Genomic DNA, 288,358 nt, shown 5'->3' on the forward strand with positions numbered 1-288,358 from the left:
TTGAAGGAGGAAAGGGAGGAAGCGGCGAAGGCACTGGGGGATGGAGTTCCAGAGCCTCGGGGCTGAGAGGCTGAAGGTCTGGCCACCGATGGTAGGGCGGTTGGGGCGGGGGATGTGGAGCAGACCGGAGTCAGAGGAACGAAGGGTACGGGCAGGTACATGGGCGATAGTAGGTCGGAGAGGTAGGAGGGAGCGAGGCCGTGAATGGCTTTGTAGGTGAGGATGAGGATCTTGAATTCGATCCTCTGGGGGATGGGGAGCCAGTGGAGGCGAGCGAGGGTGGGAGTGGGGGTGATGTGGGCGCGGTGTCTGGTGCGGGATAGTACACGAGCTGCAGAGTTCTGAATGACCTGCAGTGTGGAGGGAGGGCCGGGAAGGCCGGCGAGGAGAGAGTTCCCATAGTCCAGCCTTGAGGTGATAAAGGCGTGGGACCAGAGTTTCAGCACACCCGACCTGTTAGGCCTTTAGCTTGCAGAGTGAACAAGAACCAAACTGGAGCAGTCTCAGTCCTATAAATCAGCAGGCTGGTCTGTGAGCAGTAGTGGAGTACTGCAGACTTGCCTGGTTCCGGAACTAGATTACCGAAACTGCACAGAATATTTACTCAATTCTAATACAGTATTCCATTACCAAACACGTCACCTTGGAGTCAGTTCAGTCACAAAGGTGTCCCACTCTCCTCTCTCCAAAGAAGGGTAGTTCGTCAATTTACATTTGGTGCAGATTGCTTACTAAATGAAAGGCGGTCCTCTTCATAAATGTATCTGCTCAAAAAACAACATTCCACATCTGTCCATAACGTGCATTATTTTTACGGGGCTGTTCAGCTCATTCACAGATCTGTCAAGACAAACAATTGCCGACAATTCCAATTGGAATCTAATACTAATCACAAATGTGAGCGATAAATACCACTATAAAAAGGGGCAAAAAATAGCGCAATTTAACAGATCAGGAAAATATCTTATTTTAGACGAATATATTCCACCAGGTGTGGAAATTCCATGTGGTTCATTAATTATGTATCTGTACCTAATATTAATTTCTGTTTTAATGTGGCAAAGCAAGAAAGCCCACAGGCATTGAATAATAAGCCTGACAAAATGTTAACAGTAAAGTGGCAGGGTTTTAATTTGTTCCTATTTAATGAAAATCTGAGTAGAAACCATTTAAGATTTTCTCTGGATGATCTTTCTGGAGCCCATATGGTGTTAATCTAGTCCAATCCCAGTAATAGCACTATTAGTTATTATTTAGACAGCACTGTAATTTTCTCAAATGGTTCTAGCTGATTAGTTAAAAAAAAGACTGATCACCATTACGCATTGATCAGTGAGTGCTTTTTTCATAAAATCACACTACTATTTGTTGGAAATGAGCACGGATTGAAAAATAGGAATCACTTTACAACAATTTACACTGTCGCTCTTTTCATGTGGAACAAACACCTAAAAGCACTTCACGGAGATGATCATTGAGTAGAGCAGAGAAAGGAAGAGGAGGAGATTTTTACGATGTTGTCTAAAGGCATGTCAAAGAGATAGGATTTATTTCATAGTTATGCAGGGAAGGAGAGAAGGTGCAAGGCAAGGTTTTTTTTAGGGGAGAGTTCATTCGAATGGGGTTTAAGGCTCGACTATAATTAATTAAGAGACAAAGGGAGCCAAGAACAGGAAACAGACCAGAGTTGGAAGAATGGCGAGTGCAAGCAGGACACTAAAGCCTGGAGTAAATTGCAGAAATTGTGCAGATCAAGATGGTGTGTAGGTATTTGAAGGTCAGGGCAAGGATTTTGAAGTTGAAGCAAAGAGCTTGTACAATGTAGGAAGCCAAGCTCTCAAATTTGTATCAAACAATAAAAAAGGCAACTTAACATAAAGATAATAAAAATAATAATAATCCCTGCATTTTATATAGCGTCTTATCACGTCTTTGAGACGTCTCAAAGAGCTTCACAAAATATACTGTAAAGCGTGAATTAACCGTATATTTTGTGGGCAAAATGATTCCTGCAACCTAGAACTATCTCAAACAAATACAATCACAAATTGAGAGTAAATAGAAGGGATCGGCTGGAATAAGTGGGAGAGACACTTGAGATAACTCCGTTTTTTCCCATTGTGAATCAGTATATACTGCAGGGAAATGATTAATGAGCAATGGAATGAGAATCTCTGTTCCAAAAGATAACAATGTTATGCTGTGTGTGGATAATATATCCACACTGTTAGTTGAATCTCCAAGCAAAGAAGCCAATTTGAGTCTTATTTATTTCAGTTAAGTCAAATTGATATTTTGCTGTTTGTTTGGGATCCTATAATTGTACTATCAAAGTTATAATTGGAAAGTAGGGTTCTAGAGCTTCAATTCTTATACCGACATCTCATGTTTCATAATGCGAATCTGTGTAAATCATTCAAACCTTAGACCTCATAATCCTTCACTATGACTGAAAGGTTATGCAAATTAACTGCTTTAAATAATGGGTAATCTTTGAACAATATCAATTTTGCTTACTGCAGAGATACCGACAGCATTCACATTTTTCACTGTTCAGTTACAGAGACAGAAAAAAATCTATTTGCCAGAAAACAATATTTGCCAGAAAAACCCCAAACAATGAAAGTAATAAACGCAGGAAAATATATTCACGGAACAGAAGAAAGTGCAGAATTGGCGAAGAACATGTTTCATCTTCAACATGTTAATTTGATTTTTCTTAGCATAATAATTTAAAACAGAACATGATTTCACTACTAAATTTTACATCAACACAATTTATGCAGTATTTGAATCAGAATTCTACCTCTATATGAGCCATACTTGCAGCAGATCCACAGGATCTTGAAGTGGCAGTGGCATATCAGCAACACAATAGCAATGTTTGAGAGTATTTCTTGAAACTGATGATCAACCAAATCATAACTGGCCGTATGTTTGAATTTTGGGCAGGACAAGACGTTGGGCAAGTTTCCTTACTCCACATGCCTCTGTTTACCTATCAATAGGTTGTTAGTCGATTGGCGGATTGCTTTTCTGGGGGTAATAATTCCTTAAAAATAATAATAAATTGGTCACTCAATCCATGACTGTTTGTGGGGACGCTGCTGTACGCTATTGGCTGCCGCGTTTCACCCACAAATATACGATCCAAAGTAAAGTGCTTTGAGAAGTCTCGAAGATGTGATAAGGCGCTGTATTAAATGCAAGGATTATTATTATATTTATTGTGAAAGTGAATCACTGGTTGCACACTAGTGATAGCATAGAATTTTGGTCCATACTGAACAAATAAACACAACCTTGGTTTTGTGCCTCATCCAAAGGACAAACTTCCAACAAGGAAGCACATCCCTGGACTGCATTGTGTCAACCCAAACGATATGAGTTGAAAGTTCTGATATGAAGGTTGAACCCCAGCCTTGTGAATCTCTCTGGGACGCTACCCCACATGAAGGGCGCTATATAAATGCTAGTGGTTGATGTTGTTGTTGAATCAAAGGCGATAGTGCAAGCAGCTATTTGTGCCACCTTTAGCTGCTTGTTTAACGTTCAATTCAGACAAATTCAAAGATTTTCACATGCCAAAAATGTTCAGCAATAACATTTCTACTTACAAAATTCACTTCTAAAACTTAAAAACTCTTTCCTTAACTCTTTCAGGGTAAATACACCAGTATTTGATATAATAAATAATTTAATAGTAGTTAATGTAAAAAAAATTGGAGCAAATTATTGTGCAATTTATCCATTCAATTTGAACCCTATGAAACACATCATGTATTAGACTTTAACGGCATTATCTTGGATCTTATGGGAGTTTTCTGGTGAGAGAATGACGCAATGGACAGCTAGGTAGCACAAATTCTTGCTATTAGATTGCAGTGCAATTGCCACATGATTTGAACTGCAATAAAATTGCACTTATTTAAGGTGGATCAAATAGGCAATGAGAGAATCAATGACAGTCTGTGTGAACTTTAGAACGATTCCACATTCAAACAATCCTACATTCATTTAACGAGGCTCCTAAACACAATTCAGTGCTCAGTTCAATAATAGGAAGGCATTTGCAGGAAGAATGCATTAAATTCCCTTTCACTGGAATTGTGGAAGATAAATGGAATTTGTAAGTAGACCAAAAGTGTGAAATCAATCTTATCAAGGGCTTCTAACATTTTTATTGCTGTATTAGTCAGCTCATTTCCAGGCTATGGCACACATGGTGTGACTATCTTAATTAGTTGATATGGCACCATTGAGCCTTTAAGTCAGTGGTGGTTAACCTTTTTGGTTGGCGAGCAAAATAAATGTTCTTGACTGAATATTTCTTGATTTTATGCCGTAAATCAAGAAGTATTCAATCAAGAAAATAATGGAAACTAAATANTTTTTTCAAACAGACTCGCTTAGACGAGTGTAAATATATGGTGGGCCATGCATTTTGTGTGGAGAGAAAGAGAGAGACGGTGCTTACTTTTACTTTTACTCTTGCTTACTTCTTGCAAGTAACGAAAGCAAAATAGCAAGGGTGTCACTTTCAGCATCTGAATGCACTGATGTTGAACAACTCAGCATCCATAGAAGAAAGATCTAACCTTGCCCACGTTTCTCCCTATCTCACACCAAATATCACTGCAATCCTTATCCATGCCTTTGTTATCTCCCACCTGAACCTTTTAATTGCATTTTATCCAAAAAATTTCTAACTTATCCGAAACTCTGCCTCCTGCATCCTCACCAAACATTGCATCCCAAGTACCCAGTCCTCACCAAGCTCTACTGGCTCTCTCTCTCTCTCTCTCTCTTTCCATACAGATCGATTTCAGCATCCTCATCCTAACTTATAGGTCCTTTCACGTACTAGCCTCTGCTCAGCTAACTGAGGTTTGCTGCATGTCACTTGTCCTTTCCATACCACCATTGGTGGCTGAGCAGAATGTATGTGCCAATGCTTTGAAACTCCCTCCCTCTAAAACCTGTCTCCCTCCCTCTCTATCAGTTTCTAACCTATCTCTTCGACCGTGCCTCTGGTCACCCACCTCCCCTTGCCCCTTGACTTGTATGTACCGCAAGAAGCTGGAGCAAAAACAGGTTGAAGTCATCTCATGCCTGAATGAGACATATTGTGCAAATGAAATTAAATGGGATTTAAATCAATGATGGAAAAAAGTTGAATTCACCAGTAGGTGGTGGTAACGTGTTGCTTTCACTCTCACCTGCGTCGACACCCTCACTCTCCCCATTGCCAACACCCTCACTCCGAGATGTTGACCCTTTGATCTGACATTGTCTTCCTACCAGCGCTCTCAGTGCCAAACAAACTGATCAGCCTAACGTTGTCCATCTTATATAGATGGTTAGAACACAAGACGACAAGAGCACCTCTACAAAGCTTTACGGATTACATGAAGTAATGCGTAAAAGGTTGGGAATTATTTGCTGAGGTCTAGGACCTAACGGCAGAAAAAGTGGAGGAGGTGGAACGAGGTAGAGTTGTCTCCCATTCTGAATGAGCTCAACATATATTGGAGTTGATATTGAGGCATGTAAGAGCAGCATTGTCAGTCAGAAGTTCAAGTCAGTCCAAGTTCTGACTATGTACTAATTTGACAATGTACTATACATAATGTATTTCCTTTTTTTCCTGAATAAATACATTAAGATCATACCTTGGAGGAAAATAAGATGATGACAAATATACAGAAACATTCCTGGTAGAAAAGTAATCATCTTAGCCCTTTAAAATCTCCAGTTGACTCTCAAAATGGGATTAGAATCCTCATAGATACTATAATAAAACAATAACACAACAATCGTTCAGTAAATCTTAACAGTCAGATAGATGAAGGCTGTGGGTTTCAGCTAAAATGTTCTATTTGATTTATTCTCTGCCCTTTTTTTGCTTTTCTTACTTGCAATACATAACGTCATCCCTTTGGCACTAAAAATTGAGATGTCGTGCTCCACTGGCTGTATTTTAACCTGTGACTTTGTGTGGTTGCCTTGTTAATTATACTTTGGAAGAGTGCATGCTTCTAATTAGCTGAATGCTGTCGTTCGAAAACCAATTGATGCTAATGCAGTGTCATTTACACTTATTGCTAAAAATAGTGAATTTTTTTTACAAGGATTCATAATGGGATTTCCCATTACATAGAAAAAGATTTCTAGCTTTACCAATAATTGTAAGTTAGACCCTCTCATCACAACAATTGTGTGATGCACCAACTAAATAGCAAGTATTTAAATCTCAAACTTAAAACAGAAATAACTCTATGCGAAGTGGTCATAATAGTTTTGAATCCAGTAGGAAGAACAGCGACTTTGCCCGCAAAATATACAGTCAATTCACTTTCCTGTACAATCTGTGAAGCGCTTTGAGACGTCTCAAAGATGTGATAAGGCGCTATATCAGATGCAAGGATTATTATTTAACTTGCACTTGTACAGCACTTTCCTTAATGAGTGTCTTGAAGTGCTTAACAAATGTAACAATAATCCTTGATAATAATCTTTACATTTACATAATCCTTTCACGTCATGAGGCAGTCCCTGACCACTTCACAGGATATACTGTAGAGTAGTGTAACTATGTTTTGTGAGCGATCACAGCATCTATTTGGGGGATTGTTGGCCAAGACACTGGGAGAAACTCCCTTCTCTTTTCAAATCGTGCCATCACTATTTGACATCTACTTAAACGAGGCAGCTGGGTTTAACACCTCATCTGAAGGATATATTCCTCGAGCCGAGATTCGGTTAGGCGGACAGGAATTCTTACCAGATTCCTCAACAATTCACTCACTAAACCACTCATTGAGATCTGACGATGCCTTCTCATTGGCTATATTGCGAACACATCACTTTAAATCTGCCAGACACTCCCTCACATTGAAGATTTTATTCTTGCACTCACACACGCAAGTTAATTTAGTCTCGCATCATCCAAATAAGTCCCTTTTCTCCACCAATGGCAAATTTCAACTCATAATGTGGTCTTTAAGCACAGCAAATACTTACTTTGCAACGAAAAAAAATGATTAAGTACAGTTGCTATCTCAGATTGCAACGAAAGTATTACCACTAATACGTGTACATTGCTTTTACTCTTTAAATTGGTACGTAATTCATAAGTAATTATTTTATAGTTTGAGTAAATTTTTTTTCACTGATTCCTCTGCTGGTGTTTTCCCCTTTTATGCCAGAATATTCACATTCAGTTCAAATGTGATTGGAATGCTGCAACATGAAGTTTGGCGAATTCTCATGGGTGCAAAAGTCTACAACTTCTTCACACTTGAACTGTCTATGGTGGTTCTGTTATTAATGTATTGATATAAAAGACCATTTGCTTTGTGGTATTCACAGCAGGATAATTATGTTCTCCATGTGCATGCAGTCTATATCTGACTATGTAATATATAATAATAATATGATAATCTTTACATTTGATATAATGCCTTATCATGCCGTTGAGACATCTCAAAACGCTTCACAGGATTTTACTGTGAAGTTTAGTGACTGTGTATTTGTAAGCAAACACAGCAGCCAATACGCACACAACAATATCCTACAACCAGCCATGAATGACAACAAATCTAGAGGACTCTTGACCATGTATTTAGAAAAAAACACAAATAGAATTTGTGAATATTTTCAAATAATCCATTGTTTTCCATTGTAAGCAGAACCTACCAATTCTAGTGGTTGAAATCTCAACACAACTACACATATTTGAAACACAATATTGACTTAATTAACTTTAGTCTTCAGCTATGCAACATTAATGCAGAAAACCATGTATTCAGAATAGATGAATGTCCATTGGAAAATATGGAAAAGTTTTGAATGGATAATCAAGCAATCACTAATATTATTCCTGTTCTGGGCACCTTAGGTTTGAGACTTGGTTGAGCATTAGGTGTAGCAGTACATTGTCAAGGTGTCACGTGTCAAACTCAAGTGAAAACTTGGCTAAAGCAGAGGCAATGTAATTAAACAAAACTCCTGAAGTGAGATGTTTAAAGTTAACATGCGATGCTATTAAAAACTCTCTTTCCCCTGTATAACAAGTCATGAAGTCTCCTCTTTCATTCAAAAATTTCTACAAATCTGCCATTTGTAGTTAATTTCAAATTAATCTCACTTTATATGCCTCAGGGTTTCAAGTTCTGACTTGGACATTTCTGGAGACAGGCACTGCACTCTACATACAATTTATCACTGAGGTATCACTAACACTATAATTTTCAACAAATGAGCTAACAAATGAGCTGGTACCAACTACTCTGCCTTCTTACTGGATTCCCCAGCTATTCACTGTACACATTGCCAATAAAATACTTACAAATAACCTCATAGCAGGGCTTCTTTGATACTTAAATAGTATCCCGCGAATCTCGGGGAAAATATGACAGGTGATTGGAAAGCTCTTCCAATTCAAATAATCTTTGCGTTTATCCAATTTTTACACTATTCCAGATAGATAACCAGTTTCTAGGAGATTTGGGATATGCTAAATGGCTGTTGATTCAGTTGTCTAGTCTTGAGATTGATATGACAATGCTTCATTAAAACCACTAACAATTGAAGATGTATTAAAGCAAGGATTCAGATGCCTTGTTCACTCAGTTGTGCACAACAGTTAAACGGCCACTTAATAGTCTTAAACTTTGCTATGTTTTGTTGTAATTCCAAACAAAGAGAAGCTTTAATGTTCACACGGATGGTTAGATGGTACAGGCTCTGTTGCATAAAGGAGAGGCAGATGATCATAAGAACATTCAAGATATTCTGTCTCATCAGATACCTAGTGATTTGCATTTAAAGCTAAATTAATTAATTTTCCACTAATTTATACTTCATATTGAGATACACAGATTAGTTGACCCGAATTAACTGATCAGTGCTGTATCACTATAGTAACATAACATTATTTGTGTATTCTGAAACCAAAAGTAAACTCTTCTGCTAATATGCATATCATCAATGTTGATTAGGACAAATTGGGGTGGAAAATGCTTCCCGGTATCTGTCCCAAATTGCATTAGCAATCCTAAACCAATCCTAAAGCAATCCTCTTATTTTGGTATCTTGATATAAGTGAAAATATTGTTCTTGGTTTTTTTCTCAGTTCCATTCAGCAACTTATATAACTTATGAACAGCCAGCCCGAGCTTATTTAATTACTGCTCATAGCTTATTCCTCTCACTCTCGACTGCCTCTAGGGTCTGGCTTGAACAACTCTTTATATTGTAGTGACTAGAACTGTATAAAATAATCCAGATTCGTCGTGGTCATCACTCCTTATACCCCTCATCCACACACACAATGCTGAACAATATTGCAAAATCAGTAAAGTTCAGATGACTAAAAGTTGTGCAGTGCAGGCTCAGCCGCAATGTTTAATGAATGATAGACCAGCACCTCATTCATCTCTTCAATCCCTTGTTTGTTCTCAGGGCATCCAAAAAGGAAAACTATTTCTATATTAATTCCATAATTTATACACATCAGCGGTTCTTGATGTTCTGCAGCTCACAAGAATGAAAAGTAATAACTAGAGCGGGGTACAACTGAAGCTACAAATGTGTAACGCTGCTTGTACATTTTTCAGCAAATCTAGAGGGAAGTTAATTATTATTTGGCAACATGTAGGAATACCGTCAGCTACATATCAAGTAATCCCACCTTGGAGACTCTCGTGCCAAATAAGGGAGCAACTGCCTTCAAAGTTTTCAGGCCTCGTGAACCATGTCGATCTAGCTCATGTTCGATTCTGGCAATTGTTAGTCAGTTTAAGCAGCAGAAACAAAAAGCATGCACGAATATGTGAAATTTGCCCGTAAGTGTAAATGTTGGAGGAAAACATATATAATGTATAGTCACAAGTTCTAACTGAACTATGATGTATCCGTGAAAATAAGGGGACAACCCCACCACTTTTTCCATATGTAAATATGCGAAATATGTAAACTCAGCGAGTGGACCTGGGTTTGATTCCCGGGCAGGGCGAAATGTTGGGGTAAGTTTCCTTACTCCACACGCCTTTGTTTACCTAACAGTAAGTAGGAACCCGGTTGTTAATCGATTGGCGGATCGCTTTTCCGGGGGTAATAATTCATTTTTAAAAAAATTGGTTACTCAATCCACAACTGTTCGTGGGACGCTGCTGTGCGCAATTGGCTGCCACGTTTCGCCCACATAACATACGGTCAATTCACTTTGCAGCATATTCTATGAAACGCTTTGAGATGTCTCGAAGACGTGATAAGGCGCTATATCAAATGCAAGGATTATTACTATTATTATTAAATTCTTGTAAGGACTTACGATATAAAATTGATTGGATAACTCAACCTATAAGATGGCGTCTTACATCGCAGAGGCCTCCTGGGCTATCGGTGACAGGACAGGACAGGAGGTTAGAGTGTGCAACCCTTTGCTAAGTCCCTTTCCCTTGGAGTGACAGGTTATTCAGAGTTTACTAATATTCTTATCCAGTCAGTGCTCAGGTACTTATAATAAGAAAGGCACATTGACAACATTAATAGCATAGACAAAGATTAATAGCAATCCAATTTGTTTTGCTAATTTGGGGTACTGAAAAGCAAGTGTCTGAAACATTCTTTAATAGAGAAACAGAAACATCTCCTGCCCTTACACTCAATTTTGGCCATTCATTTTTTTCAACTGTTATAGCCATTGCTCTCAGACACACCTCCGTTCCCTTGCCACTATCAGCCCCACCTTAAAGAAACCTTCCCTTGATCCATCACAGCTATCCAGCTACCAGCCCATCTCAAACCTTCCTTTCCTGTCCAAGGTCCTTGAGAGAGCCATTGGCTCCCAGCTCCGCTCTTTCCTCTCCTCCCACTCCCTCTATCAACCCCTCCAAACGCATTTTCGTGCTGCCCACAGCACGGAAACTGCTCTGGTCAAGGTCACAAATGACATCCTGATTATGTGCGACCAGGGCTTCCCCTGCTTCCTCATCCTCCTTGACCTCTCCACCGCCTTTGACACTGTGGACCATTCAATCCTCCACCGCCTCTCCTTCCCCACCCCATCCCCACTCCACTCCTTATCTCCCAGCTCCATTTTCTTGCCCCACACATCACTGACATCATAAACCTGTCCCTCTCCTCTGGCTCTGTCCCCATTCCATTAAAAACTGCCATCATCACGCCCACCCTGAAAAAACCCTCCCTTGATGCGTCGCAGCTATCAAGCTACCGGCCCATCTCCAACCTCCCCTTTCTCTCCAAGGTCTTGGAAAGAGTTGTCGCCTCCCAACTGCGCTCTTTCCTCTCCACCCATTCTCTTTTTGAACCCCTTCAGTCAGGTTTCCGTGCTGCTCATAGCACAGAAACTGCCCTGGTCAAGGTCACCAATGATATCCTGACTATCTGTGACCAGGGCTCCCTCTGTCTCCTCGTCCTCCTCGACCTATCGGCAGCATTCGATACGGTCGACCACGCTATCCTACTCCACCGCTTGTCCTCCCACCTCAACCTTCAAGGCACTGTCCTTGAATGGTTTAGCTCTTACCTTTCCCACCGTCTTCACTTCGTCTCAACGAATGGCTTCTCCTCCACCCCCCGTACTGTCTCATGTGGTGTCCCTCAGGGCTCTGTCCTCGGTCCCCTCCTCTTCACCCTCTATATGCTCCCCCTCGGTGACATCATCCGCAAACATGGGGTTAACTTCCACATGTATGCGGATGACACCCAACTCTACCTTTCCTCCTCTACTCTCAACTCCACGACCACCGATGTCCTGACAGCCTGCCTGTCCGACATCGAGTCCTGGACGAGAGACAACTTTCTTCAGCTCAACGTGCGAAAAACCGAGGCCCTCCTGATTGGCTCACGTCAGCGCCTCCGCACCTCAGGCGCTGACACCATCAGCATCCAAGGCTGCACTCTCCACCTCTCAAAGCCAGTCAGGAACCTCGGCGTTTTGTTCGACCCTGAGCTGTCCTTTCTCCCTCACATCCGCACCACAACTGGCACCGCCTTCCATCACCTCCGGAATATCGCCAGACTACGGCACTACCTCACCCCTCACGCTGCTGAAACCCTGGTTCACGCCTTTGTCACCTCAAGGCTGGACTATGGGAACTCTCTCCTCGCCGGCCTTCCCGCACCTCCCTCCACAAGCTGCAGGTCATTCAGAACTCTGCAGCTCGTGTACTGTCCCGCACCAGGCTTCGGGACCACATCACTCCTACCCTCGCTCGCCTCCACTGGCTCCCCATCCCCCAGAGGATTGATTTCAAGATCCTCATCCTCACCTACAAGGCCATTCACGGCCTTGCTCCCTCCTACCTCTCCAACCTACTATCCCCCTACCTACCTGCCCGTACCCTCCGTTCCTCTGGCTCCGGTCTGCTCCACGTCCCCCGCCCCAACCGCCCTACTATCGGTGGTCGGGCCTTCAGCCTCTCAGCCCCGAGGCTCTGGAACTCCATCCCCCAGTGCCTTCGCCTTGCTTCCTCCCTTTCCTCCTTCAAGGCCGGTCTCAAAACCTTTCTCTTTGACCGTGCCTTCAGCTCCCCTCTCGACTCTCTTCCTCCTCCTCGCTCCCTCCCTTCCCTCCCCTCACCCTGACCATTTCCCCCCTCCTCTCCCTCCCTTCCCTCCCCTCACCCTGACCATTTCCCCCCTGCTCGGGTCATGACCCAACTGTGCAGCGCCTTGGGACGTCCTCCTGACGTGAAAGGCGCTCTATAAATGGAATCTTGTTGTTGTTGTTGTTGTTGTTCCACCTCAACCTTCAAGGTTCTGTCCTTGACTGGTTCAGGTCCTACCTTTCACAACGCCTCCACTTTGTCACAGCAAACGGCTTCTCCTCCAGCCCCCGCACCATCATGTGCGGTGTTCCTTGGGGCTCTGTCCTCGTTCCCCTCCTCTTCGTCCTCTACATGCTCCTCCTTGGTGACATCATCTGCAGACATGGGGTAAATTTCCACATGTATACGGATGACACCCAACTCTATCTTTCTGCCTCCAACCTCAACTCCAGGATTAATGGCATCCTGACCGACTGCCTGTCTGACATCAGTCCTGGACAAGGGACAACCTTCTCCAACTGAATGTCAGCAAGAACGAGGCATTCCTAATGGGCTCGTGCCAACACCTCTGTATCACGGCTGCACACTCAACCTCACTAAGCCAGTCAGGAATCTGGGTGTCTTGTTTGACCCTGATTTGTCCTTTCTCCCCCATATCCACACCATGACCGGTACTACCTACCACCACCCCTGCAACATTGCCAGATTCTGCCACTGCCTCAGGCTGCCGAAATGCTCACCCACGCATTTGTCACATCAAGACTCGATTCCCTCTTCATCGGCCTTCCCAACTCTTCCCTTCACAAGCTGCAGATCATCCAAAACTCTGCAGCTCATGTACTCTCGCGCACCAAACTCCGTGATCCCATCACTCCCACCCTCGCCCGACTCCACTGGTTCCCCATCCCTCAGAGGATCAAATTCAAGATTCTCAGGCTCACTTTCAAGGCCATCCATGGCCTTTCCCCTCCTCTCTCTCTGACCTGCTGACTCCCTACCAACCTGCCCGCTCCCTTCATTCAGCGGGTTCCGGTCTGCTCCGTGTCTCCCGCCCGACCCACCCTACCATCGGTGGCCGGGCTTTCAGCCTCTTTGCCCCCACACTCTGGAACTCCATCCCACAGTCTCTTCACCTCGCTGCCTCCCTCGCCTCCTCCAAGGCCGGTCTCAAGACCCTTCTCTTCGATCTTCGAGGCCGTTGGTCGCCCTCCCACCTCTCTGTCTTCCCTCACCCCTACACCACCCCTCTCCCATGCTCGGGTCCCGACCCCTGACTGTCCACCACTTTGGGACATCCTCCCGACATGAAAGGTGCTCTATAAATCTAATTTGGTGTTGTTATTGTTGTTGTTGAAGTGTTCCCACCAAAAATTGAGTCCTTTGATTCCGCATTCTTCAGTTTCTGTTACCACTTACTGCACTCCACAACTGGATACGTACAACCAGCTGCTTTTGTTTCATAATAAGCACCAAGTCTTTTAAATAAACTATTGCAATTGATTATTAATTAAAGGCATGAATAATTTGTCTATGTAACCAAGCTATGTTGATGCAGAGGTTAACTGGTAGTCTGTGCCTCTAGTCACTTCGAAGCTGAGATCATAACAGCTTTTTTAAAATAGACTTGGATAAAGTAAAATATAAAGAGAAATGGTGGTAGGAAATTGGGATTAGAGTAATTAGATCGAGCAGTACTACCCACTTTACTACCTAATTTTAATGGATCTTGGCATCTATCAAACTCATTTATCTATAACATGCCACTAATCTATGATTATCCATCTGCCCACGTATAATGAATTTAGCTTAATTAAAATAAAAAGATTCTTGAGTTTGATTTAGTGCCTATAATATCAATATATTTCAAAGTGTTTCACGGGGAATTTTTGTGAAGTATTATGACTGTGCTTTGGAAACAAACTTGGCTGTCCAATTTGTGTATAGCAATATCCACAAACAGCCATGAACGCAATGACTAGTATTTCCTAAAGATTGTTGGCCAGAACACTGAGAAATTTGCTTGTCTTTTTGAATTGTATCATAGTAATCGTTATCATTCACCTGCACACGCAACATGTACCCCAACACAGTATTAATCCTAATAATAATCCTTGCATTTGATATAGCGCTTTTCACGTCGGGAGGACGTTCTAAAGCGCTTCACAGAACACACTGTAAAGTGAATTGACTGTATATTTGTGGGCGAACGCGGCAGCCAATTCCGCCCAGCAATGTCCCACAAACAGTCGTGGATTGAAAATGACCAATTTATTATTGTTTTTGGTTTTGCAGGGATTATTATTAGGCTCTGTGTGGAGTAAGGAAACTTGCCCAAGGTTTCGCCCTCTGCCTGGAATTCAACTCAGGTCTCTCACTTGCAAAGCGAGTGCTCTAACCACTGAGCTACGGACTCCACACATAGTATTGGAGTGGGGAGGTAAGCAGGGTGTCCTTTCAGCTGAGTTGGCTTTGGATGACCTGATGGCAACAGATTGTGAGAATCGAGTCATCCTGCTGTGCAGTATTGATAGTCGGGTTCCTGTGCCAGACAGGTCTGCAGTACACCGACCAGCCAGACTTGAGGGGTAGATTGGGAGCAGGGTTCTTCCCACTCAGTTCCTGATAAGCTTGCAAGCCTGCAAATCAAAACCCAAACGTAAATGGAGGTGGTCCTAGCTGGACAAATAGAGGAAGGTTTGTGAGATTGTCCTCTGAATGGCAAGCTATGCAGTTTAGCTGGTTAAATTCCAGCGCTAGTGTACTTCAATACACATTTGGATTGTTAGCCAGGACATCGAGAGAAACTCTCTTCTGTTTCGAATAGAACCATAGGATCATTAACATCCACCTGTACAGAAAGATGAGACCTCAGTTTAATGTCTCATATAAAGGATGACACCTCCTGCAATGAAACACCCCTCCCTCACTGCATTGGAATGCAATCGTGGGGCTTGAACCCACAATCTTCTGACAGAGGCGAGAGTGTTAACAAAAAGTAGACTGTTGGAATTTCTGTTATAACTAATTCCCTCATGATGTCTGTCGGTGCTGCACAAATCTCCACCCTTTGATGTAATCTAGTACAATATTTGAAAATTATGCCAAATTATTTGCACTGGCAAAGGTTACTAAAAACTAGGTAGGAAACATCATTTTTAATTTACGAAATTGGGATTAAGGTTGAATTCAGTAAGAAGTATTTTATACAAAGATTAAAATACATAAGAAATAAGTTATCAGAGGAATCCTTTGAAGTCTACAACAGTAAATCCATGCAATCCTGAAATATTTGCAAAAGATAAAGAACGAAAAGTTACAAAATCTTCATATGAAAGGCTTTGTCATATATGCACAATATCTAGAATTAAATGTCATCTTTCGTTTCTCTTTGTACATTCATTAAAAAGTAGTTATCAAGCTTTGTCATCATGCATAACTGTTGTGGAATTTAACTGCAGTGACAGAAAACTGTACAAAGAAATATATACTCATTTAGATTTACTGCCTCAGAGTAGATCTATATTTATTTATATAGTTGTAAAATCCATATTGACATTTAATTCAATTTTAATATTTTTTCCAACTGATGCAGTAAAGTCCTTTATCATTTTTACTTATGGTATATCTGCCAGTTTGCCTTTCTAAGCCCATTTTAGGATCCAATCTTATATGGGAGGAAACTTGGCACTTAAACTGCAGTGGTTTCTAGAATATTTATTCACATATTGCTTGCTTAATCCTGTACGTTATATCTTCCCTTATTATTGTAGTTACAGCTGATGTTAATGCGTTCATTTAGTGTCTTGAAGTATGCCAATTCTATTAAAATAATTATATCTGTACTTGTTCATTTTTTACCTGCATTCAGCAACAAAAAAAACTCGCATCCTATATTGTGTCTTCCGCATTACAAGTTTCAAAGTAATAATAATAATAATAATGGTACATACTGGCCCATTACATAAATAAGAAATTGAAAATTGTTGACCAAAATTAAACATTGGCTCAGATGAAGACGTCCCTTTGACACATGTGATCTCATCCTTCCAGAACACCCACCATACTGACCATCCATCACTGCATCAAGCAATTTTTAAGTGAGTTAACCATCCTTCTTGACAACCTGTTCCAGTTAATTACCCTCTGAGTAAAAAAAAACTGTAATCCATCTTGAAATTGCACTTTGCAACCCTAAATCTTCGTTTTACTGTGCATCCTACAGTCTTGTTCTGGATTTACTTTTTCAAGCTAATTTAAAATTTATACACCTCTATAAGATCCCCTCTGAGGCATCTTTTCTCAAGACTGAAGAGGTCAAGCTTGTCTAATCTTTGATCAGTCCTGTAGTTTAGTGGTTAGAGCTCTTGCTTCGCAAATGAGAGGACCTGGGTTGGATTCTCGGTGAGTGATGATGAATCTACTAACAATACTAGATCTCTTTCTGCTTCCTCCTTGGCAAGTTAAACTGAAATTCAACTCAGCTGAATTCTGCAGTCTTGATTCTCTCACACAAAACATTGTGACCACCCTATATTCTTTAAGCCCCGTTGATTCCATAAACCTCACAGGATCAAGTGTAGTGATTGTGTATTTGTAGGCAAGTGCGGTAACCAATTTGCATTCAATAGTATACCACAAACTACTGACAAATAAATGATTAATTTTATCTGGGTATTGTTCTTTGGGGTAGGAATCTTGGGATTTTGGAAGAACCATTAACATATGGAAACCTGGGATTGCAACCCCTAAATATTGCCCAGAACACTGGGAGAAACTCCCTTTTCGTTTCTAATAGTGCCGTGGGATCTTTAACGTCCATTTTTTTCCAGTCAGTCAGATGTAAGTATCACCATATTCAAGGATAACCAAAGCAGACAGATTTCCCTATTTGTTACCTGCACATGCAATGGAATGGGAATGACATAACCCGTTTACCTAATTTACCTAATTTCAAAGAGTACGCAGGTTAAGCCAAGGTTGACAAGAGCCAAGGCTTAGGGATATTTAAAATTATTATGTTTGTTATGTTTGTTAGAGTTTAACCAGCTAAATCTGCAACATTCACCTGAACAGTAAGATGAAAATACAGAGTCTTGCTGCTGCTTTTAACATTTTAGTTGCGTCAAAACATTAATGGTGCAATATTTCTCTTTGAATGTTAGTCTCTGGCAGATTCAAACTCAGAGGGCAGTGATACAGGCAATCAGAAGTCATCTTTTAGAACACAGCTCTGGGACTAGTCTAACAATTTTAGTATTGATCAGCCTAGTGTCTGATACATGTGGAAACCCATCACCGTGCTTAATCCAATCCAAACTGAGAGTTCCATGCCTCCCACCTACACATGGAAATTCCCAGGTATTAGAATGGAATGCACACTCTCTCCTGCTTACCTAATTCTGGAAAATTAGAATAATGGCCACGTCAAGGCTATCCATTGCTACCTGAAATAATAAAGAGTTTAATGATCCCCTGTGTGATTTCTGGTTCCTGCATGATAAAAGCTGAATCCCAGGTCACTTGCTAATCCGGGATTTGATGTCTATGGTCGACCTTTTTTGGGCATGAAAGTTTAAAATGGTTGAATTTCAGGTTATGAGATCACTTTTGACATCGCTTCCTGATCTGCTCATGAAGTTGAAAATCATCTAATGATTGAAAGGGCAGCCATTTTTGCGTGAAAAGCTGGTTGGACGAGTGTTGTGGTTCTGCGCAAGCACTCTAAATGGGTTTAACAGCACAACCACATTATAATTCACACTAAAGTGAAGCGCATTATAATTGGGTTGTTAGATAACACCTTTGTCAGTATTTGAAAAAATGGCATTATTGCCCAAATTGACTGCTACATGTTTGTGTTAAGATTAACAATAGGTAGAGTATTGGTTTCATTATTCTTCGACTTTGACATCATTTAATAAAGAGATTACACACATTAACAACAGAGCATTGCACAGCAGGATGTTAAATGCTGCTGCCACATAACAGGTAAAAACATTTTAAATTATTTCTGATTGTGGCACTGATAAATTATATTGCATTTCACATTAATGAGATACCTGCCATATTTATGCTAATTTTATCTGTAGTATATTCACACACAAAGTTGCTGTCTAATTGCGATATAGCCCTTTCAGTAATATAGACAACAGCTGCATATTTTTCCTGAAGGCTAAAGTTAAATTTATACTTCAGATTGCATTTTTCTAGATAGTCTTGTCTAATAAATTAATAAATGGCTCAAAACTGTGCTTCTCGGATGTCAAACAACCAACTAGTGACAAGCCTCTTTGGAGGTGGGGGGTGGTGGGGGGTTTGGGGGGAAGGAGGTAAGCTGGGTCTCCTTGCCCAAAGCTGGATCCAAGGTGACGTGTTTGTGAAACCAGGCAAATTTAATTTTTGGGGGGTCAGCCGGGTGTCTGACACATGCAGAAATCCATCACCATGCTTTAGAGTGAACCAAACCAAACCCAAATGCGAATTCCATGCATCCCACCTTGGCAGGTTGGCAGGAGCCAAGGCTTGGGGTCCCCAGAGTGCTCGTTGGGAGACCGCTGAAGTCTGCTGAGACCGCCACAGAGCGCTGGCTGATTCTGATATTCTTTTGCCAAACATGTCACCTTGGAGCCAGTTCAGCTCCAAGGAAATCTCACTTACCTCTCCGCCAAGGAGGATAGTAACCAATTCGTTGCCACACACATGTAAGAGGGGTTGCAACAACAACCACAAAATTACATTCATAGAGCGCCTTTCACATTGGGAGGATGTCCCAAAGCGCTGAACAGTCAGGTGTCAGGGCCCGAGTATGGAGGAGGGGTGGGGGAGGGGTGAGAGAAGGCAGAGAGGTGGGAGGATGACTAAAGGCACGATTGAAGAGAAGGGTCATGAGACCGGCCTTGAAGGAGGCAAGGGAGGAAGCGAGGCGAAGGGACCATGGGATGGAGTTCCAGAGTGTGGGGGCAGAGAGGCTGAAAGTCCGGCCACAGATGGTAGGGTTGGTCGGGCGGGAGACATGGAGCAGACCGGAACCTGCTGAACGAAGGGAGCGGGCAGGTTGGTAGGGAGTCTGCAGGTCAGAAAGGTAGGAGTGGACAAGGCCATGGGTGGCCTTGAAAGTGAGGATGAGAATCTTGAATTTGATCCTCTGGGGGATGAGGAGCCAGTGGAGTCGGGTGAGGGTGGGAGTGATGGGATCACGGAGCCTGGTGCGTGACAATACATGAGCTGCAGAGTTTTGGATGATCTGCAGCTTGTGAAGGGAAGCGTTGCGAAGGCCGATGAGGAAGGAATTCCTTTAGTCGAGCCTTGATGTTACGAATGTGTGGGTGAGGGTTTCGGCAGCCTGAGGGGTGAGGCAGTGGCGGAGTCTGGCAATGTTGTGGAGGTGGTGGTATGCAGTGCTGGTCATGGCGTGGATGTAGGGGAGGAAGGACAATTCAGGGTCAAAAAAGACACCCAGGTTCTTGACTGGCTTAGTGAGGTTGAGTGTGCAGCCATGGAGGCTGATGCTGCCAAAGTCCGAGGTGCGGAGGCATTGGCATGAGCCAATCAGGAGGGCCTCGATTTTACTGACGTTGAGTTGGAGAAAGTTGTCCCTGGTCCAGGACTTGATGTCGGACAGACAGTTGGTCAGGATTGAGGGTGGAAGCAGAGAGATAGAGAGATAGAGATAGAGAGAGGGTGGAGGCAGAGAGATTACAGGGCACTGACTCGAACCCAGATACCTGCACCCCTCCGCAGGTGCATTGTGTGTGTTGCTGTTGAGGTGCCTCTCCCCCCACCCCATGCACCATCTCCACCTGACATATTAAACCTGAATTACTTTTGCTGCGAGTCTGTGCACGTCCGTATTTGCCTCGCTCCTTTACAATAAACAAAGACAGTTAAAGCTCTGTCAATGGAACAACAGGCTTATCTACTCAGTAGCTGAGCCGGGAAGATTTAACGTTCGTCTCTGGTCTGTTTGCTGATCTCAGTCAGAGCGGCAGAGGTGGTACAATGACCCGAGGGTTTGGAGGAGAAAACATTCAGGGTTCCTACTCCTTATCACAACTGGTATCAGCTGAGCACATTGAAATAGATGGAGTGGGAGTGTGGAAATGGAGCTAATATTCTCTTACTAGGAGTGCTCTAAAATAGTTTGATGTACATATGCTCTATCTACATTGGGTTTTTGTGTGTGGTGGAGAAGCAATTTTGTGCCAAATACCGTGTTAATCAATGATGGGTTTTGTAGCCGCTGGATAATTCATTACAATGTTTGCATATTGCGGTGTCTGTCCTGAGTATTACACAGTGCAGGGGTATCTTAGGGCACACAAATGTATAATAACCATTATTCTCACAAGCCTTAATGGATTTTATTCATTGGAGCATGACCTGCTTTGCTTTTTTCAACGCCAGGCCGAGATTGCCGGTTTGTATGCAACAATAATCCCAGAAAGCATGTGAAGGAAAAAATCTTACAATTTATGATTACAAAGCATAGAGTATTAAAATGTTTCAATTGTTTGAAGGCTATTTAATAACTGTAAAAACAACTGATGCTAATCGAATAGACTGCAGTAGTGTTCCACCTATTCGCTCTTAGAACATGGTATTCTAATCCTTCCTATAATGCTGGACGTTCACCAGATCATCGCTCTTACTATCTCTGGGCTTGTTACCTGCTCTGCCATAACTGCTTCACCTGCTCAGATCACTTTCATCCTCGAGCACATTAGTATCAAATATCTGAAAGAGACATTTCCACACGCAATCCACCAAAATGTTTTATGATTTAATAATGTTTTGTCTACTTAAATGTTTATTTATCTTAAGGTATTATTTAAAATGATACACTTAATGTACAGAGACTGTACCATCCACACAAAATTATCATAACAATATAATAATCCCTGCATTTGATATAGCGCCTTATCACGTCTTCGAGACGTCTCAAAGCGCTTCACAGAATATACTGCAAAGTGAATTGACCGTATATTTTGTGGGCGGATCAGCAGAGAACAAAATTCAGCATAACATATTGGAATATGTTTCTGCCAATTGCTATCTTACATAGGAAAGGTGTTAAGGCTCATAGACTGCAGTGGTGGGGTTATATGTGCTATAATTGCAACAGAATGTGACTGGGTAGGATGGTCATCAATCACAGGTGAGGAGAACCATCGGGTGCACGAAAATAAAAGTTATCTCAGAAGCTCCAGGGCAGAAACAAAATCATTAGACCACATGCAGGTGAGACAGGTGAGTAAGCAATGGAATCTTTGCTGGGACCTACAGAGGTTCTCATTGCAACATCTTTAATCCTGGCATTAAATCAAATGTTACTGAGGTATGACAAGCTCAGATAAATGGAGAATGGTGCTGATTGATGGAGTGGCACAGCGTAGAAAGAGACAAAAGACTTGGAGACCACTTGGAGTTATAGAGGGCCTGGATATAATAATAATAATCCTTGCATTTGATATAGCGCCTTATCACTTCGTCGAGACATCTCAAAGTGCTTCACAAAATATACTGTAAAGCGAATTGACTGTATATTTTGTGGGACATTTATAATGGATGTTGACAACTCAGCCTGTGACTAATACAATCCAGATTTAACTAAGCAGGATACGTTCCTCCAGGGAGAGAGTGCGCATTGCTTTCCAATACCATGTGTAGGTAGGATGCATTTAACTGCTTGGATACTCTTAAGCATGCTGATAGATTTCTGTACACGTAGACACGGGCTGACTAAAAAATAAAACAAAGAGGCATCAATGGGAATTGGAAAATATGATCTGAAAGTTGTTGAAATGGTAAAGGATAGAAGAGGATATAGGAAATTCCATAGGTGAATAAAAAGTGAAATCAAAGGGGTGATGCTGAACCAATAGAAATAATTTGTTGGATCTCAGTGGAATACTGTGTCCACTTTTTGGTACCCAACTCTAAAAAGCAAAACAACGCCATAAAGAACAGCAGTGACTCACTGGGATGATACCAGGGATGAGATCTTTTTTCACTTAGAAGGAGAAACTATAATAACAGGGGTATTTTCCCCAGAAAAATAGGTAAAGCAGAAACCAGATGAAATAAAACTGGGAGAAATTATGGTTCGTGAGTAAGTATCTGACCTTTCCCCTTCTCACTGTGGTCCCTCAGAAAAGATGTCCAAGCAAAAGTTGATGTCAACCACAACTCCCAGCAGAGGCATAATAATAATAATAATAATAATAATAATCTTTGCATTTGATATAGCGCCTTGTCACGTCTTTGAGACGTCTCCAAGCGCTTCACAGAATATACTGCAAAGTGAATCGACTGTATATTTTGAGGGCGAAACTATGAAATTATGGGCCAAATGGGTTCCTTCTACGCTGTGTATTTCTGTAGCTCTATGGTTCAAGGAGGAGTCATGAACGGAGATGAAGTCCTAAATCAAGGTCCTGCCTGACTTTGAGCGAGAAAAGGTACTGTCATTTCTGGCGACCCCCTGGTTGGCAGCTGCAGTCCAGGGGGGTGAGGAGGAGGGGGGGGTTGGGAAGGAGAGGAGGAGAAGGGGGTGGGAAGGGGGGAGGGAGAGAGAGGAGGAGGAGGGGGTGGGAGGGGGGGAGGGAGAGAGAGGAGGAGGAGGGGGGGGGAGGGAGAGAGAGGAGGGGGTGGGAGGGGGGGGAGGGAGAGAGAGGAGGGGGGAGGGAGGGGGGGAGGGAGAGAGAGGAGGAGAAGGGGGTGGGAAGGGGGGAGGAGAGAAAGGAGGAGGAGGGGGTGGGAGGGGGGGAGGGAGAGAGAGGAGGAGGAGGGGGGGGGAGGGAGAGAGAGGAGGGGGGTGGGAGGGGGGAGGGAGAGAGAGGAGGGGGGAGGGAGGGGGGGAGGGAGAGAGAGGAGGGGTTGGGAGGGAGGGGGGGAGAGAGAGGAGGAGGAGGGTTGGGAGGGGGGAGGGAGAGAGAGGAGGAGGGGGGGAGGGAGAGAGGAGGAGGAGGGGTTGGGAGGGGGGGGAGGGTGTGAGGTGGGGGAGTGTGTGAGGGGGGGGGAGTGTGTGAGGGGGGGGGAGTGTGTGAGGGGGGGGCAGTGTGTGAGGGGGGGGAGTGTGTGAAGGGGGGGCAGTGTGTGAGGGAGGGGGGCAGTGTGTGAGGGAGGGGGCAGTGTGTGAGGGAGGGGGGAGTGTGTGAGGGAGGGGGAGTGTGTGAGGGGGGGAGTGTGTGAGGGGGGAGTGTGTGAGGGGGGATGAGGGGGGAGTGTGTGAGGGGGGGGGGAAGGGGGCAGTGTGTGAGGGGGGGGAGTGTGTGGAGGGAGGGCAGTGTGTGAGGGGGGGGGGGGGGGGCAGTGGTGAGGGGGGGCAGTGTGTGAGGGGGGGGCAGTGTGGGGGGGGCAGTGTGTGGGGGGGCAGTGTGGAGGGGGGGGCAGTGTGTGAGGGAGGGGCAGTGTGGAGGGGGGGCAGTGTGTGAGGGGGGGGCAGTGTGTGAGGGGGCAGTGTGTGAGGGGGGGGCAGTGTGTGAGGGGGGGCAGTGTGTGAGGGGGGGCAGTGTGAGGGGGGGGCAGTGTGTGAGGGGGGGGTGGAGGGGGGGAGTGTGTGAGGGGGGGCAGTGTGTGAGGGGGCAGGGGGAGGGGGGCAGTGTGTGAGGGGGGGCAGTGTGTGAGGGGGGGGCAGTGTGTGAGGGAGGGGGCAGTGTGTGAGGGGGGGGGGCAGTGTGTGAGGGGGGGCAGTGTGTGAGGGGGGGCAGTGTGTGAGGGGGGGAGTGTGTGAGGGGGGGAGTGTGTGAGGGAGGGGGCAGTGTGTGAGGGGGGCAGTGTGTGAGGGGGGGGGGCAGTGTGTGAGGGGGGGGAGTGTGTGAGGGGCAGTGTGTGAGGGGGGGGCAGTGTGTGAGGGGGGGGAGTGTGTGAGGGAGGGGGCAGTGTGTGAGGGAGGGGGCAGTGTGTGAGGGGGGGCAGTGTGTGAGGGGGGGGGCAGTGTGTGAGGGGCAGTGTGTGAGGGGGGCAGTGTGTGGGCAGTGTGAGGGAGGGGGCAGTGTGTGGAGGGGGGGCAGTGTGAGGGGGGGCAGTGTGTGAGGGGGGAGTGTGAGGGGGGGGCAGTGTGGAGGGGGGAGTGTGAGGGGGGGGCAGTGTGTGAGGGTGGGGGCAGTGTGTGAGGGGGGGCAGTGTGAGGGGGAGGGGCAGTGTGTGAGGGGGGGTGTGTGAGGGGGGGGCAGTGTGAGGGAGGGCAGTGTGGAGGGGAGGGGGCAGTGTGTGAGGGAGGGGGAGTGTGAGGGGAGGGGGCAGTGTGTGAGGGAGGGGGGAGTGTGAGGGGGAGGGGGCAGTGTGTGAGGGAGGGGGAGTGTGTGTGAGGGGGGAGTGTGAGGGGGGGAGTGTGAGGGGGCGGCAGTGTGTGTGGGGGGCAGTGTGTGAGGGGCAGTGTGTGAGGGGCAGTGTGTGAGGGGGGCAGTGTGAGGGGAGGGGGCAGTGTGTGAGGGGGAGTGTGAGGGACGGGGCAGTGTGTGAGGGAGGGGGCAGTGTGTGGGGGGAGTGTGAGGGAGGGGAGTGTGTGGGGGGAGTGTGAGGGAGGGGCAGTGTGTGAGGGAGGGGGCAGTGTGAGGGAGGGGGCAGTGTGTGAGGGAGGGGGCAGTGTGAGGGAGGGGGCAGTGTGAGGGAGGGGCAGTGTGTGAGGGAGGGGGAGTGTGAGGGAGGGGGCAGTGTGTGGGGGGGGGTGTGAGGGAGGGGGCAGTGTGAGGGGGAGGGGGGAGTGTGAGGGAGGGGGCAGTGTGTGAGGGAGGGGGGAGTGTGAGGGAGGGGGCAGTGTGTGTGGGGGGGGGGAGTGTGAGGGAGGGGCAGTGTGAGGGAGGGGGCAGTGTGTGAGGGGAGTGTGAGGGAGGGGGCAGTGTGAGGGAGGGGGCAGTGTGTGAGGGGCAGTGTGAGGGGAGGGGGCAGTGTGTGTGGGGGGGGGAGTGTGAGGGAGGGGGCAGTGTGAGGAGGGGCAGTGTGTGAGGGAGGGGGGAGTGTGAGGGAGGGGGCAGTGTGTGGGGGGGGGTGTGTGAGGGGGAGTGTGTGAGGGGGAGGGGGCAGTGTGAGGGAGGGGCAGTGTGTGAGGGCAGTGTGAGGGGAGGGGGCAGTGTGAGGGGGGGGAGTGTGTGAGGGGGAGTGTGTGAGGGGGGGGGCAGTGTGAGGGGGGGGAGTGTGGAGGGGGGGCAGTGTGAGGGGGAGGGGGCAGTGTGAGGGGGAGTGTGTGAGGGGGCAGTGTGAGGAGGGGGCAGTGTGAGGGGGAGGGGCAGTGTGAGGGAGGGGGCAGTGTGAGGGGGCAGTGTGTGAGGGAGGGGGCAGTGTGAGGGGGAGGGGGCAGTGTGTGGGAGGGGGCAGTGTGTGGGGGGGGGAGTGTGAGGGGAGGGGGCAGTGTGAGGGAGGGGGCAGTTTGCTGTGAGCGCTGTGGTGAGAGCAGCACAGAGGCAGAGCGCGGGGGCAGCGCTATGTGCCAGTGCTGTGCCGAGAGCGGGAGAGGGAGAGAGAGGACAGTCGGGGGGAGAGACACGGTTCACATCGACCTGCGGAATCCCCACAGTGTACCGAGAGCCCCGAGAGGACACCAGGACAGCAACAACAACAACAACAACAACAACAACAGCAGCAACAACAACAACAACAACAACAACAACAGCAGCAACAACAGCAGCATCAGCGCCGCCATCGGCACCGCCACCGCCACCAGTCGGAACAGCGCATCGCTTTCGCTGCGCGTCTCTTGGACACTGTCATCCATCCTCCACTGTCTCCGGTCTCCGTGACTCTGGCGATATTACTGGGGTCCTGGTCGGAGTACTGCAGAGACAGACACACAGACAGACACACAGACACACAGACACACAGAGGAAGCGAAGCTCCACACTCAGCGATGGGAAAGTTCAGACGGTCCGAGTCACCACCAAAACACAGCTGTAACTCCAACTGAAATCGCTAAAGGTATCAACACCACAACCAACGGTTACTTCTAACCCTCAGGACCCGGAGACACTGTGTCTGTGTCTCTGGGTCTGTCTGTGTGTCTGTGTCTGTGTGTGAGTGTGTGTCTCTGTGTCTCTCTGTCTGTGTCTCTGTGTCTCTCTGTCTGTGTCTCTGTGTCTCTCTGTCTGTGTCTCTGTGTCTCTCTGCGTGTGTGTGTCTGTCTGTGTGTGTGTGTCTGTGCCTCTGTGTGTGTGTCTGTCTGTGTGTGTGTGTCTGTGCCTCTGTGTGTGTGTCTGTCTCTGTGTCTCTGTGTCTGTGTCTGTGCCTCTGTGTGTGTCTGTGTCTGTGCCTCTGTGTGTGTGTCTGTGTCTCTGTGTCTGTGCCTCTGTGTGTGTGTCTGTGTCTCTGTGTCTCTGTGTCTGTGCCTCTGTGTGTGTGTCTGTGTCTCTGTGTCTGTGCCTCTGTGTCTGTGCCTCTGTGTGTGTGTCTGTGTCTCTGTCTCTGTGTCTGTGCCTCTGTGTGTGTCTCTGTGTCTGTGCCTCTGTGTATGTCTGTGTCTGTGCCTCTGTGTCTGTGCCTCTGTGTGTGTTTGTGTTTTGTTGTTTCTCTCCGAAAACCCAAATTAGTAATAAGCAAAAAGTGCGGAAAGGACTGAGTCGGAGAGAGAGAGAGAGAGAGAGAGGGGATCGGAGAGAGGGGATCGGAGAGAGGGGATCGGAGAGGGTTTGGGGGTTATGGCACTTGTCCTGAGGGTATCACTGGGCATTACACCGCACAGGAGGAGCCCATTCGGTGTCTCTCTTTCAGTCAGTGATGTCTGTGAGTAATTGGATAAATGCAATGCAAACGGTGTGAATGCCTTCCTTTCTTTAGGTTTCAATTCAAGGTGCAATCGGTTGCATTTGCCTCTTCCCCCACACACACACACACACACAAAAAAGATATATTATTTTTTTTTTTGGGGGGGGGTTTAAAAAGTCACAGGCTCTAGCGCCCACTATAGTGAATATCTGTCAGTGGCAACTGATCTGGACGTGTAGTGGGAATACACAGAGATCGTTTTCCTATCTACACCTCTTCGAAATATTCCCTGTATTAATTCACATTAATCTTGCATTCCTGTTATAAGTTGGGATGGGATGGGATGGGGGGTGTGTGTGGGGGTGGGGGGGGGGGGGGGAGAGGGTTGGGAAATTATTTGCATGTTTCTTGCAAAATGATCAGCATTTTTAAAAAAATATTTTGCTTGTGGTTATCTGCTGCATTGACCAGTCCTCCTGTTGGGATCATTTTTTTTTAATATAAAAGAAATCTATTTGCAAGAGAGTGATAACGCCACCGGGTCGGGTATTTAATCCAAAGAACACTGTCTCGTCTGCATTATTTATTGGAAGTTGTCTATATCTGTTTAGAACTATTCGTTGACCAGATGTTGGACATTTATGTGTGTGTGTGTGTGTGCGTTTTCGTTTCTATAATGTGTTGTTCAGCAACGCAGATTGATAGTTACTGTAAAAATAGGTTTGCATTTAATCAGGATTAGAAAGACACAACACATTACACTAACAGGGTCGGAGTTGGTGTGATAGTTCAGACACCAGATGACATTCCGTGTGATCCATCCTTGCAATTGATCGCCATGGCTCAACATATAGATCTTTATAATATACAGCTATAAATAAATGTACATCTTTATACAACACAGCTATAAATAATATACATCTTTATAATCTACAGCTATAAATAATATACATCTTTATACAGCACAGCTATAAATAAATATGCATCTTTATAATGTAAAACTATAAATAAATATAAATATGTATAATACCTAAATACAAGTTAAACGCACTGTATATACTTATTCTGAAAGAAAGGACGGGAAGGATTCAGTGATATCACCTGTGAACAGACAGACATGGGTTGTTATTGTTTGTGTACAGTTTGGGTCAAGTGATGAGCTGTTTCAGGAGGAGATTTGGAGGGGGAGAGCGCAAGGAAAAATAAGTATAATCATATCTGCAAACACACTTTGTCTCAGACAGTCTTGTAATAAATTGGGCATTTTGTGCAGAACTCTGGGATCTACTACTGCGTCTGAGGGTTCCCTCTTAGTTCTGTGTCTTAAACTTGAGACAAATGTCCTAAAATTACCAGAGGTGTATTTTCAATCCATTTTTCAGATAAACGATTGTGGGATGCAGTAAGAACAGGGAGGAATGTGAGTGTGTGTGTGTTTTTTTGCCCCATGATTTGAAATGAATTAAACGCGCAAAGAAATGTCAGTATTGTGGGAAATGTTTCTGAAGCTGATTTACAAACAGATACTAAATGGGGTTCAGGCAGAAAGTGACCTGATTTATTTCTGGCTGCTTCATTTGGTAACCCTTTGGTGCTGTACATCCTGCACTTGCCTTTGCCCTGAACTCCATCGTCCAGATGTGCAAAAAAAGCCGCAAAAATCTGTAAAAGAATGTAAAAAAGAAAGACGTAAACCCGTCTTCTTGATAAACTCCCATTGTTTTTTTTTGTGTGTCGGTCAAAACTCGTGCTTAGAGTTTGCTGTTTGCACACGATGCCTTTCTGTTGTGTTCTGTTCCACAGTCGGGATTAAAAATAGAATAAATTACTGTCACTGTTATTCTTTTTCATCTGAGAAGTGTACCATGAAAGAATATTCGCTGTAATCGTCCAATAAAACGGGGTATTGTACTGGTACAATATAGCTGTCAGAGCTTTGCATAATATAAACACCAAGGTATTGTTTGATACCCATCTCTACTTTATATAAAAAAATAAAGGTAATTTGGGGCAAACTACTGCAGGTCCCAGTTAAGTTTTATATTATGTACATAATGTAATGTTTATACAAAAATGATTATTTCGGGATGAATTACTTGATCTAATTATTTTCGTACACAGATATATGTAGGAGTTAGTAAGTAATGGGGAGGGTTTAATGTAACGTCTTTGTTGGTTTGACTATGAACAACAAGTACCAGGGTGATTATGTCTAGGATATAGCAATAATAAGTAACTGGCTGTGAGATAAAAAAAATCGACGTCCACAGTTCTGAAAGTGCCATGAACTTTGAAAACAAATCTGAAGTCTTCTTCAGCATCATCAGGTATTTAATATTTGCCTTACATCTCTATCAGTTTTTTTTGTCATGAAAATGCATATCAGTGGTAATTATATTTGTCCCCGAACTAGTGGGTATATCACCTAGTGGTGCTGTTTGCTGTTTTTGGTCAGCAATAAATGCACAAAAATGATATTGCGCTTCGGTAATCGAGGAGTTAAGTTTGTAGTGATTGTGAGAAGATAAAACAAATAAGAATAATTTATACGGTTTAATTAATTAGTATCAAAGTAATGCCAAAATCATTTTTGTGAAAGAAAAATACAAGAAATTATAAATTGGGCTTTTCATTATGTGGGGTGTTGGGGGTGGGAGATGGGGGGGAGGTAAGAGTATAAGGAATATTATTCTCTCTTACTATCTCTCTTCCTTTGACCCTCTCATTCACTCTTCCAGGAGAACTGACTGATTACATTAGTCCTGTATTCAGCGCCGACGTGAAAGGCGCTCTATAAATATAATTTTGTTGTTGTCCTTGTTCTGTATATTTCTGGTGTAGGAGCTCCAAATTCATGGAGCGAAATCAAACATTTTATTTGGTGTGTTTTCTATTTACTATGTATAGTCATCAAAAAATGGAAGAGGTTGTTGTTGGGAATGAAAAGTTTATATTGTATGATTGACCTTTGAAATCAGTCCGGAGTTGCAGTTTTTATTTGTAATAGTGGTTCTGTCCAGTGGTGATTAGTGAGTCACTAAATATTCTAATCACTAACTACCGACTTTGATGTACATACAGATTGTGTAATTAATGCATAATGGCATGAACTTGTTTTGGGGGCTAAATCGTACCTTTTTTATAGAACACAATTTTAATATGTGTTACTAGCAGTATTACCTAGTTAAAATTAATAATTGAGTTTAATAGATTCTGATTGTTAATGCAACGCTTGCATCTATCACCAGTGGTTCATAGTCTTAAATAATAATATATGTTAGGAAATAATGACAAAACTATTTGGAAAATAAATAATAATGCCATTATTGTGTTCATATTATAAGTGTTTTGGATATAGTCCCTTATAGTATTTATTTCTGTTAATTTCATAAGTAAAACTCGCCTGTGGAAAGGGCCCCCTGAGTGTTTCATGCTATTAGTGTGGGATGTGCCCATTTTCTACATGATTTGCAAATGCCTGGAGTTGATGCCACCCCAAAAACAAAAGAAACCATTAAAATCTTAAGCATTATGAACCATCAGGGTGCAAAAACACTTACTAAAATAGATAGTGTATGTTGCACACTGCGTAAAAGCTGACACCAGGATGCGTATATTATCTTGGAATTGGTTTTGTCGAGAGGTGCTACCATTTGTCCACTGAAGTAGAGCAGGTCTCTGAATCGCCCCCTCCCTTCCCTCCTTCAAGACTCGTCTCAATACCCTCCTGTTCGACCGTGCCTTTGGTCACTCTCTTACCCCTATCCTCCCCCCCCTTCCACCCCTCCTGATCTCAACCACCAGCTCGGGCGCAGATCCCTGACTGTCCAGCGTTTTGGGACATCCTCCTGACGTGAAAGGCACTGTACAAATGTAATTTGTTGTTGTTGTTGTGTTGTAATGCACTCTGGCCTATAATTGTAAATTGATGTACGGTTTCTTGAACATTGTCTTTCTTTTGGAACCTTGTCTTGTAGTCTGGACAGTGCTTGTGTAACTGCATCGCAGACGGCCAGTTTGTGAAGCAACTTGAGTTTTAAATTCACAGTTCGTGTTTTCCAAGTGTAATCACTGTTGACTACATTTCGTTATGTGCTTATTTAATATATCACAAGATCACAAGATTGTGAACCACCCAGAACACCCACCCCGCTGTCCCCCTATCATCAGTGCATTAAGATACATTTTAAACGAGTCTGGCGTCCTGCCCTCTACTACCTTTCCTGGTAACCTGTTCCAGTTTTGATTACTTGCTGCATGAAGAAAAAAACTTCCTGGTATCTGAACTGAAATTGCCCTTTGTAACTCTAAACCTATATTCTCTTGTTCTACAGTCTTTATGCTCCTAATGTTTTGATCTGGATTTACTTTTTCAATCCTATTTAAAGGGTTCTACATCTTTACGAGGTTCCCTCTGAGTCGTCTTCTCTAAAGATTGAAGAGCCCTAACTTATCTAATCGTTGCTCATAGCTTATTTCTTTACCATTAGGGAGTCATCCTCGTGGCTCACCTCTGCACCGCCTCTATGAGCTGGACAGTCACTTTGTGTCACGGTGACTAGAAAATGGGGTCTGACCAGACCACTGTACACTGGAGTATAACGTGTGAGGATCTGAATTCAACTGATTTAGCAATATAGCCCAGCATCCCGTTTGCCTTGTTTATTTCTGCCTCATACAGTTTGGACCCAGCTTCCACAACAAGGACACGATGCTTCCTCCTTCAGCTAATTCTGAATCCATGTCCATGTCTTGCCCTTGATACCCACAGTCACCACAGTTTGTAAAAGAGACTTTCATGAGTTACTTTGTCAAAACCAACTTGCACTTATATAGCGCCCTCCAGAGTAACGTCTCAGAGCGCTTAACAGTGGCAGAGCCTGACTCTGAGCCGGGGGGAGGGGGGAGGTGGCTGTAAGCACAATCAAAGAGGAAAGTTTTCGGGAGGGACTTGAAAGAAGGGAGAGAGGGGCAAGGTGGAGGGGTTGAGGGAGAGTGTTCCAGAGTTTGGGGGCGTAGTGGCTGAAAGCACGACCACCGATGGTGGGTTGGAGAGTGCGAGGGACGAGCAGGAGCCGGTGCCAGTCGAGCGGAGGTGCCGGGAGGTGGATTGGAGTGTGAGGAGGTTGGAGAGGGAGGCAGGTGCCAGGGAGTGAATGGATTTGAACACGAGAGTGAGGATCTTGAAGTCGATCTATTCGGTGATGGGGAGCCAGTGGAGCCTGGGCCAGAACTGGTAAGATGTGGGTACGGAGTTTGTCCGGGTCAGTCTGTGGGCGGCAGAGTTTTGAATGAACTGATCTTGTGAATGGTGGAGTTGGGGAGACCGGTGAGGAGTGCGTTGGAGTAATCCAGGTGGGAGGTGACAAACGCATGCACGAGGGTTTCGGCTGTATTTGAGGTAAGGTACGGTCGGAGGCAGGCAATGTGGTGGAGGCGGAAGAAAGTGGTCCTGGTCAGGGACCAGATGTGGTGGTGGAAGGACAGTTGGGGGTCAAACCGAACACTTAGGTTGCGTGCTGGTTTGGTGAGTGTGAGGGAGAGCCCAGGGAGGTTGAGGAGTTTAGATCCACAGGAGTGAAGATGTTGACAGATGCCAAGGAGTATGGCTTCCGTCTTGTCCATATTCAGCTGCAGAAGTTTGTGCTCATCCAGGCCTTGATGTGTGCCCGACAAGCTGATAGAACATTGGTGGACCTGGAGTTGGTACCTGGAGGAGGCAAAGTAGATTTGTGCGTCATTCGCATACATGTGGAAATTTACCCCGTGACATCGTCCAGAAGGAGCAGATAGACAAGGAAAAGAAGAGGGCCAAGGATGGAGCCCTGGGGTACCCCGCAAGTGACCGGGTGGGGGCGGGAGGAGAAACCATTTGCTGAGTTGAAATGGAGGTGGTTGGTCAAGTAAGAATTGAACCTTGCGAGTGCAGTCCCACTGAGGTAGATAAAACATTTCGCCCACAAAATATACAATCAGTTCACTTTACGGTATATTCTGTGAAGCGCTTTGAGACGTCTCAAAGATGTGATTAGGAGCTATATCGAATGCAAGGATTATTATTGTTATTACAAAGTTTACAAAGGATGTACTGCACAGAAACCAGCCACTCATCCAACCAATCCGTGCCAATGTTTATACTCCACACGAGTCTTCACCCACTCCTTACTGTGTCTAGCTTCCTCTTGAATGCATCTATACCATCTGATTCGACCACTTCTTCAGGCAGAGAATTCCACAATCTCACTGCCCTTTGCGTGGAGTGTTGTGGTATAAAAATGCAGATTATTTATTTACCCCAGCATAACGTTTGCTCCTATGGAGGGGAGAGGAGAAAATAATAAGTTGATGTGTTTGTTTACGTATTTTCCTTAGCGATATGCAGGAAGATTGTTGTTCTCATTCTAGATATTCTAATTGAGTTCCTCGATAAATCATTAAGCTTCTCAATCCAAGACATTTCTAACGTAATGTAATTGACAATGTCAAGGAAACAATCCAAGCAAAGACATTTCAGCAGTTAGAGGAAATGGAAACAACTATGAAAAATCTTCTCCAGAAAATTAAATTACTGCTTTTAGGGTCTTCTGCTAATGCTACCTTTTTGATTAAATGCTAACTGTCTGTTTTCCTGAGGAAGCTGTTTGCAACGTTCACAGTTCTTTTTTAATAGGGAGAATGTTTTGATGCTCATCATTATGAGGAATGTTTAAGGTATTTGAGTTAAAAGCAAAGTAAGTCTCATTTGTTCTGCTCCAGTGATGTGCCGTAATTCCTATCTCAAAAAAGCACCCTGTACATTTGCCAGTTAGTGCTGCATTATGGACAGATTTGTTGTCAGCTCATTTTACAGAAAAACACAACGCTTATCAAATAGAGGAGACATATGCTGTGTTTAACCTGCAGAGCTTAGCAGTGATTTGCCAAGTGTGTGGCTTGAACACACTTTCAAGCGTCATGAATTGCGTAAAGCTGTTCATCTTGTGTGGAGTCCTGCAGCTCAGTGATTAGAGCACTTGCCTTGCAAGCGAGAGGACCTGGGTTCGATTCCCAGCAGGGCGAAACATTGAGCAAGTTTCCTTACTCCACATGCCCGACCCAACTGTCCAGCGCCTTGGGACGTCCTCCCGACGTGAAAGGCGCTCTATAAATGCAATCTTGTTATTGTTGTTGTTGTTTACAGAGCAGTAAGTAGGAGCCCGGTTCTTATTCGCTTTTCCGGGGGTAATAATTTCTTCAAGATAAATAAAAATAATTTGGTCATTCAATCACTGCTGGGCGCAATTGGCTGCCACATTTCGCCCATAAAATATACAGTCAATTCACTATATTCTGTGAATCGCTTTGAGATATCTCGAGGACTTAAGGCGCTGTATCAAATGCAAGGATTATTGCATTATTATTATCTGAAACCACTGAGAAAACATAGTTTCAGGAGCATTTTACACCCACAGAATATGAACACATTATGTCCAAATTATACTAATTTTGTGCCTGTTTTCTTCAAGGCTTTTGGCAAGTTCCATTGAACAACCTGGAAACGTTGTTAGAGCAGCATTTTTAGTGTTTTTGAAGAGCAGATCGCGTGACTGGTTGTTTAGTAAGGTTAAAGCATCAGACTCTTGATTTAATATTTTGCACATATGCCAAGCATATAATTAGGGAAATGGGTGATGCAGTGTGTTGCAATGTGTATTTGAGTAACTCCTGTTTTATGCTGCAGTTAATTATGTGTGTTTATTTCAAGCTTATTTTAAAGCAGTTTAGAGTGGAAAAACCCGGCTTCGCACTACATCACTACACAGCTTTGCTCCAAGCAGTGGAACTGCAGCAAAATATTTTGGTCTGAGTTCGCAACCCATGTTTAAGAAATTTATTCAGCATTCCGGCACACTGTATCCCCCATTTTTCTAAATATTTGCAATTAAAAGTACTGACAAATATTTAGTATTTAATACATTTCCCATCAGCGATAATACAGTCTGCAGTAGTATACCAGGGAGACTGATTTAAATAGGACTTTGCCTTTAGGTTTCAGTGTGTGTCTCTGTAAAGTGCCATGCCATAAAATATTGAAAAGCAACAGCGTTTTAGAGGATATGAGTCATCGGTTTCACAAAAAAGTTCACTCATTGATTTCTCAAGCAGCAAATCTTCTCTGCCGTATATTTGTTTGAATAACCACTTCTAAGTCACAGCAGCATTTGTGCTCTGAATTATACTCATTGTGATTGTATTGTGGTGGATTGGATTTCGATAAATAGTTTATGATAACAAAAACACAACAAGTGTCTTTCATAAATTAATATTCATAATGCATATTCAGATGTAGATTGATTCAACTGTTTGTATTTTATAGGGTTTTAACCCAAGAAAATGCTCCTCCAAGGAGTCACAGGTCATCTTACATAGAATTACATAGAATATACAGCACAGAAACAGAGCATTCGGCCCAACTGGTCTAAGCCAGTGTTTATGCTCCACATGAGCCTCCTCCTGGCCTTCCTCAACTAACCCTATCAACATAACCTATTCTTTTCTCCCTCATGTACTTATCCAGCTTCCCCTTAAAAGCATCTATGCTATTTGCCTCAACTTCTCCTTGTGGTAGCAAGTTCCACATTTCCATCACTCTCTGGGCAAAGAAGTTTATTCTGACTTCTCTATATGATTTATTGCCTATTGCATCTCTGCCTATATTACTTTTACCATATACAGCGATAATATGTACAGATTTAAGATCACAACACTCTGAACTTTTCTGTTTAAAGTGCTTTTCAAGACCTCTCTTTGGGTTTCAGATGTAATGTGTTCTTGTGTATATTAATTGTAAATAATAAGAAATCACTTTGTAAATGCTGAAAGCAGCACTTGCCAAATGCCAACTAAAACTAATCAGAATGACATGCTTGAACCGGAGCGATTCAATATTAAGGTGGAGATTTCTGTCAATTTTAAATTGTGTAATATCGATTTGCAATAAATACAGATCAGATAATCCAGCAACAATACTAATTTACATTTATTTTGTTGCATAAAACTTGTCCAACTAATCCCTTTCATGGTTCCGAGCTCCTGTGCAGATGAAGGGTTTCCCATAGCCCACGTGTGAAACCCAGATCCGAGCAGTGAAGTGGGTTTATGGTAAACGGGTGAAAGCGGTTGCGGGCAGTGAGGATTCAAGCCTACACTGACCTGCTGCTGAGCACCTGGAGGCAGAGGCAGTTTCATGGAGCTCACATCTACTTGCAAAAGTTCCCCCACAATAAGACCTGGATTAAGCAGTTGGTTCTGAGTAGACTATATGCAAAAGTTTCCCCCACAATCAAAGACTGTGGCCATGCTCTCGTGCATTTCATACTGAGGTGTGTTGCTTAGCAGGAAATTTGGGGGTTCCAGATTATCAGCTATTCACCTCGGGAGGGCTCAAACCCACATTTGCCAGATGTTAAATCGGTAACTGCTGACTGTCCTCCTTGGTGGGATGGTAAAGCAGGGTCCCCTTGGAGATTAATTGGCTCCACCGTGACTTGCTTGGCAATGGAACATTGGAAATGAGCGACACTCTCTGTGACAATCTCAGTAGTTCGGTTCCTCAGATGGTTGGGTTTCAAGTACTTAAAGTCACTGCTGATTACAAACCAGGCAGCCTGGCTCGTTTGCAGGATTTGGATGACAGACGAGTCATTGGGGACAGGGATTCTTCCCACTCAGCTCCTGTTAATCCTGGCAGCAAAAACCCGAATAAATTGAGTCCAGAACACTATTCATTTCAAGGTAAACTTTTGATCAAAATGATGACATTGTTATGACAAAATAAAATGTTATTGTTCAGGAAGTAATTGACAGTAAACATTTGGGTTTTGCTTTCGTTTTTTATGTGTTAGTCTTGGTTCAATTATGAGATGTCTAGAAGACGTGAAAAGTGCTATATCAATTGCAAGGATATTATTAATTGGTTCGCTGCTGTAATAAGAATATAAAAATGATAGCAAAAATTAGCTTCCCAATCAGCCTGGTGGCATTAAATGTAGCCTTCGTGATTTTTAAAACGTATTTTTATTTGGCTGAGGAGAGTGATTTGGCCTCTTTTTTTGACAGATCGGTGCTGGGAATCAACCATTTGGGAAAAAAACATTACGAGTCTAATTTAAGAGCCTAGAAATCTATAATTGTTCCTTTGTGGATTTAAAAATTATTGGCGCTAGGAACCTGGAAAGGAATAAACGACTTACCTGGAGCGGGGAGTTCCACCAACTGATAGTTATCTGATCTTTAAATAACAAAATAAAATGACAGCAAATATTATCCTTATATTCCGCACAATCTTGTGATCAATTCCAATATTCCAGAAAACCTGTCCCCTCGTGTATTGTAGCGTCTCCAGCTGTTCAATAAATATGAGCTTGGATGATTCCACTTGGATTCCACATTTACTGCATTTGCGGTTGTCCTTTTGACTTTCAGGATCAAGAAATATACTAATAAAGAAATGTATACCTTTTGTAAAAGAGGATAAAAAGGAGGCAAATAGCAGCTAAGATGTTTTTTGAGAAGTCTGCTGATTTAGTCTCAAAGCGGTTTCTGTAGTAACCTGGCAGCTCAGTGTAGCACAGTGTGACATTCACAGGAGGATGTTGAAGGCAGTGTGACATCAACCCTGTTGGCTGCAGAGAAATAATTTGCCAGAACATTGCATATTCCGTATTAGAAGGAAATTGTATTGCCCGTGGAGTATATCTGCTGTAATCAGGATGAATAACGACATGCCAGTAAAATATGTATTCTCTGCTTTGATACAAATTGTGTGCAGTATTTTATATTTGATAATACACATCAGACATAGATACACCTACAGATCAGACAATAATTTAACAATGAGCATTACTTGTTGAAAGCTTACATGATAAGAAGTTGGTCATTCACTTTATGGCTATTTATCGGACTTTGCTAGCAGAGATTGGCTGCCACGATTGCCTACAAATACAACAACAACAACAACAAAATTACATTTATAGAGCACCTTTCAAGTCGGGAGGACTTCCCAAGATGCTGAACAGTCAAGTGTCGGGGCCCGAGCATGGGGGAGGGGTGGGGTAGGGGTGAGGGAAGGCAGAGAGGTGGGAGGGAGACCAAAGGCACGGTCGAAGAGAAGGGTTTGAGACCGGCCTTGAAGGAGGCAAGGGAGGAAGTGAGGCTAAGGGACCGTGGTAGTTCCAGAGTGTGGCGGCAGAGAGGCTGAAAGCCCGGCCACAGATGGTAGGGCGGGTCGAGCGGGAGACATGGAGCAGGCTGGAGCCCGCTGAACGGAGGGAGCGGGCAGGTTGGTAGGGAGTCAGCAGGTCAGAGAGGTAGGAGGGGGCAAGGTTATGGATGGCCTTAAAGGTGAGGACGAGGATCTTGAACTCGATCCTCTGGGGGATGGGGAGCCGGTGGAGTCGGGCGAGGGTGGGAGTGATGGGGTCACGGAGCTGCAGAGTTTTGGATGATCTGCAGCTTGTGAAGGGAAGAGTTGGGAAGGCCGATGAGGGAATTTCCATAATCGAGCCTTGATGTGACGAATGCGCGGGTGAGGTTTTCAGCAGCCTGAGGGGTGAGGCAGTGGCGGAGTCTGGCAATGTTGCGGGGTTGGTAGTAGGCAGTGCCTGTCATGGTGTGGATGTGGGGGAGAAAGGACAATTCAGGGTCAAACAAGACACCCAAGTTCCTGACTGGCTTAGTGAGGATGAGTGTGCAGCCTTGGAGGCTGATGCTGCCAGCGCCCGAGGTGTGGAGCCAATGACACGAGCCCATCAGGAGGGCCTCGGTCTTGCTGATGTTGAGTTGGAGAAAGTTGTCCCTCATCCAGGACTTGATGTTGGACAGGTAGTCGGTCAGGACGCCAGTAGTCCTGGAGTTGAGGGTGGAGGCAAAGAGATAGAGTTGGGTGTCATCTGCATACATGTGGAAATTTACCCCATGTCTGCAGATGATGTCACCAAGGGGGGGCAAGTAGAGGGTGAAGAGGAGGGGACCGAGGACAGAGCCCTGAGGAACACCGTACAAGACGACGCAGGGGCTGGAGGAGAAGCCGTTTGCTGTGACGACGTGGAGGCGGTGTGACACTACAATACACGAGGGGACAGGTGTTCTGGAATGCTGGAATTGATCACAAGATTGTACGGAATATGGGGATAATATTTGCTGTCATTTTATTGTGTTATTTAAAGATCAGATATTCTACCCAGCAGTAAGTAGAAACCCGGTAGTTAGTCGATTGTTGGATCGCTTTTCTGAGGGTAAGAATCCCCTAAAAAATATGTGGTCACTCAATCCACGAACAATAATTATTTTTTTTCATTTTTCTAATTTAAATAATTATACATTTGTTATTGAAGGAACATCCTGCTCTGCTTCACCTTCTCTCTCAACTCCAATAATGATCATATTTACAGAGATAAATTTACCGTCCTGAATTCCCACCACATATACCTACACCGTGTGTGCCTTTGAGGCTTTCAGAAGGCTTCATCCCAAATTCTAGGATTATTGGGATGAAGAATATTTGCCTTGGAGACATTTTAAGTATTGGCTTTCTTTATGTAGGTGCATAAAACTTGTATTTTACTGGATTTCTATCAGAAATGATAGTAGTGGGAGAAGCTAGGACTTAGAGCATCAACCGACTGAACTCACTGGATGAGACCCATTTCTGATCTGTCTTAATGGCTTGGATGATATTTCTTTGTGCTACAAAGTTGTCTGGATTTTAGAGCAATCCTTATTCTATTTTCTGCTATAAATATGACATTTGAAACTCTCCAATGATACTCTAGGAAAGGTGTGGAAGGAAGCAGGCTAAATTTGAAGAGGTGAGATACAATACAATTTGCATTTATATAGCTCCTTTTACGTTGGGAGGATATCTTAAAGCATTCAAAGAGGTGTGGGGTTAGATAAATGTTTGGGTATATTTGCTTGATTAAATTTGATAAGGGAATATCTAATTATTACTTTATGATAGTGCAGGATTTGTTTGACAGTGGAAGGAGCAGGTTCAACGAGCCAGATAAACTTTCCTTATTGCACACTTTCTTGCATTTTTTGATTGTCTCGGGTTGAGAAAGTGGAGAGAGAGAGTCTGGTAAATCCCTCAAAATTCAAAACGTGAAATCCACTGATGACACATACTATACTGGAATTATTCAGGATGAAGATTTTTTAAGTCCTTCAAATTATAATAATCCTTGCATTTGATATAATATATAATTTGTGGAGTCCTGTAGCTCAGTGGTTAGAGCACTCGCTTTGCAAGTGAGAGACCTGAGTTCAATTCCAGGCAGAGGGCGAAACCTTGGGCAAGTTTCCTTACTCCACACACAGCCTAATAATAATCCCTCCAAAACCCAAAACAATAATAAATTGGTCATTTTCAATCTATGACTGTTTGTGGGACATTGCTGTGCGCAATTGGCTGCCGCGTTCGCCCACAAATATACAGTCAATTCACTTTACAGTGTGTTCTGTGAAGCGCTTTGGGACGTCCTCCCGACGTGAAAAGCGCTATATCAAATGCAAGGATTATTATTATTATACCTTCGTCGAAACGTCTCAAAGTGCTTCACAGGATATATTGTCAACTGAATTGTTTGTGTATTTTTGTGACTGAAATGCAACAGCCAGTTTTGCACACAGCGATGTCCCACAAACAGACATGGAGTGAATGACAAATTTTATTTGGGATATTGTTGGCCAGGACACTGCGAGAAACTCCCTACTCTTTTCAAATAGTGCCATGGAATTTTAACTGGCCACCTAAACAGGTAGACCGGACTTCAGCTTCATGTCTTGTCTGAAGGACAGCACCTCCGACAATACAACACACCCCAGCACTGCATTAGGAACATAGGAACCGAGGAGGCCATTCAGCCCTTCGAGCCTGTTCCACCGTTTAATTAGATTATGGCTGATCTGTACATCAACTAATCCTTTCAATTCTGATTTCCCACTTTCTCCCCATATCCCTTAATGCCCTGACCTGCCAAATATCTATCAACCTCACTCTTGAAGGTCTGGAGTCCAGACGTGGGCCTTGATCCCACAACCTTCTGACCCGGAGGCAAGGACGCTAACACTGAGCCAGGCTGATGCATCAAATGAAAGCCCAGGCGGTATTTGCTTCTGTCATTGCCTCATTTGCCATAAAGTACAATCGTGCTCAGGCACACTACAGCACAGATAATACTTTAGTTGTGTAGGTATAATACAAATGACATTCATGTAGCACCTTGCACTTTGGAAGGACATCTCAAAGCCCTTCACACAGCTGCCTGGGCACCCACGCATGGGTGGGGTGGGAGCTGAAGAGGGTGAAGGGAGGGAGCGAGAAAATCAGGACAGTATTCCGATCCAAAGTAGTACCCAAATGGTGCATGAAATTTGTACTGATAAACTGCCATCTTTCTTCGTAGAAACAAAAAAATCAGTGAATCACTTGTTATAACAGAAACATTGCACATCCAAATACTCAAATTATACTTGTAACATCGGAATTAGGAATTTTTTTACTGGGATTTGGAGGATGAGGATAGAAATTCTATCTTAGCTCATTCTAGCCACCATACCAATTGAACATTCATTTGATGCGGAACCAGATACAAATTACTAGAAAGGTTTAAATTATTGTTGACTAAATGTTATGTGGGCTGCCATTAGGAGGAGCGAAAGCATCTTGGAGGAGTGGAGGAATGAAGAGCAGAGCAATCTTGAGGAGAAGAGCAGCTCTAAAAACTAAGTAGTTTCTAAAGTGAGAATTTGAGAAGGCTGAAAGTGACCCCTGGAGAGAGAGGAGAGGAGAGGAGAGGAGAGGAGAGGAGGACTTAGAAGACAAAATGGCTCTGAGGAGAACAGCGAGAAAAGAACGAAACATACAGAGAAGAACTGTGCAGTCTTGAGGAACACATTAATGACCGAACGCAACAATGAATCCACTTGAAAATCTGATTGCATTTGTTCACGCAATCTGAACTAACTTGTTCACATTTTCATATGTTCAGGACTGTCTGACACAATGCTACAAGGAATATTCAAGAGTTTCCTAATTACAATTTTGGCTTATTCACAAATGTGTATTCATAGAGTGTTAATGTCAGTCTCTTTGTTTGAAATTACGCTTATTTCACTCGTATATAATTTGAACTAAGACCTCACAAAGCACCAGATTATTTTCTACAGTCCCTTAAAAAAACTTTCCTTAATATCTTGTAACTTGATATCAATGGAGTCCTGTGGCTCAGTGGTTAGAGCACTCGCTTTGCAAGTGAGAGACCTGAGTTCAATTCCCGGCAGAGGGCGAAACCTTGGGCAAGTTTCCTTACTCCACACAGAGCCTAATAATAATCCCTCCAAAACCAAAACCAATAATAAATTGGTCATTTTCAATCCACGACTGTTTGTGGGACATTGCTGTGCGCAATTGGCTGCCGCGTTCGCCCACAAATATAGTCAATTCACTGTGAAGCGCTTTGGGACATCTAGAAGATGTGAAAAGCGCTATATCAAATGCAAGGATTATTATTATTATTATTATAATATCTTAATATTTTTTCTCTATCTTTTCAGGACACATGACATAGGATGAACACTGCTCATTGCCTGATACTCTCTGTATTGTCGTTCCTTGTTCTGCTCATTTGGGGGTTTGATGTCAGTGAGAACGTATGTAACCAGTTGGTTTCCGGAGTTCTGTACAGATCATTCTCCCTAAAGGACATATTCCCTAAAGCCTCCTCTTTTTGCTCCTGGACCATCGAAAATCCAGATCCCACAAAGTATTCGATATACTTAAAATTTCACAAGGAGGAACACATTTGCTTTCATACCTCTCTGATGGTATTGCAGTTGGACCATTACGATCACAACAAGACCTGCAGCACATTGGATTACATTGACTATGATGCTGTCAACTTGTGTGAAACTAGGAGTTTGTTTACACTGTTACAGTTTGATAAAGATTTTGTCCAATTTTGTTTGGCATCGGAATCTGTTTTGAACACCCGCATCAGGGAAAATGTGATGGAATTTCACACTTTAGAGTTTCTATTACTGAACAATGGGAACTCCAGTCAGTTTGGCTGTGGAATATTGTGCCGTTGGATTGAGGAATGTTTGGGCAACAGTGATGGAAGTGATTCATGTGGAATAATTTACTCAGGATGCATATGCCTGGAGATGCACGAAAATGAGCCTGCTTCAAGCATGGTATTATCTTTCAGTGCAAACAAGCTTTTTGGATCAGAACTTCAATCTAGGAACGCTTTTGACTTAAATGTTGAGGATGTTGCACCAAAAACTGGTAAGTGATAGATTAGCAAACTTTCTGGCTTCATTGTGAGATTCTGAAATGCATCCATTATCTTATTGATCCTGAAATTATGATTTTCTCATAAAGAATAAATGTTTTGCATGCATCTTAATCTGAAAAGTTTTTATTGTCTCTATAACGTATATTAATGGATGAAGAACTGTTAACATAATAACATAAGAAATACTAGATGNAAAAAAGATCAAGATCCATCTAGTTCGCCTTCCACCTTCCTGGCGGTCACATGAACATATCTCCCGATATATGTACTATATCCCATAATGTTGTTTTCTAAAAGAATAAGAATTTTACTAACGTAGTTAATATTAGTTTTATTGTGTGATTTACCAAAATATCAAATTTTGCAGGAACATGTAAGGCTATGAAGCAATAACTTACATCTCCCAGTTCATTTTCATGTTATTTTATCTTTGAAGTTAGATTTAAAAAAAGAAGAAATCTCACATAATGGATTACATAACAATTGTCAGTTTCAATTGAGCTGATGGTTATAGTGTGTGATTTTAGAGGTTTGAGTACTGTTCATGCATAACTTAAAACCTAAGTCTCACAATTCTATGGCCTTTGAATTTACAAGATACTGAAAGCAGTTTCTTCAGAATCTTTTCTCTTGTTGCCTAGTAATGTGCATACAATGCATCCAAAAAAATCTAACCAGCAGGAAAATTGCCCTCATCGCTGTATCGTGCGGTTTTCAAATCCAATTGTTTTAGCAAACCTGTGGAATTAAAGGACCCCACAATGGTCCAACCTGAAAAGGACAATGATTCTCATTGTAGTTCTCATAGAACCTTTGTGACAAAATAAAGACAGTTACAGATTCAGAGATACGTGATTGATCAGTTTTTTTAGCATTGCAAGGTGTGTGGGGGGGTTGGAGAAGGGAAGATGACTGAAGGCATGGCCGAAAAGGAAGGTCTTGAGACGGGCCTTGAAGGAGGAAAGGGAGGGAAAGACGAGGAGGGGCTCCGGGATGGAGTTCCAGAGGTTGTGGGCAGAAAGGCTGAATGTCCAATGGCAGATAGTGGAGCAGGCAAGCGGGGGACATGGGGCAAGCCGGTGCCTGCAGAGCGGAGGGAGCGCACAAGTTGGTGAATTTTTAACAGGTCGCAGGAGCAAGAGCGTGAAGGACTTTAAAGGTGAGGACAAGGTTCTTGAACTTGAAGCCGGGCAAGGATAGGGGTGATCAGCTCACGAAGCTTGGTGTGGGAGAGGACCTCACTAAGCTTTAAAATTACAAATTACATGCGTAGATTTGTTGCGAGAAAGTCAATGATGCTGTTGACTTGTTGTATAAACTGCAACAGCATTTTTAGCTTAAATTTGGACAGTTCTGAATTTTAATATTAAACAATGAAATCTACAACATTATTTGTAGCAAATAATACAAGGTGACCAAAAAGTCGTGATGCTACCCTATTATCTTAAAATAAAACAAAAAGGTCGTCATTTCTTTAGGACTCATTAGACATTGTAACGGTATCACGACTTTTTGGTTACCCTGTAGATGAACAGAAAAATTATGTCATCTCCTCATTCCACATGGCTGCATTTGCTGGTACCACTCAATGAAAGCAGAGATCAAGAAAACTAATGTATTTGAAATGTAATTTCAATTCTGTAAATGACAATCTCTATGCTTTGAGATTCTCGTCAGTATTAAATTTTGAATTTGCATCATTCAGTTGAAGTTGATTAGAAATAACGGAGTGAAGCTATTATTTCTGTGTAGGCAATTCAACACTGATCAAAAAGAAACAGTTTATTTTAAGATCAGTCGAGGCTGCAACTACAGCTTTATGAGGTTAAGGCTTATGTCAACTTGAATATAAGTGTTTTCTTTGAAACCAATCTGAGATTTATTTATTCTCTTGTAAGATCAGAAGGTAGAAATTTATGTTTAAAATGTGAAATTCCTTGAAATTGTGCTTTGGTGTTGCTCATGTTTCTCACATGCATTTGATTATTCTTTTTAAGTTGGCTTGTCCAGTATTTTTTGAGAATTATAGTCATTTGAAGCACTTTGAGACGTCTCGAAGACGTGATAAGGCATTATGTCAAATGCAATGATTATTAATATCATCATCACTGTAGAAAGAAAGTCCCTATCATGTTAAACATCTTGAAGTGCTTTACAAGTAACTGCTGTCAACTGTAGTGACTGTTTTTGTAGCCAAACACAACAACTGTTTACACCAGCAAGTTCTACATTCATGAGGTGAGTGACCAATTTTTCTGGAGGATTGTTAGCAGGGTTACTTGGAGATATTCCCTTGACTTTTTAGATTGTGTCATAGGATATTTAACATCTACCTGAAAACTGGCAACTGGAAGGAGCTTGGTTTAACAATACTTTATTGGAGTGTTAGCATGTGACTTTGTGATCAAGCCCAAACTAATACATTATTCTAGTAAAGGAAACAATAATAATAATAATAATCCTTGCATTTGATATAACTCTTTTCACATCTTCTCGAAGTCTCAAAGCGCTTCACAGAATATACTGTAAAGTGAATTGACTGTATATGTGGTTTTATTGCTCATCTTATTGTAAATGCACAGTAACTTGTTACTGGAAGGATTTCACTGTCACATTTCATCAAAAATAATAACCCTTCCATTTGATATAGTGCAGTGACACTAGGCGAATGTGGCCTATTTGTGCACAGCAATATCCCACAAATAGCCATTAATTGAATGATCAATTTTATTTGGGGGATTATTAGTCCAGACACCAGGAGAAAGTCCTGTCTTTTTTAAGTCCTGTCATAGGATCTTCAACGTCCACCTGAACAGACAAACAGGACCTTGGTTTGAAATCTCATCCAAAGGTGAGCACAGTATTGGTGTAAGCCTATATTAAGTGAGTTTTGAGCCCACAACCTTTCATCTCAGAGGCGAGAGTACCAGCAACTGAGCCACAGTGACAGCCATGTTGAAAATCAGAAAGGAAAAAATAGGTTCACATTTTTGGTTCAACCATAAATAGGTTAGGACTTGTTTGATCTTTATCTAATTGTGGAACCCATCGTCCCTTGTGATGGTATCAAACATTTCATGAACTGTAAACATCAAACAATGGCTGTTTGATACATGCGCAGGGGAAGCCATAAAAAGATGTCCAATACCAGGTAAATGAATTACTCCCTTTGACGTGGTTTGTACAGTAACACAGAGAGTTGAGCTTTTTTTTCTTGTGTCAGCTATTCAGATACATTGAAGCCAGCCCTGCTTAGCTGGTTCCAGTTTCATGTTTCAAGCTTGACCAATGTAGATGATAACCCAACATGACAGTTGCGTATCACTGCTTTTCAGAAGGTGACAGTTAAATTGTTCAGCGATCTGTAGAACACAATCCTTAAGGCAATTGTCAGAAGGCGCCTTCTGTATTGATGAAACATATTTCACCAGAGAGAATGTGTGTTGTCTGAGGACAAGGCAACAATAACAGGTGAAATAATGTTAAGGTCATAGATACACCAGAGGACTTTTCTTTCCTCAGGATAAAGAATTGCTATCTTGGGTGGGGTGGACTTTCTTCCGTAACAAATAAATTTTCTGCCTCAGTGGCACCTTTGGTAGACTATGGTATCTTTGACGTCAGGACAATGTTTCAAAGCACTTCACAGGATTTTACTGTTTCTTTGTAGGCAAACATGTCTGCCCATTTGCTCTCAGCAGTGTCCCATAAACAGCCATGAAGTAGTCCCATGGGATCTGAACAGATGGCACCTTGGTTTAAGATTTCATCCAAAAGATGACACCTCAAACAATGCCCTCCTTCCCCCACTCCCCCAGCCCACCCTGGAGTGTCAGCCTAGATTATGTTGGTTCAAGGTCTGACGTGGGGCTTGTTTTATAAGTAACGGTGTGGAATATAAAATCAAACATGTGCTGCTCATCTTATACAAATTGTTCATTAGAAAACAGTTAGAATATTGTGTCCCGTTTTGGTCACCTCACCCCCTTTAAGAATGTCGTCAAGGCAATAGTGAGAGTACAGAGCAGATTTCCAAGTGTGCAGTTTGCCCAATAAGTAGAGACTGGAGGAACTGATACTTTTTTTTCTTAGAGCGAAGTGTTTGAGGGGTGGCCTGATAGAAGTCTTTAAAATTATGAGGAATTGACGTACATAAATCCTTAAATGTAAAAAGACAGGTGGACAAGGCTGTTAAGAAAGAAAATAGAATCCTAGACTCTTGATAGAGTCAATAGGGAGACATTATTTCCACAGGTCAGTGAGTCAGTGACTAGAGGGCATCAATTTAACGTAGTCAGCGAAAGAGCAAATGGGCAGGTTAGGAGAAATGTTTTCACGCGCAGTTAGGATACGCAATGCCCTGCCTGGAGCAGTGGTCGAGGCAGAATCCATATTAGCTTTCCAAAGGAATCTCAAAACAATACAAATTTATATTTATATGTAGTGGCTTTCACGTTGGGAGAACCAAACTTTACACCCATGTTCAGAGCGGAGGCTGAATGGGTAGGAGGGTGGCGAGGGGTGCAGGGAGGGGGTGGGGGGGGCGGAAGATAGCTGAAAGAACTGTCAAAGAGGAAGGTCATGAGATGGGATCTTGAAGCAGACGAGGGAAGGAGCAAGTAAATGGGACTGAAAGGATTGCTCATAAAATGGCCTTCTTCTGTTCTATAACTTTCTACGGGGACGCTTAAACCACCACAGACATGGTGGCCAAATAGCCTTCTTTTTTCTGTACATTTTATGACTCAATCATTCTGATCTTTCACTGTTTGGCCTACAAGCAGTGAAATGTGTTTCATCATATCAATAGATATCAGTGCCTGCAGTCACGATGCACAACTTTTGTCTGCACACAGAATGAATTTGCAACTTTTTTTTGTTGAAAAAAACGTTTGTTTGAAATCAAAAAAAAAAAAAATTCTGAAGACTCAACAAGAATATTCAGTCATTTTCAGGGCGTTCTCAGAAAATGAAGATGCAAAGGTCAGCCTTTGAACCATCTTGTATCTTACTGTAAGAATGTAATGATTCCAAGTTAAGCTTACTGTACTGTAACTGAATGCCAAATTGCTGCTCGGCCCATTTCAAGAAATTATTTATTGAGCCAGATTCCGATGCAGTAAAAATTCCTTATAAAGTGAAGTGTTGCAAAACAGCTACAGTGAAGGATCTTTCAGCAAATGATTTTCTTAGAAACCTCCAGAAAAGTCTTTAGAAAGATTTCAAGAGATGTTGTGATGCACTGCGTTGTGTTTGGACAGCGGGCATGAATGTATAGCGTCGTAAATCGTAGAACGTTGAGTTTTAACAGAAGCTTAATTGGCACGGTTCATGGAAATGGTTGTCTAAGTTCTGTTTCTAAAGTAAACAGTGTTACTGCATAAAATAATTGTATTGGCAGAAGATTGTGGATTCAAGTTCATACTGTCAGTTAGTACTTGGGGTTACACTGCATTATTGAAGGTGCAATTCTTTGGATGTGATGTGAAACCCAAGTCCTGTCTAGATATTTCTTGAAGATGCCATGGATTATTTGGAAAAGGAATTTCACATAGTCAACAAGGAGCTCCAGATTAATTAGATGTTATCTCACGGTTCTCTGTTGGACTTTGTTGTGTGGAAACAGATTGTTTGGTTTGTCTAAAAGAAGAACAGTCACTGGACTTGAAATATTCTGAGGTATTTTCATGTTAAAAAATGCTATAAAAATACAAGTTCTTCTGCTCTAAAAGCTCTAAAAGCTCAGATATGAATTTTATCACAAATTCACCTGATGGCGTGATCCTGCATCACAAATGGCCTGGAGAGTGGGCGCCCTCTCGATTGTATTCCTGGGGGCTGGAAATCCTGAAGAACTGTTTGGACATGTCTTAAATGCCACAAGCCTACCCTGAATTGTGACCTCGCTGTCCCTGAAGAGAAAAGGGAACGAGCAGAGTGTCTTTGCCGCTTCTCAGTGTGGTCCTGTGGGATGAATGGTTCTTATCTGGAGGTTGGTGGCATTCACGAAGCTGAATTGGCTATTGTAGTTTAGTACTTTAAACATAAAATCTAAAACATTGTGAAGTCCTGTAGCTCAGTGGTTAGAGCACTCGCCTTGCAAGCGAGACACCTGGGTTCATTTCCAGGCAGGGCAAAACCTTGGGCAAGTTTCCTTACTCCACACGCCTAATAATAATAATCCCTCCAAAACAAAACAAAAATAAATTGGTCATTTTCAATCCACGACTGTATGTGGGACATTGCTGTGCGCAAATGGCTGTCGCGTTTTGCCCACAAATATACAGTCAATTCACTTTACAGTGTATTCTGTAAAGCGCTTTGAGATGTCGAGAAGACGCAAATGCAAGGATTATTATTATTATTTATAAAATAATGATACTATTGGTGACAAGGAAAAAAGTCTATACTTCAGTAGGTGTTACAAAATAATCATAGCAATTTTGTGTAACACATTATAATGTTGAAATTCTTCAAAACCCTTGACAGGGAAATGCTGTAAAATGTAACTAAGCACAGTTGACAATTTGCACACAGCAATTTCCTACAAACAGTTGTGAAGCGAATGACCAATTTATCTGGAGGACGGGGCTTGGCCAGGACACCAGGAGAAACCACTTTCGCTTTCGAATAGTATCATGAGATTTTTAAAAGCCACCTGAACAGGCAAACGGGATCTCAGTTTGATATTTTATCCAATCGTCTCATCACATTCTCAGAGTTGAAATTCTGTAGCTGTAAATAACCAAGTAGACTTTCTGCCTGGAATTATTGTGCTGCCATATTCTGTCACTAGTAGTTCATTGAACGCAGCGTGCCAACAAGAGGGAACCAGTAAATGGGTGTTTGAGATGATGATAATCATCCTATAATCCTTGCATTTCATATATCACCTTCCATATCAGGAGGACATATCTCAAAGCACTTCACAGGATTTACTGCAAAGTATTGTAACTGGGCACTTTGTAGACAAAAGCAGCAGCTTATTTGCGTACAACAATGTGCCACAAACAGCCATGAAATCAATGACTAATTATGTCTGTGGGATTGCTGTTTATTATTCGATTTAAAGTAAAAATTGGGAAGGAGGGTAAATAGTCAAGGAGAAAGGTACTCACCTGGAAAAATGGTCGGACCGATTCGAGATGAAAAGGGAATCCAGTCATGGGAAATGAAAGTGTAGAGGAATGGTGGAGGTAGAATCCAAATTAGCTTTCAAGAGGGAACAAGATAAATATCTAAAAATTTGCAAGTGTATGGGGAAAAGGCAAGTAAATGGGACTGACAGATTGTTCTTTTGAAGAGCCATCACAAACACAATGGGATGAATAGTTTTCTTCTGGGCTGTAAATTTCCATGGTTCTGTGGCCGTATTTCTCTTTAACAGTTATTCTGCATCTGTTACCTTTTAGGGCAGTGCTTTGTGCCATCTCACGACCCTCTGTATAACTGACTACAATACACAGCAAAGGCACATTAATGATGTTGCTCCTCTTGCTTCAGTGGGCAGCGTAAGTGAGGCAGTGTAAATCTAAAGTGCCACACTTGTCCAATTTTGATCTCTAAGTAGAGTGGTCATAAAAAATTACACGCAAGTGATATATACAGTGTACGTTCTGATAGAACTGTTCATTTTTACTTCAGTATGAGTTGTGAGGGAAGTTCGTGCATTGTGGATCTAAAATGACTCCAGAATATCCAACCTAGTTTCTTGCTGTTATTATGCTGTTATTACCACAGAAAGAAAACAACGTGCATTTAGATAGCGTCATTCGCCTGAAGAAAGCCTTGCAGGGATGTTGCAAAAGCACCAAGACTGAACAGGAAAAGTGGGGGAGATCTTGAAGGCAGAATGGGGGGAGAAACAGTGTAGAGGGGAGGGCGTGTCAGAGGATGGGAGCATGGCGGCTAAAAGCTGAGCCACTGATTGTGGTGTGGAGGACATGCAGGATACCAATTGGAGGGGGTGAGCAAAAGGGTCAGGTCCAAGTAGATCACAGAGATAGTGAGAGTCAGGATTTTGAAGTTGATCTGATGGGAGACGGAGCCAGATGGTGAGGGGTGACGGGTATGCAAAGTTTTATGCAATTAAGGATGTGGGTGGTGCAGTTTTGAATAACCTGGAGCTTGTGGATGGTGAAGCTGGGGTGGCTGACGAGGAGACCATTTGAAAAATTGAGTCTGGAAGTGACTAAGGCATGAATGAAACTTTCGGCTACATTGTGCGTGAGATAGGAATGAAGATACCGATGTGAGAGACCAGATGTGAAGGAGGAAAGAGAGCTGAGGATTGAACCAAATGCCCAGGCCTCGCACTGATTCAAATAATTGAATCTGAAAGTGAAACTCATCTACGGATTATTTTTTACAGTGTACATCACTTCCAAGAGCTTCGTAGATATTGTGCGTGGTGTATATTTTGATTTAAAAAAAGCAGCAATTTACTTCATGTAATAATCCTTGCATTTGATTTTATACCCTTGCATTTAATGTTGCGCCTTATCATGTCGTTGAGATGTTTCAAAGCGCTTCACAGGACGTACGGTCAAGTGGCTTGACTGTGTATTTTGTGGGCGAAATGGGTCAGCCAATTGCACACAGCAATGAAACAGAAATTTAGTTGTCATGTTCTGCTGTTGCAAGCTCCAGTTGGGCATCCTCATTTCTGTGCATGTGGGGTAGTGACCTATTGGATCCAGATGTTATATGTGAATGCTATTCTCAGCTCTATTTCCCTTTAGAGCCAAGTGTCAGTCATTTCAAGATTGAGCTTGTACATTGGGGAATTTCAACGTGAAGCTGTTCTAGTTAGACTGCTTTGTGAGATTTTGAATTTCTGAAGTCAGTTGTCCTTGGGAATGAAAATCAAAGAGTGCTTGCTATCAGGATTAAAAAAAATACAATAAAACATTGTCACTCCACTTTGCTCCACAAAGCGAAGAGCTGACATGGAGGATCTTATATCAAATGTAAGTATTATTATTAAGGTTTTTTTAAGAATAATAACTGAACTTTAAAAGCCGCATGAAACAAAGATTTATATTTGCTTAGTTCTACCTCTAAACACAGAAGAAACAATGCTAATATTTGAAAGTTGCTAATCAATTTTAGCTGTTCAATTCTGTCAGAGTTGATATTGTTAAAGAAACAGTGGACACCTTTAACAAATTCTATTTAATGCTGCTTAACTTACCCAAAAACGTCTCCCTATTACAAATTCAATTATAATCTGTACAGAAAAGTATCTTTGAAGGTCAATGTTTTCTTTTGAGAGGAATAGCAGGCAGAGCTAGCTGACATTGACTTATGAGTTTGTAGCTTGAGGCTAGGGTGTACAGTAGGTACTAAGCTTATCCTTACTTATCGTGTGATTTTCTGGCAACTGTGCCCCTTGGTGATGGTGCAGAGAGGTATCAAGGAATATTGAAAATTTTATACAATATAATGTTTTCCTCGCGAACTGGCAGTAGTCATTAATTGTATTGGAGAGATCATTTTCCATGTTAAGCATATATTGTCATCAGATGTATTGCTTACTTCGAGCTGAAACATTGAGCAGAACAACAACAACAACAAGATTTCATTTATAGAGCTCCTTTCACGTCGGGAGGACGTCCCAAGGCGCTGGACAGTTGGGTTGGAACCCGAGCAGTGGGGAAATGGTCAGGGTGAGGGGAGGGAAGGGAGGGAGGGAGCGAGGAGGGGGTAGAGAGTCGAGAAGGGAGCTGAAGGCATGGTTGAAAAGAAAGGTTTTGAGACCGGCCTTGAAGGAGGAAAGGGAGGAAGCGGCGAAGGCACTGGGGGATGGAGTTCCAGAGCCTCGGGGCTGAGAGGCTGAAGGCCACCTATGGTAGGGCGGTTGGGGCGGGGGATGTGGATCAGACTGGAGTCAGAGGAACGGAGGGTAAGTAGGGGGATAGTAGGTCGGAGAGGTAGGAGGGAGCGAGGCCGTGAATGGCCTTGTAGGTGAGGATGAGGATCTTGAATTCGATCCTCTGGGGGATGGGGAGCCAGTGGAGGCGAGCGAGGGTGGGAGTGATGTGGTCGCGGTGTCTGGTGCGGGACAGTACACGAGCTGCAGAGTTCTGAATGACCTGCAGTGTGGAGGGAGGTGCCGGGAAGGCTGACGAGGAGAGAGTTCCCATAGTCCAGCCTTGAGGTGATAAAGGCGTGGACCAGAGTTTCAGCCGCGTGAGGGGTGAGGTAGTGCCGTAGTCTGGCGACATTCGGAGGTGATGGAAGGCGGTGCCAGTTGTGGCGCGGATATGAGGAAGAAAGGACAGCTCAGGGTCAAACAGAACCCCGAGGTTCCTGATGGCTTTGAGAGGTGGAGAGTGCAGCCTTGGATGCTGATGCTGTCAGCGCCTGAGGTGCGGAGGCGCTGACGCGAGCCAATCAGGAGGGCCTCAGTTTTGCGCACGTTGAGCTGAAGAAAGTTGTCTCTCAACCAAGAAATCTCAACCAACGAAGAATATTTACAAAAATTTAGTAAATGAATAAGAATGATTAAACTAAATATGTATTTTCTTTGTCTCATTGGCCTCTTTATGTTTCTTCCACCAACAAATACATTTAAACTGGCAAAATAATTACCTAACACTCACTAATAATAATCATTAATAATAATCCTTGCATTTGATATAAGGCATTATCACGTCTTCGAGACATCGCAACGCGAATGTACTGTAAAGTGAATTGAATAATAATAATAATCCTTGCAGATTTGGGGCAGCCAATTGCCCACAGCAGTGTCCCTAAAACAGTAGTGGATTGAGTGACCACATTATTATTATTATTTTAGCTCTATTTTTTGTTAAGGGATTCTTACCCCGGAAAACGATCCTCCAATCGACTAACCAGCTGGTTCCTACTTATGCTAGGTAAACAGTGGCATGTGGGGTAAGGAAACTTGCCCAACATTTCACCCTGCCGGGAATCGAACCCAGGTCCTCTGGTTTGCGAAGTGAGTGCTCTAACCACTGAGCTGCGGGACTCCATTGCCTGTTACTGTACCCTAGGGACAATTTTCCCTTGTTACGTTCAAATAAAAATATATTTAATTTGGGGAGGAAATTTGAAAGATTTCTGTACAACTTTAATTCACAAATTAGATGTGCTTTTTGTAGTAAAGGCATTTTCACTGCTATCCTAGAAAGGCTTAATTTTGAAGAGGTTTGACTGGATTTAAATGGCACGGTTTGTACTCTTAATACTCTGTGGCAAAGGCAGGTTGTGTGCCATGGTGAAGTAGGGGACCATAGTATAAACGCTTTTATATAGATAGCCTATTGTCATTGTTATGGTAAGAATAATAAATTGGTCACACAATTCATGACTGTTTGTGGGATGCTGCTGTGTGCAGTTGGCTGCCTTGTTTCGCCCACAAAATATAGAGTCAATTCACTTCATAGTATCTTCTGTGAAGCTATATCAAATGCAAGGATTATTATTATTAGGCTGATAAGATGTTCACAAGGGCATTGTGGAAGGCATTGCGAAAGGTACTGTGTGGACACAAGTGGTCCATCACATAATATACAAGAGTGTTCCTTTTAAATGGACTTCCCACGTGCATTTTATGGTTGCCTCTGATTCAGTTCAGGCAGCCTGGGAGTGGCACAGGTAAAGAAGCTGAACAGTAGAAAAAGCACTCTATTCGTGGCGTGGTGCTGAAGACACCATTCCTCATCCATTCTTGCTAACCAACTCTTGTCTAAGCGGTACCGTTTATAATAATAATAATAATCCTTGCATTTGAAATATTGCCTTCAAGTCAGGGGGACATCTCAAAGTGCTTCACAGGATTTACTGTATTGTCCATGGCTCCAAGACGCTACCCCATATAAACGACATTATATAAATGCAAATTACTGTTGTGTTGTGTAGCTGATCATAGCAAGCTTTATCTAGGTGGTTGTTGGCCAAGAAACTTTTGAATAGTGCCATGGGAAACTTAATATGCATCTCACCTCCCTCAGTTTTAGAAATGGGCTTTGCAGACTTCAAACTAGGCACTACTTGCTGGCAAAGATAAGGGATCAGTTTCCACTTCCATTTTCCAGAATGCCCGGCATACAATGAAGTACCCATTAAAGTCGCAATTCTGTCATTAGTCATTTAAACTGTATGGAAATTCGCAAACCACAGCACCATCCTTTGAATTAAGAGAGCTGGTAGGAGCAATCTTGATGTGGAATGTGTTCTGAATGTTGTGCCTATTTTAGTTAGTCTAGTAATATATTTCTTTTGGAGTGAATTCCTCACCTGTATTCATCAGACCCTTATTATTTCTTTATATGTAAGGATTCAGTCTAATCTCAGAGATATAATGTAATCCATATGTAATGAAACAGGAATTTGTCTTCACATATCATCAGACATTGAAACGTCACATTTCGCAGTCATTTATAGCACAGTGGATTTATTGCTTGATCCCTGTAAGCTTGATCTAAATGACAAACTAAGTGGTTTTAACTAATTGTAGAATCATAGAAACATGAAATTTACAGAGCAGAAGGAGGCCATTCAGCTGATCGAGTCTGCACCAGCTCTCAGAGCAAAATGGACAGTAAAACCTGACACTGTACATTGTTCCAAGAAGCAATACAGTGAAAGCCGCTATACAAATGTAATTTGTTGTTGTTTGGTCGCAATATAAATGCAATTATTGTTATACTTGTCTGTTTTCCTCTTGAAACACATAGTGGACTCTGCTTCTACCACCTTACATGGTGGAGCCCTCCACATACCAATAACATACTGTGTGAATTTTTTTTTCTGAGTTCTCCCTTCACTCTTGTGGAAATCTTATATCTATATCTTCCAATCACTGACTCCCCTACCAGTGTAAATAGCTTCCCCTTATTTACCCTGTCAAAATCCTTATAAATTTGTGCACCTCTTATCAGCACCCCTCTCCAACTTCTCTGCTCTAATGAAAACAAACCAAACTTCTCCAGTCTCACCTCATAACTATAGCCTCTCATTGCTGGTAGGATCCTGGTAAATCTCCTCTCCATCGCTTCAAAGGCCATCCAGCTGTGGCCTAATCAATAATTTTGTACAAACTTAGCATTATGAAACAGTACTTCCAGGTAAAGTTGTATTTCCCTAAATATATTATTAATGCAGAAAAACAATTATTACTGCTATTTTGTAATTGTTATTCCTGTTCACAGGCTACCAAATGCCACTAGCTCAGGACACACTGTACGTGTTCACAAGGCTTGGCTGATTACCTTTGATTTAACCAGTATAACCAACTCTTTTGAGGGAAAGCACAAGATAGGATTATTGCCAGTCTATTATTACCAATTGTTGGGGCAATGGGAAAATTGTTACCATTGGAAATGGCATCTGGTGACTATCATAAATCTTCATTTGAGACAAAGAAAAACTTTTATTACAATACAGTTTGTAACATGAATTATTGGTACTATTTAACTTGGATGATTTACATGGCAGTAAACACAACTAGTTATATACATGAAACATTTAAAGTCAATGGAGAAGGATAGAATGGTTGAAAAAATTCCATTGGAAAAAATGACTCGTGAGTATTGGGACAAAAGCAGGAGGGGAGAGAGCAGATCAAATGAGCCAGAAAGAATATGGACATATAATAATAATCCTTGCATTCGATGTAGCATCTTATTACATTGGCAACGTGTCTCAAAATGGCTTCACAGGGTTTTATTGTGGAGTATGGTTGTGTTTTTCTAAACGAATGCACACCAATCTTCCAAAACGTCCATCAGTAAGTGACCAATTTTATTTGGGAGATTGTTGGCCAAGCCACCAGGAGATACTCCTGGATAAAGTGTCAAGTTCAGAGTCCCAGTTAATTTTTATTATGATATTATTTTACTGTCACAAACCTCATTGTAAATAAGTACAGAAACCTCAGTTACTTCCCCTGGAAAGGGTACTTCCTCACAGCTGTTTAAAAATAATCTCGATTGCTCCGCAAGATATTACGTTTATAATATCCTGGAATACTTTCAAGTTATTAGTCTGGCAATGTAGTCCAAAAGCACATTCTATTGCATCTTGTTTACTAAAAATTAATAGTTAAATGGATGTCTAAATAGTTCATTATAATGCACCCTTTGCAATAAAAATGTTAATGGTTCCCAAAGGGATGTGTTAGAATGAGGAATGTTGGGTTGATACAAATGGCCCTACGAATGTTGAAATGCTTTCTGATTGGAGCATTTTTATTTTGCTTGGAAAGAAATAGCACTGAAGGTATGGCCGCTTGACTAATCATCTGTTTCACTTAAATGATTAAACCCATGTTCAGTCTCACTAAAAGCCTTCAATTTTATTACTGGGAGCTGTCTTGGATGATAAAGACATTTGTTGAAGTCAATTAGTCGATGGAAAAATAAATTGTATTTTAGACCTACCCTTTTATGCACACTTTTATGTATAATAAAATATAAATTATAATTGCACTTGCACTACTTTAACCAGTCTGGGACATCATCCCAATGTAAAAGGCACTGTATAAGTGTAAATTAATATTTGCCTTTTGCTTTAAAGGCATATAACCATGGTCTAAAATTATAACGTGAGGATTGAAATCTCAGTACCCAAATGTTTAAAAAGGTAATGCTGGTTCAGGGATTTTTTTCCCGCTGGTTCAGTCAAGCTCCGTGACCCTATCGCCCCATCCTCGCCCGGCTCCACTGGCTCCCAACCCCCAGATGATAGAGTTCAAAATCCTGGTCCTAGCTTTCAAAGCCCTCCACATAGCCTTGCTCCTTCTTACCTCCGTGACCTGCTAACCCCATGCCAGCCTGTCTGCTTCCCTCGCTCAGCAGGCTGTGGGTAGCTCCACATCCCGGGCCTTGCCCACCGCATTATCAGCGGTCGGGACTTCAGCATCTCTGCCCCCACCAGTTGGAACTCCATCCCACAGTCCCTTCACCTCACCACCTGCCTTGGCTCCTTCGAGGCCCATCTCAAGACCTTCCTCTTCAACCGCACCTTCTGCTACCCTCCCACCCGCACCCACCCTGCCCACCACCCCTCTGGATCCCAACCCCCAGCTCGAGTGCAATCACATAACTTTTGCCAACCCAGATGCTAACTCTGCTGCTTCCTGTCCCCTGCTCCACCCACCCAACCATCGTCTGTTGTGCTTTCAGCGTATCTTTCCCACAATCTGGAACTCCGCCAGAGTCCCTTCTGCTCACACCTTCCCTCTCTTCCTTCAAGGTCTACCTCAAGACCTTCCTCTTTGACCACGCTTTCAGTCATGTTTCCCCCTTTCTGCCCACCTCCCCACCCCCAGCTCGGATGCAAACCCTGGACTATCCAATTCCTTGGGATGGCGTCTCAACATAAAAGGCGATATATAAATGTAAATTTGTATTGCATTATATATGTATAAAATTCTATTCCTGCTAACAGGAGCAGAAACAAATGAAATATATTAGATATATTAAAAATGTAGGCACATTCACAGTGAGTAATGTCAATAAAACGTCAGCAGCCTCACATTTAATTTCTTTGTAGCTACAAGCATATGAAGCGAATCTGTTACACAAATAAAAGGAACAATAAATAAATCTATGATAAGTTGTTACAAACATTTAAACAATGGAAATAATTGAGATATTCAATGTGATCATCAGTCTAATATGACATGGTTAAACTGCAGCAGTTCTCGAAAGCTTGAGGTCCATATTCTCTTACGATGGCAAAAGATATTTTCGGAGAAGATTCTTTTCCTCCCCAGTCACTAAGCAATGTCGACAGAGAGAGACCCACACGCACAGCCACACACTCACAGACATAGAGAGACACACACGCATACAGAGGCGAGAGACACACACTCAGGCACTCGCAGATACAGAGAGATTCATACTCACAAACATAGAGAGAGTCACAGACAGAGAGACAGACACACAAACACACTCACAGGCAATCACAACAGTGGGGCCTCGAGGGTGAGTTTTACTGTACATCTTACCTGATCAAGCTCATACAATTCTTTTAAGGTGACAGCTCAAATCAACAGTGGAAGCTCTGTGATGTTGTGCATCTAAACTTCTAAAAGCCATTTGACAAATTATCACATGAGAAAACCCTTGCCTATCCACTATCAGCTGGAACGCAGAGCAATTCAAGATTAAGCTGTGTAGCAGGGAACATTTTGGTAAAGAACCACGAGATATTAACTTGTTAAGAATTCATGGTAGTAACAGGTGATGTTGAATGTTTTAAAATGTCAAGGTGACGACAAAAGATTCAGTCATGTTCAAGAGCAGTGTTCCAGAGGTGCATAAATTGATGCCCAAGATGAAAACTACACCAGTGATCAGGGATTAGGCAGGAATGATCAAGGTATTATCTTATTATCTTTGAATGCTAGATGATTATAATCTTCCTTATGTTTGATATATCTATAGCACCTTTCCTATTGGGAGTGCGTCTCAAACCCTTCACAGGGTAAAGTGCAGTGAATATATTTTGCAGGCAAACATGACAGCAAAGTTGTGGGCAGGCAATTTGTGCATAGCAATGTCCTACAAACAGCCGTGAGTGGAATGACAAAATTTATCAGGGAGATTGTCGTCCAGTACACCAAAGAAACTCCCTTTTCTTTTTGAATAATGCAATGGGATCTTTAACGTCCAGCTGAACAGCTTTACCGATGCACCTCTAATAACACAGTGCACCCTAGAGTGTCAGCCTAGATTATACGTGTTCAAAGTCTCGATTTGCGGCTTGAACCCACAATCTTCTAACTCAAGGAGCAAAAGTGCTACCAATTGAGCCAGGCTAATCCAGAAGACAATAGCAGCTTTCATCACTTTAGAAAGTGCAGATGTATAGAGAATAGTGCTGGACTTCAAAATCTGAAGGGTAAAATGTTTGGTTTAAAATGTTAGAATCTTTTTTGACACATCTAAAACATGATTACATGCTAGTCTTCCTTACAGCACAACTGCCTAAATTTTATATTTAAATTTCCAACAAATAGTCTGCATAACTAAATAAAGAAGTATCCCTTTCCATGGTATATGTTGTACAGGCACAGGATCCGATGCTGAAAGAAATCTACATTAAAGTAATGTACACTTGCATGTGAACTTTTAAAACGTACCAGAATTTCCATTTGAAGTGCTCAAGTATTTTCCCCTGAAAAATCGCAAAGCGATCTCATTAATTTCCTGCCCTGTATGGCTTGATGCCTGATTGGATTCATAATGTAATCTGAAACTTCAATTAAATATGAACAAACAAAACCAATTTTCTTTGTTCCCAACAAGTCATTTCAACTTGCGAAATAGCAGGGCTGAAATTGACATTTTAACAAAAGGCTTTGCATCTTTTGAAATATATGAATCCTCTAATGAAAAATGTTCCCTCTCTGATACAACTTAATAATTCTAAAGCATATACGTTGAGCAAATTCATGGAATATGCATCCACTGCTTATTTTCATGCTTCTACGTCAATTTCATGCTTGTACGAAGTTATTCTAACCAATCACATTGTCTATGTAGGTATAATGGATTATCTGCATGATTCTCCTGCCTTGGCAAGTGACTTTCATTTGAGATCCATCTACTGTGTACACAATATAAAAAATAATGTAACACAGTTTATTGGTAGAAAGAAAATCTGATTTATTCAGCACTAGAGGTGATTGCAGGAGGCACAGGGGATGTGCAACTGCTTACAGTATGTCTGCAGATATATTATACTTTAGTTGCCATAAAAAGCAATCTAATGACTGAACAGGAATGTCATCCATCTTTTGTGACTGGTGTTGATGTTTTTTTTACCTGAGGTTTCAGCAGTCTCCTATAATTTCTCGCAGTCCATCTGCAATGGTAATTCCTTCAGAATAGGATTCAAAAAATGTAAATAAGGATGATTGATCTGTGGAGACATGGAAGACATTGTTCCATTAATTCTTTTCGACTGTTGATGTCAAAAAAGCACATAATAATTTACATAATTAAAGAATAGTATAAGAATAGGAATACAGTTCTTTTTTGTGAGGCCTCATCATTTACAAACTAGGTCTATTAAAGGCATTATGAACACTTCTTCCACAGTACATTTATGGGAAACAATAACTTCACACTTCCCAGGCAGGTCTGACTCTGAGATCATTAGTTATTTCCATCAGGAAGCTTGAAATGTTTGACAAACCATGTGTTCGTTGGCTTTTTGTCACCCTTGGTTTCATCTGATTCTGTCTTCAGGTAATTACATTTATGGCAACCTTACGCACTTCGTGGAATTGAAAAGAAGGTTGACCTGTACTTTCATAATTGAAGGATTTTAGCAAGTTTCTTTGGTTTGGAGAAAAAAAATTGCACAAGAACAGTCATCAAACTCCTTTGGATAAGAATCAATTATTTATAATTTTTCTGCTGGTAAATGCACAGTCTAGTGTACGAGAAGACATGCTATAGTCTGTGCTGAATTTACTATGGAGGAGAAAATCAGCTGGATTTGAAAGATAGTTTAGAGTCACCAAAGTTCCACACTGTCTCTGCACAGGTGAGTGGTGATTCTTGCAGTCGATGCTGTCAGCATCAGAGGTGAGAAAGCACTAACAAGAGTCAGTGGTTAGAGCACTCGCTCGCAAGCGAACAATCTGAGTTTGATTCCCGGCAGGGCGAAATATTGGGCAAGTTTCCTTACTCCACACACACACGCCTCTGTTTACCTAGCAATAAGTAGGAACCCGGTTATTAGTCAATTGACGGATCGCTTTTCCGGGGATAATAATTCCTTCCAAAAAAAATTAATAATAAATTGGTCACTTCAATCCAGGACTGTTTGTGGGACGCTGCTGTGCGCAATTGGCTGCCGCGTTTCGCCCACAAAATATACAGTCAATTCACTTTGCAGTATATTCTGTGAAGCGCTTTGAGACGTCTCGAAGACGTGATAAGGTGCTATATCAAAGGCAAGGATTATTATTATTATTATAACAGAGCCTCCATCTTGTGAATATTCATTTAAGAAAGTTGGAGCTCATCCAGGACTTGATGTCCGACAGGCAATTGATCAGAACAGAAGTGGTCCTGGAACCGAGAGTAGAAGCAGAGAGATAGAGCTGGGCATCATCCGTGTACATGTGGAAGTGATTTCCACGTCTGTGGATGATGTCCACAGATAGCGAAGAAGGGAGGACCAAGGATAGAGGCTTGAGAAATGTCTCGTGACAATACGGTGGCGTGAGGAGAAGCCGTTTGAAGAGGCAAAGTGAAGACACAAAGGTAGGTAGAGGGAATCCATGAAAGGACAGAACCTCACAATATTTAAAAATTAAAAAGATTTTGAAGTACTTTACTTTTAGACAAAAAAAGACTAAAATTCTAACCTCTTGGGATTCAGAAGAAATGGTCGTCTCCTCCAAGTCCTACTGAGATGTTTGCCTAAGTGCTTGAGTTCAGCTCCCTGTTTGTCTCAATGACACAGGCACAACTGTGTTGTGTGAAGTTGCGCTGTGCAGTAGTGTGTTTCACCATTCTGCGATGGTTTTAATTTTAAGTCAAATTTGCCCAACTTGTGTAGGCTTTTAAATAAATGAACTTCCAGAAGAATTCAGAAGATTTTTCATTTGTAAAAAGCATGTAACTGATGAAAATCAGTGCAAGTTAATTCAGTATTGGCAAATCAATATTGTATATATAATGCAGAATTGTAAAAGGTGCATTGAGCTGGTCCAGAGCTATAAAGGAAGTTCTTGTTGTCAATTGAACCCAAAGTTCACAAAATTTGAATATATTAAAAGGAGACAGATCTTTATTATGCTTTTTTTATACGATCTTGGCACTCATGGATGAAGCGAGACACTACACAATAATGTCAGCACAAAGAAGTCAATGCAACGATTTGTAACAGGCATTAACATTTTCAATGCTAAAACTACAGTGGAATGCCCAGTGTCTACACTAATGGGCACTGACCCCCTGTGGTTGTAAATAATTAACAGGTCATTGCCTTAAATTAAGTGTACAGTAGTATGTTAAGTCTTCTGTTTTGTATATAAATGGAAGCAGATTGATTTTTTTTCTGAATGGTGAGTGTTTTATTATGTTCGCGTGTTTCTAAGTGTGGTGAGTTTTGTATTCGGTTTAAAATAGAAACCCAGAGGTGTAGTCCTAAATGAATGATTAATGATCTTTACGATATTTGGATGCGTAAAAGTTCAAGTTAAGCGATGAAGTACAATTTCGAATGTTGTACAATATCCAGAAAAAATAATGGGCAAGTGGGAAAAATACTCGAAAGGGGGAAGAGGAGACAGAGTCTTGGGTGAAATAGCATGGAGTCTGGACATCTTGCAGAATGAGTTTTAAGAATTTTTAAAAATGTATTTAAGAGCAGAATTTCAAGGGAAGTAATCTCAGGATAAATACACATGCATTGTACAGGACTTGGACAAGACAAAAAGATTTTAAGAAGGGATTGTAGGAGGGATGTTCTTGGAATTATTCTACAATCTCCACCGGCACCAGCCAGGGGTTTAGGATACCAAGAACAGACTGCTCAAACACTGTGGAATTAGGAAATTAGGTTTACAAGTAATTACCGAAAGATAAATCACTCATTAAGTAGTAGAAGCAAAGAGACTGAACAAGACCTACTTTACACAAGTATGTTGAATATGTAGATTCACAACCCAGGAGGCAGTAAAGCAAATTCACAAGGGAATTAGATAGTTATTTGGTGAAGAAATCAATTGAGGAGCATGAGAGATGGAGTAGAATATGATTTTTTTTACTTTAGAATCATCTCTCCATCTGAACCATTCTTGGGATTTCAGATTTGAATGTGAATTTATGGAATTTAATGCATCTTGAATTTACTCTACCAACTCTACCTTTCCTCCTCTACCCTCAACTCCACGACCCCCGATGTCCTGACAGCTGTCTGTCCGACATCGAGTCCTGGACGAGAGATAACTTTCTCCAGCTCAACGTACGCAAAACTGAGGCCCTCCTGATTGGCTCACGTCAGCACCTCCGCACCTCAGGCGCTGACAGCATCAGCATCCAAGGCTGCACTCTCCACCTCTCAAAGCCAATCAGGAACCTCGGGTTCTGTTCGACCCTGAGCTGTCCTTTCTCCCCCATATCCGCGCCACAACTGGCACCGCCTTCCATCACCTCCGGAATGTCGCCAGACTACGCCATTACCTCACCCCTCACGCGGCTGAAAATCTGGTCCACGCCTTTATCACCTCAAGGCTGGACTATGGGCACTCTCTCCTCACCGGCCTTCCCAGCCCTCCCTCCACACTGCAGGTCATTCAGAACTCTGCAGCTCGTGTACTGTCCCGCACCAGGCTTCGCGACCACATCACTCCCACCCTCGCTCCCCTCCACTGGCTCCCCATCCCCCAGAGGATCGAATTCAAGATCCTCATCCTCACCTACAAGGCCATTCACGGCCTCGCTCCCTCCTACCTCTCCGACCTACTATCCCCCTACCTACCCGCCCGTACCCTCCGTTCCTCTGGCTCCGGTCTGCTCCACATCCCCCGCCCCAACCGCCCTACTATCGGTGGCCGGGCCTTCGGCCTCTCAGCCCCGAGGCTCTGGAACTCTATCCCCCAGTGCCTTCGCCGCTTCCTCCCTTTCCTCCTTCAAGGTCGGTCTCAAGACCTTTCTCTTTGACCGTGCCTTCAGCTCCGCTCTCGACTCTCTACCCCCTCCTCGCTCCCTCCCTTCCCTCTCCTCACCCTGACCATTTCCCCCTTGCTCGGGTCCTGACCCAACTGTACAGCGCCTTGGGACGTCCTCCCGACGTGAAAGGCGCTCAATAAATGGAATCTTGTTGTTGTTGTTGTTGTTGTAAGTCCTTGGACTCACACAAGCTGAAATTTCTGAAGATTGCATTGCTGAATCTTGGGCACTTTCACCGCCCTCCACCCCCACCCCCCACACACTTTTGTTTTAGTCAACCAGACTTTAACTATAGCTTGTCATGAAAAGCATGTGCAAGTCTCCCACTCTTCGTCCAGGCAAGAATACCCTAACCATTAGAATTTTGGCTTGCAGTCTAAGTGAGAAGAATCCTAGCCCCCAGTGATGGTCTTGTCCTTCCAAATCTTACTGATCAACCGATGAATATGTCAGAATACCTATACAGGCTACTTCAGTAGTTTTGTGTGTTTTGCATTTATATATGTACCGTTTGCCTACAAATGTAGTCACTATGTTTAATAGCAATTACCTATGAAATGCTTTGAGACATCTTGATGTTATAGGTGCTATATCAAATGCTAATATTATTAATATGGAGCAGTATTCTGTGCTTTGTGTGATATCAGAGACGGTTACAGTGAGGGATGTGTTATAATTAAGGTTCATTAAACTTGTTTTATTGCTGTTCACAAATTGTCTGCTGCATTCCCCTACAAAATACAGTTACTACTTTACAGTAAATCATGTGAAGTACTCGAAGACATCCTCCCAACATGAAGGGTACTATATCAAATGTAAGGATTATTATTACTTACGAATTTTGACCGTCAAATACCCTTTTTTGTGTGTCAGCCTGGCGCAGCGGTAACACTCACAGAATATATGTGGGCTCAAGCCCCACATCGACACTTGGAATCACGTAATCTAAGATGACACTCCAATGCAGCCCTGGGGTGTGTTGCATTGTCGGAGGTGCCATCTGTTTGATGAGATGTTAAACCGAGGTCCCATCTGCCTGCTCAGATCCCATGGCCGCTCAGATCCCATGGCACTATTCAAAAGTAGAAGGGAGTTTCTCCTGGTGTCCTGGCCAGCAATCCCAATTAAAATTGATCACTCATTCCATGGCTGTTTGTGGGACATTGCTGTGGACAACTTGCCCGTGTTTCATCCAAAATTCACAGTCAATCCACTGAACAGAAAATCCTGTGAAGCGCTTTGTGACGTCTCAATGACACAATATCAAATGCAAGGATTATTATTTTTATTTTTTGTGAAAGTCAATTGGTAATAATCAATTTTCTGCCGAATTTGAAAACCTTTTTATCAGTGCATGTGCAGCATGACCTAGGAATGAGCATTTTTTTTGTGAATCTAGTTGTGTACATAGTTGCTAGTTAGGTGTCAGTGACCTTGCCCAAATGCTCACCGTTTTATTTTTTGCTGGACTTCAAAGACAAAGATTCTTATATGTTTGTACAGTGTAGGGTTGTAAATATAGAAAAAGGTCACAGAAAGATACAGAAAATTAGAAATGGGGAGAGAAGCAGAGAGAGAGAGAAAATGAATCAGAAAGAGTGGCAGAGAGAGAAGCAGAGAGTGTGACAGAAAGAAAGAGAGGCAGAATGACAGAAGCATTGTCGTAGTGTGTTCCTATGCTGAGTTACCTCCAGTCATTTACTTTTCTTCTGCCAGTGTACTCTTTCCCTCAGGGGCTCTTGATTCTGTCCTTCCGTCCTTATTTTCTTGGACTGTGACTCTCCCTTGCCTCTGCTTCATTATTCGTTGTCCTATTAAATTCGGTTGAGTGAATACATGTTTCCCAGAGGCATTTTCCTGCCTAGCCTGGTCTGACCCTATCTCATTGACAGGTATGAAAACAACCTAAGTGGGAAGTTTTGAGAGTTCAGCCTGAGCCGACGGTCTGGCTACCAATTGCTATCTTCCTTGTCCAGGTATTACAACTTTCATCTGCGCAGTATCACAATATAATAGCACAGTAAGCATGGTTTTATATCTATGGCCATGTCTGGAATCTAGAACTACCAGCAAAAGGAGGATAGGTGCAGGAATTGCTGACTATCAGTGTAACGTATTCACTGTCTAGAGCTTCAAATCATATTCCCCCTTTTGAGAATCTCTGTGTTAACCGATACTGAGCTTCAGGATTTGAATTTGGGAAAGCAGTGTTAGAGACAGAGTGTGACTTGTTACGCAGCCAGATTAATGGAATGATCACCTGGATCATCTAGGTTTAGACACACAAGAAGAATAATGATCTGTGAATTTTGTTATGAATGCTGTGTTCTAAATGAAGTTAAAGTTTTAATGCTACTCCTTGTAAAGAGGCATCAGAGACCAACGGGCTAAAACGATGTATCTTTTTGTTTTCAGGAACTGAAATTGAGAAACCGAGAATTAGAAGCCAACATTCAAGATCAGTAGAAGACAGTGGAATATTTATGGCACAAATTGGTAATTTATGACATTTATTATTTGAGAAAACTAAATGCGCCTAGTTACAACAGTCATAGTGATCAGCACATGATTAAAATCTTTGTTTACCAAATTATGAAAATATTATTCCACTGGAGATAACGGCGGGGCTGAAGCATCTTTCTGAGAAGCATCACGAAGATTGAGTCTAAAACTGGAACAGAAAATTGATCTTTGGGAAGCAACAGGAGCAATGTCATTTTGACAGCAACATTTAAAATTTGAAATGTTTGATCACTAGCATTCTAGTAAGGTTGTAACTCCGTTAACTTTAACTTCAAAATAGAAGTTTTGAGGATGAGCCAAGTTGGACCACAGGAGTATATTTCCTGGTGCTGTACATACTTGTGTATTTGTACGCTTTTACAAGGGATTACAACAATCTTATAAATTATAAGGATTTCAACGTTTGAAGTCCTGGATGAGAACTAACGTTTTCAGTGGGCTCTGATCTGCTTCACATCCTCTACCTCCCCGCCCCACCATTGGCAGGTGGGCCTTCTGCCACTCTGCCCCCACCCTCTGGAACTCCATCCCACAGTCCCTCTGCCTCGCCCCCTCCGTTGCCTCATTCAAGATCCATCTCAAGACCTTCCTCTTCGACTGTGCTTTGGATTACCCTACTTCCCCCCCTGCCCTCCACCCTCCCCAATCCTGACCCCCAGCTCGCGTCCGAAACACTGACTGTCCAGCATCTTGGGATGTCCTCCCAAGGTGAAAGGCTCTATACAAATGCAATTTTTTGTTGTTGTATTTTAGACCAGTATTTTGCTGTAAATTGTCAACATATCAATACTATTGAGAAGATCATCTCACTGCCCTTCGCATGATAAAAGATTGATTTGGATGAAGCAGTCTAGTTATTATTGTTATTGCGCTAGTTACAATTTGACTGGAGCCATGAATTTGAAACCTAAATTGTTGAAAACCTCATCACAAGCCATTAAATCAAATCTAAATGTATAGTGTAAAATGGGTATTAAAAAAGCTGGTCATTATTGTAGTTCCATCAAGTGTGAACGAGAAGTTAGAATTGGTAGACATACCAGAAATAAAAAAATTTCTGGAACAAATTTTAGTTTGATAATGTAACTGTGAACTTTCATTCTCTCAGTGTGCACTTGAGCTACCCTGTGCCAAGTAATTAAGGGTTTAATACTTTATAAGCTGGCTCAAACTTTAGCTGTCTGACACCTTTATATCCTGCTGTCAGGTAGGTTAGAGCAACTTTGCATGGGCAGCATGGGAGTGGACAGATGTTTCCACCGGGAAGCCAAAGCAGAAACAGCAATGCAAGGACAGAGGAGCGTGACCAGTGGAGCAAAAATGTCAAATACTGGAACATCTGCAGCAAGCAGCCCAGAAAGTGGGGCATCAGATCCCATTTGCATTATTATTGAAAAGAATAATATTTTTTCCACGTTGACTAGTTCCCCTTTAAATAAATAGACCACAACAACAAAAAAAGATTGCGTTTGTATAGCGCCTTTCGCATCGGGAGGACGTCCCAGGGAATTGGTTTCAGTTACAATCCTGAATTCCTTGGAAGGGTGAAGTTAGGAAATGTAAGAAAGTGAGATGTTTATTTGAAAAATTCCTTTGGAACCAGTTAGAAGATGTATTTGCCCCTGAATAGTTTGATAGAGAAGAAAAGTTTTGCAGTAGAAAACTTTATTTTCCAATTAACAATTTGTATGTAAAAATTAATGAAACAGCAGATATAAAACTGAAGAAAAATGCTATTAGTATAGTACATACAGATATAATGCATAACATTAGGCAAATGTAATATTGTTCAGATATATTAGCATTTATATTGCTTCTTTTCTTGATTCTCCTAAACACAGTCTCTCCAAGACAATCTGCAATATTGAGGTATATCAAATGGTATATTAATAGCTGCTATTCAATCAGTATTCAGCAGATTCCATGCTGCATAATAATATTAACTGTTCAGATCACAGTTATGCAAGTTGTTTAGTTTTAAATTACATTGGCATAACATTACAATGAATACATAAGTGAAGTGGCTATGTTGTGCAGTATGTGGATGAATGTTCCTGTGTCATACAATGATGAGGAGAAAAAATAATCCATGTTTGTAGGTACTAGTATGCTGTACCGTGTTGAAGAACAAATTAATAATATTGGGTGTCAATCACTACTCTATATACATGTTACCTCCCAATTTAACCTCCTAATCCAAATTTACTCCCAAATTCAAATTATTCAATACAGTTTAGATTTATACAATGCCTTTCATGTCAGAATGACATCTCAAAGTACTTGACACTACTGACTGGGCACCCAAGCTGGGGATGTGAGCTGTGGTGGCTGGAAAGGGGAACGATGACCAAAAGCATGTCAAAGAGCTACATCTTAAGATGTACCTTGATTGAGATGAGGGAGGCAGTGGGTCAAAGGGAAGGTTAGAGTTCAAAATGGCGGGGACAGATTGGTTGAAAGCCCATTCATCAGTTGCGGGAAGAGAGGGCGGGAGACATGAAGCAGGCTGCTTGTTTAGCAAAGAGAGTGGCTGGATTGGTAGGCAGAAGGAGGTAGGGTGGAGTGAGGCCAATACAATAATAATCCTTGCATTTCATTTAGCTTCTTATCATTTCAAAATACTTCACAGGATATTCTGTAAAATGTTGTGAAAGTGAATGCGAATATTTTGTGGGTGAATGCGGCAGCCAATCTGCTCACGACAATATCCCAAGGAAAACCGTGGAGTGAGTCACCAAAGATTGACAGGATATAGGATTGTGTCCAAAATTCTCAAATGGTTTGTTTGATCACTGAGCAGAGGCCTACTACTTTGTTCTAAAGAGGCAGAAAAGTCATCAGAAGTGTCACTTTAGGTTCCTATCCCTTCTTATGGAAAGTGGTAGATGTCATTGACAGATACTTGGAAGCAAATTGCCTATATGCCCTCAAGCAGCAATGATACCCAGCGAGGTTGGGACACTAACATCATGTGACACAAACACGTCAAGGGATAATTTTTCTGTGATACGTATTCTTTTTCTTCGTTGTTTTCTGATTAGCAGCAATTTAAATGACGCTCCATTTAATATCGTTCTAAATATGTTTGCACAAGGAACAATGAGGCAAGACGAGCAAAGGAAATGTAATTGTGCTCGTTGGTGACGGATGGTGCAGTCAGTCTCTCTCTTGCCTGCTTCTGTGTGGCACCAAATGATTTGTCATCCAAAATCATTAAGTGTGATTTGTTTTACTCCTTTCTAGGAGATCCTGCTGCCGAAGAGTGGTCTCAGTGGAGTGTGTGCTCACTGACATGTGGGGTGGGGTGGCAGGTGAGGACGAGATCGTGTGTGGCCTCACCCTATGGGACTTTGTGCAGTGGTCCATTAAGAGAAACAAGGATTTGCAATAATACAGCCACCTGCCCAGGTAACGTTTGCTGTGTGATTGAATCTTATACCATCATTTTGTTTGATATTCTCGAGTTTAAGAAAGTTAACACGTGCTGGCGTTCACAAGCATTGCCAGCCGATCCAAACAGATCAGGTACTCAGTGTTTCCATTAACATCAACAACGTACATTTATTTATGTCTCAAAGACGTGATTAGGCGCTGTATCAAATGCAAGGATTATTATTATTATTATATGGGGCCCTACGTGCCGGACTGCATCTCAGAAAGCTTAAGGGAGCATTAAAGGAGAACTCTAAACACATTTTTAAAAAATTAATGGATCATCTACAAAGTAATGTTGCCTGTGCTAAAGAGAAGACCAAATTTTGTCATCTATTTTGTTCACTTCCAGGACATCTGTGCACGGAAAGGATCACATCATTGTGCCCGACTGATTCTTTGCAGCTCTGCTGTTACAGCTGCAGAGATAAAATAATCAATCACCTTAATTATACAGCAAGTTATTTTCTATTGTGCTGAACATAGCAGAATCATTTGGGCTTGATTGTTTAAATGATGCTATTCTTCAAATTTTGAGCATAGGAGTACAGAAAATACAATCTGCAGAAAGAGACAATGTGGTGTAGCACAATGAGGCACATGTAAAAAAAAATTGCTTCTCAAGTGTTCTAAATTCTCTTTCACCTAAGGCTCATTTATTGGTGAACCTCTTCCAAGGACACGGGTAGAGGTGAAATGTCAGTGCTTTGGGTTTAAGCTTGATTTCTCCACCGCACGCACAGCTGTACCGAGAGGAAGGAAATGGGGAAGGTGAGGAAGAAGTAATGAAAAGAAAAAAAGACTTTCGAGTCTGTCAAACTTGCCCCTCATTTAATTCCATGTCAGGACCAGTTACACCAGTGTTTCCCTTGGTGCTGATCTGTCAATAATCATTCTTTCACCTGCTAACAAATATTTTGATTCACGATCTGTTGAGGCCAAGAATTAAAATCATTCCAGAGTTCTCCTTTAAAACAGCTATATTGGAATATTAGTTTCAAGATTCAAAGCAGCACAGCCATGTCTCTTGTGCAGTTACATTACAAAATAATGTACAATCAGTATTAGCACTTCACTAGAATGTCCTCATAATATTAATCAAAGGAAACAACAGAGTATCATTTGAATAAAAGGGAAACAGAAGACTTTTTTCAATGGAAGTGTGTTTGACCTTAGGTCACTCCATTGAAATGGCAGCATTGAAGTTTAATACAAAAAAAACACATACTCTTTTGATATACACGTAACGTATGTTTCCACTTCCATTCCAAACATTTTGTTTCCTCCTCCTTCCTAGATTTCCCTGTTAAAATACACACTATTTCCATGTTGTGAGAGTGACTTGGTGACCTGTTTTTGTTGTTGCATCTCTCATGGCAACTTTTGCAGTGGCAGTGATTCCAGGTGAAATTTCCAAATCATGAACTGACTGAACTCTATCTTTGGGCACCATGCAGTTACAGTACATTTTACAAGTTTGTAAGAGAAGCGCTTCATTACACTCCTTTGAAGACAAGGTAGACATGGTTTGGTACAGTATGAAGCAATTATTTTTACTTTCCCTGGCCCTCTCACAGAGGAAATGCCTATACTATTGCCAAATTAAGGATGATTTTATGCCTTTTCTAGCTCATGCCCCCCAAGGGACAAGTTTGAGACTCTTCAAACTCATTTGTAACTGACAGATTTATATAGTTTCACAGAATCATACAGCACAGAAACGGGCCATTCATCTCAGTTTAGTCCGTGGAAGTGTTTGACCTCCATTCAAGCCCTCCTAATCCCCTCTCTTATACCTTTCTCATTCATGTATGTTTTATCTTCTTAAATTTTGTTGATGGTTTCAGCTTCCTTTTAAATCTGCTCCTGGCCATCTTATATTTATGCCCTCTTGTTTGAACTCACTGACAAATGGAACAGTCAATTGTATAAAGGAGATTTTCATCCCATCGATTGGTCTGAATTTGAACCCAGGTGTTAGGGATAAAACAACTGTGGGTGAGGGGAGAATCAGCTTTCATCCTTTAACCACTACTCTGCAGTGTAGTCATAGTGGAATGTACCAGATTGACCCTATACTTGTGAAGAACGTCTTGCCCTTGTTCCCATTAATGGCATGAATAAGATCTGAGGATTCAATAGACTGAACTTCCTCTTGCAGCTAACTGTCTGTGTTTGCTGATACAAAGGAGTACAAACTTGAATTGTACCCTGTGTGTCCAAACTCTAGTGTAGCAGAGCATACTGTTATTTTGCTCTGGATTTAATATTGATGGATTAGTAGATTAACGGTCATATGGATTAAAGGCTCACTAAAATCAATATTGCATCTTTAACACTGCATCAGCCTTTCAGTTTAGTCTCAGAAGTCTTAAGCTGTATTGCATAGGCAGTCATTTCAATTTCAAAGGTATTCTTCACGGGTTTTCTTTGTGACATTATTAGTTATTGTTCCTCTTCTGAATTTTAGGAGAGTTATTTTCAGTCAAAAATTAGGTAAAATTTCATAGTGCATTGAGCATAATGAGCCAATGATTGCCTTTTGTGCTCTACAATTCTATGATTAACCTAATAGTTTTAAAGGAGGTAAAATAAGTTTAAAATGATTTGTCCTTTCTTCAATACACTGACCATCCGCAATTTCAGTAAGAAAGTGAACAGAAAAGCATAGTCGTCGTCTCTCATTGTCTAGTGGGTCGGTCAGTCATCTTCAGACTCAAAGACCCGCCTTTGTAATCATAGGATTCTGTAGTGATAGATCTCTCGTGTGGTTTACGCTGTGTTGTAGTACACGGTTTGTGGGAAGAATGGTCGCCATGGAGTTTGTGCTCAGTTACCTGTGGGAGAGGATCGCGAACAAGATCACGAATTTGCAGTGCTCCGCAACACGGAGGGAAATTATGTGAAGGTCCAGAGCTCCAAACCAAGCTCTGCAACATTGCACTCTGCCCTGGTTGGTATAAACATTTATTTTAATTTGAGAAGATGAAAGTTTGTTGCTGTCTGAATGTACCGACCGGGATGTGCTTAGAAACCGATTTTTTTTTAATTCGTCTGCTAGATTACAAATGTGAACTGAGGTGATTAGCATTTTATTTGGAACAATACGCATTTGTTGGTGGAGTCCTGTAGCTCAGTGGTTAGAGCACTCGCTTTGCAAGTGAGAGACCTGAGTTCAATTCCAGACAGGGCGAAACCTTGGGCAAGTTTCCTTACTCCACACTCCTAATAATAATCCCTCCAAAACCAAAAACAATAATAAATTGGTCATTTTCAATCTACGACTGTTTGTGGGACATTGCTGTGCGCAATTGGCTGCCGCGTTCGCCCACAAATATACAGTCAATTCACTTTACAGTCTATTCTGTGAAGCGCTTTGGGACGTCCTCCCGACGTGAAAAGCGCTATATCAAATGCAAGGATTATTATTATTATTATTTGGACCTTGCAATCTGACAAACGATATTTAAATACTGTTCGTTCTCTTGGTACACTTCAGTTGGGTATGTGTGATTTGACATATGTGAAAAACCCTGTAAGAGGACATTGTTCTGCATTGTGGGCCTTTAGAAGAGTTGCCCTACAATACCCTTTCAAAACCCCTTTGGACAGCATAGTGAAGAACAAGCTTTAGTGATTCAACTGCTGCATAATAAGAGCAATGAATGTGGTAGGCCACAGAGCAATGTGAATAAACCTGAATCCAATTTGTTCAGATTTTACCAGCAATTCACAGGGGATCTGGCTCAATCATGTTGTCCTTCCTGGCAATTCATTCAGGTTTAATTCAGTGGTATGCAAAATTGTGTTTCTATTTAACGAATAGTTGCCATTCAAACGCAACATCTGTTCCATCGTCAAGGATGCCTTTTTCCTCCTCTGAAATGTTACTCACTTTCACTCCTGTCTCACCACATTGTTTTGAAACCTTTGTCAGCTCAAACATTCTACTTGCCTGCCTCCCCGGCTCCCACTTTTAAATGTTTAAATTCATGAACAACTTTCTGGACTGAATCCTGAATCTCCAAGTTCTGTATTCCTGTACCAAGCTACGCTGCCGATGCCTCCCTCGACAGTGTTTCAGAATCCTTGTCTTCATTTTCATATTTCTCCATGCTCTCTGTGCAATCTTTCCCACCCTATATCCTAGCATGTACTTTCTGACCTTTTGACTGCACTTTAATGGTTTTTCCTCAATCTCTTCACTCAGATCCGAGTATTCAGCTGCAACACAGAGTTTTGCTCTTTTCACAAACCACTGGTTTGGTACATCTGGCTTTTTGCTCCTCTCCCTGATTTTAGAAACTCATTCAAGGTTTTGCTTGGTGTTTATCTGTCCCATTGTCAATGTCTGAGACATTCTATTAACCGAAGACTGCAATATAAATTCAGTTTGTTATCTGATGAAAAGAACAATGCTGAAATGATCTTACTAAACGTACACATTCTTCAGGATGAGAGAATTTATGGAGAATTCTAGTGCTTTTCCCTGGTAGATTTGCATGAATATGATAGAGCTGTATGATCCGAATTAAGACAAACTTAATATGATTGTGTTCAGATTGGATCAGAGGTGTAATCAATCGGATTAGCTGTCACTCAATTCTGTACTATTTCATGTGTTATTTTGAGTTGTTTTAGTTGGACTTTATCTGAATTTGACATTAAGTATAACTTTCAACTTACTTTTGCACTGGCTCAGATTTTAGAAGAGCCTCATCCTATTACTCATCTCATTGTCCATACAATCGGCTATTGACTTAAGAAAAAGTATAATTCACCAGTTGAAGTAATTAATAGTAATTATTTACAAACCTATTACATTTTCTTGCAAGATAACAAGTACTGTAAAAGTCTACCAAGAGCAAAATGGGGAGATACCATTATCACAAACTTATGGGTTTACTAAAATATTCTTATTGGGGTTAACATCCTTAAGGATGGACACAAAGCTTCTAACGAGATCAGGTTGAAGGTTGCAATAGGAGGCATTACAACAAGGGTTTGTTATTTTTAACTTTTATTTTACATCTAGTAAATAGTCTGTTGAACTTGTTACCCATTGAATGTTATCCATATTTAAGATTGTCCAGTGTAGAAATTTGAAAGTTAACATTTAGCCTTTTTATGTGAATGTTATGTTGTATTGTAATCGTAGCTATTATCTTGAATATTAGTTTAATTCAAATGCTTATGTTTAGAATTATTTCATCTGCTGTGTTCGGTGGCTATACAATGGCTAAAATCAAGTCTGCCCTGGGGCCATCAACTCTGACTTCATAGGAAATAAAATACATTCTGGAGGAAATTGTTTAGGGCAAAAATTATAATTTAAGAATAACAATAAATGAATAAATTGGATCATAAATCTAGGTCAGACCTGTCTCCGTGGATCCATTTTGCTTTCTCTCTCTCTCTTTGTCTTGCTCATAAACAGCTTGGCGTCAGTATATACTGAGCCTCATTGGCCCCATTTACTCATTCAGCCTCATAAGAAGCATGATCAACCTCAATCTGCAGTGAGCCTATCTCCATGGCTCCCATATACTCACTTTCTCTCTCATAAACAAGTTTGTGGTTAGCATCAGTCTTTAGTGAGACCGGACTCTGGCTCCCATATATACATAATCTACATGATTGTATTTATTCACTCTCTGTCTCTTGCTCATAAACAAACAAAATTAACATTGATCTGTAGTGAGCCTTGACTCCATGGGTAATATTTATTCTTTGCCTCACTTAAAGAAGCTTGGTTAGTGCCAGTCCATAGTCAGGTCTTCACCACTGGCTCCTTTGACTGTGTTTGTCTTTCTCATAAACACACTCACCTTGTGCTGACCACCTATCTCTATGGATCTAACCTGGACGAGTCTGCAGTGAATCTTATCACCACAAACGTTTTATTTGCTCCATTTGTCAAACTCTTTTGTTATCAATGTTGTGAGACCCAGAGCCATGATCTATTGTCATCGTGGACAATTCGCTATCTCCAGGTTCAGTTATTTCACCAACTTAAACACACATGATTCGACTGTGACAAGCATGACACTCTCAATACCAGCTGTTGTGGTGCTGTTTTATAGTTCTGGTACTTTGTCTTTTTTATAACTACTGTAAAGTTTAGTCTATAAATTGCACTGTCTTGCGTGTCTTTATACCCTTTAAATATAGGTGATTGATTGGTAAGCAAACACAGTTGATTGGTTTTCTTTCCCTTTCTCTATCTACTTACAGTGCTCTGTGGCATAAATTGATTTCCACCTCCTTCAATTATCTATTCAACTCATGAAATCATTGAGTAGATCAATTTTAATAAGGGATTTATTTGCTAAGAATATTATTAACCCTTAGCTCAAACATTAGCTGAAGAAGGCAGCATTCTGCCGAAATTCCTCTGTTCACAAATTCTAGTAGAAATGCAGAACTAACCAATTATTTAGCACTATTCCTGAAATGTATACCTTAAAATAACTGGGGGCGATAATTTGTGAAAAATGGGAAAAGACCATTTGAGGATTTTTAAAGGTCATTAAGGAGGAACTTAGCAATTCAACAAATGGTAAGGCAGCGGCATCCAGCACCTATTCCTTGTTTATTGTTGTCTCGCACTGTTTGGACATAGTGAATAATGAGCCAATTAACACTCCTAGGACTCCTTCAACTTCCCTTAAATTGTTCTGTCGTATCCCTGGAGTGCATGTGCATCCTATTTTCACTTCCTATATACAGTGCCTCCTATTTACTATCAGCATTGAACTTCAATTGCTAATGATCAAGCGCTTATTCTTGCAGATCATTTATAGTGGGCGAAGATTTGATATGGTATGTGGCCTTCCTATGATGGACAAATGGTTCACTGAGCTTGTTCTGTGAAGAAAGTAGATGGTGCAGTTATATTCATTTTGAGAGGCGATGCCCATGTTCACTTGGCTAGATATTGAATTGTTATAGTCCGCTGATACAAATGTGGCATATTGAATCCATGTACTATGATCACTTATATGTATGGATACACTTATATACAGTATCACAGAATTAATATTCTATTTGAATAAAATGGTATTTGCTACCTGGTGCTTTCCTCTCCAAAATCAGAATTCACAATAACTTCCAAATTCTCTCTCCTGAATAAATTAACCTTTGGCTCATCATGTTTGCATGTTTGTGAGGGAGGTATCTTTTCCCATCAAAGTTTATTAGCATCACCCATAATATTATTGTGGAAAAAAAAACTTCCTTTGCTGTGTGGTAATGTTGCTGTCCAAAATTGGATTAAAGGATTGAATTATTTATAATCTGAATCCTGAAATATTTTAATACAATGAAATACTCATAATAGAGTATCTCTACATTGGCTTTTAAGTTTTCATTAACGTTGACAAAATTATGTTTATTAGAATCAGATTGGGGGAATGCTGATCGCTCATATAATTTGCTAAGCATTATGTTGGGAAGTTTGCTCTTTTTAACTGAATAGAGGGATTTTCGGCCCAATATTCTCCTGAATTGTCGCCGATCCAATGTGTTATAAAGGTAAACATTCATAACAGTGTCTGATATTTCCCAGTTGTTATCATGGGTTATGCTTTCAAACTGCTAGTCGGAGGCAGACAAGAAGGAAACACAGTGAATAGGGATTTTACATTNAAAAAAGCTGAAAAATGTGCATTGGAAATAAACTAAACTCCCATCATTTATAAAAATAATAATCCTTACATTTAATATAGCGTCTTATCACATTGTGGTAACATCGCAAAGTGCTACACAGGATTTATTGTAGAGTGTAGTGACTGAGTATTTTGTAGGCAAACACAGAAACCAATTTTTGCTCAGTAATATCCCATGAACAACCATAATGTGAATGACCAATTTTAGCTCGGTGTTTTTGGCCAGGAAACCGGGAGAAAATGTTCCCTTTTCAAATAGTGCCATGCAATCTGAAACATGCATATTAACAGGTAGACAAGACCTTGCCTTAGTGTCACATCCCGCTGGACATCACTTCCAATAATGCAGCAATTCTCCAACACTGCAATGGGTTTGGCTTTGCTATCCCTCATCCATTCCTTTTTCATTTAACTTTTCCAATCTTTTGCTTGTCAGCATCCCCAATTTTAGACTCCACATGTTCCACAATCCCACAGCGATTCTTTTCTCCCACATCAGGCTCCACGAATCCACCACCACCCAATTCTTGCCTGGCTCCAATGATTCTCTATCCCCCATCAGATTGATTTTAAGATCCTTGCCCTCACCTTCAAATGGTGAGATACCATTGGTGAGAAAGGTTTCAGTCACTTTGCCCCAGTTTGGAACTCTCCTCTAAAATCATTTCGCCTCTCCCATTCTCTGCTTTCAAAACCTGCACTTCACTCACATTCTGCATACTCCTCTACCTTACTCTTAGCTCCAACTCAGACTTCATAGGGTGCTTTGAGATGTTATCCTACATGAAAGGCGTTATATAAATGTAAATTGTTGTTATCATGAAGCATGTTTACAGACAACTGCGTTCGAGGAACAACCCCACAACTTGCCAGCTGGCAAACTACTGCCTGGTGGCAAACACATGATGGCCTCAATATAAACTCCTGATTATAACCAGGAGAAGCTGCCTTTAAATGGGGAAATTAGAATAAGAGCAATTCATGCAATTTCAATATCCGTTCTCATAAATGGTTGCAGAGTCAGAGAAGAAGTGCTGGAAAAATTACCTGACCGCTTTTTATTTTGTCTGGCAAACATTTCTTCGTGCAGCAGGTGGGAGAAAAATAGAGACGTAAAATTCACTGTTTTTATTCCCCCCCATTTACATCCAATTTTATGTACACCACTCAGCTCACAGAACTTCACACCGTGACCGAAGAAAAAGGTGTGGTGACAAGACCAGTAGTTTATTCCAAGCCTGGAGACAGCGACTCAAAAATGATACAGAATACCAAGGAAATTGAGGTTTATTTTCCTCTTATCTGTTAACAGTTGAAGGCCAGTGGCTGGAGTGGGGACCATGGAACAGGTGCTCAGTAACGTGTTCAAATGGAACGCAGCAAAGAACTCGCAAATGCATTTCGCCCCACAGTTGGACAGAGTGCAAAGGTCACCAGGCTGAGGCCAGGGACTGCTTCAATCCGGAGTGTCCAAGTAATTTCCTTTGTGCTTAAACTTCTCAGATTAATAACAATCTCTGATGGTGATGTAGTGTACTCTGGCTTCCTCTCCAACAGCGCAGCTTCCTGCTCTAGATTTCTGTATTGACAAAAACATCAGATTACAACACACAGTGCCTTTACCTTTTCATACCGCAGTGATACAGGCAACTCCCACCCCTCGATCCAGCACCGCATGAAACAGAGCACTGTATACTTCCCACACTGTTAGGCACAGCACAACGTCCGGAAACATTTTGCAGCTTTCGAGATGAATATATTATCATAGATAACCTGGTAGCAAGGAGAGACGATTCAAGGTCAGATGATGTGCACCGACGACTGAGGTTTTGTTCTTGTGATTGATTGTATCAACTGACTCTGTCTGATTACACCGCCATAACTCACTTCAGTTATTCTCTATACATTGGATATTTACAGCCTACAGCCATTCTGCTGATATTTCTTGGTGTACAGGAGCTTTGGGAGATGAGGTTAATCCCTTCAGAACATTGTGGCCTGTAAAAATCTGTTCTTCATCTGACGAGATAGTTGATAAAACTCAATCGGAGGATGTAATGTGAAAGCCATTTTTCAACATGACAGTGTTAATCAAGGGAGCCCAAATGTCAATTATCTGAATGGTTTGATTCTATAAATAGCTTGATGAATCTTGTGCCTTTATATTCATAAATATTACACTGCCATGTATTACATGCACATTATATTGCATAACAGATTTGGGTAATGGTGCATGGCATGCACAGATGCAAATAAAATATAGGACAGTGAAGCACAATATATTAGATTCCAAGTACAGTATTGTACAATGGAAACACACTGTTAAGAAGTCAGTAGATCGGACTATTTTGCCCTTCTCAGTGAGGTTGGCTCCTTGGTGAGTTTGAGATTTTAGTCACCATCATTTTCACATGGAAAATATACAGACTGAAAAGTGGTCCATAATTTATGTACCCACAAGGTGACCTTTTGATCAGATTACATATACAGGTACAGAATTATTTTACTCAGTACGCAAAGTTCTAAGTTATTTTTCTAATTGTTATGAAGAGTTGTGAACGTGGGTTAAATAGTTAACAGCTAACCATTTAAGCAGAACATGACAGCCTGGCAAAGTACTATGAACAAAAACAAATGCTTGGTTCCCCAAATCTGCTCCAAGCAATTCTGTGGCAACATTTGTTCTTTGATCTCTGTGACATTCATAGGATTTTTTGCTTCTTACAATTGTATGCAAGACTTTGAATGCAATTATTTTACCTGTGGAATTTTATTTTTGCTCTGTTATTCTATGATACGCTTTCAAGGAAGTTTAATGAAGTGGTTTATGGTTAGCTCAATCTGCGTCAAGGCTACTGTTCCCAAAGTATTTCAAATCCTGATGAATTGCAATTTCTGCTAACCTAAGAGGAGATTAGTGAGTGAACATTGACGTTTTGGGATTCAGGTTGTCAAAGATCATTTATAATATTAAATAATCCCTGGATCATTTCTGGTGGAACAGACAGGAGAGGGTAAGGAAGACAATTACTCATAGTCCAAACTTTGACTTTGACAAGTCAAACCCAATGTGCAAATCAGAATTTAAATTTTCTGATTGCCTTCAGATTGCCCACTCATCAAAAGAACTGATTCTGAATTTCACCTTTTCTAATTTTGTGGAGAAATTATTCTGCATGTTTACAATACAATACAAAACTACAGTACAATGCAAAACTACATTACAATACAAAACTAAAATACAATACAAAATTACTTTTGTATAGCGCCTTTCGTGTCGGGAGGACGTCCCAAGGTGCTGAACTGAAGTTTAAAACTGCAGATGCTTTGCAAAATGCAGCGTTTTACCAGATCTGTAAACTCTTTGCAAAGTATAAGACCACCAGCAACAACTCGCATTTATATAGCGTCCTTCACATCCTTTAATGGCTCAGAACACTTTACAAGGATAGGGGTGGAGAGGGAGTTGCTCATAGGCCTGGTTAAAAAGGTAGCTTATTAAGGTGGGACTTAAAAACAGGTAGAGGGGAGTCAAGCAAAAGGAGTAAAGGAAGGAATTTTTCTGGCTGTTTTTATGTTATACTTTTCAATATAAACAACAAATTGCATTTACCTAATGCCTTTCACGTCAGGAGGACGTTCCAAGGTACTGAAAGGGAATTTTGCAATATAATTAATTCCGGTTTCAACTTAAATATGAACTGTCAGGAGACATTTTTTGATCTTATTAATGAGCCATTCAAATGATTAAAGAGAATTTAGAAACATCCAATATCAGAGTCCTGAGTAAACAGATGCACATGCATAGAACTCTGATTTCCAAACTCTGTTTTAATTAGAATTACTGCTCAGTTCCCAGTCAAATGTAAATCAGGACACCTTTCTACCCCTGAAACTGAATTGACCTTAACACCTTTTCCCTCTTCTCCCACACTCACCCCTGGCTCAGAAGATAACTATCTAATCCATCCCCCAGTGCCTTCGCCTCGCTTCCTCCCTTTCCTCCTTCAAGGCCGGTCTCAAGGCCTTTCTCTTTGACCGAGCCTTCAGCTCTCCTCTCGATTCTCTACCCCCTCCTCGTTCCCTCCCTTCCCTCTGCTCACCCTGACCATTTCCCCCCTGCTCGGGTCCTGACCCAACTGTCCAGAGCCTTGGGACGTCCTCCCGACGTGAAAGGCGCTCTATAAATGGAATCTTGTTGTTGTTGTTGTAATCCTCTGCATGAGTGTGTCAATTCTCGACTTTGATTCTACTGCCTAAATTCAACGTTGTGTGAAGCAGCGGTGGAATAAATTGCAATCATTTGTTTTCCAGGGATGTTGGCTTTTCAGGAAGTGATACATTCCTCAGGAAGTTAGGTCTGCAACATTTATCTCTTCGGTAAAAGTAAATTGTGGCAGCACATTTTCAGTTAGTACCCTGGAACTGTAAATTTCCCCCATTTAAACCTTTTAATTGTTTTTCTGATGTCCGTCAAACAAATCCGTGACGAATGGTTCCTGAGTAAGATGGCTCACTTTACCGGCCACATTCCAGGCTGCTGGCATTCTGACATTTTAATCTGTCGGTCTCAATCACTGTGAGTTTTTGTAATTTTTTGAATAAGTTGAGTGTCTGTTAAAGTAATGAAGTGTTTGGAATGAAAGCGGCTGCTTCAGAATGAGATGGAGTGGAACAGGAAACAACTGATGAACAATGGAAGTGAAACAAAGAAATACAGCTAATCTAAGAGAATCTTATAATTGAATCAATTGCTTCTGCATTAAAAAAGAACCCACAGAGGCAGGAAGATGGTAGCAATGCTTTCACGCATTTCATGCTGAGTTGTGCTGTTTGTGAAGAATCTCGCAAGGGGTTCCTGGTCCCTGCTCTCCACCCAGTGAGGACTTAAACCTGCATTTGTTGTACGTCTAATGACCAACTAGTGACTACGTTCCTGGGGATGGGGCAGTTATAAGTGAATTTCCCTGTAACTGAGCCAGTTTAAGGCATGGCTGGCAATGGGATATCAAAATGAAAGCAATCTTTTGGAGCAGTCTGAGCAATTTGGATACAGTTTGGATTTGTAATGGCAAGCTTTGCAGGTATAACTGTTAAACTCTAGCAATACCCAAATTCACACTTTGGGGACTCTGGAGACCAACTAACACCGGGGATAACCCTTGTTCCTCTTCTCTTCATTGCCTCTAGGGCCTGAGAGCCTCTATGTTGTAGTGACCAGAACTCTATGCAATATTCCAGCCTGACCAGAACATTTTATAGCTTGAATACGACATCCGGGAATCTACACTCAACTCATTTTGGCAAAGTGGCCCAGTGTCCTGTTTGCCTTGTTCATTGCTGTCTCACCCCTTTTCGAGCAATGATTTAACCTACGCTACTTAATCTCTTTTAACTTCCCCTTTGGCAAGTTCTATCCCACTCTTGAAGTACACATTTGTCCCATATGGAATACCGTACATTTATTTGTGTTAAACTTAATTTACCAGTTATGAGCCCATGTGTGCACATTCTATCAAGGTCTCTGTACGATCTTTGATGCCTTTCTGATTTTACAGTTCCCTGCAAATTAAATCTGAAATAACTAATTCATACTGACTGGATCTGCAGTTTACATAAGGAACAGGAGGGGTGCGAGTACAGACTCCCAAGGCCACTAATTTCCCCTCCACCTTCACCCCCCCACCACCATTTTGACACAACTCCCCTGACAAAAAGTCTATGCTTCTTAACCTTCACCAAATTCTGAATACAGTGTCTTGTTATCCAGTGGCCACAGTTTGTCAAGGAGTATTTCATATGGTTATTTGTCAAATGCCTTTTGGAAAACTTGATATATTACACGATATGGCTTCCCACTCTCATTTTGGGGTGTCGCCTCCTCAAAAAAGAGTATACAATATTGGTCAGAAAAAACTTACCCTTCTCAACTCATATTGGTTGTCATTTATTAGATTAGTTTTAAACCTGTAATTTTATATTTTCTTTCTGATGATTGACTCCATATTCTTCCAATTATTGAGGTTAGACTAATGGGTCAGTAGTTGTCAGGTATGCTTCTGTCACCTTCATTGAATGTGATGAAAAAACATCTGCCTGTTTCCAGTCTGTTGGAACTTCTCTGTGATGATTGACTCCTTCATAATGTTTATTAGTGCTGCACAAATCTCCTGTCATCCAACGTACCCTAGGATCAGTTCATCCATTCTGGGAGATTAATTAGTTTCAAACCACTTGAGCCTTTCCAGAATCTCAGCTCGAACAATATTTGCTGGATGTTGGAGAGCATAAACAATTAGTGGTTAAAAAAAAATTCAGGAAGTAGTCATTTAATGTGTTTACTACCTCGTGTTCATTGTTATTTTCAACCCCATTTGAATTCCTTAGGGTTGTAATCTCTTCCCTAACTACCCTCTTATTGTATCATGGAACAAATGTTATGACTTTATAGTTGAATTTGCTGCTTTTTTCCTTTCCAGTTACTTTTTGTTTCCCCAAATCTTTTTTTTTTACCTTTCTATGGAGTCTTATAGTCAATCCAGTAGTCATCTTTCCCCCTAACAGCTTTATATGTCTTCCTTTTATTCTTTATCTCTCTTTTTCATTTCCGGTTGATCCAGTTTTGGTATGTTTTTGTATATTATGTATTAAGCACTCCGATACGTAGTCTGGAGTGAAGGGTGCTATATAAATGCATGTCGTTGTTGTTGTTTTGGTTTATTTTGTCCCTGCTTCACTTGGATATGTTCTTATCCTGCAGGTCCTGTATAATATTTTTAAGAATGTCCATTTATCCTCAACTGATTTCTCCCCGAGTCATGTCTCCCTGTCTATGTCTCCTAGCTCAGCCCTCATATTCCATTTGCCTGCCTAAACTTGTGCACTAAAGTTTGGCTGCGGTCACTGATACCTCGCGCAATCAACTATTTATACTCTCTAAATAGTTTTAGGGCTCGAAAGAGAAACACGAGTAGAATTTATGACAAGGTCGTGCTTTCTGTTTTATACTTTAATGAAAACAGTTGGTTAAATCCTTCTCTCCTCCCCAGACAGTCAAATATATCAAATGCAGCCCCAAAGTCAAGAACTCTCTCCTTCAATCCCTCCGTCTTGTCCCCATTTTCAGAACACACCTTAAGACCTTCCTCTTCGACCTGCTTCCCCCAGCTCGCCCCCAGGCTGCACTACTGTTGGGTGCTCTGAGGCGCTACCCTGTGTGAAAAGTGCAAGTTGTTGTTGTGCAGGAGCTGGTTCCCTTGTTGTACACACCATAACAGTACTCAAATGGTTCTGAATCTTCAAACTGCATTCATAGACATACAAGGATTTACCTGCTCTCAAATAATGTCATCAAACTTCTAGGTTCATTATGTTCTCGGCTTTTCCCTCTTTGCTTTACTATCCATTGTGGCAGTGCATAAATTCATTAACATGCTGTGCCACACAACTGCTATTTAATTAGTTTAGATAATCTGATTCATAACATCAGCTGGAATATTGGAATCATTTTACTCAGGAATGTTAATGTAACCATGAACAGGGCAGATCAGGAATTCAAATAATAGAACTATACAATAATCATCGCAACACAGAATCTTTCGTTGTCAGCCTCTTACCTCTGGTGAGAAGATTGTGGATTCAAACTACACATCAGATCTTGAACTCACAGGGTGTAAAAATAGAAGGGGGGTTTTCTTGCAGTCTTGGCCAGCAGTACCTTGGATAAATTGGCCAATCACTTGAATATTTGTGGGACATTGCTGTGTGGAAATTGGCTGCTGCATTTGTTTATAAATACTTCAATTCACTCTTTATATTTTTTGTAAATGCTTTGAGATGTTTCAGCAATGTATGCACTGTATAAAATGAAAAATGTTCCATCAATATTTAAATGATTCCATACCAGAGATTATATCACTGAACAAATGTTGTCACTGGTCGAAAAATTAAGACTATCATTGTGAAATAATCTATACTGAGCGAATCTAGCTTGCTCTTGTCATCTCCATATGGAGAGTGGGGACTGACATGTACCTCATTTTACAGTGTGAAGATCCACAAACAACTACCTCAAACCACGTTTAATACCAAATAGATGATCACATGAAGGTGTATATATTCTGGCTATATCTCAAACTAAGCAGGGAAACTCTTCTTCCAATAAAAAGCTTGCAATCACCCCCATTCAACAATGACAATAACAGAGGTGACATATTGGAGCAAAATGCAAACAGGCATGAACTGGGATATAAGAGCAAAACAAGAGAACTCCCAGGGAATACAAGGAAACATAGAGAGAGCAAAAAAAAGCTTTAAGCACACAGCAAGAGAGAACTAACAGAGAGCGAGAGAGAAGTAACCAACGGAGACAGAGGAATGAAACTGGATGACAAAAAGAAAAAGAAACAAAGAGCAGAAGCTAAAAGGAAAACTGGAGAAAGAAAATTTTATAGTTAGAGAAACAATACAATATTTCAAAAATATTATACTCCTTGATATATAATTAGTCACGTATTACAACATGAAGACTGAATGTTGCGATTTTGGTTTAGAATGTAGTTTGGTCAAATCATAATATTTTAAAAGTTTCCAATGAATTGAGAAAGAGTAATTTCAGGTTAGAATTTGATTTCAAATGGAAAGTCAGAGGATCAGCCATCGTCACTACACCGAAGGGAATTTTAGTGATGTGATTTAATTGATCTTAATGAGGATGCGAATACTGGGATTATGACTCTCACTACACCTGTATGGAACACAAATAGCTACTTTAATGAAAAACATAATGTTCATGGCTATGATGTATATATTTTACATATAGTGTGTATATCACCTATGTGGGATTTAATGCATAGAGTTTACTAAATAACTTTCCCATGTTTGACAACCTCTGGAATCTTAAGCACTGAGAGGCATTCCACCAGCAACACAAGACAGGGTAAACTACGCTAAGCACTAGATATGGCTGTTTTGCTACCGACTGTGGCAAATTAATCATTCTAATATGTTAATGGCTTTTTATTATTTTTAAGCTGATGGAAAATGGGGTTCATGGAACCATTGGAGTTTGTGTTCCAAGACCTGTGACAGTGGCTGGCAGCGACGCTTTCGAATGTGTCAAGGTACAAGTGTCAAAGGATACCCTTGTGAAGGGTCAGGGGAGGAAGTCAGAACATGCAATGAAAAAAGATGCCCAGGTAGGCAGATCACATTTCATGTTATTTTATCTCCACTCAGAGTTCTGTATTACTTTGTAGTCTTTACAGATCTTTATTCACCATATATTTACTTTTGTTCCTCCAGTGCCCTGGCACGAATTTCCAATGTGACGGGCGCGATACAAGTGTAATTTGTCATAATTAAATTCAGTGTGGCCACTCAACTTTGGACAGTCATCTACAATATTGCCAGATTCTGCATGTGTTTTTGAGTAGCAATCCTTGATATACAGTTAGGTTTTAGAGTGGTTCAACCTCAACGCTGTAACTATACCAACACCATCTGGCAAACCCAGATTCAAAACAGTTTCTGCAGCCCTTTTATCAGCTCAAGCAGATCAATTAGACTAGCACCATTGTATGTTTTGATTAGCAAGAAATTGTGAATTCCTTTTTAATGTATTTTCTGGTTCTTATCTTCAGAGCAGTCTGTGCAACATCAAAGCAATATTGCAGTGTATATAAACACAACCTGGAAAGTCAGGCTTCAGTTTACTTAGATCAAGCAAATACATTTTTGGATAACGCTTCCACGTAAATATAGTTGTATGTTCCCCTGAAGATCCACCCACTGAGATTACAGTTTTGCTGTTTGTACCTCTATATTACATAGAACCATTTAATTGTTACATTATTTAGATGTCATTTTAGTTGCTAGTACTCTCTGAGTCAGAAGGTTGTGGGTTCAAAGTCGAGATTAATAAACCAGTGCAGTGCCAGGAAGTGCTATGGTGTTAGAGTTGCAATCATTTGATGACATGATAATCTGAGGTCCAATACACTTGTTCAGATGAACATTAAAAGTACTTTATGGTTGTTTGTGGGAGATTGCTGTATGCAAATTAGTATACACAGTCACTTCTCTTTACAATAAATCCTGTGTAACACTGAGATATTTTGATGTTGCGATAATACATGGAGAGAAAGCACATTCCATTCCAATACACATCCATGTGTAGGTGGGATGCATGGAATTCTCGGTTTGATTTGGATACTCTTAAGCATGGTGATGTGTTTCCCCATGTGTCAGACACCCGGCTAATCAACAAAATAAGAAGTATTATTTTTTAACAAGCTTCTTATTAAAAGCCTTGTAAAAATCCAAATGACCACACCCACAGCATTACCTTCATCAATTCTCTGAATCATTTTGTCAAATCCATGATGTCTGTCTTCAATCGGCTCATGTCTTTCTAAGTGGTTATTAATATTATCCTGTTTAACATCCTGTAAATGTTTTCCCGCAGGATGTTAGGCTGACTGGTCTACAGTTACTCAGCTTATCCCATTCTTCCTTATTGAACAGAGGTGTTATGTCAGAAACCCTCAAGTCTTCAGGCAGACCATTACACCACACAATCCACCCCTTCTACGGGTGGGCTTTCAGCTATTCTGCTCCACTCTCTGGAACTCAATTACGGAGTCCCTCAGAATCTCTTTCAAAGCCCACCTCAAGACTTGACTTAACCTTTTGACTGGACTTTCGGTCATTTGTCTCCTCCCCCAACCTCTTCAGTTTACATTCCTGGCTCGGGTGCCCATTCAGCAGTGTAAAGCGCTTTGAGAGTTCTCCCAATGTAGTTCTTTATATAAATGTGAATTGTATTGTAAAACATTGTACCAAATATTATTCAAAAGATTGCAGTTAAAGTATCTTTCTGACCTCTTTCAGGATCTTCGGAGTTTCACTTTGAGTTTTTAGTTCACTATAATTCTTGCATCTCCTTCGCTGGTGTATTCGTTCCTCACTATCACACTCTTCTTAAATACAGACAAAGTACCCATTCCATATCTGTGCTATACCCTTACCTTCCATGACTAGATTTCCCTTTTTGACTATAATTAGACCAGCTGCTCCTTTATTCTTTTGTTTTTTATACATTTATAAATACTTTGATACTTTTCTTTATGGTTCCAGCCAGCCTTTCCTCATCTCCCATCTTGGCCCTTCTGATTTTTTTCTTTACTTCAATTCTATATTTTCGATACTCTGCCTGGTTTCTTATCTTTTAAATCTTATTTTCATTTCTCTATTCATCCAAGGAACCACGGTTTAACTTTATTTCTCTATTCATGTAAGGAACCATGGTTCAACTTTACTTGTTACTCATAATCTGCACCCTATTCATCTCATACTTGTTCATCTATTGTTCTATCTGCCAGCTTTTCTATCTAATTTATCTGTGCGAGCTGTTTTCCATCCTTCATGAATATGTTTTTTCTACTCGAGTACCTTTGTCCTTAGCTATTTTCCCTCTTTTTATTTGTTTACATCAAATCTATTAATGTGTGGTCTCTGTTTGTTAGTTACGCACCAGCTCTCACATTACTCTCTTGTCCCATTTCATTTTCTAGAATAAATCATTCTTTCTAGATGGACTGGAAACATTCTGATTAAAAATAATACTCACACATCAGCAAACTTCCTTTTTTTAACCACTCAAATATTCTTTGACCCAGTCCATTTTAGGATAAATCAAGACCTAATTTGTATGATTCAGTTATTTCTGCACATCCCCCGAACTTGTCTACAGATCTCTTGCTCCATCTCATTTCCACTGTTCAGTGATCTATAATACGTTCCCAACAGATTACTACTGCCCTTTGATTTTCTATCCAGATAGATTAAATCTTTTCACCAACACTTCATCATCCATATGTTTCAGTGCAATCTTTGATTAATATTCTCCCCCATCGCTTTTTTCCTACTCAGTCTCCTAAAAAAGTTGGTAACCAGAAACGTTAAACTCCAAGAGTTGTTTGGATTAAACCAAGTCTCTGATTGTGCCGAGACCCTACAGAGGAGAGCGACTAGCATGATCCCAGTATCAGAGGAATTATGAGCAATAATTAGACAAGCTAGGGCTCTTCAGTCCTTAGAGAAGAAAACTGAGGTAGGATCTCATAGAGATTTATAACACTTTAAATGGAATTGAAAAAGTAAACCCAGAATAGTGCTTTAGGATAGAAAACAATAGGACATAGGTTTAAAGTTGCAAAGGGCAATTTCAAGACAGATACTAGGATTTTTGCTTTACTCAGAGGATAATTATCAACTGGAACGAGTTGCATGAAGGTTGAGGCCAGGAATTTGGACTTGTTTAAAAAGAAGCTTGATGCTGTGATGATGAGGGACAGCAGGGTGGGTGTTCTGAAGTGATGAAATCAGATGAGTTGAACGCTTTCTTCATGCAAACCAATTTTGTGATCTTGATATCAAATGCAAGGTTTATTATTATGATTGCATCAATGAAACATGTCAAAGATCTTCACAAGATTTTACTGTACAATTTTGTGATTGTATCCCATCAACAGAGAGTTTACAAATAGCAATGTCCCACAAACAACCATGAAGTAATGACTAATTGTACCTGGGGGATTGTTTGCCAGGACTCCAAGCCAGTACTTACTTTAAAAATGAGTTAAGCAGTAACACCTCTCTCAAAGGGAAGTCACATTTAGTTCCACTTATTCCGGACAGTGATATTTGGATTCTTATTTATTGCGAGAAATTGCTTATTCCTCAAGACTTTTAAGCAATGCAATTAATTGTGTCTTTTCTGCAGCTCCCCATGAGATGTGCAGAGATGACTACATCATGGCAATGACCTGGAAGCGGACTGCAGCTGGCGAACTCGTCTATAACAAATGCCCTCCGAATGCAACAGGTAATATTGCAACAGTAAGGATACTGTGTGTTGAGGCTATCCTTTCCTGTGCATTTTTCTTTCCGGTTCAGACATAATCATCAATCTCACATAATAATGACTGTATTTGTACACTTGAGCAAAGGAGGAGATAATTGCACACCCAAACCCACTAAAATTCTAAATGAGATTACGCGTCTAAAAAGAGTTGTTTGGTTGCTAATGTTGGTATCATCCTTGTGAACCCATGCTACACTCTCTCCATAGGAAGATTATCATACTGAGCCAAAGAATGAAATGGGTTTAATCAGATAACAGTCATTATAGCACAAAAGCATGTTAGAGTACAGGTGAAATGTATTCATTAGTGCATTATAATTCACACTGGACGTAGAGCAAATCATCATTAAGGAATATAAATGCTATGTGTTTCACACACTGCTTGTCGAGGCAGCCTGACTGTTTAGATGGAATCAGTGAGTTTAGAATAAACATTCAGAGCTGAACCTTTGACATTATTAGGTATTATTCTATTCTATCAGATTGTCATTTGGGGTCTAAAATGAGGCAATTCTTTAGAAATTCTGCCAGGTTACAAGAATTGCTGTTAGAAATGCTCCATTTTAGACTCCATTGTTTTGTTTGAATTCTTCAGAGAGCTACCATCTGAAGTTCACATTAATACTATAGGCTCAAATTACCTCAGAGAGCCTTCAATGCTGTTTTCACGTGCATGTTGTGTTGCCAAATAGCTGCCCGAGTTACTCCAACATGACACATTTTTACTGCTAATAGGTATGGGTAATAGCTATGAGTAAGTGATTTCATTGTGAACTTGCAGTTCCTGCAGAAGCACAATTTACTAAGCATCATCCATTTAAAGTCAAATTGTTTCTATGAGAATGTTATGATGCACATAGCCATTCATATTCTGTAATGATATTTTGCTCCATGTACGTGGTGTGAATTTTAATATACTGATGAATGAATTTCTCCTGTGCTTTGTAACATGCTTTTGTGCTGTAATGACTGTTTAATTCAAGTCATTTTATTTTTGCTAAATATTTTCCTGTAGATGATTCAAGGTCATTTGGCCAAATTATATGAGCAGCCTGGAATTACGAAGCATTAGAGGCTGTGGATTTGTTCTTGTGATTCCCAATTTTTGCAGAATTTTAGGAGATGGCGAGCTTATACCAAACACCTCCTGGGATGGGAAATGAAAATTAGTTAATTAACTGAATGTCACTCTTGCCTGCTGATTAAGACCACATGCTTTTAGAGAAGCATAGTAGCCGATAAGGTAAAACGATTCAAGTCCACTGTCTTGAAATAATGCTTACATTTTATATAGCTCATTTCACATTGGGAGGATGTCTCACAGTGGTTCGCAGGATATACTGTAAAGTGTAAAGATTGTATTTGTAGGCGAATGCAGCAGGCTATTAACACACAGCTATGTCCCACAAACAGTCGTGCAGTGAATGTCCAATTTTATCTGGGGGCTGTGGCCAGAACAGGGAACAATTGCCATCTCTTTTTGAATACTGCCATGTTCAACAACAACAACAAATTATATTTGTATAGCGCCTTTCATGATAGGAGGACGTTGTACCAAGATGATGGGAAAATGCTGATTACAGAATAATACAATATGTGTAGTGCCTTTCACCTCATGACCCCATAACAAACTTGACATTGCTGGCTGGGCATCCGAGATAAAGGTGGAAGTTGACGAGGGTGGGGTGGGGAAAGATAACTGAAATCATGGTCAAAGAAGTACGCCTTGAGATGGGCCTTGAACACAGGGAGGGGCTCTAGAATGAAGTTCCAGAGAATGGGCAGAATGACTGGAGGTCGGGTGGATAGGGCAGAGGACAAGGAGCAGGACAGTGATCACTGAATCAAGGGATTAGCCTGGTTGGTATGTTGTAGGGGGCCTAGAGTTTGGGTGGGTGGGGGCGGGGTGATCCAATTTTAAGCGCTCTGAGAAGGGCGCTGTATAAGTGCAAGTTGTTGTTGTGACTGAGATGCATGAAAACACCAGCATGGACTTTGTGGGACCCAATGGTTTAGTTGTGTAAGAATGGACCATGAACTACGTGTGCCTGAAGCTGTTAAATATATATTCGGTGTATATATACTACCTATTTACTATAACAACGACATGGTTTGTAGCCGGCCCACAACTTTCTGAACCATAAGCTGAGGATTTATTGGCTTGCTGCTCTCCAGCATATTCTAGTCATGGGTATGTTTCTTTAGCACCTTTATAAACTATGTTTTTTTCCCCAATAAAAATGCAGCTTTGTGTGAAAAGATATTAAATTGCACGAAGGCAATTCAGTTGGAGTTCCAGTTGGAGTTCCAGTTCTAAAATGTCAGTCCTGACAATGCCATGGTGTGATCATATCAATAAAGTAGATTTTTAAGCAAGGTCTAGACATCAGTTCATTAAAAATTGAATGATATTCAGTGCGTTATTGAACTCTGTGAGAAGGATACAAACCTTGCACAAAACATTGCTGAATGTCTGGCATGATTGAGGAGTACTGGGACAAGGGCAGTTATTATAGTTTTGTACTGTTAATGGTCAGCCTTGCTCAGTTGCTGGCATTCTGAATCATAACCCTGTAGGTACAAGCTCAATTTCAGGCATTTGAGCTCACATTCTTACTCACATTTTACCCAGAATATACACAGTCAATCTACTTTATAGTATATTCTGTGAAGCGCTTTGAGATGTCTCAACAACATGATAAGGTGCTGTATCAAATGCAAGAATTATTATTATTGTTATTATTGTACTACTCCAGAGCAGTGCTAGTGGAGCGCTGCAACATCAAAGGTATCATTATTTTATGACGCATTAAATCAAGTTCCTGTCTTTCCATTTAAATGGATGTTAAAGATACCATGACACTGTTTAAAAAGAAGAGAGTTTCTCCCAGTGTTCTGATCACCAATTGGTTATTCACTTCAGGAAAACAAGAGAAGCCGATCAAGTCTGTTCCACCAGTTTATTAAATGTTGGTAGATCATTTAATTCCAATTTAACTCTCTTTTGCCTTATTATTAATCACAAGATCACAGATCGGTTTAAATGAAAAAGGGTTTTTGGCCTATCCAATCTCATCTCTCCAGAACAACCACCTGAAAATTAAACTGCTTTTTAAATAAGTCCCACTGTCTTGGCCTGAATGACCTTTCCTGGCCACTTGTTCCAGTCATTGATTATCCTCTGCGTAAAGAAAAACATCATGGAATCTGTCCTGAAGTTGCCCATTGCAACTGTAAACCTGTGTCTTCTTGTCATCGTTATTTGTGAGGCATTCATATGTGTAAACTAATAATAATAATACTTGCATTTGATATTGTGCCTTATCATGTTGTTAAAACGTTGCAAAGCTTTTCATAGGATACAGTGTAAAGTGGTGAGACTGTGTATTTTGTGGGTGAATGAGGCAACCATTGTGGTACAGCAATGCCCTACAAATAACCATGGAATTGGTGACCAATTTTATCATAGAATCATAGAATTATACAGCACAGAAGGAGGCCATTCGGCTCATCAAGTCTGCACCGGCTCTTTCAAAGACCTATCTAAATCAATCCCACTCCCCACTCTCTCCAATAGCCTTGCTAACTTATCCTCCCCAAATACTTATCTGGAAGATTGTTGGCCAGGACACCAGGAGACACTCCCTTCTCTTTTTGAATAGTGCCATGGGATCTTCAAAGTCCACCTGGACAGACACAAAGGACCTCGGTTTAATGACTCATCCAAAGGATGCAGCACTGATAACTTAGCCACCCCAGCACTGCAATGGAGTCTCAGCATAAACTATATGGGTTACAAGTCCCGAGGTGGGTCTTAAACCCACAACCTCCTGACTCAGATTTGTGCTACCAATTGAACCAGATTGATACACATAATAGATGCTAATTTGCCTACAAAATATTCAGTAGCTAGACAGCAAATACCTGTGAAATATGTTGGATGTTTAAAACTGAAGAGGTGCTGTATCAAATGCAAGAACTATTTAATTGCAACGATTTGTATAATTTTGCTTCCTTTGCGTATTGCATAGGCTCTGCCAGCCGCAGATGTTTGCTGAACACTCGCGGAATCGCTTTTTGGGCCCCACCCAGTTTTGCCAGATGTGTGTCTCATGATTACAGGCATTTACACATAGCGGTAAGTGAAATTTATTTCCAAATCGATTAGAGTTTTAAGAAGATGGCATAAACACAATATCATTTCTCCATAACTCTGCAGTTTTGACATAAGAGTCATCAATAAATTAAAAGCCCATTATCTGCTGTAGTTGGGACTGACCCATTTGTGAATATGGATACGGTGCAGATAATAATAATCCTTATATTTGATTTAGTGCCTTTCTCATCGGGAGGACGTCCCTAAGGGCTTCACAGGATACACTGTAAAGTGTGATGACTGTGTATTTTGTGCACGAACATGCAAGAACATAAGAAATGCTAGACGATAAAAGATCAAGGTCCATCTCGTTCGCCTTTCACCTTCCTGGTGGTCGCATGCACATATGTCCCAAACTACCAATGACCTATATCCTAACCGCAGCAGCCAGTTTGTGGACAACAATGTCCTGCAAACAACCATAAAGTAAATGACCAATTTTATTTGGGGGATTGTTAGCCAGGGAACTGGGAGAGAGAAACTCCCTTCTCTTTTCGAGCAGTGCCATTGGATCTTTAATGTGATCCGATCCTGAACAGGCAGAGAGGGCCTAATGTCTCAACCGAAGGACAGCACCTCTGACAATGCAGCACATACCCCAGCACTGGACTGGAGTATCAGCTGAGACTTTGTGAGTCCCAAGGCCCAACCTGGGTCTTGAACTCATAACCTTTTGACTCAAAGGAGAGAGACTTACCAACTGAGCCAGTTTGACACACCGCAGGCAAAAGTTGCAAAGGTAATGTTTTACTTAAAAGGAATATTCCCAATCCACCATGTCGGACCTTTCTACATCAGCAGCTGCGGCATAGTCATGGCAACTTACACCAGTGGTGGTCTTAAAACAGACAAAAGTTCTGGAAAAGAAAAATAATCTTAGATTATAGTTCTAAGCATTTGAAAACTTGCTGTACTAAAGAGATACTCGCTTGACTTGTTATCCCGGATGCTGTCAAGTGGGAAACCTTTCTTTCTAACGAGACACTTTAACAAAAATGTAGGAGAACATTGAAATTTTATTATTGGATCAGAATTCATAAGGTCACAAGAAAAATGAAGAAGATTTTTTAGCTCATTTGAACTCATCCAGAATACCGATCCCCTCCTAAATTGTTTCTTACATGACTCAATACCCTGGTCTCTATCATCCATCTCGGTAACATTTTCCAACTGTTGATTAATAATAATATTAATAATAATAATAATAATCCTTGCATTTGATACAACACTTTAACACGTCAAAATGTCTCAAAAAACTTCACGGTTTTATATAAAATGTAGTGACTGTATTTCGTAGATGAATGTGGTAGCCAATTTGTGGGACCGATGCCCCACAAATAAGTGAAGGACCATTTATTTTTATCTGGAGATTTGTTGGCAAGGATACCAAGAGAATCTCCTTTCTTTTGTTAAACAGTGCCAGGGGTTCTTTAACATCGATATGATCAGGGAGTCAAGATCTCAATTTAATGTATCACCTAAAGAACCGCATAAACACTATAGTGCGCCAATGTACTGCGTTAATAATAGACATGATAATAATAAATAATAATAATCCTTGGATTTGATATTGCGCCTTATGTTTGGAAGGACGTCTCAAAGCATTAACAGGTTTTACTATGAAATGAGGTGACTGTATTTGAAGGCATCCGTGGCAGCACAATTGCACAAGGAGTTGTTCCGCAAACAGCCATGAAATGAACGACCAATTTTATTTTGAGGATTGTTGGCCAGGTTACCAGGAGAAATTCCCTTCTCTTTCCTAATAGCGCCACGGCATTTTTAATGTCCATCTGAACAGGCAAACAAGAGACGTCTCAAAGTGCTTCACAGAATATACTGTAAAGTGAATTAACTATATTTTGTGGGTGAAAGTTATTGTGTCTGTTGTATCTAGTTAGTGTTGATAGCTTTTTATGACGATCAGCCTCATTGCTCATCTATATAGTAATTTGATCAGAACACCCCCCCTCCACACTCCCCCCCCCCCCACAATTTGCAGTGGCCAGAATTGTACACAGTACCTTAGATCTAACATGACCAGAGTAATTTTAGGATATAAGGTCTAACAACAACAAATTACATTTGTATAGCGCCTTTCACATCAGGAGGACGTCCCAAAGTGCTGGTCAGTCAGGAAAACGCATCAAGATACACAAATAAATCATAATTAAATGTCATGATTAATTAACTTCTTTAATACAATACATAACAGTAATAAAAACAAATCGCTTTTTTTAATTTATGAAATGTAACCTGCATTGTTTAAAAAAGTTATGGGGAAAAAAAAGTAGAAATACAAATAAATCAGGGGCACTGGAATTTAAAGATTTGACAAATCACATGAGCAAGAAAGTAATTTAAAAACACAATTGAGCCTGGAGGAATCTTGACACCCTCCTGTCTATTCAAGTGGAACAACACACGCAGTTCACCACTGCAAATGATTACAAGCATCATGACAAGCTGTCTTGTGCTGTTCGGAAGCAACAAAGAACTTGCTACTTTAGCAATTAAATGAAATAACAGCCAAGTAACTACTCTTTTTGAAAAGATTTCACCTTTGTAGGTCTAAGATGACAGTCATTTTAGCCAAAATGCCAGCAAGGCTTCTTCAAATAACTTTCATTGTCACAAGTTGACAATGCAGAATGAGCTGGACTGTGTACATTCATCATCTCCAAAGAGATGCTACAAGCCAGATAGTTTCCCATCTGACTTGTGGCATCTAAACTGGCTTCCGTTTTAGCTGGAATCATGCAATGTAACAATGACACAGGGTCTATGCCAGATACTCGGAGAGTTGTATCCATCTTACTTATTTCAAAGGATACAGGTCCCTAAAGTGTGACTCTTACTCTGAACAAAATTCAGAAAGTTCCAGGGATTTCACCCAACAAAGATGAATCTAGAAGACGTTTGCCTGTTTTTCTCACGCAAGTTGACTGGAGCTTTCTTCACGTTTCACTTGTGTTCGAGTGATGCAGCATATAAACAGGCTATTCGAACAGGGTTGAAAAAGTGCAGAGAGTGACTAAATTAGAGTGGCTAATCCCTTCTCTCCGCTTGGATCAGCACAAGTTATCCTGTGTGCTGCATCCCTGTCTACAATGTGTGCTGGGGACTTAGCAGATGACTCCATGAAGGTTCTTCCAATAAGTTTAACGACCCTCCAGCCCCAGGAATTGGCTGCCAATAGTAGATACATATGGGTTGTATTACACTCTAAATTTGGTGTTGTTTGAACATTACAACAGATTAAAAAAACTTCTGCTGATCTAAGAGATTTTGACTCTCGCCCTTATACATTCTCAAATTTGTTTTTGCTGTTCCTCTGTACATTTATTTGCAAACTGCAATAAATTGACAATAAATTGTCTGTAACTGCAGTTTACACAAATCCTGGCTCAATCAGAATATGTTTTAGCAACATAAAGCTGTTTTTATCAATTTGGCTGCAGTGAATTTTACAACCAGAGCTGGGGGCTTTTACACCACATTTGCGAGTTCTTAATGTTTTCATCTTTTCTAAATACAATCTAAATTCGTCACTTATTTGTTCTTCTATACCTTTGTTGGATGGATCTGAAATGGCTAACTTTCCGCACAAGGGGCAAGCTATTCTTTTTAATTTTTGAGCAGGAAGAAGAGCCAGACAATCTAGTGAGTGATTCTCTACTCACCAGTAAATTTACTGACCTTGGCAGGCGAGAACATTGTATTCTCTGCTCGTTGGCAATTTTCCCGACAGTGGCACTGTGAGCTTATATAGGATCCTCAGAGAATCACCCCCAGTGTGTTATTTTCATTATAATCAAATGATTTACCCATATGAGCAAACATAAAAAATGATTTGCCAATATTTTTGTGGGAATATCATGTACCCATCTATCTGCTGGGAAGATTGAACTAAACATTTTATTTGGAACTAACTGAGGTTTTCATCCTCGTGGTATTTCATCAATTTAAACTGTAATAAAGATACAGTTGAGCCACATTATTGTGAACTAATGAGAACCGGCAAGTTCTTGTTCTGTCGTGTCCAGGTCTATTGATTTGAAGTACAACTTCTCCTTTTCCATTTTGATGCCTACCCATAAAAAATAGTTTCTCAAAATAGATTTCATCTGAATTAATGTGAGCATTAAAGAGGAGATCACCCAGAATTCTTGAAACCTAATTTTCTGCCTTTTAGATGCAGCATTTGAGATATCATTCTGTCTATCTTTTGCAGCTCGCACTCAAAATAATAAGCTCTGTCCTGTGTTTGGAATAAGCAAAACATTAAACTCTAAGAACAATAGTTAGTGTAATTATCAGGCATATTTATTACTTGTGTTTCTCGAAGTTGTTCATTTTCATGAAATAATTGAATCCATTATGAATCACTTTCTTATTTCATTTGTAACTGTGGTGTATTTACACTTCATTTAGAATCAATCTAATTTAGAATCAACAACATTTTAAATGTGATGTATATGATGATAATGTACCAAATGTGAGTATCTGTGTACTATAGATCCGAGAGCACCTTGCCAAAGGACAGCGGACCCTGGCGGGAAAGGGGATGTCACAAGTTATAAGGACTATGCTGGATTTAATGGAGAGAAAGAGTTTCTACAGTGGCGATCTCTTGTTCTCTGTTGATATATTACGCAATATTACTGATACATTCAAGAGAGCCAGCTATATTCCTATTTCTGATGATGTTCAGGTGAGGGATTTTATCGTATACAAAATTTAACTTATGATGTTGCATGCAGTAATATTTACGGAAGTATTTCCTTTCTGGTAACCTTCTAAGAGGAAAATATTGTGACGCTACTGCAGAATCTTATATCATATTCTTTTATTCCTCCATAGCGATAAACTTTGGTACCCCTTTACGTCACATCACTTCTGCTGAACTTAGATAGCTGTCCCTATTGTTGAGAAAAATAGAAAATGAACTAGTTTGTTAACAATTCCATGGATAATTGACCATAAACAGCTGGCAGTGTAATTTGGCAAGTAATTCAATAACACGGTTCTTTTGACATTCATAAATCACTCGAGTTTCATTCAAAGTTTATGAAAATGTTGTTATCAAATCGGCTTCTACCACCCTTTCAGGCTGTTTCCTTCCTTGATGGACTGGAAACATACTGATCCAGAAAGTTATCCTGCACACATTTCAGGAATCCTTCCCCCTCCTTGCCCTTTACACTGTTACTTTGCCAGTCTATGATAATTAAAGTCCCCCATTATCACTACTTTTGCATCTTTCTGAAATCTGCTGCAGATTGGCTTATCTATGAAATTATCATTGTGTAACTCATTGCCAGTTGTCTATTGTCCTGGGGATTTGTTTAATATGTGGTGGTAGAAATTCTTGTTGGTTTACCTTCACGCAAGTATTATTCTTCATCTCCCATCTCCAGCTCTGTCAGTCTGAATAATCATATTATACAATACAATTAGTACAATTTCCATATGCACAAATGCTTTTTGTAATTATTACTAATTACATTAGTTTCAAAATGTGTTTTTTTCCTCACACCCAGGCTTACCCAGTTAATATGAAATTAGACTCTTATCTGAGATGATTTTCAACCTATTGATTTCAATATGTAAGAATATTCCTTTTTTTGTTTTTCCAACAGAATAGTGAGAATAAAGAAAGGGTCCTATCAGCGAATGTTATCTAGTGGGTAGGAAAGTCCTTTTGAAACGATAATAACTTAAAAAGAGAGTGGTGTCAAATTAATAGGTGAATTTTCTTTGTGCTTTCTTTATTTACTCAGAGATTTTTTCAAATTGTCAGCTACATGCTTGAAGCAAAGAACAGGGCTAAATGGGGTGATGCACAGCAGGTAAGTTGGTGTTACCTATTAAAATAATTGCTGCAGTGAATTGTAAGAATAGCAGTTCAATTAAAAAAAATACTGTAGCTGCAGAGAATGTTAAGCCACAATTGCAATATTGGTGTTTTATTCCACACAGATTTCACCTGGTTCAGTCCACTTGATGCGGGTGATTGAAGACTTCATCCATATAGTTGGTGAGGGACTGAAAGTGTTTCAGAGTGCCCTGATAGTAACGGATAATCTTGGTAAGTGCAGCACATATGAAAGACTCATTATGTTCAAGCTGTGAAAAACATTTGTATTGGGAGATTTTTCCAAACTATGAGCCAGTTGATGTTCAATAGAGATAAAATAATAGACTTTCAGTTTTAGAGTGGGTATACTCCTCTCTCGCAGTCTCTGCAAAGTTAAATAGTTTAAATGAATATACTCTCATAATTCATTGGTAAGTTTACACTTTTATTATGAGCAATGCTAAATAACCCCACTCAACAAATCTGAATAAGTTAATGATTCCTCGTGTGTTTTTGCCATGTTTTACCCACAAAATGTACAGTCGATTCACTTTAAAGGATGTTCTGTGAAATGCTTTGAGACGTTTCAATGATGAGATGAGACGCTATATCAAATGCAAGCATTATTATTATTATTATTATTATTATTATTATTTGTGGAGTCCTGTAGCTCAGTGGTTAGAGCACTCGCTTTGCAAGTGAGAGACCTGAGTTCAATTCCAGGCAGAGGGCGAAACCTTGGGCAAGTTTCCTTACTCCACACAGAGCCTAATAATAATCCCTCCAAAAAACCAAAAACAATAATAAATTGGTCATTTTCAATCTACGACTGTTTGTGGGACATTGCTGTGCGCAATTGGCTGCCGCGTTCGCCCACAAATATACAGTCAATTCACTTTACAGTCTATTCTGTGAAGCGCTTTGGGACGTCCTCCCGACGTGAAAAGCGCTATATCAAATGCAAGGATTATTATTATTATTATTATTATCACTGCATCAAGCTGCTTCTTAAATGGGTTTAGTGCACTGTCCAGTGCCTTGGGATGTCCTCCCATATCAAATGCAAAGATTATTAATATTATTATTATTTTTTCAGTGACGAGTATTCAACGAGAGCCTGTGTCTGCTGTGTCGAGTGACATTAGCTTTCCTATGAAAGGCAGAAGAGGAATGAAGGACTGGGCGAGGTCCTCGGAAGATAAGCTTTTCATTCCAAAAGAGATTTTCATGCTTTCTTCTTCAGGTACTACCACTTCTTCCTGCCACTTCCCAGTGTTACCGAGTGATGTCTGCTATGGAAACTGAACGTGTTTGCATTCTTACTTTGTCGTCCTGGCTCATTTGGTAGCTTCTTCTTTGCCAGAAGGAGTCAGAGATTGTGGGTTCAAGCACCAGATCAGAACTTTAAACTCACACTCTAGGTTGGCACTCCAATAAACTGCTGGGGGAGCACCTCGTTGTTGGAGGTGACATCCTTCAGATGAGCCATTAAACTGAGGTTCCATCTGCCTGTTCAGGTGGAACTTAAATATCCCATGGCACTATTCGAAAAATAAGCAAGTTTCTCCTGGTGTCCTGGCCATTATATAAGATTGGTCATTTGATTCCATTGCCGTTTGTGCACAAATTGGTTGCTGAATTAGCCTATAAAATCGCCAGTATTGTTCAGCACCTTACCTGTCCTCCCAACTTGAAAGGGCGTTATATAAATGTAAATTTGGATTATTATTGTGCACAGTGAGAAACCAAGAATGCCGAGAATGCCAATCGGCCCATTGAGTCTGCACTGGCTCACAAGAAGATCACTTCAATCCCACTAGTCACCTTAGCCTCATAACTCTTCAAGTGACTCCCTTTCATATACCTGTCACTGTCATTCTTGAAAACCACAAAGGACTCCCATCTGCACTACCTACTCACAGGGCAAACCACATCCCAACAGCTCTCTGTGAAAAAAATTGTCCTAAATTCTCTTTTTGCTAGTCTTGTAGCTATTTGATAACTCTGCCACCCTTTAGTCACTGACTTTCATCAGTAGAAATAATTTCTCCCTGTTTACCCTGACAATGCCCTTCATCATTTTTTGTACACTTCTAAGATCCCTTTCAACCTTCTCTGCTCCAATGGAAACAGACCCAGCCTTTCCAATTTCTCCTCATAACTGTAATCCTTCATCCCTGGAATCATTCTCGAAAATCTCCTCTGCATCCCCTCTAAAGGCATTAACATATTTCCTGGTGAAGGGCACAAAACTGGACACAGTACTCCAGTTGTGGCCTAACCAATAATTTATAGAAACTTAGCATTATTGCATTGCTTTTGTACCTCATGCCCCAGTATAAAAAAAACCAGCAGGCTATCAGCTTTCTTTACAGCCTGTGCCATTTGCAATGACACTTTCAAAGACTTATGTACCTGTGTGATTCACTTTGAGACAGCAACCTAATATGAAAAGAATTATATCAAATCTAAGAATTATTATTATTATTACTACCTAAAAATCCATCAGCACTCTGGAGACGCTTTCTTTGTTTACAATACCTAGTCCTTCTGCATCGACAATTATAGAATTCAATAATAAATCTACACCAGTTCATTGGCTCTCATTGGATTTATTTGGAAGGTAGACAATGTAATAGCTCTGTTTCAAAACCAACTACAGGATCAGCTGAGTTATTATAGATTAGTCAAACATTCATGGTGGGCAAATGTGTAGAGGCTATAAAACAGGATAATATTAATAACTACTTGGAAAGACAGTCAGCATTTGTTAAAGGTCAGTCTTGCTTTACTCCAATAGAGTCCTTTGACAAAATAACCAAGAGAATATATTTAGCAAATGCTGTAGAGGTGGCATGGATTTTCAGAAGGATTTTGATAAAGTGTCACATCGGAAGCTTGTTAAAAAAATTAGGGCGTCTGGTGCTAATGGAAAGGCGGCAGCACAGACTGAAAGTTAGTTAAAGGTTAGAAAACAGAGGCTACGGATTGAGAATAGAGAGATGTAAACCGTGGTGGCCCCCGCGGGTCAGTGTTCGGACCACTGCTTTTCCCCATTTATGTAAACGATCTGGATTCCAGTATAAAGGAAACAATTTCTAAGTTTGCAGATGACGCGACAACAGGGAATGCAGCTAACAATGAAGATTGTAAGCAACTTCAAGGGCAACATAACAACAAACAACAACAACAAATTACATTTGTATAGCACCTTTCATATCGGGAGGGCATCCCGAAGCGCTGGGGAGTCAGATATTTGTACCCGAGCAGGCGATTGGGATCAGGAGGGGTGGAGGGCAAGGAGGGTAGGGGTAGGAAAGTGACCGAAGGCATGGTCGAAGAGGAACGTCTTGAGACGTGCCTTGAAGGAGGCAAGATGAAGGAACTGTGGGATGAAGTTCCAAAGGGTGGGGGCAGAGATGCTAAAGGCCCAGCCACTGATGGTGGGGTGGGCCAGGCGGGGGATGTGGAGTAGGCCAGAGCATAGGCAGATTGAGCAGAGAAACGGCAAATGAAACTTAATGCAGACAAATGTGAGGTGGCTGAGCTTTTCCTATGCTCCGAACCTCTTAAACCTTTGCTACCCCTCTCTTTGTGTTCAATATTGTACGATCTCATACGTTTAAATCTATATGTAGATAATTGCCAGAGAGCTTCTCTGTCTGTGGCACCTCACTTAGTTTCATTACCGGGCCTTTTCTCGATATCTCTTAATATATTTATCAAGCATCTATCTTTCTCTCTCAGTGCCTCCATCAGTTACATTTTTGTTCTTCTGAGGCATTGTGTTATGTATTTTAAAGACCTTAATTTTAATGGCTGAGTAGGTAAATGCACATGATAGTGAGGTTCTGAAATGTTTGGAGACTTGGAAAATCCAAGATTCAATCTCTCTGGTCTATGTTGCATTTACTTTGGATAGCCAGGGTGATTGGCCTTTGAAGAGAAAGATATCATCAAGATTCCTGCTCCAGATCACAGACTGTGTGCTAGGTTGGGAGAGGAGATCCTTGGGGGACTGGGATTTTTTTGAAGGGGTTATTACCCCTGGAAAGCGATCCACCAATCGGCTAACAACCGGGTTCCTACTTACTGCTGGGTAAACAGAGGCGTGTGGAGTAAGGAGATTGGCTGTGATTCTCCTCAAGGTTTTTCTTTCCCAGCTCCCTTTAAAGATGTGAACTATAGATAGGTTTGGCGAGGCTGAGCCCCCTCTAGCTCCAGCCACCCACCTACTGCCTATGAACGTGAGATACAGTTTTCCAAAGAAACAACTGAGAGAGATTGAAAGCTGCTCCAGCTCTGCTTACCCTTATAGCTTTACATGTCAGAACTGATGTTGACCCTTCAAGTGCCAAATTCTTAAGTTATTCACGAGTTGCAGTGTGGTAGAAGTTCAAGCTTCCAAAAAATCAGAACTTCGGGCAGGACAACAACAACAACAACAAGATTCCATTTATAGAGCGCCTTTCACATCGGGAGGACGTCCCAAGGCGCTGGACAGTTGGGTCAGGATCCGAGCAGGGGGGAAATGGTCAGGGTGAGGGGAGGGAAGGGAGGGAACGAGGAGATTAAAGAGTCAACAAAAAGGATCAGAAAAGAGGATAATCAAATCAACAAATATTCCAAACCAAATCGTAGCTGGTATAAAGTCTGAGTTGAAACTGGTGTTAGAACTTGAAACAGACTATTTAAAAAGAAGCTTCAGAGTGCAATCAATATCTACTCAGCAAGCATTGAAACACACAAGCGGATTGCAGTTTCCCAGCACTAATTAGTTTCTTTGCTAATTTTGGTACCAGGGTGAAATATAGCACCATCCTTATCTAGCCACAGTGCATGTACAATGCCTCATGTGGACAAGTGAATATCAGCAACAAATGCTTTGCATGGTTTCTTAAAGGCAAATTGAGTAACACATCTGACTTTACATCTTCTATTATTTTTCTTTAACCTGCTGGCTTTCTTAGTATTTTGTGTCCATGATCCCTCCCGTTTAGAACCCATCATGTTCCACACATCATTTGAACACCCTTATAAAACTAGAACACTATTCCAGACTCAGAACACAGCACAGAAACAATCAGCTCAAACATTTGATAAAAGGAATCCTGGCTCAATAGGGAGATTCAGATTTCCGACAGAACACCTGCACACAAAAACAACAAATCGCATTTAGATTGCGCCTTTTAAATTGGGAGGACAATCCAAGGCACTGGAAATCCAAGAAATTGCACCCGAGCTGTGGGTTGGATTATAATAATCCTTGCATTTGATATAGCGCTTTTCACGTCGGGAGGACGTCCCAAAGCGCTTTACAGAACACACTGTAAAGTGAATTGACTGTATATTTGTGGGCGAACGCGGCAGCCAATTGCGCACAGCAATGTCCCACAAACAGTCGTAGATTGAAAATGACCAATTTATTATTGTTTTTGGTTTTGGAGGGATTATTATTAGGCTCTGTGTGGAGTAAGGAAACTTGCCCAAGGTTTCGCCCTCTGCCTGGAATTGAACTCAGGTCTCTCACTTGCAAAGCGAGTGCTCTAACTACTGAGCTACAGGACTCCACTTTCAAGACAGGATTCAAGACAGGTGGGGATCAAAAGGTTTGGGGATTGTGAAGATGACCAAATACGCGGTCAAAGAGGAAGGTCTTGAAGGAAGATCTTGAAAGAGGCGAAGTGAAGGGATTCTGGGATGAAATTCCAGAGGGTGGGGACAGAAAGGCTGATGGCCCGACTGCCGATGGTGGGTGGCAGGCTGAGGGACGTGTCTTGAACGGAAGCATACTTTCTCCAAAGGGACGGACCCTGCTTTCCGAATTCCGTAGATTATCAGGCACAGATTGGCAAGACAAAGCTTGGGGACCCTGGGTTGTGCACTGTGGTACTGTTAGAGTTAACCCAACTAAAACCACATAGATTACAATTGAAGGCAGTGTTTGTCAAGCTTCCTGCTGCTTCTCCAGCTAGGTAAGGAAACTTGCCCAAGGTTTCGCTCTGCCGGGAATTGAACCCAGGTGTCTCGCTTGCAAGGCGAGTGCTCTAACCACTGAGCTACAGGACTTCTGCATGTGTCAGACACACAGCTGACCAAAACAAATGATTACGCACAGTTTGTCTTGAATATTCCTGTGTAAAACTAGAAAATTGTATGCTTCATTTTTGTGTACTAAAGGATGACACATAGTGCAGTATTTCCAAATACAGCAATGCTAAGAAGATCCACTCAGAACTCTTCATGAGGAACAAAATAGAACCACTTTTAAATTCCAATTGCTACCAGCCTTTTGCTACCAGCTGATCCTGTCAAAAGGCTCCCTACTGTTGTTCATTTAACAGGAAACTTCATTATTTCACAATTGGTTGTTGTCTTGGCAGGAGTGGAAAGCAGCACACCGACAGATTTGGATGATATTTTAGTGCTGGGAACTGGATTCTGCAAAGTTCTAATAATCAAATAATAATAATTGCATTTGATATAGCGCCTTATCATGTTGTTGAGACATCTCAAAGCACTTCACAGAGTACACTGTAAAGTCAACTGACTGTGTGGCAAACGCAACAGCTAATTACACACAGCAGTGTCCCACCAACAATCATGGAACCAGTGACCATTTGTTTTTTTCCTTCACATACTTTGTGAAAATGAGAGAACATTGCAGACACAACTCTGTTCCTTGCCAGCAGAATATGCTTAGGGCTCTTCTGGGAAAGGAGTAAGCTGAGAACATTTTCCCTATGTTTATAATCCTTGCATTTGATATGGCACCTTATCACATCTCAAAGCACTTCATATAATATATTGTCAAGTGAATTGACTATTTTTGTGGGCGAAACCTCTTAAAATCCTGTCTTTGCAGCTCCTGCAAAAGATTTATTTTCTCAACAACAATAATAACAATAATAATATTTTAATGATGACTAGACACCCCTCCATGAATAAAATGGCTCCATAACCTTTGAATTGAATTATAATGTTCAATAGCAATATAAGAGGAACCAGATGGATTTTACAAAATAAAGGGAAAAAAACTGCCGACAATAGGTTAACCCTAACTCGAACAATAACATGTTGATTACTTATTCATAACATTTTAAAGCTGTTTCCATTTAATCGTTTCCCTGCTGTAGGAAATTCGAAATTCCAACAGAACATGTTGAAAGAATTCATATTGTTTCACCCACAAGCTAGAGAGTCACTCCTCTTTACATTATATTCTGTGAAGCGCTTTGAGAGGTCTCGAAGACATGACAATGGTGGGTGGGATGCCCATTTTAAGTTGGATTGATGAAAGTGGCCTGCATCCCCTGGGAGTTTGGAAAAGTTATGTGCTATTTTGAGTAATTGATGCAACAAGTTGAGGGGGTGAAAGCAGTTCCAATTACCAACTTGCTCATAGGCAAGGTGAGAATTAAATAATCAGTCTAGTCCATGGAGGGGGTGGATTGGAGAGCACGGAGGTTGATATCTAGTGTTAGAGGCATAAAATATAAATTCTAAGGAATCATTAGATAACCATTGGCTATTCAGCCTTGAAAAGTGGACTGTATTGGAATGGATATGGAATGGACAAGATGCTAAATGTGATAATCACAAAGTAAATGTAGAACATACACCAAGACAACAGGACCAGAAGGCTATACCTAGAGGATATTTCTAAACACAAACTGGATTACCAGAAAGGGCAGCAGAAGACAGGAAACTGGGATACTTTTAAAAAAAATTAATACTGCAAAGGAAGGAAAGTAGGGAAGGCATTCAAAAGGCATTTTCATCTTAACCTCTATTCCGATCTCGTGAACAGTTCTGTTTTCTGAAATACACGAAACAATCATCTTAGCAGTTTGTTGAGAAGCGAATATACCTGGAATTTGAAAATGAAGTTGATTCCTCAGTTTGAGAGTAACACATAATTGAAAATACCCTATGACAAAACTGTTTATTGCTAATACAATTTCATGCCTCTGGATTTGTCTACCAGAGGAAGAGTTGTTCTCCGTATGTACTGTCACATCTCTTCGTTATCTTAAACAAATTAATCAGATCAATCACCCCTTCACCTCCTGAGCTCTTGGGAATTATAGAATTTGTGTGTGGAAAATCAGATATAAGAAATGATGCCTCCTCAGATTTCAAACATTTTATTGAAGTCTTCCAAAGGTCTGAGAAAGTCTTCAGGCAATTCCTTTGAAAGATTTATGGATCTTCATAAGGTTTCACTAGGTAATTATAGTATTAGACAACATAGAGAAAAATCACTATCCAGAAGGATACACTGTATATTTGATAACTGTTTGGCTTCCATGTGGTGCATTAGGATCCCAAAGCTGCTGAATGGCATCTATTTCTGAGTTAGCTGCACAGCTGTATAAGTTATAACTGTTGTAGGTTTAAATGAATTTCAACTGATGTAACATATATGTTATATTCTGAAGTTCTTATAGACAAGTTATTAACATGTTTCCTCTGTTGAGAGATTGCGAAAGCTTTCTTCGTAACGCATTGCAAACAGTTTACTTAAGTCACTGTGTGGCTGTCACTTGGGTCAATGATACCATCTATTGATCTGCTGATCTTACTGCCCTCTGTGGCATACTATGACAATAGGCATTTAAAAAGAAAGCAATTAATACCCATTTTATACTGCTCTTTTTACAGCAAATCAACTTGAAAATTATGCTGATTTACTGGCAGAAATATAATAAAGTGGGTTAACAGCACACTGATTCACACTGGAGCCATCTGTGGAGATGAACTTCATCAGGTCAATTCAGATTGTCACAGTATAATTCCAGCAGCCACTCAATTAGTCCTGCTTTCAAGGGACCATTTCTGATCTTATTCAACAACACTCATGGCTATTTAATAACATCAAAAAGCAAATTGTTCTTTGGTGACTGAGCAGACTGAACAGAGCAAATGCTGTGAAGCATTTTGAGATATTGTAATGACTTGCAATTATGGATTATTATTATTATTCTCATGGACATTTTGCTGGGACTTTGCAAATTTATATGACCTGGAACCAGTGTCATTTTTTATTGAAAAAAAGCCTTAGCTTTCTGATTCTTCGGTCTTAAACTCTTCTCCCTGGTTGTTCCATTCGTTTCAGAATCATACAACTCAGACTATTATGTCATTGGAGCTGTGCTGTACCGGACACTGGGTCTCATTCTACCTGTTGCAAAGTAAGTGGATGCAATCCCTTCATTATTCTGTAAATTATTAGATAAAACTAATGGCCAACAGTGAGACATGATGAACATCGCCATGCAAGACTGAACTGGTGTCTATTTACAGTCACCATCACAATTAGACATGCCTTTAGTTCTCACTGATGGTCATAATAGTTCTTATGTTTATACCACACAATTCTGATACATTTTAAAAACAAATGTATGGTGTGCAATTTCATGTTTGGTGAAACAGGAACAAATATCTGTTGTCCCTCGATCACAGGCGACCATGGTATGATGTTGATTATTTATACTGTAGAATAATGTATTTACAACTCGTTTGGTGCGTGCATCACTTCCCGCTCTTGACATCCACATTTTGATTGACACATCTCTTGCTTCATTCTGGTGAGAGAATACACTTGGTAGTTCATCACCCTTGATTTAGTCAGGCCTTTCACAATTACAATTGAGCTGCATTCTTATACGTTGTCACCTCTAGCGCTCTCACCTCGAGCTCAGACGATTGCAGGCTCAATCCTCCGAGAATTGAAGTCTTAGCGAAACAAATTCTGGCAGCCAAATGGTTAAAGAGTAAAAGTGTAGGATTGTTTTGCCGCATTTCAATAATGTACAAATACTGCATGATCAGCACTCAGTGCCAATAGCACAGTGCATCAAGTGTGAGGCATCATAATCAATCGCATCCTGGCATAAAAAGGGTCCTCCTATTAGATAATAATGGAGTAGACCAAGGCTGACAGAAATAGCAACAACGAAAGGGGAGGGGTTTTGCAAGGCTGGAATACAGATTTATTGAAGAAATACAGGAATTTGGCTTTTATTAAAGAATGCACTTGCAAACTATACTGCTCTCTCATGCTGTGAATCGTGCTTCCTTAGGGCCTGTATTATCTCTCCTCTCAACCATAATAATAATAATAATTCTTGCATTTGTTATATCGCCTTATCGTGTCTTCAAGATGTTTCAAAGAGCTTCACAGAATATACCGTTAAGTGAATTAACTGTATAGTTTGTAGGTGAAACACAGCAGCCAGGTGTTTATTTGAATCGAACCCAGGTCCTCTCGCTTGCCAGGCGAGTGCTCTAATCATTAAGCCGCAGGACTGCACCATATCAATTGCTGCCCAAAACGAGAGTAAGATGGGATAATTACAGGCTTTATTGCATAGATTGGTGCATGAAAAGTGCCCTTTATTGCATAGCATTACCATATGAAGTGTGACCACTTCAAATGGAAGGTTACGCAACATAGCTGGGCACTAACAAAAGGCACTTTCTGGCACAATGCAAAACGCCTCACTCACATTTCTTTGCCATGAAAAATCATGGCACCTTCAATAGTTCAATATATTGGATCAATGTAGCTGAAGATTTGTCTGTGTGCAGTGTAGTGTGAAAGTTAATCCTTTGATAGTCCACGTGAGAAAGAAAATTTAACTGGGACTTCACTTCAGGTACTACTATCTTCATTTATGCTGTGTAGTCTTTCTAAGTCATTACTGAATATTATAATAATCCTTGCATTTGATATAGGACTTTTCACGTCTTCTAGACGTCTTAAAGTGCTTCACAGAATATACTGTAAAGTGATTTTTGTGGGCGAAACGCAGCAGCCAATTACGCACAGCAATGTCCCACAAACAGTCGTGGATTGAAGTGCCCAAATTATTACTATTTTTTTTCTTGAGGGATTATTATCAGGCATGTGAAGTAAGGAAATTTGCCTAATGTTTCGCCCTGCCGGGAATCAAACCCAGGTCTCACTTGCAAGGCGAGTGCTCTGACCACTGAGCTACAGGACTCCACAAATTACTGAAGATAGCTTTGTTGATTTCTTTGTTGCTCCTGTTAGAATGCTGTTATCTACTCCATCATAGCTTCCACTGAAAATCAACCAAGCTATTGTCATCAATGATTTGAAAAGACTGTACTCAACACTAAGTGTAGAATACCTTTCCCAATTTATAATCCATAAATTCACCTCTTCAAGGCCAAACGTGCAGATGAACACATCATTATCATCACATGGGGGCTCTGCTTAGCCTGTTCAGGTGTATGCCTTGAAAGTGTGTGATTCATTAACAAATAAACAGAAACAGTGGTGAACCAAACACTAGAAAAGATTATCTTTAGCTCAGTGGTTTGTCTTCAAACAAGCTGTCAGACATTTCAGATCTTTTTCCTCCAAGAAACAGCATATAGCAAAACGTTGGTCATAGAAAATCATAAAAATTCACAGGACAGCAGGAAGTCAATCAGCCCATCGAGTCTGCTCCAGCTCTCAGAGCAATGCCCACTACCCTGCCCTCCCCCCATCAAGTCGTGTAGCTCAGTGGTTAGAGCACTCGCTTCGCAAGGGAGAGACCTGGGCTCGATTCCCGGCAGCGCGAAACATTGGGCAAGTTTCCTTACTCCACACACCTGTTTACCGAGCAGTAAGTAGGAACCAGGTTTTCGTCGCAACCTCTTCAATCTCTCCTCATAATTGTAGCCCTTCATCCCTGATGCCATTCTCTCTAGTGATAATGACTCCTAGTTCACAAATGGGATATTCACACACACAAAGAGCAAATGACTCCCAACATGAATAAAACAGGATGAATAAAGATAAATTAAACCCTGAAAAGCTTAAATGCAAAGCAGATCAGTCCAACCTGTCTTTCTCTGTCAGAAGCTAATTAATCTGCATTGTCTTTCCAACATTCTGTATTTTTATTTCAGGTTTGCAATTTATTTTTACATGAACTAATTGATTGAAAATTCAGCCTGGGGATGTAGAAAAAATAATTTTAAATGTTTAAAGGAATGAATTAAAATCATGCATACTTTTCAAAAGGTGCCATAAATCCTTTTTGAAAACTTGGCTAACTTTTCTTGTGTAAAATAAAATCCAGTTGAATTTAAATGCAAAGAGCTGGAGCTGTATTAATATTGAGTTTAGCCACCTTGCAGTAGATTGATGACAAGCTGATTTGCAAAACTGTGCTCTGACCTAAAGTGGTAAATTATATCCCCAAGCTTCAATTTCTATAACACGTTCAAATTGATGAAGCTAGAAGATTACACTGCTTCCAAATATTTCAATACAATATAGAACACAAAATGTATTTTGTTTTTTCCATTACTTCATTATTCTCGCAGTCAATGTAGAGAGGAAAGAGATACACTAAATTGTATTTTTATCAGCAGAACATTATCAGGGCAGATAAGGCGCAAGATTTTAAAGAGAATTTCTTTCTGTGAAAAGACACAATGAATGAAAGATTAAATGAGCCTTTCTTGATTTCATTCTTTGTGATGTGTTTCCAGTTCTACTAAATATGTGTTTTATATAAGCAACTAGGTAATACTAGAACTCTCTCCCATTAATATTTTCTGATTTAAGAGACTGTGTGAGATAATTGGTTAAAACACTGTCCAATTAAATTCTAGCCTCAAAGTGGCAGAGACAATTAAGAACACATTTCAACCATCAATTCCCAATTATTTCCCAATATTATGATTATTTAACAGAGACATACAAGAATGGTAATGGATTTTTTCACTATCGGAATGCTGAGAGTAAGATTACAAACAGTAATTTTATTGAACTGTTCAGCAAATGTCACAAATTGCAAAGACATACTCTGTCAGTCCACAAATGGGATCCATTCCCTAGTCTCAAGCGATTTCCTTTATTTGATGCAGTCTGTGTGAGTTTTAGTGTATTGATAATCCAAATTTTTTACCTAACAGCAGTCTCCGAACGCCAGATTTCAAAATGTAGTCGATGTTATATGCAAAACCTGGTGATTTGTTCAATTCTCAGGTCACTTTGAAATCATATGTGAAGTTGTTGGCCAAAACTATTTTTCTCCATCTGTGGAAAGTGACCCACTTCCATTTCTATCTCATTCCCCAACAGTTGAAATGTTCATTCATGCACGTCTTCATACTTCTAGACGAGATTTCTCAAATAATCTGCTCACTGGCCTTCCCAGCTCCACTCTCCACAAACTCTAGCTCATCCAGGATATCTGTATTCCCCCATACTAGACAATGATCCCCATCTTCACCAAGCACAACTGACTACCCAGTGGATTGACTTCAAGATCCTCAACTTAATTTCATGCCCTTCAAAATCTCTCCATACTCCTGCCTGACCTACCTTGCAATCTCCTCCATTTTCATTCCAGGTGACTCCATTTTCCAGCCCACTCCTTGACTCTCCAAACTTGGAACTGCTGTCCATACTTTGCCTAGTCTATCTGACCTTCAGTAGCTGAGCTTTGGGCAACTATGGAATATTCCACTCCCTGGAATTTCATCCCAATATGCCTGGCACCTTCTCTACCTGTTTTCAAACTCCTCCTAAAACTTACCTCTTCAACTGTGCTTTTGGTCACCTTCGACCTATGCTCAATAACGCACACTATTCTTGAAAAGCACTTTGTGACAGTAACTTTGTGAAAGGTACTAAATACGTGCATGGCGAATATGTGATCTCCTCACCAAAGTATCATTGATCATGACATGATTATTACAAGTTTATGAAATGACGACTAATGGTTTGTCCCGATCCTGTGTGTTGTGTGAGAACCGTAGAATAACATTAGAAATGAATGGTTGTGCATTCTCATTTATAAGCATTTACAATTGTCTGACACAGGAAAATTCAATGTGCTGAGCTAAAAACAGCTGACTATTTAATTTACTGGTAATTATGTTATCAAAGCTATACATAACAGAATGCAACAGTTGAAAGCTTACTTAGAATGAACTACTCCATTGTGGGCTAAGTGGCCATTGGAAAGATACAATGATGTCTGAGTAGCTTAATGCCTTTTGCCATTAAACATATCACTCAGCATATTTTGTTCCAGTGCAGTGCCTTGGAACGATTTTCTTCTTAAGTTAAAGACTCATGCTGGGGTAAAATTCTACAAGTGTCAACCATATTTCCCTCAACTGGCATTTTTTCCTGTATGAAGCTACACAGTGAATATTCTCCCTGTATGTACAGTGCAGCCATTTTATAATTTGGCATTCTTAGCATAAATAGGTAGTTCCCACTAGTTGGGGAACCAGGAACTGCAGGTTTGAGATAATTACTAGGGGATCTAAAAGAGAATTTAGAAGGAACTACTTCACACAGAAAGTAGTGAGTTTGTGGACTCACTGTCTGAAGTGATGGGTGATCAGATAGTGTAGATGCATTTCAGAGGAAGTTAGACCTTCACGTGGAGAAGAGGGAAATAGAAGTGTATGGGAGGGAGTAAGGAATGGGTGAAGTATAAGCATCATAGCAGACTGATTGGGCCAAGTGGCTTATTTTTATGTGGTATATTGTTTGTAAATCTTTATTTTGATTCTAAAAAATACTATGTTATAACAAACCATGATATTATAAGAATAATCCTTATGTTTGAAATAGTACCTCTCACATTAGGGGGTTGGCTTGAAGTGTTTCACTGGATTTAATGAGAATGGAGTGATTGTGTATTTTGCAAGTGATGTCAGTTTTTAGTGTGTACGTGAATGGTGCACATCAAGATTGCAGGCTTGTTCCCAGTGTAGTCAGAGCCTTGTATATATATATCATTAAATCACAACTACTATTATCTTAATATTTTAGATTGTATAGAATTTGGGAAGTTCTTTGCAAGCCCATTTTTCTACAGTTATTTAGGAATAACTAGTCCTGTAGCTCAGTGGTTAGAGCACTCGCTTTGCAAGTGAGAGACCTGAGTTCAATTCCAGGCAGAGGGCGAAACCTTGGGCAAGTTTCCTTACTCCACACAGAGCCTAATAATAATCCCTCCAAAACCAAAGACAATAATAAATTGGTCATTTTCAATCTACGACTGTTTGTGGGACATTGCTGTGCGCAATTGGCTGCCGCGTTCGCCCACAAATATACAGTCAATTCACTTTACAGTGTGTTCTGTGAAGCGCTTTGGGACGTCCTCCCGACGTGAAAAGCGCTATATCAAATGCAAAGATTATTATTATTATTATTGCTTAGGTGGGTGTTGCAAAAGATCTCTTGGCATTATTTTGAAAAAAGAAAGAAATTTCTACCGGTGTCCTGACCAACAATTCCTCCAATAAAACTGGTCATTCACTTTGTGGCTATTTGCAGGATATTGCTGTGTGCAAATTGGCTGCAATGTTCACCCACAAATACACAACACAGTTACTCCATGGGACATCTCTAATAATCCTTGCATTTGGAATAGCGTTCTTTTAGAAAATACCGGCTGTCATAACCTCATAAACTGACCACATTTACCATTGACACATTTTTGTGTTTGGTACGGTGAGTGTTAAATGTTGCACCCGCAAAGCAAAGACGTGTCAATCTTAGATTGTGCTCATAAAAACACAGCAGCACTTTACAGTATATTCTGTGAAGCGCTTTGGGACGTCTAGAAGATGTGAAAAGCGCTATATCAAATGCAAGGATTATTATTATTTTATTATTATTACTATAATAGAGTCGAGAGTTTTGCTTGAAGTTCATGTATGCCTCTAATTACCACTAGTTTGCCATTTGCTACAAATCTTTTTTACCTCTCCCTTCTTAGATTCCTGCTCCATCTGCATTATGCCTCATCACTTGACAGAAAGTGTGTGAATACTTAACCTGTTACCAGATATCTACACAACTGACACTTGCTTATTGCTTTATGAGACAGTGACTCCTTAAATGACTTCTAGACACCATTTGTTAATATCGCACTACAGAATAACTATATCACATCAGGAATAGTGTATAAAACCAGTAAAGTAATGTTTAATTCATGATCTGGGCAGTTCTGGTCACCATATCACCATATCACAGGAAGGATATTTTAGCATTGTAGAATTATTATTATTCAATAATTTATTATTAATAATAATATTATTATTATTTAATAAGTTCTGATTTCATTTGTTCTATTGGTCAGTGCATAGATCCCTGATAGATGTAGTTTGTAGGCTGTAATGTAAAGTGACTGACAGAATGCTCTGCGGTATAGAACAATTTACATTTATAAAACAACCACAACAAAATTAGAATTATAGAGTACCTTTCATGTAGGAGTTCAAAGTGTTTTTCAAAGAAAAAAGTTGGTGTCAAGGTGGGAGGGGACGGGGGGACAGGGATTTGGAGGGGAGGAGGCCAAAGGCACAATTGAAGAGATATGGTTCTAGACAGGTTTTCAAAGCAGATAGGGAATGAGATGCAAATATTTTGGAAGAGAGTTCTTAAAAGCTCACTTCAAAATTAAGGCTGAATTTTCTAAGATTTCTAAGAAAATATGTAGACTCAGGTGGAATTTCTTCACCCACTAGGCTTCATAGTAGATATTAATAAATATTGTGGAATTTTTCCTTGATATTATGCATCTTTTCCCCCAGAAATAGTGAGGGGATGGAGTCCATGGTCGGTAGAGATTATGTGGATGGAACAGGCTTAATGGTTTGAATGACCTTTGCTTTTTGCTTTCTTTCTTATGTTTCTTAATTAAAGTTATAAATCGTTCTGTGACCTTTTCAGCCATAAACAGGAAAAGGAAGATTAAAAGTCATCAATGAATTTAAAGAGAACTGAACGACTGGTGTTAAATAAAATGGATGTGATTGCATTGCAAGTCGTAACATGAACAACTTGATTTATGCTTTCACTTTTATAAGATACGTATTTGATCTCAACCAAAGTAGCCAAATTATGCTTGAATTTACTGAAGAGTTTCAGTCACCGAAGGCTCTTGAAAGGAAAAACTATAAACTGAAGGTTTGGAGACGGAGGGTTAATCACATTTGAAAATGGATTGATAAAAAATAATGCTGGATAGGAAATTGAAGGGAATCACCCTGAAATAGCACAGCTAAACCTGCTAAAAGTGAATAGATAAATATTAATGAGATATAAACCAAATTACAAATGAGCCGGGTCTCATATAAGTTCTCAAATAGCTAGAAAACAGAGGGGGAGGAGAAGTTGCTGTGGTGAGTATTCACTTGTTTTCTCTGTTGACAGCTCAATGATACGGATGAAAATTTACATTAATGATCTACAGACATATAATAGAGAATTGTGCTCACGTCCCCCGCCAATGCTCTAAACCTAATTTCAGAGAAACCTATAAGAAGATGCTTAAATCTTAATAGATATGCATACAGTAGACACAACTACATTTTGTAACAATCCAGAAGAGGGCAATTCAGAATGTTCCACTGCAATTTAAAATGAAATATAACATTTATTTGAAAATGGCTATGACACATGGTATTCAAGGATATTAGAAAATATAAAATAGTTATAATCATATAAAAACGTAAAGAGGGTGAGGATAGATTTTATTCAAAGTTACTTTTTGGTGCTCCTAGTTATTACAATGCTTCAATGAGACACAGTTGTCCAGCTGTTAAAATTGGGGTCAATACTGGTGGAAAATATCATCTCCCTCTGGTCACAAATTTTAAACCTGGAAATGAGAATTCATATTGGAAGTGAAATGTCAAATAAAATCTCTGTGAATGATATACAGAAGTGATATAGTTCAATATCATGATCCTCAATTCTCTAAATGTAAGTAGCATTTAAAAAGAATTGTTTACAGGAAAGAACCAAATCAAGTTTATTATGATTTCAAGGGATTTATCTCTTAACAATAGAGGAAAAAGAAGTGCTTATTCCTACAAAGACTCGTAAAATAAAACCTGTACATCCATCATAGGTGCAATAAAGGACTCCATTCTATTGATTTTCAGAGCTCCTTTTCTGGCTCAATAGGTAAATGCACCTCATGCTGAGATATTCATCTAAATAGGTTAGCAAATCACAAATTTGATGATTCCTGATCTATATATCAAGATGACTGAGGAGGTGCAACAATTGGTCCCAGCATCAAGGATGGGGGGGTGTGGGGGTGGGTGAGATCATTGTTTCCTGTGCTGGAGAGAGTTCACGTGTGAAAGCAGGATCTGAAGAGCAGCAAAGTGAGAGGTGCCGTTAGCCACACCGCAGGAAATGGCGCACAGAAAGAAATGAAGATTAAAAATGATGCAAAAAATTTCCCTTTTTTATCCAATTTAAAGGCTCTAAAGAGATTGTAGCCTCTTTAGGATGGTAAGGGATGCCAGTTTTCATGCATTTTGTATTATATAGTACACTTATTTATATTTATATAGCACATTTTTGTATTTACTGTATTTATAATAAAATAATAATAATAATCCTTGCATTTGATATAGCGCTTTTCACGTGGGGAGGACGTCCCAAAGCGCTTCACAGAACACACTGTAAAGTGAATTGACTGTATATTTTGTGGGCGAACGTGGCAGCCAATTGCACACAGCAATGTCCCACAAACAGTCGTAGATTGAAAATGACCAATTGTTTTTATTATTCTTTATTTTTTTATTATTTATTGTTTTTTATTATTGGTTTTGGTTTTGGAGGGATTATTATTAGGCTCTGTGTGGAGTAAGGAAACTTGCCCAAGGTTTCGCCCTCTGCCGGGAATTGAACTCAGGTCTCTCACTTGCAAAGCGTGTGCTCCAAACCACTGAGCTACAGGACTCCATTTATGAATCATACCTCCCTCTATGTCTCGTTTCCCATCACTCTCCACACTTGCTCTGGAGGCTGCAGTTTGACCATATCACGCACCAACCTGAAGTGAAACATTTTATGTGCCAAATCACGCTGGTGTATAATTACATAATTCCCCAGGGCGTAGTTAGCATCCAGGTTAAGGTTCGTGGCAATAAAGTTAAAGTTTTGGCTAAAGATCATGTTTGCCTTCAATTACCAACTTCCCAATGGACTCACTGCAATATATTTTTACTCCCTGTTATGTGAATAATTTTCTTTCCTGCTGTATATACGGTAATAATAATAATAATAATCCTTGCATTTGATATAGTGCCTTCGAGAAATTTCTAAGCGCTTCACAGAATATACTGTTTACAGTATATACTTTACAGTATATTGTTGTTGTACTGTAACATGACTGTATATTTTGTGGGTGAATTATTGACAGCAAGGGTGAAGATATGCAACTTGTCATCAGACCTCCTCTGCTCGGCACCTGAATCTGGTGGTGTCAGCCTGGCTCAGTTGGTTGTATTCTTGCCCCTGAGTCAGAAGGTTGAAGCCCCATGCTAAGATTTTGAATTGAGAGTCCAGACTGGCACGCCAAACCAGTGGGACAGAACTGTATCGGGGACACTCTGGGACGCTACCCTGCATGAGGGGCGCTATATAAATGCAAGTTGTTGTTGTTGTTTCAACCTTAATAATAATCCATGCATTTGGTATAGTGCCTCTGGAGGCTGGAGGCTGTCCCAAATCGCTTCACATGATTTATTGTGAATTGGAGTGACTGTATATTTGTAGCCAAATGCGATATCCCAATTGTGCACAGCAATGTCCACAAACAACCATGAAATGAATTACCAATATTATTTGGAGGATTATTGCCCAGGGCACCAGGAGAAACTCCCTTCTTTTTTTGAATAATGCAATGTCCACCTGAACAGGTAGATGGAGCCTCAATTTAATGTCTCATCAGAAAGATGGCACTTCCAACAATGCAGGACTGCATTGACCTGAGGTCCCGTCCATTTGTTCAGATGGACATTTACGTTCCCATAGCACTATTGGAAAAAAGATGCAGTTTCTCCTGGTGTCCAGGCCAACAGTACGCCAAATAAAATTAGTCATGGTTGTTGGTGCGACATTGCAATGCACAATTAGTTGCCGCATTTGTCTACAATGCTAAAATATCCTTCCTGTGATATGGTGATACGGTGACCAGAACTGCCCAGATCATGAATTAAACATTACTTTACTGGTTTCATACACTATTCCTGATGTGATATAGTTATTCTGTAGTGCTATATTAACAAATGGTGTCTAGAAGTCATTTAAGGAGTCACTGTCTCATAAAGCAATAAGCAAGTGTCAGTTGTGTAGATATCTGGTAACAGGTTAAGTATTCACACACTTTCTGTCAAGTGATGAGGCATAATGCAGATGGAGCAGGAATCTAAGAAGGGAGAGGTAAAAAAGATTTGTAGCAAATGGTAAACTAGTGGTAATTAGAGGCATACATGAACTTCAAGCAAAACTCTCGACTCTATTATAGCAATAATAATAAAATAATAATAATCCTTGCATTTGATATAGCGCTTTTCACATCTTCTAGACGTCCCAAAGCGCTTCACAGAATATACTGTAAAGTGAATTGACTGTGTATATTTTGTGGGCGAACGCGGCAGCCAATTGCGCACAGCAGTAAACTATATATCAAGTGCATTTTTCACTTTAGATGGAGTGATGTCAGTTACCATGCTGCTCAACTCTCTACCACATTTTGGCAATAAAAGAGAACACTTTATTTAAGGAAACCAATAACAACTCCCCTAATCCAAACCATTTCTTTAACTTCCTCCTTTAGGGCTTCTTCAACCATTAGGTGGTGAGTTGGTAGGTGAACAACAGGGCAGTTCAAAGTTTGCACGCAAGCTGGGCGTGGGAACCGAAGAGCTGGGAGTGATAGGAAGCGATGATCAAAAGCTGTTTTTTAAATGAGTTCATTGTCCAATCTCAACCACCCTTCCTGGTAACCTGTTCTAGATCTTAACTATGTGTCAGTAGGCCAGGTCCTGAGCCAGGTGGGTCCGCAGTATTCCAGGGCACTGCTGATGACAGCACAGACAGCCTGGCTCATAAGCAGGACCTGGAAGGGCAGACCAATCACTGAGGCAGGGAGTCATCCCACTCCATTCCTGTTAACCCTGTAAGCCAAAGCCCTAACGGGTAGGGTAAAGTCATCCTAACTGGACAAGCAGTGGTAAATCTTGCTGGACAGCAATATCAATGGCAAGCTATGCGGTTTTAGTTGGTTAGACTCCCAACAGTTACTCCAACGCACAAGCTGGGTTCCCCAAGCCTTTACTCTTGCCAACTTGTGCCTAATACTTTTCAGAGTTAGGTAAGTAGGATGTGTCCCTCCAGGAAGAGAGTGCGCATTCCAATCTATCTCTGGGATTTCCATGTGTAGGAGGGATGCATGGAAATCTCAGCTTGGTTTGGATACCCTTAACCACGGTGATGGGTTTCTGCATGTGTCAGACACCTGGCTGGCTAAAAAAAATAATGAACTGCCTATGTGAAGAAAGACATCTCGATGTCTGCCCTGAAATGGACCTTTGCAACTTTAAACATATGTCCTCTAGTTCTTCTGTCTTGGTGCATTCTAAAGTATTTCTTCTGAGTTTAAATTTTTATGCAGCTTGTTAAGGTCCACTCTGGGATATGTTCTTTTAAGACTGAAGCACCTTAGCTTATCTAATTGTTAATCCTCTGCTGATTGCAATCACCCTTGTTGCTCTCCTTTGCACTGCTTCTGGAGTCTAGGGCCTGTGGAGCCTTCTTTTATTGCCTGACCAGAATTGGAGGCAGAACTCAAGGTGTACGCTAAATATATGACATGTCAGCCCACACTTGACATAACTTCAAGACTTGACATGAATCTTGACCACAACCTTCTGACACAGAAGCAGTATCCTATCAACCGAGGCAGACTGACATACTGGAGAGTTGCAATAAAGTAAAATCTTTCTATGTTTCAAAACTTATTTCATCTGTGAATGTGTGGTATAAACAAGATGCATTGTAGGACTGAACATTTTGCAGATAAATAATACAGATAGATAATGATTCAGGCTCCAATGTTTTGTGCCTGATATCACTTAATTGTTCATTGATGGTAAACCACTGAATCTATGATGCATATAATGTGATCCTATAATGTAACTTTCATTTAATGTGTTCTTCATATAATGTAATCATGTAATATGGATGTGGTTGCATTTCAAGTAACAAGGCACACTCCTTAGTGATGTCTGAATCAGTTTCTTTGCTTCTATGATTATGGTCTGGAATGCATTGCCTGAAAGAGTGGTTGAAACAGATTCAATAACAATTTTCAAAAGGCAATTAGATAGGTACTTGAAAAGGAAAAATTTGCAGGGGACTGGGGAAAGATTGGGGGAGCAGGACTGATTGGGTAGCTCTTCCAAAGAGCCGGCACAGGCACAGGCACAATGTGTCGAATGACCTCTTTCTGTGCTGTGATATTCTATGATTCTGTGATAAACTTGCACAAGTTAAATCTTTCTATTTTCAGAAAGGCGATGGCACTGAATTCCAAAGTACTTGCTGTGACAGTAAGGCCACAGCCCCAACCTACAGAACCAATGGTTATTGTGGAGCTGTCCCACGTGTTTAACGTAAGTATTATATGAGTGTTATATTCAACTGCAGTGGGATCTGCATTATCTTAAAGTTCAACTGCTATAAAAAGCTTTGAAATCCATAAAGATGGTATTTCAAGGCTAAAGAGCAGTAACGTTTTTCATTTTAAAAATCAATGGCGTAAGATTGCTCAGGTCTGTAAAGTGGGCCAGGATTTCAGGGATCAAGCTATCAAAAAATGTGACGCTTGCAATCTTTCAAAATTGGTGTTAAAAAAAACACAAAGGAAGTCAGGAAAAGAGCCCCATTTATCTTACTTGAGTGTTGAGGAGTCACTTATCCAGCCAGCAGCCAAGAAGATGCAAGGAAGGAGAAGTTAGCAGCTCTGACCTAGTGTGACTGAGTTTATTAATCAGGAAGAACTGCAAAGTAGAAATGTTGGAGTGAATGTCACAGGAGGTTTGCTGCCCGAGAGGATGTTTATACCTGCATGGTGACTGCTGTCAATCAGGACAGTTATCTTCACTGTTAATCGATTCAGTAGCTCGTCTCTGATTCACTTAGTCCTCTTGATTTCTTGTGAGTTGGTTTCTTTCACCGTAATTTTCTTTCTGGTTCCAGGATTGTCCTATTAGAATATAGTACTGAAGATGTAGGTAAGATAAGTGGAGATAAAATTAAAAATGTCACAGTTGCCCTTAATTTCAAGCCTGAACATATGTTAGCGGGAAGGAGAATGTGATTGATTAGATTTGAGAATGCAGGAAGGAGTAAGAATATGTGGGACAATAAACGATAATAAATGATAATCCTTACAATTGATATGGCACCTTATCATGTTGAAACATCTCAAAGTGCTTCACAGAGTTTTATGTAAAATTTAGAAATTGTGTATGTATAGCTGAAAGCAGCAGACAATTTGTGTACGCTACAGCCACATCCACACAAACAGCCATGAAGTGATTGACCAGGATTTTCGATGTGGGGAATAGTTAGCCAGGACACCAGGAGAAACTCTGTTCTCTTTTCTAATATTGATCATGCAATCTTTAACATCCACCAGAATAGGCAGGCGAAGTTTAGGAGGAACAAGAGAAAATTGAGTGCAGCAATGGACAGAGTAGTATTGATAAAATAGAAAGAGCAAGAGTCAGGAAGGACTGCAGCAGAGCAAGTGAGGATGGAAGCCAGAGGTAAGGGAAGAAACGCTTATGAAACAAAGAACCTTTCTTTATATTCCTGTCGTGGAGCGTAAGAGCAGTGTTCAAATAATATCCTAGATATGGGAGCAGGGTATTTTGGGGACCTGATGTCTGACACATGCAGAAGCTCATCACCATCCTCAAGAGCATTCGAACCAAGAATCCCACCCATACATGGAAATTCCCAAGTATTTATTGGAACTGAATGCGCATTCTCTCCCTGGATGGACGCATTCTGAGTATTAGGTGCACGTTGGAAAGTGCCAAGACTTGGGGATTCCAGAGTGTGTTGAGGTACTCCTGGAGTCTAACCAGTTAAAGCCAAGTGAGCTCTCTGGCAAGCTTTCCCGCCACTTATCCAGTTAGAATCATCCTAACCATTAGCGCTTTGGCTTACAGTCGATCTGAATCAAGCAGCTGGTATTGAGGAAGTCTGGTATGCAGCGTTGGACATGGGAACAAATATTCATGTCTTAGATAAAACATGGAGACTTCATATCAATTTAAGACCTTAAATTGCAAATTAGCTCTATCATTGGAGTAATTTCAGGCCTTAAATGTTGCTCACGTGCAGGAGTAGTGGACAATAATTCCTTTTCCGAAGGATTATAAGCAGAGAGTTGACTCGATTCCAACTTTCCATTGCGAAGCTCATTGCCTCGGACCGAGCTGAGCTCCAAGGGCAGAGGGTACCACTCTCACCTCCTCACACTCACGAGGAAGATAGTCACTGCTTTACCAGGAACGGTTCAGACATTCAAATCCACATATTTCACTGGTACTTTGTTTTATTTCAGAACAGATTACAATTGCATGCATGTGCAATGTAACTTCTTTGTGGGCAAGTTTTGCATCCCTGAACGTCAGTCTTCATTTTACAGTTTGTTTTGTTCACCATTCCTTCGTTCACTCCTTGCTGTTCATCTGTCTGTCTCCACAGGTTACTATAATCCCTAGCGTGGCTAAATTTGGATTCCTTCTATCTGATTTCCTATAAACATCATTTTGTTCAGTGTTTTGTCTCCGTGTTGTGTTCTGGTCAAAATTAACCCCGTTCAGGTCTGTGGTACAAAATTTTTACAGCGCTATTTGTCACAGGCTACATGTTCTGCCCATTCCAGCAGTGTGACTGTGTATGAATAACATTAGAGAAACTCCTTTCATCTGGAATCTTTTTTTAAAAATAGTTAGTAAAGGTTATAATTAGCTTTAATATTTTAGCTTTAGCTTTATTTCCACCCTTCGCTTATATTGATTCGCACATTACATATTTCTTTAACCAGTAAAGGTTACAGATATCAATTGCAACACTGGCTTGGAAGAGTTACCAAGCCTCCCAATGTAAATGAGTTGAATGAATACCAATCGAAATGCAGCCAGAAATACAGAAGCTTCTCCAGTATTTAAATTGCGTGTGTTCATTCGACTTATTTCCGTACATCCTTTGATGGGCTCAGTAACCTCGTCAGTAAATGCCTTCTTCTTAATTTTTTCTTTAACTGAAAAGGTGGACTGAAAGAGCCCATTGCACAAAAGAGAGGAGAAAAACATACAAGATACAAAGGAACACAGGAGTTCAGTTTATTTATTTACATCACAAAACAGGGATAGTACCAAAACCGTTAGTAGAAGGAAAGACATGCAAACAATACATCAGTCTATTGTAGATAGTGACTCCTTCGATCACCGTTTCAGTTCTGGTGAAGGGATGCATCTGAAACATTAGCCATCTGTAATCTTTTTGGATTTTGCTTGAGTTTGTTGTTGCAACCGCTACTGGTTATTTGAACAACTGCAGCAGCCACATATACTTTGGATAGTCTTGAACAAAGCGTTGTGACGTACAGACTCTGCCACCAACTTCAACAATTGACTCCTGATTTATTATTTTTAGTTCCTTAGGTTGTGGGTTAAACCTCAAGTCAAAACTTGGGTTCCTAGCCACTACAGAGTCCTGCATTACGAGAGATGACATTATTTCATTGAGATATTAAAGCCAAGATCGCATTCGCCTGTTTAGATGATCATTAAAAATGTGACACTATTCCAAAATATTCCAAGGGAGTTTCTCCTGGCGTCCTCGTCTCCACTATCCAACATTGTCCAGATTAATTGGTTATTTACTTCATGACTGTTTGTGGGACCTGTTTGTTCATTCAACAAACTGGCTGAGGCATTCGTCTACAAATTGCACTGTCACTACATTTGATAACAGTTGCATGTGAAGCATTTTTGAGACATTTTAATAATATAGGTGCTCTGTTAAATGTTATATTATTGCCCTTAGAATTCTGTCTCTAAGCAATTGTTGGTGGATTGGGGGGAAAAAAACATTGCTGGTCCAGTGGGGATGTTTGAGGTGGGATTAGAGCAGCATCAAGGGTGATTTTATCATCCATGTTCAATCCCTGCTTTTACCTGATCTAATAGTAGATATTGAAACAATATATTGAAAAGTTAAAATTATGCACAATACTCACTTTTGTATATTGTATTATAATTATATTGTACTTCTAAAGACCTACCTCTTTGATCACGCTTGCAGTCTTCTTCCCGATGTGAAAGGCACAATACAAATATAATTTGTTGGTGGTGGTGTTGTCTTAAGTGACTTGGTACCCAACATGAAAGGCACTATATAAATGTAGATTTATATTTTATAATATCATATTCAACATAAATGTGGTTCTGGAGACAGTCAGACATTGTGAAGCAGTCTCAAGATAACTGTTGACATTAAGGATTTTCAGCAGTGTGCTATCATTAGAATTTCTATCATAAGAAATACTCAGTTTTATTCCAGGCTTTGTCTCTGGACCTTTAGTCTTCCTAAATGCTGTTATTATACATCTACTTATTCAAAATAAACTGTTTCTGTTTGATAAATATAGATTTTAATTATTGTTATTTCAGGGAACATCTGATCCTTACTGTGTTGTCTGGGATTACTCCAAAACGTAAGTGTCATTAACACCAACATTGATTGCTATCAGAATATGAATCATAAACTGAATATGGATGTTTATTTTACTCATTTAACTTTGTTCCATGAGATTCTGGATGAACCACTCATGAAGAGCTAACTATTTCCTGTGGTTTTTCATTCATAGATGGTTACAGGCAGGCTGTATCTTATATAAACTGAGAGCCTGGTACTAATTCTTCTTCTCACCCAAGCTATAAACTATCCAGAACTTTTGTAGCCCATGTCCTTTCCCGCACTATGCTCCACTCCTATTATCCCTCGCCTTGAACTACTCCAAAGGCTCCCGATCCCCAGCAGATTGAGTTCAGGATCCTCAACCTCCCTTTTAAATCTCTCCACGATTTTGCCCAATCCTCTTTCTGCGACATCCTCAAACCCTACCAACCCAGTCAATCCTTCACTCAGCGAGCTGCTTAATGTACCCCACCTACCCGCCCCACAATCAGCAGTCAGGCTTTCAGCCTATCTGCCCCAACACTCTGGAACTCCATCCTGGAGTCCCTCCTCCTTGCCCCCTTCTTCACCTCTATCAATGTCCATCTCAAACCTTCCTCTTTGACTGCCCTTCTAGTCATCATTCTCATCCCAACTCTCTCAACTCCCACCCGAGTTCAGGTGGCAATCCAGTATTTGGGACATCCTCCTGATGTGAAAGGCGCTATATAAATGTAAATTTGTATTCTAATCAACTGTTCTTTGTAGTTTTTAAAAGAGGATTGAGCAATATTTGGGACTGTTGCCAAAGGTATACTGATGGGTAAGCTGTCATAATGTGATCGGCTGGTGCCAGTATCTCAAGGGTCTTGTGGTTTAACGGAGAATAAAAAAAAGGCCGTCTTTCAGGTTGTCAGGTTTCCTTCCGCTGATGTCGCTTCCTGCAGTTGGACGTACATGCTTTGAGCAGGAAGCAACGCAAATGTCGCTTACTCCACAAAATGTTATCAGTGGAGTTTTCTGGACATGGCATACATTTACACCTCAGAGGTACTTCCTGCACATCTACAACAGGGCAGAAAGTTACACTGGTGACACTGTATGTGCGCAATGCAGAGAAATAACGTCAGCAGCAACCTGCCAACCCTAAAGTTCTCCATGTTTTAGGAGGGGGACTGGAAGCCAGAGGTACTGTGTTTCTGTTATAGCATCAGTTCTCAATGGGTCACACTCTAAGCGAACCAGTATTCAACTGGGATACATAACAGGGCTGCCCTTTATTGCAATTTTTGATTGCTATCCAAAGATCCATGCTATACAGTGCACTTGCATATTCATCTGTGAGAGTAGAATTGGTCAGTATGGATGAATTGCCTCCAACCACTCACTGCAAATAAATAATGATCATTTGGGAGAGAAACTGGAGGACAGCAATGCTCATGAACCAAAAGAGGGAAAATGAGAGTTGCATGTCTTTAGAAGCGGGGAGTAGGAAAAAAATGTTTTCTGCTGTCTCCCCACTGAATTACTTGGTGCATAGCTGAAGTATGTGATGTAGCTTATAAATAGTTTTTAATCCATGTTCCTGGTCTCAACCTTAACAATAATAATCATTGCATTTGATACATTTGATGTCTCACGTCGTTGAGACATCTTAAAGCGCTTCACGGGATACACAAATATACAGTCAATTCACTTTACAATCTATTCTGTGAAGCGCTTTGAGATGTCGAGAAGATGTGAACAATGCTATATCAAATGCAAGGATTATTATATTATTATTACTGTAAAGTGGATTCACTGTATTTTGTGGGTAAAAAGCCTTGATAATTGAGGGCATTAAGAACATGGCTAATGTGTGAGTATATATTAAAGGACCTGTTTCAATAATCCAAATCTTTCACAATCAACGCTTTCAGGATATGTGTGTATTTCTTAAATCACAAGATCACTACATTGGTCTGGATGAAGACGGTCCATCAAATCTCATCGCTCTAGAGCACCCACCCTACCATTCCCCCATCCCCCACAAAATATACAGTCAATTAACTTTACAGTATATCCGGTGAAGCCCTTTGAGACGTCTCAAAGACTTTATAAGGCGCCATATCAAATGCTAGGATTATTATTATTATTATGACTGCATCAAGCTGTTTTTTAAATGAGTTTTGTGTGCTGTCCAGTGCCTTCAAGTCTCACCTCAAAACCCTCCTCTTCGACCATGCCATCAGCCACTTCCCCTTCCTTCCCTTCTCCCCGTCTGACCCCAGGTGGGTCTGAAATGCTGTACTCTGTCAAGCGCCTTGGGACATTCTCCCGACGTGAAAGGCGCTATATAAATATAATTTGTTGTTGTTGGGATGTCTTCCTGACCCGAAAGGTGCTACATAAATGTAATTTGTTGTTGTTGCTGTCCTCTACTACCTTTCCTGGCAACTTGTTTGAGTCATTGATTACCCCCTTTGTAAAAACAATCATCCTTAATTCTGGCCTGAAATTGCTCTTTACAACTCTAAACCTCTTTGCCTACTGTCATGATACAGATCAAGTATTGATCTGGGTTTTTTCCTTTTCAAGCCCTTCTAACTCGCTGGCTCCCTCCCCTCTTTCAAGGCATGCCTCTAGCCACGCCTGTTTAACTCCTCTTTCAATCATGTTTCTCCTCCCACCTTATTTCCCACTCTCAGGTTGGGTGCCATTCAGCTTTGTGTTACACCCTCTCACTGTGAAAGACGTTATCTAAAAGTAAATTGTGTCGTATGGTATTTCACATCGAGAGGAAATCTCAAAGTGCTTCACAGGATATACGATAAAATCTAGTGAATATATACTGCAGGTGAATGTGGATGCATTTTGTGCAGTGTTAATTATACTAAATGAGCCATTAGCTTTGTCGTTATAAAATCAGGACAGGGAGATTTTTTTCAATCTTTATTAAGCACGACATTTAAATACAATTCAGCAATTCCCGATTTTAAATCTCTTCAGCTTCCAGTGGAGCCACTCCAGGAAGCAAAGATACACACTTGGGAAATTTGAAATACTGAGAAAATATAATAACTGTAATTAAAGTAAATTTCACTCAGTCCCTGTTCAAAGGAGATTTTTAACATATTGATTTCTTTGAAACAGCTACCAGTTAAAGAATTCTAATTTGAATTAATGTGCTTTTGTTCTGCATTCTCCATTTTTCGCAGTTTTTTTCATATTTTTCTTTCAACGGTGAATAATGATGGCACTAACAGGGAACGACTAGAATAAGGGAACTGAATTAGTAGAACTCCACCAAAATCCAACTCCTCCACTCTCAGCCTGCTCTAACGTCTTTAATTTACTACCATCAATGATATTAACCTGGCTATCACCATGATAGCCTGGTGATTTGGGTCCAAAGAAATCAAACCCCTGTTACAAAGGGGCATGTTATCAACTTTTCCAAGTCATCAGGTTGCTGCTCATATTACTGTCTGTAATGCACGCAGGTTGTACTGCTGCTGTCATGAGCAGGTAGTGTCCATCTCTCTCGCGAGCGATTCCAGTGGATGGTGGGACACTGAGAGAAACACAGGCCTTCTGCATTTGTGCGTTTTGTGCAGGAAGCTGGCCAGTCAGCGCAGGAAGTTGGAAGGATACATCCAGTCCATGGTGCACCTTGCTCTTGGTGAACCCATGCTATAAAAATTACATATCTACAACAGTAACTTGCATTTATATAGCTCCATTCATGTGAGCGTATACTGAAGGTTCATTCTGTACATGGTGAAAAATATTTTAAATACGTTAATTAAAATAGATAGAACAAAACATGTTCTTTCAATCAATTATAAAACTTTAATTTTGCTTTGGATCGTAACAATGACACCACTCTTTAAAGGAGTTGTATAGTTCTTTCTGCATTTTGTATAGTACTCTTAAGACATGACCTTACATGAATGGAGCTATTATAAATGCAAGGTATTGTTGTAGTTATACAATTTTTCCACATTCAGGCAGGGGGTAACAAAACCGGTAAGTGGTTCTGGGAAGATAGGTTCCTAATTTAGCTTTTTCAAAATTTCTGCGTCAGGGTTAATTTTAGAAATTGTTTGCGGACTGGCTGCTCTGATCTCCATCTCTTTGTCTCAGGCACAGCTATTGCAAAGAGCTCCAACATACTGTGCTAGCTCATTATCTTGACTTGTGTCATTTGTTTTTCATGACATTATAGAAATTTAACAGCAGAAAAAAGTTCTTTTGCCAATCGTACAAGCTTCCCCACCGGAGCTAATCCCATTTCCCTGCAATTTCCACACTTCATGTGTTTAAAGGACATAATTGACTCCGCTTCAAAAGCCTCTTGTAGTAACAAGTTTCACAATCTTTTGTGCAAAAATATTCTAGCCTCTCTCTTTATGCTTCTTGAAATATTCTTTGGTAAGTTCATGCTGTAGATTCTCCTGTCAGTGGAAATAATTGCTGATTGCCTATCCCCACAATCCCTTTGATCACTTCTATTTGATTTTTTTCTGCTCCACTAAATTCAGAACTATTAGATTTGAAATAACTTTAGTGAATCTATAATGCATTACAATCTCTCCATGTAGCATTTTAATAAGATATGCTATTGTATTTTTCCTGGTAGTAATAATAATATTAATAATAATAATCCTTGCAATTGATATAACACCTTGTCATGACATTGAGACCTCTGAAAGCACTGCATAGGGTATACTGTAAACTGGAGTGACTGTGTACTTTGCAGGTGAAATGATACTACTTTAGGCCAGCACAATTTTTACACTTTAGCCAATAAAATGTCTCAGATATATGCGTCTACGAATAATGTTCGTACAAGATAAGCATGTCTTAGAACCTTTGAGACATCTTGAAGACGTGATAAGGCGCTATATTAAATGCAAGCATTATTATTATATATAATTCATACCTGCAAGTTATTGAGACATGCCTGCTCGAATACAAAACCTGAGAAAAAGATTGATCCACAGTCACACAAGTAGCTGTAGGAGAATGCTACAGGAGCTGCAGTTTTTGTCTGGAAAATATTGCAGAAAAATTAAAATTGATGCATACGGGAAGGAACATGAGTTAGAAACTGAGTTAGAAATCAGTCCTTTTACTTTGGGTTAGCAATCTGTCCTTTCACGAGCATGAGCTGAGTTTGCATTCAGCCTGAATTGATAGGTCATTCTCTCTAACCACTGAATATAGTGGTCTTGTACATAATGCATTTGTGTAATCTTAAACCAGTAAATGGCTTACGTGGACACTGAAAACGAAGCCGAACTTTGTTGCAGTGTGCACTTATCAACTAGGAATAAATTAATCCGATTACTTAGATCATCGACGAAACAAATTTGATGGGAAAGAACGTCTAGTCAACTGGTAATCTTATCCTATCAGGTCTCTATCATGGTTGGATTTTTGCTGCAGATTTGACTCCTCAAAAACAAAAGTATGACAATGCAGATGCAAAGGAATTTCCTCAGTATTGGTCTTGACACACAAGTTTGAGAACTCTTTTTGGAGCATCTTACAGCTGACCTCAGATTGGAAATTGCAAAGATTATAAATATAATCTAAATCCCATCTAAAAATCTATGCCTACAGTCACTCTCCCCTTTGTTTGGCAACTGATATAATCTCCGTGAAGCGCTCCAAGACACTAACCTAAGTAAAAGACACTATATAAATGTAAGTTGTTGTTCTACAAAGAGAAAATGCACAGCGTAGCGCACAGATAATACTCAAATTCATCGAGTTGCAAATGTGAACATTTTTATTATATGTTGTTTTGTACATAAATGTTTTTAGGCACTAAACTGTCACCCTCATACTTTCTCTCTTTCAGCTTTGCATTTATATCCAACTTTTTGTGTTCTCCACTGTTTACAGAATGTGGTTTATGTTGCACAGAGCCTTATCAAAACACCAATTATGTCACTCTCAATATGCCACAATTTGCTGTGTTAAGCAAATTGTTCTACAACAGGTGATTATTTAAACCTTTCCATGGTTCCAGCACAGATTTTTCTGCAAAAGACCTGTGAACACAGCCCACAGAAATCTAGCATATAAATGTATGCACTTTTTCTTAATGCACTCCCTAAATTAGGTGACAAATCTAAATGTAAGTTTGCTATACTATACACTATATATATACTATATACTAGACACAAGGAATCTCTACCCCCTTTGGAGGTGTCAGCAAAGATTGTCTCACCCATTGCAGACTATGTTCCACGTTCCATATTTTAATGGAATGTGTTTTCTCTGCTTTATAAACTATAAGATAAAACTCAGCAACTGGTTTTACTTGTGATAATTCATTTTTCTTAGAGTTTGCATCCATTGAATTATTACTTGAAAGGTGATTCCTGATTAATCAGATATCTATGTGTATTCTACACAATCATTTGGTTACTTAAACTCAATGAATAACTGTCAGTCATCTCTTTCCATTAAATATATTGATTAACTATCACATCCTCTGTCAATATCGTCATAATTTTATGAGTTGCAATGTATTATGATTCCAGTGGCAACGTATAAAGATAATGAAGGTAACTATAATCGATAAGAGCTCTGACTTTGTGCAGCATTAAAAGATGATGTATTGGATCATGGGTCTTGACCATAGCTTGCAAACTATTATGAGAGGACAAGAATACTGAAGTATTTATGATGAGGTTCCATTCGTTGGGCAAAATGAATTCAAAATATTGTGTTGCCATGGCTGTATAAGTCCTACATGATACCTTATTCCACCATATTATAGATTTGTTGATTGACCACTCCAGTGGACACACACCTCATTGATCCATGAGATTGTGTTGGGCACTTCTCTGTCGCTGGACAGTTAAAGCAGTATAACGCCTCGATCTTTACGTCATATATTTTTTTTTACAATTGCTCTACTGGACCCTTAACCCTCCAGATAACCAAAGAGTGGCAATGCAGTGGTGAGGATGGAGCTGGGTAGGAGCATGTGCTTTCAAGCTCCTCCAACCACTCACCTGGATGCTGCGGCAATTGAAATCAATCACGAGATCCAATTCACATTAATTTAAGCTGTGTTTTGTTTTAGAGCTCAGTGGAAACCATTTTCAAACTGCTTGTATGTCCTGCACCAACTTTTGTTCATGGGTAAATAGCTGTCCAGCAGTTCAAGCTATTTTATACCAATACAATTTTGCGTATTGTAATGTAGATTTACCAGAATACTGCAGTAAATATTTAATGCTAATCAATATAAAACAGGTGAACCAACTTAGGGTTGATGCATATTTTCTAAGTCAAACTGTATATTCCATACTTTGAAACAGCAAACTGCAAAGATACATATCATACTTAGAGCAGGTTTAAACACCAGCAAATGTATACGTGGGCTTTACAGATGACATTTAGCCCACTAGCTGCAATAATCAAATTGGAGGAGGATCAGCAGGGATACGTAGACAGAAAAGGGAAGGGTTTACCCTAGGAAGAAGCTTGTTTAACTTAGATCTCATATCAGGCCTAGGTTTGGACTTTCCAGTAATATATTGTTGAGTTATGTCCAATAATGAAAACTGATTTAAAGGGATCATGAGAGTCTCCAATTACTCTGCCATAGCTGTACAAATGACAGCATTTCTTAGTTTTATTGCTAATAGAATCTTTCCAGGCACCAGAAAGGCATATTTTGAGCACTGGACAAAGCTTTGTTGTCAGCCTGTATTCAAGACTCCAGATATATTACTTCAGTAGACTCAACAATTTATTCATTTCAACTAAAATCTGCACACATACTTGGAGATGTATCAACAATTTACGGCCTATAAAAAAAATGTTATGTCCAATGCAATTATTTTTCTAACTTTCTCCCCGCTGGCTTTTTTCTCTTGGTCTGGCCTCTTGTTGCTGGGATGGAGTTCCACAGACCCTCCCAAGTGTCCATTGATAAAATTGGAGTCCTGTAGTGTAGTAGTTAACACTCTCGCCTCGGAAGCGAGAGGATCAGGGTTCGATTCTCAAGCGGGGCAAAACCTCAAGCTAGTTTCCTTACTCCACTCGTTTCTGTTTACCTAGCAATAAATAGGAATCCGGTTATTAGGCGATTGGCTGATCATTTTCCAGGGGTAATAAATCCTCAAAAAAAAAAATTTGGTCACTCAATCACAAACAATTTTTCTACCCCACATCTGTGCCATGATCCATTCTACCTTCCCCCACCTCAGCAACATTGCCTGGCTCTGCCACTGCCTCCCCCAAGACCCTCATCTATGCATTTGTCACATCTAGACTTGACGACACCAACTCCCTGCTCGTCGGCCTTCCCAACTCTTCTCTCCACAAGCTGTGCAGATCTTTCAGAACTCAGCTCATGTCCTCTCCCCCACCAAGCTCCGTGACCCCATCACCCCCACTCTTGCCTGGCCCCACTGGCTCCCCATCCTCCAGAGGATTGAGTTCAAAATCCTCGTCCTCACCCCCAACGCCCTCCACAGCTTTGCTCCTTCCTGCCACTGTGAGCTGTTAACACGAATCAACCTGTCCACTCCCTCCACTTAGCAGGCTCCGGCATTCCCATGCCTGGCCCAGCCACCATCAGAACTCGGATCTTCAGCCTCTCTGCCACCAATCTTTGAAACTCCATCCCACAGTTTGTTCAACACTTGCCTCCTTCAAGTCACGTCTCAAGACTCTCCTCCTCCATGCCTTCGGTCACCCTTCTACCCCTACCCTTTCTGCTCTGTGAAACACTTGAAACATCTCAACAAAATGATAAAGCACTATATCAAATGCATAGATTATTAATATTATTATTGTTCATGTGTGATCCTTGACAGTGAGTGTCCAATTCTTTTTAAATGTCCCAATTGATTCTGTTCTTAACAGCCAGCCCTGGCAAATCATTCCATACGCTGACAACCCTCTTTCAAACATATTTTGCATACCACGTCACAATCTTGAATTTATGCCCTCTTGTCCTCAAATCCCCTACCAGCAGAAAGAGTTCATCACAATTAATTCTCTCATGCCCTTCCATTATCTCAAATAGCTCTATAATATCATCCCTCAACCTCTCTACTCGAACGTCAAGAATCCTAACCTCACAAGCCTCTCCTAGCTAAATCTTTTTAGCATTGTTAGCCTACACCACACTATCTCAGTAGCTCTAATACCCTTTCTGTAACTTAATGCCCTAAATTGTACACAGTATTCCAGCTGTGGCCTAAGCAACGTCTGATAGACATTTGTCCCAATCCCCAGCTAGGGTCCAAATCCCTGACTATCCAGCTCCTTGGGAAGTCCTCCCGACTTAAAAGAAGCGAAACAAATGTAATTTTGTTGTTGTATATTCCATAAACCTGCACACTCGGCCAACCTGTCAATATCTGCCCGTGGCCTTTCCTCACTCTTCATCACTGTTAACAACTACGTTCAAGCCATTTATTTCAGAAGTAATGAATGGAAAGTAACGAGAAATAAATAACAGTAAATAGCACGGAGAACAAAGAGCCTTGTGGAGCAAAAAACAAATCATATTGCACTCAAGTTAAACAAATAACAAAACGGATATAGTCTGCAGTTTACTGGAGACTCTTGCAGAAAATTGTAATGCTTCAGTAAGATTTGGAAGTGTAGCTAGCAGCTATTAATAGAGGTAGAAAAAGGGACAAACAATATAAGTTTCTGCCTGTCATTAAGGAAGGAAATTTCATTTGTAAGGAAAATCTAAACACTGAATGAGCTTGAGAGAAAGCAGTGAAAAGCTTGCATTCTAAATAAAATCTGACCTAGAAAACATACAAATTCTTTTTTTGAATGCCCAGAAAACAGAAGAAAATGTAGATCACTGAATGATGAATTCCCAGAGGGATCTGTGAATTCGGTGAGCTGACAGAATCACTCATGAAGGATAGAATAATTTGCAGAACACCAGATATTGCCCTACTTAGGAAGAAAGACCTTTAGACAAAGCTATCTAGATATATACACGATAGCAGTTTTCATAAAACAAGAGGATGCAGGGTGATTAAAATGAAATTTTTGCACAGTAGGTGATAAAGGGATTAAGAAGCAGTAAATTGAGAAATCTGAAATGTCATCAGTCAAAGATATAGGCGGTGAGAGAATATTGTTAAGGTGTTGTAGGAATAGCATGGATCCAAGGGTTATCTGGCCTTTGGGAAAACATTGAAAAAGTTATGACAAATAGGCAACTCTGCGCAACATTGCAAATCATAAATCAGAGAAAATCAGTTACACACTATGGAAGAAAAGTTGCTGACAAATTGTATGTTGATATAATAGCTGTAAGTCAAACAATTGAAAAGACTGGGTGTTGACAATAGGATTGATCACAAGTGCATGTCAGATTGACACGGTATTATATACTGTGGAATAAAATAGCCTGAGACTAAGTAAAGCAGGGCAGATTGCTCTTGAGTAGACGTAAAAGGAAGAAGTGGTTGCTCTTGTTACATATAAGATCAACTATGAATTGTTCTCTTTGTTATGCCAACATCCAATCAATTTCAGGTCTGAAAACTCTCAGTAAACTCAATGTAGTAAACTCACCGTGGAATCTCAAAGTCATATTGTGTTTGATAAATGCTTTATCAAAAGTATGAAGCATTTATACAGGTATACAAGGATTTTTTTAATATAATAATAACCAGGGTAACTCATCAGAATAGACAAGTAAGTTACTACCAAAATTACGTTCATGGAGAAAGTATGGTTTCCACTTTTTAAGAAGATAGTCAGTGATAAGTGGTAAGGTCCACAATTCAGTGGATTGAATAAGTAACAGATTGAATGATTTTCTAACATTCAAAGAATGGATATGTATTGAGAAGTGTGCAACTGGTCTAGAAAGAGTGCTTAATTGTTTAGGTAGCAAGTCTGAGATAGGGAAAGGCATCAATGGTAAATAGCAGGCTACCACCAGCTCAGTTACTCTTGGAAAGGAAAAGCTCACCTACAGATCAAGGAAGAATGGTAAAAATGGGTGGACGGTCAGGTTCAGTAAAAATCTCTATTGGAAATGCCTCCCAATCTTCCAATATTGCAGCCTGATAATAACAGAAAAAAATGGATATAGAAAAGTACCACTGAGGGGAAATGTGTTCACAGTCATCAGATGGACATTACTTTGATGTAAATATCAAGATATCAGTAAAGTACATGAGGAATAGATTCCTGAATTGTCTTTGGAGATGCAGCAGTCAGAGCAACTGATTCAGCCATATCATTTTTATCAACACGTGGATCTGAGGCCAATAGCGCAGAACAAGTCTGGCAAAACCAGCTTCTAATTGGCGGCAAGATTACGCGCAGAGAAAGACAGAGACAAATTGAAGAGTAAATGTTTGTTTTTCTTTTGAAGTTAATGCAAAAAAAGCTTGACAGGGCAGTTTGTTCCTTTAAATATATTTTTTTTAAAAAGGGGAAGGTTGGCATGGTAACTAGACAGGTTAAAAAATATTGCAATTACTCGGGGAAAAAAAGGTGCTACAGATGTGCTAAAAGCGCTACAAAGCTTTTCGCATCTCCTCTTGAGCCAAGGTACTAGTTTTCTAACTCCTGATCGCAAGTAAATGGTGAATGTGGCACAGATTGCTCTTGTGATATTTCAGGCACAAACACAACGTTTTTTTAACCAAACAAAGGCCCAGATTCCGTGCCTTGCTCTATCAATCAACTACTTTGAACGTAACAGAATTTGGGAAATTTTTAAGCTGTATTTCACTTCGAAAAAAGTTACCAAATTACGTAGGTTATTTTTTGGTGTAAAGCATCATCAGGTTATTAGCATCAAGTTATGGTTTGCCTGCCTGATTTGACCTGGTAAAGATGGAGCTTCATTGCACATTACATCAAATAAGCATGTTTTCTCTACATACTGCAGTCACAACTAAATATGGTTGGTGGGACTATCTATACAGTATCCGTACTTCATTGGAAAAGTAGAAATGTTCAGATCATCAATGGATTCCAAAATAGTATTTGGGCCACCTTTATTTGGTAAGTAAAGTATTTAAAAAAAAGGAAATATTTTGGGAATTTCTAAATTTCTTTGAAGGTCATTTTCTTCACTCACTGCAAAGATATCAGCAGGATCATTTCTACATCTGCAAGTGTATTTTTAGTAATGATTGAATCACGAAGCTCTGCTGGACGGAAGTGAGACAGAGACTGCCATTGAGCTACTGCAGAGGAAATGGAAGCCAGTACATCATCATCATTATTCACTCAGTCCTGGAGGAGAATGTGTTGGGGTCCTTGGAAGTTCAGGAGGAGAGCATATGGAGGCCTCAAAAACCCAAAGATGCATAAATGCAAGACCCAATTAGCTGATCTCGTACGACCAGCTCTGCAGTCGAGAAGTGGAGCTCGACCAGTGCTGTCCATTGTCCTGAAATTAACAGTCTCCTCAATTTCTACACAAACAACTTGGAGAGTTGAACACTGTCAACCAACTTAGCCATGAGTCCATTGAACAGTTGAGCTAAACGCACATAGGTACATCAGATTTGGAACAAGTCTAAGAGAAAGTTTGGTAAATTACTTTTTCTGCTCTCGATGGATTCCCAAAGGTCCGGGGCTGGTGGATTGCACACATGGCAACATGAGCTCCTCCATACAGCCTTAACATTGATGAAGAGAAAAGGATTTTACAGTCTGAATGTTTATGGTGGGGTAGTCAAGGACACAATTTTCACATCATCAGCCACTTCCCAGATGCCACGCTTGACTCTTCTATTTGGAGGTTCCTCTAACTGTACCACTGGCTCTGTAGATTGCATGGGTGGCTCCTTGGGATAATTTTGTATTTTAAGGTTTCAATCCATTGCTTCTCATTTTCATGCCAACCCGCAGACTGGCTGGGGAACAGTACAATGTTGCACCTAAGCTGACTCAAGTGTTCATTGAGGATCTCGGGAGTTCTGAAAGAGCATTTCTACTGTGTCTACAAGTGCTCCGGGTAGCTACCCAGTGTGAAAGGCGCTGTATAAATGCAAGTTGTTGTTATTTGGATCACTCGGGTAGTGCTTCATGGTAACACCTCATACGACCCCTAAAGAATGTTGTAGTCCGCTGCATGTTGCAAAGTGTAGCAAGGGGAGAAAAGTTTTATTGTCCACAAATGCTTCAAAACATCAAGCTCTTGTCGCTCAGGAGAAGATTGGGAAGTTCCAGACTCAGATGAGCAGGATGGGCACAGTTGCCCAATAGGACAGTGTGTTTGGCAATCTAGGGAAACACCCATTGCTATGGGTGTAACACTATTACTGTGGGTGTTTCCTGAGATTGCCAATGATCATCTCCTCATCTCCCCTCAGTCAGCGTTGCTTGCCGGTTTTATCTTATTGCCATACGTTTTCTATTGAAATCAGTGTGAAAATCCCCCAAACGTATTCCTGAGCCCAATAATTATTTGGCTCTGAGACGTTATCCTGTGAAGGACGCAATATAAATGCAAGTCGGTTTTCTTCACAGCCTTTGTTGTGGTCAGTTCTAGAATTTATTTCTGACCGGCTGCTCTTTTGCCATTTGATTCAGACCCTTCCAGAGACTCATTCACACGCTGAAGTATTTCTACATTAACATTTCCACATAAAAAGTTCATAGATATAACTTAAACACCCTTTAACCTTGAGGTCCCATCTGCCAGTTCAGGTGAATGCTAAAGATTACAGGACACTCTTTGAAAAAAGAAGGGAGTTTCTCTCTGACCAACCATCCCCAAAATTCACTTGATGGCTGTTTGTGGGACAATACTGTGTAGAAATTGGCTGCCACGTTTGACCACAAAATACAGTCACTGCACTTTGTACTTCAAAAAAGTAAAGTGCTTTGAAACTACCTTCTGACACGAAGGGCCCTATATCAAACGTAAGGATTATATATTTATTTTTTATTTATAATTCCTCCAGAATTTAGATGTCCGTATGTGGAGAACATTTAAGTCAGACCACTAGGGACTAGTCAAAAGAGCAACAAAGCAGATGACTGGGGGCACTTTCTCTGTCATCTTCACTAAAGGGAGAATTTTTTAAAAAAATGAGAAAATAAGAAAAGAAAATGTAGAATAATTTAAATTTGTATGCAGCATACCTTGCTTGTCTAAATTATTATAACAGGCCTCTCGTTATAACAAACATTCAGAAATTCCATTAAATTAGGAATGAGACACAATATTTGATAAAGTAACCAATAATATGAAGAACTGCTCTATTTTGTCAGTCCACACATAGTTGTGTGGGCACAGTTCGATTGTACGATTACAGAGGAAATGAACTAGAAAATGAAGTGAGTTTGATATTAATGAAAAGAGTACAAATCTCTGCATCTTATTGCAAGAAATAAGGATAAAGCGTCTCATGAATAGTGCATTACTTTATAACCCTATTTTCCAATTTACTATTGTAAGCGTTTCCTTAAGGGTTTTCAGTATTCCATTAATAGCATAAAATTTTGTTAGATCCTTCTGTTGTATCTAAATAAAATGCATTATATGGCCTTCCTATATGTCTTCATTTGAAATAACTGCAAAGTTTTGAAGTGAAGAGCAGTGGAACATATTTTATATGGTTTACTGATGACATTATTCCTTAGAAATAAAACGATAATTGTCAAACAAATTATTTGTGGTGATTATCTCACAATTGGAAAAGCTTCAATGTGAATCTCATCAAGTGAGTTACAGCCTAATATTTATCAGTCAAAAGTGGCTACAGATTGCTATTTTACTCTTGCTATTTGTGACTTATAATAATAATTCTTGCATTTGATGTAGTGCCTTATCACATCTTCGAGACTTCTCAAATATACGGTAAAGTGAATTAACTGTATATTTTGTGGGCGAAACGCGGCAGCCAAATTCGCACAGCAGATTTCGTACCAAACTTACCCATATCAGACTTCATCTGAACTCCTTGATAAGATTTCTTCCAGATATCCCTTCTATAATCAATATACCTGAACATTTATGATGTAATAACACATTTAATGTGTCTTATTTGACTTAATATACAATCAAATATATTGCAGCTTAATTTTATTCTATTTTTAATTATTTGTAATCATTTATTACAGATTTATAGATTTAATTTGATAGGCTATCAATTATGTTTATGCCCTAAAATGTTTTTTGGGGGGCTTTAAGACTGGTAAAGGGCTAGATAGTTTTTCATAGTTGTGGCAGGAAGATATCTCCCCTTGTGACCTGAAGGGTTACATTTTTTTGTGGGTCTGAGAATTGTGATACATGAACACCTGCCCCAAGAAAGTGTGTTTATCATATAGTGAGCAATGTGTTTGTCCTTGTCAGCATTTTTAAACTAGAGTATAATCATTGTGAATTCATCAGTATTCAGTGCGATGCAGCAGCAATTCAACACTGATATCCACCCACTCAATTCTTCGCTTGCTCAGTTCACCAACCAGCCGTGCACGTCCTCAGGTAAATTCACTGAACGGAGAATAGCAGCTTTCCACAATCGATGCCGACTCCTAATACACATCCGAATAGGCAGATCAATGAGCTGTGCTGGAGGCCTGGCCATGGACAGCAATAAGGTAACAGTGCATGACACAGGTGGCCCTAAAAGAGAGAGAAATAAAATAGATTCATGAGACGAGAAGCAAGAAATTGCATCAGTCAGTGATGGCTGTATAAAATGATAGCCTAAATATTTCATTTTATTTAAACTCATTTTAATGCCATTTCAGTCAGCGACTCTACCAATGCAAGGTCAAGAGTTGACTCATCATATTTTGATCTGGACCAGCCGAAAGATTTCCGCGCAGACTAGCGTAGATTGAAATTCAGCTGGGAGCGCATGACTCATGTCATCATGTTTTGTACTGGAGGTAGTCCAGCTGTGTAACGACAATTTGGTGCAATAACAACTGAGCCAAGGCAAGAGTTTTACAAGTTACTGTAACCCAGCATGGATTTACATCCACAATTCCCTCTATGCATCCACGATCTCAGCCTGGTTAAAGAAACAGTGAGCAGAAATTTTGTATTTTTGCCATAGGGAAACAAAGTAATGGGAAAGACAGGTTACCTCCCCATTACTGTATACCACACAAAATAAAGTCACACCACTTTATAGTATGTCTTGTGAAATGTTTTGAGATGTCTCGATGATGTGATAAAGCGTTATGTCAAAAGAAGGGGTATACCACACATCTTCCAGGTCATTAAAGGACCAAAAATGAGGCAAGACATTATTAAAGGGAAATTGTAAACAGAACCTGGAATAGTGGTTTAAGACCAATAGTAATCGAACAAGAAAATCAGTATTGCTGATTTCTGTACCTACATCACCTGCTTTGAAATGAGTAAACTTTTTAATACATACTGATCCTGGAGTAATGCAGAAAAACTATTTGTGACCTGCAGGCAATGGTAATGATTTATTCAGTCTGTGAGTTTGAATGCTTCCAGCTAATGCAATTGGGACAGAATAGTGATTTTTAAATAAAATATATCTTTCTTCAGAGTAGATATTCAAAGCAGCACTGGGCGCTGATACTTTCCTATTTCAGGGAAGATTGCAAAACCAATTTAGCAAAGAAATTTGCAGCTAAGATTTTTATCGCTTTGATCAAGTGCATTCAGATAAACTAGGGTTCTTCAGGCTCGAAAAAGACATCTCATAGAGGAACTTATTAGAGGTATAAAAGTTGTTAAACTTTTGATAGTATTCCAAGATGTGTGTAAAGTCAACCGAATGAGAAATCAATCTGAAGATTACTTAATCTGAATCTCCTTTGCAATGTGAAAATGTGCACTCCCCATGTCATGTCATGCTATTGCATTCTCTGAGAGGAATATGATTGTGCAAGTATTCATTTGAAGTTGTCGGGAGTTATTGAGAGAGCTATAACAACAATTTGCATTTATATAGTGCACTTCACAGAGGGTAGCATCTTGGAGTGCTTAACGATGTTATGTGGTAAACAAGGATTTTAGATTTGAGTTAGTAAGATTGAGGGAATATGCAGATAGAGTTAGATATAATAAGAAGCAGGTCACGTTTGAACTTGTCTAAGGCTGCAGGAAAGAGAGACTGGATTGGAGATGGGTGGGCTATATTAAAGATGGCATGGTGGCAACTGGAGTAGGTGGTTTGGAGAAGAGGAGGGAGAGAAGTGGATTGGAAAATTGGGAGATGCAGAAAAGGCAACTACCCTTCTTTGGGGGGTAAGTAAGCGGGATAAGATGATTTCTTAAACTGGCTCCAGGATAACAAGCTTATCATCTGAATGTTGGAACCAAGACAACCATCTATAGCAGTCTCGGTACAACAACAACAATTTGCACTTATAAAGCACCCTCCACGCAGGGTAGTGTCTCAGAGCACTTAACGTGGTGGAGCCTGACTCCGAGCCGGGGGGAGGGGGGAGTTGGTCGAAGTGGACGGTTTTCAGGCGGGACTTGAAAAGGGGGATCGAGGGGGCAAGGCAGAGGGATTGAGGGAGAGTGTTCCAGAGCTTCAGGGAGTAACGGCTCAAAGAGCAACCTCCGATGGTGGGGCGGAGGGTGCAAGGGACGAGCAGGAGGCCGGTGCCAGTCTAGCGGAGACGCCGGGTGGTGGATTGGGGAGTGAGGGGATCGGAGAGGTAGGGAGGTGCCAGAGAGTGAATGGATTTGAACACGAGAGTGAGGATCTTGAAGTTGGTTGATCATTCCAATTAAGTTTCAAATCTAGTGATTGGTAATGGATCCTTGTTAACATTTACAATTCAATTAGCAAAGCAAAAAAGGATTTCACAAATTGTTCTCTTTAAGCATTGAGTTCGATTCTTGCGCACTTTATGTTCATGCCCCTTAACCAACATCCAGAGTTATGGAAGGAGGGCCTTTTTTTGTCTCTCGCATTCAGATTAGACGCTTGGAGACACCCGGCTTTGGAAAGAAATGTGGCCCCATTTGAGCCGAGCCATAAATTCCCCAGTCTGCATCCTGAGCCGTGCCTGAAGCTGTCGTTGCCCAAAATGCAAAAGTGTTTGATTCAATCCAGAGTGTACACCGCGCCAGCATCGAGGCCATTTACAATGCATTTTGCTCGGGGGACAATCAATACTGTCGCGCGATCTGTGCCCCAGATAGTAGATGAATGGAAACAGTCCAGACCCCACTAACAGGGAATGTTACTGTTAATGTTGCAGCCTGGCTCTGTCTCACACACACAATCACACGTACACAATCACACTCACAATCACACACACACAATCAATCACACACACAATCAATCACACGCACACAATCAATCACACACACACACAATCACACAATCACACACACACAATCAATCACACGCACAACAATCAATCAAACACACACAATCAATCACACACACAATCAATCACACACACACACAATCAATCACACAATCACACACACAATCAATCACACACACAATCAATCACACACACACAATCAATCACACAATCACACACACACAATCAATCACACACACAATCAATCACACAATCACACACACAATCAATCACACACACAATCAATCACACACACACAATCAATCACACAATCACACAATCACACACACACAATCAATCACACACACAATCAATCACACACACACACAATCAATCACACAATCACACACACAATCAATCACACACACACAATCAATCACACAATCACACACACAATCAATCACACACACACAATCAATCACACAATCACACATACACAATCAATCACACACACAATCACACACATAATCACGCACACACTGCAGCTATTCATTGATTTGCGACAATTTCAATGCAGGGAAGAAGTTACGTTAAGTAAAGAGCGGCAGGCAGCTGAATTACTGATCATTAACCAGGGGAATTCACCCCAAAGGTTAGCATTTTAGAGACGCTCTTGAATGTGCGAATTGTGGAAATGGCGCATGCGTGATCCAGGCACTGTTGGAGAAAGTGTTGCTGATTGAATCTAAGGCACAGCCTCATCACTGTGTGTGTGTGTGTGTGCGTGTCTGTCTGGCCTTTTTATCAGCAATGCACAATGTCTGTAATTAATTTAAGCAGAATGAAAGCAGCTCTACTGCCCTGATCTCTTTATTCTCTCTCCCTCTCTTTATTTGCAGAGAATCAGACTCAGGGAGCTGGGACCCTAAGGGCTGTGAAACCGTGCACACGAAAGCAACATACACTAAATGTCTCTGTAATCAACTGGCTACTTTCGCCATTTTAGCCAAGCGACCGAGAGATTCAGTGAGTATTTCAAAAATTATATATATATATATATATATATATAAAAACATTAAAGACTGTGATTAAGCTTCACACCCACGAGGGAGTGAGCTTTTGGGGGGGGATGTTTGAAAGAAAATGCTCGTCCCGTAGGGAAATGCAATGGTCCAGTATTTGCAATTAATATTGCCCAGGAAAGCTTTATTAGCAAAGAGCATATTGCAATGAACTTGTGTGATATAATAGCCCGGTTCTGAATTCAACTGGTTTAGCGGCTTAATTGCAAAACTGCCCCACTTGAGATGATGTCTTAATTTAAGGGTCTGTGGGATGCTGTCAGCAGAGGTTCAAGCTGGTGAAATTAGGAATCATTTGTGCCTGAGTTGACCGTGAACTTCGACCCCTCTGGCTGGTATCATTGATCATTGACTTCCCTCTGGTAGCGAGGTGGAACATGGCTTTTTTAGATACAAATAAAAAGGAAAATCAGGTCGATAGTCACATTTTTTTTTAAAAAAAGCACAAACGACATGACGGTCCTAGCAGCAGAGATTGCTTTGTTGGTATTCATTTAACACAGGTGACCATCTCACCTCTGGATCCATCTGCTCGTCGATTTGATGGTTTCCAGATTGTGTTGTGATTAGAGCAAGCAACTAACTGCAACTGGGGTACGTCAGCTTGGGGCAATGGGTCTGAACAACAGCAGGCCAGAGCCAGTCGAGAGGAGGTGGTGGATGGTGGAACAGGGAAGGAGTAACTACATGACAGAAGCCCTGTTTGTGCATTCCATTGGACCCACAAGTTGCTTAATTGCGACAACACGGCAACTTTCAATCGTATAATGGGCAGCCGTATGTGTTTAAACGTACTGACGTAAAAAGTAATGGAAAAGGGTCTAATAGATTAAGCAACAACTTGCGTTTATATAGAGCCCTTCATGCGGGATAGGGTCCATGAGTGCTTAACAGTGGTAGAGCCTGACACTGAGCCGGGGGTGGAGTTGGGAGGAGGTGATCGCCGTTGAAGAGGAAGGTCTTCAGGCGTGATCGGAAAATGGGGAAGAAGAGGGCAAGGCGGAGGGATCGAGGGAGAGAGTTCTATGTTTCGGTCGCAGTGGCTGAAAGCCCGGCCACGAATGGTGGAGTGGACGGGATGAGGGACGAGCAGCAGGCTGGAGCCAGTCGAGAGGAGGTGGTGGATGGTGGAGCAGGTCAGAGAGGAAGGGATTTGTAGAGGAGTATGAGGATCTTCAAGTGGATCTGTTTTGTGATTGGGAGCCAGTGGAGCCTGGGGATACCTGGCGTGACAGTGGAGTTGGGTTGAGGACAAATATAACAGCTGCAAATTGCAAATCAGGAGTGCACAGTTGATCCTGATTTGTAATGTTGGGGATTGGTGCTGGGTTTGATAGTAGCTGATGGAAGGATTCTTGGGGGAGGGGTGTTTCAGGATTTTTGGGGGGCTGATTTTTACGTTTAAGCTGATTTGACGATAGTTTTTTTCTTGAACTTAAACTTCAATTTTGACTGAGAAGGGCAGTGAAACAGCGTAATACATCATGAAATGTCAAAAATAACTCCACAGGGAAGAGATTGGGACCCTGAGGTTAGAGTCACATTATAAATAATATTTTACATATTTCATTTTCATCAAAGTGCCCCTGTAAGTCTGACCTTTGTGAAAATATTTGACATTGCTTTTGAGGTCAAATGGAGCTTATGATTATATGGTTCTTTCTGCTTGATTAATTTAACACAAGATTAAAGGATGGTGCTCTCATGGTTAAAGGTCTTGCAGGACACTATCAGGTCTATACATGGAGCCAGGTGTGCTAANTTTTTTTTGCCAGCAATCATTTCTCATGTTAATGTTCTTTAAAAAAGGATTTTAAAAAATTGAAATGACATTGAAACACTACTGCAAGAATTTCTCCTGATATTCATCACTTTGCTTGTCGTTGAGAAGTGCTGGAAATATACAGTCAATTCACTTTACAGTACATTCTGTGAAGCGCTTTGAGACGTCTCGAAGATGTGAAAAGCGCTATATCAAATGCAAGGATTATTATTATTATTATCTAGAAAGAAGTCTTGTCAAAAAAGCACTTAAACATCCTTTAAAATTATCGTGCTCCTTTTTTTGCTGTAAATTTTAGTGATTCCACCCAGTAGCAGCAATCAGGCACTCCTGAGTCAAGAAAAAGGACAGGAGGGATAGAGATTAAATCTTCTGCTCGGGGACACAAAACAATTGAGGAAATTGGGTAAATTCTAGTGATTGTGCCGAGAATCCCCATCTGGCATATGTAGGTCAACTAAAGGATGAATTAGATGGAGAATAAATCCATGCCCTGCCTCAGCCATCATGGAGTGCACTTTACAGTATATCGTATTAGGCACTTTGGGATGACCTCCTGATGTGAAAGGCGCTGTTTCAAATGCAGAATTACTCTTATTAAATTTCCCCCAGGTGTGAGTGAGGAGATCTGAAGACTAGTCACCCATTTTGTCCGTTTGAAAGGGTGGAAGTGATGCAGCCATCTGTGCAAAAATCATAGTCCCTGATTACTTTTGAACCTGCTTGATTTCTGTTAGTATAGATCAACAGTGGAAAAAAATACACGTGCACTTATACAGCTCACATCTGCTCCTCACATACGATGAATCACCATCAGAAATGTTGGGGCGAAGGAAAGCAGATGTCAACCACAGAATTATATAAAATGCCTGGTTCCAGCTTTCTTCAACCAAAAGTGAATCCTATTAAGTTGCCTACTTTTGCTAATGGTGGTAGCCCAGCTTAGTGGGTCATACTACCAACTTACATGAAGTTGTGGGTTCAAGCTTGATGTCAGAGCTTTGAGTTCATAGTCTTGGCTGACACACCAATGTATTGTTGGGAAAGTACTCATTGTCAGATGTGGTGTCTTTCGGATGAGACATTAAAACAAAATCCTATTTGTCTATTTAGATGGATGTTAGAAGAGCCATGACCCAATTCAAAAAGAGAAGGGAATTTCTTTTGGTGTCCTGATCCCAAGATAAAATTGATCATTCACTTATTACCATGTGAAAATTGGCTGCCATATTCATCTACATGTGCACAGTCACTGCACTTTACAGACAAAAACTGACATATTTTAAGACAATTCGGTCTAATAGGCACTATGTCAAATGTAAGAATTATTATAGCATCCAGTTGGAACACCGAAATATGTCATTAACCAGCAGCTTGATCAACAACTTGAGTTTCAATATTTAGATTTAAAAACAAATCTCACAAATATTTCAAAATTGGAGCAAGAATGGAGAAAAATGTACATTGCTTTTATACTGTGTCACAGGATACTCTGAAACAGTGGCATGGACACTGGCTGTTGCTCATTGTGCAGTCACAACCTAAACATTCCTGATCCCATGAGTTTCGTTAGAGTTGTTGGTTGGTACGTGCCACGATCAAGTGACTTATCTGTATATTCACTGGGGTACTGTGGGAGTTAAAATGAATCTTAGCTCACAATTACTTGGTTACTCAGAGATAACTCCAGCAGGTAAGAGGTCTGAATTGAGGGATGACAAGGTCAATTAAGGTTCTCTTGATGTGTAATCTTCACGAAAGGGTATTCACGTTTCATTTCATAAAAATGTCAAAACATTTTATTCAATTGTTACCTTGTGGAACATTGCTGTGTCCAAAATTAGCAGCCACTTTCGCCTACACTGAGATTTACAGTAACATCCTATAAAGTGCTTTGGCACATCCTCGCGATGTGAAAGCTGCAAAATCTAATCCAAGGATGATTATTATTTTCTGGGATTCAGTACTGTCTTGTATCATTGAGGGGGTGTTGATACTGTTAACAAAAAGTAAAGATGTCATCCTCATAATCTGGGATCAGATGAGAGGGATATACAGGAATTGTTTAATTAAGAAAATGTCTTCTTATAAAATTTGTGTGTATCTTTAATAAAGTTTCTCATTTTGTGTTCTTCACACACACACAAATTGGGGCAGAAATTCTACATGGGTCCAGATTTGCTCTTTATTTATGTAGCATTTTAGAGCATTGGGAATTTGGCAAATTCTTCCATACAGCCTTAAATTTGAAGTGGTTTTCTGTAAGTTATTTTAAGAACTATAGAAAAGTTAAAAGGCTTCAAAGTTATAACTGAATTCAATAATGTGCGATTTTCTGCACTCGCTGAAATGCTAAAGAAATAGAATAAAACTAGAACCAGGTCGAATTTCTCCTATTTGTTACTGCTATCTTCAATATTTGAAATGATTGTGACTTTCGTGAATAAATCTTCAGTTCAACAACAACAACAAAATTACATTTATAGAGCGCCTTTCACGTCGGGAGGACGTCCCAAAGCGCTGAACAGTCAGGTGTCGGGGCCCGAGCGTGGGGGAGGGGTGGTTTAGGGGTGGGGGAAGGCAGAGAGGTGGGAGGGTGACCAAAGGCAGGATAGAAGGGTCTCGAGACCGGCCTTGAAGGAGGTAATGGAGGAAGTGAGGCGAAGGGATTGTGGGATGGAGTTCCAGAGTGTGGCTGAAAGCCCAGCCACCGATGTTAGGGCGGGTCGGGCGGGAGACATGGAGCAGACCGGAGCCCGCTGAACGGAGGGAGCGGGCAGGTTGGTTGGGAGTCAGCAGGTCAGAGAGGGAGGAGGGGGCAAGGCCATGGATGGCCTTAAAGGTGAGGACGAGGAACTTGAACTCGATCCTCTGGGGGATGGGGAGCCGGTGGAGTCGGGCGAGGGTGGGAGTGATGGGATCACGGAGCCTGGTGCATGAGAGTACACAAGCTGCATCAGGTTTGGATGATCTGCAGCTTGTGAAGGGAAGAGTTGGGAAGGCCGATGAGGAGGGAGTTCCCGTAATCGAGCCTTGATGTGACGAATGTGCGGGTGAGGGTTTGGGCAGCCTGAGGGGTGAGGCAGTGGCGGAGTCTGGCAATGTTGCGGAGGTGGTGGTAGGCAGTGCCGGTCATGGCGCGGATGTGCCGGTTCAGTGCTATAGTAAGATTATATGTTTGACTCTGGAATACGTTTAGTAGTTTGATGGCAACACAGTTAAGTGAGATATGGTGTCTCTTGTCTGGCAGTTCAAACTTTACATTCTCCCACCACAGGGAAAAAAAACATGCTTTTCCTTCATAAAATAAAAACCAGTCAGAATGTGGCTGCAGTACTGCGATTTGCTTCATGGAAATTTGCTTCATAAATTTGCTGATGACCTTTGATTCTACAGAAAGTTATAATGCACAACTATCAAGGGCAAAATGTCCACAACCTTTGCTGGATACAATAGATTCAGTTCCCTAAGTGATTGTACGCTATCATGTTCCACGCTGACTTTTTCCAAGCTGTGGGAGCTCTGAGTTCACCACACTGGACGGAGAATGTTGATTAAATATATATGCCGACTTCACCCTGAATTGCTTAATTTACTATGTGGATTGTTCAGAAGAAAGAAAACATTTATCAGAAATATTAGTCTTGAGATGAATTAAGTGCTAAAGGCGCCCCGATGTGCTGCAACGTAGACAGACGCACACCGGTAATAGGAAAAAAGATTAACCCACTTGACTCTGACAGATTAACTTAGAATTCTCAGGAATGCCCATGGGAAGTGGGAGATAAATAGGGCATACTCCAACAACATTAGTGACTAAACACTTTGCTGCATGAAGTTCCAAGGCACTGCCCTAAATCTTCAGGAAGTAATTACACTTCAGCAACTCCAAAGACATGAACTATTTTGAAATTGTATATTTCAATCAATCCATTTTTCTGTCTCGCTATCTGTCTCTAACTGATGCAATCTCTACAGTTCTTTCTTGCAATGAAAATAAATATTTCATTTGATCACTTTCATGCTTTCTGATACACGATACAGCTTCATTAAGAACATTAAAATAGTAATTATGCAATTATGCATAGTATAGAATGCAATGTGGTATACAAATATAGGAATACATTAGATTAACGCACCACAAAATTGACAATAATATTTGGTTGAAATATGTTATATACAGAGTGTCATGAACCTGATTGTGTTGGAAGGTAATAGTTCATATAATAATAATAACCCTTGGATTTGATATAGCGCTTTTCACATCTTCTAGACGGCTCAAAGCGCTTCACAGAATATACTGTAAAGTGAATTGACTGCATATATGTGGACAAAACGCAGCAGCCAAATGCGCACAGCAGCGTCCCACAAACAGTCATGGATTGAAGTGACCAAATCATTATTGTTTTTTTCTTGAGGGATTATTATCAGGCCTCTCCCAGTGTCTCTCCTGTGTACACACAGCCTCTCCCAGTGTCTCTCCTGTGTACACACAGCCTCTCCCAGTGTCTCTCCTGTGTACACACAGCCTCTCCCAGTGTCTCTCCTGTGTACACACAGCCTCTCCCAGTGTCTCTCCTGTGTACACACAGCCTCTCCCAGTGTCTCTCCTGTGTACACACAGCCTCTCCCAGTGTCTCTCCTGTATACACGCAGCCTCTCCCAGTGTCTCTCCTGTGTACACGCAGCCTCTCCCAGTGTCTCTCCTGTGTACACACAGCCTCTCCCAGTGTCTCTCCTGTGTACACACAGCCTCTCCCAGTGTCTCTCCTGTGTACACACAGCCTCTCCCACTGTCTCTCCTGTATACACGCAGCCTCTCCCAGTGTCTGTCACTGTATATAGACAAGCTGTACATGTAAGGGCTAAGGAGACATATAAATTGTAAATTTGAGTACCTTATCATCTCAAGCGTTATGTCCTTTTATAATAGAGGTGGGTTTACGAACGGTAAGCTTTTCTCTGTTCAACAAGCTTTTTAAATGTCATGCTCCTGACAGCGGGGTCCATGGTGGGTAATGATATGAAGGAGGTGCCTGCTTTTAAATCACATTGTTTGAACTGTTTCAAAGAATCGTAGGGAATCTACATAAATTGTGTAAATGCGTGAAGTGCAAAGGCTGGAGAGCTTCACAAGGCAATAATGTAACAGCTGCAGATATAATCTAGATATCATCCTGAAATAGATTAAATCTCCGGGACGCAGAATGTAACAGCTTTAGATATCATCGTGCAAGGCCAGTAATCCATATAAATTTATTCAGGCAATAATTGTTGAACTAGGCTTTTTTTCTACAATTTTTGGTGATTTTCTGGTTGTATGATCAAACTTGATCGACAAGAGGGAACTACAAGCAGTTTGATGTGTAGCAACGCCTGTTAATTGTGGCACCACAGTTGCAATAGTATCATCTAACGGACCAATAATATTTCATTTTCATTTCATTTGTGCTTGAAAGTAAAGTGGTGGAGTTAATTAATAATGAATCCCTGTTTAACACTAAAACCAATGGATAATAACCAATGGATTGATAATGTTAATAGTCATTGTCACTAATAGTGTGTTTTGTAGGCAGTAAACTACAATGATGCAATAAGCATTTATCAGTAGTACAACACACTCCTTGTTTGATCACATTTTAGTTGTTTTTGGATTATTGCCTATTTTAAGGCCATTAATTATCTGTACTACCAACCATTGGTTATATTGAACAGTTTGGACTCGTATTTATTATTTCTGACTTCAGATCATATCAACAGTTTTCTTGAATCAGGTGAAAACTTTAGTCCAATGGAAACTCCAGGCCCCTATTTCTCGCACTCCAATGACTCTTAATAATTGCCCGTAAAAAGGAACATGTATTCACTAGTCCATTGAAGGACATAAAGAAGTATGGAACCGGAAAAGCCATTTGGGCTATAACATGAACTCTATTCACACATAGTGCACAATTGTACATTCACGTGTCCCGTTCCACTTATTAACTCTCGCTAGTAAACAACCACACAGATAAACCTGCGTCTTGAGTTCACAAAGTGCTTTAGTGAAGTGCATGGGCATGAAGCCAGCAACACAACCGCAAATATTCAACCTTGATCTTACAGAAATGTGCCTTCCATGCTCCCTGAAGCTTATGAAACTGTTCGGTAGAATATGTTTTTAGTTATCACTATAACCTTCAATACCATTCATAACTAACTATATATCCATCTTGTACCACACAACAGTAAGTGAACTGGTATGAAATATCCCAATGACAGTATTCCACTTTGTGAACAGAACTTCATAAATAACCTGGGGATTTGGGATAAATGAGTATTGATCAGTGATTAGTCTAAAATAACTATACTTCCATTGCATGCTGCTTATACTTCTGTTACCACGTGCAATGCCTAAGTAATTAATATAGAATTATTCCTATGAACCATTTCCAATATTATTCATACAGAATTACTTCGATAATATAGAGAATTATTGCCAAGTACTAATTACCATGGCTAGAAATATACAGTCTAATTGTATCAAATGCAATAATAACCCTTATCACATCTTCGAGACGTCTCAAAGCACTTCACAGAATATACTGTAAAGTGAATTGACTGTATATTTTGTGGGCAAAACACAAGGATAAATCTTTCTCGCATTTCACCCACAAAATATACAGTCAATTCACTTTACAGTATATTCTGTGACTGTGCTTTGTGACATCTCAACGACATGTTAAGGTGCTATATCAAATGCAAGGATTATTATTAACAATATAATAATATTAATAATATCAATAAAAATAATGCTCAGCTAATCATGGAAACCTATCGTAACCTTTAACAAAAGAATGACTTTCTGTAAGCTCACATTGCTTTCCACTTATTTTCTATTTTGTTCTCTCATGGATGGTATCTCCTCCACCATGACAAATTTTCTGTACTAATTTATTTCAAGTTCCCACCTGACAGAAATAACACCCTGCCCTCACACACATAAATATGTATTTCTAGTTTTTGTGTTTTTTTGCCGTAACTTAATTATTTTAGCCTTTACCTTAAAACATGATGTTTATCTTCTGCCAAAGTGCATTAATAATAAAAATCATAATAATAAAAGTCAAGAGGACTGGTAGAATATTGTCTTTCAGATCTACAACAACAACAACAACAACAAGATTCCATTTATAAAGCGCCTTTCACGTCAGGAGGACGTCCCAAGGCGCTGCACAATTGGGTCATGACCCGAGCAGGGGGGAAATGGTCAGGGTGAGGGGAGGGAAGGGAGGGAGAGAGGAGGGGGGAAGTGGTCAGGGTGAGGGGAGGGAAGGGGGGAGCGAGGAGGGGAAGAGAGTCGAGAGGGGAGCTGAAGGCACGGTCAAAGAGAAAGGTTTTGAGACCGGCCTTGAAGGAGGAAAGGGAGGAAGCGGCGAAGGCACTGGGGGATGGAGTTCCAGAGCCTGGGGGCTGAGAGGCTGAAGGCCCGGCCACCGATGGTAGGGCGGTTGGGGCGGGGGACGTGGAGCAGATCAGAGCCAGAGGTTGGACAGGTAGGAGGGAGCGAGGCCGTGAATGGCCTTGTAGGTGAGGATGAGGATCTTGAAATCAATCCTCTGGGGGATGGGGAGCTAGCCAGGGTTAAGGAGATATAAATGAAGGTGGTTCTCAAATCTTAATTTGTGTGTGGGAACACACCTGCCCTCTCATTTTGGTGAGCAATTTGTTGAAGCTCCAGTACACCAGGTCACCATCTTCTTTTGTGTTTTCCAAGTATAGTATTTACATTCAGTTTCTTTTTATGAACAGCAAGTCATGCACCAACAGCAACTGAGCTTTGTGGTCAGAGTCATTAATGGTTCAAAGTCTAGCATGTGGATGAAACTAAAAGAGCGACATCCAATTTAATTATGGTAGATAGTTCCAAATCCTGATTGGTGTCTATTTGCCCTAAACACAAGCAGCATACACAGCCCTGTTAGGGTGTCCCATCTGTTTCTAAAACCAAACATCATCATTTTAATGAGGGCTTTAGTCATGCCCTGTTTATCATTTCTCAGGGGATTATTTTTTTTTGCATTGACAGTTGCATACGCAGTCTTTACACATGTTCTTACATCTGCTGAGGCCCATTTCATTGCTTTAATCTATTATTCAATACACTTCTTAATTATACACAGTAATGTAAATGTTGTTCAATGCAAAGAGCTGTCTTTTTTTTCCCCCTTCCCTATTGTGTGGGAAAAAAAAAGTTGAGATTCATCAAGGCACAATTTTTGAAATGGTTTCCTAATAACCTTTCAAACAATGAAGTTATAAAAACAGACTCGTTGAAATTCTCCTATTGTCACCAAATTAATTTAGAAGCCTTCACCCATGAAGGAATCACAGTATACCTGCTTGCTTCTCTTTTGTCATTTAAACCAATTTTTCTCATATGTGTCTATTTGTTTGTTTCTATTAGCATTCTGTAGTCCTGTAGCTCAGTGGTTAGAGCACTCGCCTCACAAGCGAGAGCTGGGTTCGATTTCCGGCAGGGCGAAATGTTGGGCAAGTTTCCTTACTCCACACGCCTCTGTTTACCTAGCGGCACCTAGGAAGCTGGTTGTTGGTCGATTGGTGGATCGCATATAATTCTTTCAAAAAAAATACTAATACTAATAATAAATTGGTCACTCAATCCACGACTGTTTGTGGGACACTGCTGTGCGCAATTGGCTGCCACATTTCGCCCACAAGTATAAAGTCAAATCACTTTATAGTATATTCTGTGAAGCGCTTTGAGACAGCTAGAAGATGTAAAAAGCACTATATCAAATGAAAGGATTATTATTAACATTATTATTATAATTATTATTATTATCCATTGTCATGTCAGTTGGTACTTGTTTTTCTCTCTTGCAATGGTCCTATCATCCTGCTTGGCAGGTATCAATCACTTTTACCTGAAATCACTCTGGTTTGTTTCAATAATAGTCTTTGTTTTTTTGCAACTTGTGCAGCACTACATGACTTTATGTGCAGCTTATTGATGAGTACTCGAAAGAACTGTTGATGTCAGACCAGACAGCCTGGCTTCTCCACAGGATGTTGAGGAACAGAAAAATCACTGTGGGCTTTTCCCACTTACCTCTTGTTAACCCAGCACTCTAAAGTCCTAATGGGTAGCTATGAATAGTTTCACAGAATATACTGTAAAGTGAATTGACTTTGTACATGTGGGCGAAACGCAGCAGCCAATTGCGCACAGCAGTGTCCCACAAGCTATAAGGAGTGGGTATTGATCTCATTTATGAGTGGGAAGAACCCTTGTCCACCATGATTTGGGTGACAGCCTGGCTCAGTGGTAGCTAGTGCCTCTGAGTCAGAAAGTTGTGAGTTCAACTCCCCATCCTAGGACTTGGAATCACACCGTCTAAGCTGACTCTCCAATGCAGCGTTGGGGGTTGTGTTGCATTGTTGGATGTGCCATCCTTCAGATGAGACATTAAACTGAGGTCCCGTCTGCCAGTTCAGGTGGACGTTAGAGATCTCATGGCACTATTTGAAAAGAGAAGGGATTTTCTCCTAGTGTCTTCGCCAACAATCTGCTCCCCGACAATTGGTCACTCACTTCATTGCTGTTCGTGGGATATTGCTGCTTCGTTTTGCTCACAAAATACACAGTCACTCCACTTTACAGTATATCCTGTGAAGCACTTTGAGACGTCTCAACGACTTGATAAGGCGCCATAACAAATGCAAGGATTATCATAATTATTATTTACAGTTTGAAACTAGTGATCAGAAGAGAAGGTGAATTCCAGTTTGAGCACAGTTTAGAAACTGCGGAATAAGAGGACAGGAAGATGGGAATTTTGGTTGGGTACAACCTGAGGCAGCTGTATTGGAAGCACATAAACATATTTGATTCAAGGTGTAACTCGGAACACAGAAACACTGAGAAATTAAACCGAGTTATCACTGGGAAAGGATGCTTCATCGATCCTGATATTTTACTCATTTAATAAAAGCAAATCTTATTGTGTTTACTTTCTGATAATGAATATGTTTATATCACATCAGTTCTGAAGATTTGCTGTATCATTAGCTCATGCTACAGCTAATCTGAATCTCAGTAACGTGGAAAATTGTTCTGTCTAATTGATCTGCCAATATGTGACCGTCACACTTGGTTACGTGCAAAGTGAATAGATGCAGTTTCTTCAGAACCTCTCATTGCTGCTGTATGGTTTCATGAAGGCTAGTAATGCCCTATGTTCTGCAGTTGCTTAAGGACTATTGTGTGACTTTTGGCACAGAGGAAGGTCAACATTTATCATTGCAGGTACAAAAGTAATATCGTCTGAGATTAAGTCACACTTACCGTTCACCATCTCACTGTAAAATTGTCATTTATCCAAAGCGATCATCATCTGTTCAAGCAAATTTTACTGGGAGGATGCTGATCAGGAAGCTCTTGCCCTAAGCACACTCCATATTTCAGCAACCAGAGTCGAGCAAATCTATCAAGATGGCATAAGCCTTTCCTATCTTTGACATAAGCCATATTTTCCAGATTTTTGGTAGAAGAACAAGCATAACTCACAGAGCTTTGTGATCTTTGTAAGTGAGCCCACTCCCAAGGGAATCCTAATATCACTCTTCACTCAACAGGCACCAGCATACTTCATGTCCCCCGCCTTACCCAGCCCATCACTAGCAGTCAGGCTTTCAGCCTATCAGTCCCCCCTCTTTGAAACTCCATCCTGAAGTCCTTCCAACTTGCTCCTTCCCTCACTTGGCCAAAGTCCTTCCTCTTTGATCACACCTTCGGTCGACTTTACCCTCACCAGTCCCTCAGCTCCCACTCCCAGCTTGGGTGCCAAGGCAACCCTGGAATGCCCTGCCAATTTGAAAGGTGCTGTATTTAAATATAAGAGAGAGGACCTTGGTTCGATTCCCGGCAGGTTGCAACATTGAGCAAGTCTCTTTACTCCACACGCCTCTGTTTACCTAGCAAGTAAGTAGGAACCCGATTGGTAGATCACTTTTCTGGGGGTAATAATCCCTTTAAAAAAAAGGTCACTCAATGCACCACTGTTTGTGGGACACTACTGTGCGAGATTGGCTACTGCATTTCGCCTACAAAATATACAGTCAATTCACTCTACAGTGTATTCTGCAAAGTGATTTGAAACGTCTCGAAGACATGATAAGCCGCCACATTAAATGCAAGGATTATTGTTATATAAATTTGTATACTATTGTAGCATTGTAAGTCACTGAAGAGTTGATGAAATTGTAGGCATAAGGGAGAAATCCCATTTGGGTACACAGATTTTGGCAAATAATTAAATTCAGACTTAATTTTGGAACCGTTTCACTGAGGTTCACATCCCCTTTTCTGCAAGATTCCTTTCAACACAGAAAAACAACTTCATAATTAAAACAATATAAGAATTTGCTAAATTTTGTAAGCGATGAAATGCAAAGGCGACAGTGTATGCAGCACATTTCCTCAATGTTTGCTTTTTGTATGCCAGCTCATCAGTTATTCTACACATATATACTGTACATAGCAGGCCTGTGAGATATGAGGTTTACTGCGGCAATTTGACTTCTCGTTTTGTTCCATTTATCTTTCAGAGCATGGATTTTACTGGAGTGCCATCGGTCCCATTAATGATTGGGTGTGGAATTGCCTGTATGGCACTGTTGACATTGCTTGCTGTCTATGCGGCCTTTTGGAGGTATTCACTTAAATGTAAAACCATTAATCACCAACCACAAGATAGTCATGTCATCCATTAGATGAATAGAACAAGAACGGTGGAATACTAATTCAAGTGTGACATGTTGACTATCCAGAGGTGACTGCAGTTTGTCATCCTCAAAAAAGAGCACTTCTTGAAAAATCATTTAAAGAGGGTAAGAACATCAAAGATAGAGCGTGCCATTTCTCCTCACTAATAATTCAGTATTTATCCCTACCCAATTCTGTCAGGCTCAACAGCTCATTGCCCATTGGGCTCAAACTCGAACCAATTCTCGGGATTCAATGAGTCAGAAATTCCTCGTGTAATTAAGTTTAGCAACTCGAAAATTTGTACCACTATAGGCTGAATGATCCATTCAACAAAGCCAGATAATGTGACACGGAATTGCAGAGCTACGCAGTCCAGCAATATAGCAAAACAGTGTCGCTGTGCAATGTAGTCAAATCTCTTCAGTGTCTTTGTCTGTGAGTAAAAGTGGAGGAGGATCCATATTGTGAATAGTTTATTGCTTATTGCAGAACTGAAATTTGAAATCCCAGATTTAATTTAATTTAAATTAATTTTAAAAAATTAATTTGCCTCATAGAAAAGCCCCACGGAGCCCAATGCACATCCTGCCTTTATAGAAGAACAATAGCAGAATTATCTTAATTCAACCTGCCTTGCGAACCCTGGATTGTTCTTTGGGTCCAGGGAATCCAATTATGCCAAAATGTCATCGTTGCGAGAGAAAAGATTATATCTGATTAATCCTGGAATAGCGAATGCTGATGGTTCAGCTTAATTTTTAAAAAGAATTTCCAACATCATGAATTTTTACCTAACCTATTTGCGTATCATTAGTGCATTCATTCATGTGAGGTAAGCATTAGATTATGGATTTGTGAGTGGGATGTGTTTCTGTAAGTGCTGATTTACTGCGAACTTGAATATTACGTACACATGAATGTTAAACAGTTGTATGAATATTAAGCTAATTAAGATAGATTGAGCTTTATCCTTCAATTTGACATCACGCAAAGAACTCTCAGAAGGATTTTTTTTACATCAATGAAAGAAAATCATTGTCTCCTTGTTGGACATCATCTTTGACGTTGCTTCTTATTCTGTATCTCAGTGCTGCAGTCACACAATGGTATTCTGTTAAAGATATAAATTTCTCTGAACATTTGTGAATATTTTATTGCTCCTGAGGTAGGGAGTAACTGTAATCCATCTATTCCTATTGAGTTTGTCGAAATTATGATCCGAATACTCAGGCTGGGATTTTGCTACTGCCGGGAGTTGTTACTATATTCCTCTGGGAGATATTTGATTATTCTTCACCAGAAGTATGGAACAGCAGAAGTATAACCTGCAGAATTGCATAACAGTCTAAAACTCCCATCTTACATTATATACTGAACAAATAAAATCCACTTAGCCAAATACACTTAGTTGAACAATCCACTGATACAATTTTTAAAAATATTTTGACCTACAGACATGTCCATGTATTTGACCCATCACACTTTAATCTCCTTAGCCACTCAGAGAAAATTAAACATGCCTTCTGATCTGTCTGAACCTCACGATGCACCACACTGAGAGATAAGAATTCAGAATTCATTCATTTAGGACCAATAGTTCTTTTTTGTGTCAATCCTTAATTCTATTTTTGTCACACTCTTTGTGGGACATTTCACATTCTGCAACACAAATACAGAAATAGAGGTCTGTACTGAGCGAGTGCAATCAGGAGGAACTCGACCTTCATTCATATCATTGGAAATTGCTCGATTGTATAACCTGTTTGACTGAACTGAACCGGTTTTATATACTGCAGGTATGTCACATCACTTACAATTTTTGTTTCAAAATCCTGTTTCCACAGGTTCATCAAATCTGAGCGTTCTGTTATTCTACTGAATTTTTGCCTCTCTATTATGGCGTCAAACATTCTGATTTTGGTGGGACAGACACAGGTACATAGCAAGGTAAGAGCAAAGTGGTCTCTGGTATCTGTTGCTTTGACATACAGTCTCATTCAACATCATTTGTTTATGACAAGCATTTATCCTAATATACCTTCAGAGGATATTTACCCGCCTGTTCAGCAAAGCATGTTATAATCCAGGGTATAGGATTAAAAAAAGCAAATGAATCGTGTGTTGGGTTAAGGATTAGAAGTGTCTGTTTCAGAAGTCGAACGGATTCTGGTTCATCCAACCACTGTCTTATGTGCAAGTGATATTCAACTGATAACCAATGAACTATGTATAAATGTATTCAGAAATACATTCAGAAAGTTTGTGCCATCCTTAATAGCAACAAAACAAAGTGCTCTCGGTGTTTAGCGTTGTGCAGAATTACTGTGTTATGTTTTCTCTCTGTGCTACATGGGAAATGGCCTCTGGGGAGAGGAATCTGCAGCTGCTTCTTACGACGTTACGACTAACATTGAATTCCACTCTTCTAATTGTCAGAACGGCCTTTATATCAGCACCCTTAGGTTAGCTCAGTTTTTCTGCACCCCTAGGATCAAGTAGAAAGCAATCTAACTATGAATTTGGGATTAGTTCTTGTGAAGCGAGTGGCTTCCAAATACATTTCTTAATAGATGTGAAACCCACCTTTTAAATTTACCTAAACTAAAGAAATTTGCAAGAGGCCCAGATATCAGATCAAACTGATGCACAACAGTTCTGTCTCGACTGCAAATTTGAAGTTTTTACCTGCAGGCTAAAAGCTGCAAGAAGAAAGAAAACCACAACAACTTGCATTTACGTAGCGCCTTTCATGTTGGGCAGTGTCTCAGAACCCATGAAAAGGATCACGAAATAGGACATTTCACACCAGGACTTCAGCACAAGTTCACTCCTGTTGAAATCCATTTCAAAGCAGCACCTCTGAATGGCAGGTGTGAATTGCAAGATGCCTCTGTGGTTCAATCATGGACACATTGTCACTGAGAAATTGGCATCTTTAGAATAACACAGTTGCATCAGAATGGGTGGGAGAGGAGCAGATAACAGGCTTCAACAGAGCTGATGTGTAATGAAGCATGAGAGGATGGAGCAGATTGATTCTCTTCCAGCTATTCTATAAATAGACACCATTAAACTTTTTTCCCTTTTATTTTTTTCACAAGGTCAGGCTTGGACGAAGTCCTTTGGCCCATTTAAATCTTATCTTTCCAGAATGCCTACTGTATTGTCTTCCTACTGAAATATTAATCCATTCTTAGTTGAGTCCAGGTCCTGAACACCACGTTTCTCAAAAATCTGTTCTAGCTGCCAAACTTACTCTGTGTAAAGAAATATTTCCTGGCCCTTCACAACTGTGATGCTGTGTCCTCTTGCTCAGTTTGTTGTTTTTGTTATTTTAAAAGTACAATCACTGATATAAAACAGTTCCCAAAGCTTAGTCTTGTGCTACGTTTCAGACACTTTAGAGCTCGCGTATAAAAGTGGTGGACAGTATGTTGGAATAGAACCTTGATCTTGTTTCACTTCACTAACTTTTGGTCTCGCCCACGTCACTACGACGAAGCAATGAACAACAACAACAAGATTCCATTTATAGAGCGCCTTTCACGTCGGGAGGACGTCCCAAGGCGTTGTACAGTTGGGTCAGGACCCGAGCAGGGGGAAATGGCCAGGGTGAGGGGAGGGAAGGGAGGGAGCGAGGAGGGGGTAGAGAGTCGAGAACGGTCAAAGAGAAAGGTCTTGAGACCGGCCTTGAAGGAGGAAAGGGAGGAAGCGGCGAAGGCACTGGGGGATGGAGTTCCAGAGCCTCGGGGCTGAGAGGCTGAAGGCCCGACCACCGATGGTAGGGCGGTTGGGGCGGGGGATGTGGAGCAGACCGGAGCCAGAGGAACGGAGGGTACGGGCAGGTAGGTAGGGGGATAGTAGGTCGGAGAGGGAGCAAGGCCGTGAATGGCCTTGTAGGTGAGGATGAGGATCTTGAAATCAATCCTCTGGGGGATGGGGAGCCAGTGGAGGTGAGCGAGGGTGGGAGTGATGTGGTCCCGAAGCCTGGTGCGGGACAGTACACGAGCTGCAGAGTTCTGAATGACCTGCAGTGTGGAGGGAGGGCCGGGAAGGCCGGCGAGGAGAGAGTTCCCATAGTCCAGCCTTGAGGTGATAAAGGTGTGGACCAGAGTTTCAGCCGCGTGAGGGGTGAGGTAGTGCCCGTAGTCTGGCGATGTTCCGGAGGTGATGGAAGGCGGTGCCAGTTGTGGCGCGGATATGAGGAAGAAAGGACAGCTCAGGGTCGAACAGAACACCGAGGTTCCTGATGGCTTTGAGAGGTGGAGAGTGCAGCCTTGGATGCTGAAAGCAGAATCCAGCTGACTTCACAGAAGAGAAAAACAGCAGGGGATGCCTCCCCGTGCTGGTCTTCCATACAACAACAACAAAATTACATTTGTATAGCGCCTTTCACGTTAGGAGGACATCCCAATGCGCTGGACAGACAGAGTTACGGACCCGAGCTGAGGGTCGGGTTGGGGGAGGAGGGAGGGCAGGGGGGATGCAGGGAGATCGAAAGCCCCGGTCAAAGAGGAGGGTCGTGAGGTGAGTCATGAAGGTGGTGAGGGCAGGGGCGAGCGATGGAGGGACTGCGGGATGGAATTCCAGATGGTGGATGCAGAGTGGCGGAAGGCCCGCCCGCCGATAGTAGGGCGAGCAAGGCGGGGAACGTGAAGCAGGCCGGAGCCCGCTGAGTGGAGGTTGGCAGGGGGTTAGAAGGTTGTAGAGGTAGGGGGGAGCAAGACCATGGAGGGCTTTGAAGGTGAGGACCAGGATCTTCACCTGTATCCTATATGTGATGCGAAGCCAGTGGAGTTGGGCAAGGATGGGGGTGATAGGGTCACAGAGCCTAGTGCGGGAGAGGACATGGGCTGCAGAGTTCTGGATGATCTGCAGCCTGTGGAGGGAGGAGTTGGAGAGGCCAACACGCAGTGAGTTTGCATAGTTGAGCCTTGATGTAATGAGGGTTTCGGCGGCCTGCAGCAGCCCCAAGTGATCACCAGGTCTAGAGGATGACTGCGGACGTGGGTGGCGGAGTGGATGTGGAGGGAGAGATTGGGGGAAGAGATAAGGGTGGAAAAGTCAGCAGACGTAGAGTAGAACTCCCAGAGGTGGTATCATTGGCAGAGGGAACAGGCTAGGTGCAAAATGTAATGTTTAGGGGGAAAATAAAGATCATTTAAAATAAAACTCAAATGATATCTATAAGTTCCACCAAAGACAAGCTGGTAAACTAGGCAAAGAGAGGAGATGACATTTAATTTAGAAAAGTGTGACATCACGCATTTTGGAAGGAAGAGTCTCGGGAAAGCAAGTATTTGTTAAAATGTTAAAAGGAGTAGAAGATCAGAGATCGAATAGTTAACATGCAAACATTTTTGCAGGTGGACAAACCTGTGAAGCTAATGTGATCCTCGGTTTTATATTAGAATATAAAACCAAAATGGTGATGCTTAACCTTTATAATTTATAAATTGCTAGGTAGACTGCAGTTCTAGTAATGGGTCCGGTTTTGGCTAAACCTGCTTTAGGAAAGATTCCGGAGGTATTGAGAAGGTGCAGGGGAAATTCACTAGGATGTTACCAGGGATAAATAGTTTGATCTGTGAGTGTAGTTGTGAGAACTGAGCCTATTTTCATTGGAACAAAGGAGGTTGAAGGGAAACCTGATAGAAATATTTACAATTATTGGGGGAGGAGGTTGACCAAGTATATTGGAAGAAGTTATTTCTCCTGGTAAGTGTACTAGAGAGCATCAGTTTAAGATGATTAACAAGGGAGCAGCGCTGGAGACTGAGGATTTTTTTTTTTTTTTTACAGGGTTATTATGATGTGGAATGCCCTGGTGGATGCAATGGTTGAGGCAAAATCTTTATTAACTTTCAGAAAGGAACTTGATAGATATCAATTTGTTATGGGTTACAGATGAGTTGGAGTTAGAGAAAGGCAGTCAGAAAAGTTGTCATAGTACGGTATTATAGTGGCAATTTATCTACTGCTGGAGCAAGACTCTGGTTAGTAGCTCATTTGTATTTTGTGGGATGACCTGTTATCGCACTGTTTCTATATCAGTAATGGGCTGGTCCCATTTCATATGGATCAAAGGCTCCTTTTTGTTAAAGCAATTTTGAGATTCAGAAAATGGGATCTTTTACAAGCATTCAAAATAATGGAAGAGTTTGGGAGGATAAATGGACACAGATTATTTTGTGTTATTCAGTTTCCTATATTCCCATGATTGGCAAAATAAACAGTACAGTCTATCGGTTTAATAGGGCTATTTCCATCCTGCTATGATTGCTGGCATATCTTAGCTCTATTGCTCTCACTGAAAAATAAAATAACAATAATAATGATTCATCACATTTAGTGTAGCACCTTTCAAGTTGGGAGGATATCTAAAGTGCTTCACAAAATATATTGCAGATTGTAATGACTTTATACTTGCGGACAAATGCAATTTGTGCAGAGCAACGTCCGACAAATTGCCAAAAAGTGAATGACCAACTTTATTTGGGGGATTGTTGGCCAGGACAGAGTCTCTTTTGAAATATTGTCATGGGATCGTTAACATCCAGCAGAACATCCAGGCAAACGGCCCTCGGTTTATCATCCCATCCGCATTGTTGGAAGACGTCACTTCCAACAGTGCAGCATTCTCCCAGGCATGAGTGCTATCAACAGGAAGGTAGACATAAAACATGAAGGTAAGAAAGAAACTGGAGTAAGCAAGAGGGAAAATCAAAGTAGGAACAAAATAAAACACAGAAGGTGAATATTTCTGCACTGCTTTTATATTTCTCTAAGAATGAACTAAGAATGGATTCCACTGGGTCTCAATTTATTCTATTTATCTCGCATTTTAGTCCAAAATATGTGGATAATTTTTAAATACAGTTTTAATTTTGCATCCGGTTTTCTGCGAGTAATTTAAGAACTACAAAAAAACAACATCAAGGTTAAGGCTGAATTCAAAAATGTGCCAAATTCTAAAATGCCACGTAAATGAATAAATCTTCTGGAGCAATGTAGGATTTCCCATCAGTAGTTGGGGTCTGTCTTCACGGTGATATAAAATGCAGCCAAGGTTCGTTGCCCGCTGGCATGTTTTTGAGTGATGTTAGAGAAAGCAGAAATTCTGATTCTCAAGATCATGTACAGAATACTGTTTTGGCCTCCCACCTAATACATTCTGCAATCGCACAGAAACAGCTTCACAGATTGCCTAATTGTGAGGTATATTCAATGCAGTGGAGAAATAGTTGAAGCAGTATTGATATTCCTCTCTCGGATGGCTTCAGCAGGCTGTATAAATGTCATAAATGCAGTAATTACTGGAGAAACTGATAGCATCAAGTGTAGAAGATTAATGCTGCACCAACATTTTATCTATAATGGGCTGCCCGATATCAAACAACTTGCACCTTTGCTGTGGTGTTGTCTTTTACAGAATTGGACAAGACAGCACTTCTCATTTTCAAATCTCTTCTGTTTAAAAATTAATCAAACCGCAAAGCATGCAGAGTTTAAGCCCGAGCCTTCAACAATGTGGAAAGGCTGAAGTAGATTTGTTTGTAGACCATGTCAATTTGCATTCCCTAAAGGAATGTAGAAAATAATAACAATTTATCCCAATCACATCTTTATTCTATTGTGTTTAAGAGGATTGTGCTGCATTATAATAATTCCTAATAACAGGGCTGTGACATTACGTCTAATTCCATTTGCACTATTTTGAAATCTATGATGGGTGTATTTGCTGACCGTACGCAACTCTTGATTTCGTTTGTATTGCCGTTTCCTTGTTTAATTGTACAATAGTTATTTCAAGAGAAACTGCAGCGTTGCTAAGACAAAAGTGTACTGCAAGAAGCCACCAAGCAGTGAGGAAATGGGGGAAGGAGCCTTGTTTTAATATAGTTACACAACAATGAGGCTAGCTTGTCAAGAAATGTTCTGGCTGGAGAATCATCCAACATCTCATTAAATCTCATCAGCGCTGTGCTCTAAACAGAAACTGTTGTTAGATTTCTGAACCGAGCGGTTGTTTCTGGGTGAAATGTGGAGGTGCAGTGATTGCAGCAACTCAGCAAGTAAGTCAGGGAGATTTCTATTCTATTCGTAGCAGGATTTTGAATTGAAGTGTCACGATTTAGTTACAATGGGAAGGGATTTATAGGAATGTTCCACTCTAAACGATGGCAACGTTACATTTAAATTGTACACAATTAAATTTGAAGTAGAATGGAAAAAAAATCCCATTTTAAAAAGTAACAATTAATAAATATTATTATTATATTCACTTCTGTTCTTTGGGGAAGGTAATTTCAGGTTTAGTATTTATACATTCAAAATAGTAACTATTAATTTAGCATCAGTAACCTATTCCAAGTGGGTACAAGGGAGGAGTATTTGGTACAGTGTCATCCGCTTAACATAACAGACAGGTGCTAGATACAGGTAAATGCAACAACAACAACTTGGATTTATATAGCGCCCTCCACGCCGGACGGCGTCTCAGAGCGCTTTATAGTAACGGATCCCGGGACCGAGCCAGGGGAGGGGGAGGAAGGTGACCAAAGGCGCGATCGAAAAGAAAGGTCTTCAGCAGAGACCTGAAAATGGGAAGGGAGGGAGCGAGGAGAAGGGATGCAATTTGTTGTTGAATAACTAGACAAGAAACCTCCAGCATGGATTTAGAAAGGGAAACCATCTTGATGTATTTGATTTAACAGATAAAGTAGATATTTATGATCATTATGTCATTATTTTATACTAGCGACAAGAAAAAGATATAGTGTCTTGGGAATATCCTACTGACATGAAAGGCGCTATATAAATTCCATTTGTTGTTCTTTGTATCTTGTTGTTGTAGATAGTGGTGCTACCTATAATACTTTATCTAGACTTTTGGAAGCTCCACATAAAATATTTCTAATTAAACTGAAAGACTCAAATTATAACACAAGGCTACTTACACGACTGGTTGGAAATAGAAAAGAGAGAGATGACTTATGAAAGGTTTAATATCAGATGTAAAGTGCAGTCTCACATGGTCAGTGTTTGTATCTCTCCTGTTTCTCATATAAAATAGTGACATACTGTAATTATTATATATAATTAATCTAATTACTGAAAACCGATGTAAATTCAATGTGATTCATCTTTGAAATAATCTACCAAGCAAGTTAATAGAAAAACAAAGCAAGGGGTGTATCCAAAATATTGAAACCGACTTTGGGACCAGCAATATGAAAGCTTGCTAAGCGATGAGATCACCCCCAAAGAGTTCTTGGACTATACCTGAATAGGGATGCGGAGGCAGGGTGGTATAACAGCTGTTTCCTGACCTCCTGAGCTCCATCTTCCCGGGACCGGAACAGTGTTGGAGTCTCGAGACTCTGGACTGAGAGAAACAAAGGAAGCCGGCGATCTAGATGCATGTCTGGGCCAGACATGGCACAGATTCAGTGACACTTGGGTTCGTGACACTACTAGCACCCTGTCCGAAGGCCACCAAAGAGTGCCAGACTTGGATGCTGGGAGTGATGAAGGAGAAGAGTGGGAAACCACGAGTGAGAGTAGGACATAAAGGCGGTGGAGAAAGTTGACTGGAAACCCCACCCCCTCCAACTGTTATTAGAGTTGGTGATTGGGATCTCCCTACCTGGTAGCTGGAAGCCCAATGAGGCAGTGACCACCTCTGCATGTTCAGTTCTGTCTGACCTGGTGGACTATATGGATAGGGTACCACCATGATGGGTTAGGATACTGGAGGGATAACATTTGCTGGCAGATTAATCGTTCATCGTTCTGACTTTTCTCCTGTTCTTATTTCCATTTCCTTCCATAAACCCCAGAGTGAGGTTGACATGTGTCCTACAATGGCTCCATTGACTTTAATGAATGTTAGTGTTTGGAGCTGCCCTTAATGGGGCTGCTGATCAGGACCAGCTGGAGACTGCTCCACCCTTATCCTGTGGCATTCCTGGTCTGCTGGTTCGGGACTGGCCCACAGGCTAATCCGAAGCAGCATTCACACTGGAAATGTTAAACCCATTTTTCTTTTAAATACTAATTTACTTGGTGAGCATTTCCAGCATTTCTGTTTCAGGTTTTCTATCTCACGCCCTATGCTGTTGGTACCTAGTCACAGCTTCTCATTATTTTCTTTCAGTGAAAGTGCCTGGTTTCACGTAGTAAATGGCAATGTTTTTGCTTGTCGTTTCCTCCTAAGCCCTTTTGTTCTAGATATTCAGGGAGAATAGAAAGGTATCATAGAATCGTACAGCACAAAAAGAGGCCATTTGGCTCATCGAGTCTGTGCCGGCTCTTTGAAAAGAGCAATGTAATGTCAGTCCCACTCCCCAGGCCTTTCCCCATAACCTGCAAACCCGTCCTCCTCAAATACCCGTCCACCACGTTTTTAGAAGTTGTTATAGAATCGGCCTCGACCGCCCTTTCAGGCAATGCGTTCCAGGTTCGAACAACTCGCTGCATGAAAAAATTACTTCTCGCCTCCCCTCTGCTTCTTTTTTAGAGACTATTTTAAACCTGTCACCTTGAGTCACCGACACACCCACCAGTGGAAACAGTTTTTCCCTTTGTAACCTATCAAATCCCCTCATGATTTTGAAAATTTGGGAGGATGTAAAGAGTAGATGGAGACCTGTGCAGTATAAACATCGGCATGGATTAATGGGCCATACATCCATGCTGTACAGTGTATGTAAATAGAGGTAAATGATATATTCATCATAACAGTTGAGTAGCAATTTCTACACCTTGTATTCCTAGTAATCCTTCCCACATGGTATGTTTTTGAGCTATCCTTCGCCAAAAATTTGTTTGCTTATTGTGGAGCAAAATAAGTATGGTAATAGCTTTATGCAGGTTAAATGGTTTTGTATCAAAAGTAGCTCCTCCTGGTGGTTGAGCTAACCAGATGCAAATATCAGCTCTCTATCCGATTATATGTATGTAACGTGGAAGATTACAGAGAATCTGTACAAAGATCTTGCATAAAACATCATTTTGTTTTTTGTTGTTCAAGTTTAGATAAATGAACATGAGACAAATACCTAAGTCGAGCTCTGTTGTGGAAAACTATGCGGATAAATTGAAGTTACAATGCATCAATGCACCCTCGTCCATATAACCACACGATGAAGCCCTTGATATTCGTAGAATAAATGAAGTAGTGGTTGTCTTGGTTATTTCTGTTCATTGATTCCAAATTCATTGGAGTTTTTCTTGATACACTTAATGGCCATTCCTTGTTATTTCTGTTTCTAAAGCATTTCTGCTCTTCTACAGGGCGTGTGTATGATGACAGCAGCTCTACTGCATTTCTTTTTCCTCTCCTCTTTCTGTTGGGTGCTGACAGAGGCATGGCAGTCCTATCTTGCAGTGATGGGAAAAATTAGGACCAGGCTGATAAGGAAACGCTTTCTGTGTCTCGGCTGGGGTACGTGAATCTCATTTCTAAATATAAAATCATTCCGATGGTGACTCTCGGACACAAAGTACGAATGCAAATGCAACTGATCTTTGTTAACACAAAATATTATTACAAAGTTTGAGTTGTAACAAGATTCCTTTTCTTCGTATTCCTGATGGAAATTTATACAATACAATGCATTGTACGTCTATAGAGTGCCTTTCACGTAGGGAAGACATCTCAGAGCACTTACAGTCTGTCATAGTGACATGAGCCACCTGATTTCTCACCTCCCTTTCCAATATTCTTTTGATTGTAAGACTACAAGAATTGGGTTTTTCATTATATTGTCGCCTTCTCACACTTGAGAACCTAGAAATAAATATTTAACATGCACTGCTATAAAATAACAAGATAAAAATAAGTCAAATTGAGATCCCCAGTGATGTACCAACAAGCTGTAAATCTTGGTCTCCAACAGACAATTGACAATCCTATTAAGATAATATGGGGAAGATCCAATTTATACCAATTGAACTACTAGTAATACAGTTTGAAAAAATGCATTTGGTATATTGTTGATGTATGACTGGTGTATTCACCAATATATAGCAATACTTTACAAAACGTGTCAAAGGTTCCTTGGAGACAGAACATTTTTAATGCACCATGTTGTTCTCCACTTTGATTGCCATTTTGGGAAACTGAAATTTAATATCTGACAACAGAATGGACTTTCAACATCTGAATCCTAAGAGGATTTCCTGTCTTAAAGAAAAGATATAAAATACATTGAATACTGTATCTTGTGTCCTAAAAGCTACAAAACCAAACTGTTTATCAATTAAACAACACAGCAGATCAGACCTTCACTTATAAGTGAGGGAGGTGGTTTAACGAGGACATTAATGCAAATTTATTGTTTACTTAATACGGTACTTTAAAATGTATGTGACATTGTGCAGCTTTGTGAAGCCTGAGTGTGCAGGATTGACTGGTAAGGAAGTACCACTCACCTGGGTTCAAGGAAAGGTTTGCAGTCAGTTTCATTCAATAATCTAGAGCCAGTATTACAGCACAATTTAAGTCATCGATGTTGGATCAAAGCCATCGATAATTTTTGCCATTCACAACTAACGGAAATTGCTGTCCAAAGGCAGCGTTCTTATCCACAACCTATTCTGCGACCACACAAGTTTTCAGTCAAGCCACAAAATATATCTGTGTATCTATTCACTGTACATTAAGCCAAGTGCTGTGCTGTTTACACAGTATGACTACATAGTTTAATTTCACACCTTTGTAACATCATCAGGAATCCATATTGGAATTCCACTCTGGTCTACAGGATTAGGAGCAATTCTTCTCATGAATCAGGAAGTAACTAAACTTGAAGATAAAGGCTAGCCAATGGATGTAATTAACTTGGGTTTCCAAACCGGCATTGATGAGTTGCAGTGTAGTTAATTGGATTGAAAGCTGACTTAGAAATACTTTAGATAGCAGAAGAGTTGATAAATGGAAAAGACTTCCAGAATGTAGCATTCTAATGTATAAGGAGAGGTTTGCAGAGTTAAACATACTATCAGCGAAATTAAGAGTGAAAAGGGACCTTCAGGTGTGAGGGGGAAGGTAAGTGAGGTTACACTCCAAGGACAGGTTTGCAGCTAAGCTGACATGTGACAATGGATTCTCAGAATGAAGTCAATCTTCTGAGCTGGACTTGATAGTCTGGTTCCTGAGCCAACTGCAGAGCAGTCTGATAAAAGGCTTATTGACAGGATCTGGATGGGCAGACTAGTTGCTAGAAGTAGGGATTCTTCTAATATTCTCCAGAATTAGTTAAGCAGGGTATGTCCCTCCAGGGAAGGAGTCTGCACTCTATTGCAGAAACAGGGAAATGACCAGGTGTCGATATATATTTGTGGAACTCTCAGTTTAGTTTTAATACTTTGAAGCGTGATGATGGGTCAGACACCTGGGTGACCGAATAAGAGGGGACATGATCCAACTCTTAAAAATAATCAAAATGAAGGTGATCTAGACGTCAGCAGGAATTTTGACTCAGATGGTGAGACAGTAATCAAAGCCATACTTTATTCTTGTTTTGGATTGGTGCAAGGTGGTGTTTAATGTCTGGTGTACATATATCTGACAATATATGTGGATCTCCTGTTACTGGACTGAGAGCTCCAATGTCAATCATATGTTCTGTATAAGTGCATCAGTTTTAATCTACTTCTTAAAATAAAACAACATTTTTTTTATTTGTAATGTGGAAAACACTCTTCGTGTCAAGATATTTTCATTAAAACAAGGGGGCAGCATTAAAGAAGGTCAGGGGAGAAGTTTTAATTTAGTTTTGTCTGAAGACGTACTTCTTGCTTATCTTCCAGTCTGCTTTTTATGAAAAAAATCTATAAATGAAATGACTGAAAGTAGAATATTTCATTTTCTGTGTTTCCCCAAAGGGACATTGACAGAGTTTTTCATTGTATATCGCTTGAGTTATTAGATTTAAGCAATTGAACCTCATGCTGTGGGACGAGATGCATACAGGCACCAACGCTGAGCACACATTTATACCAATAACTATTCTGACATACCAGAAACCATGTTATTGTCTTGATATTATGCCCAAGGGGAAAGCAGGAATAACAAGTGTCTCCAAATGTTTTTTTTAATATAATGAAAAAGTACAAAGACATTTTCTATTATATTCAGCAATAAACTTTTGGCGGGGGAGGGGGCGGGGGAGTTGGTAAACAATTTGGGATGATACGGAACTGAAAGCATAATGGCTGCCCAGTTAAGTCATCTAAGACAGGGCAGTAGTTGGGAGGGGTGGGTGGGGGTCTTACAGTTGGCCTCAACACCATGAGTTCAAATTGGGGAAACCAACCAAACGAACCACGCCTTACTTTTTATTGCTATAGTTTGCTCTAAATCTCACATCTATGCTCATAATAATTATAAACTTCAATTAGCACCTTTCACATCATGTAATGGCTCAAAGCACTTTACAGAGGCACTGAGCTGGGAGAGTGGGGGAGAAAGGAGGTGATCGCAGGCAAAGTCAAAGAGGGTGGGTTTCAGGAGGTTTTTCAAGATAGTTAGACAGAGGGTGAGGAACACATAGCAGCCCTAGAGGAGGGGATGAGCAGGAAGGCGAGGCTGGAGAATGTTGGAAGGATCAAGGGCATGTGGGGATTTGTAGTAAGATTGAATATCGTGAAGTTGATCTGCTGGAAACAGGGAGATAATGAGGCTTTGTGAGGATAAGTGTGAAGGGAATGCAAAGCTTAGTATGAGTAAGTATGCAAGCAGCTGAATTTTGATTGAGCTGGAGTTTGTGAATGGCAGCCCTGGGGAGACTGTCAAGGATTGGAAAAGTAGAAGGAGGAAAACCGGAAATTAAATAAAGGTTTGGCAGGTGAGTTTCTCCAACAATCCTCCAGAAAAGAGAGTTTCTCCTGGTGTCCTGACCAACAACCCTCCAGACAAAATCATTACTATTTGTAGAACCTTGCTGAGTATAATCTAACTGTCCTGTTTGCCTACAGGAGCGGTCACAAGGGTTAACAGTGATTATTGTAGCAAAGCGCTTTGAGATGTTTCGATGTGATAAGGTGCTCTCAAGATGGAAATTGTTTCTGCAAATATTTCTTATTTTCTTTCTTCAGGTTTACCTGCCCTGATTGTGGCTATTTCAGTCGGTTTTACCAAAGCAAAAGGATATGGAACAGCAAATTAGTAAGCGTTTAGAAGTCTACTAGTAAGCGTTTAGAAGTCGGGCTCTTCATTTCTGCTATTTATCAATGAGCAGGACATTACAGACTTTATTAATACAAGGAAAATAACCAACAGTTCAACTTATATCAATTAAATATTTCTACTCTTTGGACGAAAAGTTTATCAGATTTAAATGCCCTGTCTCCTAAACTGGCAATATTGCCCCTTATCTTACCCAGGTTTTCACAGACCAATTTATCGACAACTTGTATTTATTCGTACAGGGTGGTGTTTCAGAGTGCTTAATGGCAATTAACTATTCTTATGTTACATGCAACCTGAAAGCTTAATGACATGAATGCTGGGGTATGTCGTCTAATGATTTAATTCACTCAAGGAGAGCAGTTTCTAAGCAGCTTTTAACTCCCCTAAATAGTAATAATTATATTAGGTGCTTTCAAATGGTATCAAGCAATCCTGTCCCATCTCACAGCTTTAGTATTTCAAACATTTGGATGACAGTGAGAAGAATGTAAGTGAGTAGCATTTGTTCTCCTGGCAAGAGAATACTTTGGAAGCGGGCCTGGCAACCCATTTGTTTTGATGGAGCATTTCCACTTACATTAGGAATACCATACAGGACCACCTCAGAAAAAGAATAGGGTATCAGCTTGCTGTTTCAATTGCAAATCGGTGGGTTGTGCAGGGGAACCAAAATAGTCAAATTGGATCTTCCAAAAATCTTAGATAATGTCGTGGCGTTGATCTCGATCTGATTTGAAATAACCGTGCTTCACTTTTTTGCTTTTGCTTTTTGCAGTTGTTGGCTATCTCTGGAAGGAGGTCTCCTTTATGCATTTGTTGGGCCGGCAGCAATCATTGTATTGGTAAATTTACTTTTCAATGTGGCATGAAATGTTGAATGCAGTTACAGAGAGCGTTACACTTGTGCATGCAATAATTTGTCGAAATTCAATACAGAATATTATTTGTATGAACTCCTTAGAGAGACTACTTTATTATTCAGCTGATGATTGAAATGCTTGTTTGCTTGTTCGTTTGAAGTAATCACGGGCTACTTTGCAGTATTTCCTAATAACTTGGAGTCTGCAGAGAATCCCTGCATAACTGTTTGTCACTCAGACCCACGGGAACACCATTTTGAAGTAGATCAGAGTTGTTATTAAAACGGATTACAAATTGGTGTAATTTAAATCCTTTTGTAATTTTTTGTGCTCGAAAATAGCCATTCTGACAATTCCTGCTAATGAAGAGATTTCCCGTTGATTCTCTTTGCCGCCCCCAAACCTGAGTAATACAAGTCAGGTGGTCAGAAGAGAATTAAAATACTGTCATTGTAAAAATTCTTCACAAAGACCAAAGACAAGATTGAGACCCAGGATATCTGTGGTCTGGGAAAGTAGCATTGCAGATTATCGAGACCGAATCATCATGAAATATAGCCCAAAGTAGTCTTTTAACTGCAGTCTTCCTTCCCATGACAAATGATTCTTTGAACACGATTGAAGACTTTGAACATGATTGAAGACTACTCTCACTGATTAGTACAAACTGAGAAGAGATATATTGCGAAATGACGTGGTCATTCACGTCATGGCCGTTTGCGGGACTTTACTGTGCACAAATTACTGCCACATCTGCCTACACAATACAGTCTTTATACTTAGTGCTTTGAGACCTTCTCCAAATGTGATGTGCTGTATCTAATGTAAGGTTAGATGTTTACAGTTCCTATGTTTTTAATTATTGTCTTAAGGGTTAAGATTGTGCAGCATTTTGGAAAATTCAACTTTAATTTGTAAACTGTTACTGCAGAAAACCAGCTTCCAGATTAAGACTAAATTTAAGATTTTCCAAAAATTCCTCGCAATTAATTTGCAAGCCTATGGTCTCATAACTTAAACGTGTGGCCTCCACAGGAATGATAGCAGATCTCTGCTGGATTGAGGACATGCTAACCTTTGGTTTTCTTTACAAGGTAATATGCTCATTGGCATTGTGGTGTTCAACAAGCTTATGTCCCGAGATGGAATTTCAGATAAGTCTAAAAAGCAGAGAGCGGGGTAGGTCCTGGCTTTTTGCTCCTCTACAACCTTTTTTTCTCTTCAGTTGAAAAGTTTATTACAAATGCTTGCCATTTCATTTGGTGAGTTATCACATCAGAAGTCAGAAATATCCACTTTCCTGCATTTGTCACTTCATTCGCACTGTATTATTGTTTGCTAATTGGTTCTCTCTTAGAATTCCATTTGATGAGTCCTGAATTATCAGGATTGAATCCCTAATCTGTCCCTAATTGATTTAAAGCCCACATTGAGATGTATTCCTATCTCCATTGTGACCCAACAGATTTATAATTAACTGATCCAAGGTTATTGCACATAGGAATCCTAATTGACTTCTTATTTTGATCCGTGGGTGATCTTCGCTGTGTGGCAAAGTATTGTGCTCTGATCTCAGGGTGAATAATCTGGCAAAATATGCCAGAAATCAATCAGTTGAATGTTGTTATTAGGACAAAATGTATACCTTCTCACAACAGAGCCATGTTGATTTATAGTCAGTCTTAGCATCTTGAAGTGCAATCAGAGAGATTGGAAGCACTAAGTAGGCTTTTGGCACTTAGACAGACTCTTTCCATAAGAACCAGAAGAAAACAAAGACTGTGATTGCAAACCTCAAGGAAAATGTAACCTTAACAGATATCAAGCTGTAAAGTTAGAAAATGAACTGACTTGTCCCAGACAGAGCGCTGTGAATACTGAAACATTCAAAAAAAAAGGAGTCACATTCCCAATTCAAAACTCTTTAGCAGTGTGGCCTCAAATCATTAGAATTGCCACCAATGACATACACACACACACGTTCAGCTTCATCATTATGCTTTGCCCTAAAGCAGGCTTGTGACAGCTATTGCGAATTGAGCAGCTTATCACGGTGTTTGCCGGAGTACAGTTTGCCGGATGCTAGCACAGCCCAGCAAGATTTAAATTAAAAAAAAGTTAAAAGCAGGTACTAACTGTCACCTCAATACTGTGAATCACTTTCTGGTTGAAAGCACATGGCTACCGTTGATGACACAGTGATGGAATTAGTGGTTGGGATCACACCTATGGCCATTCGTGTTATACAATGGGCTCAGTGATAATTGATAATTGATAGTTGATAATCACTTATCAACGATGTGATTACTATCACCTGGAATAATCCATCACAAGTACCAATTTTCACTCCATGAACCTCTGATATGTATAACAAATCTACAATATGAAAGTCTCCACAACATGTACCAAAAAAGTAATTGAATTCCCGGCAACAATGGTGTAAATAATACTGAATCCTGATGATGAAATGGGATCTTGCTGTACTTATAACAATAATAAATTGGCCAGATTCACCATAGAAATAAAAGACTGCATCAGAAACTTCCCCAGTGCAACAGACAAAGAGGAACTGGATCTGTGTGGCTTCAAGATATAACCTCCAATCTAATGAATTTAAACAAAAATCTTTCACAAATCCTATATCTCCTCTAGAATTAAAAGCAGAAATGCAGGATGGATGTCAGGCAGGTGGATATTTTAAGCCATTGAATGGCCTCATTTGCTGATAATCTTTGCTTTTAGCTTCCAGCAATGTAGTTGTTATTAATAAGGGTTACAGTGATAATTGAGAATGTATAATGTGCTCCAATTGTTTCTCAAAAGCACAATTAAGACCTGTTTTAATAGTCTTATCTGATATATTTGAAGACAAGTGTTTTTAATCCAACCTTTCCCATGTCAAATGATGATATGTAACATAATAACATGTTTGTGAAAGAGGTCTGTTGTGGATTTCACAACTATAAATTGGGGAATTCTAATAAAGGTCAAGTCATTAGTCTGAGGCCATGATGTGGTGATTATGACATTTGTTGTATTAACTGCTGATGAGAAAGAAGTGATAATCCATCATCATGTGAAGTAATTCCACAAGACTAGTAACTATTAACCATCCAGTTGAGGCAAAAATGAGCCAAGATTTGAGGATTATAAAAAAAGAGCTAAAACACTAACATTTCTCCCCACAATTATAGCAGGAAAAGAGTAATTATTACCATGCTATTTTTAACGTTGACAGATGAGAACTCGGTTTAATCTCATTAGAAAGACAGTACCTCAATACAATGTACCCCATCACTGCCATGTAGTGTCAGTCTCGTCTATCAGCTCAAAGTCCCGACATGGGGCTTGAACTAATAACTGCTGACCTTTTGAAATGGTGAGAAAACTACCGACTGAATCAAGCTGATGTCTGGATCTCTCATTGTAGGGTAGCGCAGACAGCAGCTACCGATCTCAAAATAATACTTAGGTCATAGATAGAGCCTCACCTCCCAGAGAGATAACACAGTCAGTGGAGCTTCTTCCAACTGATGTAATGTGTCACAGATCTCTGCTCCCGACAGGCTCCCAGGTAAACCACAGAGCTCCCTCCTGTACAGTCTGGCTAAAACGCAGCAGAATCTTAAAATAGTAGTGCGGAGCTGCTCTCTGCCCGAAGTATGCTGTTCACAAGAATATTGTAGTCCTGGACTCACAGGAAGGAATGATATAGTCCACACTAATATCTCTTTATTCAATACACATTTAATATAGCAGTAAATCAAAAGGACAACGTTAGATATACAGTATTTTGTTAGACCCAAAGTATATCAATAGTTTGGATTATTGTAATTAGCTCATATTCCCCTTATAACTTCAGATCATTTGCTTGACAAACTTATCCCAAACTGAGAAAAGCTCCCGAGAATAAATTCCATTTCTTCTGTCAAATCAACCTCCTGTTAAACAGCTTTTGTATAAGGAATTAATACATTGTTACACACGTATATAAATATTTGGCTTTCTGCCTTCTGCTGCCTTCATTCTTCGGCTCTGCATAGAATTAAGTACAGTGATATCCAGAAAGCTGACAGATTTATTGAAAGCAGAGGAAAGAACTCACAATGACCCAGAGTTTGACTACAATACCTGCTCATGATCCATGTTATGTGTGAACTTGGAATCTGATTGAAGGCCGGATCGGGCTCCAACTCCTCCTGACACTCACACAGATAGAATAGCCACTTGGGCAATGTTATGTTGCACTGTCTACAAGTACAAAGTGCAAAAAGTTGGGAGAGTGTTTCTTTAAAAAGTAGCAGCTGAAGCAAACCCCAGACAATGAACTGAATATCCAGACAATGCTGAAGACAGGAATAAGGCAGAACTGTAATTACTGATGTATAAGTTTCGATGCGCAAATGCCTTTTCAACTTAGAAATAGAATTGAGGGAGACAGTTGCAAAGGATTCCAACTTGCAAATGAAGGTCCGAACCAGTGACCTGGAAAATGATTTCTTTATTGCTTCTGTGATGGTGCACTGATTAATCATTTACCCCACTCCTCGCATTCTCAATACCTGCAAGCAAGTTACATCTCTGTTGCTTTTTCTCAACGGCTTGTTTTCTCTGCATTTAAACTGGAGTCTTTATTTGTCCTCATTTTTTGCTTTGCATTTGTTCCAAGTCAGGCAAGTGAAGCCCGTAGCGGTATGATGCTCAAATGTTCCAAGTGTGGAGTTGTTTCAACTACAGCATTATCTGCCACCACCACCAGTAATGCCATGTTAGTCTCATCCATTTGATCTTTAGCTCTTACAAGGGTAATGTGGAAAGAGAAAGTATCCCTTTTCTTCAGCCACCACAGAAATCTTCCTCCAATCAATTGAAATAAATATAATTTGAATTTGAATATTTTGAATTGGTAGCTGATTTGCAGTCTCTGTCACCCTCAAAACCTCTTTCCTTTCACATTTATCCCATTCCATCTCTAAACCTAATGTGAATTTCCTTAGAAATCATAGTATAGGGGAACCCTTTTATAGCACCTTTCAGTATAGCACTGCCTCACTTATACTTTATTCTAACCAGGAATATGGTACACCTTAGTTCACTCAGCAGCTAACTTTTCACGTTACAAAAAGGCTGATTTGACTACAGATGACACTTCTTGAGTACCCTCTGTGCAGGAAACACCTCTTTTGCCACTTGCTATACAGAAAGTACTACAGCTATCACTCTCTTGCTCTAATATGACACACCTATGCTCTGTAATTCCTACTTTTCTCACATATGAATTGATTTTGTATCAACAAAATCTCAGTGTCATCGATTGCTTTGATAGCATTCCTATTCTGCGATTATTCCCATTCTAATATTAGATGAACAGAGATTTCATATTCTTTCTCTTGTTTCTTAAACCGAAGGTGACCTGGCTTCTGTTGAAGGAACAGCTAGTCTGGTCAGAGATCTCTTGAGCTGCATTGACGTTGCTTTTGTTAGCACCCTGCTGCTTTTTGTCTCTGTAACGTGCGTTGCAAATATCACATCACTGGATCAAACAGCCTGCCCCGCAATGGAACCAGGCAGATCTGAACAATTCTGTCACCTTCAAAATCTTCACTTGTCTGAATACATTAGGACCAGTTTTCAAATCGGTATATTTCCTCATAGTGCTATTCACCTCTTCCCTTTGAATTAAACATCGAGTCAGCTATTTATTCTTCCCCTTGACTCAGATGTTGAATAATTAATTTCTTTTGATCCACATGTGATGTTAGTTACTCGCTTTGTATAGCAACCTCAAAGTGCATTTTAAGGTGCTTTCCTAAAGTGGTTGAGGATCTGTGTGTTGGGGTGGGGAAGGGTAGGGGGAGAAAGAAGAAAATTGGCTTCATGAACATCCCAAACACTCAACGTGATCTCAGTGATATTAAGGTCACAATAAAAGTTTTACACTAGGTCTTTACAATTTAAATACATGGTATTTCACAACTGAACTACTCAGTAAATTCCCTTCACTATCCAATGTTTTTTCCAGGGTTCATAAAACACAGGATAATTTTAGTGACTGACAAATTATAGGCCAGCAGCAGTGGCAATGCTAACAGCTCTTGTACTAATACAGGAGGTTTGAGCTTTAGGCACCAAACCTGCATGTCCGTCTAGTAAAGATCACTCACCTAAACAACCCTTCCTAAAACCACTGCTCCTATCAATCCTGTCTACTACTCCTATTGATCCTATCTAGGTTCCTGAGAGACTATGAAAATGCAGCAGCTATTTTGTAAAAAAATATATATTTTACTTTTCTTTTATGCATTTTCTTCAAATAGTCCATCTGTAAAATGTGCGACTTATGAGTCGTATATGCTGTTTTCATTGTTATTTGGTTTTCAGTGTATTTATTTCTCATGTCCCAATGAACCTGATGCACAGATTAGTGCAGGCCACACCAAAGGGATACTAGATCTTTATATTGTAGAAGTGCATGATGCGATGCTTCGGGAGCAGTTTATGATTTAATCTTCAGAACATCTCATATCTATTAACTCTGGTCAAATGTTCCACTGTGGATTTATTTTATTTTAGAGTTCTGTAAAATAATGCACTTTGTATGAATAATTTCTTTGTTTTATGCTTAATCTTGTCGGTGAAACGACAAACTGAACTGTAGATTTCTGGGGCAGTGATGAGCCAGTGGATTAATGCACTGTTTTTCACCTCAGTGATCTAGTTCGAATCCAGTCCTTACTGATGAGATGGAATTCTCCTCTCTCACTTGGCTGGAGGCTTTATGTGAAATGAGTTAAAGGCAGTCTTATGGATTGTGCTTTAAGACTGTGGATTGGGCTCCCCTATATCTGGCACTATTTGTCATTCTCACTTAATGGTAGTGAGTGTGGAGCATGGATTGTGATATTGGTATTGCAGTGGGGCTCCCCTATATTGCTGAGACAGAGCTTAACTCTGCAACTGGCTTTGTAGTATTTGATTAAGGAATGCCCAGTGCTTACACTAGGTGGCTGAAAAGAGGATATAAAATTATGCAGCACCAGCTTGTCTTGCCATATGTGCACACAAACCATTGCACCACTATTTATGCCCGTTCTAAATTAGGTATGGGATCTAGAAATGGATGCAACATATAATCAAGAGTTTTACAGCAATGATTTAATTTCCTTCATGCACCTTAAAGCAAGACTGACTGTTGTTCCTTTGTCTCACAGCCCTTTCATCCACTCAAACGGATGCTTGCATTTGAATGAAATCCACTAAGGAACAGCATGCGGTACAACATGAACTGTAGCGTAAAAGCAAAATAATTGTCAGCAATTAAAACACAACAACAGTACCCCTTTGGGCAGGTTGTCACAATGCCATTTTCAAAAGCATCTAAAATGAAAGGAAGCAAATTAGAAACAACTAAGTGAAGAATATTTGTTCAAAAGTAGAGGCTGCATAAAATATAAATTAAAAAAAGTGTTTCTTTTGTACTTCATCTGGTACTATCTCAAAACAAGTACCGTGTAAGAACTCCCCAAGCCAAGGCGCTCTTATTCCTACAGGTGTAACCTGTACAAACTTGTTCCATTCAATGCACGTCAAGCCTTTGAACCTGCCCTGCCAACCAGAATGTACTGAGACTGCCAAGTTGCTAATGTGCCTGGCCATTTGTGCTTAGGGAAAAAAAAAGTCTCTTGTCAGTGACTCCACTCCAACTGGTGGAACCTATTTTCATTGTCACTGAAAATGTTCTGATCATGTTCATTTTGAAAACTGTGGTCAAGCAAGAGAGAATGCTGGGCTTTCACCCTTAATACTTGTTTGCAATCCATGGCTCATTCATATGTGGAATGAGCTTGGGACAGTCTCAACCAGCACCTGATGGGTAAAACACATTGCCAAACCACCCTCCCATTGGCACTCAATTGACAGTTTCACTCCAGAGGTCACAAGGGTGGGAAATAGAAATATCAAATGATATTCTGATGTTAGGATTAAGAGATACAGTAGCATGATCTTTACTGTGCCCCCAGGTATTCTATACGTGACCTGGGGTTGCTTATCTGAGACTGAGCCAAATAGAAAAATATTCAAATTCTCAGCTACTTATGTTCACAAAGATAAACAAGAAAAAAATGTAAATTATTAAAATACCAATTAGACACAGAAGGGGACTGGCCACCTGGCAATCCTCTTAAGATCAGTTTGGCTACAGAACTAATTGTCATGCACATTGGATTTGCCGAAAATAAATCACAAAGGAAGCTGGAATTTAGTTGTTTGGAAGAATTCCTGAACCCAGCTTGAGTCGAGATTTAAAACACACATTCAAAGTAACAGTATCTTTGAAATAGTTCATCTTCCTCATCGTTCAAGCTCAGTTATTCCTCCCAGTCAGATGACCCCACCGATTCCACTGTTCAATACTTCTTTTTTTAAAAAAATTTGACAAAAAGATAAAGAGTTGTTAAATCAGTAACTTTTTCGAAAGGTTTAGTGTGTTTGAGGGTGCTGATGGCAAGACTCAGTCTTTTAAAAACATTTAGTTGCAAGTTCGATGATGCACTGTTCAAAAACATTTAAGCAAAACCCCTTTAACTCCATGTCAGCCTCAGTGATGATCTTCCATAGGCACCATAATGACATTTGGCCTCTTCAGGATAAGTGCACAATGAAACATTCCTCGCTGTAATGCTGTAACTCCTTACGCAACCTGCAGTGTCACAAATACAATGGTAATTTTACAAGTTTGAGACACTGCTGCTGTTTCTGGGGACTTTTCGAGACTGCAGTGCAAACAACATATTCTCTTTTAGATTTTTTTAAATGTGACCTTATAAAATGTGGTGGAGCTGACAAAAATAGTGATGCTATTTACTACTCCCTATTGTGTTGCTGATTGCGGTGTGGTGCACATATAGAAAGACATAGTTTTGTTTTAGAATTCTTTTAGAATTAGGCAATTAAGGGCCTGACTCTAAAAAAAAACAGTTTAGACACCCGATGAATAACCTCTTCAAACGCTTCTAATTCCAGCCGCGCAGGCGGTTGGTTGTCTGTGCTTAAGCAAATTCATCTTACTTAGGATTTTAATCAGGCTGCCATTCTTTTCTATCCCCCCAGGGCTTCCCTGTGGAGTTCGTGTGTCGTGCTACCACTCCTGGCACTGACCTGGATGTCAGCTGTTCTTGCAATGACCGACAGGCGATCGATTTTGTTTCAAATACTGTTTGCCGTTTTTGACTCTGTTCAAGGATTTGTTATTATCACAGTTCACTGCTTCCTGAGGAGAGAGGTACGTGTAGTCACACAATACAAACTACTGTTCGGCAAATCAACAGCCCTGAGGGTGGACTTCCACTCTTCGCATCAAAGAAAGGAACATCAATTCCAGAATAGTGGTAGAAGTGAATATGTTTACAAAGTGGTTATGGAGCAAGCCTGGCAGCATTGGTGAAGCAATGAGCATCAACATGTGAAATAAGCAATGAAATAATAAATAATGCAACAAAATAATGACACAGATGCAAGATATGAACCCGCAGGGAGAGAAGAAAGAGTTCCCCCTTGTTCTCCCAATTTCCACCCCTACATCTCAGTTCACACTTCTAAAGATTCATTGGAAAAGGCCCAATGAAAGATAAAATATTAATTTTAGCCTCACTTCCTACAAGTCTTATACAATTTTTAATGTTGTGTTGATGTTAATTAATTGTTTACTGTTAGAGACCCAACACCCAGGAGGAATTTGAAAGTGGTGACCAAACGTTTCTTTTTCTACGCTGTCTAATTTTCTCCACGTCTCCTCCTCCTCCTTAAAACTTTGTTGGATTACGGTGTAGTCTTGTCCAAACATGAGCCTGAACAAAGAGTCGACAGGAATCATAGCTAAGCCCAATCACGTCCTCAATAATCTTTGCTCAGACAAAGAAAGCAAACTAAAGTGGTAACATCAAGTGATTTTTTTCCTCTTTCCTGGTCCAGGCACCATGAGGTCACTGAAAGTTTGAAAGCTTGTTATAAGAGCAGATCACCGCACTGCGTGAAACACTGACAGTGGGAGTGAAGAAGCTCTGATTCCCCGACTCCACTTGAGCTTGTTATATCAGACAAGTTTTGTAAGAATGTGCTGAGCACAAATTATGTGTCTCACCGTGGAAGGAGAGAGAACGTCAGGGCGAAAGTCTTCCTGACACAAATTTAGCTTCCCCGGAGGCTGACTCAATGCGAAGGCCAGCTTTTCCGTCTGCCCTCAATTGTATGTGGAACTTAAAACTGAACACAATACCGCAGTCTAACTAATAATTTATGGAGGTTAAAGATCACCTCTTTAGTTTTACACACTATGTCCCTATTTACAAACTTTATAAAACCATCAGTATTTTTTTTGCAAATTTGTCCACCTGCTCTACAACTCCTTTTTTTTAATTTTTTAGTGATTCAACAATGAAAAAAATTGGAGTTTCTTTAATTATATAACTAAAGGTCACATGTAATTGCCTCTGCACCAATGTATTTACACATGGTTAGCACAATCTGCAAATTAGACCCTACTGGCTCTAGATATGTCACTCACGTGCTTTCCAGTTTCGTACAGTAAAGTAGGTCAAGCTATTCCCACGAGACAGCAGAAAAGAGCAGAATAACATAAATGGATAAAGGCTGATGGATGGAGAAAGAAATATAGTCACACTGAGGCACAGAGTGAGATGCACAGAGAAAACGTGAATCACAGCAGTGAATAGAGAGAGAGAGATACACATTAGAGGTGAATAATAATAATTATAATAATCCTTGCATTTGATATGGTGCCTTATCACCAGAAAACAGAGCAAAGAGTGAGATACAGTTCATGGCAGACTCTAAAGAGCAGGTGGGGGGGGCGGAGAGAAATCAAAAATAAGAGTTTTATACTTATAGCATCTTTCATGTCAGGAGGACAACTCACTGCCTTCACAGAATCAACCGGTAGCCCGAGCTGGGATAGAGGAGAGCTTAAGATGGAGGGGGGGAAAGAGGTGACCAAATGCACAGTTGAAAAGATCTTAAGATGGGCTATAAATATGTAGAGGGAGAGGGTAAGGCAAGGGCACTCCACAATAGAGCTTCAGAGACAGGGGGCAGAATGTCTGAATGCCAGTCCTTTGATGGTGGGGTGTCAAGGCCAAGGACATGGAGCAGGCCAGTGTTCGCTGAGCGGAGGGAGTGAGTGGGACAGAGCTGTTAAGTGATGAGACACACGCATACACACACAAACAGAGTCAGTGGGGGGAGAGGAATTGAGATAGAGAGACACAGCTTGGATTTCCTATTTAAAGCCATTTTGGCATTTGTGTTTTAGATTCAGGATGTTGTAAAATGTCGAACAGGAAGCTGCAAAACTGAAGAGAATGAAAACTCACCGGATTCATACAAAAACGGACAGGTTCAGATCATGGTGAGTAAAGAATGAATTCGCAGGAACACAATAAAGAAAATGAACTGAATGAGCCACCTTAAGCCTGAGTGGAGTGGAGTCCTGTAGCTCAGTGGTTAGAGCACTCGCTTTGCAAGTGAGAGACCTGAGTTCAATTCCAGGCAGAGGGTGAAACCTTGGGCAAGTTTCCTTACTCCACACAGAGCCTAATAATAATCCCTCCAAAACCAAAAACAATAATAAATTGGTCATTTTCGATCTACAACTGTTTGTGGGACATTGCTGTGTGCAATTGGCTGCCGCGTTCGCCCACAAATATACAGTCAATTCACTTTACAGTGTGTTCTGTGAAGCGCTTTGGGACGTCCTCCCGACGTGAAAAGCGCTATATCAAATGCAAGGATTATTATTATTATATTATTATTAAGCCACACTGGTAACGTAAAACTGCCTGACATCTATATGGCTTGTGTGTGTCTCGGTGTGTTATCTCCTGTTATGAACAATACATACATTTTCAGGGGTATGGAGAAAGGGACTGAATGGGTAGCTCTTCCAAAAAGCCGGACCAGGCACAATGGGCTGAATGGCCTCCCTCTGTGCTGTAATACTCTATGATACTCCATCAAAGAGAACAGTTCAGTCTCACCTGTTACTATATGGTTTATGGAGTGTTTAAGAAGCATCGGCTCTCTGGGTCCTGTTCAACAACAATAACAAAATTACATTTGTAGAGCACCTTTCACATCGGGAGAACATCCCAAGGCGCTGGACAGTCAGTGCTTCAGACCCGAGCTGAATAAAAGGAAACTCGTCACTCTCTGTTCTGTAGGGCTGTGTTCCATGTGCACCGCACTTTTAGTGGATCAATTGCTACTATTCTAGGGCTCCTCCTCTTCCACTCCATCTCCTGTAGTTAATGTGTGAAACCTGAAGTGGCTCCTCCATTCAGTAGGCACATTGCACATGTCATCAGCTGCTGTTCCCATTAAAATGTTGAGAACAACAGTGGAGAGCTCCACACAGCTGGAACACAGATCATGTTCCAATTCAGACATTTATCTACCCAGAGTCTCAGAGCCTGCCAGAGCACCTGTGCTTCAGACAATGATTCCTTTCTCTAACAAGCCCGTCTCTAATTTTATTGCTATTTTATTTCTCTGCTGCCTTCTTGTAGACAGATTTTGAAAAAGATGTGGATCTCGCCTGCCAGTCAGGTAAGACCGATTTCAGATCTGTGAGACATGATGACTAAATGTTGCTAAACCTTCTAATTACTGTAATTAATTTGTTTGCTCTGGGATCAAAATAGATTAACTCCTTGTTTCCCGGGGAAGCCAGTAGATAATATGAGAGTGATTATTTACATCCACAGTAATGAGATTACAGCTGTTAGGATAGAGGCCCCACTGGATATTGCAAACCCGCTGGAAATAGACCCGCTCCAATAAGCAATCCTAGCCCTGACCTCCTCAGTAGACCTAGCACTAACCTTCTCAGCAATTCCCCCATCGCCTCAACCGCCCATTAACAAATCAGCTTCTCCCCAGCCCTCACTTACACAAACTGATGAAGTTACTGATTTATAAGTAGGACAAGAGGAGGCAGTGTGATGAATTCCTCAGAAATCCCTGTGCATTGTGTTAACACATAGATTATGATGTTCAGTGAACGTTCTTTGAGTTGAGACCCTGCATCGTGTCTCACCCTCGGGGATTCTGAGTTCAGAGTCGTTTTTGGTGCCAATTTCAATGAATCTTTTCCCACTGAAAGTGCAAACTTGTCACAAATGGTAAGCTTTAAAGAACTGGAACGTCACAAAAGATTACCAAAACAGCAGCATCACCAAATGTTGAAATGGTCTGTGCAGGGAATATAGCCTACAACAGTGAATAAATAGCATTGCTGCTGAATGAGTCAAATCCAGATGAGGACAGTTAACTGATGTACTGAAAGCGAAGGACTGAAATGTGCTGAGAATAGATATTTGGGGAGGACAAATTTGCATAGTTATGGGGAGAGCGCGGGGGGGAGTGGGATTAATTTGAATAGCTCTTTCAAGAGCTCTTTCACGGGCACGATGGGCCGAATTGCCTCCTTCTGTGCTGTATAATCCTATGATCCTATGAATTGACAACCCTTTCATTTTCTCTCCCCAGTACTCTTCAAAGAGGTGAACACTTGTAATCCCGCGACCATCACGGGAACGTTGTCTCGGATCTCCTTGGACGATGAGGAAGACAGAAAACTGAACACAAACAGCGAAGGGTTGAACTTCTCAACGCTTCCGGGAAACATCCCCCCAGGGAACGTGCTGACTATGCCGTATCCCACCATGCACCAGATGCACAACCTGATTTCCGGGTTGAACGAACTGAACGAGCAGACTGCCAAAAAGGAAAACAACAGCAGCGACATGAGGGGCAAGCTGTACCTGTGCACAGAGAACAACCTGAGGCCGGTGGACGTGATGTGGAGCCGGGCTCAGGAGCAACCATTGGAGAGTGACTATATGGTGCTCCCAAGGCGCACGGTCAGTTTGAAACCTTTCAGGAAAGAGGAGGGCAAATTGAACATCAATGTGGACGATACTCGGCACAACATCGTCGGGACCCACCCAAGCGAGCCGGAGGTGTACCCCAACTTTGTCTCAGTCGATCACATCAATTTGAACTTAAACCAGCCTTACGGAACGCTCAAGCAACCACGCGGTTTACCTTTCAAGCAGCACCCTTCGGTCAGGCATATTTTGGCGTCCGAATATGCCAACAGGAGCCGGACCATGCCACGCAGTGAGCCAGGGTCATCGAACTCCATGGGCTCCTTAGAAGTAAGTTGCCGTTGATTATGTAGCGTTGTCTTCTCAACCTGCCTGGTGAGTAATGCAGAGGTCACGTTTGGGAGATTTCATATTGGGAGTGGCTCATATTGTACTTAGCAGTACTTGAACTCTGAACCAGTTTCCACTAAGAATTTAATATTGCTGCCCTTTTTTTTGTTGAATTGGCCTAAGACATGTACCTGGCATTTGCTTTAGATGTCCCACAATCAATTTAAGGTTTTTTAAGATCCAAGTCAAAGCAGCCCTCAAATATAATTCATTGTCAATCTTTGAGCCTCCACCGGCAAGAGAGGCTTGTAATTAATTGCTGACAGTTACATTGAGTCTGTAAGAATCTTCAGTGACCGGTTACCTCCTTCTGAACTCAGATGACTTGACCATCTCCATCCTTTATTGGTCATTCATCTCCTGGCTCTTACTGTAAATGGCTGCTGTCTTTGCCGAGAAAAGCAGTCACTGCATTTGACAGTTTTTGCTTGTGAAATGCCTTGAGATATGGCAACATATTAAAATGTTATAAAAATAAAAGTTATTTTTACTCCTAGGCATTTGGGGACTTTGTCCTGACTTCTACAGAAGCTCCCTGCTGGTTATTCCTTCCCATCTATGCTTTCATTACTTATTTCTCTTATTGTGCCAGAATCAATTATCTTTTTGTAATTTTACCCCCATTTTCTTTTTCCTGATCCTGAATATGTGACTTATTATCAGTCAAATAATATTTACATTCATAGGATCATCGGAACAGGAGTAAGATATCCGGCCCATCAAGCCTGTCTGACCACTTTTGAAGATCCTGGCCAATCCACAACTCAATTTCACCTCCCTGCTCTCCCTCCATATCCCTTGATAATAATAATAATAATATTAATCCTTACATTTGACATAGCACCTTATCATGTCTTCTAGACATCTCAAAGGGCTTCACAGAACATACCATAAAGTGAATTGACTGTATATTTGTGGGCGAAACAGATATAAATATATGGATATCAAATGGAAAAAGATATTCTACATTTATTGTCGAGTGTAGTCTGTCAAACATATATCTATTTGCTTTTGAAATTCTTCAAATGACTGCTCCACTGCCCTCTGGGAGAGTGAATTTCACACTCCCAACACCCACTCATAAAAAAAATGCTTCTTCATTTCACTTCTAATCCAATCATCTGACCAAAGGCAGGTTCATCAGCTGACCATCATTCTGTGAAAACACCCTTGTGTCATCCAGTTGAACGAGAGTATGAAAAGTGGCCTTACTCCACAGCCAGTGGCATTGCTGACCCAGGTCGCAAGCCTGAAAGCTTTTATTGTTCACAGGACCTACTCCAACAACAACAAATTATGTTTGTACAGCGCCTTTCACGTCAGGAGGACATCCCAAGGCGCTGGGCAGTAAGTGATCCGCACCCAAGCTGGTGGCTGGGATCAGGAGGGGTGGAGGGCGGGGAGGGTAGGGGTAGGAGGGTCACTGAACACACGGTCGAAAAGGAGGGTCTTGAGAAAGCAGGAAGTTTGCTCGACTGTCTTCACAATAACAAGTTATTTGGGTTTAGCTGGTTAAACTCCAATTAGTACCCCAATGGGAGGGGACGATGAAGATGAAAGGAAGGAGGATGATAACATGGATTATCTAAAATCTACAAGTCTTGCTCAGACCTCAAAAACCGGTTGGATAAAACTAATTTGAGTCGAACATTATGATTATTTCCTGCTTGGAAGCTTTGTCCAGATTCACTCCAGTGGAACTCCCTCCCTCAACACCCCCTTTACTTATCTTTAAATTCCCTCCTCTCTGACCTCCACAAACCCTACCAATGTAGCCTTTCCCTTCACTCACTGGGCCTGCTCCGTGTTCCCAGCCATCCCCAGGCGGGTGCAGTCCCACCAAGATAGATAAGGGAGGGGAGGCATTGGTGCCCAAATAGCTTTAGGTTATAAGCTGTATGCTGCTGTAAATCACACAGAAGAGAAGCTTCAAACTAAGCCATGAAATTGCAAATTGACATTCAATTGGCTGAATTGCTGAGTCCTGTAGCGTAGTGGTTAGAGCGCTGGCTTCACATGACAAAAATGATCCATTATATCAGCAATAAGTGGGACTCATTCCTTGTGTGTTGTCCATCTGTGATCCAGATATGGCATTGTTGCAGCTCATAAGATAAAACAAATATTGTGGCGATGTTCTTGGAGACAAAACCTACCTGAGAATTGCTGAATAAATATCCCTAGCAAGTGCTCTTGTACATCACAAAAGCCGGGTTCAGATTGTATTGTCAGAGCCTTGCTCTGTCACTTGAATTGTAGATTGGTGTGAGGAAACCTAAAGTTAATAAAGGAAATTCAGTTCACATTGGGAGTGATCTGTAAACCGTGCATTCAGAACATGCCTCTCTAAAGCTTTTATTTGAACTAATTTTATTTCTTTGTTACTTTCACAGAGGAGACGATTGAGGTACTCCGATCTTGACTTTGAGGTATTTATCATACATTTATTGAAGTCAGTAAAATGCTGTCACTGATTTATGTCAAAAAATTGCAAGGTAATAACTGTGAGACTGTATAAGTTACAATGCTCTAGTTCAATACTGGGGCTGTAGAGGAATGACAAGACTGTCATTCTGTCAGGAGTGTCGAAGAAAATATTAAATCATAAGGACACAGACCATATTATACACCTCTGAGTCATTAATTCTCTCTAAAGTATCAGTGCTGAGCAATGTGAAACAAAACACTTGAAATGTATACAAATAAAGCTGCGTTACTGCAGGGGCAGTTTGTGTGTTTGTGGGCTTCATATCACAGTGACCACCCAGAAAGAGGAAACAGGTAATCTTGATGTCGAAAGTGCAAGGAAACCTTTCATTATTCCACAATAGTTTGGTATGTACAGAATTTGAAATGAACAGAACTTAACAATAATCCTTGCATTTGATGTAGCACCTTTCCCTTCGAGTGGACATCTCACAGTGCTTCAGAAGATTTACTGTATAGTCTGGTGGCTGTATATTTTGTAGGTGAATGCCCTAATCGGTTAAGATTCTGATAACTTCCTCCATATTCCCTTTCATATACACAATCTCATCATCTCTTACTGACAGAAGCGGAGGAATCCATCACTGGTTATTAATATTAAATGGCCTTTGTCATGGTCCAGGGTAATATTTTGTTTGATAGCAGTGTGAAATATTGCCACCTAAGCATTCCATCCTCCAAGCTTGGCTGCTTTGTGCCTCTGAATGTCTCATCTCTATCATATTCAGCCTTCTCCCTGCCAACTCTGACTCCACCTTGTAAAATCCTCCTCCTCACAATATTTCCAAAATTCTCCTTTCATTTTCCTAGTGGCACCTGTTTCTGTTGCACCAGAGTTACTGTAGATTGCATTCAGTTCTAGAAATCCATGGCCCATTATTGTAGCGGAGAGAATGCTTGTCTCACAAGTGAGAGGATCCGGATTCGATTCCCAGCAGGGTGAAATTTTGGGCAAGTTTCCTTCCTCCACACCCCTCTGTTTACCCAGCAGTAAGTAGGAACCAGGTTGTTAGTTGATTAGCGGATCGCTTATCCGTGGGTAATAATTCCTTCAAAAAAAATAATAAGTTGGTCACTCAATCCAACTGTTTGTGGGACACAATTGGCTGCCGCACTTCGCCCACAAAATGTACAGCCAATTCACTTTACGGTATATTCTGTGAAGCGCTTTGAGATGTTTCGAAGACATGATAAGGTGCTATATCAAATGCAAGGATTATTATTATTATCTTTATAAATTTCCTCTCCACCAATTTTGGGTACCAATGACATTATCAGATATTCTCAGTCCCCATATAAAGTACTTCACTGACACAGAATATGATGAGCACACATTATATTTGAAAGAACACACATTGTCGTACCTAGAATTAATAAAAAAATGGTCGGTAATTATAATAATAACTAAAAGTATTTTGCCTAAAATTATTTAAGCTATTATTTGGAAATATAAAACCTTCAGTTGTGTCAAACTATGATGAGGCTGTCCATTATTTACATATGTAGGGATGAAAGTCGGTGCTTTTAATTACCATGCTTTTGTCATTGTGTTTTCTGTGTCGCTATTTAAGACCTGGTTTAACAGTTTGTGGGTAGCAGTCGGCCTGAGGCTACTTATTAAATGCTTCATTCAGTGTGAACACTCCTTGAACCAATAAACAACTGCAGTCAGAAAAGGTTAAATGTTCAGCTGAACCCTGCTCCCAAAACACTAATATTTATTTCTACCACCGTATGATAAATGAAACTAAGCTAGAGGATAACAGCAGCTCAATGACACCACAAATTAATGTGCAGCATTAGCACAGAACTAATATGAACGTAAAGTATGCAACAAGAAAAGACCCTTCAGTCTATGAAGCGTGCTGCTGCCAGAGACTAGCCAGTATATAATGGACAATATACGCTGCCTCTACACTTCAATGCCACTGATTAAATCTACACTTCTTTTGGCTTGCCCCAAAAGGTGTTGAACCAAACACCATTGCCACCTCTCCACTTTTCATCCCTCACCAGCTCCCTCCTATTCATCACTGAGCAGTGGATCAGGAATCACCACAACATGAGGAGTGTTTGGCCATTTTATTGTGTGTTTAGGTCTATGATCCCCAATCGCTTTTATCTGATTCTTTTTTGTTATCTAATTAACAAAGCCCACCATTGTTAAAACTCAGCTGCTTGCTTAACACAGATGGCATTTCGCTAGGCATAGCAACTTGTAAGTAAATGTGATCTAGGAAGTATTGGATTATTATTATCCTTGCATCACAAAAATGGCTATGCCCTTCGCATGCGTAACTGAGAAACGCTTCATGTGTTGTCAAACTTCAGGAATGTTATTTTTGTGCTTATATAAACCAAGCATCAGGTTGAAACAGAGAAGGGGGTTTGTTCTGCCAACAAACTGGCTAAAATTAGTCATTCGCTCCACGTGAGACACTGCTTTGCACATTCACCTCCCAATACAGTCACTACAGTTTATAGAACTTCTGTGAAGCTCTTGGAATGTGTTGATGTTATAGGCATTGTATAAAATGTAACAATTATTATTATAACCAGCTTTGTGCTCTCAATCCAAGTAAAAAGGGCATCTACATCAAACATGCCTCTCATCATTACAATAATATATCCTGTGAATTTAGTTTGATACATCCTCTCGACATGAAAGGTGTTGTACCATATGTAGGGATTATTATTATGAACAAAATCATATAGGGTATTGAGAGGGCTTAGAGTTAAATGCAACTTTAGGAGCAACTACAACAACAATGTGCATTTATATAGCACCGTTCACAAAGGACAGTGTCTCAGAGGGCTGCACATTGGCGCGATGGACACCAAGCAAGAGAGAAGGGGAAGGTGACCATAAATGTGGTCAAAGAAGTAAGTCTTATGCTGTGATATAAAGATAGATAGAGGCGATGAGCAGGAGGGATTGAGGCAGGGAGTTCCAGAGGTTAAGGGCTTAACGGCTGAAGGTATTGATGGTGCTGTGGAGGTAATGGGGGACGCTACGCAATCCTATGTCAAACTTCGCTAAAGTACTACCTGGGAAACATATTTAATGAAAAACATAATGCAGAGAAAAATGGTCTGAAAGTTTTTCTCCGTAGAACTGGACAAGTCTCGGACTCTTTTGCACGTTTCCTATGTTTCTCATTCTGTCTTTCTCACCTTCTGTCTTTCTCTTGTTCCCCTTTCTGTTTCACGTTTCTCCTTGAGTTACGAATGAGTTAGGAGCCCCAGGTGTGCAGGTTAAACATTGAGGAATCTCCCACCTAAGGCCCTTCTATGTTAATCTTCTCATTGAGATTGAGGGTATGTTAGGAAAAAGGAATCACTGTGTAATCGACATGTACCTGAGAAAGTGAGAATAAAGGATGTAAAGGAGAAAGGAGATATTGAACAATGATCACTGGCTATTTTCTCCTCTTGAGGTCNAAAAAATACCAATAGTAAATATCGAGATCTTCCATTTTATTTCATACCAGTTTATGTACAACAGACGAATTCCATTAGAATTCCTTCTCTCTGGAGGAAACTCTAATCTCGGTTTGATCAACAATAATTTACTGGGTTAGTGGATTCAGAATCATTGCTTTATTTCCCCCCTTTGAAATTGTAATCCACAGAAAGTCATGCACACAAGAAAGCGTCACTCAGAACTGTACCATGAGCTGAACCAGAAATTCCACACCTTGGAAAGATTTCGAAACCCGGAACCCTCAGGATTTAAGGTGAAGAATAATCATTGCGTATTAAATGGAGATTATAGTGTGCGCTCAACTGCCTGAATTTTCACCATTCAGCCTTTAAGTGGAACAACGGAATCGAATAAATATTTGATCAGGAAGAATATAACAGTATACAATGGCTCGTGGCTTTTTACTGCCCGTAAGTGGATTAAAAGGCAGCAAAGCTAAAATTCCACTCAGACAGTCGATCAACAGATATGCAATCCAGTATGAAAGAATGATGTTGAGTGGTGGGGGGGAGGGGGGTGGGAGTGGGGTAGGGGAGTTCACCTTAATTAACAAGTCTCTTAATGTAGACCACAGATTAGAACCAATGACTTCACATCATAAGTTGGAATGCGAATTGGAAAGTTTGTGTATTTATTACTTAGATTATCCAAGTATTTTAGTTATCCGATTTTCTTTTGGAGTGGTTGAGTGTTTCTGAGCAGTGTGATCTTTCCCAAGTGTATCCACGTCTCTCTATTTGTAACTGGTATTATTTTGTGATTGTGTTTTTGAAGGTCACAGCTTTGCCATCGCTATATTGCGGTGGTCACTTGCAGGAAGTTAAAGCACTGGTCTTCTCATAACTAAGCTGAATAGTATCTGTTCAGCAGATTACCTTGCAAAAAAAATGTTGTGCAATTCTGTATATTTTGTGGAATATTCATTGTTTGTACCCTGCTCACTTTGTCTGAAAATTCTTCTACTCCTATGAGTTTTGTGACTCAATCCCTTCCTCCCGATGATTCATTTTGCTTTGAACGGTCCCATTGTATAACCTGCATTCCACAAATTCCTAGAATTCTGTTCGACACCTGCTAAAAATAAGCAAAATGCATACCTTATTGATGAGCACAGGAGTTGTAGAAACTGATACCTGAGTCTTCACTGTCAAACCCAGGGAGTATTTATTTAGTCCTTGCAGTATGACTCGCATGCTCCATTGCTTAGCAACCCAGAGAGGCAAACCCCAGGCGGATGCGTGTAGCCGTGTGATTCAGAGCAGCCACCTCAGCCGGCGTGCATTGTGCAATTAGGCAAATGCAAGATTTTGTTTCAGTACAGCGCAACATGCCAGCGGATCAGTTTAAAAGCTTTAATGGAATTAAAACATTTTAAATGATGTGTTTCCGTCAATGAAGCTTTGCCCCACTTCTTTGACATGATGGGACATCCCTATTCCTTACGATTCCTGATGTTAGGTGTTTAGCTGTGTTATTTAAGGCATTGATTGCAGACTGTCAGAAAGATATGAACAACTCCCTAGTCACAGTGTGACCATTGTCATTCAGACCAATATGGCTCCTGGATGTAAAAAGTTTATTTTGTCTCTTTCTGCAGCGAGAGAAGAGGTGGAGCATTTCCTCAGCAGGAGCTGAAAAGAGTTCTCCAAATGTAAGTGGAATTGCTACCCCATTCTGCAGTGCTAATCAGCCCTCATTTTAAATATTGTCTTTAATTGTGGGCATAAGCAGCAGGAAGAATACATTAGCCTTGGAGACTGTCCAGCAATGATTAAACAAATTAATACTTGGCATTATCAACCTGTCCACTCCCTCCACTCAGCCTGCTCCATGTCCCCCGCCCGGCCCACCCCACCTTCAGCCTATCTTCCCCCACCTTTTCGAACTCCATCCCACATTCCTTTCGCCTCGACCCTCCCCCTCGACCCCGCCTTCGGCCACCCTCCTACCCTCTCTGACCTCCACCCTCCCTGATCCCAACTCCACCGCCCCCCCCCCCCCCCCCCCCCCCACACTGTCCTGTGCCTGGGGACGTCCTCCTGACATGAAAGGTGCCATACACACGTAATTTAGTATTGTGTCTATTGTGCCTGTGACTCTTCACTACATCTCCCCAGTACATGCAAATTTCTCGGTATTCTGCCCTACATATCCCATATTGAAGCCAACATTAATGTATGTCAACATTGGGTTCAAAGTTACAATAATCCTAAATGCGTGGTTTCATAGCAAAGGGACGAGGTTACACACTAGCCTCGGATCCAGTCACTCAATTTTAGTCATTTCCTTATGTTCTATTCCCAGTAGAAATTCTGCCACAGTGTTTGATAGGCAGCCAATGGCTAACTCAGAAAAGAGTATCTAGATGCCATTTACCTTCCTTGGTCACTCAATACTAATCTACTATTATCCTTCAGGGCTGCATTGCTTCCTTAAATATCTATGAATATGTATTTATAAAGAGCCCTTAGTTCTGTTTTATAATATCTGAAATTTTCATCTTAATTTTTCATTTTGCCCCAGACCAGTTTCTTAAGCTCTCACTGCTTTTCTATTTGATTGTCTCCAATTCTAAACTCTAAAGCTTCCGATCTGAGCCACAAGCTATGCAGAGATTTTTACAAGAGCAAGAGATTTTTACACTTCGAGAGAGATGAAGGTCAGAAAACGTGAGGGACAGAAGGGTAAAATAGAGGATAAAAAAACAACAGAAGGAGAGAAAGGAAAAACCATATGTTAAAAATAAAGCAGAGGAAAGAAGAGAAATTTATTTCAAAATTAAAAGTAAATCACAAGAGGAAAGTGCCTGCGGCAAAATTGAAGGTCCATTAAACACATTTTTTGTCAAATTAATTAATAGGAAAATGATGTTGGTTTGATTGTGAAATGAATGACTTACCTTGTGAAGCATGTATATATCTGCAAAATCATCATAACACAGGACCAGATTCAAGCAGAAAATCAATGTTGCTCTATTCAAAGACCTGGCACAAACTCGATGGGCCAAATGGTCTCTTTTTGTGCTGTACGATTCTATGATTCTATGACGATAGGCTCTGGAACCTTACTCTTCCGAGCAGTTTAATGTCAATTGTTTTAATTGTGAGGTCAAAAGCCACATTGCAGACACTAAATTATTTCAATGCATTCCTGATTCACTAAATAGCGATCCATAGCATCGTACAGTTAGCTAAACTCGGGATTAGACTGTTACCCCTTGTGGCAGGACCATAATAAGAGGGCATTACTACGAACAGATTGACAAGAGAGTTTAGGAGAAACCTCTTTACACGGAGGGAGGTGAGAATTTGGAACACTGTCAGATGATGCGTGATTGAAGCAGAAAGCAGCAGGGTATTGAAGATGAAACTCGATGCATACGTGAGAGAGAAGGGAATGGAGAGAGGTATTGGATGAGGCTAGGGAAGGGGCAAGTTGGATAGGTGGAGGGTCGTGTGAAGCATAACCTAGTTGGGCCAAATTGCCAACATGAAATCGGTGCCAGTGCTGCAAATTCTATTTAATTTGCCACCTTGTGTATGTCTGTGCATTTTAATGTATTATATGTCCTAATAAAAAGATTTAGTTGGAAATATTCTGTCAACAGGAACAATCTGCACCAGAAGAGCAGACTTGGGACAGTTTGAAAACTGCACCTATCAGCACGCTTAATTCAGACCCACAGGAAAATTTAGAACTGCATTCCACAAACTGGGAAAAATCTGCTACAATCCCTTTGGATACATCTGAAGGAGACTTTCAAACAGAAGTTTAAATGCAGTTTCAGAAGTTTAAAAAAAACTTGAAAAAAACCTAGGAATATATATTTTCACACTGACGCTTTGAGAATATTTTTTTGTGTTGAAGTCCTGATTATTCTTTGAATTGCTGCGATGATCTTCTTACATCAGTCAAGCAGCGGGATTCTCCTATCCTCTTATCTTCAACCTTCTCACTCCCATTGGGAATTGAGAACACAGGGTAACACAATCTGCAAACCACATGCCCAATCTATACTCCAGATTGTTTCTATTTTATGATTTTCTTTATGGTGTGTGTGTGTGTGTGTGTGTGTGTGTGGAAATGCAACACCAAACCTGAAAGAATTAAGCCACTAATCTTCTTGTGGGCAAAAAAAAATTGTCAAGCCAAACTTCTTTCCAATCATCTATAGCAGAAAAGCCTTGTCTGCAGATATTGAAATAACTGTAAAATCTGGTGTATGTGTAACCCAGTTCCTCTCTTGCTAAAGGAGGGGGTGGTGATTTACACATGGTTGTGATTTAGAATTTGGATTTTACAACGGCTCTCTCATTGCCAGCTGTTCCTTGCTCTCTTCCTGTGCTGGTTATACCCTACAATCTGGTTGGCACCATTGAGCCAAGTGGCAGCTTTCTTGTAAATGAACGTGAATTCACACTGGAGCTCGTCCCTCGGTGGGCGAGACAGAATTAGTAACTGAGTAACGTAACAATTGAGAAGTTAGTCTTTTATGTAGAATCACTTTGTTCTTTTGTAATTCACTTCCTGGACCTGGGTGGCTCCATCCTTTTCTCTCAGCTGCCGAGCTCACTTCTTTTTAATAAATTCTGATTCCTTTTTCACACAAATTTGTGACTTTCGAAACAGTCACATTTGTCAAGTACCAATCGAGACTGACTGAACTGCATGACTCGATTTGTCCTTTCGTTATGGTTTCAAATACTTTTATTGCAGAAATAAAACACAAAACAATGTTTCTGGAGATCAGAAGAGAGTTTCCAGATGGGAATGTGAATTTTTTTAATGCAATAAACCCAAGTTGCCCAACAACTGGAATAGTGTTCATTGCTTTTTAGAGAGGAAATAAAACGTTTGTTTGTGGAAACACAGTGCATGTTTGCACATGTGTCAGGCTGGAGCAGTGGTAGCACTCTCGACTCTCACGTCGGGACTTGAAATCACATAGTCTAAGCTGATACTCCAATGCAGCACTGGGGGTGTGTCGCATAATCCGAGGTGCTGTCCTTCAGATGAGGCATTAAACCGAGGTCCAATCTACCTGTTCAGGTTGATGTTAAAGATCCCATGGCGCTATTCGAAAAGCGAAGAGCTTCTGGCCAACAATCCCCCAAAATAAAATTGGTCATTCATTCCATGACTGTTTGTGGGACATTGCTGTGCGCAACTGGCTGCCGTGTTTTGCTCACAACATACACAGTGTAATCCACTTTACCGTATATCTTGCGAATCACTTTGAGATCTTCTCAATGTCGTGAGAAGGCATTCTACCAAAATACAAAGATTTTATTACAGAGTTTGGTCCGTCTGAGTATCATTTTTATGGTTCAAAAAGAATCGGTTTCCCTTTTAATTGCCCTGATGGTGTTATCCTAAGCAAGCTGCACACAGTTCCATCCCAGCACCATTGCAGTCAGAGACATTTGGAGTTGTGGGTGTGTAGAATCAAATGCCTATGGACGATTTATTTTGTCCTTGTTGGCTACATAGCAGTGGCCATACATTCTCTCGAGTACTTGATAGAAGAACCTCTTTTACGGCTTAACACATGTACATTGCTCTAATTGTTTGTAAGAATTTAAGTGAGTCCCACAGCCACGCCCAGGTATTTTTATTTAGTTTGAGTTAACCGGCTTTTCATCTGGTTGAACTCGATTGTGAAATTGTATTTCCTCCCCCCCCCCGAATCACCTCCAACCAGAATCGAAGTGGCGTGTATGCACAACTACTGTCTTTGTATGACCAAATGTTTGGATTGATCTGGCTTGCTCTCTTTACCAAGTTAAGTGGACGTGAAATGCACAAGCTTTACAGGGCCTGATGTGTGTAAACTCATTGAATTCTGAGTGAGAGTTTTCAGACAAGTGAATCATCAATTCATGAAAGCAATCGTACCTGGCCCAATGAAATTGTGCCCCATTTTGAGGAGGTTATTAATTATTATTTACATGAAGCATTTTAACTCAGTGCTGTTCAGTTATTTTCTCCTCGCTCACAGAGCTAAACTTGTTGATTTTTTTTCCATTGAGGAGTTTAACATTAGCAGGGTTAACCGGTTATTTTAGCTGCTGGATTCTTGACAATCATCGTCACATGTGGGTTAGTGGTATGAATTCACAAACTGTGCTTTGATCAGCTTTGTAGCAGACAGCACTTACAAGAAACTTTTCAATGAATGTGTCTTCAGCTCGGACCTGCAAGATGGAAGGAAATAATTTTGTGGCAACTCTGGGATCCACACCATCTTTAATTAACAATGCACATGTACAGAAGTGTACCAGAAACAAATCAGTTTGGGCTCGGCCTGGGTATTTATACTGTATAAAAAAATGCAATGTTTATTGAATCAGTTTGCTCCGCTGTAGTTGAAAGTTCTTGATATTTTTCAGTCTCCACATTCACATGATTTGTTCACAAAAACCTCACTCCTGATAATCAGTGATTGACAATAATGTAATTTTGTAAAGCAGTTGAATCTGGATAAACACAGAGTTAATGTTCCAGGTATTTAATGAAAACGGATTTGTAATAAATTCCAGGGATGGTTTTATTTAATTTAATTTGAAATCAATAAAAGATACTAAATATTAAAAATATTTTTTATGATTCAATTCTGCAAAGGATTCAGGTAGAATCCTCTAAAGCTACTTGGGTTGCCTCGCTCCATTTGCTCCCTGGTTCCATAGTCTTCAGTCTCTTCATTTTCATGAGATAATTAAGAAACAATGATTGCCAACAATGCAGATTCAAATCTCAACTCTCAATCTTTCAGTATCCAATGCCAGGGTCTGGGAAGCAAACGCATTTTATAAACAATGATACTTCTAACAATCTTGCCGATATTGTACCATTCCTTTAATCAATCATTCACTCGATCAATCTCAACAGAAGCGGAAACCCTCAACACAACACATTTTGTACGAAGTGTTTGGATTTCTAAAATGTGCCATTTCCTGGACTTGAAATTCAGCCATGAACTGAATACTGTAAATCAGACAGAGCCCAATTAATGCCATTGGAAATCTGATCCATTCAGCTTCATTCGTTGGAGACCTTTATAATGGTGAACTGCAATGGGAAGGGGTTGGACCCAATGGTGCATTGGTTTTCTAGTATTAGACCTGAAGTGTTTATCTAGAATTGACTGGAGGCATAATTGATGGTTGTGATGGAACAATGGTTTAAGAAATAAGCGTATATATATATATATATTGTCACTTTCTCCTTTATAAAAAATAAAAATTTTGTATGAAATGTTACTAGTGCAGTTTTTCAAGATAGTAATATTGAACGTTTGGACTTTGTGAGCCCTGTTTAAGAATTCCAGCAGCATTACCCGATTATAACTAGGGTTGCTATGTTCAAATTTTATCTTTTGAGATGTTTGGCAGATAATAAGGTGGTGTATTTTTACTTTGTTTTTTGAATTGGCAACTCTTTTTGACTATAAAAATGGTTGGCCTCTGGTCATGAATTTGTATCAATGGCAAGTCCTGGATGGAGGTAACCTTAAAGCCCAGAAGTCAGCCATTTTTCCAGTTCAAAATAATGAAAAACATAAAATTTATATATATATATATTTTAACTAAGGTAATCGATTTTTTTCACTTTGGAGAAAATTGGAAGACCTGACCAAAACTGATTTTTGCCATTTAAAATCAGAAACCAGCTAGCCGAGATATAATACATTGCATCATCTCAGTTTTACTAATTTCTGAAGGTGTTGATGATTGTTAGCACTAAAACCAGCGTGGAAGCGAGCATTTTAAATCAGGGAAAGGATGACTTAGATACTCCCACGGTTTTAACAGGAGAAAAAATTTGATGTGAGCCCCCAGGCATTACACCTACCAACAAAATGGACCTATTTATTTTCTGCATGTCATGCATTATATTAACAGATAATTTAATGCATGGAAAAATATAATGAATAACATATATTTGGGACCTCAAAACATCCCGCAGTCACATCTCACCCTTAACTACTATCCACTCAGTGTGAAAATACTACATTAATGCAATGCATTAAGCAAGGTTGTTGATTTCCATTGAGGAATGTGGTGTTTCATAACTGCTGTCATATTATTCTTCCGAATTTGCGCTTCAATTATTACAATGCAGGTTAGATAGAATAAAGGGAGATTTTAATTTGAATGTAGCTCTGACTGATGGATGAAAGTCTCTTCTTGCTAGCTGCAAGGAACTTGTATAAAATTAACCTGACATATGGTGAACATGAGTTCTCAATCTCGTAACGTTGTATAATTCCCAAGTAACATTCAGATTGAGTCCACATTGACGATATTGGAATGCGATTGGGCAACACTGAGATTAGGTTTATGACCAAAAGTGTACTGGGGGAACTTCGCCCAGATACAGACTCTGCAATGCTTGATCTAGGAGCTTTGCTTTGTATCTCACTTATGTTATCGTTGACCTGAGCTGGTGGACAGTGCAAATGAAGATTTACTCTATATCTAACCTGTGCTATATTGACCTGGGATTGCAGGATGTGACAGTTTATAGGGATCTTGAATCTAATCTGTCCTGTACCTGCCCAGGATGTGTTTTGTGCCAAGTGTAAACGTTCCATTCCTCACCACTGGCATAACTTTCCTGAATAAGAACAAATAAGTGATATAAATGTAGCTACATTGAACTATCATTTGTGGGAATGACCTTTATCAGCCACTCATTGTGGGTTAATAATGTGTATATAACAACAGTCTTGCTTATTTTTACACAAAATATAACAGTAATAAAATTTGCATTTGATACAATGCTATTCAGAGCAGAACAACATTTCAAAGTGTTTCACAGGATTTACTGAATCATCCTAGTAAATCTCTGCACCCCCACTATTGCTTTGACAACTTTCTTAGTGGGGTGACCCAAACTGGAGACAATAACACCTGCATCTAACTAACAATTTCTGTAAGTTTAGCATTATCTCTTTGGTTTTATATTCTATACTACTATGTATAAACCATTTGCTTCCTTGACAGCTTTGTCCACTTGTCTTTCCACCTTTAAGGATTGGTGAGTTAACTGCTAGGTCCCTCTGCTCTTATACTCCTTTTAACATTTTACCACCTAACATATACGTGATCTCCTTATTCTTCTTCCCAAAATGTATAACCTCACACATGTCTGCATTAAATTTCACTTCCCATTTCTCTGCCTAATCAACTAATCTGTCCATATCTCCCTGATGCTGCTTACAATCTTCTTTGCTGTCAGCTACAGTCCCTGTTTTTTATTTTAATATACCTGGGATCCTGATTGGAGCAAGACCCCAAAGCAGCTGCAACACTCAGAATCGAACCTGTACCTAGACTGTATTCAATGGAACAGAGTTACATTGAATACAAGACACCAAAAATCTATATTAAAACGATTGCTTCTATGAGATGCAAGAGTACAGACCTTGGATCCTCTTCCACCTCCCCTCCCTCTCACCCCCACAGCTTTTGCAACTCGCCAGAACTGCAGTGTATATCAGCAGCTGGTTTATGGAGATGTTCTGATTCGAAACCACCATTCTAAACCCTTAGGATTTACTTCTATACTGTTTATTTTATTTAAGCAAGAGTTGGACAAGACTCACAAATCTTCCCGAATTGTGGCTCATTGCAAGCGACTGATTGCTACATGGAGAATTTTTACATGCAGTGTTTCTGTGCAGCCAGCTCGTGTAATTACTGAGCAGTGGGAACTTTCTTCAGCAGAGACTTGGTTAGGGATTCGGGATTATATGGTTTGGAGCACTGTGGGTCTGTGCACAAATTCTGGCAGCTAGTGAGGTGTTGCCCTCTTAATAAGAATCTATCCTCAGGCTATTCACACTCATTACAACAGTCCCAAGGAGTTTGCTAATTGAGGTTAAATAAATGCAAAGTATTCTGAGTCGCCAAGAAGAATATTAAGGCCGAAATTCCGCCTAGTCTCAGCCGGAGGCTATTCTGTCTGAAAATGTAAGACCTTGCCAAATAGTAGAAAGTGTAGTTTTAGTAAGGAAATCAGTGCGGAAAAATGACAAATTAGGACTGACTTGAACAATTTTCCATGATTCTGTGCAATCTGAAATGTTATAACAAATGTTGTCTTACAGACTTAGAGGGCTAACAGGTGGAATTGTGGACCTTTATATATTACAACAACAATAATCTCTGCATTTGATATAGCGCCTTATCTTGTCGTAGAGACGACTCAAAGTGCTTCACAGATTATACTGTAAAGTGAATTGACTATACTTTGGCCTGAGTCTCAATCCGTCTCAGAAACCGTGGGTTGAAAATGCACTACGTGCTGTTTTAATGATGTTACCCCATATATTTTAACTGAGCCCAATGATTGACTTCAGACCTTTAATTCACTGCCAGTTCTGTTACGATGAGACAATGTATTTTGTTAAATTTAGTCCACTCCTGAGCCACACAGCAACTGCAGTGCGGAGGAGGAGTAGCAGGAAGGAAGTCGATGGGGAAATGTCATTCTCTTGCCAATCTCGCAGGTTGGGAAGTCCCTGGGGGGCCCGGATTCACTTCAGACCTGTTTTATCTTCATGATCCAGAATCCAGAAATTCAGAGCTCGTCACTTTATCTCACAGGCATTTCCCGGCCATTCGCTGATTACTTGCACAACGGTGGCTTCTCTTTCAGGGTTAAATCCGTGCAAAGGCGCAATCAGAAAAAACAGACACTTTTCAAGTTATTTTACAAAACTGTGGGTTTATAACTGTGTTTTGGCTCCAGAAATAACTCGAAAAGTGGCTGTTTAGGGAATAAGAAGAGATTGCAAGGCACAATTGCAGGACAGATTCCAGGAAGTTTTTCTCCAATGAGTAGAACACTTTGCCAGGAAGGGTGATTGAGGCCAGGACACTGGACTCATTTAAATACAATTTATTGCTGTGATGGAAAGACTGGAGATCAGATGAACTTCAGCAAAACCAGTGTTGTGCTTTTTTGTGAGCCATGCAGCTGATTTCAGGATCTCAGGGGCGTGAGGCATTGGGGTGGTCACAGCTCCCATTCTGTACATTAGAGCTCACCATGAGCTCCCTGCAGATTAGTCCACTTAATAGCAGATCACACCCGAGAGTGAAAACCATGTAAAATCACCACATAATCACCACCCCGTCCCCCACGATAATGTCACAGAGTTTCACTGATCGGACTCCAATATACCTCATTCTCTGCACACATCTAGCAACCATGTGAGACCGGCTGATTCTCAGACCCACCTGACACTTGTCTTCAGTTCCTCAAACAGTGTTTGTTCTACGTGAGTGAGAGAAAACTCCTCTGGCCCCTTCTACGGCAGAGCAGAACCCAATCTGTTGGGCTGCGTAAAGGATATGATCACAGGCTGACTCTCTGTCAAAGGAAGTTTGCAGTCGAAATATTATTTCAAAATGTGTAGTACTATTATTACATGCAGTTTACATGACACCAAGCCTCCTCTGGCTTGTGGTGAACTCACTGGATTAGAGAAATGCTGAGATTCACGTTTGAACTTTGAAGTAGGATCCAAATTCCTTGAAACATCCTTGAAATAGATACATCTGGATGCAGCAACTGTGCAAATTAAATCTTGGGTTTGATGGTCTGTGAACTATCAGAGTTTGTGTGTGTGCTATAAATAAATGTTTGCCTACTTATTCATTCTGGCTGCATCTGGTTTCTTAGTTGCAGTAAATTAATGAAGCACACTTTGAAAAATGCCCACAGTCATCATGTTGATCCCAGACTGCTGTGGGTGGCTCAGATGCTAGCTTCAACCTTTAATTCCCTTCATACAAAAGAGCAATCTTTTTCCTCGCCTCTCTACAATTAGATTACGGTTAGATGGCCCCTGTGTTAACAAAACTACTATAAGATGTTGCAAATTATCAAGACGTCGATCATGTCTTTGTTCAATTAAAGCTCCACTTTGCCTCACGTGAGGAATTCCTGCGATGACTGCTGGCAAGACAGACTCCGCTATCACACACTGGGGATGGCAAGATGGGCAGCGACCTTTAGTTGGAAGATCTGAGGATATCTTGAGTTTGTACACACCTCATCTCCCTCATGCTGAAGAAGGCCCAAGTCTATTGCCCCTAACTACATGTTTAACGGTGTTAGTCACACTCCCCCAATGGTCACACTTCCGTTGCCAGCTAAGCTCCACCTCCACCTTTCTATGCTGCCACCCCAAATTCCACTACTTTGTACAGCGAAGAGACAGGCTCCCTCTTCCCACTGGTCAGTTAGGACTGGTAGATGTTGTACTGACAGGGTCTGCCGTTTCATACAAAACAATGACACTACAAGATTACATTTGTAAAGCGCCTTTCACGTCGGGAGGACATCCTGTGCTACATAAAAGTGTCACCACTAATATGTTATGTGGAGGTGCTCACTGCTAATAACAGGGCACCATTTGAAGAGAAAAAGGAATTTCAATCGGTGTCCTGGTTGCCAATCTCCCCAAAAACTGAGTCCTTTTGTAGGCTTTGTAGGACATTGCTGTGTGCAATTGGGCTACCGTATTCACCCAGAAATACACAGTCACTCCAGTTTGTAGTAAATCCTGTGAAGCGCTTTGCGACTTCCTCCTGATGTAAAAGGCGTTCTATGAAAGTTAAGGATTTAAAAATTCTGGATTGCATTTCCCCATAATGCCACTTCCAGTAGCAGCTGCTGGCCCAGATAGACGTTGAGAGATTATTTCAATAGACTGGCACTTGACTGAGATGATTTATAGCGAATTCATTTTCCATCCGTCAACTTCACCAAGTGGGTCACAAGGTTTAATTAAAGTTCAGTCCCTGGGTCGGATTGAATTGAAACAGAGCCTCCGCCACACCTGAATACCAAACTGCGGAATGTTACTGTGCGTCCGCCGCCTTGCTACAACCTCAGCTCAAGCTTTGAACCAGGGGCAACGGAGGAGAAAGAGAGTCTGTTGATCACTGGTGCTGGAGTCTAGCGCTCATGTGTTAACTCAAACCTTCCAAGTCTGTCAGTGTTAAGAAAATGGTTATGAAGCGGAGTGCATTCAGCCTGTTCTTGTGATAGGTACAGCACCCTCAGGGAATTCATTGAATCCCCTTCGCTCACTCCTGGGAATCCTGGCAGGAGCAGGCTTCAGCTCGGAGCAGCTCTGTTGGCACTGAACCGAGTAGCTAGTGGCGACATCCAGTTTGGATTAAAAACCTATCATTCAAACCATGTACCCGGGCAATCAGCTGTTTGACTCCCGAGCGCTGGCTTTTGTTTCAGTGAGATCCAGAGTCAGGAAATCGTCCTCTGTTTGCCCTTGAGTCGAGCTTGACTACGGAGGCAAATGGCTCATGTAGGAGCAACGCAGGAACTGTATCTCGGTGTTCAGCTCCTCTCTGAACTCACTGCTAGGATCTGAAATAACTGTCAATAACTCACAGGTTGTTAGGGTTTGCTCTGTTTTTACCACAAATCGTCATTGAGGCAGAAACTATGCTTCACCCACAAAATACACAGTCACCCCACTTGAGACGTCACAAAGAGCTTAATCCTTGAAGCGCTTTGAGATGTCTCAATGACACGATAAGGCACTATATCAAATGCAAAGATTATTCTGATGATTATTATTAATTATTAATTACCAGATAAGCACATGAGCAGTGAAAGCATTAAGGAGAGCGAACTGGAAAATGGGATAAGTAAAGACAGAACATCTAAATCCAGTCCCTTGTCTATCACCAGGGAAAATTTCAAACCATGCATTCTAAAGAACGTTTTTTGTCAGTAATGCCAGGATTTACTGTGAAGTGTAGTGACTGTGTATCTGTAGTCAAACGTGGCAGCCAATTTGCACACAGCATTGTTCCACAAACAGCCATGAAATGAATGACCAATTTTATCTGTGAAATTGTTTACCAGGACACTCACAGGGAGAAACTCCCTTTCCTGTTCAAACAGTGCCATGGGATCTCTAAAGTCCACCTGAATAGGCAGACAAGACCTTAGTTTAACATCACATCAAAACATCTCAATTCATTTCACAGGATTTACTGTGAGGTGTAGTGACTGTGACTNGGGGGGGCTGTTGGCTCAACACTCCCTTACGCAAACATTACAGCTGAGAATAAGAATAATAATAAATAATAATAATGAACTGCACTCACACATGTGTTATTTCTGTGAAGCCAGTTACTATGACCTTTGCCTAAACGTGCTTCAAAAGGAGCCTTTTTTAATCTGATCTTCAATTCTTCCTTGAAGCCGAGGAGAGATCACAAGATGTCGGTTAAGATCGAAGTCTTCGTCAAAGCCACCAGTGACATCGGTATCGATTGAGCTCAGTGAAAAACATGCTGGCTTCTGACAAGCCCTTCAATCCACTCAAACATGTAAAAGCCATCTTCATACAATTGAGGTTCCTTATCAGGGGAAAGCACCTTGACCAGACGATTATGTGCAGGGAGATTTTAAATGTCTCTTTATTAGTCCCATGTTAAAGAAGCACAGTCCTAAAAGGCAGTCTTCTATCTGAACAAAGGAGCAAGAGAGAGAAAGGAAAATCTGTGTATGTTTTGTATAATGTTCGTCAACTTTGTATATATTGTTAGTCACATTTCGCCCGCAAAGTGCATAGTCAATCCACTTTATAGTATATCTTGTGAAACGTTTTGAGACGTCTCAACGAGGTAATAAGGTGCTACATCAAATGCAAGGATTATTATTTATTATTACTTTCTGATGCCCTACACCTTGCCTCTGGTCACTCTGTTGAGGGTTCAAGCCCCATTGATGTGAGCTCACATTCTAGGCTGACCTCCTACAGTACTGGTGCTCCATTGTAGGAGATGTCAAGTGTTTGAGACGAGACATTAAACCAAACTCCCATCTTCCTTCCCATTGTCAGGTGAATGTTAATATTGGAAAAATAGGACCCTCAGTAAACATAAGTTAAGAAACAAAACAAAAGCAAATAAAACTGCGGGAAATGTTCATCATTAGTGATCTAGCTTTGTCATGGCATTTTTATTAATTAAAAATCATGAAGCATATTTAGTAAAAGTCACGGATTTAGGGGTAAATGTTGTGTAAAGTCACAGATATGAAAATTCAACTATACCTCTTTACATAAATCCTTCCTCACTAACACGGTTAAGGTTTGCAAATGCTATTTTAAAACTTTGGTCTGAACCAAAACTTTGTGAACTGAAGGGACATATTTTTAAATTTAGAACCAGGGAAACGATAGGCATCTGGTATGGTACAGTTTTTTTTAAATGTTCTTCTAGCAAAGGACATTATACATAGAAAGATGTGATGCCTCGATGCAGCCCTTGCTCATCCTGAAGCACAAATTTTGTATGCAGAAAATTATTTTCCTGCGTCAACACTGTTTACTGGCACCGGACAGGAAGTAGTAGAGCAAATGTTGGGAATCTACTTTTCCAGGTTTCTCCAAAACTGGTAATCAGTCTCACATTGCATTTCTTAGATAGTTTCAACGAAAGCATGGCATTCACTCAGTTAATAAAAATAATAATAATCCTTGCATTTGATACAGTGCCTTATCACGTCTTCAAGACGTCTCAAAGCGCTTCACAGAATAGACTGTAAAGTGAATTGACTGAATATTATGTGGGCAAAAATGTAGTCGAAGTGTATTCCTTGACCAGGATTAAGTGAAACAAAGCAGCATTACACCAGCTGTTCCAGTGTGTTAGAACTGGAGAAGGTATTATACATGGACTCTTTCCTTTATCCTCTAGGTGCATATGGAAGCGAACTTGATGGTGCAGGGCAGGCTGTGAATGCTCGTTTCACAATGACAGCCATGTTATTTACTTTTCTGCACTCTTTACACCACACGTCATGTCAGCAACCAGCTTAACAGGTGAGCAACACATGTCACAGGCACATCATTCAGACACGACAGCTTCATGCTGTGCTCCAGGTCCTTTCTTCATACAACGTCGCATTGCCTGACACAAGAGCAGTGATGCGGTCAAAGGGATGGCTTGAATTTGGCTCTGGTTCTGACATTTTTCAGGTGACATTCTAAATGCTTCCTTTAGAAACCTTTACATTATCAAAGGTTTTTAGTGGCAGATCCCCTGTAAAAAAAAGTCTCTGCAAGCTTGAAAGCTCAGTCCCTCTATAAAGCATCTGTCTATTTGTTTTCACCTCATAAACCCGAACAAGCACAAACCCCCTGTATCCGTGACATTTTTACCACCATGACCAGCCTGCAGGCCTGTTCCTAATCATTCCCAAGAGCAGCTCAAATCATAACCATCAACTGAAATGGCACAAATAAAGTTATAATATTTGCTTAAGACCATAAGACTCAGGAGCAGGAGTAGGCCATTCGGCCCCTCGAGCCTGCCCCACCACTTGATAAGATCATGGCTGATCTTCTAATCTAATTCCATTTACCCGACCTATCCCCATATCCCTTAATCCCTCTATCCTTTAGAAATCTATCAACCTCAGTCTTGAATATGTTCAAGGACTGAGTATCCACAGCCTTCTGGGGTAGAGAATTCCACAAATTCACTACCCTCTGAGTGAAGAAATGTTTCCTCAACTCAATTCGAAAAGGCTGACCCTTAATCTTGAGACTATGACCCCTAGTTTTAGATTCTCCAACCGGGGGAAAAGGTCTCACGGCATCTATCCTGTCGAGAGCCTTAAGAATCTTATGTTTCACCTTATGATCAACTCTACTTCTATATGCTAGAGAATATAGGCCTAGTTTACTCAACCTCTCCTCATAGGTCAACCCCCTCATCCCAGGAACCAACCTGGTGAATCTACGCTGCACCCCCTCTAAAGCGAGTATGTCCTTTCTTAAATAAAGAAAACAAAACTGCACACAATATTCCAGATGCGGTCTCATCAAGGCCTTATATAACTGTAGAAAGACTTCCTTACTCTGGTATTCTAAACCCTTTTGCAATGATAGACAACATTCCTAATTGCTTGCTGTACCTGATTACTAACTTTTTGTGACTGGTGAACAAGGACACCCAAATCTCTCTAAACACTAACACGACCTAGTCTCTCCCCCTCCAGAAAATAATTCGCTTTTCTATTTTTACTACCTAGGTGAATAACTTCTCATTTCCCCACGTTATACTCCATCTGCCACCTTCTTGCCCACTCACCCAGCCTGTCTATATCCCTTTGCATTCTTCGTGTGTCATCCTCACAGCCTATCTTCGTATCGTAATTACATTTAATATTTAAATACATTTTTTGTGGACAGGGAATTTTTGGTAAAGGCGTGAGCTTCAGTTTCTATAAGACTGGAATTTGACCCTCTTATCAATGAGTGAACACTTGAGAATGTGGCATAAACATGACCAATACAATTTACATTTGTGTAATGCCGTTCACATTGGGAGGACGTTTCAAACCGTTTGATGGTGTTAGATGGGTAACCCAAGTTGGGAATGGGAGCCAAAGCTAAAGACTGGCTGAGGTCAAAGAATTCAATGTTTTTTGACCTTGTTCTATGCCAATAATAGCAGGTCCATGCAGACAGATATCTTGTCAGACTTCGATACACACAATACTGAACATGATGAATGGAAACAACGGGAAAAGTCAGGTGCCTTCAGCTTTACGGAAGACGTGAAACAAATAACTTTAACATGGATCAGGGTAATATGGGCATCACATCCACACTCACTCCCCGTGCCCCCGCACCCATACTCACCCCCCGTGCCCCCGCACCCACACTCACTCCCCGTGCCCCCGCACCTACACTCACTCCCCGTGCCCCCGCACCCACACTCACCCCCTTGTCCCCGCAGCTTCGGGCCCACGCACCCCGACATCTGGATCTGACTGCATAAAATGCCCCCTCCCCACCAGGTTGACCACAAATTAGATTGGTTTAAAGTGCTGAGGCGAGACTAATGAGTGGATTCGAAGAGAACTTAGCACCTAACTATTATTATATCGCCCGGTATTATTCCAAAACCTTGCTGGTGTGTTTCAGTTGTTAACAAAAAGGAACATTTACTATTGCAATATCTTGGCATGTGAGAGGAGTAACAGTGCACGACACAGAGTCTTACATGGTTCACAAACCATTAATCCTGTTTAAGAGCTGCAGTCAGTCGATTGGGGGGATTGTGACTGAGCCAATTGTTCGGTCTGGTCTGAGTATCGAAGCCTGATTACCTTCGCATGCCACGCATCTCCATGTGTCAGTCACCTCCCCTGTGCCAGAGTCTAAAAGAATCCTTTTAATCCAATATCGTCAAAATGTCACAAGGTTTGTGATGAGCTGAGTTTCCGTTCCCTGGTTATTTCCCTGCAATGAATGTGGCGTGTAAATCTTTGAGCTCAATGACACAATTCCACTGAGTGAGACGCTTCTACCGATTCATTCAGCACAAGACAGTTCCCTCAGTTATTACAAAGGACACAAAATATCATTGCACTGTCAGACTTAGCGTGCTGGTCAAGCGAGCCAAGCAGCCTCTCGTGCTCATTACCTAACACTACAGTTTGGCAGGATTGTGTGGCTTGTATTATGGCTTTCCGCCCACAAAATATACAGTCAATTCACTTTACAGTTTATTCTGTGAAGCGCTTGGAGGCGTCTCGAATACGTGACAAGGCGCTCCATCAAAATGCAAGGATTGTTATTATTGTTGTATTGTAACGGTTAAAAGTAACATCAGGATTCATAACATCAGGTTTCCTTCACCGTGCCTTTGTGACCATTGTGCTTATCAATGAGCTAGATAATGGAAAGACAGAAGAGAAATGTTTGGAGCTGATGTAAGCTCTTTTCTGTATCTCAGTGACTGTAGCTGGGAGTCAGGCTCTGCTACTGTTAAACACTCTGAGGCGCTACCCTGAGTGGATGGCGCTACAGACGTGCAAGTTATTGTTGTTGTAACGTTTTCCCCCCCCACCCCTTCATTGTATCTCTGAACAGTTCACTGTACACCCATCCCTCCACTCACTGCCACATCAGCCGCTGTTTTCAATGGACTTAGTCTCGAATCCGTCAGTAGCAACCTTTTTTAATTGGATTTTCTGAAACTGCTAATCTCCTGACAACTACAACGACATGGTTAGAATATCATGAATCTGTCTGTTCGGATTAAAAAGAAAATGAAAAATTTGGTTTCTTCTCGTGCCTTTGTCGATAATCTCCTATATTAATGTGCCATTTACATCACAGCCCTTTGTGGGATTTTCATGGCCTTAAAACAATCTGGTATTAACAATGACCATTTCTATATATTCTTCCATTGGCAACGACACCCTTATATAAGCTCAATTACCTCAATATAAACTGATACCAGTAGTGACACCTCTATATAGCCTGATATTAACGGTAAAACCTCCGTATATATATTAACAGGGACACCTCTATGTAGTCCACGAATATCAGATTACATAGAGATGCTCACCGCTAATAATAGTGACACCTCTATTATAGCCTGATATTTAGCAGTGAATTGGTTCCAAGGTGATGACAGTAAAATGTCGCGATTGAGTCAAACCTTCCCACGTATTTCCAGTTGTCAGGAGTAGTCCCATTTTGATATTATGCAATCCCTTTAAGAACACCACATTAGAGTAGATCCAGTAATGCACTGATCCACCGGTCCATAATGTACTCACCATCTTACTAACAACCACTGGGAGCGTTTAGGCTTTTGTTACATTTCTTGCAATTGAATTCCTTTCTGCAGCTAACGGTTCACATAACTAAAAAGCAGCAAGCATTTGCCTGCCTTTGTCCTCAAACCCTTCCTATTGATCAGTCCCCTTGTCTCTGATATGGTAGCCATGTGTTTTGCTGATAGAAACCCCAGGAGTGTGCGTCTGCGTAATCTGCGTCCGCCGGGTCACAGGCTTGTCAGGAGATGAGGTGTGCTGTGTGAGAATGAATGTTCTTTGAGTGGCTCAATGTCATTGTGATATCAGAACAAAGGACAATTTTAACGTGTAACAATATTTTTCTTTCAAATTTTGTTTCTAGTAACTGGGTAGTGTAGAAGTAGCTGATTAGCGGGTAAGTGTTAGCTGTGCAATAATACTTCAGACCCACTTCTATGGGACAAAATAGCCAGGGTTCTTCCCCTTATATCTAATGGTACCATATTATGTGGAGTTCCTTTAGCACAACGGTTAGTGGGCTCACCTCGCAAGCAAGTGATTCCCAGCCGGGGCGAAACGTTAGGCCAGTTTCCTTACACCGCGCCCCTCTGTTTACCGAGCAGTAGGTAGGAACCCGGTTGTTACTTGATTGGTGGATCACTTTTCTGGGGTAATAATACCACCCAAAGAAAATGTGGTCACCCAATCCACGACTGTTTGTGGCACACTGCTGTTCGCAAATGGTTCCCCCTTTCATCCACAAAATACACAGTCAACTCACTTCAATATATTCCGCGAAGCGTTTTGAGATGTCTGAAAGACGCGATAAGGCGCCACATCAAATGCAAGGGTTATTACTATTATTGCACTAAATTTTGCTGTAGAGTTGGAGGTTGGGTATTAGCAGAAATGGACTTGACTGTGACACTGTCACATAGACACTGACACTGACTGGCTGGGCTTTTAGTTATTTGTCTGCTCTCTCAGTCATCGATCCACACTCTTGGCTATGGTTTTACTGTTTTCACCGAGAGCTGAGGTCATTATTTAAAACATGGGTTCACTCAATATAAATCAGGTGATGGAGCCTTTGATTTCTCTTTGTGTTCCTGAGTGAGAAACATATCCAATGAAATACATTCTCTGCGCTGTGCAGTCAAATCACAATCAATGCAACTCCAACTTGACAAGGAGCGCTCTTCTGGGATCAGGATGTCCAGAAACCGCAGATAAACACACTCAGTTTGCAAATCTGTGCTGCGCAGCACCCTCAATCATTTTTGTGGGCCAAAAAAGAAAGAGGAATGCTTCACCAGCGTGCCTAAGTCATGGAGCCAGGGCGAACGGTATTCCAGAGTCATTGAGAACTATCACAGCCAACAGACGGCAAAGGACACCTCCAGTGCTGCAATGAATTCAAGGCTCAGGCATGAAATGATCAACTTTCCAGTTGGTATCTCAGGCAACATATCTTCATACTTCACCACTGCTGTAGAATATCTTCACGTTTCGGTTGCTTCAGCATTTTGCTCAGATTGTTTGTAAAGGAAACCTGCCCGGTTTGCAATTTTCTAGCTCAGTTCATCTAAATCACTGACACCGCCACTCAATCTGAACTCAGACACAAGGGCTCCCTGACAAAAAAAAATCTGATACAAACAGTTGTATCAGATTGATGGAACAGTGCTTCACAATATTCGTGCTCTGAGCAACCAAAGCTCCAGAAATCAGAGGAATATCGCATAACTGGATCGGGAATTCTGTACACTGGGGATAAAAGTGATGTGGTCATTGGAATTCAGCGCAGGTGTGGGAGATGGGAATGCTTGACTTTCCAACTGACTTGTGTGTCAAAGCTTTCAATTCAATGTTTGGATTTTAGTTGCATCTATAAGTCAGTTTGGGGTTCTGTCTCTCAGAGAGGCGTCTGTAACAACTTGTACAGAGATTGTACAATTGACCTGAATGAGACAACCCAATGTACTGGAACTCTGTTCTGTCAGAACAGGGATTGAGTTTGAAAGTTTTATAATTGTCACACTGCCCTTAACAGCAAAACGTGGCAAAACACTAACTCACAGGGCTTCCACTCTGGAAGTCGATTGTGTCAGAATAGATTCCATTGCGTGACATAAATTGGATGGCTTCCAATTTGCCCAATACAGATTTCTTTGCAAGGAACTCCACTAAAGCGTATCGCAGTAGAGTGATAAATATTTGGAAGATCCTCCTTAGAGCCTTCACATGTTCACATAATCCCTTCAAAAAATCCTATACTGTTTCTGGAACACCGTTGTGTGCAATCAGCTGCCCCATTTTGCCCACAAAATATACAGTCAATACACTTCACTTCACAGTGTATTCTGTGAAGTGCTTTGAGTCGTGATCAAATGCAAAGATTATTATTATTATTATATTTATATTTATGACACACAGGGTAACGATTCCATGTTGGTGTCTCAACTGTGCTGTGGAGGTGGGTGACTGATTTAGCAGCAGTGATGTCAGAAAATTCATCAACATATTAGTTACTAGTATTTAAAGGTTGAGTTTAATACATGCTGAACAGTTGGAATGTTAATTTTTCTCACGCCTAAAGGGAAATAATTAATCACCTGCACTAGGTCGAGCTATTTTTCACGAAGAGGACATTTGGAAATCTTTTGAAAATATAATTACATTCTAATATCATAGTCTTGGGGGAACCTCTGTTCTGGAGTGTCAATGCTTGTGGAAGACATTCATTTGTGGGGAATATTCAGAGAAGGGATAACAGTGAGATTTGGAGAGATTTAATGGTCAAAAGAAACACAATGGAATTTATTTTTGAGAATTGTATGGTGATGCTCCCCAGAACTGGAATCGGTAATTATGATTATTGCATAAATGGTCTGTCACTAAAGAAGGTGAGCCAGCGTCTCCAGGTGATATCTTACTGAACATTGAACCTTGTTGCATAGATTTCCGGGCAGGACGAAACCTAAGTCATGCTTCCTTACTCCACAAGCCTCTATCTACCTAGCAGTAAGTGGGAACCCAGTAGTTTGTCGATTGTCGGATCACTTTCTGGGATGATATTCCCTTCAAAAAAGCAATAATAATAATTTGGTCACTCAATCCACGACTGTTTGTGGGACGCTGCTGTGCGCAATTGGCTGCCGCGTTCGCCCACAAATATACAGTCAATTCACTTTACAGTGTGTTCTGTGAAGCGCTTTGGGACGTCCTCCCGACGTGAAAAGCGCTATATCAAATGCAAGGATTATTATTATTATTGTGTGAAGCGATTTGAGACGCCTCAAAGATGTGATAATAATAATAATAATAATAATAATAATAATAATAATAATAATCCTTGCATTTGATATAGCGCTTTTCACGTCAGGAGGACGTCCCAAAGCGCTTCACAGAACACACTGTAAAGTGAATTGACTGTATATTTGTGGGCGAACGCGGCAGCCAATTGCGCACAGCAATGTCCCACAAACAGTCGTAGATTGAAAATGACCAATTTATTATTGTTTTGGGTTTTGGAGGGATTATTATTAGGCTCTGTGTGGAGTAAGGAAACTTGCCCAAGGTTTCGCCCTCTGCCTGGAATTGAACTCAGGTCTCTCACTTGCAAAGCGAGTGCTCTAACCACTGAGCTACAGGACTCCACAAAGGCTCTATATCAAATGCAAGAATTATTATTATTATTATTATTATTATAAGCTGAATATCTTTGAAAAAAAGACTGAGGGCAAGGCCCTCCCTGATATCAAGGCTTTAAGTCCACCCTGGATCTTCTCTCCGCAGTTTTATACTGACTTTTGGAGGGCCGTGTGATCTGCTCATCGCGGGGAACGAAGCACGAAGAAATGGCGACATCACCTGCACTAAACATGTGTTGAAGGTTCGATTGCGGAGGAGAAAGTGGATTAAAAAAGCTCTTTCAGAAGCTTGAGATAAGAATTGTCGCCATAGCAATGCAGCTGAGAGTGGAGCTCAACGATAAGTGCATAGCGAGACTCAAAGGTCACGCGCTGTTTCCTTTATTCCTTTACTTCTGATCGTGCACAGATCACAGCTGAAGTGTTTTTGAGTCACTGATTTTGCTGGCTGGCTACATTATAAGATGATTGTGTGCAGTGGGGGTGGGGGGGGGAGAATCGTGCGATTAACAGAGGCAGGTTTGTGGGACGAGAGGGTAATTGTGAGAGCCAGAGACCGTGTGATCAAGCATCAAGCTCCAACTCAACCAGTTCTGCGTAAATGAAAGAGTGTGAGAGAAAAAGTAACTTCATTTCTAACTGCACTAACCACTCACCAACCTCATCGCTAACTAAACTAACTACTCGCTAACTTCATCTCAATTGGCTGCTCAGTTTTGCCCACAAATTATACAGTCATTCCACTTCACAGTACATTCGGCGAAGCGTCTTGAGAACGTCTCAACATCACGAGAAGGCGCGGCATCAAATGCAAGGATCATTAGTATTATTATTATCTCCGACATGCAATGCTCCCCCAGGACTATACTGGAGGATCAGCCCAGACCGTGACACTTGAATCCAGAATCTTCGTACTCAGAAATGAGAATGCCACCAACATACAGTCGAACTTTACTATAATGAACCCCACTCAGGACTGGCAGAACAGATTGTTTGCAACAGATTGTTGTTCACTGTAGTAGGGTTTGACCATTTGCTGCAACACACCAGAAAATTAAAGAAACGACCAATTTGAATTGAGCATCATTTTATTCTGTTATAACACCTATGCAGCGTAGATTGCAGCATATTATCTGTGCTTTTCTCAATGCACGCTGTCTCTAGCTTGTTAACCGGTCCAAAACTATTCCTCAGTTCCAGGTAATGATTCTGTGAAGTTTTGCACAGTTGTAATGGCTTTTCTGAACTCATCCGGTGAAGCGATAACTGGTCCCTTGCCTTCCACGTTTCTGTCACCAGAAGTTTCCTCATCCTCTCACCCACGCAATGTCACTGATTCAATTAGCCTCAGCTTGAATTCCATCCCTGTATCCGGGTCAGTCCGGGTCGATTCTATGTGAGTGTTTGTTGGAGTCGGGCTGATTCCCATTGAAAAAGTTGGGTCTTGCCAATGGGATCGTTAATACCGGGATTTCGTTCTAAGCAGGGTTTGTTATAGTGACGTTATAATGTATATTCAATATACACGATATTCAATAAGTTGTGACACACAGTCAAACCACTTTATAGGTGATTCTGTGAAGCGCACTGAGACATTGTGATGACATGATAAGGTGCTATATCCAATAAGAGCAAAAGAAATGCTCGGCAAAAAAGAGTCCAAGGTCTATCTAGTTTGCCTCCACCTTCCTGGCGGTCACGTGCACATATATCCCGAACTATCTATGCCCTATATCCCACAATGCAATTTCCTAAAAGAAAACTAATCTGTGTTTGAAGGAATCTACATTTCCTGCTTTAACCGTCTCCCTAGAGAGCCTGTTCCTCAGGTTTACTATTTGCTCACCGAAAATGAGCGAATAGTACATGCGAATAGTAAATAGTAAAGGATTATTATAATATAGTTACTCTACTGTACAATTGTACTGCGAGGCCCTGTAAAATCATGAAGCAATGTTAAAGTTGCTATACAAATGCAAGTTTCTCATCGCATATTTGCTGCTGGAGGGGGAGTGGTCCGTGGGGAACCACAGGATAGTGTGAGTCAATGGCAACAAGAGTGAAAATTGGAGTAGGAGGGAATATGAAACAGCACCAGCCCAGGACACAGACAAGAAGAAACTAACAATTTGCCACTGGGATGTCCTGTTTATGACCATTCAGGCATTTGATCAGTAAATGTGGGCAATTACATGCACTCAACATGACAGTAACAATTTGCCTATAAACTGATAGCCAACAGAATTTAAAGAGATAAGTACCTGAATTGGGTAATTGTGAGCAGCCAGAGGCCGTGTGATCAAGCATCAAGCTCCAACTCGCCCAGGTCTGTGTAAACGGAAAAGTGTGAGAGAAAAAGTAACAACTTCATCTCTAAGTGCACTAACCACTCACCAACCCCATCTCTGACTAAACTAACTACTCGCTAACTCCATCTCAATTGGCTGCTGCGTTTTGCCCACAAATTATACAGTCACTCCACTTCACAGTATATTCTGTGAAGTGTCTTGAGAACGTCTCAACAACACGAGAAGGTGCTATTCTCACAGCGTTTCACAAGTTTCCCATTTGCTTACAAAGACTCACATTTATCTGCCAGCACTACTTAAAGTTCAGCACAATAAGACTAAAGTCAAGCTGCCTCCTTAGATAATTGTTTCGCCCACAAAATATACAGTCAAGACACCTTACAGTATATTCTGTGAAACGCTTTGAGACATCTTGAAGACGTGATAAGGCGCTATATCAAATGCCAGGATTATTATTATTATTAAGACTGTGTGGAAAAGACAGAGGTAATGGGACACAAGAGGCCACAGATTCAGTACTTCGGACAATTTTAGAGCAATGCCCCTTTAAAAGGGTGACCATACATCCCCCATTTCTGAGGACGGTTCCCGGATGAGGTATTGTGTCTCTGGGGCCAAATTTGCCCTGTCTTGCATTCCGCAACAAACTGAACAAGAACAATAACGTGCTAAAACAGATACACTCATCAGAGAAACACAGCGGTTAATCCAACACACTTCTCCTGTGACTGCCAGCATCAGGAATTGTAGCAAGTTCAATTTTTTTTGCATGTGTTCCTGGATTCGGTTTACAGAATATGGTCACCCTACCTTTAAACTATGCTGTAAGCCCTTTAGTTTCCCCATAAAAACGAGTTTTTCCACAATACACGCAATTACTACTCGTTACAGAATATACTGTGAAGCGTTTTCAGATGTTCTCCCGACGTGAAAGGCGCTACACCAAATGCGAAGCATTATTATTATTATAAATACTAATTTTTATATATAAATAATAATCCTTGAATTTGACATAGCCCCTTATTACATCTTCAAGACGTCTCAAAGAGCTTCACAGAATATATTGTAAAGTGAATTGACTGTATATTTTGTGGGAGAATTTTTACATGTGTTAGTCTCACTAACCTCATCTCTAACCACACTAACCACTCAATGTCTAACCTGAAGGATGGCACTTCCTCTTACCAAGCTTCTGGGCTGTCGGCTGTAATGGTTAGTGTGTGAGAGGTTAGTGTGTAATACGCAGGGTACCTGCTGGGTGCTGACATGTCCCAAGATCTGAGAGCTCAAAGCTCTGTCCCAGCCTGAGCTAAACACAGGCTCAGAGTCACCCTTGCAAGGCCAGTACCTGCATTTATGTTTTAACTTTCACTGTTCAGAACTAAGTTTCTTCAGAAAATACACTGAACAAGATACACAGTGCATCTTCCAAGCTAGCTATGACATCAGTTTCAATGCTTAATTTTAATTCAATTGATTCATTTCATGTTCAGAAGCAAAATACGCTTAGAATTTCACACAGAGTAAGATCTGACTGGACCAGAAACGATAATAATAATAATAATAATCCTTTGCATTGGATATAATAATAATAATAATCCTTGCATTTGATATAGCGCTTTTCACGTCAGGAGGACGTCCCAAAGCACTTCACAGAACACACTGTAAAGTGAATTGACTGTATATTTGTGGGCGAAACATGGCAGCCAATCGCGCACAGCAGCGTCGCATTAACAATCATGAATTGAGCGACCAGATTATTATTTTTTTCATGGGAGGGCAGAGGGGCAGTGAGTAAGAGGAGGAGGCAGTGCGGTGCGGGAGGGGACAGAGATTTGATGGAGGGGAGGGGTGGGAATTGATGTGTTTTCCCTTGGACGTCAGCTGTTGAATTTTAAGCTCCATAAAATTGATGAGATTATCCTGAATGAATTATTTCTATTCTGCTTTCATGAGTTCATCTCCCCTTTGCTCTCATTAAAAAAACATTTTCTGTCCGTCTCTAATGGTCCCAGGTGTGAGATGCCTCTGGGTGGCCTTGCACTCTATGCACTAATGATGATTTTACAGACCCTGCCAAGTGCCCGCAAGGCTGCTCGCTCGCGCTCTCTCGCTCTCTCTGTACGCAGGGTGCAGTTCCCATATCCAGCTGCACTAATCTGTCACAACCAATCCCTTTCACAGACTGTAGACAGCTCTGACTGACCCAGAACCCAGTCAGAGGGAATGAATTCTGTATCAGAACTGAGCCCGAGCTCTTCGCATTCTCCGCCCTGTTTTTTTGGCTCGGATGTAAAAAGCTTTCTAATTTTAGAACGTGCTCTGCAACATCACTTGGTTCATCAGTGTTATTGACGCAATGATTGACAGAGAGTCAAGGAACTCGGTACCCTGCCTGCCTGCTAACCACATCATGCACTGAATAAACAGACCCATCTTTACTTCAGTTTCTCCAGCTCCTTCCCTTTTTTTTGCCCCTTGTTGCATCCTCCTTCCCCATCGCCACTGTCCAGCGTTCTGGGACACTTTCCTGAGTGAAGGACGCTATATAAATGCAATTCATTGTGATTGTTGTTGTTGATCCATCCCTCAGAAAGCTTCAGGATTAGATCTCTCTCCTAATCACTAACACAAAGTTACAGCCCTTGTAACCCGTTCCCACCACACCTCCCACAGTGGATATCGCAGGGTGTTTGATGAATAATATCTAAGTGAACATCCTGTGCTCATCAAAATGAGGGTTACTCATGTTGGAAAATGGAATCTACTTGTATTTTGCCACCAAATATAAACACCCAGCACTCCTTGGTCTGGTCAGGTACAGCATGGATTAGATAGAGTGAAACTCACTATATCACTCAGTGTGTTCAGATCAGGAGAAGGCACCAGCTTGGCTCAGTGGGTATCACTCTCGCCTTTTGAGTCAGAAGCCTCATGAGCACACAGTCTAGGCTGGCATTCCAACGCAGTGCTGGGGGTGTACTGCTTTGCTGGAGGTGCTGGCTTTCCAATGAGATGTCAAACTGTGGTCCCGTCTGCCTGGTCAGGTGGACATTAAAGATCCCGTGCCATTATTCAAAAAGAGAAGGGAGTTTCTCCTGGAGTGTTCAAAGTCCCAACGTGTGGCTTGAATCCACAACCTACTGACTCAGAGATGAGAGTGCTATCAACTGAATCAGATTGACACACATAACTATAACTACTGTTTCTTAATGTTTGACTAACAGTAATGTACAGTGGGATGATTTGCACAAATTGGCTCCCAAATTCAGCCACAAATACACAGTAATTACACTTTACAGTTAAAACTTGTGAGGTACTTTGAGATGGCTCGATGAGGTGATAAAGTGTTATATCAGTTGCAAGGATTATTACTTCTATTTAATGTTGGGCAAGTTTCCTTACTTCACATGCCTCTATTTACCAGCAGTAAGTAGGAACCCGGTTGTTAATCGATTGGTGGATCGCTTTTCTGGGGCTAATAATTCCTTCAAAAAAAAAATTGGTCACTCAATCCCAGTGTGGGACAATGTTGTGCGCAATTGGCTGCTGCGTTTTGACCACAAATATACAGTTAATTTACTTTACAGTATATTCTATGAAGCGTTTTCAGATGTCTTGAAGACATGATTAGGCGCTATATCAAATGCAAGGATTATTATTATTATCTGATGGTCAACCATTCCAATATTGCTGAACTCCCCTGTTAGTGCACTGGAATATTAGTCTCACTCCAACATGGGGCTTGAGCCTACATTTCCTGATCGAATTGTTAAATGTTTTCCCCTTGCAGATATTGAGTAATTCTTTCTGCACACAGAACAAGGCAAAAATAGTAAATCACCGAGGTCCAACGGTGAGAATTAGATAAACCAGAGATAAACCAGTAAGATCTCATGATAATTAAAATTAATGAGAGCAGCCTTCGTTGCAAATTAAGTTCAGATTTTATTTTAATATATGAAACAGACAATGTAGCTTTCACTTGTCCCTTTCAAGGCTCTATTCATTTTCTGTTGACTCATTGTATTTGACCCAAGGATGTTCCGCTCTTTTCTCTAATTTGCCTTTTCTCCAGTTAATTAACACAGTTGGTGAGTCCTCTCCTTCTCAATGGCTGTATTATTAAAGCAATAACTAGGTTTCAGGTGAGAATCATTACAGAAATTACCCATTCCAATCAAACCACTGACCTATTGTCTTATAGAATGGAGCATGTGACAAATAGCGACCTATTTTAGTTAATTATTGCCCAACATTACCTCAATGCAAACTCTGGGACCTCAAGCCTTGGTTCTGACTAACTTGTGCTGATACTCTCCAGAATCAGGTAAACAGGATGTATCCATCCAGGAAGAGATTATGGATTCCATTCCAGACACAGGGAAATTTTCATGTGTGGATGGCATACATTTGTGGAAATCTCAGACTAGTTTGGGTACCCTTAAGCATGGTTGTGGGTTTCCGCCTTTGTCAGACATCTGGCTGACCAAAAAGAATGTGGTACATAAAAAATCTTTGCATTCGCATTGGTTGAAATGTTTCGAAGCGCTTCACAAAATTTATCAGTAAGTGTAGTGACTGTGTATTTGTATGTAAATAGGGGCAGGAAATTCGCACAAAGCAATATTCTACAATCAGCCGTGACTTTTATTTTGAGGATTGTTGGCCATGACATTGGGAGAAACTTTTCTTTTCAAATCGTCCCATGGGATCTTTAACGTCTACTTGAACAGGCTAATGAGATCCTGTTTTGACCTCTCGTGCAAAGGACGGCACCTCTGACAGTGAGGAACTCCCCGTGTACTGTGCTGGAGCAATAGCCTAGATCCAGAGCTCAAGTCTTGATATGGAGATAATGCAGGTCTTTGGAGATTAATAACTTCAGACTATTCAATGCTAGCAACCAGTGATAAGAAGAAAAGGAGTTGGACTCCCTTCGTTATTAAACCTTGTTGACTTCTTAGTGTGTCGATATCCTGTCCGTAATTCTCTAAATTGATTAGTCATCCATCTCATGAGTCATGACCGATATTTGTTAAATACGCTTTTAAACAAGTTTTCAACTTGATATAAATGATTCTTACGCTATGTTTACGCTACTAAGTTGTGTGTGGTGACAAACTTGATTGGTTTGCCATTCAACCTCAGCAACAATCATTTTCATTTACATAGCGCCATTCATGCCTTTCTGCCCCCATCCTCTGGAACACCATTACAGAACCCCTTCACTTTGCTCCCTCCCTTGCCTCCCTCAAGACCTTGCTCTTTGACCATGCCTTCGGTTATCCTCCTACTCCCATCCCTCCTGGCCTCCACCCCTCCTGATTCCAAACCCCAGCTCAATGCGAAAGGACCTATATGAATGCAATTTGTGTTGTTGGGACATAAGTTTCAAGAGATTTTTGATGAATGGCCCAATCTATCTGGAGGACTGTTGTCCCAGACACAACGAGAAACTCCTTTCTCTTTCAAATAATACCATGGGATTTTTAGCATCCATTTGAGCAGGCAGACAGGACCCCAGTTAAAAATCTCAAAGGACAATGCCCCTGGAGTACTCCAGGGAGAGCGACAGCATTGATTAAAAGATCAAAGTCTAACTGTAGCTTTCAATCCACGATGCTTTGTCCCAAAGGTGAGTGTGGTGGCAAATAAGCCAAACTATTAATCATTTCTACATGTTTCTTGTTCTTTTTCTCTCTGTCCGCCATCTCACATCAACTAAAGCCCCGTTATTTGGTGCTCATTATTGCAGGCCTTCGATGACTGCTGCACAGATACAAAAGTACCAATTCAGGAGAAAGTCGAGTTTTTGTCTCTGATCGCTGTAGAGAAAATGCTTTGAGGCTCACTGGCTGAGAGGTGCAAGGTGAATCTGAAAATGTGTGATGACTTCCAACACTCACTTTAACATCAGCCACAGGCTCCGGTCCCCAGAGCACACAGATCTTCTGCTTAAAGTTAGTTCAAATAGGCCAGGCTGTGTTAATTCAAAATTCCCGACGGATTCAGGAACTCGTTTTAAAATTCCTTTTAAAGAACATCTGATCTCAAAGAGTGCAGTTTTGAGAGACAGAAGGCAATAAATGTTGTGGAACTAATATAAATCATTCACTTCATGTTTGTTGGAAGTTGATGTGGACAAAATGGATGCCGTGTTGGCTTGCAATTATATTACCCTTGACAGCAATCAGCCATGAACAGTTTTGGGACATTTTGCCATTGTATAAAAGCATAGCTTATTATCAAAATAATAGACTGTTGTGCACTTCTGAATTCGATTACACATGGTTCCTTTATTTTCTATGTTTTCTCCCCACATGTACTATGACTTCAGGCCCCAAATCAGGATTTGAGCTCATGGTCAAGGCTGATGCTCCAATGTGGTACTGGGAGGAGTGTTGCACTGCTGTTCTGTCATTTGCATAAAATATTAATCCGAGGTCCTGTTTGCCTCTTGACCTACATAGAAGTTAAAGATCTCATGATGCTGTTGTAAAAGAGAAAGGAATTTCTCTCTATGTTGAGACTTGGAATCACATAGTCTAAACTGATGGTCCAATGCAGGGTTCCCCCCTACCTCTGCGACCTCCTAACCCCCTAACAACCTGCCCGCTCCCTCTGCTCAGCGGGCTCTGGCCTGCTTCACGTCCCCCGCCTGACCAATCCCCCCACCATCAGTGGGTGGGCCTTCAGCCACTTTGCCCCACCCTCTGGGACTCCATCCTGCAGTCCCTCCGCCTCGCCCTCTCCCTTGCCTCCTTCAAGACATGTCTCAAGATGCTCGTCTTCATCCGTGCTTTCAAACATTCTCCTGTGAAGCACTTTGAGATGTCTCGACAACATGATAAGGCGGTATATCAAATGCAAGGATTATTATTATTATTCTTTAAGGATGAAACTGGCATTATCTCTAAAGGTATTTTATAATAATGCTGACTTTGAAAGCATTAAGAGATGCTGGAAATTTCACCCCAATTGGTAACTGCTCTGTAGGGCCCCACGTAGGCCATCCTGTCCAGCTAGTGTAGAGTTTGTTTGTGTGGTCAGTGAAAATGAAGGAGCACATGGCTGGTTGCCCAGCATGACCCTGGAGCATCAAAGAGAAGGGAACGAGATAGTGGGGGAGGTGGACACAAATTTCAGAAAGAGAAAAAAACCCAGAGGCACTGTCTATTCCAGCTTGCTTGAAACCGAGTTTCTTTGTTATTGATGGGTGTTGTGCATTGTACTCAGATTGCTCTGCTTCTCCCTGACTCGGGCTTATTATGTTGAATGAGATTCTTGAGCAAAGTATCAAATGGAGAAGATTATTATAACAATAATAGACTGTTGTGCACTCCTGAATTGGATACTTGAGCACAACATGAAGTGTGTTTCCTGCCTGATTCATACCTGGATCTAGCAGCTGTACATGGTGTTGAGGTAGCTGGGAGCATCTCTATCTCAGAGCTACTTGTCCCACTCCAACCCAGTGTGAGACATACCAACATCTCGTGGCTACCTGTGATTAAACCATCAAATAACCTAATAGGTGGCATAGACATCGGCCTGCCTGATGCCAGGGAATTGAGGGTTTATACCAACATATTCTGTGATTAATTGCTTTCTTTTTATAAATGTTCCTGTGTTGTAGAACAGGCATCTGCTATCAGTCACAGCTATCTTTCAACATCCGTCCCATCCTTGCTGCACACATACCTCTGATATTTGGGAGATCTTGTGCAAACTCTCATTCCTGTCATAAGAACATAAGAAATGCTAGACGAAAAAAAAGACCAAGGTCCATCTAGTTCACCTTCCACCTTCCTGGCAGTCGCATGCGCATATGTCCCAAACTATCTATGTACTATATCCCATAATGTTATTTGCTAAAATAAAACTATCTAGTCTGTGTTTGAAGGAATCAACACTTCCTGCTTCAACCATCTCCCTTGTCAGTCTGTTCCACAATGTCATCTCAGACATTGTACCATGCTTTAGGTCATCTTTCTGCTCCCTCAGATCCAACACTTAACTCGAGTGAACAGACAGATGGAACTTAAACCTATGTCCCGATGCCTGGATTTAGGTTTAATTGTCCAACATTGTCAAGAGTTTTGCGATATCCTCCTGATGTGAAAGGCGTTATATAAATGTCAATTGTATTGGATCTTTCAGAGGTCTTTCAAATGAGATGTTAAACCATGGTCCCATCTGCCTGTTCAGGCAGCCTTTAAAGATGGCACTATTTGAATAGGGAAGGGAATCTCCCCCAGTAACCTGGCCAACAATCTCCCAGAGAGAAAATTAAGATTAGTTATTCACTTCATGGCTGTTTGTGGGGAAAATGCTGTTCACAAATTGGCTGCCACATTCAATATGATCACTAACCACATTACTGTGAAGCACTTTGAGATATTCTGATGAGATAAGGCACTATATCAGAAGCAAGGATTATTATTAGAAAGAATTTTGCATTTTTATATGCTCTTAAATCTCTTTATAATTACCACATCCAGTCTAGCAACAGTTTTGTAGGAAACATTGGGAGACATTCCTTTCTCTTCTGAGTAGCATCATGGGACCACCTGACATGAGATGGACTTAGCGTATTGTCTCATCTAAAGGATGGCACTTCCGACAATGCAACACTCCCCCAGCACTGTATTAGTGTCCCAATTGAGTCAAGCCGACAAACTTCAGGGTTCTCTCGGTTGATAAGCAACCTGCCTCCTTCATATATTTATTAAAGAAAGGTTTAAATATCAGTCATTCGTATTGAACTTTCCTCAAATATATTTCCCCGATTTGTCAGGGATTGTAAATTCTGGTTTTATTGCTATCTTCTGGGCTGCATTTCCAGCGTGTGGAAAACCCTGTGACCTCCATCAAGTGAGATGGAATATTATTATTTTTTCAATATCGTCTAAGTGCACAAGGGCTCCTTCTAATCGTTCAAACAGGCAGCTGGTGTAATGTAGACGCCTTCCTCCTACTACTGCACCTACGTCAAAGTCATTCAGAGGCTCTCAGCTCCTGTCCTTGTTTAGTGATCTTATTGTAAGATGGCTTGAGGGCACCCGGCTCATCTTGGCAGGCAGCTCTGGAAAGAACCAGGTGTTACTGGCACAAACTTCAATAAGGTTTTCAGGATGAAATAAGGTTTATCATCCTTGCTGATTAATCATTTACCTCATGGCTGGCTGCGAGATGTTACAGAAGATAAAATGGGTGCCATATTTTGCTAGAAAATCAGCCACTGCATTTATAATAAAGTAATAATATTGACAATGAGGCCTTTGAGATGTATTTAGTGCTATAAAGGACGTTTTTCTTCCCCCCCAATACAATCTCCCATCTCTTTTCAAATAGTGCTATGGGATCTTTATCATGAATAGAGCCTTGGTTTAACGTTGTATCCAAAGGTCGGTACTTCCACCAATGCAGCCCACCCCCAGCATTGGTTGGAGTAGCAGCTTGTACTATTTGAGTTCAAAGTGCTGGCATGTGGCATGAGGACCGCTGTTATGATTCTTTTATGTAACAAGCTGTATAAAATGCTAAATTCTTTTGTTGTAATCTTTACCAAAATCTGATATTTGTGAAGTAGAATGCTCGCAGGCTGCAGAGAGCACGGCAGGCAACAACAACAACAACATCTTGCCTTTGTATAGCGCCCACCGCACGGGGTAGTGTCTCGGAGTGCTTCACAGTGCCGGAATCTGACCCCGAGCCAGGGAGAGAGGGAGGATAGACACTCACTGTGGGTCTGAGATGAATGTGTAACTCACAAGGGGGAATCTCAAACAATTTATTGTTGTTGCCTCACCCTCGTGCTGCGTTAACTGCTTTGCTACGCTTGCCATTGAGTGCTACTCCGTATAGTATATAAAAAGTGATTCTTTCTCTTTTCTCTTGCCGTTTAACACCCAGCAGGGGTGTTGTGGCGCATGGCTATCAAATCACACGCTGTCATGAACACTGTTATCAGAACTTATCGCCCTGACCGAATCGGCAAAGTTCAACTGATTTGATTCTTATTTCATGGTGAATGATCACTGCGTATCAGTTGATAAATGCTGGAGTGATCACACTTTCAGTGTGACTGCCTGTGTGCCCAAAACCCAGGCCTGGTTTCAGGAAGGCTGCACAAGACAGACTGAGCCCTGAGCTGAACTAAGCCATCCTGTAGGTTTAAACACTCCATTTCACGCCTAGGATATGTGTACAGCAAGGTCCCACACACAGCCATCAGCTAAATGACTGATGTATCTGGAGGATTGTTGGCCAGAACACACTGGGAGAAACTCCCTTCTCTTTTCCAATAGTGTCATGGGGTCTTTAAAGTCTATCTGCAAATATCGGTGACCTTACCCTGTGGGCAGTGCTTATGTTTTGTCCGGGAAGCTGGTGTAGGGTGAATAGTGCATCACATTTCCAGAGTATAGGCCTCAGTGACAAGGCATAAGTGAGACAGTGTTGTATTGAAGGGACTGTAACTGGATGCTCCTGTGTAAAATAGCTAAACTCCTGATTACATTGCTTGTCAGTCACCTCTGTGGATGGGATGTTCTATACATAATCTACCCAGACGCTTCAATTACATCTTAGACTTCATTATTGTTCATCCTTAAAGCATTGGCATTAGTGTTATGTGCCAACCCAGACCGGTATCTTTGATTATGCAATGAATAACATTAGTTATTAATGTGAAATATTACAGATTCGCCTGTAATTTTCTCTTGCTTTCACATGGTTAACACAACCCGTACGTTAGAACCTCACATCCTTGTGCGCGCTCTAGAGTAGCGGTGTACAATGGAAAATATTCCCAAATTCACACTTCCAAACTTCACAAATCCATCTCATGTTATTAACATCACAACAACTTGCATTGCTATCGCATCCTTCAGATAGGTAGCATCTCAACCCTGTTACAGCAACAACAAATTACACTTTTATAGTGCCTTTCATGTCAGGAGGAGGTCTCAAGGCTCTGGAGACATATGCTTAGCTCAGACAAAGTGACAGATTAATAAAAGAATGAGGGACAGTGAAATACTGGGAGGCAATGTCTCTGAGGGTTTATCAGGATATTTCCTGATCATTCAGTGTCAGAAGCTTGGTTGCTGAGTGTGTGAAAGCATGAGGAACTTTGCAGCTATACGGCAATAATGTATACAGACACACGCACGACTCAGAATAAGATTTATTCAGGAAGCACCAGACTAAACACTATAAGATTGATGTAGCAAGGAGGCTATGCTGGAAGTTAATGCAGTGTAGAAGTGAACATGTAGCTTATCCCAGTAGGACACAGTCGGTCACCACTACTGAAAGATCAGCATTTGCTTTGTAAGACCAACAGACACGGACAGTCTCCTGCAATTGTCACACTTCACACATCCCCTCTTTCTGCTCAGCATGATTTAGCTACGGAGATCACTACACTCACTGCTCACAGATATAGTCGTCCTTAATAATAATAATCTTTGCACTTGATATAGCGCCTTAACACTTCTTCGAGACGTCTCAAAGTACTTCACAGTATATACTTTAAAGTGAATTGACTGTACATTTTGTGGACAAAACCCGGCAGCCAATTGCGCACAGCAGCGTCCCACAATCAGTTGTGGATTGAGTGACCGATTTATTATTTTATTTTTATGAAGGAATAATTTCTCCCGGAAAAGCGATCCTCCAATCGACTAAAAACTGGGTTCCTACTTACTGCAAGGTAAACACAGGTATGTGGAGTAACGAAACGTGCCCAACATTTCGCCCTGCCGGGAATCAAACCCAGGTCTCTCGCTTGCAAGATGAGTGCTCTAACCACTGAGCTACAGGACTCCACAATTACAGTTGATTTAGCACCTTTCATGTTGGGAGTCTGTCTCAAAGTGCATCGCAGAACATACTGTAAAGTGTAGTGACTGTATTTTGGAGGTGAATGCGATAGCCAATTTGTGTACAGCAATGTCCCTCCATCAGGCATGGATCCAATGTAAGACTAATGCCAGTTCCCTTCTGGCCATAAGGTAGTCCCTAGCCACATTCTCTGGGATCCGGAATCTCCCCATCTTGTCAATAGAAAGATTATTATTTCCTATTTCATTGTTACCATGGAGAATGGGTCCCTGCACTTAAAAAATATAATAACAATAATCCTTGCATTTAATATAGCACTTTTCACACCTTCTCGACGTCTCAAAGCGCTTCATAGAATAGACTGTAAAGTGAATTGACTGTATATTTGTGGGCGAATCGCAGCAGCCAATTGCGCACAGCAGTGACCCACAAACAGTCATGGATTGAAAATGACCAATTTATTATTGCTTTGTTTTTTTGGAGGGATTATTATTAGGCATGTGGAGTAGATATTCTATTCAATGTGTATTGTGTATACCTTGGTTACATTCACCTTGTGCCCCAGTGCTTCTCTCCTACTCTTTATATAATGCTATTTTCTTTTTGACCCTCTCACTAAAACTTGGACCATCCTCGTTTTCATCCAGTTTCAGTGGAAATGGCTATAGCTCCTTTAATCATATTTTGGAGTCTTAAGTTTTGATCACTACACTGTAACAAACCATCAAACAACATGTAAAGTGCTTTGACATGTTTCAGATTGATACTACAACAACAAGATTACATTTGTATAGCGTCTTTCATATCGGGAGGACGTCCCAAGGCGCTGACTATGCAATACAATAGTTTTTTTTCATCCTTTAATCCGTACTGATGCTAATTACTGTCAAGCTCTTTGAGACATTCCAAGAGCTATTAAAATACAGTACATAATGAAATACAAGTTATTTCTTTGTTCAATAAATAACAAAACACCCGTTTAACAGAACTGGATTTTGGTGCTCTCCAAAGGGTTAATGCAGATGTTAAAATCAGCTGCTTGACAGTACCCATAGAATACACTCCAGCTAAAAGGATCAAATGAAGACAACAATCGGCCCTTCCTACTCATTACTATGATGTCTGATGAGCTAAGTAAGTAGCTAAAAGAAATTTTAATTGAAGTAAATAGTCTAAATGGTTTCCATTGCTGCCCCTTCAGCTGCCAGACCACCGCTCAGGTCTGTTTCCCAACTCCTCCTCAATAGGTTTCAGCTTCAAGTGTCTAAGGTTTCTAAATCCTAAAGCGGGGAAGAATCTTACCTAAGTAACCATGGCAGCCATTCTGCAAGAGCAACATCATCAAAGCAGTCAACCAGGAGAAGCTTCCATTTGCACAACTCGGATTCCTTATTAAGGAATTCCATTACGAAATGCCACACGAGGCGGCTACGATGGTTGTAATGTATGGAGCTGCAGCTTATAGACCAGGATCACTCTGATTCAAATCCCATCCGTGCTGAGTAAACTGGTCTTAAACTGGCTGTGCAGGAGAGGCTCAATAGGGTAGAGAGAAGAAAAACTGTGAAGGTTCCTGTTCTTGGCTCCTCTACCACACCCTGTTCTGGTTGTGTAGCTATGTGGCAACCGAGTGAGGAGAGGTCAGGCTGGGCTGTGACACCCTCTAACATTCGAGTGATCTGCCAACACTCACTGCCAAACCTCACACATGAACAATGACATTGTGCAGTTGTATTATTTTGACCTTTTAACTCTGTTAATATTCCCCTTTTTTTTAAAAAAAAGATTCAATTTCTCCATATTTTATTCTTCTCTTTTACTCACCCGCCTTCATTGTAAGTTATTCCCACAGTCGAGCAGGCCCACCCCATTCTCTGGTCACTGTTGAGGCTATTATGAAGCTGGGTTGTAATGTGTGAGGGAGAGGATCCCTGTCTGTCCAGGTTAGGACAGGTCCAGGATTATTATAAAAACAGAAGTTCCTGGGAACACTCAGCAAAGAGGAAAGTGAGTTGAAACATTAACTCACTTTCCTCTCTCCATAGATGCTGCCTGACCTGCTGAGTGTTCCCAGCAACTTAGGTTTTTTTATTTCAGATTCCAAGCATCTGCAGTATTTTGCCTGTAGGATGATTATTAGCCTTTATGATCTGTTCTTAGTGAAACTGTGCCTGGCTATAGCCTGGTCTTCGGCCACCTCAATACACAAAGCACCTCAAAGTAACACAAAATTGGCCTTAAAGAATTCACACTCAGATCGGAGTAGAATCAGCCTTTCATTTTTATAAGTAAACCTTGTACTAGATTTCCTAAACCTTGTCCTTGAAGTCATATTAGGACAAGAACCTTGTCCTAATATGACTTCAAGATCCTCACCCTTATCTTCAAATCCCTCCACTCCTCTGCATCCCCCGAACTTTCTGACCTCTCTCCTCACAACAGTGCCAGTTGCCTATGTTCCACTGGGTCTGGCCTCCTCCTTGCTCCTCCTTGTCCCCCGAATCCTCTGCTCCACCATCGGCGGCCGTGCCTTCAGCCACTGCATCCTGAGTCTCCGGAACTCCCTTCCTCACTCGCTTCGCCTCCGCCCCCTCTCTTCCTATTTTCAGGTCTCTGCTGAAAAGCCTTTCTTTTCAACTGCGCCTTTGGTCACCTTCCCCCGCCTCCCACTGCCTCGGCCCCAGGATCCGTTACTGTGAAGCGCTCTGAGATGCTATCCAGCGTGGAGTGCGCTATATAAATCCAAGTTGTTGTTGTTGTAGATTGACTGACGTGACTATTTAGAATTCTTGAAGCCATGCTTTAAACTGGAGTCTACTTGGCCTCAATGCGACAATACAGCACAATAACTCTCCTTTATGTGCTGAACGCTGGGATGAAGCAGGAGTTCAGCACTTCATAAAGCAAATGAAGTGTGGTCAATTAATAAACTAAAGCACAGCCTTGCAATGACTCCTGTAAAAGGATCACCACTTGCCGCAATGCCTTTGCGTTTTCAGTGAAAACCAGACTGAATCAGAAATTCCACAAGATATCGATCAGCGTGTGAAACAGAATTCTGTTTCACCCTCTCTCGCTCTCTCGCGCTCTCTCTGGTTTGGAGAATTCAGAGCTAAAAGATGCTGTACTCATTTAATTAACTCTTGTATCTACATCAGAGAGAATGGAGAGCAGAAACCACACTCAAATTAAAAATTACATTCAGCCAGGCTGATAGAAAGGATCTAATTGACATGTAAATGGTCTTTGTGCTATGATGCAAATCTTTTCTTCTCAGAGGCAGGAGCTACTCTGGGGATGAGGTGAAGCGTTTTCCTGAAGCTTCTGTCGCTCTTGAGCGAGCTGAATGGGGGAGGTATGCTTAAACCCTTGTTGTATGCAAAATAATTAATCGTTTCAAAAAACACATCCCTCAGTAATGCACTGAGTCACGGATTGTGATTCAAATTAATAGAGGCGAATAATTAGATATTATTTTTATGTGTGTTTAAACAGATATGCTGAAAATGTATTATGTTATAAGAGTTATTATGCAAAATCGTACAGTGAATATTTATCATCTCATTCTCTTAAGCAAATCAATGCTTTTTTTAAATTTGGTTCTGTATTGTATTTATTTCGATTTTCTCTTCTCACCGGTGCTGTTGTGGGCAAAAAAGTAAACACCCCACCATGCATTTATATGGTGCCCTTGATCGAAGGACATCCCAAAGCACTTCACGGCTTTTACTGTTAAGTGTAGTGACTCTGTATTTTGTAGGCCAACACTGTAAATCTAGGCCCAAGTGGAATTTTTCCACAGGGATTAATTAATTGTGTTAATTACAATTGTTTTTCAAAATGAGTGTTGAGTGTTTTGCTCAGTGACACACTGGTCATAGAGAAGGGGAGAGACTGTGAGGGTAGGAAAGCATTTTTTCAGTCTCTTTCTCCTGTGGCTACTTGAAGGACCTTGAATTGCTCTATTGAATGAATGAAGACAACTCATTGACTATGGACAATCAAATCCCTTGTATATGAAAAAATCAATGTGGATGTTTAAAAGGCACACAAGATGGATATTTGAGGAGTTAGAGTATTAAGGGATACAGAGAAAAGGGAGAGAATTAGAATTAAAAGATCTGCCATAATTAATAAAATAGCGAAACACTCTTGTTGGGCTGAATGGCCTACTCCTGTTACTTTATGATGCCTTCACACTCTTATTGCAGATATATAGGCTGATGCAATTTGTATGCTTAGATAATGAAGGATGAGACTTTGCTGTAATTAATTGCTAACTTTCAACACTGCTAGAATTTTATAGTGTAACAACAACTATTGCATAATTATTGTCCAAGCGATAAATAATTTGCTTAAATGCCGGTATTACCTTCATGGCATAGCGATGGTACGAACTTTTACGGCAAATCTAAATGCCTTTATTGATGTTATGATATATTATTCCTGTAGCAGAGACTTTATCTCGTGACTGCCTCAACAGGCAGGCAGCCCTGCGTCTGCAGAATGCAATAAAGTTTGTGATGCTCAAAACTAACTGTCTGCTATTTCTCTGCTACTCAAACTATAAATTGTGTCTATGCTTAAGTTGCATTATGGTGATTAATGATGGATAGCTTGTCTTTCAGGGAAGAAGGTGATATTGTCCAGCAGCCTGACTGATATATGTGCCTTCAGTGATTGATGACGCCTATATTGTGACAGGTATAGATTGAGTCTCCAGCTCAGTAATTCTCGTTATGTTCATAACATAGCAGCTGCAGACTTCTCTGATTAGGCCTTTTTGTAACATACACTTACAAGGGAAGCTGCTTACTAAACCTAAACAACTGCGTAGAGACATCTTTAGCTTTGAGTCACCCCCACACCTGATCACATCACTGTTGAAAATCCTGTCAATGCTGCATGTATCGCCTTTAGTAAAGTGTGATTATAACGGAGACCAAATATTACCAAAGGTGTTATGTCTAAAGCCACCAGGCATTTCAGTCCACTTGACTCCTGCTCCACATGAGAGATTCCTATGGAAACTGAAGTCACTTGGTATCAAGGGAAAGACATTGATTCAGAAATGGCTGAAGAGAACGAAGGAGAGTGTCGTTGTTAGGGAAGTGAGGTGAAAATGGAGATATCAAGCAGGGTGCCTCAGGTGTCTGTACTGCGATCCTTCCCATTCCTCCTATATATTAGTGATCTGGATTCAAGGACCCAATGTATGGTGGTCAAACTTTCAGATGACACCAAATTAGGCACAGAGAAGGCAACAAAGGTTTTACAAGGAGAGCTTGATAGGGCACCGGCTGATAAAATTTAATACAGATAAGTGCAAAGTACTACATATGGGAATAATAATAATAATCATTGCATTTGATAAACACCTTATCACGTCTTTGCGACATCTCAAAACACTTCACAGAATATACTGCAAAGTGAATTGACTGCATATTTTGTGGGTGAAGTCCGGCAGCCAATTGCGCACAGCAAGGTCCCCACAAGTAAGAATAGGAAACATATGTACTCTATAGATGGAATACAACTTATTACATTCTGCATTGTCTTAGACTTTGTCATGGTTCACGTCTTTAATTTTAGGACCATACAGAAATTTGAAAAATTCTTAAATTCAGTGTTAATTAGAAACCGGTATTAAATGGTTTTGGGGGTAAAAAAAATTCCTAATTTTCAAATGAAAACTAAATTAAGAAGTTTCCAAAATTCTGAACCATTTTAGACTTTTGTACTGCAAGAGACAATCGAGTTTTATGACCAATTACTTCAGGACCGATCACACGAATCTTAGAGCTGGATTAATTCTACGTGTAATTAATCTTTATCTACAGCAGTCAGACTCTTAAGAACTTAGAGTCACATTGTCAGTAACCACTGCCGATGGGGTGTTATAGATACACAGTGAATGCACTAACCTGTTTAAGGTGACAGAATTTGTCGATCCCCAAAACATTTAGATTACAACTAGGAAAGGACGAGAAGAGGAGAGAAGTGTGCCGTAAGCTGGGGAGAAGCAGGAGAAGCAATGACCCATTTCATTGATATAACATGGCACAGAAGATGGTGGTGGATAAGAGAGGGATTAGAGATAAGGAGAGCAAAACATCAGCTGTCAGACAACAAGTGTCTTATCCAGGAGGGTGAGAGATACTGGAAGAGACTGCCCTGTTATCAGATCATAATTTACGCCTTGCATAGACTTGGTACAAAAGATGTAAGTGTCGTGTTAGAGGCTTCTTAAGTATTGAGGGAGATGGAAGCATTTCATTTGTGATCAGAGAAGCATCTAACCCATCTGTAGCTGACCTAGAGGACTGGATGTAACAGTACGCAGGGAATTAATAATATAATAATACCCTTGCATTTGATATAGAGCGTATCAAGTTCAATGAGACGTCTCAAAGCTCTTCACGGTATATATTGTAAAGTGGATTGACTGGATATTTTGTGGATGAAACTCAGCAGCCAATTGCACACAACAGTGTCCCACAAAGAAGCGTGGATTGAGTACTACTCTGTATGTGACCCTGTAACGCTGTGTTTAACTGAGTAGGGCTGGATGGACCTGTGAAGGAGTTTTATTCTATACTTATTCCATGCTATACCTAATTTACGCATGCTGAGTGGTACAGTGTAGCGGAGATCTACTCTCTATCTAATATGTACTGTGCCTGACCTGGGAGCGCTTGATGCTGGCATTCGGTGGCAAAATAGACGTAGATTCCATTTCCCAGCATGAGTATCTCTCACTTTGATGAGCACAAGATGTTCACCTAGATATTATTCATCAAACACACTGCGTTATCCGCTGTGGGAGGCGTGGAGGGAACTGGTCACAAGCTCTGTAATGTTGTGTTAGTTATCTGATCCTGAAGCTTTCTGAGGGAGGGAGCAAGAGAAACGGAAATAAATCTGGGTCTGTTTATTCAGTGAGTACTGTGGTTAGCAGGCAGGAAACATATCAAGCTTCAATTCTCTGCTTGTTTAAAGGATCTACAAATCATGGACATGGTACAGAAGGTTTATGTTTCCATTGTTCTGGACAATGATCACACTGGCCTGGGAGTATCTAACAGCCCCTTATTCTTCGAAAAGCAATAAATAAGCCATTAGAAAACGCAATAGTTCAAATCCCCGTTTTGTGCTGAGTTAATTCTTCAGGCAGCCGCTGAGGCTACAATTAGATTAAGTGTCTTTGGATGAAGGAAGGGAACATCAAAAGCAAGGATTATTATTATCGTTGTTACTATCAACCAGATCACTATATAATGATCCTGCCCCAAGTGCATCGTTTGTGGGTATGGGGGGATGGGGGTAAACGGGATCTCCTAAGCAGCAGGAAAGCTTGCCGGACAGTGTTTTTATTGACAAGCTATGAAGTTTTAGCTGTCTAGACTCCAGCAGTTTTCCCCGTGCACAGTCTGGGGTCCTCTTGCCAACATGCACTTTAATACTCTTTGGATTAAGTAAGCAGGATGCATCCATCCAGGGAGAGAGTCTTCATTCCATTCAAATAAATATCTCGTAAGTTTCCATATTTAAATGGATGCTTTGAGCTGTTTGGTTTGGATAGTCTTAAAGCATGGGTTACGTCATAGGTTTTCGCTCATAAAATATATACACTTTACAGTATATTCTGTGAAGTGCTTTGAGACTTCTTGAATACGTGATACAAATGCAAGGATTATTATTAGGTTTCTGTTTGGGCTAGAGTCCCAGGTGAACTAAAATATCCTTTAAAATGTAATCCACCCCTCTTATTCTATTCCAGTCTATTGATTGATTGTACATTCAATTCCATTGTTTTCTGTTGCTTCAGTCTTTTCAATACGTCTAAACTCTTCCATTCTTGTCGACTATTCACATACTATTTTTTATTCTCACGCCATTGTTTTCCGAGAATATAAATTATCTCTTTCCTCCATTGAGTCCCTCAGCACAGCTGCATTCGTGGACTTTGGAGGTAAAGTAAAAGTTAGTAGGAAGGGAAGAGAAATTTGAAACAACTTCATCCCCTGTCTCCCAGGCCAGTGAAGGGGCTGAGAGTTGACAGGCGCTTGTATGCTTGCCAGCTTTTATTATCATAGAATTGTACAGCACAATCCCACTCCCCTGTGCTCTCCCCACAGCCCTGCAAAGTTGTCCTCTCCAAATAATTATCTAATTTATGTCATGTTTCAAGGTGATCTTGATTTCAACAAAAAGAAACAATGAAAGAATCTGTGTAGCCCCTTCTCACCAAGGAATCATCTCTAAGCGTTAGTATAGTTAATTACCTGTCAGTGTAGTGACTGAGAAGAGATCAAAAACTAAGTCCCCCCCAAGGGATAGTTTAGAAGGTATCTATCATGTGTAGTGCTGTACTTCCCATTGCATTCTCCCTCCTCGTGTGCATTTGATATAGCGCTTTATCAGATCTTCGAGACATCTTCAAGCGCTTCGCGCAATATACTTTGAAATCAATTGACTATACTTTGTGGGCAAAGCGGACAGTCTAGTTTTGTAGTTCAGACAGTGTCGGGTGAGCATTTGACACTAATGAGCATTGCAACCAAACAAAATCTACTTGCACCCAATAGCCAATAGGAGACACTGGATAGGAATATAGGAAATTGGGAATAGGAGAATCCTTGGCTTTTGAGGTCACTCTTCTATATACCGTCATGGTCCATGGACTACAACCTCTCCTAATCCCACCTCCCTACCTTCTTTTAATACTTACAGATTAGAAAAAGTGTTTATAGCTTTGTCTTGTTCGATATCCTCAAAACCAACAACTTGGATCTTCATTTTGTTTTAAACTCATCGACTGGGGCTCTGCTTCCAGACTCTTGCTTCTCTCCGTGAGAAGAAATTCATCATCTCCTCAGTCCCATCCATAAATCTAAATTTAATAGTGATTAAATGAAAAACCTTGGCAGTTTTTCCTTAATCTAGTCCAGAGGCTCTGAGGTCTAATTGCTGTCCTCCCTGTGATCAATAATAACTCAACACAGACCAGGAACAGAACCTGAGACCTTCTGGTCCAATCATATAGTAATATATGATAATAATCCTTGCATTTGATACAGTGCCTTATCATGTCATTGAGACGTCTCAAAGCGCTTCACAGAATATACTGTAAAGTGGATTGTATTTTGTGGGTGAAACGCAGCCATTGAGATGAGGTTAGTGAGTGGTTAGTGTGGTTAGAGATGAGGTTGGTGAGTTAGTTTTTCTCTTCTTTTTCTCATTCAGAAGAATAAAAGAACTGTAGCCCAACTCACCAAGTCACCACTCTCAGGACAGGAAGGGAAATATTGGAAAACTCGAGTAAGCAAAAATTAAAATTATTTTTACAGACCTGCCAGGATGTATTTGAATCCGTTAAGCTTTGTGGGGCCGACCTGTTCAGTGTTTCCCAAGCAGTAAACAGGCTGCTGTGAGCTGACCAATAATCACCTGTTTGAAGGTCTGTGAATTTGTCCCTCTGCACTTTTGAAAGCAAGTTTAAAAATATTTTTTTTTGCATAATAATAATATTCCTTGCATTTGGTATAGCGCCTTATCACGTCGTTGAGACGTCTGAAAGCGCTTCACAGAATGTACTGTAAAGTGAATTAACTGTGTATATTGTGAGCAAAGAAGTGGCAGCCAAATTGTGCACAGCAGTCAGTGTCCCACAAACAGTGGTGGATTGCACCTTCTACGGCAATGTGATCAATTTACAAAAACGACCAAAACACTTAAGGGAATAACAGATGAACACATGCCAAGGACCCAGCTATCTTGAGCGTACAGAGCAGAACAACCCAACATTCACCGCGCAATTCCAGTTTTTAACTAATTCCATCCACTTTCTGCTCAATAGAGTATTATTTTTGGGGCCAGGAATCCAACCTCTTTAATTCACAAAGCATGTGAGTTTCTGCGTGATGGGCTCAGAACATGAAGGTCGCTCATTTTAAATGAGGCTCATACTGTCCCAAGGTTGGTTTCTTTGAAAACAACATTGCAAGGCTGACTGTACAGCAAAATTACTTTCAACTGAGTCGAAGCGAGTCTTTGCCCGGTTCTTATTTCAATACAGAATTACTGCAGTGAATTTAGTTCAGAGCATTTTTTTATGTATAGTTCTGTCACTGAGTCCGTTTCTGTGTTGGCTGGAGTTTAATTGGGATGTACTTTGTGTGGAATAATCACTTCTGTGATGCAGAACAAAGGAACCAACTCTTCATCCAGAGGAGCTCCACAGTATTTATGCTTCCAACTCAAAGTAAATGATGCGCTTCTGTGCCAGATATTGAAATTTTATGTATAATGTATTTTATTTTTAGTGCCCCTGACAGCCTGGATTGGGTGGGAGAAAAGAGAGTCTGCATTTGCTTTTCAATCTAATTTATACGAGTTTCAAGTTCGTTGCATCGATATTTTAATTCTATGGCTAGCTGAACAATAACACATTGATTGGAGTTAATTTCAGCTGAGCGCTTGCACTCCTAGATTGAACAGAGATTGAAGAGGACAGAAGAGACAGATGATATAAACAAATTGTTTGCTGTGGTGAAGGGTTCAAATACCAGGGAGGACGCAAGTTAAAAAGGAGAAAGTTAGGGGATGAAAGGAAATCAGACACAATGTTTCACACAAAACATGATTCATACAATCATAGAATGTTACGGCACAGAAGGAGGCCATTCGGCCCATCGAGTCTGTGCGGCTCTTTGACAGAGCGTCACTTTCCCGAACCCCAATCACCAGCTTTCTCCCCATAACTCTGCAAACCCGTCTTCCCCAGATACCTTTCCAGTTCTCTCTTAAAAGCTGTTATCAAATCGGATTTTACTGCCCTTTCAGGCAGATCATTTCAAACATTTGAACAACTCGCTGAGTGAAAACATTTCTTCGAACCTCCCCTCTGCTTCTTTTGGTAGATATCTTAAGACTGTGACCACGGGTCACAGACACACCTACCTGCGGAAACAGCTTTTCCTTATCTAACCTGTCGAAACCTTTCATGATCTTGAAGACCTCTATCAGGTCCCCGCGTAACCTTCTCTGCTCTAATGGGAAAAGTCCTAACTTCTCCAGCCTGTCCTCATAGCTAAGGTTCCCCATTCCTGGTATCATTCTCGTGAATCTCCTCTGCACTCTTTCCAGTGCCTTAATGTCCTTCCTGCGGTAAGGTGCCCAGAACTGGACGCAGTACGCCAGCTGAGGCCTAACCAGTGTTTTGTATAGATTAACCATAACCTCCCTACTCTTATACTATATGCCCCTACTAATGAAGCTCAGTACACCAAATGCCCTTTTTACTGCCTCATCTACCTGGCCCGCTACCTTTAATGATTCACTTACTTGAACACCCAGATCTCTCTGTACGTTCACCCCCCCTTTAAGATTGAGCTACCAAGTCTATATTGCCTCCTATCATTTTTCCTACCTAAGTGTATCACCTCACACTTATCCACATTGAAATCCATCTGCCACATGTCAGCCCATTCCACCATTCTGTGTATGTCTACTTGCAGTTGGTTTCAGTCCTCCTCACTATTTACTACCCTACCTGACTTTGTATCATCTGCAAACTTGGAAATAGTGCTCTCTGTGCCCAAGTCCAGATCATTAATATATATTAGAAAGAGCAGTGGTCCCAATACCGATCCCTGGGGGACACCGCTGCACTCCTCCTTCCATTGCGAGAAACACCCATTAACCACCACCCTCTGCTTTCTGTCACTCAGTCAGTTCGTAATCCAAACTGCCCTTAATACCGTGGGCCTCTAATTTTTGTATTAACCTCTTATGCGGTACTGTGTCAAAAGCCTTTTTGAAATCCAGGTAAATAACGTCCACCGCATTTCTCTGATCAACCCTCGCAGTCACCTCTTCAAAAAATTCTATTAGATTTGTTAGGCAAGATTTGCCTTTAACAAATCCATGTTGGCTGTCTCTAATTACCTCGTGTTCCTCTAAGTAGAGCTTTATTCTGTCCCGGATTATGGTCTCCAGTAGTTTTCCTATTACCGTTAGGCTGACTGGCCTATAATTTCTGGGTTTGTCTTTCTGCCCCTTTTTGTAGAGTGGGGTAACATTAGCCACTCTCCAGTCTCTTGGCACCACTCCTGTGTCCAATGAAGATTGAAATATAATGGCCAAAGCCTCCGCTATTTGAACCCGTATCTCCCACAGCAACCTTGGGTGAAACCCATCTGGTCCTGGTGACTTATCAATTTTGAGCCCAGTCAATCTTTTCAGAACTTTCTCTCTGTCTATAGTAATCTGATCTACTTCCTCTACCCTCTCATCCAATACTGCGGCATTTGGGGCATCCATTGTGAAGACAGATGCAAAGTACTCATTCAGTACATCAGCCATGCCCTCTGCCTCCACAACAAGATGGCCGTCATTGCCTTTGATTGGCCCCACCCTACCTTTAACTAACCTTTTTTCCTTTATGTGCTTGTAAAATATTTTAGGATTCTCCTTTATGTTACCCGCTAACGTCTTCTCATGCAATCTTTTAACCTGTCTTATCACTCTTTTAAGATCACTCCTGCATTCTCTATAATGCGCTTTGCTATCCTCAGTATCTTGCGTCTTCCAATTGTCATACTCAGTCTTCTTTTTCATCCTAGACAGAATATACCTCGTCATCCAGGCTGCCTTGGTTGTCGCACATTTCCCTTTTGTGGGAATATATCTATTTAGATCTTGAGCTATCATATCTTTGAAGATCTCCCATTGCCCATGAGCCATTTTACCTGCTCGACTTACTTGCCATTCCACCAACTCTAGGTCCCTTTTTAGCCCATCAATATTAGCCCTTTTCCAGTCAAGGATTTTCACCCTTGACTGTACTTTGTCGCTGTTCATGAGTAATCTAAATCTAATAATATTATGGTCACTGTTACCTCGATGCTCCCCTACCAACACCTGTTCAATCTGACCTATTTCATTCCCCAGGACTAGATCCAGCAATGCTTCCTTCCTCATTGGACTGGAGACATACTGCTCAAGAAAATTTTCCTGTACACAGTCTATGAATCTTTCTCCTGCCTTGCCCTTAGCACTGGTATTTTGCCAGTCTGTATTGGGATAATTGAAATCCCCCATTATCACAACTCTGTTTGCCTTACATCTATCCGTGATCTGGTTGCAGATCTGCTTCTCTATCTCCTTCCCGCTGTCTAGTGGTCTATAGTAAACCCCTATTGGTGTAACCACTCCTTTCTTATTTCTTATCTGTAAAAAGATGGATTCTGTAGTCGGGCCCTCCAGAGCCTCGTTCCTTTCTACAACTATAATTTTATCCTTAACTAATATTGCCACCCCTCCTCCTTTTCTTCCTTCTCTATCCTTCCTGAACACGTTATATCCTGGAATATTTAACTCCCATTCCTGTCCTGGCTTGAGCCATGTCTCGGTTACTGCCACCACATCGTAACCCCCTACGGCCAGTTGAACCTGCAGCTCATCAACCTTATTCCCTAAGCTACGTGCATTTATTCACATGCATTTGAGGAAATTGTCCGCTTGTGCCTGCTCTACACTTCCCACTTGTCTTTTTCTAATTTCTAATCCATTGTTTATCCTTGGATACCCATCCCCCTCGACACTAGTTTAAATCCACCCCATGATAAACATGAGCGGAGCAGATCATTGAAATACACTGCAAATGGGTCAAAGAAGATCGAGTGAGTATCTGGAATTTGAAGAACGTGTGAGATATAGTGAGACTGCAGTGGGTGAGGTGACTTCAAAAGTGATAGAATTGTTGACCTTAATGGATCTTTTCCTGCCCTATTAATTCTTCTCTTCATATTCCTATTTTCTTTTGACTATCCTCCTTGATGGGGAGGTAGACTCCTTTGAGCTGAGCTGTCTCCAAGGTGACGTGCTTGGTAATGGAATGTCAGAATCGAGTCTATCTTCTGAGCAGTCATGGTAGTCTGATACCTCAGCCAAAATGGTTCGCAATGCTCCACACACAACTGAAGACAGGCCAGACAGCCACTCAAGGGGCAAACCAGCCACCGGGAACAGCTATTCTTCCTCCTCAGCTTCTGCTGCAACCCAAGGCTTACCGCACATTACTCTCAATTGCAAGCTGTTTAGCTTTAGCTGGTTTAACACCAGCTATTATCCCAACGCATACGCTGGGGCCCCCAAACCTTGACTTTTGCCAACCTGTGCCTTATATTGTCCGGATTTAGGTTAGGGACCATCCCTCCAGGAAGTGAGTGAGCATTCCATTTCAGACACTGGGAACATTTCCATATGTAGGCGGCACACATATGTCAGATTCATAGTCTGGTTTGGATACTCTTAAGTATGCTGCTGGGTTTCTGCATGTCATGGCCGAGCTATATCCAAAAACAAAAACGTTCTTTACTCTGTTCTTCTCCATATAATCAACATTATTGTTATATTCTCTGTATACTCTAAACATACCTCGTGACCATTACCAAAACCCAACTCAATACACTTATTGATGCAACTGGCTAAGCATCACATGTAATGTGGTTGCTGGAAACAGTGTTAAACTCAGACGCCCTCTGATGGAAAAATGCAGGACGTGCACAGCATCAGTATTCCTGAGAACTGACACATCAATAAAGGTGCTCACAAATATCGGGCTACCTCATACAGTGCTCAGTTATTCTGTGTTGAAGTTAACATCTGATTTTTTTTATATGAGGTTATTTTCACATCAAGCTATTCCAGCACTGTCGCACGAGCGTTCTCGCTTTCCTACATTGTGACTTTGTCAAAATCAAAGATCATCATTCATCTCTGATTCTAACACATTCTTTCTCCAGACTGTAAAACTCCACCTTTCCCCCAGTTTTCATAAGATTTCGTTTTATCCTCTACAGCCCTTTAAATCCCTAACTTCACAACTGTTGCTCTTGATTTATTTTGTCTTTTCTCTGTTTATTTTCTCTCTTGGTGATGTTCTGTTTTTTTCAAACAAAAAGGCTGTTCAGTGAAACAAATCATGCAGTTTACTGGCTCTGTGAGTCTCTCTAGTGACCAGCTGGGTGAGTCCAAGGTCCAATCTGTGGTCTGGAAATAATTCAATAAATGAGGATCATTTTGGCTTCAGAGAGGGTGGTTCTTGTCTGAACCAACCAAATAGTCTTTTTGCCCCCTCATTCCCCATCTTCAGGTTTCACTTGAAGACCTTTCTCTTTGACCGTGCTTATGGTCACCTATCCCTTCCGCCACTGTCAAGCTCTCTGGGATGCTACCGTGCATGAGGGCGCTTTATAAATGCAAGTTGTTTTTTAAGAGATTGTATCCTATATCGACAGCATGAATCACTGTGACTTTGGTACCTAGACATTGAAAGGCTATATTCACAAAGTACTCCTGAGTTCAAATTCCGCTGAGTGTTATTAAGCGCTTAGAGATGTCCTCCCAACGTGAAAGGCACTATATAACTGCAAATTGTATTGTATTTCCACTGGTCGGTGAGTTCATAATTAGAGGGAATCAATTCAAGATCATTACCAAAAAATGGTTCGTAGAATATTTTTCTTCAGAGAATCATTTACATGATGATGACATTGAATGCCTTTGCAAAAAAAAAAGTTGTTGATACAAAATGCATAACAGCTGGTGAAAGAGAAAGAGGCAAACACAGTATTTGAAAAAGGTAAAATAGAAAATGGTGTGGGAGAGAGGCAGGTGAGTGGACTGAACAGAAAGCTCTTATAAAACACACGTTAGCCCATCTTCTGTGCTAAACAGCAGGTACAAGCGGACAATTTCCTCAAATGCATGTACCTAAATGCACGTAGCTTAGGGAATAGGGTCGATGAGCTGCAGGTTCAACTGGCCGTAGGGGGTTACGATGTGGTGGCAGTAACCGAGACATGACTCAAGCCAGGACAGGAATGGGAGTTAAATATTCCAGGATATAATTTGTTCAGGAAGGATAGAGAAGGAAGAAAAGGAAGAGAAGGTGGCAATATTAGTTAAGGATAAAATTATAGCTGAAGAAAGGAACGAGGCTCTGGAGGGCCCGACAACAGAATCCATCTGTTTAGAGATAAGAAATAAGAAAGGAGTGGTTACACTGATAAGGGATTACTATAGACCACCAGACAGCGGGAAGGAGATAGAGAAGCAGATCTGCAACCAAATCGCGGATAGATGTAAGGCGAACAGAGTTGTGATAATGGGGGATTTCAATTATCCCAATACAGACTGGCAAAATACCAGTGCTAAGGGCAAGGCAGGAGAAAGATTCATAAACTGTGTACAGGAAAATTTTCTTGAGCAGTATGTCTCCAGTCCTACGAGGAAGGAAGCATTGCTGGATCTAGTCCTGGGGGAATGAAATAGATCAGGTTGCACAGGTGTTGGTAGGGGAGCATCTAGGTAACAGTGACCATAATATTATTATATTGAGATTACTCATGAACAGCGACAAAGTACAGTCAAGGGTGAAAATTCTTGACTGGAAAAGGGCTAATTGTGATGGGCTAAAAAGGGACCTAGAGTTGGTGGAATGGCAAGTAAGACGAGCAGGTAAAATGACTCATGGGCAATGGGAGATCTTCAAAGATATGACAGCTCAAGGCCTAAATAGATATTTTCCCACAAAAGGGAAATGTGCGACAACCAAACCAGCCTGGATGACGAGGTATATTCTGTCTAGGATGAAAAAGAAGAAGACGTAGGCTAAAAGATCGCATGAGAAGAGGTTAGCGGGTAACATAAAGGAGAATCCCAAAATATTTTACAAGCACATAAAGGAAAAAAGGTTAGTTAAAGGTAGGGTGCAGCCAATCAAAGGCAATGACGGCGATCACACCGCACTGTAATAATAAGCTCCTTTTACCTCTTCAGAGGGTGTCAACCAGCATTAATCCCATGTTGATGCTCTGCAGAGACTTAGGGTAGGGGAACCATTCTTCATAATAACAATCCTTGCATTTGATATAGCGCTTTTCACGTCGGGAGGACGTCCCAATTGTGCTTCACAGAACACACTGAAAGTGAATTGACTGTATATTTGTGGGCGAACGCGGCAGCCAATTGCGCACAGCAATGTCCCACAAACAGTTGTGGATTGAAAATGACCAATTTATTATTGGTTTTGGTTTTGGAGGGATTATTATTAGGCTCTGTGTGGAGTAAGGAAACTTGCCCAAGGTTTCGCCCTGTCTGGAATTGAACTCGGGTCTCTCGCTTGCAAAGCGAGTGCTCTAACCACTGAGCTACAGGACTCCACGATGTTTGACGCCCTGCCAGAAAATCTCTGAGCAAGTTGTCAAAACAACTGCGCTAACCATCCCTGGGTGCCCCGGAGATAACATTCAGAAAGCAAAATCTGAGAGTCAACTGTTATCAGGAGAGTGACATTATCAGAGATGCATGAAAAAGCAGAGAGAATGCTGATCCCATTTTCAAAGAATAGGGCGATTGCAGTTGATACAACACAAATGTCAAACTAAGAGTTGCACTCCAGACGAACAGAAACACCACGGAATATGCTGCAAAGTGAATTGACTGTATATTTGGGGGACAGTAGCTGGATCAGTGTTTGCAATTTTTAACCAATTCAATTTGGATCAGGTTGGAGACATGTTCCCCACTGATATTTGTCAACTGGGATATTGGTGATGTTTATCACATCACATAGCACATGTTTCACTCCATAAAGGGCATGGAGAAGCAGCAGGGACATGAATTTTAACTAGAGGAGTCCAGTGCATAGCATAGGACATTAGGCCCAGTAATCTCCTTTGCTGAAATTTCTTTCATGCTCTAATGAATAACTTGAATGCCAATGCTTTCACTCACTCATTAGAGCACCGGCACTAGTTTACCTCTGTGCATTTCACAGGCTTGATTAACAGTCAAATCCAATTTACAATATATCCTGTGAAGCACTTTGAGACGTCTTGATGATGTGATAAGGCGCTATATCAAGTGCAAAGATTATTATTGGTCCCTAGATGCTTCCCAACCGCAAACAGAGGCGCTAGGAGAGTAATCCTCAAATCATTCATGCTTGCTGAAGGATGTTAACCTTGGAGCACCATTCCGCTGTAGCAATGAATTGTCTAAACTGATTACATCACTGAGTATTTCCCAAATCAAGAGCCTATGGCACTACCGAGAAATGACACACAACAGTTCACAGAAGCTAATGCGTCTCGAGAAAGACCAAGTGGGTAGGGGCTTGGCAATTTAGTATTTGTTGTTTTTCCCTGAGGCCAACAAAAGATTAATCCCAGGATTGTGAGGACTCATACCAAATTTCCACCCCCCTTCCCCTCCCCACCCTGCCCACCTAGCTCCCCCCTTCCAACTCAGATGTCCTGTTAACTGTGTTAAGCACTATAAGACACTCCCAACGTGAAAAGTATTATATAAATATAATAATTGTAGAATAATAGAATAATCCTTGCAGTTGATATACCGCCTTATTAAACTGTTGAGACGTCTTGAAGCACTTCACAGAATATGCTGTAAAGTGTAGTGAAAAGTGGGCAAAACGCGGCAGCCAAAAAGCCAATTGCACTAAGCCGTGTCCCACAAACAGTCGTGGATTGAGTGGCTAAATTATTATTATTCATTGATGTATTTAGTGAGTGAGTAAATATTATAGTTTACAAGACCAATATAAATCATTGGTCTTGTAAACTGTATAATTTTATCTATAATATTCATATTATTTATAATAATAAAATCTTTGAGTCACAAACTTTTTGTGTTGCCAGAAGGAAGTTGCCATTTACAGTGATATTAAGAAATCACTGCAGTTTAGAACCCAACACAATGCCACAGTTAGTTTCAACGACCAGTTGTACATCGGTACTTTGGCTATTTTTTCTCCTCACATTTCCCTCACTTCACACTTTGCAGATGAAGGTCTCAGTGAAAACATTTTCTGAGGATACTTTCCATAAGTGCTGACATCATTTCCCATTCATAGCTACATGGATTCCAGTACTGAGAAATCTGAAATTGTATTCCATTGCACACTGTGTGGTGCTTGGAACACCAAGACTTCAAATGGATTGATAAGACTTCCCTGAATTGTACAGAAAATGTTTTTTTTCAAAGCGTAAGACTCGCAAGGAATCTATAGGTTCTTAAAGCCAAATCCATCTTTCAACAGAGAATCATAGATTCATACTATTCATAGCGCAGAAGGAGGCTATTCAGCCCATTGTGTTCTTTGAAAGAGCTATTCATTTAATTGCACTCTCTTATAAAGGGCAGGAGAAAATTTAAAGGGTTCTGATTTGATTTCTCATTGATTTATATATCAGCCAAACAGTTTATTATATTGGTCTCCAATCACACTACAAGGGGGATTCCAAATGATGATGATCTTAAACAATGTAAACCTCAATGTACAATAATATTACTTAACCCAGTATGAGAGGCACAATTTATAAATTTGCAGATGACATGAAAATAGGATGTGTAGTTAAGAGTGAAGAAGATTGTAAGCAACTTCAGGGGGACCTGGACAGATTTGTTGATTGTGGAAATAAATGGCAAATGGAATTTAATGCACACAATATACATTTTGGTTAGGAAAATTAAGGAGAGGAAGTATGTGGGGCCAAATGATCGTTTCCTGTGCTGTAAATTTCTATGGCTCTGTCATTCTAACCCTCTCTGATTATGGTACTATACCATTAAAAAGCCAATCCATTTACCTATTCCAGAGCAGCAAAATCTGTATATTGGAAAGATTGCAAGCTCGCAGTGGATTCAGGACAGAGCAGGTTGGATTCCATTCCTGTGGGGAGTGTGTGAGGCAGGTTGTGGGGCAGTTATATGAGATTGTGGAACATAAGGCTGGGAGGAAACCCACTTACGTTATATTTTGCCCACAAAATATATAGTCATTTCACTTTACAGTATATTTTGTGAAGCGCTTTGAGACTTCTTGTAGACGTGATAAGGCGCTCTATCAAATGCAAGGATTATTATTATTCACCAGTTTTCTAGTGATGAATATAATTCAACCAGTGAGACCCTCATGAAGAAGCTGGAATCTATGAGAATACACGGTTGAATCTCAAATTTTATCTGAAACATTTATTCCACCTCCAAGATCAGGTTAAGGGATTCTGGTAGACGTATTGAATGTGTCCTTCTCAGAAGGGAAAGGTTATCCATTGTCACTCTGATGTATTAGATAGCTTGGAGATGGATTTGTTGTGTCTGTTCCTGTCATTTCAGCTACAATTGTGGTGCTTCTGTTTGCAGTTCAGATTGTGCCATTGTGTCTGGGACCTGATACCCACAATATTGTTCCCACACACTGATCATTAGGATTTCCACAGCCTGACCTCCAGTTATAATGCAAGGAACCTGCTTCCTCATCTCCTTCCCCAAAATGCCTGGTGCAAATCATGGAAATACCTAAAGTTTTAAAAACGTACATTTCACAAACAATCCACGGCTGTTTGTGGGACACTGCTGTGCACATCTGGCTACCGCGTTTCGCCCACAAAATACACAGTCAATCCACTTTGCAATATATTCTATAATTGAGACATTTCGACACGATAAGTCTCTGTATCAAATGAAATAATTATTACTAGTAGTAGTATCAGTATTATTTCGACAAGCTTTGCTGTCTTTGTGTAAAGCTTTCAGTGACTTGGATGAACAGAGTGTCACGCAGTCCAAAGAATTTTGACTTGATTCAATAGCCCATGTTGTCAATCCTCTGCACGATCACAAGCAGAGCGTTAATGGAAATGTTGCTAATGTCAAAATTCAGCCTTTCATATCTGCACCAGGAACTCATGAGACCATTGCACCTATCAGCGTAAATCCAAAACCACATCCATCTGCACGAAATACCTGCGGCAAATCATGAAAGACACTTTCTCCCACCTGTGTGATGCTCATTGAATGGTACTGGTGATTTGAGACTCTGATCCTAATGTGTCCACCTCTACTGCCTGAAGACCTCTAATTAACTATGGACAAATACGTAAGATTCATGTTGATCTAAAGGGAAGAAAGTGGTAAATTAGGTTTAGTCTCTAGCATTTGGAAGAAATATATGGATTAGTAACTTGAAAGAGGGAAAATACTGAGGCTCCAGTTTCAATACTGTAATTAAGACTATTGTCAAAAATAACACTATAAATGTGCAAGACCTTTTTGGAACTGCTCCGAGAGATATCCTATGAGGTTGGGACGAAAGAAACAGACCCCATAATTCAGGACTGAAAAAATATAACTTTTTTTTATATTAAAAAAAACAGCTAATATAGATGGGAATAGGACATGCATCACACCTTTGATATCATTTCAATTACATAAATAATGATATTTTGCACGTCATATCCCAATTTGGGGGAATTATTTACTTTTAAAAAATGGAATGGAGAGGTTAACCTGGGAATGAGGAAATTGAACATAATCAGAACACAAGCTGGTTAGCGCTTGACTGGCTCAAACCGCTTTGGGATTGAACCACCAAGGAATATAATACACCATTAAACCCATCTTTGTTACCTCATTACCTAATTGATTTTGCCTATTGCTTTGTTAGATTCCTTAATGAAGACCTGTGGGACATGATTTCTGTTGTGCTTATTTGCACTGACCACAGTGCATATCGTGTCTTTCTTTTTCCAGCTCCAACCTACTTGCTAAATACCATCTCACATGCATCCACCCCAAGAGAATTGTGCTGTTCTGGACAGCGAATGTCAGCAAGCCAGTTGACCACAAGACTATATCGCAACCCAGACCAATCCTATCCACATCAGACATACACGCGCGCACACATATGCACACTCCCCCCACCCCACGCACCCAAACACACACACACACACATATTGCAGGACTGAGTAGTGATTAAATACAAGAACCACATCTGATTTCTCCTTTTACATTCCCAGAAACCCTTAATCCATTTGTAGCTCCAACTGTCACCTTGACTGCAATCAGTTAACTCAACACAGAATGGGATAGAAACCAGGGATCTTTTATCTTCTGTAATACCACTTCGGGCAGTGGATGTACCAATTTAGCCATTGGAAGAGCTGCTAATCTTTAGAAGCTCCACTAATACACATGTTATACCTGAGATTTGAAATTGGTTCATGTAATCCTTCTATTCAACTTAGCAGTGAGATCTGAGGAGGGGAAGTAGAGAATGATTAGTCTCACATTATTGATAGGGGAATGCTTATAAGCATTTTATTAAAGTTCAAAAGATAGCACACAAGTTATAAAAGATAGTCAGCATGGATTTAGATTCAATTAGTTATGCCTTATGCCTTGACTGTCATTCTTTCAGTAGGTAACCAGGGTAGTGAATTGGAGATATCCGTTCAATGTAATAGATATGGAATTTTAGAAACATTTAATGACCTTTGTGAGGCTTTCAAGTAATTAATCACAAATTAACTGGCTGGATTAAACACTGAAAGGCCCCCCAAAAGAAATTAGAAACGCAGACTCTGCCTGAGGACCACAGCTAGCGAATTCTGCAGGATATTCTGGATCCATGCTGCTTAGAACAATACATAATATAGTGCAGGAAATAAACAGCCAAGACAGAAAAGATACAAAGAGTGTCTGGATGAAGACTGCACTTTGGCCCATTTCATCTCACCCTTCCAGAATACCAACCCTTCCATTTTGTTAACAAACTGGCATTACTCAACAATAACAAGAACAACAACTTGCAATTATATAGGACCCTTCACGGGGCAGCGTCTCGGAGCTACCCATCCTTCAATCAAACCCATTACACTTGTTCATTGCCTCTCACTGTAAATACATTCTTCGCAAGATTGATTCAGTTCAAGAAATTCCTTCTGCCCATTTAATAAAAAAAATCCTTGCAGCTGATACAGTGCCTTTCACATTGGAAGTGTGTCTCAAAGCGCACTTCATAGAATATACATTACAGGCAAACACAATGGCCATGAGGTGAATGATCAATTTTAATTGGAGATTGTGGGCTAGGACACTGGGAGAAACTTCTTTTTATTTTCCAAAAGTACTATGGGATCTCTAAAGTCCACCTGGTAAAGGTAGATTGGATTTTGGTTTAAAGTCTCATGAAAAGGACGGCACCTCCAACAATGCAGCACTCCTCCAGCACTACATTGCTATATCACTAGATATTATATTATGAGTTTAAAGTCCCGACAGGGAACTTGAACCTATAATCTTCTGACAGAGGTGAGAATGCTACCAATTGAGTGAGTCTGACATTTGATCTTATCCTTCCAGGATTTTCACTCTTCAGCCCAATGAAAAAAGCCCTTCAGCCCACTTGTCATGGATGTCAATGGTGAAATTCACATCCCCTGAACTCAATCTCTTTGTCTCAGAAAGTGGCTGTTGAAGAAACAAGGTGAAGGAAATTAACATCACCTCATTCCTATTTGTATTACAGTGAAACTTTGATAAGTATCCTTTGAAATTAAAACCCCCTTCCTCTCCCCCCTGACCCCAGTTCATGTCTGAAATGCTGTACACTGCCCAGTGCCTTGGGACGTCCTCCCAACGTGAAAGGCGCTATACAAATGTAATCTTGTTACTGTTGAAATAAGTAGTTAACTCCACATAACTAGCCACTCACTCAATATCCTGCTAATCAAGTACCTTGTGCTTTCTAGATACTGTACTTTGGATAACTATTCAACTCTGATAAGCAGTAGTAGTAGTATTTGAGCTATTTCGCTTGAGGTGATGAGTTATCAGAGTTTCGCTCGAGATGTGTAACAATCCTCAACCCTAAGTGAGAGATTTCACTCAGAAATCCCATAATGCTGAATAACAAATGATGTGCTTTTGAGACTGGAGCTGAGAGTTTATAGTTAGGGCTTTGGAAGGCTACCCTGCATGAGGGGCGCTGTATAAGTGCAAGTTGCTGCTGTTGTTATTGTTAGGGCTCTTACAACAACAACACAATTACAGTTTTATAGCGCCTTTCATGTCGGGAGGATGTCCCAAAGCACTGGATATTTTCTTTTAAGGCTCTTATTTATATTTAATCCATGCTGTATCCAAACAGAGACCATTGACATTGTAACTGTTAAGAAGAAGAATAATGCACTATTTCAAAGGAGATATCTTTGTTATATTTTTAAATATTTTGAATAAAAAGAGTAAAGAGAGGAGAAGTCAGGTAAAAGTGACAGCAATAAGTTAATGGTATGTAGACCATTGTCTGAATAAAGGAAGGTAATTACATGGTGTGTCTAAAACAGCTAGTTATGTTGTAATACCACAGTGATACATGAATACTTACTTCTGTTAACTCCAGTGATTTTAGAAATAGCCTCTGATTAATCTGATGTCAGCCTTACCACAACAATTATCATTTTGTTAAGCAATTTGCTTATATAATACAGAGGAGATTTCTATGAGAAAAGTCAAAGAGTTTAAAAGTTTCAGTCGTTTAGTTAGGATTGAAGCTCAATGTACCTCTTTCTCTCTTTCATACTCTCGTCTTTCTCTGTTCATGTCCAGATGAGATCCAGGATTCAATCATTCATCCCAATGATGCTGAGATTATTTTTGTTCCTCCCAAGGCTTGAAACATCTTAATCCTGCAGAGTCAGTCTTCAACCTTCCTTCAATCTTCCTTCCCTCTTCCTGGCTGCTGTCTATCCATTTTGGGTTGTAGAGTTTTATGATTTAGCAAATATGAGAACTAATTCATCCACAGTGAGACTAATTTGTCCAATGAAAAAGTTTAACATTTTTTCTGTTGCAGACTCTTCACATCCCACAGGAGAGTTCTCCCTGTTACATTGGAGAAAATTACAGTTTTCTCCCGGGAAGTTCAGGTGACATTAAAGATTACGTGGCAATATTCCAAAAGAGAAGGTAGTTTCTTCCGGTGTCCTGGTCAACACTTAACATGGCTGTTTGTGGGACACTGCTATATGCAAATTGGCAGCCACCTTCACCCAGGAAACACAGTCACTCCACTTTACAGTATATCCTATGAAGCACATTGAGATGTCTTCCCACCTTGAAAGCTGCTCTACTGAATGTATTATATCAAATGTTTCTGTCTGAGAAATTGAAAAATGTTTTTGGTCAGACAGGTGTCTGACACATGCGGAAACCCATCACCGTGCTTAACGGTATCCATACCAAACTTCGATTTCCATGATTCTCACCTACATATGGGAACTCCAGAGATAGATTCATGGAATGGAATGCGCACTCTCTCCCTGGAAGGACACATCTTGTTTACCTAATTCTGGAGTGTATTAGCCGCACGTTGGCAAGAGCCATGGTTTGGGGACCCTGGAGTGTGCGTTGGGGTAACTGCTGGAGTTATATTGACATCACTTGCAATTGATAGCACGGTCTGATAAGTTTGTACAGCTATGACCATCCTACCTGTTAGGGCTTTGTCTTGCAGGGTTAACAAGAGCTGAGTGGGAGGATTCCCCGTCCCCAATGAATTGACAATCCTGCAGAGAAAACAAGTTTGAATGGCCACTTGAGGTCAAATACGAGTTAGACATACAATATTGTTTTTCTCCTCTGATCTTGTCTCTAATGAGCTCCACAGTGAATTGCAAATGACCATGGATGCCAACATTTCATGAAAGAGATTATGAGAAGTACTGAAGTTTAAAGACAATGGTGACGGAGCACGTAGCAAGGGTAAGATTGCCTGCAGTGTACACGTGAGGTGCAATCCCACTGAAGTGTTCATAGAGCCATTTACATTTAAATTGCACCATCAAAATTACCCTGAAAAAAGACATCTCAGCATCAGATATCCATTGTCAGAAAATGTTTGAAATGCACAGCAGATCATCAGCATTTGAAAGAGAAAGACAGGTGTAACAACAGTCATATTATTACCCTACTCCCCCCCCCCGCCCCCACCAAACTGAACAACGTATTCTGCTGGATGAAACTTGCACAACCTGATTGCTCACTGAAGCAAACCTTTTATTTTTTTTTACATTTTTGTTTTTGGCAAGCTTCCCTGCTACTTGTCCAGCTAGGACTACCCTACCCCATAGGACTTTGTCTTAATAGGAACTGACTGGGATAATTCCGTGCCCCCAGTGACTGGTTTGCCCTTCCAAGTCCTGCCGATGAGCCAGGCTGATTGTGCGGTCATCAACAATGGTCTGGAATACTGTGGAACTGCCTGGTTCAGGAACCGGACTACCATGACTGCCACAGAGCGTGGGCTCAATTCTGACATTCAGTATCAAGGGCTAGATATGGACATGAAATCCAAATTGTTTGAAGGGAAGGAAACAGTGAGTCTTTGTTTGGTCAAAATGGCGAGAAGTATTAAGTGGGGTACCTCAGGGGTTTGTACTTGCACCCTTCCTGTTTCTCGTATATATATTAATGACCTAGATCCTAAGATCTAACGCAGTTAAATTTCCGGAACACACATATTGGGGAAATTGTGGAGTCAGAGTCAATATTTACAGCTTGTTTTTGTTCAGCACCCTTCACATGAGGTAGTTGAACAATGGCATAGTTTGACGCTGAGCCGCAGAGTAACTGTAGGTGACCGAAGGCAAGTCGAAGAGAAAAGTCTTCAGGTGCGACCTGAAGATAGGTAAAGAGGGGACCAGGTGGAGGGATCAAGGTTTGGTGAAAAGCATCTGCAAGTGATAGTAGAACAGAGGGTCACGGGACACAGGAAAGGGCTGCGCCGGCCAAGCAAAATGGGGGTGGGAGGGGTAAGTGAAGTGAAATGGTGGGGAGTGAGCACGCTGGAGAGGTAGGGAGGCTCTAGGGTATGAAGTAAGTGGGTATGAGGATTCAGCGAGAGGGAGCCAATGCAGCCTGGTGAGGGCTGGCGGTGTTGATGGGGTGTGGATATGGGCGGCAGAGTTTTGATTTAGTTGAGCTTGGTGGAGCTGGGGAGACTGGCAAGGAGGTGCTTTGGGGAGGTGACAAAGGCTTAGGTAATAGTTTGGGAGCGAGGTACTCACAGTGTTAAACTGATTCCAATGTAACAGTAATTATTCAATGCATTTCTTCATTGCCTGGATTCCTGGTAAAGATGTCCAGTCATCGTATTATCATTATCAGAATTAGGCTCGACCTTTCATACTGAGCAGAATATTAGAATTTAAATGGAGGGTTGTCACAAAATATAACAAGGTATACACATCAGTTTTCCTGACCATCTAAACTGGCTGGGGAAATCTCAATCTTACCACTTCATTTAATCTCTGCTTTGATAAAGACTTGATACCATTTTCTTTTGTAATTCATTTCCATAGATTAAGATAATTGGCCAATTTGACTCATTAAGACGCTGGCACATCTCGTTGTGAGTTCCACGGCTGAAATGAGTTGCTGCTATTTCATAGATAAACAGAAGCAGTGTGCTTTGACTAAACAGGAGTCAGTTCTGCATGACTGCTTTTATCTCTGATTAAATAACTACCTAATCTTCATTCTGTTAATTTTGCAATCTCTGACATTGACTTGACATTTGCATAAAACAACCCTCATCTGCAGGAGCCAATACTGTATGAAAAGTGACTGCTACAAAAATTACCTACTGAGACGATATTGCCTTTGGCACCAGCTTCTAAAAGCGGAATAGATAACTCAACTGCTTAAATCAATTTACATCCTGAAATGCATGGATCTTCCATGATTTTCAAAGTTGACATACTTTGAAGATCTCAAAGGTTCCGCCTTTTGGTGTCAAACATCTATGCTATGGATAAGCACCATATAAATCCATATGGTCTTCGCCTGAGTAGGAAGTCCTCTCACCTCTCACCCTATTTACTATAATTATTTTATTCCTCCATTTCTCTTTTAGATTATTGTCTCTCAGAGATGCTCTATTGCTACAAAACCACCCCTGGCTCCTTTCCTTTTAATTAGAGGTGAATACAATACAACCAATGATCAATACAAAGCTCTGCTAAGGTTCAAGTTACGTGTCCAGCTGGGATTACACTAAATCTTCGCACCTTAGCTCGCTGTGAACAGGACATGTCTACACCTCCTAGTCTTATTGGTGAGAAAGGCAAGCTGGGGAATCATTAAAATGGCAATAAATTACAACAGGCTGGTTTCCTGAGATGAATGGATTGAGAACAACGCAGCTTATATTTTTTTTACTAATAAACCAAGCGAAAGTGAAACAAACTCAAATCCTTGTACTCCCAAGTCCAGTGTAGAATTCACTGCACTGGCAGACTTATTGTGTTGCTTTTTACTGCTGTCTCTAACTCTCATGAAGATCCTTAATTGTACTCCCCCTTCCTTTGACAAAAACTATTCAAATAATCCCTTAAACATTAGTGCCTCGGAGTTTCAACACAAATAGCGGTGATTAATAGTCATTTATTTATTGAAACATTTGCTTTTATATAGATTAGGCTATTTTGCTTTTAATGATAAAGTGATAATTATTTCCAACAAACTTGCAGTGATGAAAACACAGATGTATTCCTATTTGAATCAATGGTTCCTTTTTGCTAAGTTAAGGTAGGACTGGACTAGGAATCATCACGTTGGCCATCAAGCCCTTTCCTTCTACAGACTATGGCTATTCTTCGATCTCTTGAAAAAACACCCTGTATAAATACTCCTCAAAGGTTGATGCACTGTTCAGTTCTGCTCTACAGCTATCCACAGACTCTGTCCTTAGCCCCTCCCCAAAACCCTCAGAGATAAATATTTGACATAGTCAGTCAAAGTAACAATTCACATTTCTATTGTGTTTTTCACATCTGAAGGATGTCTCAAAGCACTTCACATAGCTAACTGGAAGCCCAATGAGGAGGAGAGAGCTAAGGAGAGAGGGGAATAGGTGAAAGCATAATCAAGGAGATAGGTCTTAAACACGTTTGGAGGGTGGGGAGGGGGCAAAGCAGAGGGACTCCAGGATGGAGTCCCAGAACTGCACTGCCTACCACTATCAAAGGGCATCTGCTACATTAATGCAAGGATGATTGTTATTGTTAACACATTCAGAGCAACTGGAGCAGCTCAATATCTGTTCAGTGTCACAATGGATGTGTGGATTGTTAAATTCTATTTCAATTTCACGAGCTTTGATATAGAGTGCTGGAGAAATCCTCCCTGCATCCGTGCAATGATTCACATAGAGAAAGATTTAATCCCAGCAAGATGGGCACCAGCTGCTGTTCTATAATAATAAAACATTACCTACATAAAGAAATGTTTTTTTTAAACGGTATTTTCTCTTGAGATGACAGGTTTAAATATGCTGTACAAAACAGCACACATCATGAAATAGCAATTCACCGCCTAAAATCAATATGCAATAGTCGGAGCTTCTTGTGAGTCAACAAAGCCCAGGCTCAGACAGAAAATCGATGGCTTCCTCAAAAGAAATTATTTGTTTGCTCTTACAAGTCATGCCTTGTTGATGTGAGAGTCCCTGTGTCCAGTAACTAGTGCACACTGGCACCCGAGTTACACATTCCCTCAATACAATCTACAATCATCACCTAGGAACACAATAATAGTTTTAGACAGGCAGCCTCTCAATAGATTCCTCTATCCCATCATCTAATAACTCCAGATTCTGTATTGACTGACGTTCTGTCTGACCCCGAGTATCAAACTGCACAACTGGTCAATTGTTTTCCTCCACCTATTGCCTTCTCATTCTCACTTCTGCTGAAACCCTTATCCTCGAGGATAAAGTTGTCCAATTGTCTCTCCCCTCTCCCATCTCCCCAAGCCTGATCCACTCCACACTCTGACTTGGCAGTTCTGGTCTTCAAATCATTCGTAATCTCACATCACCCTATCAATGGAATCTTCTCTAAAGCTATGTTACAGCCTGACCCTTCCACTTTTTCAATGCTGGTTTATTGTTCAATCCTCACTCCCTTCACTCCATCAACAGTGGCTGTGGTTTTAAACCACCAAGTCTCGATGCTCTGAAACTAAGGCACTTTTCCTCATTACCTCTCTCCCTGCTTTCAAAAAACTCCTAAAATCAAATTGAGGAAACACAGAGCAGATACACACAGCCTATCTGCATGTCCAGTAGTCTATAATAGGCTCCAATGTGGAATTAGACCTGCACTTGAAATACCAGCAAAATATTCCTGTTGTGAGCATGAACAAAATTCTCTCTACAGCCACATAGCTTCCCAACGCTCATAGTCAAAACTCTTACATGGAGACTGCCTCTTGAATGGAGTATTGGATGAAGCCTTAAATATCGAAGGAACGAAGGAGTCAACTGCCTTTAGAAGAGAAGTGGCAAGAGAGGGGGGAAATAAACATTTGTTAATGCTAAGATCATTATTACAGAAACATTCCATAGAACCATAGAAATTTCCAGCCCATTGTGTCTGTGCTGCTCTTTTAAGAGCAATCCTTTCAGCCCCATTTCTTTGGCTGTCCCCACGCCATACCTTTTATGTATTTAGCTAGATCTCGTTTGAAAGACAATGTGGATCCTGCCTCAACCAACACTCCCAGCTGAGCATTCCATATCCTAAGTAGACTGTGTGAAAAAAATGTCCTAACTTCCTCACTTGCTAACTATCTTAAATTGATGCCGTCTCGTCACTTCACACTGAGATCACGATGACTGTGCTCGCGAGTTACTACAAAATGAATCAATCTCATTCGAATCCAAATACACAGTCACTGCACTTTACAATGAAGTGTTTTGAGACGTTCGACGATGTATCAAATGCAAGGATTATTAACGTGTGTAGGAAGCTGCCTTCTTAATCATTCAGCTGGTGGTCTTTCAGTCTTCTCGACTAGTGCCTTCCGACTCCACTCAATAACTGAACATAAGAATCACACTGAGCTTTCTTACCCTTAATTAATGACATCTATTGTAACCGATGTCACGGTGAGTGAATGAAACATGCCTTCATCAGCTGCAGTTGCTTGCCAGGCTTTTATCCCCAGTAGCAATAACCATAGACCATAGCTCCCAGCTGCAGTCAGGCTTCACTAAGCTTTGATTGAGCTCTGAGCTCTGAAATGAGCTCTGAAATCTGCTGTGTTTTCACCCACACTTTATGCCAGCATTTTGCTCCAGAAAAGACCAGTTAGTCCAATAGAATGTTATCTCTGATCGTGAAATGTTTACCTGCATTATGTTTCACTCGCTTTTAAATTGCTGTTTAAATTCATTTTAAACTGTTTTTCTTTACTGGCAGGCTAGTTTGTTCATTTCTTTTCGGCTGGTCAGGGTCAAGTGTAAAGTGAATTGACTGTATACTTTGTGGGCGAAACACTAAAAAAAAGACAGAAAATCCTGTGAAGATCTTTGAGAAGTTTCGATGGCGGGACAAGGCACTGTACTAAATGCAAGGATTATTATTATCAGGTTGTGTCTTGTAGCTCACTGAAACCTTGCTTGTATTTAGGCAATTCTTTTACCTCACAGAGACCAAGGATGTGCCTCAGAGATAAAGCTCGTAGCTCATGAATGTGATGAATCTTGTTCGTCAGAGACCAGGCTTGTAGCTCACATGATGAAACTAAGACATCACTGAGACCAACTGCACTTTACTCAAACCCATCCAGTACCTCCTGAGAGCAACCTTACACCTCACTGTGACCAACATTGTGGCTTAATGACCTGAGATTTGCTTCTCACTGAAACATGACTGGAGGCCACAAGACCAGGGTTGTACCCCAAGTTCAGAGTCTGGTCAGATTATCATCGCTGTTTAGTGAGGCGAGACTGGAACCCACGCCCCTCCTTGCTCTGTGCATGCCTAATGACCACCTAATCAGACGCCATAGTGAAGAGCCCAGTCACAAAACTTGGCTCAAAAAAAGGAAATGTTTATTGACAAACAAAAATATGATAGATTTCACAGTTTACAAACGCAAGCTTTAATAATAACAGTAGTAACAGTAACAGTAATAATAATATGGTCCTTTTAAAATACAACTGCAAGATATAATATAATAATATAACAATAAAATATAATAAAACAATTTTATAACAATAATTTAATAATAATATTAACATGAACAATAAGTATAAAAATGTATAAAAACTACCCCCAACAAAATCCAACAAAAGGAATAATAACAATAACAACAATAATAACAACAAATAATATAATCTTCCGAGGAGAGGAGCAGAGGAGCCACGATCCAGCCAGAGGAGATGAGAGGGGAGGAGTGTTCTTTAACCTCAATCATCAGTTCTTTTCCTCCAGGAAAAACAACACCAGCAGCAGGTCCTGCATTTATAAAAGGAAACATCAGTGAGTCCTGGAAACACCTGGAAAAAGCTGAATATTGACAGGATCACAAGGGGATCCGACTCCCACCGACAATCTCCGCATCACAGCATTCAGCCGTTTCTTCAATGAGTCCAGAGTCCTGGCCACAACCAGCCTTCCTGGCAACCCAGAGAGAGTCTCACTGAGAGAGCGTTACTGTACCTTTTCCTCTTTTTCTTTTTCTTTGCTTCTGCTGCTGCTGCTGCTGGTGGGGACACAAAAAGACACTTTGACAATGACCCCCCACACACCAGCCTTTCCCTCCAGACCGACCACTCTGCAAACCCAAAGGTCTCACTTGGTCACAAGAGGGATTGGAGGATCAGGAGCAGTCATTGAAGCGCAAGATTTGGGGGGGAGTGAAACACGGAGCGAGACCAGGCCTGTGGACTGGGTGGCCCTCCTCCACTCCAGAATGGCACCTTTCAGACATGGAGCTCGTTCATACTTCCTGGAAGGGGTGACAGGCTGAGGGGATCCGCTGGGATCTGAAGCGGGAATTCCTGTTCCCACGTCCAGTCTCCAGCCCCTGAGCTGACGGGCAGAGACACCACCTGCCCAACTGGGTGAGGAGCCACTGAGTGGGGATCACATCCTCTGTGAAACGGACAGACTTGCTTACCCCTGGAGAGTTCCTCCACTCCCGCTTCTACCGATGTCTGTGGGGACAGAATTTGCTCGAATTAGACAGTCACTGAAAATCAGCTTCAAAATAGACTGCAGCTCCTCCCACCTTCTCCACTTCTCCTGCGATCGCAGCATTTCTTACATTACCTGCTCTCTCTGGATGCCCTGAACTTCCTCCTCTTTCTGTTCTTCTTCGTCCTAAAGACAAAGTGAAAGATTCAGCCCCTCGCTCAGATCTCGTGTCAGCCTGGCTCAGTGGGAGCGCTCTCTACTCTGAGATAGACAGTTGTGGGTACTAACGCCACATTGGGACTGAGAATCACATAGTCTAAGGTGACACAGCAATGCAGTGCTGGGGTGGTGCTGCTTTGCTGGAGGTGCCAACCTTTGGATGAGATGTTAATCTGAGGTCCCAACTACCTGTTCAGTCGCCGTTAAAGATCTTGTGGTACAATTTGAAAAGAGAAGGGAGTTTCTCTCTCCCGGTGCCCTGGCCAACAGTGCCACAGATAGAATTGGTCACTCATTCCAAGGCCGTTTGTGGGACACTGCTGTGTGTAAATTAGCTGCCACACTTTTCCCACAAAAACAGTCACTACACTTTAAAGTACATCCTGTGAGGCGCTTTGAGACGTCTCAATGACACGATAAGGCACTGTATCAAATGCGAGGATTACTGTATCAAATGCCCGTCAGTTACACAGCGTCTTGCCCGCCTGCGCTCACTCACTGACTTTGGGACGTCCTCTGCCACAACAGTGTTGTTCTCCTCCATTTGTTCTCTTCTCTTCAGCCTAACAAACAACAACAGCAACAACTTGCCCTTATGCACGATGCCACTCACATATCAAGGAGTTTCACACAGATACCGGGAGCCCTGAGCAGCCGGGGGAAGGGCAGGGTTTGGGGACGACGGCCAAAGAAATTGCCAAAGTGATTCGTTTCTGAGAGGAGTTTGAAGGCAAAAACAGAAGTTTTGAGGCGAAGGGATTTGGGGGCAGTTTATGGAGAGAGCGGACGTAGCAAAAACCTTACCACCACCTCCTCGCCCCTTCCCTGTCCGTGGCGATGCTCTTGACCTGGTAAAGAGGCAGAAAGGAGAGGATTAGCTGCCGGCAAAGCCCTGGCAGTTATGTCTCTGAAGACATTGCAGGATTGGGCTGGAGAATATCAATCTCCAATCCCGACCGGGCTGTAACTCGGTGAGTCTCTGGGTCTGACACTCACTTCTTTGGTTTTCAGCTCCAGCTCCTCTTGTGCCGTGGCCAGCTCCAGGTCAAGAGGGGAAGACAGTGCTGTTTCCTGAAATACAAAGCTGTCGTTAGTGTGTGTGGACTCAGTTTCTTGATTCTAGTTGCCCTTAGCTATCCAGAGCCTTGGGATGTCCTCTCCACTGCAGGGGGAGTGAGAGTGTCACGTTTCCTGTGCAGATTCTGTGTGTTTTGGCTGGGAATTAACTGGAGATTGTCGTCTCCCCTCCCACCCCTGTGGGTGACGCAGATCAGGGACATTAGAATACATTAGAATATACAGCACAGGATCACGCCATTCGGCCCAACTGTTATGCTCCACATGAGCCTCGCCTCCTCCTACCCTTCCTCAACTGAGCCTTCAAGCATAACCTTCTATTCCTTTCTCCCTCATGTACCTATCTCGCTTTCCCTTAAATACATCTATGCTATTTGCCTCAACAACTCCGTGTGGTAGCATGTTCCACATTCCCACTATTTGTGTGAAGAAATTTCTTCTAACTTCCCTATTTGAGCTATTTGCAACGATTTTATATTGATGGCCCCTGGTTTTGGACTCTGCCACAAGTGGAAACATCCTCCTATGTCTACTCTATCAAAACCTTTCATCGTTTTAAAGACCTCTATCACGTCACCCTTTACCCTCATCTGTTCAAGAGAAAACAGTCCAAGCGTGTTCAGCCTTTCCCGATAGATGTAACCTCTAAGTTCTGGGATCATCCTTGTGAATCTACTTTGCACCCTCTCCAGCGCCTCTGCATCCCTTCTATAATGTGGGGACCAGAACTGCACACAGTATTCTAAGTGTGGTCTTTCAAGGTTCTACAGAGGTTTACCATAACTTTCCTGCTTTTCATTTCTGTCACTCCAGAAATGAACCCCAATGGCTGGTTTCCTTTTTTTATGGCCTTATTAACCTTGATTGCTACTTTTAGTGAATTGTGTATGTGTATCCCCAGGTCCCTTTGCTCCTCTACCCCATTTTAGGCTTTTATTTTCCAAGATGTATGTCACTTACCTCACACTTTTCTGCTTTGAAATGCATTTGCCATTTAAGTGCCGACTCAGCAACTTTATTAATGTCTTGCTGTAATGTGATGCAGTCCTCGTCTGTATTAACTATGCCCCCAATTTGATGGCATCCGCAAATGTTGAAATTCTACTGCTGATTCCCGAATCCAAATCATTAATCATCTCCACACTCCCGGCCACTGTCCTCGGGCATCTCAGTTGGGAGCTCAATGCCACCTGTCACAGACTTACTAACCTCCCACTGACTGGGATGGAACCTGGCCATGTCCAGCAGTGCGGTCGTCTTAGGAATTGCTGTGCGCTGGATGCCAGAGTGGCTCCCTGGCTCTTTATGGCAAACTTCTGTGCGCAACTGGCTTCCGCAAAACAAAGTCACTACACTTTCCAGTATTTCCCGTGAAGTGCTTTGAGACGTCAGGATGACATGACCAGCTGCTGTACAAATACAAGGATTACTATAATTATTATTACCTGATTGGAGGATCTTGAAAGAAGGAATTCCTTGCACCGTTGCATCATTATTTCAGCTTTCTAAGAAAGAAATGGATTGTCATTGAAGCTGCTCCCAGTCAGGGGTCAGGCACACGGCCCTCCCCGCTCAGCAGACAACAACAACAACAGTTTACAAATTTACATTTGTATAACGCATTTCCCGTCTGGAGGATGACCCAACGCATAGACGACAGTGACATTACTTTGGGAAATGCTTTACATAATCTCCGGTAAGTGCTTTGAGACGTCTGAATGACATGATAAGGCGCTATATCAAATGGAAAGATAATTATTATCCAGGGATTGTACGGTGGGGACACGGATGTACGCTGGACGTGACGAGGACATTACCGGCCGCCACCGTCTAGTCCTCTATAAAGCGCCTGCACCATCAGCCCGTTAGTTACGCTATGACCCGTCTGCCTACGCTCACTCACGATCTGTGGGAATTCTTCTGATCCAGCCTCCTTATTCTCCCCTCCTGTCTCCTTGTTCTGTTGCCTAACGAACAACAACAACAACTTGCCCTTATACACAATGCCGCTCACATTAGACTCAAGTCTCAAAGAGCTTTACACAGAGACCGGGAGCTCCGAGCAGCCATGGGAAGGGCAGGGTTTGACGATACCAACCAAAGGAACGGCCAAACTGATTAGTTTCTGAGCTGCGTTTGAAGGCTGGAAGAGACAGTTCGAGGCGAAGGGTTTTTGGGGGTTTTGTGGAGAGTGGGGCCGTAGCCAAATCCTTACCTGCTCCTCTCCTCCTCCCTCTTGGCTGAGATCATCTTGACCTGCAGCAGAGACACAAAGGAGACTATTAGCTGCTGGCAAGGCCCTGGCGGCGATGACTGTCTGAAGACATTGCAGGACTGGGCTGGAGAATGTCAAGTGTCCAAACCCATCCGGACTGTAACTCGGTGAGTCTCTGGGCCTGACACTCACCTGGTTGGCTAGACGCTCCAAATCCCGTTGTGCCCACGCCAGCGCCAGGTCAAGAAAGGCCATTTCATGTTCTTCCTAAGAAACAAATCTGTTGTTAGTGTGTGCAGACCCTATGTCTTAATTCAAACCCTGTTCCTCAGCTCGGTGGCCATTGGTCTGCTTCATGTCCCCCACCCTGACGTTCTTCATTCCGTGCCAAAGCTTGGGTGCAAACCCTTAAATGTCCAATGCCTTGGGAAGTCCTCCTGACGTGAAATGCGCTTTGGCCGTTTTTGTTGTTGTGTGCCGGACAATGAGAGGGACGCAGCAAAAACAACAAGTTACACTTGTATAGCGCCCTTCATGTCAGAAAGAAATCACAGAGAGCTGGGAGTTGGGAAGAGAAGGGGTGGAGGGCAAGAGGTGTAGGGGTGGGAGGGTGCCCGAAGGCACGGTGAACAGGAAGGTCATTCGTCGGGATTTGAATGTCCCATATATATGTCTATAGATATATAGATGTGGATTATCAGTTTGCAAACCCGAGTGCGGGAGAGGACATGAGTTGCAGAATTCTGAATCTTCTGCAGCTTGTGGAGGGAGAGTTGGGAAGCCCAGCGAGCAGGCAGTTGGCGTAGTCAAACATGTCTGCTGTACGGTGTTTGTGTGTTGTGGGTGTGAATTAAATGGAGATTGTCCTCCCCCTCCCTCTCTCTTGTGTGAGAGGAATCTCTCAGATCAGACACATCTCCACTCGCCAGTCTCCCACTGACTGGGATGAGCCCTGTCCGTGTCCGGCAGTGCAGTCGGTTCGGGAATTGCCGGTGCTGGATGCCGGAGTTGGAGTCCCAAGTGAAGCTGGGGATTGATGCACGTCCCCCAATGCCCGTCTCCCACTCACTCCATGGCTCTTTGTGGGAAAATTCTGGGTGCAGCTGGCCGCCACATTTCATCCGCAAAACACAGTCACTGCACTTCACAGTATGTCCTGTAAAGTGCCTTGATATGTGTCAACAAAGTGATCAGGCGACGTAACAAATATGATTATTATTATTATTACCTCTTTGGAGGAGTCAGAGAACATAAAAGTGAAGAACAATTCCCGCAAACTTCTTTTGTCCTGAGAAAGAAATGGATTGTCATTCAGACTGGCCCCAGTCAGGCGGTCAGGCACACGGCCCTCCTCACACAGCAGACAGTTGCAATACTTTGGGAAATGGTTTTATTATTGATGTTTCCCGGTTCGCACCCGGTCTGGAGTGTCACTCAACTGCTCACTGGCCTTGGACATTCCCAGACTCACAGGCTGTGCCCAGGGGCAGTGAGAGGGTCAGGTCTCCTGTACAGTGTCTGTGCTGTGGCTGTGAATTGAGTGGAGATTGTCCTCATTGCTCCCCCCTCACCCCCCACCTCTGACATGTGTGAGAGGAACCTCTCAGATGAGGGCCATCTCCACACTCCCCGGCCACTGTCCTGGCACCTCAGTCAGGGGCTGAATAACGACTATTTAAATTTGCCGCCGTGTGTCCCAGAATGTGTGTCAGGCCCAGGACGTCCTGTGACGTCTGTCAATCACCGCTCGTCGCTTCCACCCGCTCCCCAAGTCCCGCCCCCACACTCACCTCTGGTCGTGGCTCCTCCTCCTCATCGTCCCGCGGGTTGTCCTTCACCTTCAGCGCTGCTGCTTCCAGGTTCCTAAGGCTGGAGCGAGATTTTAATAATAATAATAATCCTCGCATTGATACAGCGCCTTACCATGTTGTCGCAATGCCTCAAAGCGCTTCACAGGATATACTGTAAATGGTGGTGACTGTGTATTTTGTGGGCGATACATGACAGCCAGTTGCACACAGCAGTGTCCCACAAACAGCCATGGAGTATAATTACATTGTGCTCTGGTCACATACTATCAACGTAATCTCGTGTGTTCTGGACACTGAAACAAACCCAGAGCGGAGTTGAGCGCTGGCTGAGCGGAGTATTACTTACAGAGCCCGTCACTGACACATGACACAACGAGAGAGGACACACTCACCTATTCTCCTTCACCCTCTCCTCCTCCTCCTCCTCCCCTGCAATCACACAAGAAACATCAGTCAGTGTTGGAGCGGATTCTCGGCCAGGGAGACTCTCAACTAAACCTTTAAGATTATTGTGAAAGCTGCTGAAGATTGACTGACTGTCAGAGTGGAGCTGATTGTGGGTCTCACACCAAAAACTCTACGTTTTCTCTCCTCTTGGGGCAAGGATTCTATCTGAATGGCTCAAGTTAACTCTTCAAGCCAATGCTCTAATGGTAGGGTGGTCCTAGCTTGGAAAAGCACTGGGAAAGCTTGCCAGACTGTGCTCCCAATGGCAGCGGTTTTAGCTGGTTAGACTCCAGCAGTTACAGGTAACGCACACTCTGGGGTCCCAAAGCCTTGGTTCTTGCCAACCTGGGCCCAATACTCTCCAGAATAAGGTAACCACAATAATGGAGCGGGTACAAATTCCATAGCAATACGGGTGAATTTCCATGTGTAGATGGGATGCGTGGAACTCTCAGTCCAGCTACGATGCTTTTTAGCATAGTGATGGGTTTCCGTATGTGTCAGACACCCGGCTGACCAAAACACCAGGGAGATTCCTGTACCCGCGGGCCGAGGGCTGATGTGCACGAGAGGAAGAGAATGTGTTTACCTGTCTGTGTTTCCACCGCAGTGGCTGAGCGGAGTTCTTCATCTGGTCCTTCGAACAACCATTTTGATTCTGAAAGGTCGACGGACCATTCTTCCTCTCGCTCGCTGGTGGGTTCCATAATTCCTCTCTCTCCAGCTGTAGCCACTGGAAAAACAAGTCTCATGACGATCGTGTAAGTGAAACGTGCAACGTCTGACGTGTTTAATTATCACATCATCCAAAACTCTGCTGCACCTGGGATCTGCTCACAAGCTCTGCTTCACTGGTTTAACTCAGTTTCTCCCTCCCTGAAATCTTGTATCTATCCGTCGGTGTACACTGCACCATTTCTCGCTTCCCAAAACTCCCCACAAACTGCAACTCTGCCCAACTCAGGGTTTGTACAAGTCCAAATTTGGTTCACAGAGAGAAAAGTACTTGCATTTTTGAAGAGTTTCAGCCTGAAAACAACCAAAACAACAACAACAAATTTCACTTGTATATCACCATTCACGTTAGGAGAACGTCCCAAGTCATAATGAATGTCTCAAAACTGCCGCATACAAATAAACCCCCACCACAGGGAAATCTCTTCTCACACCAACTCTGCCTTTTGAATAAAAACAAACACACAAAGACAACTCTCAGATCAGAAACCACAAAGTTCAGCTGTGAATAAAACCTCTCTCTAAAACAACACATCAGGCTTACCGTCCGTACTAATCCTGTCCATGTTCTGATATGAAACCGTGATTTTTATTGTTTCTGTATGTTCTGATTTTCTTGATTCCCTCCAATTTTCCTTATTTTCTAAATTCTTCTCAGTGTCCTGGAGATGCCCTTGTGAGCTGCTGATCCCTCCTCTCTTCAGCCCCAACAGAGAATCAGACAACGTTTCTCCACAAACCGGTCGCCGGGGCCTGACATCACAATCCCCCCCCAACCCCCCAACCCCCAACACCCAACCCCCCAACCCCAACCCCAACCCCGCGCTGCCCTGGAGTGTCAGCCTCTGACACCACAATACCAAGAGACCAATGGACAGCCCTGACGTCACAATCCGCCCCAATCCCCACCCGCACCGCGGGGCTGTGTTTACATTCGCATCAGAGAGAAAAGCTTCAAACAGACAAATAATAATCAATGTCTCAAAGTGTCTGTAGTGATTGTTGCCAAGTGCAATAACTGTCTCTCTATGTCGGCAATCACACGGCAGCCATTTTGCTCACAGCGACGTCACACAAACTGCTCTGAGATGAAGGATCAATTTTCACATCATTTGCATTGGGAGTACACCCCACGTAATAAATATCTCAAAGATGCCCCATACAAGCCCCCCCCGAACCACCCCCCGCCCCACCCCCCACCCACCCCCACGCCACGGAAATCTCTTCTGAAACCACTTCTGCTTTTTGAATAAAAACAAACATAAGAACATAAGAACATACGAATTAGGAGCGGGAGTAGGCCATTCGGCCCCTCGAGCCTGCCCCGCCATTCGATAAGATCATGGCTGATCTTCAGACCTATCTCTAATTACCCACCCTATCCCCATATCCCCTAATCCCTCTATTTACACGTGAAGACAACTCGCAGATTAAAAACCACAAAGTTCAGATGGGAATGAAACCTTTCTCTAAAACAACACATCAGGCTTACCGTCCATACTAGTACTGTCCATGTTCTGATATGAAACCGCGATTTTTATTGTTTCTGTATGTTCTGATGCTTTTGATTCCCTCCAATTTTCCTTATTTTCTAAATTCTTCTCAATGTCCTGGAGATGCCCTTGTGAGCTGCTGATCCCTCCTCTCTTCAGCCCCAACAGAGAATCAGACAACGTTTCTCCACAAACCCGTCGCCGGGGCCTGACATCACAATCCCCCCCAACCCCCCAACCCAACCCCCCCAACCCCCAACCCCAACCCCGCGCTGCCCTGGAGTGTCAGCCTCTGACACCACAATACCAAGAGACCAATGGACAGTCCTGATATCACAATTCCCCCCCAATCCCCACCCGCACCGCGGGGCTGTGTTTACATTCGCATCACAGAGAGAAAAGCTTCAAACAGACAAATAATAATCAATGTCTCAAAGTGTCTGTAGTGATTGTTGCCAAGTGCAATAACTGTCTCTCTATGTCGGCAATCACACGGCAGCCATTTTGCTCACAGCGACGTCACACAAACTGCTCTGAGATGAAGGATCAATTTTCACATCATTTGCATTGGGAGTACACCCCACGTAATAAATATCTCAAAGCTGCCCCATACAAGCCCCCCCCACACCCCACCCACCCCCACCCACCCCAACGCCACGGAAATCTCTTCTGAAACCACTTCTGCTTTTTGAATAAAAACAAACATAAGAACATAAGAATTAGGAGCGGGAGTAGGCCATTCGGCCCCTCGAGCCTGCCCCGCCATTCGATAAGATCATGGCTGATCTTCAGACCTATCTCTAATTACCCACCCTATCCCCACATCCCCTAATCCCTCTATTTACACGTGAAGACAACTCGCAGATTAAAAACCACAAAGTTCAGCTGGGAATGAAACCTTTCTCTAAAGCAACACATCAGACTTACCGTCCGTACTAATCCTGTCCATGTTCTGATATGAAACCGTGATTTTTATTGTTTCTGTATGTTCTGATTTTCTTGATTCCATCCAATTTTTCTTATATTCTATAGTCTTCTCAGTGTCCTGGAGATGCCCTTGTGAGCTGCTGATCCCTCCTCTCTTCAGCCCCAACAGAGAATCAGACAACGTTTCTCCACAAACCCGTCGCCGGGGCCTGACATCACAATCCCCCCCCAACCCCAACCCCCCAACCCCCCAACCCAACCCCCCAACCCCAACCCCGCGCTGCCCTGGAGTGTCAGCCTCTGACACCACAATACCAAGAGACCAATGGACAGTCCTGACGTCACAATTCCCCCCCAATCCCCACCCGCACCGCGGGGCTGTGTTTACATTCGCATTACAGAGAGAAAAGCTTCAAATAGACAAATAATAATCAATGTCTCAAAGTGTCTGTAGTGATTGTTGCCAAGTGCAATAACTGTCTCTCTATGTCGGCAATCACACGGCAGCCATTTTGCTCACAGCGACGTCACACAAACTGCTCTGAGATGAAGGATCAATTTTCACATCATTTGCATTGGGAGTAGACCCCACGTAATAAATATCTCAAAGATGCCCCATACAAGCCCCACACCCCACCCACCCCCACGCCACGGAAATCTCTTCTGACACCACTTCTGCTTTTTGAATAAAAACAAACATAAGAACATAAGTTTTGGAGCGGGAGTAGGCCATTCGGCCCCTCGAGCCTGCCCCGCCATTCGATAAGATCATGGCTGATCTTCAGACCTATCTCTAATTACCCACCCTATCCCCATATCCCCTAATCCCTCTATTTACACGTGAAGACAACTCGCAGATTAAAAACCACAAAGTTCAGATGGGAATGAAACCTTTCTCTAAAACAACACATCAGACTTACCGTCCGTACTAATCCTGTCCATGTTCTGATATGAAACCGCGATTTTTATTGTTTCTGTATGTTCTGATGCTTTTGATTCCCTCAATTTTCCTATTTTCTAAATTCTTCTCAGTGTCCTGGAGATGCCCTTGTGAGCTGCTGATCCCTCCTCTCTTCAGCCCCAACAGAGAATCAGACAACGTTTCTCCACAAACCCGTCGCCGGGGCCTGACATCACAATCCCCCCCAACCCCCAACCCCCCAACCCCAACCCCAACCCCCAACCCCAACCCCGCGCTGCCCTGGAGTGTCAGCCTCTGACACCACAATACCAAGAGACCAATGGACAGTCCTGATATCACAATTCCCCCCCAATCCCCACCCGCACCGCGGGGCTGTGTTTACATTCACATCACAGAGAGAAAAGCTTCAAACAGACAAATAATAATCAATGTCTCAAAGTGTCTGTAGTGATTGTTGCCAAGTGCAATAACTGTCTCTCTATGTCGGCAATCACACGGCAGCCATTTTGCTCACAGCGACGTCACACAAACTGCTCTGAGATGAAGGATCAATTTTCACATCATTTGCATTGGGAGTACACCCCACGTAATAAATATCTCAAAGCTGCCCCATACAAGACCCCCCCACACCCCACCCACCCACCCCAACGCCACGGAAATCTCTTCTGACACCACTTCTGCTTCTTGAATAAAAACAAACATAAGAACATAAGAATTAGGAGCGGGAGTAGGCCATTCGGCCCCTCGAGCCTGCCCCGCCATTCGATAAGATCATGGCTGATCTTCAGACCTATCTCTAATTACCCACCCTATCCCCACATCCCCTAATCCCTCTATTTACACGTGAAGACAACTCGCAGATTAAAAACCACAAAGTTCAGCTGGGAATGAAACCTTTCTCTAAAGCAACACATCAGACTTACCGTCCGTACTAATCCTGTCCATGTTCTGATATGAAACCGTGATTTTTATTGTTTCTGTATGTTCTGATTTTCTTGATTCCATCCAATTTTTCTTATATTCTATAGTCTTCTCAGTGTCCTGGAGATGCCCTTGTGAGCTGCTGATCCCTCCTCTCTTCAGCCCCAACAGAGAATCAGACAACGTTTCTCCACAAACCCGTCGCCGGGGCCTGACATCACAATCCCCCCCCCCAACCCCCAACCCCAACCCCAACCCCCCCCAACCCCAACCCCGCGCTGCCCTGGAGTGTCAGCCTCTGACACCACAATACCAAGAGACCAATGGACAGCCCTGATATCACAATCTGCCCCAATCCCCCACACCCCACACTCTGAACATTTGATTCACAGAGAGAAAAGTTCTTGTTTTTTTTGCGTTTCAGCCTGAAAACAATAACCAGAACAACAACAACAAATTATACTTGTATATCACCATTCACATCAGGAGAACATCCCAAGTCATAATGAATGTCTCAAAGCTGCCGCATTCAAATAACCCCCCACCACAGGGAACTCTCTTCACACACCAACTCTGCCTTTTGAATAAAAACAAACCCACAAAGACAACTCTCAGATCACAAACCACCAAGTTCAGCTGTGAATAAAACCTTTCTCTAAAACACATCACTAAAAGTCCATACTGTCCATGTTGTTATACAAAATTATCTTTTGGATTCTTTCTTTATGTTCCTGATTTTCTCCAATTTCTCTGATGGTCTAANTTTTTCACGAAGTCCTGGAGATGTCCTTGTGAGCTGCTGATCCCTCCTCTCTTCAGCCCCAAGTTTCTCCACAAACCCGTCGCCGGGGCCTGACATGACAATTCCCCCCCAACTCAACCCCAACCCCGCGCTGCCCTGGAGTGTCAGCCTCTGACACCACAATACCAAGAGACCATTCGACAGCCCTGATATCACAATCCGCCCCACATCAGGGGAGCGTCGTAAAGGTGAAAGCAGCAAACTGTAGATATGTGTTCGCGGATACTGTTCAGAAACTGTTTCCATTGGTAGAGAATTCAAGGATAAACGGGCATGAATTCAGGATTATAACAAGGGGGATTGAAAACAGTGGTTCATAAGATTTTGTCCCATCGGGCTGCCAGGCTATGGAATGGTTGGATCCCAGAGCAAAGTCATTTGAAGCATTTCAAGATAACTAGTACACTCAAGAGGATTGGGATGGAGAAGCGTCTTTCTCCATCTGAGACATCTTTCCAACTTCAGGGGCACTATAGAAGCATAATTTTTGGTTGTTGTTGCTTGGAGATGTGAGCACCAATATGCAGACAAGAGCCGAATGGCTTCTGCAATTTTAAAAATGGTTTCTTTAGTGTGCGTTTGTGATCCCTGTTATGAATTAAAGGCCTGTAAGAACATTTAGTTGCAAAATTTTAACATTGCACAAAATTATCAGAAATTTTCTAAATTCCCTCTTTATTTTTAGTGGAAAGCCAGCTGTCAAGTTTCAGAATGAATTTAAGCATTTTCTACAACTCTATACGCTGTTAAATTCTGAAGACCAAATGAGCTTAAAGGAAGTAGGAATGGAACAGTGAGATGTCAGACGGATGAATATTTTAGAGATTTTGTTGGATTGCGTCAAGAAGTTAGCGGCATTCAAGCAGAACTTCCAAGGAGATAAGAGTAGGTGGATGGAGGGAATGGGTTTGTTAATAATAATCCTTGCATTTTATATTGCACCTGATCCCATCATTGAGACGTCTCAAAGCACTTCACAGGATATACTGCAGAGTGGATTTACTGTGTATTTCATAGGCAAAACTGCATCCGATGGTGCACAGCAGTGTCCCATAAAGAGCCATGGAATGAGTGTCCAATTGTTTTGGGGTGACTTTTGACCAGGACGTCTGGAAAACCCTCCTCTCTTTGAATAATGCCACCTGAACAGACAGATGGGAACTCTGTATAATGTTTAATCTGAAGGATGTACCTACGACAATGCAACACCCACCCACCGTGCACCCCACCTCCCCCCATCCCACCCCCCCAGCCCACTGAGGTGGGGCCTGAACCCATAATCTTCTGACTCAGAAGCCAGAGTGCTACCTCTGATCCAAGTGGGTTAAATTGCTTTTCCTATTCCAGGATTTCTTATTTCTTATAAGATTACTTTAACGTTTCTCTTAATTAAATAAATACTTGTAAGTGGAATTTACACACGTTTCCGTCACGAGCGATTTCCTGTGAATGAATGAAACGGGATCTTGCATTTTTTATATGCCGTTGGGAGGGACATATCAGTGAGGCTCACGGCTGACAGCGAATCTGACAGATTGCTGTCGAGTCTCTTAACATTAGTGGTAAAAGTGACAAGTGACATTCAGTCCATCTGCAACCAGGGCTCCCTCTAACTCCTCGTCCTCCATAACCTCTCTGCTGCCTTCAACACTGTCGACCACTCTATCCTCATCCGCCAACTCTCCTCTCACCTTAACCTCCATGGCTCTGTCCTTGACTGGTTCAGATCGTACCTCTCACACCACTTGCGCTTCATCTCCACAAACGGCTTCTCCTCTGACCTCCACACCGTCTCTTGCGGCATTCCTCAGCGGTCTGTCCTTAGTCCCCTCCTCTTCAACATCTATGTGCTCCCTCTGGGTGACATCATCCGCAAACATAGGGTCAACTTCCATATTTATGCGGATGATACTCAACTCTACCTCTATGCCTCCACCCTCGATTCCAGGACCACTGCTGTCCTGAGAGAATGTGTCCCAGCATCAAGTCCTGGACAAGAGCTAACTTTCTTCAGTTGAACGTCAACAAGACCAAGGTGACTCCTCACCTCAGATGCTGACAGCATCACCATCCATGGTTGCACACTTCACCTTGCTAAGCCAGTGCAGAACCGTGGCATCTTGTTTGACCCTCAACTATCCTTTCTATCCCACATCTGCACCATGACTCGCTCTGCCTTCCCCCATCTCTGCAACATCGACTGTCTCCGCCACTGTCTCACACCACAGGTCGCCGAAACACTCCTACATGCTTTCATTACATCGAGGCTTGACTGTACAAGCTCACTGCCCGTTGGCCTCCCCAACTCCTCCCTCCCTCCCTCCCTCCCTCCACAGGTTGCAGATCATCCAGAACTCTGCAGCCTGCGCTCGGCTCCATGGCCCTATCACCTCTGTCCTCGCCCGACTCCACTGGCTTCCCATCACACAGTCAGGATGGGTGCAGGGAAGAGCTGAGGGAGGATGTGGGGGAGTCGAGGAGGAATAGGAGTCGGGGCAGGCGGAGGGAGAGGAGGGTTGATTGAGCGGGAGTAGTGGAGGGAAGGGAACGGGGTCATGAACTTCTTGGGGAAGCAGCTCGGGTCAATTGCGGCAGCCAACGTGAGCTGAGACTCGGAGTGAACAGGAGTCTTCAACGAGCCACGGTTAGCACAGTGGGCTGGTGAGGCTCAGTGAGGAGATGGGGGCTGTGAGGGTGGTGACGAGGGCAGTGATGGGGGACGGAGATGGGGAGGGATAGTGATGGGGTGGGGGGGCTATGATGAGGGCAGTGATGGGGAATAGTGATGGGGGGGTTGGGGGTGATGGGGGAGCGGTGGTTGGGGGGGTTGGGGTTTGGGGGATGATGGGGGTTTGGGGGGTGATGAGGCAGTGACGAGGCGGTGGCGGTGATGATGGGGTGTCGGAGGGGTTGGGGCTGATGGGGGCAGTGGTTGAGGCGGTGATGGGCGGCGATGGGGCAGTGGTTGAGGCGGCGATGGGGCAGTGATGGCGGCGATGGGGCAGTGATGGCGGCGATGGGGCAGTGATGGCGGCGATGGGGCAGTGACGGCGGCGATGGGGCAGTGATGGCGGCGATGGGGCAGTGATGGCGGCGATGGCGCAGCGGTTGAGGCGGTGACGGTTTTCGCGCTCAGTTCGGGTCTCGCGACGCCAATGCGGAGGGCGGGTGACGTCACGCGGGCGGCGGCGGCTGATTGGCTGAGGCCCTCTGAGAGTCCCGGATGGAGTCGCCGCTCGGGGCGTCGGACGCCTTCGCGGGAGAAGCCCTCGGGACCGCTCGCCGCTGCCGCCCCGCGGGCCCCGGGCCCGGGCCGGTCGCCTCCGTCTCTGACTCCCGACTCCCCGTCCGCGGGAGACCTCGACCTCCAGCCCCGCGGCTCCCGACGCCCCGACTCCAGCCTCGGCCACAGCCGCAGGCGGACCCCCGGCGCCTCGTGACCCCTCGTGAGGCGCCATCTTGGGCCTTCCGTGTGCGTTTCCGGCCGCTCCAATGTCAACCACAACCACTGGGATTCACGGGGCGCCCTCCGCCCCGGGCGGCGCCTCAGGGCCTCACAGTCACTGATCCCGGGGCCGAGCCGAGGGCGGTGACCAAAGGCGCGGTCGAGGAGGAAGGTCTTCAGCAGAGACTGACAATGAGGGAGGGAGTGAGGAGGAGGGAGTGAGGACGGTGCCGGGGCCGCAGTAGCCAATGGTGCAGCTCAGTCAGGGCCCCGGGGTCTGGGTACCACCTTCCACTCCCTCTCCCTCCCTCTCCCCATCGCTTTGGGCGATGAGGCTCCACATCCTCTCGGCCTCATTCCCGACCGCTCCGGAGTTTACAGTCTCTCACAGTTTGGTGTCGTCGGCGGTTTCCGCAGTTACCGACTTGTCCCCAAACTCCCGAGTTACAGCTGCTCTCGTGGAGCTTTCCGGAATCCCGGGTTAGGGAATGATGGTGAGCGAGCGAGAGGGAGGAGAGAGAGGGAGAGGGAGGCGGAGTGCGTTTGCCTGCGGGCTCTTGTGAGCAGGGTCCGGGCCGGGGGCCGGTGTAATGGTGCAGTGATGAAGGGGTGATTCTCCCCCTTCTCCAGCCCCCGCCCCCCTGTCCGTTGTTGTAACTTTCTACCAATGTGGCTCCGGCTGTGACAAAGGCAAAGACAAGTCTTGGTCAGGACAGAGAAGATGTGCCCTGATCCCCGCTCTGCCCTGGAGTGTCAGCCCGAGGAATCAGAATCATTTTCTCGGTGTCCGGGAGATGCTCTTGTGAGCTGCTGATCCCTCCTCTTTTATTGACAAACAAAAATATGTTCACATTTTACAACTGCAAGGTTTAATAATAATAATCGTAACTAATAATAATAATATGGTCCTTTGAAAACACAACTGCAAGATATAATAATAATATAACTAATAATTTAATAACAATAATAATATTAATGTGAACAATAAGTGTACAAACGGAAAACTACCCTCAACAAAAACCAGCAAAAGCAATAACAACAATAAAAACCATAACAATAATAATAACCATAACAACAACAACCATAACAACAATAATAATAGTAATAACAACAAATTATAATGTGATCTTCCGAGGAGAGGAGCCACGATCCAGCCAGAGGAGATGAGAGGGGAGGAGTGTTCTTTGACCTCAATCATCAGTTCTTTTCCTCCAGGAAAAACAACACCAGCAGCAGGTCCTGCATGTATGAAAGGAAACATCAGTGAGTCCCGGAAACAGCTGAATATTGACAGGATCACAAGGGGATCCGACTCCCACCGACAGTCTCCGCATCACAGCATTCAGCCGTTTCTTCAATGAGTCCAGAGTCCTGGCCACAACCAGCCTTCCTGGCAACCCAGAGAGAGTCTCACTGAGAGAGCGTCACTGTACCTTTTCCTCTTTTTCTTTTTCTTTGCTTCTGCTGCTGCTGCTGCTGCTGCTCCTGGTGGGGACACAAAAAGACACTTTAACAATGACCCCCACACCAGCCTTTCCCTCCAGACAGACCTCTCTGCAAACCCAAAGCTCCCACTGGGCCACGAAAGGGATTGGAAGATCAGGAGCAAAGTCATTGAAGCGCAAGATTTGGGGGGGAGTGAAACACGGAGCGAGACCAGGCCTGTGGACTGGGCGACCCAGCGAGAGCAAGACCCTTTCTCATCCCCTCCAAGATGGCACCTTTCAGACATGGAGCTCGTTCATGATCCCTGGAAGGGGTGACAGGCTGAGGGGATCCGCTGGGATCTGAAGCGGGAATTCCTGTTCCCAAGTCCGGTCTCCAGCCCCTGAGCTGACGGGCAGAGACACCACCCGCCCAACTGGGTGAGGAGCCACTGAGTAGGGATCACATCCTCTGTGAAACGGACAGACTTGCTTACCCCTGGAGAGTTCCTCCACTCCCGCTTCTACCGATGTCTGTGGGGACAGAATTTGCTCGAATTAGATAGTCACTGAAAATCAGCTTCAAAATAGACTGCAGCTCCTCCCACCTTCTCCACTTCTCCTGCGATCGCAGCATTTCTTACATTACCTGCTCTCTCTGGCTGCCCTGAACTTCCTCCTCTTTCTGTTCTTCTTCGTCCTAAAGACAAAGTGAAAGATTCAGCCCCTCGCTCAGATCTCGTGTCAGCCTGGCTCAGTGGGAGCGCTCTCTACTCTGAGATAGACAGTTGTGGGTTCTAACCCCACATTGGGACTTAGAATCACATAGTCTAAGGTGACACAGCAATGCAGTGCTGGGGGAGTGCTGCTTTGCTGGAGGTGCCAACCTTTGGATGAGATGTTAATCTGAGGTCCCATCTGCCTGTTCAGTCGCCGTTAAAGATCTTGTGGTACAATTTGAAAAGAGAAGGGAGTTTCTCTCTCCCGGTGCCCTGGCCAACAGTGCCACAGATAGAATTGGTCACTCACTCCAAGGCCGTTTGTGGGACACTGCTGTGTGTAAATTAGCTGCCACGCTTTTCCCACAAAAACAGTCACTACACTTTAAAGTACATCCTGTGAGGCGCTTTGAGACGTCTCAATGACACGATAAGGCACTGTATCAAATGCGAGGATTATTATGGTAGTAATTATTTTGCCGACTCCTGATTGCGAGGCAACAGGTGACAGGGATTGTACGTGTGGGGACGCGGTGCTGCGCTGTGCGTTTCCGGCCGCCACCGTCTACACTGCTCTGAAAAGCAGCCGCTCCCTTGGCCCGTCAGTAACGCAGCGACTTGCCCGCCTGCGCTCACTCACTGACTGTGGGACGTCCTCTGCCACAACAGTGTTGTTCTCCTCCATTTGTTCTCTTCTCTTCAGCCTAACAAACAACAACAGCAACAACTTGCCCTTATGCACGATGCCACTCACATATCAAGGAGTTTCACACAGATACCGGGAGCCCTGAGCAGCCGGGGGAAGGGCAGGGTTTGGGGACGACAGCCAAAGAAATTGCCAAAGTGATTCGTTTCTGAGAGGAGTTTGAAGGCAAAAACAGAAGTTCTGAGGCGAAGGCATTTGGGGGCAGTTTATGGAGAGAGCGGACGTAGCAAAAACCTTACCACCACCTCCTCGCCCCTTCCCTCTCCGTGGCGATGCTCTTGACCTGGTAAAGAGGCAGAAAGGAGAGGATTAGCTGCCGGCAAAGCCCTGGCAGTCATGTCTCTGAAGACATTGCAGGATTGGGCTGGAGAATATCAATCTCCAATCCCGACCGGGCTGTAACTCGGTGAGTCTCTGGGTCTGACACTCACTTCTTTGGTTTTCAGCTCCAGCTCCTCTTGTGCCGTGGCCAGCTCCAGGTCAAGAGGGGAAGACAGTGCTTTTTCCTGAAATACAAAGCTGTAATTAGTGTGTGTGGACTCAGTTTCTTGATTCTAGTTGCCCTTAGCTATCCAGAGCCTTGGGATGTCCTCTCCACTGCAGGGGGAGTGAGAGTGTCACGTTTCCTGTGCGAATTCTGAACAGGCCATTCGGTCCAACTGTAATGTGTTGCAGTCCTCGTCTGTATTAACTTGGCCCTCAATTTGGTGTCGTCCGCAAATGTTGAAAATCTACTGCTGATTCCCGAATGGAAATCATTCATCATCTTCAGAGTGGCTTCCTGGGTCTTTGTGATAAACTTCTGTGCGTAACTGGCTTCCGCAAAACTCAGTCACTACACTTTCCAGTATTTCCTGTGAAGTGCTTTGAGACGTCAGGATCACATGACCAGCTGCTGTACAAATACAAGGATTAATATAATTATTATTACCTGATTGGAGGAGCTTGAAAGAAGGAATTCCTTGCACCGTTGCATCATTATTTCGGCTTTCTAAGAAAGAAATGGATTGTCATTGAAGCTGCTCCCAGTCAGGCGGTCAGGCACACGGCCCTCCCCACCCAGCTGACAACAACAACAACAGTTTACAAATTTACATTTGTATAACGCACTTCCCATCTGGAGGATGACCCAACGCATGGACGACAGTGACATTACTTTGGGAAATGCTTTACATAATCTCCGGTAAGTGCTTTGAGACGTCTGAATAACATGATAAGGCGCTGTATCAAATGGAAAGATTATTATAATTATTATCCAGGGATTGTACGGTGGGGACACGGATGTACGCTGGACGTGACGAGGACATTACCGGCCGCCACCGTCTACAGTCCTCTGTAAAGCGCCTGCACCATCAGCCCGTTAGTTACGCTATGACCCGTCCACCTGCGCTCACTCACGATCTGTGGGAATTCTTCTGATCCAACCTCCTTATTCTCCCCTCCTGTCTCCTTGTCCTGTTGCCTAACGAACAACAACAACAACTTGCCCTTATACACAATGCGCTCACATTAGACTCAAGTCTCAAAGAGCTTCACACAGAGACCGGGAGATCCGAGCAGCCATGGGAAGGGCAGGGTTTGACGATGCCGACCAAAGGAACGGCCAAAGTGATTAGTTTCTGGGCTGGATTTGAAGGCTGGAAGAGACAGTTCGAGGCGAAGGGTTTTTGGGGGTTTTGTGGAGAGTGGGGCCGTAGCCAAATCCTTACCTGCTCCTCTCCTCCTCCCTCTTGGCTGAGATGATCTTGACCTGCAGCAGAGACACAAAGGAGACTATTAGCTGCTGGCATGGCCCTGGCGGCCATGACTGTCTGAAAGCATTGCAGAACTGGGCTGGAGAATGTCAAATGTCCAAACCCATCCACACTGCAACTCGGTGAGTCTCTGGGTCTGACACTCACCTGGTTGGCTAGACGCTCCAAATCCCGTTGAGCCCACGCCAGCGCCAGGTCAAGAAAGGCCATTTCATGTTCTTCCTTAGAGAAACAAATCTTCATGTCAGAAAGAAATCACAGAGAGCTATACAATTAGGTTTTGGACCTGAGCTGGGAGTTGGGAAGAGAAGGGGTGGAGGGCAAGAGGTGTAGGGGTGGGAGGGTGGCCGAAGGCACGGTGAACAGGAAGGTCATTCGTCGGGATTTGAATGTCCCATATATATGTCTATAGATATATAGATGTGGATTATCGGTTTGCAAACCCGAGTGCGGGAGAGGACATGAGTTGCAGAATTCTGAATCTTCTGCAGCTTGTGGAGGGAGAGTTGGGAAGCCCAGCGAGCAGGCAGTTGGCGTAGTCAAACATGTCTGCTGTACGGTGTTTGTGTGTTGTGGGTGTGAATTAAATGGAGATTGTCCTCCCTCTCTCTTGTGTGAGAGGAATCTCTCAGATCAGACACATCTCCACTCGCCAGTCTCCCACTGACTGGGATGAGCCCTGTCCGTGTCCGGCAGTGCAGTCGGTTCGGGAATTGCCGGTTGCTGGATGCCGGAGTTGGAGTCCCAAGTGAAGCTGGGGATTGATGCACGTCCCCCAATGCCCGTCTCCCACTCACTCCATGGCTCTTTGTGGGAAAATTCTGGGTGCAGCTGGCCGCCACATTTCATCCGCAAAACACAGTC

General features: G+C 41.5%; 3 protein-coding genes across 3 annotated transcripts in view; 1 reads left to right on the plus strand and 2 right to left on the minus strand.

Annotated features, from left to right (window-relative positions):
- The first annotated feature begins 27,241 nt into the window (after positions 1-27,241).
- Positions 27,242-202,486, plus strand: LOC103179634 (adhesion G protein-coupled receptor B2). Its single transcript, XM_042338794.1, has 32 exons — positions 27,242-27,290; positions 42,870-43,602; positions 67,696-67,776; positions 71,047-71,211; positions 74,024-74,188; positions 80,215-80,376; positions 87,935-88,099; positions 91,687-91,788; positions 95,859-95,965; positions 100,503-100,697; positions 101,767-101,835; positions 101,966-102,074; positions 102,940-103,086; positions 110,962-111,037; positions 124,217-124,319; positions 128,400-128,443; positions 147,531-147,657; positions 161,107-161,210; positions 163,111-163,213; positions 172,565-172,715; positions 176,372-176,441; positions 177,241-177,309; positions 178,421-178,504; positions 181,995-182,093; positions 186,437-186,608; positions 188,655-188,750; positions 189,907-189,946; positions 190,889-191,559; positions 194,013-194,048; positions 197,739-197,843; positions 199,188-199,241; positions 201,198-202,486. The coding sequence occupies exons 2-32, from the start codon at positions 42,885-42,887 to the stop codon at positions 201,363-201,365; spliced, it is 4,557 nt and encodes a 1,518-aa protein (XP_042194728.1). The 5' UTR covers positions 27,242-27,290; positions 42,870-42,884; the 3' UTR covers positions 201,366-202,486.
- Positions 202,487-265,105: 62,619 nt separating this feature from the next.
- On the minus strand, positions 265,106-276,124 carry LOC103179595 (trichohyalin-like). The gene is made up of 16 exons (XM_042338617.1): positions 275,874-276,124; positions 274,236-274,379; positions 273,592-273,628; positions 273,179-273,257; positions 272,617-272,676; positions 271,581-271,655; positions 271,389-271,429; positions 271,077-271,140; positions 270,619-270,678; positions 269,093-269,167; positions 268,901-268,944; positions 268,596-268,659; positions 268,013-268,063; positions 267,861-267,897; positions 267,012-267,196; positions 265,106-265,219 (listed from the first exon to the last, which is right to left on the minus strand). Exons 1-16 carry the CDS (start codon positions 275,893-275,895, stop codon positions 265,106-265,108), a joined length of 1,152 nt encoding a protein of 383 aa, XP_042194551.1. The 5' UTR covers positions 275,896-276,124.
- A 7,964-nt stretch (positions 276,125-284,088) lies between these two features.
- The window catches only part of LOC103174252 (cilia- and flagella-associated protein 251-like), a 6,927-nt gene continuing 2,657 nt past the window's right edge, over positions 284,089-288,358 (minus strand). The window contains exons 6-16 of the mRNA XM_042338618.1: positions 287,642-287,716; positions 287,450-287,490; positions 287,139-287,202; positions 286,672-286,731; positions 286,172-286,246; positions 285,980-286,023; positions 285,675-285,738; positions 284,965-285,015; positions 284,813-284,849; positions 284,357-284,376; positions 284,089-284,130 (exon numbers count right to left, since the gene is read on the minus strand). Coding sequence (XP_042194552.1) covers positions 284,089-284,130; positions 284,357-284,376; positions 284,813-284,849; positions 284,965-285,015; positions 285,675-285,738; positions 285,980-286,023; positions 286,172-286,246; positions 286,672-286,731; positions 287,139-287,202; positions 287,450-287,490; positions 287,642-287,716 — 573 coding nt within the window. The remainder of the gene's footprint in view (positions 284,131-284,356; positions 284,377-284,812; positions 284,850-284,964; positions 285,016-285,674; positions 285,739-285,979; positions 286,024-286,171; positions 286,247-286,671; positions 286,732-287,138; positions 287,203-287,449; positions 287,491-287,641; positions 287,717-288,358) is intronic.

This window comes from Callorhinchus milii, unplaced genomic scaffold (genome assembly GCF_018977255.1).
Source record: "Callorhinchus milii isolate IMCB2004 unplaced genomic scaffold, IMCB_Cmil_1.0 Scaffold10, whole genome shotgun sequence".
Lineage (NCBI taxonomy): Eukaryota > Metazoa > Chordata > Chondrichthyes > Chimaeriformes > Callorhinchidae > Callorhinchus > Callorhinchus milii.

Bases quoted from the DNA above. Each gene is read 5' to 3' on its own strand.
- LOC103179634 (XM_042338794.1), top strand. From the start codon at position 42,885: ATGAACACTGCTCATTGCCTGATACTCTCTGTATTGTCGTTCCTTGTT. The intron at 88,100-91,686 runs GTAGGCAGATCA...TCTTTTCTGCAG, and splicing joins CAATGAAAAAAGATGCCCAG to CTCCCCATGAGATGTGCAGA. The intron at 111,038-124,216 runs GTAAGTGGATGC...TTCTATTTTCAG, and splicing joins CTCATTCTACCTGTTGCAAA to AAAGGCGATGGCACTGAATT.
- LOC103179595 (XM_042338617.1), bottom strand. From the start codon at position 275,895: ATGGACAGTACTAGTATGGACG. The intron at 269,168-270,618 runs GTAATAATAATT...TTTGTATTTCAG, and splicing joins TTTCAAGATCCTCCAATCAG to GAAACAGCACTGTCTTCCCC. The intron at 267,898-268,012 runs GTAATGTAAGAA...CTGTCCCCACAG, and splicing joins AGGGCATCCAGAGAGAGCAG to ACATCGGTAGAAGCGGGAGT.